Raw genomic sequence first — 240,188 nt, 5'->3', positions numbered from 1 at the left:
CCCAAATATTGCGACTGTCCCTATAAAATCGAGACATCTGGTTGCCCTAACTGAACCAGAGGGGGGTGGGTAGGGGAGATCAGATGGCACCCAAGAGGTATTTTCCTTCTCTGGTTTCTATTATGGAAGTTATGTATTTGTGCCAAGTGCCAGAATGAGCCAACTTCCAAAGCAAGGCCATCACTGGTGACAGGTAAACTCTGATGTGAAGGAATCGGAACTAGTTTCCATCCAACTGCCAAACTGGTTCAACAACTGGAAGAACAACTCTGCGGTCTCCTGAGTAACCAGAAAATAGTTGAAGTATTATAAGTTCTTATAATCACTGAATAGTACAGTTGGAGGGATTTGGAAACCAGTTCCTGCCTCCTACAGCTAGTTCCCACACTACATGTGTCACAAATTGATACTTTTCCGGCTCACTGCCCCCCAGGAGACTCTAGGGCTGATCTAAGAATACCTTGCAGATCATCCCAGGATCTCCAAGCACTTGACAAATCTAAGCCTCCCAACCCTGCCACAGAAGTAGAGGACGATACCCAGAAATCACAGAATTCTGCAGTACACTAAAGCCCAATTCTGAAACAGCAAACGTCAAGTTGTGGCCCAGCAACATGCCACTTAAGTCATCTCGTAAAATTCCACTCAGAAGTGAGTATGAGCGAAACACATTTAAAGTTACCCCAATAAATTAAAAATTAACAAAACAAATTTTTGTTCATTAATTTATTGGGATAATTTTGTGTTAATTTTCAATTTACTGGGGTAGTTTTAAAATGTTGCTCAATTCATCCTCAAGTGCCCTACTATCATGACACGGGCAAGGCTGCATCCTCTCTCAATCCACATACTCCACTGTCAACAGCAGAGACTTTTCAAAACCAGGCCCATCACTCCTGATAGGTGTGTGAGTCTGAGACAAAAGGACCATCACCAAGAGGATCTCCCAAAGGATTGGATGGAAACGTATATATGACAAGCTCCAACCCTGAACTGTAACGAGATAAAAGAACCCTTCGCAAAACCTAGGGACCATCAGACAAAGAAAATGAAAAAGAACTTGGCAGATTCGTTCAGGGATCAGCCTTGACACTTACAGATCCATATCTGTAAGTGTTAGTTTACTTCCATTTTAGTCTTTGGGGGTACTTCCCCCACACTAACAGGTGCAGAGGGATAATAGGATTTTCATCAGTGTACATCTAGGACCTGGAATCCACCCAGGATTAAATTCCTAGCACTTTATGTTAAAAAAACATACCAAATTCATTTTAGCTCTCTAATATTCTCTAAAACTGGATAGGAAAAGGGCTAAGAACCCCAATACACAGCTTTGGCATATATTGCTGGAGGTAGTTAGGGGTGGGTGGGTGGTTGTGTGCATATGTCCTTCTTTCTCTCTCTCAGAAGGAGCCATCTCACACTGGGATGGGGTGCGCCTGCTGGTCAGAGCTGGGAATCGAGTGGCAGTACTCAAGTTCTATTCCTGGCTTTACACTGATGTATGTGTGGCTTATGGCATGTCACCTTGTCTGTGCATATTCATTTAGCCATCTGTAAAATGCAGATAATACTCATTTGGCTCAAGGCTCCGACGCTTAATGTCTGCCAAGTGCTTGGAGATCCTCTGATGAAAGGCATTATAGAAGTACAAACTGTTACTGGTATCTGGCCCCTTACCATGCACAGATCTGTAATGGGAGGCTGTTAGCTGCAAGGTCATAGGCATAGTGGCCCATAAAACTACTGCATCTTCCATTTGTGTTTAAAAAGTCAGCTTGAGTCCAGAAACCTGGAGTGGCAAGTTTGATTCCCAGCCCAGTCAATGGAACAAAACATATTTGCAGGGTCATCATATGAAGAGGTAGAAGTTTATTGGAATATAAACATTCAGATAACATGTAAGATAGAAAAACCCAACAACAACATATACAGACACTTGTTGGAAGCAGACGTCTGAGGTATTTATCCACTGCCTAGGCTATCACATTTTTTTTAAATAGGTAACAAAACTAGTAGCAAGGCTGCTGCTGTTCAGTTAAAATGTCTTCTGGTTTGAATCCATTTGGAGATCATACGCAGCAACCAAAGGACTATGTGACACATTCACATTTGTTCCAGGAGCTGATTGCGAACAGCTCCGCCTGTGCAGTTTGAGGCTTGTTTCTGAGCTGGACTCCATCCTTTCCATCTTCATGTACTACCAGAAAACACTGGTATTGAATGTAAGAGGACAGGAGGTGGCTCTCTGTGTGGACCTGGTTTGGAAACCAGACAGCACGTCTGCACCCACTTCATTCTGAAAACAGAGCGCTAGGCTGCTGCTGCTGGCCCACTGCACCTTTGCCTCCAGATGGCCCCTTTTAGCTGCTTGTTGCGAAACCCTAATTGCTCTGGAGTTTCAAGGTGATTAGACACACTGCAAAACGGAACACTTCACACCAGGAACAGTCCTTCCTGCAATATCAAAACCCCTGAGTGCCATACAATCTTCAATATTCTGAGTTAAATGGATTGGAGCTGAGGAGACACGCCCCCACTCCCAGCCCTCCACCCTGTATCTGCTGCTGGTTTCTATACCTCTGTCCCTAAAACCTGGCAGCTCAGCAGGAATATCTGGATCTAAGCAAAATGTGCATCAAGCCAAGTGCTAGTATCAAGCTCAGGCTAGGGAAAGGGTTAGTATTCACAGTCTGAATGGCTGATCCTTGTAGCCAGCTAATGAGAGAATAGTTTATTGTTGCAGCTTATTTTACTGAGGTATCTGTTACACGTCCCAACTTTATTCTTTCCCTGAATTTGATAAAAAACAATCTGTTAGTTCCTGTCTATTTCCAGACTAGCTGTGTAAAGCTTATAAACATTAATACTCTAGTAGTGTCAAAGCAGTTTATCGGTTCAGTGATTCGAGCAGCTTTCTGTGCAAGAAAACACAATGGTAGCACGTGATACGCAAGCAAAACACCCAATATTAACCTCTGCTCCCCAGGACAAGAGAATAAAGCATAAGGAAAAGTAGGTATTCCCTAGCCCTATCCTTGGGAAATAATCCCCACCCCCACCCCCAAAAAAGAAACAGGACAATTATAAAGATCCCCGACTCTGGAAAAAAATCTCAGAGTTTGAGACAATGAAATGCCCTGGAGGTCTGCAAGATTCACAAATGCATCAGGGCCAAAGTCTGGTCCCCACAAATGCATGGGTGCATACAGCTTCCACTGAAGGCAATAGGAGAGAGGACGCCCCAAGGCAGAACCTGCCTCCGGACAGGTGCATTATAAATAATTTGACTGCCTGTTAAAAAGAAGTCACAGTGTCTACTAATGAGACCAGCTAAGCCATATAATATAAACTAATACACACGGGCAGGGGAGCGTCCTACAGTAGGTACCTCCTGAGGCCTAAAACGCCACCACAGGCTCAGATCCACTCTCACTGGAGCATCAAGTTGGGGAAAAAGCTTGTCCATTGCAGGGTTTTATTGCTGATGAACTCAACCAGCAAGTGATTCTTATTCACCATCAAGCCTGACTGACTGTGAGGGATGGGTGTACTTAGTTTTAAATTGAAATTATTCAAAGCACATTCATTAAATTTGTATATGCAAATCAGACCTGGCCCTTGGGCTTCTAAGTCTCCAGCCTGGCCTTTACTGTTCAGTGTCTGGTCACCTGTTCTATTGTACATGCTCTTTCCATGAGTGGTAATGGATCATATCACAAAGAAGCAGAGAATTCTGGGACTAAGGGGACGTGCCGGTGCCCACAAAGGCACTGCTGCTGCTGCTTCTGGAGGACAGGGCTCCCTGTCTGAAGCTGTGATACGTTACACAGTAGATATAAAAATGGAGCATCATGGTTCTCCTGGAATATTTCACCAGGAGAGAAATTACCATTTCACCAGCCAGTTAGGACACCCTTCCTCTTGGAGCCATCCGCAGTGATTGTTACACTGGGGTTATTTATTGATTAGCCACCTATCATTGGGAAAATACTCTTTTAAACAATTTGTTATAAAGTTACCGCCAGTTTTTTATAATGGGCCTGATCCAAAGTCTACTGAGGTCAGTGGAAAAACTCCCTATTAGTCATAGAATATCAGGGTTGGAAGGGACCTAGTCCAACCCCCTGCTCAAAGCAGGACCAATCCCCAATTTTTGCCCCCGATCCCTAAATGGCGCCCTCAAGGACTGAACTCACAATCCTGGGTTTAACAGGCCAATGCTCCAACCACTGGGCTATCCCTCCCCCTGGAGGGATTAGCTTCAGTGGGCTTTGGCTCAGGCCCAGTGTGCATCCCCCACACTGAGGTTAAATGCTTTTGATGTTAGAAGGTGCTTTGTTCACAGTTCGGAGCTTGCTCCAGCAGCCTGACCCGAGACTGGCTCCCAAAGTGGTACCTTACAATTTCAGTACAGAGAACCTCGGATCAGTTTATAAGCTCTTACTTAAATGTACTTTCGGACGACGGGGAGGCATCTGTGACATTTATGGGCTGGAGAGAGGGGAAAATGTGCAATGGCTTAATTTCCAGCTGTGCAGGCAAGCTGACTTGAGGTAAGTTATCCTAGTATTACAGTCCATCAAACCTCTTAATGCAGTTTGATCTTGCCTCGAGGTGTTGGGTGTTCTAACAATGTCACTAAGCTGTTCGGTTGCCCCTGGGTTGAATTCTCATCTCAAACTAATTTTATACTGGCTTCAATTGAGTTAACTCATAATTTACATCCAGATAAGTAAGAGGAGAATCAGGCCCCTTGCCTTCAGAGGGCTGTAATACCAATCTGATAAGATGGTTCTGTCCCATCTACACAGGCAAGAGCCAATTGAGTGATAACATGGCTAGGTGACTGTTAGGCCATCCTCCAACATTGACTGCTTGCCTGTGTAGAGCAGAGAACCCCTTAGATTCTTTAGACACCGAGAGCAGAACTGGGCTAGTTATGACCATGTAATGCGTGACTGTTGCTAACAGGGACTGTTGCCTTAGAACTATGATTGAAAACCGTCCAATAGATTGCTGAGGGGGATCAGTCTGCAGCAGGACTCTCTGAAAAACCACTGCCCAAAGAAACCGTGCTAGAACCCTGCGAGCAATAACCTTTCACACACATGGTGGGAGCTAGCACGGCTTTGCTCCAAGTACAGACAGATCTGAAAGGGCACTGCACGCTGCGTGTTTCAGTGGGTAACATGACAGCCCAACAGACCATGCTATAACAAACTAATTTCAAGCCAGCTGATCATCTTGCCTGTGAAGAGAGTTACAATGTCGATTAGACTTATGTTACCAAATTGTATTTCAACCCCCTAAATATGGGGATGGTTGCAGAGTTTGGTAACACAGGCCTTTACAACGTAAGTGAAAGCAGAACCTAGAACACATTCCAGTATTTAGGTCCTGTCTGCTCCATGAAAAGCTACCACAATGCACCATTTGGGTACAATACGGTAGCACACAACATGGTTTGGTCTCATCGCATAAACAGGACTCAGGTGTATTTTTATCTGTGTGACCGAATCCTACTGGTAAAATCCAAAGCTGCAGCACAATTCAGGTGTTTGGTCCTGCCCACACTGGAAGAGTGAACTGTACTTTAACACATCAGGAGGCCTAGCAAAATCTATAGTGTAGACAGGATTGTTATCTTCAAAGCTGTTCTACTAAAACTTGCTAAAAATAAGCCCAGTACTAGATCACAGAGTTCTGTAACACACATTGGGACCACTTGAACCCCACTGGGGACACCCCACCGTTCACTCTGAGGGGAAATCCTGAAACTCAAGCCAGCCTGAGAAATAAAACTGCCCTCTTTTCCTTCTCTACCTGCATCTGTCCTCCTCTATTGCCCTGTCCGCATGCCCAGCTCCTGGGTCAATGCTGCTGGAACTGTCTCCAGGCTATGCTAAGGACAGGGAAGCCACCTGCTCCTTCACTCAGCTTTGTTGTCTTTGGTGCTACAATAAAAAATAAAAATTAAAAACAAAGTCAGCAAAACACATATAAAAACAAGCTTTAAGATATGCCAATACTTCCTGAAGAGGTAACACAATAACAAGTCCATATCTGAGGTATTTCATCTGCTCAAAAGAACCTGACTCAGGCCTGCATGATGGAAGAGACATCACCAGGGCGGGGGCGGGAAGGCTCAGATCCACAGACTGTGAGAACGTCACAAGGGCAGGGAAGAACCTGTCCTATGTGCTGCGGGAGGGGAGAGGACAGCACGGGTGCCTGCGTGCGGGGAGTGCAACAGCAAGGAGCTGGGTCAATGGAAGTGAGCCAAGGAACTAACTTGGCTGACAAAGGAGGAATGATGGACTAAAGCAGCCCTTGCTCCCCACATCGGGAATTTACTGGGAATGGGTGGAGATTTTCTTCCCTCTCTCTGCAACCAGAGGCCCATGTCCTCATTCAACTGGGATGCACCCATGTGGAGCTGTCCCAGGTCTGGCTCTTCTGTCCCTTTAGCCCAGGTGAGCCTTGTGAATGATGGCTGTGATTTGGAGTATGCTGCAAGATACCTGGCAAGAGCCCAACTGAAAAAAGTGTGTAGTACATGAATAGACATAAACACACAGCTCAGCAGATTGCCAGCATCACCTCGTATCTCCTTTGGGTGACAGTGGCCCGCAGCTGATGTGTCTGTGTGGGGACAGGATGGAGAGGCTAATGAAACACACAGGAGAGGAAGCGCTGCACGAAATCACCATTTGGTGCAAACCCAGTTCTATCAAGGGCCAAGGGGCTAGAACTAGGAGCAAAGGGATGACATCAAGCAACAGAAAAGTCAGGATGACTATCAAGATAAAGGCTGCAGTGGTGAGTTTATTTAGCCTGTCCAATGCTCCCGCAAGGGAAGCAGTGCAAGGGCCATTGGTGGGGCATTTAAAACTAGGCGGGGCAAAGGCCTGGAAAAAACAGTAGGGTCCAGGTTTGCACTGGCCATGGGAGATGACTAGCTGGACTAAAGACCGTATCCATCTCGGTGTATCAGATACAGAGGTGGGAGAGTCCTCCGTGTGCTGCCAGGACCCTAGAGAGGTAGATGCCAAAGGAGGAAGAAGTCATGCAAGTCTCCTGTGAATCCAGCATTAGTGACCATTTGCCCTTCAGCCTAGTCTAACACACAGGAGACAGCATCAGGAGGCTGAACACAGTGGAGACAGAATGGACGACTAGATGAGACTTGCTCGCTATCAACCTGCACAACTCCTCTGCAAGCGACCGCAAGAGGGAACAAATACAAGGTGAAAAGAGACCAAAGGTGCTCTGGGTGTAGGATTGTCAATACACTATGTTATATTAGGGAAGTCCACGCAGCTGTTGATTAGAGAACAGGAACCCTTCCCTCACCCCAATTACTACCTCCTTGCTCCTTCCTCCTGCCATGATGATGTCTCAGTCATCTGCAAACCCACAGCCCCTAGAGACAATCCCTGATGGAAAAATGCCGCATGCCCCCTTCCCTTCGCCCCAACCCCGCAGCAGGAACACAGTCAAACCTGAAAAAATAATAAAAAAAGCTGGACAAACAGGCAATGCAAACTCGCCAGCACAGAAGGTTTCATCGTCTGGCCATTGACCAACCGCAGAGCAGGTTCCTTGAGATGAGGTAATCTGTGCGACTCCTTCCTGGCTCGCTCTCTGCCTTGAACGGAGAGGGCAAAGCTGCCTGAGGCTAATGAGAGAGACAGCCCGCTCCCCCATCCATCAGAGAGACCAGCTGGTTGAGGGCTCTGCGCTGGGGGTGCCCCTGGACGAGGTTGGGCTAGGAGAGCAGTGGGAGCTGCTGCTGCTACTGCAGGTGCTTTGAGTGCTGGATCCTGCAATTAGATGGACGACGGGCTTCTGGGCAAACAGAACTCCTGCAGGACAGAGACGGATTTGGAATCGGGTTACTAAGACACCAGAACAACATAGTGCTTAAGGAGAAGCAACTGGCTAGCCCACACCGATGTACGTGGCTGGAGAGGAGAAGAGTCTACCAACCCCAGAGATTTTAGAACAGGGCTCAGGGAATTCTACCAGCGAGAGTTAGCCCAATCCAATCACGCAGGTTCAGGAAGCTGCAGCAACAGTGCAACTGGAACGAATACAGCAGAACTTGCTTAGAACAAAGGCTGATAGAGTGACGCTTTGCTTGAAAATCCCCAACAGCTTCGATGCCGTTTTCAATACACTTTCGCTCCGCTAGAACTGAGTTCCACTGAGCTACGCCACTGGGAATGCAGCACTCTGCACCCACCTAGAGAAGTGTTAAATGTGGCCTTCAGAGGGGATCACCACCCAACTGAGCAGGAGTGAGGAATGTAAAGAGAAATTGACACTCCTCAGAAGGGGGTGAAGAGAAGCTAGTCTGGTTAAAGCTGCTTCTCAGCACGAGGAGAGAGAGATTCCAAAAGTTCCCCTTCACTCAGGGCTGGCGGTATCTCCTATAGCAGCAAGGGACGAAAGGCAGCCCTGGTACCACTCTCAGGGTGAAGGTAGGGAGGGATGTCTTGCTAGATAGTTCTTTCTCGCATTACAGTGAAATGCTGCTTGTACAGAAGCTCTGCAATCAAAACTACTTCACTCTATGGGTGTGTCTAACCTGCAATCAGGAGATGCGGTTGCAGCACACGTAGACAGACCTGAACTAGCTTTGATCTAGCTAGCTCGAACAACAATATAGTGAAAGCGTGGCTGCATGGGCAAACCCCACCCACCCAGAACCCTGTGTATGCACTTGAGCAGCCACAGCCTCGGCTGCCATGGCTTCACGGATATCGTTACTCAAGCTCGCTTTGGCCTCGCTAGACCCAATCTAGCTCAGGTATGTCTACACGGGCTGCAATCACATCTCCTGACTGAAGTGCAGATGTACCCTCAGGCAGAGGACCAGTGTACACAGAGATCAAATCCGAAAACTGGGCAAAGTGATCAGAATATCTATAAACAGCACACACAAAGGCGGAATGGCCAAGCAGTAGCATTTAGAAGGATCTTGAATATATTAAAAAAAACATAAGAAGGGGCCATCTTGACAGAGCGGTGCAGAGGACTGTGGAAAAGCAGCTCCTGTGTCAACTCAAGGCTCTCTCAAAGCAACGAAAGTTTTGGGTTTTGTGTTTGGCAAATTTATATCCATTAAAAGTATCCTGCATTCAAACAAGAGCTGCTTTCCCCTGCTGCACCACTGCTCTGGGCAGCTGTTGCTTTCTCACCAGCATAGATTGTGCCGTTAATCTCCACAGACATGTTAATACTCCCAATGCCGCTGGGTGACAAATGCAATGCCGCAGCCGCCGCCGCCGCCGCGGCATCTGGTTTATCTTCTGTTGGGGAAAGGAGAGTTGTGAGTTAGGTTGCGCTGGGTCTCCACTGCACTACCCAGGGACAATCTAGTGCTTAGAGGGTCCTTCTTTCACCTCCCCTCTGCAGTGAAAACTGAACCAAGCCCTCCCTGCCCCCCAGTCCCACAAGGCCGACTCATGAACCGGTGGCCTGCTTTGTGGGGGGAAGGACTCTGAAATTTGGAAGCACATCGCTCCCGCCTGCCGGCCGTGAAGTACACTGGACTGCTTACAATCAGCTTCTATTAAATGACAAGATTTCAAGAAAAGCAGAATGCAGGAAAGTGTTACGTAAGGTTTCCCCGTACAGCTCTGTCAGTACACTCCCTCACGCCCAGAGTAGCGAGTCATAGGGTGCTGAATGGAGAAAAAGGCTTTTGTAAATGTGAAGAGCTGTCTGACGTTTGACAATACTAAACTTGTTTCATTTGTGACCACTGCCAGATCCCAACCCTGGCCCTTCAGAGGTAACTGGTTAGAAACCCACTGATTATTTGATACATAGGTAGCATGTAGCTTTATTCAGCTTCATTCTGAAACCTCCACTGCTCTCTCGGCTCTCGCCTGAGCCTGAATATCTACACTGCAGTTGTACAGCACCGCAGCTCAAGCCTGAGTCAGCTGCCACAGGCCAGCTGCAGGTGTGTGCCTGTGTTTTATTGCAATGTAGACATACCCTCAGTTAGCAATGGCTAGGCTGTAGTACCGCTGCCTGCCAGCTGAGGGAGCAAAATCTTCTGAAATACCAGACTCAGGAGAGGAATAAGAGACAGAAAGAGACATTGGTCACCTTTAGAACAGGTCACACCTTGTCCTCCCTTGATGAACATACCTGGGGACCCCTTTTTAAGCTGCTGCACTAGAAACTAGATACATTACAATTCTGTGATATCTGTGGAAAAAGACATGGGATTGTTCCCCCATCACCCGGCTTTGTGGGACATCCCCTGGCCCTAAAATCCTGCTCAGAGTTTGTGAAGCAGCAGCATCACATCGCAATGACCTCTCACAATGAGGTGCTGGTTTTGTGTTAGTGTGCAAATGCCAAGTAAGGACAGAAGAGCTTTTCCTGTGGAAATGCACAAGGGTGACACCTCAGACTAAAATCTTCTGTGTAAATCTTACACGTTTTTCCAGTTCCCATCTGATGTTGCATTCCTTCTGGGATATCATGGCTGCTGTCTCAGCAAGGACTGCTATTGACATAACTAGTATTTAACCCAAGAGTGGTTCTTAAGATAATAGGAACAATCCCTAGCTTTTCTATAATGTTTTTCGTCAGTAGATTTCAAATCACTTTACAAAGGAGGTCAGTACAATTATTTCCATTTTACAGATGGGGAAACTGAGACAAAGAAAGAAAAAGTGAATTTGCCCAAGGTCATTCTGGCAGAGCCAGAAATAGAAACCATCTCCCTTGAATCCAGTCCAGCGGTCTATCTACTAGGCCACATTGCCTCCATCAGCGTGTTTTTAGGTGTAGAGGCTACAACTGCATCTTAATGCCAGAAGCAGTGCGAGGAGAGATAAGGGAAGGACATTAGCAAGGTGGAGAGGATTTAAGGCATACCACAAAGTTTGCCCTTCCTCTCACACACTATTCCTTTTTAAGGAAGTTTAAGTGTGAAATTTAAGTAGGTCCATAGTCTTAGGGAAGCAAAATCTTGGTCCAACTGAAGCTAGTGACAACGCTTCCATCAGCTTCAGTAGGACCAAGATCTGTCTGACCTCATGCCACATGTATTTCTCTCAACCAGAGCTTCACACTGCAGCACTGCTCCTGTTGAATAAAGTGCAATGGCCAGCAGAACAACCCTTTCCCTTCCCCCACTCAACGTCAACCCTTTGTGGCCTAGTGTCTGCCTCAGAAGGTGCAATTAGATGGAGCTTGAGCTCTTTAATTTAAATGGATCAAAACGTTTGAAGAAGAGAAAACAGCTGTTGGACTGAAATCTTCTGAGACACTGCTAGCTTCACTCTCCATCTAACTGCAGCCCCCAGGGCAGATAGGTGGAAGTGCTGTGCTGTTTAATCAGCTTTGGAAGTCACATTAAAATTACATTGATTCTGACAAGTGACCTTTAAGGATGGAATCTCCACTTACCCAGTACTTTCAGTGGTAGTTTCCCCTGGCCATGAGTGTGGCTTACACTCAAACCTCTAACTCAGCCTGCAGGGGCCTGGAGGCTATGATTTGGGGCAGTCACCTCCCAACAGAATGCCAGGGGCTTTTCCCTGGAGGCTGGGAGCAGGGCAGTGGCATATTAATCTATACTAAGGAGAAGCAGGGTCCTCTCTCCTTGGAAGCAGTTACTGGCAATACCATCGCTAGCCCCAACCTTATCTGAGATGTCACGTGACCCTTTAAAAAAGCCCAGACTCAGCTCTGGATAATAAGTAGGGCCCTCAAGCAACAAATGCAGATCCCCATCCAGCTTACTCCCCACCTATGACCTGGGCTTCCTACACACTGTATACCCATGACATCCTAGCTGCCTTCTGAAATCTGTATATGAAAAGCTGCCGCCTTTAGTGACAGGGAAGCTAAGAGGTGGTGCCACACCTTAGTCTCCAAGACAGGCGCAGCAAAGGGAAGTTTGGGAATTCATGCCCTGCGGCAGCACATTGGCACTAGAATCAGAACAGACCAGGGTAAGGTACTCTGGCTGATGGGCTGGGTGGGCGCACCCAAAAGAGTGGGATAGGTTGCATAAGTGCAAGGGTGCCACCGCCTAAAGTCCTGCACTGAGGTGAAGCCCACATACCCAGGGTTTAAAGAAAGACTTCCTCTCTTTGGGGGTGCTCACTCCAGCACACAAATCCCCCCTCATTTAGCATGGGAGCCTCCTCACCCCTGCCATTGATTTTGATCTTCATGGGGATCTGCCGTGCCACACTGAACAGGTTGCGCTGAAGTGCCTGCTGGACAAGCCGCTGCTCCTCCTCTGTCATCCGTGAGAGTTTCTTCTCCGGCGGCTCTCCAGCCTCCAGCCTCTCCCGCAGCTGTTCCAAAGTGGCCGTCCTTGCTGCTACAGTTGCCTGCTGGTTAGCCAAGGTCACTGGCATGGCAATGCGATTTGGCATGGACACAGTCAGAGGGATGCCATCGCCTAGAAAAGCAATCAGTCACTCAAGCTCCGCACAGAGTTTCCCAGTGCAAGCATTTAGCTTTTGAAGCCCAGTGTGGAAGGGGGACAATGGGACAACAATGCTGCTCTGACAAACCAAACACTACTAGTCCATTTCATGGCAGCCTGTGGCCTGTTCCCACTGTACGGGACTGTTTCTACCAACATCAGCTCACGCTTCCAGGGCACAGAAATCCCGCCATCATTCCCAAATGGAACTGCTACTCCTCAAACAGAATTACCTTCCTTGCTCTCTTTGCTGGAGTAATCTTAACTCCATTTTGGTGTAGTCTGCCTGGCCTAGATCCTCAAAGGTATTTAGGCTCCTAATAGCCACTGAAACCAATGAACATCAGGAGCCTGAATCCTTTGAGGATCTGGGCTTCTGAAACTCCTTCGGAGACTTGCACTAAAGTGAGCAGATGAGACACCCCCTGCCCTTTCTTTTTTCCTCTGAAATTTACCAGAATATTTCCAATCCGCCCCCAAGATGGGGTGGCTGCTTATTTTCACAACCTCTAATAGCATCACTCACACTTCCTAACAGGATTTAGCACTTCCATCACAGTTTTGACCTTCACACAACTAACAAAGATTAGCTAATTAATCTCCACCACATTGCTGGGAATTACCCACCATTTTACAGATGGGGAACTAGGGATGCACACAGGTTAAGTGACTTGCCTAAGGCAGCAGAGGAAGTCAGACCTGGAGCTGGGTCTAGAGTCCCAGTAACTCCTGGTTGATCCCAGTCCTGTCCTCATTCCTCTATCCTTCCCTCTCTCATCCTGCTCTGCAGTCCTGGGTGATTAGTCAGTATCAATGACAATGCTGCCGCTACTGACCCAGCGCATACGTAAACTGGTTAACCTGGAGCTTGATGGCTCTGTATCCCTGAGCCATCCAAGTCCTCTCACTGTCCCCAAACTTTCTTTTACCCAAGTTTGGCCAGACACTGAAATTGAATTTCACCCACTGCCTACTCCCCCCCCAGACATTCTCTGTCCTGCACAGAGGTCAATAGCAGACCTTTCCTGAGAGCTGCCGCTGGAGAGAGACGGGAGTTGCTGGTTCCACTGCCTGGGGTCAGGCCGATGATCGGGAAGCGGATCTTTGGAGGAGACAGGAGGGAAGGAGGCCCTGTGGTGGTGGGTGAATAACTGAACAAGGAGGAGCTGTAGCTGGGCCGTCTGCCTTCCCGCCTGTTGCCATCGATCGCAGCCTGCAGCTCAGCAGGAGAGCTAAGGGACTTCTTCTCACATTCGTAGGCATATAAGTACTTCATATACCTGAGAGAAACACATGGAGAGGGGAGATCAAAGCAAGTGTACTCAGCAGCACCTGAAAAAAGTAGATTATGGGAATTCTCATGGTACTAAGCATTGCTCAGGAGTGCTTGCAGGACTGGGCCCTTTGAAGGCCTAACTCTGCCAACCACTATTCATTTTTGCTTTGTGGTCTTATGCTTAGTCTGCCACCAGCTGTGTAGTTTGGGTGTCAGGTGTCGTTTTCAAACAGATGACTTTCATGGACTCATAGTCCAGCCTTTGCAGAGGACAGCACCCTACTACATGATGCTACATGTGTAACTCTAAGGAAGTTGAAAGAAAGTGTGTGACATAATATTGTCTTTAAGAAATTTTGCATGGTCATACAATTAAAGATCATTATTTGAATGCTTATGCACAAAGGGAAGAGTTAAGGGATCAATTCTAACTTTCAAATTGCTTGACTCGAGTGATAAGCTGTACAACCATAATCATCTCTTGGTTTTGCCCCCCTCTCCTGGAATTTCTTTGGTGGGTTTTAGGGGTTTGTTCTAAGTAAATTACATAGAAAAGAAAAATAAAATAGAGCAGGCACCTCACTCTCTGAGACAGCAAAGCTCTTCTGATTGGAAGAAAATTGACATAAGCAACGTGAATTCCCTTATCTGAACTTATGTGACTAGATTACTGGTGCTCCCTTGGCCCAAGCAACTGAGGAGGGAGATGCTTTCCTGAATGGCCGTAGGGAGGGTCACTGGAGAAATTCTCCTTTCTCTGAGCCCAAAGAATTGCCAAGCTCCCAAGGTGCATCAGAGGAGGGCTCCCACCTAGGCAACTGATCTAGTGCACATTAGGGGTCCCTAGCCCTTTTGCGCCTTCAAGGTTCAGAAGGATAGGGGCCAAAGCTCCCATGCAGCCCTTGCCAGAAGCCAATTTATTTAGTCACAGACCTAGTTATAGATTTAAGGGATGATTTGATTACAGTCTCTAAATATCTACATGGGGAACAAATATTTATCAGCAGGCTCTTCAGTCTAGCAGAACACAATCTAATGGCTGGGAGATGAAGCTGAACAAATTCAGGATAGAAATAAGGTGTTCTTTTTTAGCAATGAGAGTCATTAACCACTGGAACAACTTACCAAAGGCTGTGGTGGATTCTCCATCACTGACAATTTTTAAATCATGACCTAAAACCTCAGCTCTAGGAATTATTTGGGGCAGTTCTCTGGCCTGTGTTATACAGGGGGTTAGACCAGATGATTACAGTGATCCCTTCTGGCCTTGGAATCTATGAATCTACACCTTCAGTATATTTTTCACTATGTTCCTAAATTAGTTGCACAGGGTCCAGCAGCACCTTCTTTCTCTGTGTGCTTTAAGAACATGGTGAAAAATCCCATATTAACTGTACTAGGCATGCGATTTTTAAACCTGGGCACAACTAAATTTGACTGAACACTCACAAGTACTTATCCTCACTGAGAGCTGTTTCCATGCCACATTTCAACTTTCTATACCCAGCTGTTTTGACTGTTTGAAAAAACATAATAAAACTCCCAAACTCTTCTTGTATTCAAAAGAGGCCGAACATGGTTTGTCCAAGCTTTTAAAAAAAAAAAAATCACTTTGGGAAGAGGCCACGCCTGGAAAAGTGTAGTGAAAAGGCACGTTCCAAGAACTGCCAAGCTATGGAGAAGCAGTTTAGAATGAAAAGACTTTACTACTCTCCTGCTCCAGTGATAAGACCAGCACACAGCTCTTATCCAGCACTTTTCATGAGTAGATCTCAAAGCACACTCCAAAGGAGGCCAGTATCATCATTTTCATTTTACAGATGGGAAATTGTTTTTTACCCTTCTATAGAGCCTTTTCCAAGGCTCTCAAAGCACTTTAGGAACATCAGTGAAATATGTGAGTATCTCCATTTTACAGAATGAGAAACTGAGGGATGGAGAGGTCACATAATGAATTCGGGACAGAGCTGGGAATCCCCGAGTCCTGATTCCCAGTGCCCTGCTCAAGTCACTGAACCACACTGCCTCTTAGCCTGAACAAAAATGTTAGGAGCCACCTTTGCCTGCCTCCATGTTGCCAGTTCTATTCCTCTCTCCCTAGGTTTAGTGCTATCCTATCTAATCTATATTAAGTATTTATGGGGCTGGGAGCAATTACCACAGTATCTAGGTGCTAAAACACAAGTTGGAAACTCAGAAGACTATTTGATTATTATTATTTATAATGTTTACTACACTAGTATCTTAGGCCAACCATAAATGGGCCCTCATCATGCTAGGCACTGCACAAACATAAAGCAGCAGATGCTCCGTGCCCCAAAGCTTACAATCTACCAGACCAGACACAGGGTGGGGGAAGGGGTAACCATGTGATTGCAACAAATGGCATGGTCGTTCCATGATTATTACTTTTGGAGGGGTGGAGGCTGATTTAGTTTGGAGGGGATCAGCTAAAGAGAAAGACAATTGAAGAGAGAGGGATCACTGAAGAGAAAGGAGGTGAGGGGGCAGAGCAGGGGGAAAGAAGGTAAGAGGCGTTGGTGTGGCGCGAAGCTGAGGTGAAGAGACTGTGGGGAACAAGGTGGAGGAAGGTCGAAACAAACAGCCAATCAGGTCCATTCTTGCCATAGAAGGGGACAATTTGCTTATTTCTTTCCCCTCATCCCCCCTCTTCCTTTCTCCTCTCTACTTTTCCCCCTCCCCACTTCCTACTGTTGCATGCAGGAGGGCTCTATACTTACTGGGTCCGAAGTGTAAACGCTGCACTGGTGATGGAGGTGGGCAGGTTAAGGCCTTTAGTGATCTCCCGCCATATCTTCTTGTTTATGATTTCCACCAGCCCCCCTTTCTCAGTCACCAGTTTGTAGAGCATATAGAGATCCAGGATCTGCTTCGCCATGATGGGGATCCGATTGATGGGAGTTCCTGCAATATCACAACAGGACGGCAGGGAGGGGATCATGGAGACAGAAAATGAGGACAAGAAACAGTCAGGCAGGTTGGAGCTATTGATCTTCCCGCTAATGAGAAATGAAGGCAATCTTGTTTGTAACCTGACCAGAATGCGCTCTGTAGGCAAGAAAATGAGAGCGACTTAGCTACACACCAAGTCCTGTTCATGGAAAATCCTTTCCTGCAGGCAAAAGCAATTACGAGACAAATCAAAACATGCAGCTAGGCAGCAACTTGTGGAATAGGCAAACTCAGGGGAGGGGAAGTAGAGGGCTTTTCAAGTCAGGACCGGAGATGTGAAAGACAGCAGAGGAGCAGCACAGAGGTTTGCTCTATGTGAGCTTCCCAGTGCACTACTAGACACAACAATTTGTTTCATTCATGCTCATGAGGGAGCTGAAGAACCCACAAAACAGCTCCTGGCAAAGAACAAGACCTGCTTATGCATCAGGATTCTCTGAGTGGTTGTCAGAATATTCTCTTCCTCTTTTATATTTTCTGTACTTAATATGAGAGAGCAGATGTGGAAGGGAATGATGATATTTTGGCTAAGATCTACTCTCCCCCTAGCCACACTCCCCTTTTGCAGTTTCTTCTGCTCACGCTCTTAGTACAGTACTTTTGGTCTTACTCCTGTTTCCCCTCCCTTGAGTGATCCTAACCCCCTTCTCCCATTTTAAGCTCTTCTCTCTTATTCCTTATTTGGTGCTGACACTCTCCCTGGCAGAGGGAAGCCAGATTACAGCTGCCTCCAGAGTCCATCAGAACTGTTCCTGCATAAGCCAGAGAGGGTGAGTGGATGATCCCCCCACTCTAATGCTGTCGCTGCACTGCTTCCAGCCTCCCCACCACCACCACCACAAGCATGGGGAAGCTGAATTCTGATACTCTGTATTACTATGTCACCGCTGCCCCCTCTCTTTTTGGGGGGAGAGGGGTAATTAGGGAGCGAGAGGAGTTTGGACGCTTACTCCAGCACTCTGTCTCCTTCACCTCCAACCACAATTTGGCTATTTTATGCATTAGGAGCACATTTGCAAATGGTAAGTCCCCCGACTCCCTCCCGCAGCTTGTGTTTAAAGGGACGTTGTTGCCCAGTTGATTTAGAGTCAACATCTAGGCGTTCTAAAATTAGGTTTAACAGAAATTGAAGATCAACTGAAATCTGATTTCTTTTAAAAAATTCAGTTTAAGTGGGTTTTCTGGAAAACGTTGCAGACCTTCCCTTGCTGCATTTGCAATCCGAATACACTAGCAAGAAACTAGTGCCTGAGAGCCAGAAAGTGAAACTAACTAATCCATTTTCATTGTCCAAACTGAGTAAACAATCAGCATACAGAGTGAAATGTACATTAGATTTCAGACTCTAGGCTTCCTTTTGCAGCGTGCTGTGGGACAAACTTCTGTTCAGTTTTAGTAAACTCACAGGTTAACACAGGTATGAAAATCTGATTTTTAACCAGCCAGTGCCCCTTTCCCAGAACTTAAAAGCAAGAAGCAGCGATTTCAAAGTTGAAACTCATGAAATCTAGCTAACAAGAAAGAAAAATGTAGGCATGGCAAATATTTCATTACATAGAAAATGCCATACTGGATCAAAGCAATGATCCATCTAATTTCACTGTCCTGTCTAGGACACAAGTCAGTACCAAAATCTTTACAGGACGGAATAAGAAACTCAGTAATGGACAATTGCGAAATAATTAGTACACAGAGGAGATTTCTTCCAACACCCAACAGCGGCATATGGTATACGCCATAGAGCAAAAGACTTTATGGCCCTTATAAATGGTTTTTATTCTGCTTTGTGTAAGAGTCCATCTAAACTCCACCGACATTCCCAATGCCCCAAGTGTGTAATCTTTTTTTAGAATCCTGTTATGCCTTTTCCCCTCAATACCTGCTGGCACGGAGTTTCACCAGTTAATTATATGCTATATAAAAGACATCCTTTTGTTAGTTTTAAACTTGCTATCTTTCAGTTGTACTGAGTTGTCTCCTTGTTCTTGTATTATGGGAGAAGGTAAATTGGAACCCTGGACTGACCATTAACTATTCTGTATACATCTATCATATATCCCCGTTTAGTTGTCTTCTTGCCACAGGGGAAGCACCTGTAAAGCAGTAATGCCAGCCTGTTATCTATCAGTGGTATCTCATCTGCCGTTTTCATTTTGCATCCTATAGTTCCCTCCAGGACCAAGACTGTAATCATTCCCAAACAATGTAAATGTGTTTGGTCCCCATTCACCCTAATTAGCCAGTCAGAGTTTAAACCAAGGGCTGGTCTACACTTGAAAATTATGACAGTATAAATGTGTTGGTTAGGGTGTGATTTATTTTTTTTACTAGTATAGTTCCACCAGTACAACTCCTAGGGTAGATGCAAATATACCAGCATAAATATGCCCTATACCAAGATAACTTATTCTCCTTCCCATACGGCAAGCACCTTTATACTGCTAGAACTGTGTCCACATAGAGGGGTTATACCACTTTAACTATAACAGGATGAGTAAAGCGGTACAATTTTCTAGTGTAGACAAGGCCTAAGTCAGCTTGAACTGTGTTAAGATTTGTAAAGAAGTTCACTTAGCATGGTTAAAGGTTCCGCGCAGACAGAGACAGCATTTCCATATAGAAAACTCTGTAGGAACAGTCTGGCAAGAGCATGTGCTCCATCTTCTCGCCACAGCCCTCGTTTAATAGAGCTGGTGGCTTATGTCAATGACTTGTTCGCTTATTTTCCTTGGAGGACTTGCAGACACTGAACTCGGAACTTTCAACTTCTCTGCAGGGCAGGGTGTGTGAATAAAAGTCTTATTTAACCCTCTTTCATCCCACCCCACAAATAGGAAGAGTGTGTGTTTTTAACCCCTTTACTGCTGGATATTTCTGACAAGGTGGCCACTTTCAATGGATGCCAGAGTGTTCCAACAAAGTAGATAATTACAAAAGTTGCACTGATGATGCTACGGTCCATATCAGAGCCCAGTTCTTTGGTCAACAATGACAGGGGAGGGCACAACTGGAGCACTCCTCCCACTTCTTTCCTCCTCCCCCGAGACCATCTTGTGTTGCTCAAAACCATCCACTCTTCCCCAATCCAATTTAGAGAATAGTATTAGCTCGCTCATAAGGGACTTTCATCCAGCTATGCTTGGACAGTGGCCAGATGGGACAGCTGGAACATGAAAGAAAGGGCCATTAATAAGGTTCCTCAGGAAAACAAGGGGTTGGCAAGGGGAAATACTGAGATATTACAGATTTTTTTTTTAAACAGCTTTAGCCAAAATCGCAATTTTTCACCCTCTCTAGCTCCTCTCAACCCATGATCTCAAAGTACTTTACATATATTAATGAATTCATTCACCTACCTCACAGAGGGATTGTGAAAATATTATCCCCATTTTACAGATGGGGAAACTGAGGCACAGAGTAAAAAAGCTAGTGGAGGAACAGAACCCAAATCTGCCTTCCCATACTCAGCTGTAACCACCAGGAAATACCCTCTTCCTCGGGATAGCTTTTAAAAACAGGACCCTTATAGAAAAAACGAGGAGTGCAGTGGCACCTTAAAGACTAACAGATTCATTTGGGCATAAGCTTTTGTGGGTAAAAAACCCACTTCTTCAGATGCATGGAGTGAAAATTACAGATACAGGCATAAATATATATTGGCACATGAAGAGAAGGGAGTTGGGAGTTACCTTCTCTAACTCTAACCTAACTCCCTTCTCTTCATGTCCCAATATATATTTATGCCTGTATCTGTAATTTTCACTCCATGCATCTGAAGAAGTGGGTTTTTTACCCACGAAAGCTTATGTCCAAATAAATCGGTTAGTCTTTAAGGTCCCACTGCACTCCTCAGTTTTTTTGTGGATACAGACTAACACAGCTACCCCTCTGATACTTAGGGCCCTTATAGGAACTTCTATAAGAGTCTATTAAAAAATGACTCCAAAAACCCACAGAATGAGATTTTTAATGGATTTTCTTTAACCATCCTGCAGAGTTTTACAAGAGAGACACCCTCTCTGTTACATTCTGTAGGAAAGCTAAAACCACAGCATAGAGGGAAGTGGTCATGTTCTATGAAATGCTACGGGACTTTCCATAAAAGGAGAACGTTGAGTAACATTCTCTTAACTTGCATGAGCTAGGGAATGCAACAGGGGTTATGTTTTGGGTTCCCGTAAGCTCTGGATGCTCTCCACTGCTTTTGTCAGCCAGAGCAAAGCACATTTCACAGGAGCGGATTACGAAATGCAGACAGTAAGTGAGGAAAGGCTGCTCTTTGAGCCCCTCCCCCAGTCCTTTCAGAGGAAGGGAAAGGTGATAAAGTCTTTATTGGAAACCTCCAGCTCTGAACACAGAAAGGCTGAAAAACAAGTAGCATCACGGGACAGGAGGAGGCTGGAGCAGAGCGGATCCTTTCACAGTCGGCTGCAAGCCTTGTCAGGGCCAATGATGGATTACTGTCATCTGGCAGCATCAGGATTAATGATCTGGAGGTCAGAGGGGAGAATTCCAGAGGGAAAGGTCACCGACCTGGGGCACAGCATAAGACTTGTTGCTGTTTGATGGCAAACTCATTTTACTGTACTTTCCAGCCTGTCTCCCTCTATTCTACCAGCTCACAAAAACGCCTTCTGCAGCCACTACACTGGCTTTGGGGTCTCCTTCAAATCAGAGAAGGGGTGGTAGGGCTCCTCTCCACACTGTTGCTGCAGGAATTACTACCTTTTCCTCCCTTGAAGTGAGCCCACTATACAACCCCAGGCCACCTCACCTCTGATACCAAGTAATCAGAATCAGACTGGGGCCTAGGCACTATAATAAACAGCAGGGAGAAGCATTTGTATCCCACGGAAAAGGGTTGCTGCTCAACTGACATGATGGGATTCTGAGGAACACAAATGTCTACATACTGCAGTCGTGACCAGAGGCCCCAATGAAAATGGGGGCTCTGCTGTGCTAAATGCTGTACAAACAACCAGGCAGATTGTCTCTGTCCTCTAATATGACAAAGGATCAAGGGCAGGACAATGGGAGTCAAGATTTTAAAATGGCTCAATATTTTGTATATATTATATTTTAAAAGAAAGGTTAGATCAGTTTTCCCTGACTACCCCACAACCTAGCCATTACTTGTAGGGATCACTGCAGAGGTGGGCAGGATTTACAGGATAAGATAGCTCTTCTAGATCAATCCAGCCAGGGCGCTCCTGGAGCAAGCTCGTAGAAAGCATGAAAATGTGGGTGGGAGAAGTAAGCAAGCTGGGGGCTGAGTCAGGTATCTCTGGAGATGGATGGACAAATAGGTAGGGGCAAAGTTGTTCCCACTTTCAAAATCCTCCGTAAGACACCTGAATTTGAGGATATGAAAAAAGGAGAAGCCACCGAACAGCCCGTAGGCAGGTGGATTTTGTGAAGGGGAGGAAGTTGTAATTACAGTTGGGGTTTCTTGAAAAAATCATGACTGTAGTTATGACTGAGCCACCTTTGCAGCCCCTTCTTCCCAACCATACCATTCCCCTCTCTGAAAGCCTTCTTTTACCTTCAAGAGAATGTAACTGAATAAATACACAGAAGCTTAAAGGTTTTATTCTGATGGTTTTGAATGTCTCCCTTGTTTGAGAAGCATATGGGGCTGAGTAATTGGCTTGCTCTTTCCTAATTTTGGAGCGGTGTGTGGGGAGTGAGGAAGAAGAGAACCTTGGAAGTATTCTTTTAACAGGTTTCAGAGTAGCAGCCGTGTTAGTCTGTATTCGCAAAAAGAAAAGGAGTACTTGTGGCACCTTAGAGACTAACAAATCTATTTGAGCATAAGCTTTCTTTTAACAGGTATTCTTACAACTGGAGGCCAGGAGTCTACAAGGTCCAATGGAAAGAGCACTGGTGAGCGAGTCAGAAGACCTGGGTTCTTTGCTCTCCTGCCTTTTTCCTGTATGACTTTGGCTAATCACTTTACTGATTTGTGCCTCGATCTTCCCATCTGTAAACTGGGGATAATGTAATTTATCCACGTGTTTCAAGACCTACATTTTGGAACAAAATATTCCCTCCTCCCGCCCCTTACACATGCCTCAGGATGGCTGGTCTTTGTGGGATTTTAGCCTGGGACTCAACCAGAGCAGCGACCTATCCTTCTTCTCCTCTTTACCCTGTGCCAACACTTCTTTGAGAGATCGTTTCTCGGCCAGGTTTGGGAGTTCTAACCTGGTTTGATTAAAGAGAGGTTATTACCCTTCCTTTGTCACAGCGATTCCCTGGGCAATTTCTTCACACTCTTCCTAGTGATGTACTCTTTAAATCTCTCCCTCATACCTCTTTAAAGATTCCCTTTCTAGAGAGACACACACTAGATAAGGATGCCGCCATGCAATAACATTTTTCAGAATGTCTTTCATACAAACTTTAACAAAATGCTTCATAGAGTTAGAGAGAGAAATGAATAGGTAAGCAGAAGACCATTGTCAATAACTTGCCTACAGATACAAGATGAGGGAAGAGATGCTATTCGAGACTTCAGAATCGGCGGGGGAGCAGACCAACAGTGCGTGAAGGGGTAGGACAGAAGCACCAGAGATCAGAGGGAATGGAGAAGGAAGAGGGTGAGGCCTGTGAGGCAGGCTGGAGCAAGCCTGTGGAGATTTTAAAAAAATGAGGAAAGCAGGAACTGAATCTTGAAATGAAATGAAAACTAAATTAGTTGGGGAGGGAAGGAGAATGCGGTTGTACTTTTTACATGTGCACTATCCCTCTGTTATTCCTCTTCTCTCTAAATGGAGTCCATTGATTAAATTAGTCAGCAATATGCAATTAACATTAGAAGTCCCCATTCCAGGCTCCTGCTTTACTTGGAATCATCTCCAAGCACAAAATCCAGGGTTTTAAGCAGGGCTGGTTATGCTGAACCAGGGACCATGCATGCAGCAGTCATTCAAACTGTTCCCAGTTCCTCCACATGAAAGGCTCCGTTGTCACCTCTATTGCGTAAGCTGCCGACGTTAAAATGAGAAAAGCAGCTATGGGGAAATGAGAATAAAGGATCTCTCTCTGCCAGCGCCATCACTGATCTAATCTCTCCCCAGGTTTGCTGCATTTCCACAGCGGGCATTCTCACCTCCCAATGGGAATGTCACCACCTGATCTGCAAGCCTGCGGATCATCAGAAACTCCTATCAAAGCAGGAGCTGGGACTGAGGGTAATTAATCATGTTCTATTTGACAGGAGGCCCAGTTCTTATCTAGACCCCTAGAAATGCCATCGGTCTCTGCTTCCCTCCTCAATAAGTGAGACTGACAGTTAGCGGCCCCTTATCAGATTTCAGCTGCTGAGCCGGAGGCAGCCTAACTGGCATGTGCACACACTTTCCCAGTGACCACAACCCTAGTATACTGACCAAGCCTCCAACCATTTTAAGTTTCAGGGGAAGGGGGCTACTACATCCCAGTGTCAAGTGCACTCCCATCCCAGTCGAGGTCCCATGGAAATTTACTGCTCCTCATATTAAGATCAAATAAAGTCCCACTGTTCAACTGCTACTGACACAGCTGGGTCCAATAGATTTGCTATTCCCCATTTCTCTGCCAGATGTTGAACAGCTTTGCAACTGGTGGGGTTTCCACCCCTACGACCTTTGGACTAACAAGCAGAGGTGGGAGATGAACTCTTCTTCACCAGTCAAAGAGGACACATGAATACGTTTGAAAGAAATGCAAAGGAATGAAGGAAGCGGAACAGACATACAGCCACAACTAGGCTTAGCTGGGCAACATAAGGCCAGCTGCTTACGGATTGTGGCAGAGGGTCTAGAATGCATGCCAAACAGTTCTGCCTTTTTGTATTTGCCTATGTACCTGTAAGGCCCTCATCACCACAGTATCCAAATGGCTAGGTTTTGAGTTGCTTGAGCACAGCAAGAGTCATTAATCACTTGATTAGAAACAGGCTGCCAAGGCAGCTAGGAAGTCAAAGAGCCCAGAGCATCCGCAATGATTAGGAAGTTCCAATATAAAGAAGATCTTTGGGAGGAAAGGATTTGGAACACTAATATCCAGGTTATGCGACAATAGATTAACTCTTCACAAAATCTAAATCCTCATGGCTAGGTAGGAGTGAACTTTACATCCTCAATTCTGCATTCCAGGGAGAAGCTTAATAGGGAGTCCTTAAATTGGTTATTTTAGGAGAAGACTGATGTCAGATTGGCATATTATAGGGAGGGATACAAAGCAAACTATGTGGAAACACATTCACACCAATTAAGAGGAGTTATTCATCCCAACTCCAATCAGTAAATATTTAAAGTTTTAACAATTAGTTACCTTAACTCTGGATAAGTTTAAAAACAAAGTCTTCTAGAGTCCAGCAACAAACAAACTTCCACTCTAATTTCCTATTAATTATAGGTAGAACTGGTAGCACTACTATGCAAATACTCAAAAGTTCCCATTGTAAGACCCCGTTTTCACTTGCTTATAACATTTTAACCTTTGACATTATCCATGCTGGGTGTTTGCCTCAAGCTTTTTTTTTTTTTTTTTAAAACAGCTTCAGGCTGTTCCAAGATTAGGGAAAAAACACATTTTGCCAGTATTAAAAGTTAATGTTTCCCTGCTTTGGAGCAGGGGACTTAATATTTGGCAGGGGGTCTCTCATGTCACAGCTGTGCCTTTTATCAGCCGCAGGAAAATTTGGCCAAGTTAGAAGTCTCTGAAAAATCTCTGCTCGGGAAAGACTTGTCCGAGTTTGGCAGCTAAATTCTCCAACGAGCAGGACTTTCCCAGCAAGTGCTCCACCCCGTTACCAGGCTCCACTGTGATGCCGAGCACAGACATATATGAACACACATGCACAAGGGGGCCGAATTAAGGTTGAATGGGTGATTTTCATTCTGGAATTTCCTAACTTGAGTGACTAACTCTGCAACCTTAATGAGATGAATGATGGTGCAGTAGCTAGGCTGTTAGCTTAGGACAAGAGAGATACAGGTTCAATTTCCTGCTTTGCTACAAACTCCTTGTGTGATTTGGGGGTTAAACTAGATGACCCTTGTGGTCCCTTCTAGCCCTATGCGTCTATTAATATCATATACAGTGCGATCCTTCCCTCCTTAAGTGCTCAAGGCCCCTATAAAAGAATGCAATATAAATAAAAGCATATACAACTAACACACAAACAAGTAATCAATAATGGGGAGAATAGTGAGTAAATGATGTGCCCTGCTTCACACCTATCCATCATTTTACACAGGAACCCAGTTACCACAGTTCTCAGCTCCTTAAATCAGATCAACTGGCCAAAATAAGTAGCCCATTCAGTGATTGAAATAAATCCTGAAGTGAGCTTTATACAGTTCAGGGTCCAGGTAGCATAGAACAGAGGTTTGTTAATTTAATTCAGAACATCCACATGTTTTATTCTTTATTTGCTCACGAATCATCTCTCCTGAGAGCAATGACTGAGAACTCTTCTTTCTGGAGTAGCATGCTGAGGGAGATTTCTTCACCGTGGAACTTCTGCTTTCGTGCTAGGAGACACATCTGCTCTAAAATCACTTACTCTGTCTGCTTAACAGTGACAACAGGAGTGGAGAGTTTACATCCAATTTAGAGAATTACATTATTTTATTCAGAAAACAAGATATCCTTGCAGGAGCAAAAGAAACTTGTGAAGTTGAGAAAGGGCAGATGGAGGGGGTATATCTTGGACATGTGTATGATAAGCACCAGTGTTGCCTATAGATAAAAGAATCCATCAGTAAATGCTTTTGTCAATACCATGTATTTGCCATGAGTATTTCCATATCTAAAAGGAAAAAATTAAAACCACATGCTCAGGCTTACAAAGTCCCTCCTATGTATATGCACATCAAAAACAGAATGGTTTTCCACCTGGGAAAACCAAGGTCACACAGTAACCTTGACCAGAATTAGCAGAGTCGTACCATCAGAGAGGGTTTATGAGATCTTCACAAAGGCAGTACTTTAAATGAACAAAACAGCCTTCCTTCAAAAGGAGCCTTTTCTGATGTGCTAATACATGCAATCTCTTAGGCTGCCTCAGAGTGTTACACCACAATATTCGGTTAGTTCTCTTCCACACACAGTCATTTCTCCAGAGTAACTTCTTGCAAAACGCTAGTGATAATCCCAATAGGATAGTTCCATTATACTAGAACACCTCCAAGAAGTTTTGATGGCAACATGGTGAAAACAGGGAAATGGGGGGAGGAAGGAGGGAGAAGGGAGAGGAGTGTCATGAGGAAGACCATCACTGTGTACCTAATGCAAAGTCTGTGACTGCATCAGTATGACCAACTGGGGTGGGTTCCTTAGCACTTACCTACACTAAATGTGGACACACCCAGTGTAAGGCATGCACTAAGAGGGTTCTGAAAAAGGTAAAATATACTTCAGAGTGCTATCCGAGTATATTTCATTGGTCAGTGAAACAAAATTCCAACAGATCCAAGAGGAAAGCATAATGAGATCAATCATGCAGTGAAAGTGGACCCTGAAGATGCTAAAGATTTCATACTAGAGCACAGCCAGGAAATGACTAAATGGGGGGAGGGATAGCTCAGTGGTTTGAGCATTGGCCTGCTAAATCCAGCGTTGAGAGCTCAATCCTTGAGGGGACCATTTAGGGATCCCGGGCAAAAATTGGGGATTGGTCCTGCTTGAGCAGGGGGTTAGACTAGATGACCTCCTGAGGTCCCTTCCAACCCTGATATTGTATGATTCTATGAAGTTCAGAACAAAGGCCCACAGAAATAACTATTTCTTTTACTGGACCAATTTCTGTTCGTGGGGGAGAGAGAAGCTTCTGAGCCACATAGAGCTCTTCTTCAGGACCCGAAGAAGAGCTCTGTGTGTCTCAGAAGTGTGCTTCTCTCACTAACAGAATTTAGGCCAATGAAAGATATTACCTCACCCACCTTGTGTCTCTCGTATCCTGGGACTGACTCAGCTATAACTACACTACACACACGTTTCTTTTGCCAGCCTTTTCTACGCCTCCATCTCCTCCCCTCTAAAGTAAAAGAGGAGGAATTGTAGGTGTTTGCAGTTCTCTGGAGAACTGTTTTTTGGATTCATTTTAAGTTGCAAGTGTGTTTCAGAGGGGTTAGGTCTAAAACCGACTGCTTTGTGGATGTTTATCCATGCCACAATACTTCTACACAATTTGCTAGGATTATCATTCTCTGCTAAGGACTGAGATGCACTAGCAAAACTATGTGAGAAGGCTTGCTCAGTGCCATACTTAGTTGTATATGAACATTCACATCCCTAAAATTCTCTCCTTTTGCAGCAGAGCTGGAAGTCATGCCCTTCCCAACCTTTCACCCTCCCACAATGAAGGGAGGTGGAAGATGCAGTCTAGAAGGGGAGAGTGCGAGGGTGGTGCAGCAACGTAAAGCAAGGTAAAGATAAGGGCTTGTCTGTATGGGACATTCGTGCATGGCAGGTCAGTGCCTGACTTTACAGTGCATGCTTGCTACACAGTAATGTCCCACATGGACACTTCGAAACACAAATGTATCCAAGAGCACGATGGAATTTTTAGTGTGCTGTAGCAGTGTCCATACAGGATGCTACTGTGCAGTAAGCTAGTGCACTGTAGATTTACACCCAGGCTTGCCATGCACTAATGTCTCATGTGGACGAGCCCCCCAAGTCAGTAGACTGGTCACATTGTTGAGCCAGTTCAAAGTTTGTTCTGCACAACAGTCACCCGGACTGTCTGGAGCCCTCCCATGGGTCACAGCTATGGAGAGTACAATTCACCTAAATACATACCCAAAAAAATCTCCCAACAAAGGAAGAGTTACAGCTTTCCCCTCATTTCTCTCTTCCATCATTACTGCAACTGAAGGACCATTTTATCACTTGCAGCTGGAGTATTCTGTGACAACCTGCTGTGCTCTGAGGCTGATGAGACCTGCACATTTGATCTGCATTAAGCCCATTTCATGGCTTCACATTCTAGGTACATTTCAAGCAGTGGCACTAAGGGCCAAGTCTTTTCATGCTCAGAGCTCTTCAGTAGCTCCTGGGAAATCTGCTATTTGTTTTTCACATCAGGCCTCCAGTATCAACGTTAGTTACCAGTCTGCTGTCATCCCCCCCGCCACCAACACCAAACAAGGGCCAGCATTATCCAGAGTCTCTGTAATAGGGCAGGAAAATACCCATCATTATACCAATGATGCTGACAAAAAGACCTGCATTCACTCCCACTTGGATTTGAGGTATAAATTAACTGGACAATGACACACACGGACGGACAGGGACAGAAACATAGCAGTTTGTTCTCAGCTCCCAGGTGCATTAAAGCCTCAGTTTGTCAGTCTCCTTCTGGTGGACTCTTTCTGAACAAGGTGTTTATATTTAATGAGAAAGGAGATTGATTTGTGTTAGGTGGGAGCGCAGAGGGGAAAAAGAAGTATTAATAATAATCTGTGTGTTCACTCTGCTGTGAGTGACTAAATGTTAGGAGCATGCCAGAGTCCATTAGCATGTGTAGAAATATGTGCATGTTTGCCAGATATGCACCAACAGGTGACTGCTCCTACTGCTGCTGTTAGCAGTACTGAAGGCATCACAGGAAAATACTAGGGTGACAACTCACTGTCAGCAGGACACCAATCTGAGAACCTGAACTCCACAGAGTCTCTCAACTGACTTTTTAGGGAGCTGCCACAGGAGCAATGGCTCCCAGGCAAATACCACTCCAGCCATATGACTCGCAATCTAGCTTGTTCTGCATAACAGCAGTAAACGGATGTCAGCCATAGGAGTTATCAGAAACATTGGAAACAGCACTCTAGAATTTAACTCCCACTATGGGTAGCGCTCTTAACATGTCCTCTTAAATATCGTTCTGGAAAACAAGAGCTGCAAGAAAAGAAAAAAACTGGCAATGTACAGCTGATTCAAAGCTATACTCCTACAACAGTCAGCTGGTGACTGGCTCAGCCTCTGCACTGGGAACATGTTGCTGGTTAATAATTAAACAGTAATTGGAAGGAGGCAATGAGGTAGTGAGCAGATTTCTCTCAAGGTAACAAGAGGTTTTCATTGCTGCCAGTCACACTCTTCTAGGACTATATTCTTGTTTCTTCACTTAGACTGAAACATGCAGCTCAAGATAACAGTCATAAATACAAACTAATTAGGACTTCTTAAACCTTTGCCCATGGAGGACCCAGAATCAGTGAAACAGGGCTCAAGCTTTTAAAATGCCACAAGAGCAAATCCCCACACTGCTGGATGTGGAAGCCCTAGCAGTGTCAGAAAGGGTGTGGCATGTTACAGCCAAGCTGTGGAAGCCAAATGAGATACAAACCATGCAGCAGATGTGCCCACAATTAGCTGGAAATCTGACTGCAATGGGGGCCACCCTTTCCCCCATCCTCATCATGTTTCAGCAAGCCTTTGAGATTTTCAAGAAAGGAACGTGCCCCAGAAATACCATAGTGAAACATCAGACCAAGTGGAGGTGAGGCCCAAACTCCAGTGCAAGGCAGTTAAAGGGCAATTGGCTGCTCTTCAACTTCAGAAGACAGATGTTTCCCACAATTCCTTACCAGATTTCCTGAGAAATAAGCTGGGTAGTGACCATTTCTATAAGAGCCCTAAGGAAAGTGAGATGGTTTCCTAGGTCTAATGCACTGTCAGTTATAGAACATTATACTATGACAGGAATAAGCAAAGGGCAAGGTATTTCCCTCTTACATGTTAAATGCTCACTACGCCTGTTCCTAGAACCCAGCAGATTGAGACAGTGAAAGGAGCAGAATGTGGTGTCGCACTTTTCATCTACAGAACTTCTTCACAGCCAGCCCATAGTCCTTTCGGCATGTCTAAAGAGGCCACTATCTTTCTGTTCCAATGACAGATCTGCCTAAAACATAACAGACAAATTGACCACAGTTGTCTAGCAAAGGAATGTTATTTCAACTGTGCTGCAAAAGAGGTATTAAGAGGGTCAGCCTGCCAATTTTTTACTAACCCCTGTGGGGGAAAAAACATTTGAAAGGAAAATTCATTTCAGCCTCAGATTTGTGATGGTTTGCCCCATATGACCGGGCAACAAAATGGCAGATGAAATTCAATGTTGATAAGTGCAAAGAAATGCACACTGGAAAACATAATCCCAACTATACACGCAAAATAATTGGGTCTAAATTAGCTGTTACCACTGAAAAAGAATCTTGGAGTCATTATGGATAGTTCTCTGAAAGCATCTGCTCAATGTGCAGCAACATTCAAAAAAGCTAACAGAATGTTAAGAACCATTAGGAAAATGATAGAAAAGAGAAAATATTATAATGCCTCTATATAAATCCATGGTACACCCAGACCTTGAATACAATGTGCAGTTCTGGTTGCCCCATCTCAAAAAAAAGATATTTGAATTGTAAAAAGGTACAAAGATGGGCAACTAAAATGATTAGGGGTATGGAAGAGCTTCCATATGAGGAGAGATTAAAAAGACAGACTGTTCCTCTTGAAGAGGATACTAAGGGGAAGCATGATAGAGGTCTATAAAATCAAAAATGGTGTGGAGGAGAATAGGGAAGTGTTATTTACCCCTTCACATGACTGACACCCCTGGTTTGTTTGTTAAATTGATAGGCAGAAGGTTTAAGACAAACAGAAGGAAGTATTTCTTCACACAACACACAGTTAACCTGTGCAACTCATTGCCGGAGGATGTTGTGGAGACCAAAAGTATAACTGGTTTCAAAAAAATAATCTGATAAGTTTAGGGACGATAGGTCCATCAAGGGCTATTAGCCAAGATGGTCAGGGTCACAACCCCATGCTCTTGGTGTCTCTAAATCTCTGACTTGCTGAGACTGCATGACACAGGACAGATCACTTGATAATGCCCTGTTCTGTAATTCCCACTGAAGCATCTGGCACCAGCCACTATCTGAAGACAGGATACTGGGATAGATCAGAGGTGGGCAACCTACGGCCTGCGGGACCATGGGCGCGGCTGCATGCTCTGGTGCAGCTGCGCCGCCAGCCACTGGTGCTCCAGGCAGCGCAGTAAGGGGGTGGGGGTGTTGGATAGGGGTCAGGGAACAGGGGGGTTGAATAGGAGCAGGGGCAGTCAGGAAGGAAAGGAGGGGTTGGATGGGGCAGCAGGGGGCAGTTAGGGGCGGGGTGTTCGGGGGGCAGTCAGGAAGGAGAGGGGAGGTTGGATGGGGCCGGGGTCACCAGAGGCGGACAGAGAGCAGGGGAGTGGGGGGAGTGGATGGGGCAGGGGTCACCAAAGGGCCATCAGGGGGCAAGAAGCCTGGGGGGGGATTGAAAAGGGGGTGGGAGCCAGGCCATGCCTGGCTATTTGGGGAGGCACAGCCTCCCCTAACCAGCCCTTCATACAATTTCAGAAACCTGATGTGGCCCTCAGGCCAAAAAGTTTGCCCACCCCTGGGATAGACGGTAGATAGTCTGACCCAGGATGGCCATTCTTATGTTCTTGTATCTGTAGGCATTTATTAATCATTCCTCTTCAACTGGTAGAACTATACTTAGAAAGATACCTATAAAATATTCTAGCGGAGCAACTCCACCCCCTACTTCTGTCATCAGAAAAACTTCAAGTGGTTGATAGCAAAAAGAGCGTGACAGTTTCCTCTCAGCTGTGTTCCTGGGCTCAGCTGAACAGAATGATATGAAATAGAAATCCAGGTCTAAGAAACGCAGTGTGGTAACAGGAAAAGAGTGCTTTGTATCTCTTTTCCAAGCCCCCATATTGCAGATTCTAGGCATTAGCATGAACACCTACTTTATATGCAGATCTTGTCCAACAGAGTGGGTGTTCACACACATCTTCCATGATGTATAGCATGAAAATAAGACACCAGGGGCTTCTTGTGGGTGATCAGTGTCAACACAGCAGCTTATTCTGAGACAGGGTGTAGATTTGTGTGAATGTTTCAAAAATTGGTTTGTTGCAGGATAAGAAGCAGAAATCAATTGTTCCAAAATGGATCTTAGAGTCTGCTTTTTTTAGACAAGTGAAAGGAAGGGTAGGGAAACTGGTCGTGCCCTTATAATCCAGGATTCAAGGACAGGACAGTTCTTTGCACAGCCCCTTTACTCTCAAAGCAAGTATCTCAGGTCATACTACTGTTCTCCCACCTGATCAGCAAGCTCAACTGGCAGCTTCATTCTCTTGAGCCAGCTCCCAGGGCACTGTCCCATTTTATATTATCCAAATAAAGCAGATGGCTCACTCACCCCTCTTTTGCATAAAGATGAAGAGGTCATCCAGGAACTCCTTCCGTTCAGGGTCACTATCCAGTTCGTACAGCTGGGGAATTAAGAAAAATAACGGTATAACCCATGCTAGGGCAGACAGAGAGGGTAAGACCACCATATATTATACTGGGCCTCATGTGATGGTGGGACAACATGCTGCCACAGAGGTAGAGGCAAATCAGTTGTAGAGTTCTGGTCTCCTCCACTGACCAGGCTGAAGTGTAGCAAGCTGAGCCCCTTTGGCGGAATTGGGAACACTCTGTACTGATCTCCCGGGGATTGTTCAGGCATGGTGCAGACTGTGGTTTGGGAGGAAGCAGGGTTGAACTCTGCCAGAGGAGTGCTGCTATAATGCAGGGCTATTGGGAGGAAGGAGTAGAAAAGAAAGGATTCCAAGGATCCAACCTGGGTCAAAGGGGAGAGAGAGAGAAACTACTGCAACAAACAGAAGACCAGAAAGGAAAGATGGGAAAGCCAAAAGAAATGTAAAACTCAGGTTATGTCTACACTAGAAATGCTATAGAGGTAAAGCGGTTGCACTGCAGCTGCGCCGCTGAAGCATAGACACTTACAACAGCAACGGGAGGGGTTCTTCCATTGCTGTAGTAAATCCACTTCTACAAGAGGCAGTAGGTCAACGGAAGACACCTCGCAGTGTCCACACCAGGGCTTAGGTCAGTTTAATTACATGGCACAGGGCATGAAGTTATAGCTCTGAGCGATATAGTTAAGATGACCTAACTCTATAGTGTAGACCAGCCCTCAGAGTACACTAGCTCCTCCAATTCACACCTTAAAGGCACAACGGAGGTGCAACTTCTGATCCTGTTATTCCTTCCTTTGAGTTTTCCACTTATGTGACAATCCCTGAAATGCCTTGAAGGGAAAGGTGAAAGAAAAGATATAGATCTTTCAAATCGTGCTAACAAGTAATGCCTGGTGGGAGATGCTCCTCTGAAATCAGATGGAAAGTACTCTCACTCACCTTGGCAATCAGCCTAGAACCAATGTTCTGAAGACATATTTTGGCAAAATGCCTTCGAGATCCAGTGTTTCTGATTACATATTTCTGAAAAGTTTCATATAAGATTTATTCAGAAAACAAATTCTACTTCTTAGCATCACCCTCTGACATTTCAGAAAAGGCGAAGGCAGGAGAATCATGCAACTGTTCCATAGTGAATCCAATTTTCATCTCTGGCGGACACTGGGGGCATATACTGTGACTGGCTGAAAGACACAATGCCAGTACTGCTAGCAGAAATATTCACAAGGAACAAAAACTCCTGCATGTGGAACAGAAATGAAGTCCATGTAGTTGTGGAAATCATTTCTTCTGCTGGCCATAGGTGCTCTCTTAGGGAAGGATATCAATGGAAAAGCAAAGCCTCAATGAGATAAACGTGTCTGTCTTTCTCTCAAGACATGGAGTTAGCTACTCAAAGTCTGTCTATTCCACAAGAAAATGGGTTTATTGGGTCATTTCCTCTGTTGCCTACCTCTTCTCACACACTGAGCTATTGGGAAGGAAATGCATCACTGGATTTGCATAGCAATTAGTTACACTCCTTCAAAAAGGGTTAGTTTAAATTAAATACGTTGTTTATTTGTCTGACAGGACACAAACTGCTGACAGCTCAAAATTGCTAATCAGTTTCGGGAAGCTGAATCCTGTACTGCCAGCTGAAGAAGGATCCTGATCAAAAGTGTTAAATATCATAGCTGACAACTAGGAGGCTTTACTGAAAGCTGCCTTTTAGCCATCAAAGGCAATAACATGGCCTAACCCAACCGGTCCCCAGACACAGAGGTTGCTAAGTGAATTTCAGTGTACACAGTCCCTATTTCACATTCCCACAAGCTGCAACAGAACAGTCTGGGATTAGCAATCCCTCAACAAAACAGCGGGGAGGAACATGCTGAAAGTTATCTCTCCCAACCCCAGCTTCACATACAGTGAAATCCAATGATCAGACAGGCTTACCTTGGCAAAATCTCGAGAGATTTCTCTTCCTCGGCCTCCGTCAGCTTCTTCGCTCCAAGTCAGACTTCCATTCTAAGGGAACAGAAACAAGAGGATGACTGGACTATGGGGAGAGTGCCCTTGCTCTATGGGTGGCAATTCTAGACAGGGAGTACACATACGGGGGAGGGCACTTCTGGTGTAGGGAGCACAGGGATGGAGAGAAGTATTTAAGCAGAGAATTGTATCGTATTTTAATTAAGCTTCCAAATATGTGGCCACAGAAGCTGGCTGGAAAATAGAAATCTCTTCCCACAAAAAAGTCCGTGTTTTTTAAAATAAAATTTATTCTTAACTGTATGAAAAAAGTCAAAAATGCAAAATTTTTTGCAGGACAGAACTTCCAGAGAAATCCCATTTGGGAGCCCCAAGGCACAATTTTTCAGCTTGCAAGCTATCTGCCTGGAAGACTCTTGTCAATTTTACTTCCTAACTGCATGCCAGAAACTGGGTACCCCTGGTCCCCTCCAGCCAAGCTGCTGGAAAATTCCTGACCAGCTCTAATGGGCACATTATTCCACCTGTTAAACATCAGTGATCTAACATTTGAAGTGGGGGATCTCTTCATTCACTGTAGCCAGGTTCACTTCATTGTTCAAAGCCAAACAAGGAGCAAGTTCAAGAATGAAGCTTCTTACTGTCTGACCATCCTTACACAGGTGCATTTTTTTTTATGGTCTCTAGAGCCAACATTGAAAGCAGCAGGTGTCAAGCATTCTTGTCAACTTGATCATGTTGAGCCTCATCCTTTCTGTTAGCCATCTGACCAGCACTACCATACTTCAGGATGGGAAAACATGCAGCCTGGCCTCCTCTAGTGTTCTGACATAAGCAGCTCTAAGGATAGGTCAAAGGGATGGGAAATAGGGGATAATAAGGTTGAGACCCTGCGCAGACCTCTCTGTACCAATCATGGTATGCGCAAGCTTAGGGAACTGTTGTACTCGGATCTCCTACACAGAGATAGAAAGCTCAACTCTGTTGGATTAAGGCTTGCACTTCTCATTAGGCATTATAGGGACACCACTTGGGTCTATCTTGCTCAGCAAATCACGACAGAGAAATAGTTAGCAGAACTGAAAAATAGCAAAGGCAGATCTGGCTATTTCTCAGTTGTGGGAACAGAAGGGTGATAAAACATATTGTGTAGCCATCTTCAAACCACAAACACCATAGAACAACAGTAGCCACTGGTACAGACAGCCACCCAATCAAGTGCTCTGGTAAATTATAAGTGGTACCTGCCATTCTGGTTACAAATGCACTGCACCTTATCTGATAGGAAGACACTGAATATGTGAAGAGATTTCAGAACAAAAATACATTTTAATTAGAGTTGCTCTAACATCTGAAATCTTGGAGTCATCTGGTAGTGATGCCAAGTGCTCTTCACCTTTGTAAAAGACAGACAAAGCTACATTTTCCCTTTAAAAACAGCAGTGGGCTGCTCTAATGCCCGCTGATTTAGTTTGAGCCAGTAATTCCTGCTGGAAAGTCAATTATCCAGTGAGTCCCATCAGCTGAAAGATATTTAATTGGAGATTATTGCCACTTCTGTTATGTCAGCTGTTTATTCCAGCAGGTCAATTCCCCTCCCTCTCTAGGGAGAGGTCTGAAGACAGGTTTTGTTCACAGGAGGATTCATTTGGGTGTCCTTGGCTAACAGAGATTAAAAACACATATTTTTGTTAATTATGATAACATCCAGCTGCTCCTAACATCCTGCTGATAAGAAGCCAGAAAACTAAGAGCAACTAAAAACCTGGATGAATAGTGAGAATAAAACACACATGCCAAGATCTTCAAAAGTGACTAGTGATTTGGAGTGCCCAAGCTGACATAACTTAAGGGAATCTGTTTTTCAGACAGTGTTAAGCATCCACCTTCTGAAAATAGACCCCCATTTAAAGTTGGGTATATTAGAATCAAAGCACCCAAATTCACTATAGGCACATTTTAAATACTTGGCCATACCTGCTGTACCCATTTTTCTCTTTTAAATACAGGAGGGGAGAGGGCAAGAGAACATGTATAAATTCCCCCAGGCAGAGAGGAAGTGTGAAAAGCAGATTAAACCACAAATGTATTTTATACATAGCACACATTAGCCAACAACTCTCCACTGAGAACAGTTTACAACCAGGAAGGAAGAAAAAAAAAAAAAAGAAAAACCTACTGTGGGAAAACTGCATGGAGCATTAAAAACACACTCTTTACTTTAAAGAAAAATATACTTTTCATTAATTTTAGAATTATGAAGTTTAAATTCTTTCATCAGAGACATCACCAAGGAGATCAAAACACAAAGAAGTAGTACTTATGTTCCCCTTAATCGCTAAATCTCAAAGCACTTCAAAAGGTGAGAAAGCATCACTACTTCTATGTTTTTTAGTGAAAAGAAGATAAAGGCCAGCTGAACTCTGTCATTGCAATGTTTAACCGTGTGACTGAGTGGCTGGATGAAATTGGCATCATTTGGCATAGCAAGCAGCAGTGAGACAAAGGTACTGAAGCTCCCAGATAATGAGACCTGGTGAAATAAAAGTACACCGGATTCAGGGCACAAGGCATGCTTCTTTTATGATGAGCTAGATCAAATTCTTACAACTCTCCCTTACATGCAATCAGGGCTGCTTCTGGGTAGCAACGGAGTATAATCCAGTGCAGAGGTGAGGGACAAGGAGACTGGAGTTAGTGGATTTCTGGCTAGTCTAGAGTACCAGGTAGACTTCATTCTCCAGTATTGTTAATTTATCCATAGAACAGGTCCACAGCATGGACAACAACAGACAAACTTCCCACTGTCCACATGTCTTGACTGTGATCTGAAGGGACTACCTTCATGACCTATCATTCTGTGGCCTCCCTGCCAAGACTACCAACAATGATACCAAATAGTGACAACTGCAATGCCAGTTTTGTGAGGTCAGAAACCAGTTCACTGAGAAACAGACCATGATCCATCAACTGATTTCACATAAGCCATCAACAGCCATCAGAATTTCACAGTGTTCCACTGCTAGTGACTTGAGCTCAAATGAAACGTGCAAGACACAGAAGGAAGAAAACAAATAGCTACCCAATTACAGATGAGAATGCTGCACAATTACTGACATATGTAGGATCATTTATTTATTATATAAAAGCTTCTTGCATGGAGGATATAGCTCTCTGCATAAACTTCAGCATATCGAACTTTCACTCTTTCTCGGAAAACATAATTACTCTATGCTGGGAGACCCTTCTCTCCATTAACAGCAGGAGCTTGAGAAATCAATATCCCTTCCACCAGGCATCAAAAGGGGGTTTTATAGGTCAGGAGATGTTTTCTGCTTCCTTTCTGTACTATTTAAAATTAATATCAAGGAATATGCTACTGTTTTCTCCCTCATTTTGTAGCAAGGAAATTTACTTGATGTTTGAGAAATAATCATTTCCATAGTTACCAACCGGGATATCGCAAACAAGAATTCACCTGAAACTTCTGACATCTGAAAAAAATTAAGCTACCCCCTATGTCTTGGCTCAGCTCTCTGACATCATGTACCAGTAGAAGAAAGCCAGAATTCTGTAAATAGTTCCTGCCCTGAGAAAGAACTTTCAGCCTGCAGGCTGTCCCCAGAAGCTGCCTGCCCCATTCCCTTTGCCCACATCCCCAAACACACCTCTGAAGCTCATCTGCTATCAAAATGTTCTGCTCTTCCCCAGAGAGGATAGGCCTGACTTTAGAAGCAATTAGAGCATGGGCTATTTTAGGATTACTTCCTAACCACCTGGAATATCTTATTAAAGCAGAGCTCAGATGTCAAAAGCAGTTTCAGTTACCACCTACAAAAGCCATAGTTAACCCTTTCCTCAAAAATAAGTTACTGGAACAGGTCACTGACAATTACAAACAACTTGTTTTTCATTCCAGCCTCTTGAAGCCCCAAACCTCCAAATTATTCATCTAAAAACTCCTATGATTGAGCTGTTTAGAACTTGAGTACTAATATTCCAACTCTCTGTATAGTGGCCAGAGTCTAATTTCCCCAAGAACCAAAATCCTGTGTCCAACTCAAAGGGTCCAGGATGTAAAGGTTCACCACTAAAACTCAAAATATCTGCACCTCAGGCATGAGCCTTGCCTCATGGAAAAACTCTCAAAGCTTTAATATAGCTTTGTTATTCAAATATTTTAATGAGACTCAGCTGAGGTCTGGTAAGGTTTATGAGACTATGAAATTGGACTTAAATCTCATTTATTTATTGTATTTATTCTGGGTGAACCTGTTGAAGTTTAGGATTCACAAAAAGTGAGGAGGCATTAGCACACTTGGAGCCTCACCTAGGTTTGCCAATGTACCTCAAACTTGATGTGCTTCCTCCATCACTACTATTTCAGTCCTAGTGTTTCCAGATAGATACTTGTCACTGGGCAACCACCATAATGTTTGAAGTCTATCTACACACTAAGCTAAATGTTGCTGTGACAAACCCTTTACTACCCTATCCCACTAGCTTAACAGCAAACACTGAGTTAATGGGAAATGTACAAAGGGGGTGATTTCAGGATTATCAGAGAATCAGCAGAAATTCCTTTTGTGGGTGGGGCTGAGCCCTAGTAAGTGAAACAGATGCCAGTATAAAGAAAACTGTTGTACTACAAAACACCGATAAGATTGGGATTACTGCCCTGAGCTGCAAACTCTCAGGCACTGTAAGAACCAAGTTATAATTATCACATACACACCTTCCGTTGTCTGGTAAAACTTTGTAGGAGCTGAAAAATCCTGCCCACTCTTACTAGCAAGACAGCACAATTCAACATCTACGGCTTTAGAGGTGCTTTTGATTCTAGTGATCTCAAGATTAAGTGGAGAAAATAAGAAAAGAAAGGACTGAAATGCATGCATTTGGAATTCGTTGGTTACACCTTTTAATAAAGATTCCTTTAAAACTCTCTCCCAGCTGTGCAGCTACTGCAATTTCCTGATTCCTAGTGGCACAGGAACCCAATGGAAGCCAAGAATTTCACAGTATTTGGGTACTGCTGAATCGGGCAACTGAAAAAAGTAAACCAAAGTCTGGGCGATGCAATTTCACAATGCTGATTGTATTTAATTTTCAAAGAAATCTGTGCTTTGTTGTGTGGCTGGGCAGACAAGATTAGCACTGGTATACAGCAAAGTCATTCCCTGCCAATTTACATTGGGGATAGACTACAGGGGTCAACTGGAGAGCGATCTGCTGTTGATTTGGCGGGTCTTCAGTAGACCCGCAAAATCGACTGCTGGTGGATCAATCTCAGAGCTTCGACCCGGGCTGTAGTGTAGACATAGACCTACTCTAACTAGTACACCTGTAAAGTAGCGCTGGAACAACAAGCTACAGGCATTTTTAGAGGCAAACACTTGAGCCAAATTTGGAATTTATAATCCCACGCAGATGGAGTTGCATGGGATATAAACCAACACCAAATCTGCTCCCTGGAAATTGGATCAGAGCATTCTAATTAAAAAATTAAACCCCCTTGCCTTACACTTCAAAGATAACAGGGCCAACAGAACAGTGAAGACAAAGATACATGGATTTCTCCTAGATAATTTTAAAGGGATATCCAGGGCCAGAAATTCAAGATCAGGTGAGCACAACTGTACGCACATTAATTTATGCATGCAATTATGCTTGTATATTGGGTATATCATTCTGTCATTGAACAGGCCACAAACATGCACAAATACCTGATTTTGTGCATGATCATCAAGTACTAGTGCACACAGATTTATCCAGATATGTGCACGCAACTGTACACACCCAATCTTGAAAACCTGGCCACAGAGTAAATTCCATTTATTTTTCTGAGACGTTTATCTGCTCTGGCTGCTTATTTCCCATTTTAAGTTACAATTTCAATGGTGACCTCAGCCATGATGCAACATGAGTCATCTGCACAGCTAAGAGCAGATAAGGAATTCAGATGGGGAATAAATGAATTCAAATAAGGAAAAGCAGGTAAGTTCTTAAGAATCAAAGAATTTGTTTTCATGCAAAAGTTCTTTGCAATAAAGAGGAAATAAACAAACATGTGATACACACGCAGTTGCTAGTAGAGAAAATTGTTTTTCATTATATGACAGCTTTTTAAAGGTGACCCACAAGTGGAATTAGAAATCCATATTAAGAAGTGCACTGAGTTTTTCCAAATAAGGGGCAGGGCATTTAGCATGTAAAACAATTCATTTGTTTTCATGATTTCCAATCCCTTTGGATTACCAGGTATCCCCTCTGAATAGTACCACAGCATTGATTATACTTAAAGCATCACAGCAGCCATGGAACTTCTGCCGCCCTTTCCCAGAGCCAGTTTATAGTGATCACTCTAAGTGGGCTTCTCTTTGCCAACACATATCAGCTTTCTAAAAGTTAGGTCATGATTTTGAAGAGTTACTAGTGGTTTTGGGTACCCAACCTGAGACACCCGATTTTTAAGAAATACTGAGCACTAACCCTCTGAAAATCAGGCCCTTTTGAAGTGTTTTAAAAAGAGTTATAAGGCACCCAAGATCACCAGGCACTTGAAAATCTTGGCCTTATTATTTATAGCCCATGAAGGGATAAAAGTACTAATGTATATGCTTTGATATCTACAATCAAAGTTTTGCAGTGGTATAGCGTGCTGCTGAGCATACCAGCCTGAGTTTGAAGGGGATTCTCTGGAACCTGAACTGGAAAGGCAGCAGCAGAACTGAACTGGCTGCAATCTGCTCAGCAGTGAGGTTATTCCCAGTAACCAAAGAGACTGCCAAGCTATGCTTAAAACTAGATGAAGTCACACCCAACCGTCTGCTAAAAGCAACATTTTCACCCGCAGAATTAAAATCTCATTTCTCTTCAGATGAAGACGGGCAGCCCACATCTCCCTTTCTGCAGGCGCCGTGGGAAACCTCAGCTGTCGGAGAGCTGATGGATTTACACAGGATTTGAGCAGTGCTAGAAGAGACTGAGCCTACTGCATCCGTCCGCCCTTCTTTCAGAACTTCAACCCCTTGACAAGCAGCTAACACTCCCTCGTTGTTTTGTGCTGACAGGATTCCCACCGCCCGTGTCAGAAGCTGAGCCAGCTCTTTTGTCTGATGGCTTGTTCTACAATTATTTACTTGGCTGTCCAAAGCTGAATAGGTCTCTAAAAGTAGCCAGACATCAATGCTGGTATTCATCTTTCTACCGCCCTAGTATTAGGTCCCTTCCAGAGGATCTCAGTCTTATGCTACGAAGTCAACATTTTTCTGGAAGACCTCATTTTTAAAAGAAAATCACTATCAAGAGAAGAAATACAAATGACTTCCCATTCCAAAATTAATGGCAAAAACCAACTAAATATAACCTACAAATATCATGAGATTGTCACAAAGTTTACCCCCAAAATCTGATGTGGTGGTGAATGTTCTGCCAGGCTCAACATCTGTACAGTATTAAAACAGAAGATAACATTTTCAAAATGCACATAAGTGACTTTTGTACCTAAGTCTCATTGACAGTCAATGGGAGTTGGGTACAATTTTCAGAAGTGCCTATTATCTGCTACTTTGTTGTTCAGTTAAAAATACCACTGCTAAAATCTGTACACATTTTAAAAACATTTGGACTCCACAACCTAAAAAGTTGTTATCCCTGCTTGCTGTAATCACAGCATCATTTAATCAGCCACTCTTCCTAATGATGCTAGTGCATAAACAAGCAAGCAAAACAAATCTGAGCTTGAACTTACATCTTTAAAAAAAAGTGTGTGTGTGTGTGGGGGGGGGGAAGAACATTTATAAATGTTAGAGGATGAAATGAGGACATTTAATATTCTGAAGCTTCTAAAAAGGGAAGCACAAATCATTTTAAAAGCTACGTATTAATTAAATAAAAAGACACAGATGTGTGTCTTTTTAAGGTATTTTACCTCACCAGGAAAACAAAAAAACTATTTAAATAGCAGAAGAAAAATGTCTGCCTGCTCTTTCTTGCATTCAGAAATCACCACACAAGCTACTTGGTACTGACTTGAACCTATTTCATTTGAAGTCCATTGTAAAACTACTAGTATCTTAAGTGTGACTAGCATCAGACAGAACCTACCATCTTGCAGTTAAATTTTCACTCTCCTGCATGGAGACTCCAACTGAGGGCACAAACAAATCAACCTTTGATACTTACCCATCCCAAAGCGAGCATGATTCACCAGCAGTATTTTATACAACCATTGTGATTTTCATCTATGCATGTCAAAGTGCTTTACAAACACTGGGCCACATTCATGCATGCAGCAGAGATCCATGCAACACTACAGTCAGGAAGGCCACGGAGGTGGGGAGTAAAGTTAGTTGTAAACCCCTTTTTACACTTCCTGGATTCTAGAACAAACTTGGCAGGTCCAAAACCACATTAGGTTGCAACAGACCCCAAAGGGTCACACAGCAACTGAAGACAGCTGAAGTACAACACCAATGAGAGCTTGCAAGAATGTAAGCCAGAGTGGAGCTGTACCAATATCTCTATACCACCTGGGGAATCTTATGCCAGAGGTATTACCTGAGCACCAGAGCTGGCAAGTTGGTAGCCCTTACAGTTTGTCAGAGTGGCATAAAGGGGTTGCTATGGGGCTGTGAATCAAGCCTATTAACTTACAAAGCTCCATAATTCCTTACAAGATACGAAAGTATTATTCTGAAGCACAAAGAAAGTCACAAGGCACTGGCCAAGCCAGAAACAAAAACAGTCTTCTGAGTCAACATGTAAATATAAGCCTCTACCTCACCATGATCAGTAGCTACTACAAAGGAACCTACAATTCCACATTTTCCATTTTTTTAAGGCCACTACAATGTGCCACCAAGCCTTACTGTGCTTTCAGCTCCCTGACTGCTATGTTATATCAAGAGACTGGAAAAAGGGGAGTAGTCTTCCCTTCAGCCACTATACTCCCGTTTAGAAAGCCCATCAAGTTCTGAAGCAATTTCTCCAAAGACCTAGTCACCTGAATGACACACCCACCTAGTTTCCTGAGAATAGTCTGAATAACTCCTCACTCAAACTAGCCACTCTTGAGGAACAGGCATTTCAGAGTATCAGCTGGCAGGCTGCCAAATCCTACAGTCGCTTAGTTAGTGTGCTCACCAGCATGGAGTCAGGAATCCCATTTACCACTGACTTGGCAACTTTCACAGAATCCTGCCAAGTGCATCAACATGGAAGCTAGCGAATCAGGATATGAGTTTGATGATATTCCATGAGCTGGGTCATGTTATGCCAGTCAAATAAGAATCTTTCCCCACTGAAAAAAAAACAACTCATGATGGTGTAAAGCAAAGCCCTCTTGTCTCTGACCCACAGTATCTAGGGGACAGGCTTTGAACTGTGAGTGCTCACAGCAAACACTCATCATTGGCCATCACTAAGGAGTTCCAATCTTCCCACTTATTCACAGGATTTCCAAGGGAGAAACTCTCTGTCAATAGCCAAAGATACTTCCACAGCAGAGTTAATTCAACCCACACCTTAACAGCACCTAATGGAACACTTACCCAAGCTCACCCACACTATAGCTTGTAGCAAAGAGCAGCTAATCCCAACCCCCAAACTTAAACCTTAGGGCCAATCTCAACTCACCTATGGGCTGTTCCTATACCTAACGGAGCTAATCTTACCTCTATAAAGCACCCTAGCACTATAGTAAAGAAATGCCCATTTATGATGAAGCACACAGTAAAGTGAAAAGCTCTTGGGCGTACTGGCATATCGCTTCAAGCACTGGTAATTATAGATTCAAACCCAATAGTAACATCCTACTGTAACCATTCAATAAGCAAGTCAGCCACTTTCCATCCACTCATGAAATACAAAATGGCTGCGCTGCTCAGATGATCAGGAACAGGATATGGACTTTTTCCCCACTAGGACAGAGGTTCAAATTCTGTCCAAGTTCATAGCGACTAGAAGGGGGTGGTCTATGTGAAATAAATTAAGTCAGTTACTAGCAGACAGGTGCCTATAATCAAAATTCATCACAACAACAGGTACTAACTGGCCCCATGCTGAGAGTCTCAGCAGAAAGGTGAAGGAATGAATGAGCCACAAAGACCAAGCTCCTTTTCCATCTTTAGCAGTGACCCTTGTTGATCAGGGTTGACACATGTAGATAAGGGGCTTTAATTTACCTCTTCTTTGTACAGTTAGAGAGCTGCACCCCCAGAGCTGGAAAATATAGCCCCTTTCACAAGTACTAAATTCACTTTTGAAAGAAAGAGCTTTTGTTCAGAGAGAAGAAATGTCAGCACTGACCTGCTTGAGCTGCTCATCCATTCTCCAGGTCTGCCGCCCAGATGGGGAACCAGAATACGATTGTTTAGTAGTGTCTTTACCCTGTTCCTCCTTTCCCTGCTGTCCCCGCTGAAGTCCTGGGGCTGGAAGAGTAGACACCACTCTTTGGTTGTGATGGGCAACTTTTTGAGAATGAAAATACTTCAAAGTAGAACAGGCATCTTTCCCAGTCATTTCAGTGTCCTCCTCAAGATCTCCATCTTCCAAACCCTCTTCCTCTTCATCCTCTTCCTCCTCCTCCTCCTCCTCCTCCAGCTCCGAGGTCACACTGCTCTGATCAAAAGCTCGGGTGGCCCCAACTACAGGTGGGACTTTGGCCAAAGGACCAAGTGCTGTGCTGCCCGAAGCCCTGCCAGATGTGGCTGCTAGAACAGCCTGCTGTGCTGCCAGCTGCTGAGTATAAAGCTGCTGGGCTTCTCTCATCTGCCTCTGCTGTCTCTCTCTGGAATCCATCTGCAGAGGACCTTGCTGCTGTTGCTGCTGCTGCTTCTGCAGCTGCTCAACAACAGCCTCCAGCTTCATCCCGCAGTTAGCATGGCTGTGAAAAGACAGCTTTTCTACCCAGCAGGGCTCAAGCCCCAACCTTCAGAGATCAATAGAACCTAAAAGATAGATAAATATTTGTATGAATATAACACACTTTCATCTTCTTCCCTGTCGGAGGATAAGCAGGCTGCAAAGCCAGTCCTCTTTCCAGTCCAGGAGACCGTAAAATAAAACGCCTAGAGTTTCGCAGCCTCAGGCTCAAACTTGCACTCCATTTTCAGTGTGTTTAATTGTATTTTCAAACTGAACACACGACAGCATAACCTCAGTTTTACAAACTGCAAACTGCTTACCTGCCCCTGCCCTAAGAGCATATTCTTCACTGACCCTTCTCCCACAAGTTTTACTAACTACCTTTAAAGCATTAGATTTTAAATTTAGATTTCAATCTCACTCCATATACTATTTTAAGGAACTGCACATCATAATAATTGCACTGAGTGCATGCCCTTTAAGTAAATGTATTTATAATCCTGTACCAAATACTATTGTCTTTGCAAGTTATTTCCTGACCTCATGATTTTACAGAAGTTCCACATGCTCCTTGAGATCTTAGTAAAAACAGGGCTCTTTTAGCACTTGTTACTCTGAGTAATTTGGATGCCATGCAAGTAAAGATCATCCTACCCCCAAATAGCTAGTCACCTGGAAACCTTTACCCCAGCTTCTTCACACACAGCTCTGCCAATGCACCTAACATCCCAAGCTGGGACACTCTCCGTTACTCTAACTGGAGGATGCACAGGACTTTGTTAGCACTCCATTTTGATGTACAACATCCCCTACTCTTCCAGCATTAGGCACCTCTTGAACAGAGACTAACACACCTGGCTAGAGCCAGGTATACTGTTGAGACATACTAGGCAAATCCTGGGAGAACAATGGTGCTCCTAATTTCCAAAGGCTAAAGGAGAATGTGCATTTCCAGGCATTATGACAGAAACCAGAAATGTAAGTTGAACTAACTTGCTAAGTAGCTGCCCTTCGAGACTTACTAGTAAATCAAAACACAGTCAATAATGTACGAGAAACAAAGGAAAGGCAGCCAGCAAACAAACTAAGGAAATCCTCCTTCCACCCACATAACCAGTGCTGTGGTATGCAATCTAACCAACACCAGGTCCTTAAAAAGGAGGATAGTTTGCTAATGCTTTATGATCAAACACAAGAAAACACACTTCTGTAGGTAAGTCAAATACACTAATTGACCTAATTTCCATAAAATTCCAAAATAAGAAAAGACCTCAAATGTCCCTAGATTCTCCTTGAAGAGATTCAACAATATTTTCTGCAAACATAATACAATGGAACTGATTTTAAATTGTGCAAAGTATAATACTAAAGACATTTTTCTCTGTATTAAGCAACTATTGTCATAAATAAAATCATTCCAATGACAGGTCTATCAGCATTCTTAACTATCACACACCAATATATCCTTTAGCTTAAAAGTGAAGCAACACACAGTTCGAATGTCAGTAACAATCATACATCATCTGGCATGTGATTAGGGCATCAAACACTCCTCAGGCACAATATACAGCCTGGCATTGGTGTTATAATACATACACATCTCCCTTGTACAATAATAATGAACTGGAATGTGGATTCTAACATTAAGCACAAAGCAGACTGCGTATTACTGTGCCTAAGGCATGTGTCTACAACTCCCACAACACATCTTATTGTGTAGTGCCGCACCTGAGGCGTGTTAGGATGTCATCATACCTCATATGTAGCAATACACAAGAGGGTGTGCAATTAATACATGTCTCATGTACAATACAATAATAAGTGACTGGTATGTGATTAAGGTCAGGTAAACACACCTCAGATGCAGAAACACAAGCCCTGGTATGCAGTTCCAGTGTGTCTCACACAGCTCTGATACAATAATGCATGAAAGGTTATACCAAGATTTATACATTTCTCCTGGGTGCTGTGATTAGACATGAATGTGAAATATAAGGGCTCCAGGGAAGTTGGACTAGATGACCTCCTGAGGTCTCTTCCAATGCTAATCCAGAACCAAAGATATAGTAACCACACCCTGATTAGGTATCAATGTGATTATAAAAAGATATTCAACATTTGAGTGTTTTAAGTAAATAAAGATATTTAGAACAAAGAGTATAAGATCAGGATAATTTTTTTTTTTAAATTCTCCATCTAGGTTGCTATTACTACTTGAGATAATTAAAAACAGTTTTAACATCTGATTTTCTTTTCAGCATTAATATCTGCTTAAGGGCTTAGACTACACTGGCAACGCTAAAGCAGCGCTCTAAAAAACCCACCTCCACGAGGGGCGTAGCTCCCAGTGCTGGGGCACTGTCTACACTGGCGCTTTACACCGCTGAAACATGCTGTGCTCAGGGGGGAGTTTTTTCACACCCTTGCGTGAGAAAGTTGCAGCACTGTAAATTGCCAGTGTAGACAAGCCCTAACTTTTTGAACTACAACCAACTCTGGTCAGTGAAACTACTCAGATTAACTTTCACATTCTCATGCAGTAACCCAAGCTCATGTGGATTTCCATCCTGGAAGAGCAGTTAAAGAAAAAGCCATCCCATCTGAATTTTTAAACCTTCCTTCTTTGTTTTAAAACAAGCTAATTATTGCAATTAAACCACACTGGTAATGTTCTTCTGTCAGTTTTGGGTGGGGCTATAAAAAGGACATTTTGAAACAGAAAAAAACACCGAAAAGTATACAATTCAAGCTCCTCTGAAAACAAATGAGGGGTTTTAGAAAGGAGTAGTAAGCAAAACTGTGAATGCTCCCTGTATTCTCAGACAAGCTCCACTATGGAATGTTCCTGCTCCCCCAAGCTTTATTATCTCCTCTACATCTAGTTCTCACACCAAGCCACTGTAACCTACTTCCCTAAACCAGCCCCCTAACTAACCGCTTTCACCCATAACCTGTCACCTAACCAACTCCTCCCATCATAGTCACACTAATCAATTCCATAGTCTGTCCCTCAAACAAACCAAATCCCCCTCCCCAATAAGCAGCCCCAAACAAATCCCACTAACCCAGAGCCAGTCATTCCAACTAATCCCACAGCCTGCCCCCAACCAACCCACTCCTTCTCAACACTCATAACCCCCTCCTCATAGAGCCCCCCAACTAGTTCCCTCAGCCTCCCTATAACCAGTCACATATCCTGCCCCACAAAACCAACTCTGCCAATTAGCCCCCATAACCACCCCTTCCCCTCCCATCCAGACTCTTCAAACCACCTATAACTAGCCCCCCATAACCAACCAGCTTCTCCAAAACCTTCATAACTAGCCCTTCAACAACCCCACAGCCTGCCCTCACCCCCAGTCTCCAGCCCTACCGCTACCACACGCATCCCCAGCCCCTACCCCCATCTCTACCTCTACTCTCAAACCCACCCCCAGCCTGCCCTCACCCCCACCTCTACCCCTGCCCTCGCCCCCAGCCCCCGCCCCCAGCCTGCCCTCACCCCCCCCACCGCCTGCCCTCACCCCCATCTCTACCCCTACTCTCACACCCACCCCCATAGCCTACCCTCAGCCTCCACTCCCAACCCTCCCACCAGCGGGAGCAGAGGGGCCATTACCTCCTCCGGAGCGAGGGGAGCGGGTCACTGCAGGCCCGTGCGCAGCCACTCGACTCTGACCGTCACCCCTCCCCCGCCCCCCTGAGCAAGACCGGAAACGGGGCCGGGAGGAGGGAGGGGGCGGGGTGCATAGCGGAAGCTGCGCCACTAGCCTCCCCTCCCCTCAGCAAGAGCGCTGACCGGAAGTAGCTGTCAGGAGGCGGAGTCAGCTAGCGGAAAGTCTTCGGGAAAGGAGCGGAACTGGGGCGAGGAGACGGGCCGTTATCACCAGCAGCCAATGGGCGCGCGGGGCTGGGGCCGGGTTTCCGGTTCCGGTGGTGATAAAGCGGTGCTGGGCGCGGGCGCTACCGACTGCCGCGGGGAGGAGCTGAGCAGGGCCGGAGCGTGTGGGGTTGCAGGTGACGGGGACGGGACGGGACGGGGAGACTCTCCGCTGCGGTGGTGGCAGGTGACTGGCGGTGTCCAACCTGCTGGGTGTGGCAAGCAGGGCCTGCCGCCCCCGCGGGCGCCCCCCCACCCCGGCAGGAAGCTGCAATTAGCCGAGCTAAATGGGCGCAAACCCCTCATGTGAACACGCTTAAACCACGTCGGTATTGGCGTCACCTGGTGCTACACGGGGGTAGGGGAGAGGCTGGGAATGAGCCTCGGGATTCCCAGACTCGCCCGGCGCAGCCGTTGTCTGGAGTGCAAAACTGCGCCAGTTTAAGTAGCTCAGACTTAAACTCCCCTGCCTAGGCTGCTGCCAGTGCCTAGAGTACAGTCGCTTAACCTGGCTGAGGGCTTGTCTCTCTGTGCCTGGCTGGCACAAGGACCAGGTCATGTGAGCGGCTGGGATCTCCCTCAGGTGAGACAGCCTTATGCACCTCCCCATACAGGCCTGCAGCCTTGCTCTCATGTTAGTTTCTAACCATGGATCCTTGGCCTCTTGCCTGAATGGTAATCTAAGTAGGATTTATGGGGAGGCCAGCCAGATATTGACAAACCTTCGTTCTCTGTCCCCCCCTCACTGTCTCTCTCAGATTAAATCAAAATGGCTGATGAAGAAATCGCCGCCCTCGTTGTTGACAATGGCTCCGGGATGTGCAAAGCTGGCTTTGCTGGGGATGATGCCCCTCGAGCCGTGTTCCCTTCCATCGTGGGACGCCCCAGACACCAGGGTGTCATGGTGGGCATGGGGCAGAAAGACAGCTACGTGGGCGATGAGGCCCAGAGCAAGAGAGGCATCCTCACCCTGAAGTATCCCATTGAGCATGGCATTGTCACCAACTGGGATGACATGGAGAAGATCTGGCACCACACTTTCTATAATGAGCTGCGGGTTGCCCCTGAGGAGCACCCTGTCCTGCTCACTGAAGCCCCCCTGAATCCCAAGGCCAACCGAGAGAAGATGACACAGATCATGTTTGAGACCTTCAACACTCCAGCTATGTATGTGGCTATCCAGGCAGTGCTGTCCCTGTATGCCTCTGGGCGTACCACCGGTATCGTCATGGACTCTGGGGATGGGGTCACCCACACAGTGCCAATCTACGAGGGGTACGCCCTGCCCCATGCCATCCTTCGTCTGGACTTGGCTGGCCGTGACCTGACCGACTACCTTATGAAGATCCTGACCGAGAGAGGCTACAGCTTCACCACCACGGCCGAAAGGGAAATTGTGCGTGACATCAAGGAGAAGCTCTGCTACGTCGCCCTGGACTTCGAGCAGGAGATGGCCACGGCCGCTTCATCTTCCTCCCTGGAGAAGAGCTATGAGCTCCCTGATGGCCAGGTGATCACTATTGGGAATGAAAGGTTCCGGTGCCCAGAGGCTATCTTCCAGCCTTCCTTCCTGGGGATGGAGTCCTGTGGCATTCACGAGACCACTTTCAACTCCATCATGAAGTGTGATGTAGATATCCGAAAGGACCTCTATGCTAACACGGTGCTCTCTGGCGGAACCACCATGTATCCTGGCATCGCTGACAGAATGCAGAAGGAGATCACGGCCCTGGCACCCAGCACGATGAAAATCAAGATCATTGCCCCACCGGAGCGTAAATATTCCGTCTGGATTGGTGGCTCCATCCTGGCTTCTCTCTCCACCTTCCAGCAGATGTGGATCAGCAAGCAGGAATATGATGAGTCTGGCCCATCCATTGTCCATCGTAAATGCTTCTAAAGAGGGTCTCAGCAGGTGTGCTCAGCCTCTGCTGATGGGGTTACTCACAGTAATTGTCAGGGCAAATGTATTTACCAAATTGAGTAGTTACTTGTAAACTTTGCCCTTGAAAAGCCTTTCATGTTGGACCAATATTGTTTGATTTACTCACCACCTCTTATGTTTAACTTGACTATTCCTTTGATGTACTGTGTAGTAACTATACCCCGTGCATCTTAAGCTCTGTTACAGGTTGCACATGTGATGAAGGTTACAGTTAACTGTATTAGTGGAGAGTGAGAGAGCACGCTACCTGTTAAGCTTTAGTTTTCCTGTGGCTGACTAGTGACCCTTTACTTCCCCTGCCTTAGCTATAAATTCCCAGGGGCTGGAGACTAGACTAAGGGTGGTTGACTTTACTATGTAACTTTGGTGTAAGGGGATCTCAGAAGTAGATTTGTAACTAACCCTAAAGGTGATAACTGTAATGTCACTGACCACTCCTTGTATAAGGCAAACTAATAAACTTCTGTGGTTTAAAAAGTTCTCATAATTATATGCTTGGAATCACATGGTCTGCCCACTAGGCTGAATGAACCTGGTCATCTCACTTTTCAATAAAACCATCATATATTGGCTAAATCATAATTCTAACTCTTGCATGCCAAATTTGTGATATACAGAAGGCTGATGCCTCATTAGGAACAGTTGTGCTGGACACATGTACTCTGCCACTCCAAAGTGGAGAGAATAAATGTAAATATTAAATTTCTGGTGATGTGATAGCAGAGTTATGAACCTCATACTCAGTTTGTAGATGGTTCCTTTTACGTGTCGTTCTCTGACATTGAAAGGCATAAAGTAAGAGAGAAGGGGGGAACAAAAGTACTCTAATATCTTGATTCAAAGGAAGCTAACACTATTTCTAATGGTGTTGCAAGTAGGGAGATATCTAAAAGCAAAACCAGTGTAATATAATGCAGTTAACTCATATATGGCCTGATTTTTTAAGTGTACAACTTTGCTGTTGTATAAAGAATACTTTCCTCTTAAGGTAGCTGAATGGCATTGGGGTGGAGTGTTTTACTGCCTCCATTGTTGGCTAGCTGAAGATGGCTTTCTACAAGGCTAACACACCAGCACAACCATGCAAAGTTGCACTAGCTGTCCTGGGAAGAGTAACTTGCGAAGAAGATACAGAATTTCCCTACATATAGTAAAAGGAGACCTTAACCATGGTTTTAAAAACTGCCACTTTGACCTCCTTCTGGAGTTGTCTTGGGGTTGCGGAAGGGAAGATACTAGAGCAGCCAAACTTTTTGGCCTGAGGCCCATATTGGGTTTCCAAAAGGGTAGGGAGGGCTGGTTAGGGGAGGCTGTGCCCCCTGAAACAGCCAGGCGTGGCCCAGCCCTTGCCCCCTGATGGTCCCCCTCCCCTGGGACTCCTGCCCCATCCACCTGTCCCCTGACTGCCCCTACCCCATCCACCTGTTCCTCCCATTCCTAACTGCCTCCCAGGACTCCTGCCTCATCCAACCATTCCTTCTGACTGCCCCTGGAACCCCTGCCTCCAGCTGCCCCATCTAACCCCCCCTCCCTGACTTTCCCCCAGGACCCCTGCCCTATTCAACCCCCCTGTTCCCTGACCTCCCTGCCCCCTATCTACACCCCAGCTCCCTGACCACCACCCTGAACTCCCCTGCCCCCCCTTACCATGCTGCCTGGAGCACCAGTGGCTGGCGATGCTACGGCCACCACCCGCACAGCACAGAGCACCAGGTCGGGCCGCGGCTCTGCCACTGCGCTGCCGCCCAGAGCATTGTGCCGGTGGCCCAGTGAGCTGAGGCGGTGGGGGAGGGGGAACAGCTGGGGAGGGGCCAGGGGCCAGCTTCTTGGACCAGGAGCTCAGGGGCTGGGCAGGAGGGTTCTGCGGGCCGGATGTGGGCCGTAGTTTGTCCACCTCTGTACTAGAGCTGAATACTTGCAGTTTCCTTCAAATTCTCTCAGTAGCCTACTACAGCATAGCACAGTGTGAATTTCTAAACAGTTTAGCAGCTGCCTCTATACAGGAGATCAGGACTGACTCCTCAATCTCCCCCAGTCCTCAATTATGCAGTTTTGTATTTTAAAATGGTCTTGTTCTGTAGGTGGGCAGGTAGGGGGAAAATATTGTCCTCAAACATCAAAATCTGAGATCAGACCAATTGATGATTACCTCCCAGCTTCAGGCTGCCCCAAAATGACCTCCAGTGTTTTTAAAGACAACTTATTTGTGGGTCTTTTCTATTCTAAAGAGATCACTGAAAGATGATTACAAAAGCACAACGTGGACAGAAATATTATATTGCAATATTAGCTTGGACTGGGATCCTATGTGCTAGATGCTATACAGATAGAAGAAACAGATGGTCCCTGGCCTCAAAGAGTTTGCACTCTAATCCAACTACAACACTAACTCTACAATATCTTGATTTTTAATAAGGCTTTGGACACAATCCCGCATGACATTTTCATAAGCAAACTAGGGAAATGTAGTCTAAGTTACTATAAGGGGGGTGAATAACTGGTTGAAAGACTGTATTCAAAGAGTAGTTAGCAAGGGTTTGCTGTCAAACTGGGAGGGTGTATCTAGTGGGATCCTGCAGGGATCAGTCTTGGGTCTGATACTGTTCAATATTTCATAAATGACTTGGATAAGGGCACAGAGTGTGCTTATAATATCTGTAGATGACATCCAGCTGGGAGGGGTTCTAAGCAGTTTGAAGGACATGATTGGAATTAAAAATGACTTTGACAAATTGGAGAATTGGTCTGAAATCAACAAGATGAACTTCAATAAAGACAAGTGCAAAATACTTCACTCAGGAAGGCAAAATCAAATGCACAACTACAAAATGGGGAATAGCTGGCTTGGCGGTAACACTGCTGAAAAGGATCTGGAGATTATAGTGGATCAAAAATGAATGAGAGTCAACAATATAATGCAGCTGCAAAAAAGGCTAATGTCATTCTGGGGTCTATGAACAGGAGTGTCATACATCAGAGACAGGAGGCAATTGTCCCGCTCTGCTGCACACTGGTGAGGCCTCAGCTGGAATATTGTGTCCAATTCTGGGCACTATAGGAAAGATGTGGACAAATTGGAGAGAGTCCTGAGGAGATCAACAAAAATGATAAAAGGTTGAGAAAACCTGATGTAAGGAAATGTTGAAAAATGGGCATGTTTTGTCTTGAGAATAGAAGACTGAGGGAGGACCTGATAATAGTCTTCAAATATGTTAAGGGCTGTTACAGAGAGGACTGGGATCAATTGTTCTTTGTGTCCACTGTAGGTAGGACAAGAAGTAATGAGCTTAATCTGCAGCAAAGGGGATTTAGGTTAGATATTAGGAAAAACTTTCAGACTATAAGATGGGGCGGGCAAACTTTTTGGCCTGAGAGCCACATCGGGTTTCCGAAATACTATGGAGGGCCGGATAGGGGAGGCTGTGCCTCCCCAAACAGCCAGGTGTGGCCCGGTCCCTGCCCCCTATCCAATTCCCCAGCTTCTCACCCAAAACAGCCCCACTGGGACTCCTGCCCCATCCACCCGCTCCTTGTCCCTAAACCCCCCCGCCCCATCCAACCCTTCCTCTCATTCCTGACTGCCCCCCTGGGACCCCTGCCCCATCCAACCACCCCTTCTCCCTGTCCCCTGACTGCCCCATCTAACCCCCCCTCTCCTTCCTGACTTTCCCCTCAGGACCCCTGCCCCCATTCAACCCCCCTGTTCCCCACCCTCTGACCTCCCCGACTCCTATCCACACCCCCACTCCCTGACCACCCCCTGAACGCCCCTGCCCTCTATCCAACCTCCCGCCCTGCTCCCTGCCCCCTTACCGCACTGCCTGGAGCACCGGTGGCTGGCGGTGCTATAGCCGCACCACCCAGAGCACCAGGACAGGCAGCCGATGGAGCCAGCCACGCCACCTGCACAGCACAGAGCACCGGGTCAGGCCGCGGCCCTGCCACTGCGCTGCTGCTCAGAGCATTGCGCCATCGGCACAGTGAGCTGAGGCTGCGGGAGAGGGGGCACAGCGGGGGAGGGGCCGGGGGTGAGCCTCCCAGGCCAGGCCAGGAGGGTTCCGCAGGCCAGATGGTGGGCTGTAGTTTGCCCACCTCTGCTATAAGAGTATTACAGCTCTAGAACAGACTTCCAAGGGAGGTTGTGGAATTCCCATTGCTGGAGGTTTTTAAAAACAGTCTGGACAAACACCTATCTGGGCTGGTCTAGGTTTACTTGGTCCTGCTTCAGCACCAGCGGATGGACTCGATGATTTCTCAAGCTCCTTTGTAGCCTGACATTTCTATGATTCTAATTTGGCGCAACATTCCTGATGTCATGACTCAGCCATCTCTGAAGGTCACTGTCCTTCCTGGGCCCCTGCCTGCCTGACCCACTCCTCACTACCTGCTGCCCTTGGACTATGACCACTCACCAGATTCATCACATTGTGCTGCCTTGCAGGAGATGGGTCAGAATCCAATCCCAGCCTCCCTCTTCCCAGGCTGGCAGGGATTGTGTGTACCATTGGGCTAGAAGCCAAATGAAGCAAAGCCAGTGGCAGAGGCAAAGCAGCCCTGCTTGCTGGCATGTGCTGGATGTCAGCAAAACAAATGAGGTTGGGAAAAACTCCATTCTGTTCTCATTCACAATGCTGGAAGCAGAGCACTGCAGGCATCCTAACCTGTCCTCCACTGCAACCCTGCCCCATGGCAGGTACCTTCCCTAGTCCCGCCCCTTGCTCCATGGCAGGCACCATCCTCACACTAGAGCTGGAGCTTGCGTCAGCTCCAGCCTATGACAGGAACCTTCCCCACTGCACACACCTTCTGCACGTAGGTTTCAGAGTAACAGCCGTGTTAGTCTGTATTCGCAAAAAGAAAAGGAGTACTTGTGGCACCTTAGAGACTAACCAATTTATTAGAGCATAAGCTTTCGTGAGCTACAGCTCACTTCCTCAGATGCATATCGTGGAAACTGCAGCAGGCTTTATATATACACAGAGAATATGAAACAATACCTCCTCCCACCCCACTGTCCTGCTGGTAATAGCTTATCTAAAGTGATCATCAGGTGGGCCATTTCCAGCACAAATCCAGGTTTTGAGAAAACCTGGATTTGTGCTGGAAATGGCCCACCTGATGATCACTTTAGATAACCTGGATTTGTGCTGGAAATGGCCCACCTGATGATCACTTTAGATAAGCTATTACCAGTGGGGTGGGAGGAGGTAAAGTGATCATCAGGTGGGCCATTTCCAGCACAAATCCAGGTTTTCTCAAAACCTGGATTTGTGCTGGAAATGGCCCACCTGATGATCACTTTAGATAAGCTATTACCAGTGGGGTGGGAGGAGGTAAAGTGATCATCAGGTGGGCCATTTCCAGCACAAATCCAGGTTTTCTCAAAACCTGGATTTGTGCTGGAAATGGCCCACCTGATGATCACTTTAGATAAGCTATTACCAGCAGGACAGTGGGGTGGGAGGAGGTATTGTTTCATATTCTCTGTGTATATATAAAGCCTGCTGCAGTTTCCACGATATGCATCTGAGGAAGTGAGCTGTAGCTCACGAAAGCTTATGCTCTAATAAATTGGTTAGTCTCTAAGGTGCCACAAGTACTCCTTTCCTTCTGCAGGTAGCCACCCACAATCCCTGCTCCATGAGAGGCGAGTGCCTCTTAAATCCAGGCCTACAGGAGTATCCTCCCACAAAATACCCTCATCGAGCAACAGCATTATAAGGAAAACAAAGGGCTCTGCCCTTTCCGTTCCTCACTCTTGGTGGGTCTGTCCCGCTTCATGACACCCACGGCTGTTTTTAAAACAAAAACTACCCTGCTTATAAGTTTGGTCCACATCCTCAGTGGTATTTACACTTCTAACTTCCATTGATTTCAGTGGGAGTTAGGAGCCTAAATATCTTTGCAGACCTGGGTCTTTGCTGCAGGCTGGCCCAAGGGATGTTACATTGGAGGGGAAGTAACAGGAGCAGAAACCACACCATGGTGGTAGCTATTGGAGTAAGGACAGGTGAGAAAAAGTGGACACAGTGCCAGGTGCCTGAGAATTCAGATAGCATTAACAGTATTGCTTCTCAAGACCTTACAGCCTGCACCTCCTATAATTTGTGCCTTTATTGCCTCTGTGTAGGAGCTGGGCGCCATTGTACAGCACACTCATACTGACTAAGGCCCACACTTATCAGCTCATAATATTCCAAACCTACTTTGTCATAAGCTCCCAGGGTTCCTCATTATATGGGATACCAGCTGTGTGGACATTGGCTGCAACCTGGATTTTGGCTGGATAGAGATGGGTAAATATAATTTGCCCTAGATCACAGGCAAGCACATATTTTGCTGTGGCAACTAACTTTGCCATATCAGTACCTGAAAGTGATAGGGACAAAAATATTTCTGAGTATTGTACAACTTGGACTTCATACTAAAGTTTGATAAACTAGAAACCACCAGTCCAGCACTCTCCCGTGTTCAGTACTGTGTGACACCCTGTCCCCAGGCTAGTTGGCCTTTGCTTATGCTAGCTGGACATTCCCATGCAGAATACATGTAGGCAATGAAATGGGGAAGAGCTAAAACAGCTGCTGGCAGCCTCAAGGAATGTGATTCAAACCAGGGCACATACAGAAACAGCACATAAAATTACTATTTTATGAAATTAGAACATGTGGTAGTTTTTCCCCTGTGGAGTGATTTTGCTTGGAAAGGGAGAGAGGTAGGCAAGTTTTACCACCAACCCTTAGGACCAGATCAAGAAGGTATCCTATTTAAAGGATACCACCACTTCATCTTGAATTCATCCTTAAGACAGTTTAGCTTCACATTAGTTTTCAAAGTGAACTGAAACAGAAGCCTACCAAAATCTGACTTAAGAAACACTTCTCCAAAAAGGCTGTCCAGCTGAATACAAAACTGCTCCTCCTCCAAGACTCTAGGGTGGAGTCAGTGTTTATTCTTTTGGAGACTGAGTACTGAAGGCAAGACAGGGCAGTTCTGTTTAAGATAATTATACTGTTTGGTTTACTCTCCTCTGACTGAGTCTTAGAAGTGTATGACAGTTTTTACTAGAGTTGAGCATATGTTTGAGTTCTTAAGGTCTAAAAGTAGTCCAGAAGATATTTTTAAAACATCAGAAATGATATGTCCAGTCTTCCAGGCAGGACATGTTGGATACTGGAGTGAATGTTATTGTGGGTTCTTGTATCTTACTTAAGCAGCAGAATGATGATCTTTAAGCCAAAGAGTAAATTCCCAGAAAGTTACAAAAATTCTTACAGTATTAAAAGAGGGGTTTAAGCAGCTTAAAAACCCACCCCAGCTTCACTCATTAGGTGAATTTCCACTATTTCTCCAGTCAATTCTCAGGGGCAGAAATTGTCCTCTTCTACAGCAGAAAGAACACTTAACACTCGGGCCTTCATACAATCTATTCCCCCCCCCCCACCCCCTCCCCCAGTCCATTTCTCTTGCCCATCTTTAAGAGATGTTTTACATGCAATTTTCCCCTCACTGAACAAAGTTAGTGGTACCCAGCAATAGCTAGCCATGCTTTGCTATCTGAGTCGAGGGCTCTTCAGGACCTAGCTGAAAATGCGGGTCAAAATTTCTTCTCTGTACACCAAAATAGAAGTGAGACATGTTAGGCAGGTTTTAGAAGTCCCCATGGCATTTTCTGGGCACGGTGTTTAGATTAATCTGGTAGGCTGCAGTATAGACTTGCAATTTAATTATGCAAATTACTATGGAAAATGCATTTCTATTAGTACTTTTCAAAGAATAATTAGCTTTTCCATATTGATCAACCCAGCTACCCTGAAGTAATTGTACAACACATTTTAAATTTTAAACCACAGAAGTTTATTAGTTTGCCTTATACAAGGAGTGGTCAGTGACATACAGTTATCACCTTTAGGGTTAGTTACAAATCTACTTCTGAGATCCCATTACATCAAAGTCAACCACCCTTAGTCTAGTCTCCAGCCCCTGGGAATTTATAGCTAAAGGGGAAAAAAGTAAAGGGTCACTAGTCAGCCACAGGAAAACTAAAGCTTAACAGGTAGCTCTCTCTCCACTAATACTGTAGGTTAACTGTAACCTTCGTCACATGTGCAACCTGTAACAGAGCTTAAGATGCACGGGGTATAGTTACTACACAGTACATCAAAGGAATAGTCAAGTTAAACATAAGAGGTGGTGAGTAAATCAAACAATATTGGTCCAACATGAAAGGCTTTTCAAGGGCAAAGTTTACAAGTAACTACTCAATTTGGTAAATACATTTGCCCTGACAATTACTGTGGGTAACCCCATCAGCAGAGGCTGAGCACACCTGCTGAGACCCTCTTTAGAAGCATTTACGATGGACAATGGATGGGCCAGACTCATCATATTCCTGCTTGCTGATCCACATCTGCTGGAAGGTGGAGAGAGAAGCCAGGATGGAGCCACCAATCCAGACGGAATATTTACGCTCCGGTGGGGCAATGATCTTGATTTTCATCGTGCTGGGTGCCAGGGCCGTGATCTCCTTCTGCATTCTGTCAGCGATGCCAGGATACATGGTGCTTCCGCCAGAGAGCACCGTGTTAGCATAGAGGTCCTTTCGGATATCTACATCACACTTCATGATGGAGTTGAAAGTGGTCTCGTGAATGCCACAGGACTCCATCCCCAGGAAGGAAGGCTGCAAGATGGCCTCTGGGCACCGGAACCTTTCATTCCCAATAGTGATCACCTGGCCATCAGGGAGCTCATAGCTCTTCTCCAGGGAGGAAGATGAAGCGGCCGTGGCCATCTCCTGCTCGAAGTCCAGGGCGACGTAGCAGAGCTTCTCCTTGATATCACGCACAATTTCCCTTTCGGCCGTGGTGGTGAAGCTGTAGCCTCTCTCGGTCAGGATCTTCATAAGGTAGTCGGTCAGGTCACGGCCAGCCAAGTCCAGACGAAGGATGGCATGGGGCAGGGCGTACCCCTCGTAGATTGGCACTGTGTGGGTGACCCCATCCCCAGAGTCCATGACGATACCGGTGGTACGCCCAGAGGCATACAGGGACAGCACTGCCTGGATAGCCACATACATAGCTGGAGTGTTGAAGGTCTCAAACATGATCTGTGTCATCTTCTCTCGGTTGGCCTTGGGATTCAGGGGGGCTTCAGTGAGCAGGACAGGGTGCTCCTCAGGGGCAACCCGCAGCTCATTATAGAAAGTGTGGTGCCAGATCTTCTCCATGTCATCCCAGTTGGTGACAATGCCATGCTCAATGGGATACTTCAGGGTGAGGATGCCTCTCTTGCTCTGGGCCTCATCGCCCACGTAGCTGTCTTTCTGCCCCATGCCCACCATGACACCCTGGTGTCTGGGGCGTCCCACGATGGAAGGGAACACGGCTCGAGGGGCATCATCCCCAGCAAAGCCAGCTTTGCACATCCCGGAGCCATTGTCAACAACGAGGGCGGCGATTTCTTCATCGGCCATTTTGATTTAATCTGAGAGAGACAGTGAGGAGCACAGACTCCGTTAGGTGCATGGAAGCTTTCAAGGAGACGCGATCGGCTTCCTCCCCCCTGCGCCCTAGGGCAGGGGGACGCTGCTGTTGTCTGGACCGGGATGTGGGTGCAGCAGGGCTCAGCCTACAGAGCTCCGACCCATAGGCCAGGCCCAGCCCGGCGCTGCCTCCTCGCCCCGCCCCCTCACTAGGCCCGCGGACTCAGCGGCTCCGACTGGAGACGAGGGCGGTCGAGCGTGACCCCAGCCCGGAGCGGCCAGCCCCCTCCCAGCAGGATCCGAAGGCCGCCAGCCCCGCCCTCGGGACACAGAGACCGACCCACCCGTTACCTCCAGCAGCTCAGTCACGTCCGGAAACCGCAGTAGCCTGTGTCTCCTTCCGCAGGCACCACGCGCGCAGCTTTATCCCCACCGGAATCGGAAACCCGCCTCCGGCCCCGGACGCCCATTGGCTACTGTGATGATAACCCGCCCCTCCCCACCTTCCCAACTACCTATCAGAACGTCGCTGGCCGGACCAGTCTTGTTCCCAGCAGACTTTGCGGCAGGGAGTCCGAGCCGCACGCTGGGAGCTGTAGGCGCTCGGGGAGCGAAGCAATGGCTGGTCTCGTCTCGTCAACTACAATTCCCAGCATGCGGCGCATGGAGCTCGCCGGCACTTCCTGTTTCGGGGATGGTGCTCCGGTGACTGTAAACAACATCAGGTGGGGGTTGTGGAGCCCTTCGCCGTGGCCACTGCGGGGGCTGGCCTGGCCTGGCCTTGACTCCCGCCTCGGGGCAGGGTTGGATCAGCATCGATCCGTTCCCTAGGTCCCTCTCGCCCCTAGGCTGGGCCCTAGGGTTCGGCCTGGTGTGGCTCCGTCTCCCGGCGCTGTGGTTGGGGTCTCCGGCACTCGGATCTGGATACCCGGGCAAGGCTTACCATAGACCCCACCCCTAACCCGGGCTGGGGACCAGGAAAGGCCTCGCCTAGAACCTGTCCACTCGCCGAGCTGGGCTCTGTGGTACGGCCTGGCAGAGGAGCTCCTCTCCGCTCTATCAGGGATTGGGACCAGGGCATAGGCCCACCCTTCGGTGTTGGTGACTAGGGCAGGGACTTAATGTATATATCCCCACCCAGAGTTAGGGACAGGCTATAGCCTAGTGTAGATCCATTCCAGTTATGTGGCCAGCTGAATCAAAGTTGCTGGGAGCGTCTCATGTTGGTTTGTTTTGTTCCCTTCACAGCCTCTCCTGGAGCTCAGAACTGGGTTTCTGAGGCTCAGTTCCTCTTGATGATACAGTTACAATGTCTTTGTCAGAGTGGCATATTGCGGTGAAGCTGGCAGATCAGCCATTGGCCCCCAAATCCATCCTGCGGCTACCAGAGACTGAGCTTGGAGAGTGTCCTTTGGGTGGGTGCAGCATCTCCTACCTGAAGCAGCTTATCACTGGAAAGCTGCAGGAGTCAGTCCCAGACCCAGAACTTATTGGTGAGTTACTGCTTTTACTGCAGGGTTGGGCCTAGTCAAGCCTGGGATCATGGTCAAATTTCAGTTGGGTAATTACATACAGCAGTTTCAATTGGATATAGCTTCTTTGCTTCCAGTGTTGCTGTGTATAATGTTAGTTATTATGGAGACTTTAGCCATCCCTATTTTCCAGGTTTGCTTTTAACAAATCCTTCTAACAAAGCAGGCTAGTAGACACCTATTTCTGCTATGAGATGTACTTTGTGTCTGACACCACTAGAACTCTGTGGGGTTGGGGCAGTTCTTTTAAACCGTGTAGTTCTGTGAGAGGATGCACAGCCAGGCTTGTGTCCTACGCTTCAAGGTCCCCTGGAATTTAAATGTGCAAGTGTTTATGCCGCTGAATATTTAGGAGTTGCCACTTAAATAGCTACATCATGTGGCAGGCTGATAGCATGCCTGGAAATGTACTTATCCCATAAAGGCCAAGCAATAGACCTTCCCACAGGAATACCCTCTGTTACAGAGCTGTGCTTTCTCTCTCTCAGATCTGATTTACTGTGGCCGCAAGCTGAAGGATGACCAAACCCTTGACTTTTATGGCATCCAGTCAGGCTCAACTGTCCATGTCCTGCGGAAGTCATGGCCCGAGCCGGATCAGAAACCAGGTGAGAGAGAGGATGCCTGGGTTAACCCTCTGGAACTCTTAAGTGTGTGTATGTGTGGTGCTGATCTCTTGGGGTTGAGATGGGGACACATACTCCTACTTGCCTGTAATTTTCAGGGACAGAGGTATAGTGGAAGGAGGTGAATTCCTTGAGATTGATCTGGTGTCTTCTGTGAAACCTCCAATGTCGAAGGGGAGCTCTCTGTGTCTGTTTCATGCTGACATGGGAACTGTGGAAGGAGCCCCATGATACATGGAGAAAGAGCCCCTTAGCTGAGTTCCAGTCAATTACACTGGTGCTGTTGAGGACCAAAATCAAATCCCCACTCATTTTGATCCATCTTTATTTTGCTTTTGGAGTGTTCTGTGGTCAGCATCAGACCAGGTAAATTAAAGCAGTGGCACTGGGATTGCAGATTTGGGAATGCTAGCACAAAGGTCTTTAGATTCTTCCCCCGCACACACACTGCTCTGTCAGACTGGGTTTGGCTTTCTTGGCAATGAGGAAACGGATGACATAAAGGACAGGCAGAATGAAACTGACCAATAAAAGCTCTTGATTTTTCTTCCCATCCCTTTCTGAACGTCTCCTCTAGAACCTGTGGATAAAGTGGCTGCAATGCGAGAGTTCCGGGTCCTGCACACCGCCCTTCATAGCAGTCCTGCATACAGAGACGCAGTGAGTGTGGCTTATTCTTCACCCCTAAACGTGAGTCATCCACCATGTGTGACTGAACAAAGGAGAGGGATGGAGAGCCCCAATAACAGTTTAGTTGGGCTACCCCAGTTTTAGACTGGCCTCGTTATGTGGCGTTGCTGATCTGTTTTGATTTCTTTGGTAGGTCTTCAAGATGCTGGGGAACAAAGAATCACTGGATCAGATCATCGTAGCTACCCCTGGCCTCAGCAGCGACCCTGTTGCTCTGGGTGAGTTCAGATGTGGCCAGACAGTGTAAAGGACATAGTAAATAGGGATGGTCTATGGAACCTATTAATTCCTCACATGGGAGAGGGAGCGTCAGGCTCCAGGAAGAACAGGAAAAGGCAGTTTCTGCAGAGACTTTCCACCTTTGAGATGGAGAGGTCTGAATCTGTCCGGGAGTCAGATTTTACTAGTGCTATCTGTTGTTGGTAGCTACACTCGACAGGGCAGGGGCTGATCGAAGGACACTCACTTCAGCTGGAGCAGGACTGGGCCATAAGGAAGTGGAGGGAGGGAGGTGTGTAATGAATGCATCTGCTTTGCACTTGCCCTTTCCAAGTGCCACAAAGGATTAATTAACTCTAATCCAGGCCCACCTGGCCTAGTGAGCTAGCAGCATCTCTGCATGGCCATGTGCAGATTCTAGTAGGACTCTGAGTTATTGCTTCTCAAGGCCCTGAGCCCAGAAGAGCAGATAGCTCTGAAGAGCAGAAATATTGTATGATGCTCAGCAGCAACCATTGTTGACTCAACACATGGTCCTTGTGCTTGGGAGCTGATGGTCATGATGCAGAGCCTTGTAGGAAAGAGGTGGAAACATTACAAGAGAATAACAGTGGAGAGATATCGTCTGGAATACACATTGCTCCACTGCCCAAGGAGTAAAGCTGTTCCAGGAACTAGTGACTTTTGCTTGTGTTTTGGGTCACATTTGACAGATGTGCCTTTTGTTTCCTGTCCCTGATTCAGTACGTTTCCTGGTCTCTTTCAGGTGTCTTACAAGACAAAGATCTTTTCTCTGTCTTTGCTGACCCAAACATGCTGGACACGTAAGTTTCGAATGGCCAGTGCTGGGTCCAAGCCACCACACCACGCAATGCCTGTTTGTACAATTGCAGTCTGTTTTTCTTTAGGTGGGAGGAGAGGGTTACTCCAGTTCTCAACTACCGGTGTGGACATGCCATTCCATTGGCGTAGGCTGGGTCGAAGGCTTTCCCGTCCCTTCTTCCTGCTTCCAACCCCTCTCTCTTAGTAATAGTAGTCTGAGAAAAGACTGAGGTGGGGTGTCTGTCAGTGAGCTTCCCCTGCTGCACTTTACCGGGAGGGATGGCTCAAGAGATTTGTACTTCAATGTAGGAACTTTCATCTCTGCTTCCTGAGTTCAAATCCAGTCTTTGTTGGTTGTGGCTGACAGTTGCAACCATCTGATTGTTGCTCAGTGCCCTGTGCAAGTTGAGGTGGGGAATCTTGTTTTTGGTCCCAGTGGGCAGCCTGCATCAGAAATAGAGTAGCCAACTTTCTAATCGCACAAAACTGAACACCCTTCCCTGGCCTGTTCCCTGAGACCACGCCCCTTCCCCTTCCCTTCTCTAAGGCCCTGCCCCTGCTCACTCCATCGCTTGCTCTCCCACACCCTCACTCACTTTCTCAGGGCTGGGGCAGGGAGTTGGGGTGCGCGAGGGGGTGAGGGCTCCAGCTGGAGGTGCAGGGTCTGAGGTGGGGCTAGGGATGAGAGGTTTGGGGTGCAGGAGAGGGCCCTGGGCTGGGGCTGAGGGGTTTGGAGTGCAGGAGGGAGCTATGGGCTTGGGCAGAGGGTTGGGGTGCAGGAGGGGGTGTGGGCTCTGGGAGGGGGTTGGGGTGTGGGAGGGGTGAGTGGTGCTGGTTCTGGCTGGACGGCGCTTACCTTGGGTGCCTCCTGGAAGCGACTGGCATGTCCATTCTGTTGCTAGACTCAGGGGTAGCCAGGTGGCTCCCTGCACTGCCCCTGCCTCCAGGCACCACCCCTGTAGTTCCCATTGGCTGTGGTTCCCAGCAGAGTTGGAGCTCGGGGCGATGGAAGCATGCAGAGACCCTCTGGCCACCGCAGTGCCTAGAAGCCAGACATGCCGGCCGCTTCCGGGAGCCACATGAAGCCAGGGCAAGTAGGAAGCCTGCCTTAGCCCTGCTGCAATGCCGATGCAGACTTTTAGCAGCCTATTAAAATCTCCCAGATTGCTTTCAATAGTCACTGGGAGATTGATGCCCGATTCCATTAGACTCCTGGCCAGTCCGGGAAGGTCGGCAACCCTAATCAGAAACCCATTGCCAAAATGGGATCGAACTGGCCCCTCTTGTTGGCCAACTCAGCAGAGTGTGTAGGATTGAGTGGGCCAAGGGGAGGGCACTTCCTTCACCTAGAGATCGTCCTTCTGTATCATGAGATACGTCAGCCAGGGGAGCTGGAACTGCTGTGACCTATGCTGTACCTGTTCGGTGGATAAAGAGAGGATTCCAACCTTTGGGGATGTCAAACGTGCCATCTTTCACTAGCATCAAATCCACTTAAAAAAAGAAGTTGGAGCTTGACTCCTGGGCTGGTGGCAGGATTATTACTAGACCAGGTGGACTGGAGAGGTTACATCATCTGGCTGCCAGAGCTGGGATCGGAGATGGTGGTGAAGCATAGCCCACTGGGAAGCCTGAAATTGCTGCTCCGGGTGCTGTGGTGGCCTCCCTTCCCTTCCTCTGGTGCCACCTCCAGGTTTCTTGTTTTGTCTCTGCCCAGGCTCATCCCAGCTCACCCTGCTCTGGTGAATGCCATCATCCTGGTTCTGCACTCGGTGGCAGGCAGCACGCCTCTCCCAACTCCGGAGACCTCCTCGCGCAGCATGCCCTCCAGCTCCTACAGGGACATGCCAGGTCAGTTTGCCTATGTGAAGCATCCAGCTGTGTGTTCACATGGGGTAGATGAACTGCGGGATCTACAGACTAATCCAGGCCGTAACTGACCCTGAGCCTTCCAGGGGCAGGTGGAGCAGGAGGCCTGGTTTGTTGAGTTGGTAACGTGCATCTGTTCTGGGGGTAATCTTTAGGGCAGAGAGAGAGAGAGAGAGAGGGATTTTCCTTCTCCTCTGACATATGCAGCACTAAGTAGAACTCATGGAATCTTCCAATTAGAGTGCAATAAATGAGTTGCTGGGTGTGTTAGGCCTGCAACCATGACCCTTCAGCTGCTGTAGGTCTTGTCAGATCCTAAGTGGGATGGAGCCTCTTCACCACTTGGGTGGGAAACCTCCAAGGAAAACCTAGGATGCTGGTGATTCATAGGTAGCACTCTTTCCTCTGGATCAGAAGTAAACCAGGGTCCCATGTAGCGGTCCTGGCCCTGTGCTGCTGAAGGCTGTGCCTTTTCCAAGGAGCCATAAAACACTTTTGAATTTTAAAGATCCCATAGTTTGTTTGCATGAGAAGAGGTGTTTGCTCCGTTGTCCTAGCTGTATTCTAATTTGGGTAACTATGCTGCTTCCCTAAATTCCCTCCGTACTTTCACTAGGAGAAGTTATTTTTCACTCCCCCATCTAGTGCTGTAGGCACATTAATGTCTGCTGCATTCCACCCCAGAGATGACTGCATTTTAATGGTGAGTGGGCAATCCTTATAAAACGCAGTCCGTGAAGTGTCTTTCCCTTGGAGGCTGAGTGTTGTCTATCAGCTGATTTGACCTCTCTGAAGGCATGGGCGATCTAACAGTCTCTGCTGGGAGGGTAAATGGGAGCTGAGATTTTGCGTTGTCTGTGGTTTGGGAGCTTTTTTCCATTTGAATGTGTTCTCTTCTCTGGCCAGGTGGCTTTTTGTTTGAAGGTCTCTCTGATGATGAAGATGATTTTCATCAGGTAATGTTAGTGGGGCAGGTGAGGGGTCTGGGTTTGGGGGATGGTTGCATTTAGAGGCACAGTAAAATCAGAGAACCTGGAGCTGCACCCTGGGCAGGGTGGTCTTGCAGTCAAAGCACTGGATTAGGGTTTGAGAGACCGAGGTTCAGTCCTTGGCTCTGCCAGAGCCTCCTGTGTGACTTTGAGCAAGTCGCTTCTTCTCCCAGTGCCTCAGTTTCCACATTTGTATTATCTAGGGATAAAAATTCTGTCTAACTCCCCCAGACTATTATGAAGCTCAAGGTATTAATGATTGTGAGGCGCTCAGATACTACAGCGAGAAGAGCCACAAAAGTACTTAGTTTAGGCTCACGTAGTAAGAAATCAGTCGGGCCAGCTCAGGGAATGGTGCTTCTCTGAATGTCAGCACCAAACAGCATAGGAGCGGTGCAGCACCTTGCCTGGATGTGAAGAGTGGGTGATGCAAGTACTTCTGCTTCAGGGCAGTGCTGCAGGTTTCTTTGCAGAGGGACAAGGTCTTGGTGGGTATGATTGAATATTCAGCAATGGGTGGGGAGGGACACCCTGCCTGACAGGGATCATTAGGCTAAGGCGATGTCCCAACCCATGGCCCGTTGACAGAACCACTGGGGAACCTGATATTGGCTAGTCAATCATTCCCTCCGTATAATACATCCAGTAACTGCAAGTGTCGGATCAAAGCCAACTCCCCTGACCCCCAACCCTATGTTTTCTCTTTGTCTCCCTTCAATTTGCCAGCAATGATGACTGGATGGCCCCGTGATCACTAGATGGCCCAGACTGCTGGTGGCCCCAGCCACCTCTGAACTCTGGGTCTCTGTCACATTGTTTGAAATTACTGACACTGCTGCAGCATGATCTTCCTTCGCTGCATCTCTACAGGGCTTCCAGTGTCTCCATAACAGCTGTGATTAATACTGGGAGTTCTTAGCCTGGTGACTGCGAAGGTTAACGTTGAAAGACAGGGGAGCTGGCAGGCCGAGTTGTGCAATGCTAGTTCTAAAGGTGGTTCTGATGGTGACCTCCTGGAATCCTGAGCACGCCTTGAGTTTCTTTGTGACATAGACGTTAAGTCATGGGTTTTCTTCCATCCCGGCAGAGCACAAGGTCCACACCTTCCAGCAGCACTTCTGGGTCCCGCCCAGCATCGCTTGGCTACACTGGGGCTGCCGGACCCCGGCCAATCACACAGAGTGAACTGGCAACTGCGCTGGCCCTGGCCAGCACGCCTGAGAGCAGCTCACACACTCCTACCCCTGGCACCCAGGTAGGGTAACAGCACAGCATCAGGGAACCCCTCTCTCAGGTCACAAACTGCAGCGAGGTACTGACTGCTGAGAGCCAGTCCCAGCTAACGGCCCTGGGACCTGGAACTGGGCTAGCCCATTATGGCAGGAGTCTCTTCTGTACAGACCCCAGGAGGGAGAATGTGGGGTTGGGGAGACCCTTGTGGAGGAGGCATTGCCCTGAAGGTCACTGTGGTGGCCAGTTAACATTACAGCTGTGTGTGGATCCCACTAGCACTGTCTCCTGTCTTCCAGGGTCACTCATCGGGCACCTCTCCGATGTCCTCCAGTGTCCAATCAGGAACTCCCATCACCAACGATCTCTTCAGCCAGGCCTTGCAGCATGCCCTGCAGGCATCTGGGCAGCCTGCCATGCAGGTCAGTAACTCAGTCTGGTCATTTCAGGGCTCTGTGACCCACCTCTCTCTACCCTGACTCCAGCAGCTATCGCAGGACAGGAGTCTTTCACTTGAAGCCCCGCGTTGCAGGCCACTCAGTATCCAAAGGTGGTTCAGTGGCTGGCTGGAGCTCCCAGCAGGAGGTGCTGTAGGGAATGATGCAGAAACACTGGAGGTGGAGGGTATGGGGCAGGACCGTGGGGTTGCTCCCAGCAGGAGGTGCTTAGATCCCAAGGTGACAGAGGCATAGAAATGCAGTAGGGAAATGCTGCAGCTTTGGAGACCATGGAGGAGGGTGGGGAATAACTTGGTATTATTTACTTGGGTACTGACAGATCCCCTTAGCTGTCTGTTCTCTCTCTACAGAGCCAGTGGCAGCCGCAGCTGCAGCAGCTGCGGGACATGGGCATACATGACGATGACCTGAGCCTCCGAGCCCTCCAGGCCACCGGAGGGGACATTCAGGCTGCCCTGGAGTTGATATTTGCAGGCGGGGCACCCTAACCCCCTCTGAGTGAGGGCAGAGTAGCATGTTTCAGAGATGCTGCTAGGTTAGGACAATTGTGAAGTTCCTGTCTCCAATCCCCACCTCAGCCCTGAAACACTTGAACAGAACTGAGCATCTCTCTTGCTCTGGGCAGTGTAGGGGTCTCTCCCCTATCTTGTCGGGACACAGTTGATGGCAGAGGAGATGATGCACTATGCTGGGATGGGAACTCTGTGTCAGCACTCAAAGAGGGTCTTTCTACTGCAGTCCTCTGGGCTATAACCACCATAGGCAAGACCACTGGATTTCTGTATAGCCACAGGGAAAGAGCAACAGCCCCCTGAACCAGGAGATGCTGCAAAGCCACAGCTGCTACCACGAGGCATCTGCCAGCTCCCTCTCCTGCTTGCACTTCAATTCCTGCCACCCTAGAACGCCTCAGTCTGTTTTAGTTCGTCAGTGTTTGAGTCTAATAAAGCTGAACCTCTCCACTTGTCTGTCATTGGAGTTGTGACCCGGTAGATTTCAGAGCTAGCCTGAGTGGTTGTTGGGTGTGAGGCCTCCAAGAATAACCTTAGCTGCTGGAGGAGGTACTGCCGATAATGCAGCTGGGGGTGCTCTTCCCCCGGAGCCCATGCTGAACCAATGTCCCCGGGCAATGTCAGTGGAACATTTCAGTCAAGAGACAGTGCCCAGATGATCATTTGTGTGCATTAAAGGGGGGGAGGGGATTCCTCATAACATGTAGCATTTACATCCCACTTCTCATCTGCAACACCCTTTGCAACCACTCATTGATCCTCACATAAGCCCCAGGAAGTAGGTGAAAGTAGGGAAGGACAGGAACTGGCTAAAATGCAGGAGGAATAATTCCCTTCTGCCCACCAAAAGTTCTTGCTTTGCTTTCCGGGGATACGCTCTTCCTCCTCTTACCTTGGTGCTAGTGTCATTGTAGTGGCTGCCATATTCCACCCCACCAAAACATGCAAGGGACATGCAAGCGCAGCTGCTGAGCACCTTGCATGACAGGTCATTTCTGGAAATGTGGGTCTTTGTCTTGCGTGAAGATGAGTTTTAGGCCTCCTTAGCAGGTGAGGTTGTACAGGCATCTGTATTAAGGAGAGACTCCGTACTCTACAGCATGAGACTCCCTCTTCAGCTGAGACCTGCCCCCATCAGCTGTGGGGAACCAGTTTGGAATTTGAGAAATTCACAGGAGCACGCAGCCACCACAGGGTGGCAGTAAAGGCACATCACATCGGAGTTAATCCGAGGACCTCAAAGCCTTTGACAGAGCTCCTGGAGGAAGGAAAATATCCCTGTTCTCATAGGAGGGAAAAAAGCCCAGGCTAGTGTTTTCAGGAGTGGCACCTGGTTTTGGTTGCCCAACTGGAGAACAATTTGGAGCTGACTTTCATAGTCAATTCATTGAATTTCTTAGTAAGTGAAGTCCATGGCCATTGTGGATGCTTTGGCCCAGATCCCCAAGGGTCTTTAGGCTCCTAATGTCCACTGATTTCAATGGAAGTTAGCAGCCTAAATAACTTCGTGGTTCTGGCCTTAGGACCCCTGAAAATCGGGTCCTAGGTATCTCAAGATGGGCCCCCAAAATAAGTAGACACTTGAACATATGGCCTTCACTGATGTGTACCCATGGGGAGTCCCTGGTAGAGCTCAAATCTCCTGCTTTCTAGGCCCCTGCTGAGACCTTAATGTGTGCCTACTTCACTTTTTTAAAGTTCTCTGCAAATATTAACATGGTTTTGTCCATCACACGAAGGCAAATCCTGGATTACTTGGCACAGGGCAATCTGTTGCCCACTGCTTTTAATCCATTCTAGTTTATTAGATGTCTCAGGGGGTAGGGGTTGCATTACTTCCCTTGAAATGCAACCTAGGTGATCTCAGCATTGGCCATGGGATGGGGATGTACAAATACTTGATTTATCCTGTCTGGTTACTGCCCTAACTGGGTGAAATTCTTCTGGCCTCTGTCAGACAGGAAGTCAGAGTGGATGATCATAATCATCCTTTCTAGCCTTTAAATCTATTAATCTAATTCCTCTCTGTGGCTTTTAACCCCTCATATAGGTGTAGATAGAATGCTATCTCCCTTAGTCACCATGGAGGTAATCTCAATTTTGTTTTGAAAGAATGTTAGAATACAAGGACGGCCATACTGGGTCAGACCAAAGGTCCATCTAGCCCAGTAGCCTGTCTTCCAACAGTGGCCAATGCCAGGTGCTTCAGAGGAAATGAACAGAACAGGCAATCATCAAGCCATCAGTGTTCCCGAGTCAGTTTCTCATCACTGGTTTGTGTTACTTTTCTCTGAACTGCCTCTGGTTTGTTGACATCATCTTGGTTCTGAGAACTGCATATGATTGTTCCAGATACGGTATCGCCAGTGACACCAAGAGGGACTTGGCGCCACCTTCCTTTCTCTACAAAAGGGGGTCGGGACCCCTCAGGGGGTCATGAGGTTATTACAGCGGGGGTCACGAGCTGTCAGCCTCCACCCCAAACCCCACTTTGCCTCCAGCATCTATAATGGTGTTAAATATATAAAAAAGTGTTGTTAATGTATAAGGGGGATCGCACTCAGAGGCTTGCTGTGTGAAAGGGGTCAGCAGTACAAAAGTCTGAGAACCATTGCTCTACAGTGTTGTGGCTGCACGTGAACCGCACAGAATCCTAGTGGCTGAAAAATCCCAAGCGTGTCTCTAATTTGCTGTCTACCAAACCTCCTCAGTCATTGACCATAGCTACTTTCCAGCTAGCTCTCTCCCTGTTCATGCTAGTTTTGGTTGAATTTTTTTTGCTCTTATTAAAGGTGCATGTGCCCAAGTCAGGTCTTTCCAGTGTACTAATCTCCAGGATCCTATCACTTCTTGCTCTTCCTGGATGATGCAGTCACCTGCTTTACTTCCTGTTACATACTTCTGTGTTAAAGGGTGCTGAACAGTATATTTTTACATGTGCTGCTCCCTACACTTCCTCCTACGTTGAGGTTTGGCACATGATCTCCAATGGGCTGAGTTACGTGCTAGTCAAATGTTCATAGACTTACCTGCCCTAGCATGGGCTGGCTTGCTCATAGGATTTTTGAAACGTGTTCATTTGATCATACAATTTCAGTTGGTGCTCGCAGCTCTTCAGTTAATTCTGTGGTATGGGGTTACCTCAGGGTGTCTCGCTGTAAGCATGTTTCACCAGCGACTTCCCATTTTTGACATCAAAGTGAATCTGACTGGTTAAGTTTCTGACTGCCCTCCCACAGAGTGATGCTGATGGGGGCAGGGAGAGGGAAGTGGCCCTTGGGTGTGTTATCAGTTGGTAGCAGCTGTTTCCATTCTGGTCTCCAAAGCTGCCCTGGCACCCTCATTATCTCTGGCTATCCTTTCCATCACCACTGCATACTAGGGCTGCCCCTCACTGACCTTGTCTTTCTTGGAAGGGCAGGGCTGAGTGCCTATTCTTGGGCAGCTTCCCTGCGATGTTGTCTGGCTGTTATCCACCCCCCTCCATTTCATCTTGCTGGTTAGGAACATCCCACGGCATGGCTGGCCTCCCCCGCCAAGGACACATCACTCAGTGACAAGAAGGGGATTTGGAGAGGGTGATGTTGCAAACAGAGCAGAATGGAGATGTGAACATCCTTGCTTCGCTGTCACAGTAGCTTCCTTCCACCACCCGCCCCCATCAATTTATGACTCCAACTGTCCCTGGTCTCATCCGCTTCCTGCATGACGCTGGGACCTGCCAGAGGCAGTGCAGGAGCAACCAGCCTCACCTTGATGCCCACAGCATGAATGCTACCTGCAGTCCTGGCTGCCCCATCTCAAAAAAAGAGAGATTGGAATTAGAAAAAGTGCAGAGAAGGGCATCAAAAATGATGAGGGGGATGGAACAGCTTCCAGAGGAGAGGAGATTAAAAAGGGACTGTTCAGCTCGGAAAGGAGACAGCTAAGGGGGGATGTGATAGAGCTCTATGGACTCATGAGTGGTGTGGAGAAAGTGAACAAGGAAGTATTATTTACCCCTTCACGTAACACAAGAATCAGGGGTCACCTTATGAAATTAATAGGCGGCAGCTTTAAAACAAACAGAAGGAAGTACTTCTTCACACAATGCACAGTCAACCTGCAGAACTCATTGCCAGGGGATGTTGTGAAGGCCAAAAGTACAGCTGGGCTCAAAAAAGAATTAGATCAGTTCCTGGAGAATAGGTCCATCAATGGCTCGTAGCCAAGATGGGCAGGGATGCAACCTCATGTGATGGGGCATACTCCCCTCACTAGCCCCGAGACAGCTGATTTAGGCCATGTGGGCCCAATTAGCCAATTAGGCTGCAAATGGGGGGAGATTAAAGCTGGAGGAAGCTAATTAGATGAAGGATCACCTGTGATGGGACAGGTGGGGCTTCTGCAAAGCCAGGAGGCTGGCAAGCAGCAGGAAAAAAGCCTGCAGTCCTCCTCCTGGGGTAAGGGAGAAGAAGCCTGGTTGGAAGGTGTTTGGGCTGGGGTGAGAGCAGTAAGGTGATGGAGATGCAGACCCTAACTGTTCACTAGAGGGCCCTGGAGTGGAACCCAGAGTACAGGGCAGGTCTGGGTTCCAACTCAAACCACTGCAGAGTGGCACTGTTTGGGGGCCATGAACAGGAAGACTGTCTGGGCCCCTGTTGGAGTGCCAGGGTCCGGGGCCATGAGGACTGCCTGATGCCACGTGGACGGAAGAGACTTTGAAAGCCTACCCCAGAAGGGGAACTTCTTAGTGACCTGGCTGGAGGGCTACTTCACAGAGGGCCCTCAGCAGCTCCTGGAGTGAGACAGAGGCTGCAAACAGAGAGAGAGGCAAAGGGACAGGATGCAACTGCAGGAAGAGGCATCGACCTTGTGAGCCATTTCCCAAAGCAGCAAAGTGGAGATGCCATCCCGGTGCTGAGTAGAGTGCCCCTCCCCCCCCCCATCACACCCCATGCTCTGGGTGTCCCTAAACCTTTTAGTGCTAGAAACAGGGACTGGATAATGTGATGGATCACTTGAAAAATTGCGTGGTCTGTTCAATCCCTCTGAAGCACTTAGCACTGGCCACCATCAGAAGACCAGATACTGGGCTAGATGGACAATCAATCTGATGCAGTGTGGCCACTCCTGTATTCTCCTGATCGATCACAAGAAAAAGTCATGTTTCCGGCAGCATGCAGAAACCATGTTGCTTCTGCTTTTTGTGGCTTATTGGAGTGAATCTGAAATCCAACATTTCAGTCCCGAGACCTGATTTCTGATGTAAAACAGGAAGGTCCCCTATTAGTAAGAGGCTGAGACGTTTTCCTCCCACTGTCTCCTGAGAGATCCCTGGTTCCTCCCCTTCTACTGCAGCCTGCCATAGAAGGGGTTTGGCTTCACTGCTGAGGCACTGGGGCCATTTGAAGTCCCAGCTGGCTCTGCATTTCCCTACTGGCATCAGGACTTGAGTGCAAACATGTGGATCACTTTATCATGACATGCCTTGAGCACTAGTCAGGACTCATGCTCCCTTCTGCCTGCAGTGGGATTGGATGGGTCAGCTGGCAAAGGCAGATGTGGGCCAGCAGCAGTGGGCCTCTCACAGAGGGGTCTCCATGCAGGTGTTCTGCCAGGAGTTGGGGGAAGCAAAGGGATTTAGCTGAGCTTCTGTCTATCCCACATAGACTGTGATGGTGGTTCCCAGCCCCAGTTTCTTGATCTTGGCCAGGTCCTTCAGCAGGGGTAGTCAATTTTTTTTTTTTGTCACAGTCCAAATTTCTTGGTCAAGGTCCATACTTCAGAGAACATAATAAAACAACAACGATAAGGATAATAAGTAAATAAAGATTTTGGGGTCTATTCAAAAGTGTCTGGTGGTCTGGATTTGGCCCACGGTCTGCCTATTGACTACCCCTGTCGTACAGAGTCCGAGGCTGTATGTGAGCTGGACAGGCTGCAGTGCTGCTGAGAGATGCTTAAGTGGAGGTTAAGTAAATGTCCCCACTGGTGCATATGTACCTGCAAAGGCGCTTTCTTGTGTTCTCTGGAGGCTAGCTAAGAACAGAGCCCCTGCAAGGCTCCCCCTCAAGGTGGCGCTGCTCACAGGACAGGCAAGGCTGGCAGTGGGGAGCTACTCCTGCAGCGGAAGGAATCCGGGCACAGACCAGTCACCAAGGCCATGAGGGCAGTTTGTCAATCTTGTGACATTCTGGGCCTGACTTGGCAGTTTTGAATACTTGGGGTTGGTGATTCTGGGAGGGAACAACAGGGCACCAGGATCAGGCCCTGGCTGCTTCCCAAGGGGAACAGCAGGATCCTCTTCCTACACCCACACACCCTCAACACCCTATTGGTGAGGGGCTGGACATGGGGCCCTTCTCCAGCTGGGAAATCCAAGGCCTTGTTGCAGTCACAGCACTCCAACAGAACTGGCCTTGAGGGTCTACAAAGCTGCCCTGAGCAGCTCTAGGAGGCCATGGCAGAGGCTGGATCCCCTTCTGTCTGGGGAAATGAGTGCTTTAATCAGTGCTGGTCTCTAGCATCAAATACTCCATAAATGTCACATGCAACAGGGCCCAGGGACTTCCCGGTCCCTCCAGCTGGGCCCCAGGTCATGATGTCTCTTGTCCCCTTGTAATCTTTGATGGCACCTGGCTGTCCCATCCCAGAATCCTCTCCGCTGCCATGGGCTGGAAGTGCATTGTTTGGACCAGCCGCTCTGGTCAGCAGCAGGAGCAGCAGTGGGATGGAGTCCCTCCAGGACCTTCTCTCCAGATCTGCAGCAGGGACCATTTCTGAAGGTCAGCATCAACCAGCAGGGATGGGGAGGGGAGGGGAATGGGGAGAAATGCATTTGGGTCTCGGGGTGGGAGACTTCCCTCTTTGGGATGGCCATTGTCCCCAAATCTAATAAGAATATGGGTGAGGGTTGGGGCAATCCCCAAGGAGAGACCTTGGATGGGGGTGGGTAGCACCTACCAGGAGGGGCTGTGGTGGGAGCACCCCTCAGAAACCCAACCTGAGTATGGGTGGGGTAATCCCCCCCCTAGGAGGTACCCAGGTGGTGGGGGGAAGCAGCCCTTGTGGGTTCAGGCTGTGGGCAGGGCAGGCTTGTGAGTTGTCAAATCATCCCAGGGTCTCCCATCCATCTCCTGTAGATACCCTGGAAGGGGGAGACTCCAGCCCCAGATACGCAGGCCAGCATTAGAGGTAGGAGCCACCTGGCTGGGTGGGGGACACTGGATCTAACACTGGGATGGGAATTTTTCCATTTGGGGTCTATGCAGCGCATGGATGGAATCAGTCCCCTCAACAAACAGCCTGGCGGAGAGAGGACCGTACAGTCAAATAGCAGGTCTCTTGCCCAGAATCAGGACACATGGTCACCATCTGGGCCCCCTCCCCTAGGGTTCCCTGGCTCCTTCCAGCTGTGTTACCCTGCTGCCAGCTCCACCCTGATCTGGGCATCGCAGGGTCGTTCTCTGCTCGTGGACGGCAGGATCTTCCAGGGGATTATCAGGCTGGCCCTGGGGATGAATGGATGTTGGCAGGTGTTCCCAGGAAGGTTTGGGGTCTTTCTCTCTTCATGAGAAGTATCTACCCCCCACTTTGCGCCCCAAGCCCTGCCTGAAGGAGGCAGCACTGGGACTAGGTCATCCCCTAGTGGGCCAAGTAGGAGCCACTTCTGGCTTTAGCTCCCTAGCGTCTCTAAGGTGATGGGGAGTTTGGGCTGGTTCTGGGGCGGGGGACACACAAATATTCCAGTTGGTCTCAGGGGGGATTTCGGGTCTCTTACTCACCCCATGGGGCTTCCTCGCTCACCCCTGCCTGGAGCAGGAGGGACGGGCTGAGACTACCTCTGTTCATCAATGGAACAGGCTGGATCCTTCCCTTCTCTCCTTCTGCACCCTGGGGTGGTGTCTACTTCTATTATGGAGGGGGGTCAGGTCCCCCATTTCCCACCCCCACCTCCCATTGGCTCCCTGCAGCTGGGCTGGCTCCTCCAAGGTGCTTCTCCCCCGCTGGCTGGAGGCCACACTAACTGGGACCCTGCTCAGCGGTAGGGAGAAGGCAGAGGCCCAAGGGAGCTCTCAGCAGCCCTGGGTTTGCTGGTTCTAGCCCAGGAGGCACCTACCCCACATTCCCAACAGCCATGAACTGGGTGAGGGCACCAGCTGTCCCAGACCCTGGAGTCCTGTGCTGGGGGTATTTTGTGGGTGTGTATGTGGGGGGAATCCTGAATAATGAGGCGGATTAGGGGAAATCCCCCAACAAACTATCTGCTGCATTGAGAGGGGATTTTCCCATTGAAAGTACCTGAACTGACTGCTGAGGTGGGACGGGGTGAGAGTCGCGAGGAAGTGGCCTCAGAGGCTGATGCTGTCCTACATGTGTGTGAGGCAGGGGGGGTGCACATGGGGTAGGCCTGGGGGAGGGGGTAACAGGGCTCATGAACTGTGGGAGGGAGGCTGAGTGCCCTCTCCACAAAGAGGGATCTTGGCTGCACATGGGGACTGCAGTGCCCCACCCCCATGGAGCCCCAGGGTGTTGGAGGGTGGGGTTCATTCAGTCCTCAGATTATATCAGTGGCTCAGCCTATTTCTCCACACCCCACCCCCTTTTCTCCTGGGTGACCCTTCTCTCATCTGTCCTGCAGAGCCTCCTGGCTCTCGGGCCAGCGACAGGTAGGAGCCGTCACTTGCTGCTTTTCTATCAGGCTGGGTGGTCTGGGCCAGGGGAGGGAATTGGGGAGGTTCCATGGGGCACACTGGACAAGTGTCCTGGTTGGGTGAGGGATGCCCTGGCTTTGGCACTGGGATGGGAATGGATTCCACATGCTGCCAGTTCATAAAAACAGTGGGCCTGGTTCTGATCCCACTTACCTGGGTGTTACCCCCTTGTGGCCCCATTGGGCCTGGTTCTGATCGCACTGGGTTTGTGTGTTCCTGCAGAAAGGCCTGTATGTGGGGACAGGGGAGGGGCTTCCCCACAATCATTCGGACCCTGAGGCTGCACACTGGAGATGGGAGCCGCTTCAAGCTCATTCTGTGTGGTGGAGGGGAGCCCGGTGGTTTATTTTGGGGCTTCATGTGGAGGGTGGAGTTGGAATGGGGTGTGACACCCCAGGGGGCAGAGGGGCTGGGGGCGGGGTCGCACGAGGGCTGGCAGTGGGTTAGCTCTCACTCCGTGGGGAGGTGGGTAACCCTGCCTGGGGGTGAGTTGGGTCTGGGATGAGAGGGTGAGTGTGGGGTCTGCCCCCTTCTAGCCATGTGGCTTGGCCCATCCCTGGTGTTGTCCCCAGCCGAAGGTGCCTGCCTTGCCCACCAGAAGGAGCAGAGGGATCCGGTGATTTGGTGCCTCAGGGGCCCAGGTAGGAGCTGCTTCTGGCTTTAGCCCTTGATTGAGATGTTTGGGGTGGAGCTTCGGGAGCTGGGCATCAGCAGGGAGTGGAGGCCCCATAATGTGTGTCTCAGTGGGACTGGGGGGTCCTGGCTGGGACGTTCCAGGGCTGAGCTCTGGGTTTTCCCTCCTGGTGTCTTGCCCAGGCCCCAAGAGCACACGCCATGGGAAGCCCTCAGCAGAACTGGTGCGGGGGCCCATCCCCCAGGCGTCAGGGCTGGGTCTGTGCTCCTGAGCTAGAGGCCATGTCACTCCAGGGGACAAGTGGGGGGTTACCCATACTGCCACATACTGGAAGCCTCCCCACTGGGCCCTGCTGCTGAGGGACCATCTCAGGGCTTGGGCTATGTTGGGCTCCCCAAGGGGCAGGACAAGACACTTGGGGGGAGGAGGCAGGGTCCTGGGGGCTGGTGCTGGATGGCAAAGCAGTGAGCTGAGCTAATGCAGCCTCCCCAGCTGGGCTCTGCCTGCTGCCCTTGTCCCTCCTGGCTCAGTCTGAGACCCCCCTGGCAGTGGGACCCGGGGCCTGTTTGCAACTCCCTGAGGCAGGACAGGGCTGGGCTGGGCTGGTGCTTTTGTGAGCTAAAGTTCAACTGATGGAATTGTTTTACTATAAATCTGAAATACTAAATTGTTCTTTGGATTTGTTTTGTTAGAATGTTGTGGAAGCTAGATTAGTAACAGTAGGATTATTTTATTTAGCCTTATTTTTCTAGAGTAGAGGCCTGCTTTTAATATTGTTTTGCTATTCTTTGTGAACGTGCTGTGCCTTGTGGGAATGAGATTGGTGTGGTATGTAAGCAAATAAGAGAAAAGATGCCAGCAATAGATGGGCCTAATTGCCAGATGGGCCTAATTGCAAAAGAGGGAGTAAAGAGAAGAAGTCGCCAGTATCGGCTTGTCCTGATGGCCGAAGAAATGCAGATTAACAGCCCGAAAGTACAAAGGCATCTGCCCTAAATCAAGAACAAAGCATAAGATAAGGAGATGGAGAATGAACTGAAGAAGACCAGTTTTGATGATAAATGATTACAGCATGACACCGCAGGATCCATAGACTAACATAAGAATCAACTCCTATAAAAGAGGGGTGAGAGCCAGGAGGCTTTGGGCTGGTTCTGCAAAAACAACGGAGCATGGGTATGTGTGTCCGACAGAGGCCCAGCTCCCACTTGTGTTCTCTCTAGCTGGCCTCTAGACTGACTCGAGCAACGATAAGGCTGGTAACTAGAACACCAGCTGCAGAACCTTCTGCGGGGTGTGTGTGTGTGTGTGTGTGTGTAAGAATGTGAGCATATGCTGATTTTAATATCTATTGACATTTTAAATAAAAGCGGCGTATTGCTTTGTCCCCTAAAAAAGATTCCATAAGTTTCTGTAAGCATAACACTTTCTAGGAGCCCCAGGGCAGGTTGAGCGGGGGCTGGTCCTGGTCCCACTGCTGCACAATGGGATGGGGGCAGGGAATCCATGCCCAAGGGTGCTGAGGGGTTGGGGTGGCTGGCCTGCCACACTGAACCCCACTAGAAAAGCAGGATGGGGGATGGGACCAGAGACTGGCTGCCTCCCAAGAGCCAGCTGTGACCCTGTGATGCCCAGATCAGGGGTAGGGCAGGCAGTCTGGTAGCAAGCCAAAGAGCCAGGATGGGAAGGGGCCATTTAAGGTGTCTCCCCCCTGAAAATGTCAGGAGAGGAGGAATAAAGCAAGGGACCTCTCTTCCTCACTGCAGAGGGGAGCGAAGAAGGGGGACCAACCCATGTCTGCATCTCCCAGCTCCTCTGGGCTGAGTGGGGCTGTGTATCAGGGGACCATGAGGCGAGCAATGGGTCTGGCTGAAAACCACTTGGGGTGGAGAGAGCGGGCAGAGGCAAGTGGTGCTCTGGGTGATGGGTTTCCAGCCTGGGGCAGGGGCACAGGATCAGCCATCGCCAGCTGGATCAAGGGCCCTTTGGGCTGGGATCCTGCCCCTAGACGAGCCCCCTATGCTGGAGTGAGGGGAACTCATGATGCAGCTGGAGATCCCTGTGGGAGTCAACTGATGCCTGATCCGCTTGGCCACCGTGCAACTACAGAGGGGCCCGTTACTGCACGGAGAGGTTCTCCTGCCCCTTTAAACCCAGTGTATCAGTGTCTGAGCCCCTGAAGCCACAGCAATGGGGGACACAGTGGCCCCAGAGTGTCTGAGTCAGGATCTGCCTTTTTCCCTCCCTAGCCCTGCCAGAGATTGGGCTGCAGGTAGGAGCCAGCATCAGCCACAGAGTCAGCTCCCTGCAGGATTAGTACAGGGGGCAGAGTGGCTGCCTGGGTTTAGTGCTATACGTTGTTGGTTGTTGACTGTGTGACAGTGCGCTCCATATGCTTTATGAAAATATGCTTATGAATGTGAATATGATGTACTTTTTTATTGGAACATCTCTGAGGGTGAGCTATTACTTGTAATCAGTTTCTTAATGTATTAGGCTTAGACTTGCGTGTTTTTGCTTTATTTTGCTTGGTGACTTATTTTGTTCTGTCTGTTATTACTTGAAACCACTTAAATCGGGGTTCTCAAACTAGGGGTCAGGACCCCTTAGGGGTTCATGAGGTTATTACATGGGGGGTCGCAAGCTGTCAGTCTCCACCCCAAACCCTGCTTTTCTGCCAGCATTTATAATGGTGGTAAATATATAAAAATGTGTTTTTAATTTATAAGGGGGATCTCACTCAGAGGCTTGCTATGTGAAAGGGGTCACCAGTACAAAAGTTTGAGAACCACTGACTTAAATCCTACTTAATAAAATCACTTCTGTTTATTAATAAACCCAGAGTAAGTGATTAATACCTGTGGGAGCAAACAGCTCTGAATATCTCTCTAACAGTGTTATAGAGGGCAGACAATTTATGAGTTTATCCTGTATAAGCTTTATACAGAGTAAAATGGATTTATTTGGGGTTTGGATCCTACTGGGTGTCTGGGTGCTGAAGAGGTAACCTGCTGAGCTGTTTTTGGTTAAAGTCTGCAGCTTTGGGGGCATGGCTCAGACCCCGAGTCTGTGTTGCAGCAGGTTAGCGTATCCGTCTCAACAAAGCAGGGTACTGGAGTTCCAAGCTGGCATGGAATACCGGCTCGGGGTAATTTCAGAGCATCAGATGACAGTCCCAAGTGGGGCTCTGTGATTGAACCCATCACAGTGGCGTAGTTGAACAGGATATATTCACAGCTGATTGTTTGGAGATACTGGTAGTGATTTTAAGTGCGTTTTAAGTGTAGTGCCTGGAGAACAGACAAAGGAGTTATGGGTTTGTTATTTTCTGTTTGCTTATTTCGGGTAAGGGAAATAGAGGCCAAAACTTAGCAAAATGAGTAAGAGTGAAGCTCTGAAGAAGCTAGAACTGCACAGGCTGCAGCTTGCTGAGAAGGAAAATGAACATAAAAGATAGATGCAATTAAGACAAATGGAAATTGATGTGCAAATTGCTAGGGAGAAAGCTGCTCACGAAAGAGCCATGGAGTTAAAAGACAAAGAACTTGAGGCCTAGAAACAGGCTCAAATGGAAGCACAAAAAGCTGCCCTGGAAAAAGAAAAGGCTGCCCACCAGCAAACCCTGGACTTAAAAGGCAAAGAAATTGGGGCCCAGAGACGATCACAAATTGAGACCCAGAAGCATGAACTAACTGTTGCAGCGGTGGCACACCATTTTGCACCATTTCTACTTGGGAATGATTTTTTTGATGTGGCAGAATCTGTCCCAGGGTTTGTTAGCAGCAGGAAGGAATCTTGTGCTGAAAGCCCCAGAGGGAGGATGAAGTTACATGTGCTGCTGGGGAAATAGGAGAGTCTCTCTTTAATTCCTCTCTAGCAGTGGAAAATAGGCCAACAGGGGCAGGGATGGTCGAGGCCAGTTCCAGTAGCCCCAGGGCTCAAGGCAGGAAGGGGTGTGACCAAAGACAAACAGGGATTTTATATGTACTACCTCCCGCATGGACAGTGTCCAAGTCTCTGGCATTAAGTTCAGGAGGAGGGTGTGACGTTGCACTCTATGCTTTATGAAAATATGCTTATGAATGTGAATATGATGTAACTGGAATACGCTTTATGCAAAAGGTCTCTTGTAAGGTATCATTACAAAGCTGATAATCTACTGAGTGTGTTCATCCTGTTTGTTTGCATGTATTATTTCTATGTCTGGAGTTAAGAGAATAAGATATAAATTTGTATCACTGATGTAAACATATTAAGTGGAAGTCATTAAGGGTGCTTCAGAATCAATGAACTGTAAATGGCTCTGTTAACTTGCAAACTTTCCTGTGTACCTGTGGGCCAGCCCAGGAAGAATGGCGGCTGGGGTCTCACAGGACATATGATCATGTCACATGATCCTGGAATCCATCTTAAATCTGGTACTTTTCTATTTAGCAGAAGGGGTGGGGACCCAGAGAGACAAAAGATTCCCACCTTGTGCCAAAGCCATAAAAGGGGGTGGAACAGAACAAAGGGGGCTGCCAGTCATGAGAAATTCCTTGTTTACCACCTGAGATGTCTGCTTGAACTAACAAGGACTGTACCAGGGGAAAGGATTGGGCCCAGACTAGGAAGGACTCTAGTCTGTGAAAGAAGCTTATTGGAACATCTCTGAGGGTGAGATATTACCTGTAATCAGTTTCTTAATGTATTAGGCTTAGACTTGCGTGTTTTTGCTTTATTTTGCTTGGTGACTTACTTTGTTCTGTCTGTTATTACTTCAAATCACTTAAATCCTTTTTTATACTTAATAAAATCACTTCTGTTTATTAATAAACTCAGAGTAAGTGATTAATACCTGGGGGAGAAACACCTGTGAATATCTCTCTATCAGTGTTATAGAGGGTGGACAATTTATGAGTTTATCCTGTATAAGCTTTATACAGAGTAAAATGGATTTATTTGGGGTATGGATCCTATTGGGAACTGCGTATCTGGGTGCTGGAGAGGTGACCTGCTGAGCTGTTTTTTAGTTAAAGTCTGCAGCTTTGGGGGTGTGGCCCAGACCCCAACTCTTTGTTGCAGCAGGTTAGCGTGTCTGGCTCAACAAGGTAGAATTCTGGAGTCCCAAGCTGGCAGGGAAGACTACTTATTATTATTAACTTTTTATTGTTTTTGCCAGTTAACTTATTTTATTTGGCTGGTTTCTATTGACTATTATTAGCAATTTATTTGTTATAATAAGCTATGAAGTCTATCGTTAGCACTTACTATTTATTAATGATCTAACAGGGCAGGAATGGGGAGGGCTTGAATTAGGGTAGTGATGGTTTTAATGCTCTGTTTGCTGCCTGGCCTCATTGCAGAGTCCATGGGTGTCTCAACCAGCGTGGAAGAACAGCCCCCTAGGGGCTGAAGCTAAGGAGTACTGTACCTGTCTCTCTGCGTCTCTGCCAGTATGAGAGGGGAGCAAGCGTGCAGGGCTGGCTGCACAGAGAGTGTCCAGCAATGACACAGTGACCCGTGGTGTGGGATTGCTGATGGGCCTCAGGTATGTGCTAATTCACTGTGGGTTTGGGTGTGTGCGTGCAGAGCCTTTCATTATTATCATCAGCACTTTAATGGTCCCTGCGGAGGAAATGGGTGTGTTATCAGTTGTGCCAAGTGTCGTGCCTTTGACAACTCTGTTGTGCCTGTCCACATGGCTGAGAGCATGACAACACTTCCAGGAGCAATGTGTGGGGTCGTGTGGGCAGAGCTACCAGCCAGCAGCACGTGACTTCTAATTCCAGCTTTTCCACTCACTGGTGTGAATATGTCTGGGCTCTCCACCACTTTTTTTTATTAACCACAAAGCAATCCTGCAACTTTGGGCACAGAGAGCTGTCATTCGCCCATCTGACAGCTGATCTAACAGAGAGACTGCTCACGGTCACTTCCGGCAGAAGAACTGAATCTCTAAATTGGCAGACCAGATGCATGGCTTAGCTGCTTTGCCACTCTGCCTTGCTGAATGAATATGCCAAATTATGTACTTGATATGCTGTCAGTAACTCCTAAACCAGGGGCAGGCAAACTTTTTGGACTGAGGGCCACATCGGGTTTCTGTGCCTCCCCAAACAGCCAGGCTTGGCCCGGCCCCCACCCCGTATCCAATCCCCCCTGCTTCTCACCCACTGGCAGCCCCCCCGGGACTCCTGCCTCATCCAACCCCCTGGTCCCCTCACCGCCCCTGAACCCCCCACCCCATCCAACCCTTCCTCTCATTCCTGACTGCCTCCCTGGGACCCTTGCCCCATCCAACCACTCCTTTTCCCTGTCCCCTGACCGCCCGCAGGACCCCGTCCCCATTCAACTCCCGTTCCCCGCCTTCTGACTGCCCCGACCCCTGTCCACACCCCCGCTCCCTGACCATCACCCCGAACTCCCCTGCCATCTATCCAACCCCCCCCTTCTCCCTTCCCCCTTACCGCACTGCCTGGAGCTCCGGTGACTGGCGGTGCTATAGCCGTACCACCCAGAGCACCAGGACAGGCAGCCGATGGAACCAGCCACGCCACCTGCACAGCACAGAGCACCGGGTCAGGCCGCGGCTGTGCTGCCGCCCAGAGCATTGCGCCATCGGCACAGTGAGCTGAGGCTGCGGGGGAAGGGGAACAGCGGGGGAGGGGCCGGGGCGAGCCTCCCAGGCCAGGAGCTCAGGGACCAGGCAGGAGGGTCCCGCGGGCCGGATATGGCCTGCGGGCCATAGTTTGCAACCTCTGCCCTCGACCGTACTTTCCTCCCAGAACCAGCAATAGAACCCACATATCCTGATTCTCAATATGCCACTGCTGTCTCACCAAGAGTTGTGTGACCCACTGGCAAAGAGTGTGTGGTGGGCCCAGTTACAGACTCAGCCACGCTAAGACAAACAGCTCTAATACTAGTTCCTCTTCAGACCACTGTCATTTGAGTTCCTCCAGTGTATCTAAAGATCATGGGTTCATATCCTGTTGATGACCCGGGGGAGGGGGGGAAATACATTAAAGACTATCCTAGGAAAGTAGGAATCACCAGGCCATGCTGGAGGACACCCCTGCTCCATTCTAATCCAGCATTCTGTCTCTGAATGGCTAAGAATCCTCCAGTTGGCTGGTGTGGATAATCTACCCCCCCTCTGCCACAGGTGTCATCCTGGTTTCTTAGGCCCAGATCCTCAAAGATATTTAGGATCCCAACTCCCCTGGATTTCAATGAGAGTTAGATCTCTCATTATCTGAGAGGAACTTGGACTTTATGCATATGGACAATGGGGCTAAATTTAGCACAGATGGGTAACCTTAGTTCTGGTGTTCCTGCACGTACTGAATCTACCCAAGTTTCTAAAAGCGGAAGTTCATGACTATATGCAAAATAGACCACTAAGTAATTTGCGTAAAACATCACTTGTCAAGCTGTGTGGAACTTGGTAGATATGGGCTTGTCAATACAGGGAATGTGATCAGCATAGGTAGTATGGAATAGCTTCCCATGTGAACACTCAAGCACTTTGATTCCAGAATAATTACTCCACCTTGGAACAGTATGAATTATTCCAGAATAAAGTCACTTTTATTCTGGATTAGTTATTGTGAAATAGCTTATTCCACAAAAGCTATTCCGGCCAATTTCCCCGTGTAGATGAGCCCTATGGAGTGTTTGCCAGATCTCAGTAGCAGAACCCCCAGACACTAGTCAGGTTCGTGTCCCAGTGATGTGTTGGGTGCTGCTCAAACACATAATAGGATAGTGCCTGATGCAGTGAAGAAGAGGCAGCAGGGAGCTGGCCGTGTCTGTCTTACACCTGGGACCACTGGGGAGGCTGAGCCTGAGAGTAGGTCTATGCTTATGGGGGTGTGTACAGTAGAGACACTGGATGTCCAGCTAGCGGTGGTATGAATAGCAGTGTAGATGGTGAGGCATGGTTTACGTGAGTAGAGTGCCCTACATGCCTGAACCCTAGGGTATATACTCTACCTGGCTCTCTTCACGCTGTTGTATTAATTTAGATGGAATATAGGGGCTAAAGGTGTTCACACAACCCAGTCACTGAGCAACATTAAACAAGGTCTGTGGTTTGGTATTCAGAGACCACGCCTGCTTAGTGCCATGGCAAGCACACCCTTAAACATCTTTTAACCTCTTACTAAAGGTACAGTAAAGATGGGGAAACTGTTACAGCCTTTCCAATGTAAAGTATTAAATGAGGCTTTCATTTCAACATCATCCCTTGTATCCTTTCCCGTTGGCTGGAGAGGGGTTTAAAAGGAGAAAACGCTTGTGTGACAGTCTCTTAGATGGTATCAAAGATGGTAATAATTTCTGGGGAAAAGACAAGAAGTTAGGTGAAATGAACTGGCGCTGTTGTTAAGGTCCGATCCCATTTCATCCCAGCTGGTGGTTGGGATTCAGGTGGAAATGGTAGGGGTAGTAATGTCATCTGGCTTCTTCTCTCTGGCCCGTTCTGGTCAGGACATCTCTCAGGATCAGGATGATGAAGGCCTGGGGTCAGGAGCAGCAGAAGGTCCCTAAAAGTGTGTGTGTGGGGGCACACTGCCGCTTCCCCTTGAGGCCTTGCCCCCCTCACTCCTCTCTGCCCCCTTCGCCCCCTGTTGCTTGCCCTTATGGCTGGTAAAAAAGTGGGGCATGTGACCCTCTGGCCTCCCCATTCCAGTGCCCCTGCCTGGGGCCCCCGGAGATGGTGAGGGTAGCAGCCATGATGGTGGAGCTCACTCCAGTAGCCTCCTTCTGTTCTTCCCCTCTCTTCGTCTTGTTCTTTTGTAGGCGCCCCACACAATCTTCCTTTTAAGGGTCCTAAAAAGAGAGCAATTGGTGGAAGAGCCCAGCCTCTCATTGTTTTGTCTACCAATTAGGCCTAATATCTGACACGCCAATTTTAGTTAATTCTAGCTCCACATCATCTGTTTTTAATAAGCATAACTTGAACAGTCCTTGGATTATATCAACATGGCCTCTTTGGCTTAGACTAATCCAGTTTCTCTGTCTGGTTTTCTTGCGTCTGTTTCCATCCACATTTGTTAGGGTATGGCTGCACTAGGTTAGGTTAGGTCAAATTTATAGAAGTCGGTTTTGTAGAAAACGTTTTTATACAGTCGATTGTGTGTGTCCCCACACACATGCTGTAAGTGCATGTAGTTGGCGGAGTGTGTTTACAGTACTGAGGCAACCGTCGACTTCCGGAGTGTTGCACTGTGGGTGGCTATCCCACAGTTCCCGCAGTCTCCGCCGCCCATTTGAATTCTGGGTAGAAATCCCAGTGCCTGGTGGGGTTAAGACATTGTTGCGGGTTGTTCTGGGTACATATTGTCAGGCCCCCGTTCCCTCCGTCCCTCCGTGAAAGCAAGGGCAGACAATCGTTTTGCGCCTTTTTTCTTGAGTTACCAGTGCAGACGCCATAGCACGGCAAGCATGGAGCCCGCTCAGCTAACCATCACCGTATGTCTCCTGGGTGCTGGCAGACGTGGTACTGCATTTCTACACAGCAGCAGTTAATTGCCTTTTGGCAGCAGACAGTGCAGTATGACTGGTAGCCGTTGTCAACGTAGACCGTCCTGGGTGCTCTTTTAATCGGGCGCCTGGGCAAACATGGGAGTGACTCAGCCAGGTCATTTCCCTTGTTTCATCTCATGGCGATTGAGTCGTACCGGTAGTGCACTGTCTTTTAATCTGCAGCTAGCAGAAGACGATGGCCAGTAGTCATACTGCACCGTCTTCTGCCGAGCACCCAGGAGATGACGATGGCTAGCGGTCGTACTGCACAGTCTGCTGCCAGCAAGCTGTATAAAGATAGATGAAGTGGCTCAAAACAAGAAATAGACCAGATTTGTTTTGTATTCATTTTCTCCTCCCTCTCTCCCTCCCTCCCTCTGTGAAATCAATGGCCTGCTAAACCCAGTTTTGAGTTCTAAACTTGAGGGGGCCATTCAGTTTCTCGCAAAGCCACCCCCTTTGTTGATTTTAATTCCCTGTAAGCCAACCCTGTAAGCCATGTCATCAGTCGCCCCTCCCTCAGGACAATGGCAGACAATTGTTCTGCACCTTTTTTCTATGCAGACGCCATACCACGGCAAGCATGGAGCCCTCTCAGATCACTTTGGCAATTAGGAGCACATTAAACACCACACGCATTATCCAGCAGTATATGCAGCACCAGAACCTGGCAAGGCGATACCGGGCGAGTAGGCGACATCAGCGCGGTGACGGGAGTGATGAGGACATGGATACAGACTTCTCTCAAAGCATGGGCCCTAGCAACGTGGGCATCATGGTGCTAATGGGGCAGGCTCATGCGGTGGAACGCCAATTCTGGGCCCGGGAAACAAGCACCAACTGGTGGGACCGCATACTGTTGCAGGTCTGGGACGATTCCCAGTGGCTGCGAAACTTTCACATGCGTAAGGGCACTTTCATGGTCACCTCTGCTGATGAGCTCTGCATGGTCATCTGCAGCTTGCCACGCTGGCCAAACAGGAAATTGAAATTCAAAAGTTCGTGGGCCTTTTCTTGTCTACCTGGCCAGTGCATCTGAGTTGAGAGTGCTGTCCAGAGCGGTCACATTGGAGCACTCTGGGATAGCTCCCGGAGGCCAATACCGTCTAATTGCGTCCACAGTATCCCAAATTCGACCCAGCAAGGCCGATTTCAGCGCTAATCCCCTTGTCGGGGGTGGAGTAAGGAAATCGATTTTAAGAGCCCTTTAAGTCGAAAAAAAGGGCTTCGTCGTGTGGACGGGTGCAGGGTTAAATCGATTTAACGCTGCTAAATTCGACCTCAACTCCTAGTGTAGACCAGGGCTTAGTGTGGATTATGGTGACGTTTTATGAATTTACACTCACTTTTTACAGTTAAACTCACAATTAGGGTAAATCTGTACACCCAATTGTCACAGCAATGCCCAAGCCATGCCTCTGATGTCTGCACTGCTGTTTTTAGAAGTGTAGTGTCCCCCTGCCTTCCCCCTGTCAGAGCCTTTCCCCGACACAGTGAAAGACTCCATCAGGGAAAGGCTCTGGTAGTGGGGAATTGCCAGAGCCTTTCCCTTCTGCTTCCCCCATGCCGGAGCCTTTCACTGCCACATGTAGCTACATGCCACTGTGGGTGTGGAAAAAGCCTGCCTTTCACTGGGGCGTAGAGCTACGCGTACCTTACGTCAGTGGTTCTCAAAGCCGGTCCGCCGCTTGTTCAGGGAAAGCCCCTGGCAGGCTGGGCCGGTTTGTTTATCTGCTGCATCCGCAGGTTCAGCCAATTGCGGCTCCCACTGGCCGCGGTTCGCTGCTCCAGGCCAATGGGGGCTGCGGGAAGCGGCGCGGGCCAAGAGACACTCCAGGCCAGTGGGAGCCACAATCGGCCGAACCTGCGGACGTGGCAAGTAAACAAATCAGTCTGGCCCGCCAGGGGCTTTCCCTGCACAAGCGGTGGACCAGCTTTGAGAGCCACTGCCTTACATGCTGCTGTAAGTGTAGGCCAGGTCTGAGTCTGTCCAGTGGGTTCTGAGAAGTGGCCAGTAGCATTGGGCTAATAGTGGCCAATTTTGTATGCTGCTTGATGATTTACAGCTGGAAAAGCCTCAAACACAGTGTATTCGTGCAAACCCCCTTGCCCAGGTGTGTGAATAAGGCAGTGAGAGCTGCAGGGCCTGGGGAAAGAGGCTGTAGAATCAGGAGCCCTGACTACCAGGTTGGTCTCTGACTCACTTTCCTTTGAAAGCACTCAGTGGCCTCATGGCTGATCCTGATGCTGAATTGTGGCCTCAGCTTTGTCCCGGGAGTGAAGCAATTCTGGGCCACAGGGATTTCTTTAGAAGAGGGTTTGGCTGAATGAGGCCAAGGAGTCTCACTCAGGAGTGAAGGGAGTTTTTCATGGGGTAGTCTAAAGATTGGAGTGTGATCCTACAGCAAGGTCAGTAATATGGCATAGCTGCCCAAATGCTCTAGGCCCAATAAATGGGACCACCTAGGTGTTGGACTCTGCCCCTTCCCTTGAGCTGGGGAAACCTCTTTCGTGGTTTGTCAGATGCATGTAGTGGAAATTTCCAGAGGCAGGTATAAATATGCAAGCAAGAATCAGGCTAGGGATAACGAGGTTATTTAATAATGGGCTTTTCAGTCTAGCACAGAAAGGTCTAATAAAATCCAGCCGGAAGTTGAAGCTAGACAAATTGAGACTGGAAATAAGGCGTAATTTTTTAACAGTGAGAGTCATTAACCATTGAAACAATTTGGTTAAGGGTGTGGTGGATTCTCTATCACTGAAAATTTTTAATATCAAGATTGTTTATAAAAATACCCACTCTGCTCTAGGGATTATTTTGGGGCAGTTCTCTGGCCTGTGTTATACAGGAGGTCAGACTAGATGATCACAGTGGTCCCTTCTGTTCTTGAAATCTCTGAACATCAGTAAATTACACTTTAAATAGACTAAGAATTGGCTAACTGATGGATCTCAATGGGAAATCATCCTCAAATAGGAGTGTTTCTAGCGGGGTTGTGCAGGGATTGATTTTAGGCCTGACACTAGCCAATATTTTTATCCATGATCTGGAAGTAAATATAAAATCACTGCTGGTAAAATGTGCAGATGACCCAAAGACGGATGGAATGGTAAGTAGTGATGAGGACAAGTCAGTCACTGGTTTGCTTGGTAAACTGGGCATATTCAAATAAGATGCATTTTAATACAGCCAAAGGCAAGGTTGTATGTCTAGGAACAAATAACGTCATACGTACTGTAGAGAGGACGGTATCCTGGAAAGCAGACATTCTGAGAAGGATTGAGGGGTCAGCATGGACAAATAGCTCAACATGAGCCTCCAGTGCAATGCTGTGGCACAAAAGGCTAAGGTGATCCTGGGATGTATACATGAGAGTAGAGACCTCTGGTGAGACCGACACTGCGTGCTGTTCTGGTGTCCATGTTTTTAAAAGGATGTTAAAATACAGGTCAGGGTGCAGCAGAGAGCCACAGACATGATATGAGGGCTGGAGAAAATGTCTTACAAGGAGAGACTCATGGAGCTCAATCTGTTTAGCTTTTCAAAATAAAGATCAAGAGGTGACTTGATCATGATGTACAAGGTCCTTTTCAGCAGGAGAAAATACCAGGTCCTAAAGAAAAGGAGGACTTGTGGCACCTTAGAGACTAACACATTTATTTGAGCTTAAGCTTTCATGAGCTACAGCTCACTTCATCGGATACATCTAGCTTATGCTCAAATAAATGTGTTAGTCCCTAAGGTGCCACAAGTACTCCTGTTCTATTTGCAGATACAGACTAAGACAACTGCTACTCTGAAACAGGTCCTAAAGGGCTCTTTAATTTATGGAGAAAGGCAAAACAGAACCCAGGGCTTGACGTTCAAGCCAGACACATTCAAATTACTAGTAAGACATACATATTTAATAGCGGTGGTGATTATTATTGGTAGTATTTCTGGAGCACCTAGGAGACCTAGTCACAGACCATTGGAACAAACTACCAAAGAACGATCGATTCTCCATCTCTTGAGGTCTTTGGATCAAGACTGGAAGCCTTTCTGGAAGAGATGCTTTCGTCAAACAAAAATGATGGGGGCAGAGGGGTCACTGCAGGCGTAGCTGGGGGAAGTTCTCTGGCCTGTGTTATACAGGCATGCAGACAAAACGATCTAATGGCCCCTTCTGGCCTTAAACATTGATTATTCTATTAAACCTGGCTAACAATCATCTCAGCAAGGGCACTGCAAGGTTCCATCAATGGGTCACCTGCCCTGTTTCCCACCACTGCCACTGAAATTCTAGGGTCTTATGCTGTGCCTACCACTGTGGTGTCTAGGCATGGTCCAGTTCATTGTCCCACAGCATAACGAATGATACTTTACTTGCCCAGCTGAGCAGCGCCGAGCACTTTATAAATATTAAGCTTCACCCAGCCCCTGTTAGGTGGATAGAAGGATGGTCTAGTGGCTAGAATGTTTAGATTAGGACTCAGGAGTCCTGGGTTCAGTTCCTAGTTCAGACCCTTTAATCTCTGTGGGCCTCCCCATCTGTGAATTGTGCTTCCCTATCTTATGGGGGTGTTGGGAGGATAAAATCCATTAACAATTATGGGGTGCTCAGATGTTACAATAGTAAGGGCCATATAAGAGACTAGAGAGAGAAGCAAGTTCTGTTGTCTGCTGCTTATCCCTTTGAAGCATCTGGCATTGGCCACTGTTGGAAGACAGGATCCTGGACTAGATGAACCGTTGGTCTGACCCAGTATGGCTGTTCTTATGTGTAGTTTGGGAAACGGAGGCAGAGGGAGATAAAGGTCCCTTGGGCCCATGGCAGGGGTCAGAGTAGGAGACAGAGCGGACATCTTCACAGTCCCATGCTCTAGTTGCTAGGCTGCAATTCCTCCTTCAGCAGACAAGGCCGTTTCCACCTCTGGCATGCCCTTGGCATTAGTCAGAGGAAGATTGCCCAGCATGATGGCAGACTAACCCAAGCTGTTGGTTTGTTTGCTTCCATTTTAATTGTGTGGTGTCTAATTAGGGTCTGAATCAAGGAGGGAGGTGTGTGTTTGTGATTGTGGCTTCCTTGAGATTTACTCCAGGATATTGTCTTTTTATGCAATGTTCTGGCTACATGTCTTTTAATGATCTAGGAGCCTCAAGAGGTGTATTAATGCCTCGGAGTCTATCACAGGGGTTCTCAGGACAAAATTTTTGGTGGTCTCAGAATGTGGCCACCAACTCTTGCTGGTGGCTGCTCTCACACTTTTTCCTAAAATACTTAATTAGCTTTAGAAAAACCAAATAAATATGCACATATACACATCCAAATCATTGTAATTTATTTATTGCCAGCTAGTAAGTCTGTTGTGAAAAGTGATATTAACAAATATACAAGTATCCCTTTTCACAGCAGACTTACTCAGTACTAGCAAGCCTGGGGATAAATTAAGCCCTGGATGGAAAGTCGGGGGGAGGCAGTGAGGGCCAGGGGAGATGGGGGTTAGGGGCTGGAGGAGGTAGAGGGGGCTGGAGCCTGAAGCCTTGTTGCCAGAGCCTGTAGGTTTGCAGCTGCAGGATGGGACCCACGGACGGAGCCTGCCATCGTGCAGCCAGAGCCTGGGGGTGGAGCCCAAAGGCCCATGTCCAGAGCCTGCTGCCCTGCCACCCCTGAGCTGAAGCCCAAAGCCTAAGCCCCACCACCCACTGTTGTCCCCTTACTAAAACTCAGTTCGGATTTTTGGTTGGCTAGCTCCCAGTACGAAAAGAAAGGGGAAGGGTCGATGGGAAATCAGGACCCTGAGACTGACAGTCCCCAGGAACAATGGGGAGAGGTCAATGCTCCAGGTCAGTCTGACTGACAGGGTGGACAGGCTAATCAGGGAGTCAGCAGGCCATGGGGGAGTCCCGTCCTTGGTGTAAGCTGGAATTGCCTGTGTCAGACAGAGTGGGGCCGAGCTGAGCTGGGGGGCAGAGCCGTGCCAGATCCAGAGGGGCCAGAACAGCAGCCCAGGAAGCAGAAACCTGTGCTGGGAGGAGAGCTGCAGCAACCAGCACCAGAGGGGCCAGAGAAGCAGCCCAGGGAGCTGGAGGCAGAGCAGCAGCAGTGCTGAGGCAGAGTAAAGCTGGAGCTGGGGCTGGAGCAGTCCGGAGCTGGGTGCGGTGAGCAGCTGGGGAGAGCGAGGGGGACCCTGGGCAGCGGGCCCAGTGCAGGGAGATGCCTCCAGCCAAGAGGCCCTGCTGGCCAGACTTGAAGGGGGATTGTAACCCCGACAGGGCAGGGGCGATGCTGGGAAGAAGGGTCATGTCACCTAGAGCCTGAGAGCGTGTGGCCACCACCAGAGCAAGTGTCCGACTCGCAGCATCCCTGCAGCACAGCCAGGGCCTGAGAAGGAGGCTGGGTCTTGTGAGGAACAGGCTGTGAACTGCTCTGACATTCCAGCCAGGGCTAGTTGTGATGTCCCCATGCCACAGAGCGGGGTGACGGGTTTTCCTTTAACCTTTCCCATTCTTTCCTTATTTTTTTAATTGATTGCTGTTTAATAAATTGTATTTGCTTTGAACTGTATGTAATGATCAGTGGGTCAGGGAAGCATCCAGTGCAGAGAGAGTACCCCAGAGTGGGGACACTCTAGCCCCTGTCCTAAGTGACCACGACAAGGTTGGAGGTTGAGCCCCCCAGGAATCCTGGGCCCAGCCTTGTTGGGGTTACAAGGCCTCTGTCACACAGAAGCGTGGAAGGGGAGCCCTCGAGGTCAGGCAGGCCCCTGGGTAAAGGGAGTGGGAGCGAGGACTCAGATCCTTTCGCTAGCCCATTTAATCGGGGTAGTGTATAAGCCAGGAAAATTCCCCACAATCGTGGGACCATTCCCCCGCTTACATACAGCGTTGTGTCCCAGGTGACTCCAGAGGGGGGCAGGTCCCAATCCCTGCTGCTGGCCCCAGCAACCAACACCAAGGCAGTGCATCTAGGAGCAACAGTGAGGGGGACGGGGCGCTATTTTGCCCACCCCCACCCCATCACAGCCCAGGAGCCTGTGGCTGCAAGAAAAGCCCCTGTGGCCTCATGTGGCCACGGAGGCCGCATTTGAGAAATGCTGGTCTAGCATGTGCGTGTCTTCGTTTGCCACTCCTCATTCATCTGTCTGTCTCCTGTTGTCTATCGTACCTGTCATCGCCTGTCTATCAAACCTTTATCTGTCTGTCATTAATCCATCCATCTGCAATACATCATCTCTCTGTTGTCATCCATCTGTCTGTCCTTGGTCTGGTTTTCTGGTGTCATCTGTCCATCAATCAGTCTGAGCTAGAGTACTTTTGATCATTCATCCGGATGGCAGGCTGTGTCTGAAGGATCAATACCAACTACATGAATAATACTAAGCCATTCAAAAAATCACTCTCCGCCCATGGAGTCAAAGAGACCATAAACAATCATTGACATGACAGTGCATGAGAGGAAGAGAAAGACCTGAAAAGAGAAAGAAGCAGCATCCGCAATTATCCACAAACCCCCTTTATTAACTTCTTGATCCACAGACAAAAGGAATGTTTCTAAGAAGATCCTAGACAAAATGTAAAACAATTTGACTAGAAAAACCAGCTCGCTCCTGACCTAAGAAAAGGAACAAAACCCAGATTGCTTTAACCAGATTGCTTACACAATCTTTTTCTCCCTGCCTAGGTTGTTTGTGAGTTTTGTTTATTTCAGGGAGGAATTTATGTTAATAACCCTGCAGAACATGTTAGTTCTGCCATCTTGGCTAAACACCAGTGTGTGTGATTAGATTTTGCCTACCTAAAATTCCTGCGGTTTCAGTTGTCTACAGTACTGTTCATGGCCTGGCCTAAACTTTTGTGCTACTAGTCAGCTGCCATATCTCACTCCAGAGGTGCCTGCGTTTCAGTGGTGGGCAAAGTGATTCCTCAACATTAGCACTCATCTGTTATGTATATGGAGGCTGCTCTAAGTTGTGCTAGGGGCTGAACTGGTCCCAGAATTACAAGCAGTGATGGAAAGGTGGCCAACAACCACTTGCACTGCTTGCCCCCACACAGAAGTCAGGTCCTGCACCAAGCACAGATCATCCGTATCTCAAGACTGATCCTAATATAAGCTGCATGACTCAGATCCTCAAAGGTATTAAGGCACCTAACTCCTGTGTGAATCAATGGGCCTAAATGCTATGGGTGTATCCAGGCCCATCTGGGAATATAAAAATTGAGAATTAACAGCCAGATTCTGATCTCCCCTCCACTGTTGTAAATCTGGATTAAAGTCCCAGTTTAAATACAGCCCTATTTATCCAAACAGCTAGGGCCAGCTTCTGATCTCAATTACGCTGGTGTAAATCCACAGTAACTCATATTGATTTCAGTAGAGTCCTTGATGCTAGTGTAAGTGACAGCAGAATCTGTCCCTAGCTGGCTAGACAAGGAGGCTGAATGGAGGCTGGAATAACTAAGGTGGCCTTTTGACCGTGCTCGCTCACCTCCTTTTGTCAGTGCTGGCTGTGTTGCTGCTATGTTCTGCTCTAGCGCCACCTGCAGGCCAACTGCCTCTGGCCCCAGGTCTTCTGTGGCTCAGCCCTCCAGCCAAGTCACCTAATTTCAGACCCCTTCCTGGGTATCATGAACAAGTGCAAAGAAACTGCATAATTCTTCTGCCCCCTTGGGCGACTGAAGTCTTCTCTGCTTACAAACCCTACCTCTGGGCTCTCTCCCACAGGAGCCTGCTCTGCTCACTGGGAGTCTCCCTCTGTGGGAGATTCCCACTTTCTTTTCAATCTCTCCCTAGATCTTTCCCCCTTTTTTCCAGGGCCCACCATGGGGACCAGTCCTGACCCTGTGGCCTTCCTTAGTCTGCCTTCCCCAGGCCCAAGCAAGGCCAGGAACTCTCTACCTTCTCTCTCTAGGGTCTTCTCTCCATCCCTGAGTTCCCTCAGTCTACTTACAAGGCCAGGAGGCAATTAGTTAATCAGCCACCCCCCAGGTACGGCATGTGACTAATTGGGGTTTTATCCCTTACCTTGCAGGTGTTCATAGAATCACAGAATATCAGGGTTGAAAGGAACCTCAGGAGGTCATCTCGTCTAACAAAGCAGGACCAATCCCCAATTTTTGCCCCAGATCCCTAAATGGCCCTCTCAAGGATTGAACTCACAATGGTGGGTTTAGCAGGCCAATGCTCAAACCACTGAGCTATCCCACTCCCCTAAGCCCCATCCCAGGCCCCTTGGTGCTGAACGTTCCCCTTGTGTCAGTATCTGTGTCGCTTACAGGAATGGCCTTCCTTCCTTCCTTCCTGTCTCAACACACACTAGCTGACCTCCCATAAGGTGAGCATTTGCTGTGGAGAGGGATTGCTGAGCTGGGCTGTTCTTGGGTATAAACTCTGTGACCCTGACCCGTGACATAAATTCCTGGGACCACAGAGGCTGTTATTTCCTCTGTGGGGGAGACATGGAAGTGACTTGTTCCACTAGGAGCCTGCACATCATTTGCCACAGGGGAGCCAGGTCATGGCTCAGGATCTCATTGCTCATTGAAACCTTGGCTTATTTTCCAGTGGTTTGGCAAAATTTGCAGATAAGGTCTCAGACTGTGGAGCTAGATCCAGCCTCCATGAGAACAGGCCTTTTGCACCTCATATTTCACAGCACCAGATATAAAGAAGACATGCTGCATGGGTGACCAGCCATTTATATATCCGAGATACACGTCTGGCCAACTTTCACCTGATGTGGAGAACTGGAACCTTGCCAGCTGCCTGGAAGGACGGTATTGTGATCTCACTTTATAAGGGCAAGGGAACGCGCAGTGAATGTAAGAGCTACAGGCCAATCACCTTGTTGTCCGTGGCAGGGAATGTGTTTGAGCATGTTCTGCTGGTGTGTTTGGAGTCCCTGCTACATCGGAAATGTCACCCCCATCAGTCAGATTTTATGAGGAACACAACCACGTTAGATGCCATTTTGGTCCTCTGCTTGTTGTTGGAGATACACTGCAAGTTCACATGGTGTAAGCTGATCTTAAGGCTGCATTTGATTCAGTTGACTGAGTCACTTTATGGAAGGCCTTAAGGGCATACATGTCCCAATCAGTCTTCTGGACTTGATTAGTGAGCTACACAGAACCACTGCCCATGGACATCTTGGGAATGGGAGGTTGACACCTTTAAAATCAGTATCTAGGATCAGGCAGGGCTGTGTCTTGGCCCCTGTGCTCTTTTGTCAGGCAGTGGATTTCGTAATGCAGCATTCTGTCAGGTCAATAGGCATTCAGATCAGTGATCTCTCGCTCTCAGACCTAGTCTATGCTGATGACATTGTTCCCCTAGTACAGAGCCCAGACAGGTTTTGCGAAGCACTCCAGCAAATGGAGGAGGAGTCGGCCAAGGTCAGTCATGGTAACAGACAAAGCTGCAAAACCTAGGATCAGGTCCACCAGTGACTTCAATCTTTGAATAAGGAAACTGTCAAAGAAGTTTCCAGCTTTTGCTATTTGGGTCCTATACTCAGCAGTTCCTCAAACTCTCACCCGGAGGTTCTTCACCGGATTGGCATCGCAGTGTCTGCCATGGGTTGTTTAGAAGAAATATGGAACTAGCATCATCTCAGTACAACAACCGTGTTCAGGATCTATTTGAGCTATATCCTCCCCGTACTGCTGTACGGCTGTGAAACATAGACACTATGCCGCTCAGGCCGGGCAAAGCCAGAGGCTTTCCACACAAAAAGCCGACATTGTATATTGGGCATAAAGTGGAATGACTTCATTCGTAACACAGGCATTTACAGTCGCTCTGGTCTACACAGTACTGGGGCCGTTGTCCACAGATGGCGTCTTACGCTTTTCAAACATGTCGCCAGAATGCTGCAAGGCATTCCATGTACACATGCACACCACACATCATCAGAAACATGGGTGATCATTTATATATCCCAGCTATGCTCATGCACACACACGTCATCAGAAACAAGAGTTATCTTTTATATATCCCTGATGTACCCCCCTGTAGTGGGGTGGTCACCTGCTCTGCTCCTCCTGGAAGGGCTTAAAACAGCCCTGGGAGAGGGCTGGGGCAGGGGAAAAGCTGGGCTGATTGGGAGGCAGCCTCAGCTGTGGCCATGCCCCAAACAGATCCTTTTATAGGCTTCCCTATAAAAGCCAGGGAAGCCAGGCGGAGAGAGAATCTCTCTAGCCTGTGGAGAGGGATGGATCTGGCTGCTGGGAGGATACCAAGGTACCTGAGGTGGAGCAGGGCTGGGGGAAGGCCAGAGGAGCTGGGGAGCTCCGGCCTGGAAACCCCCCAGGCTGCAGGCCTAGTGGAAGGCCAGATAGGTACTGGAGTTGCAGAGGGCAGCCCAAGGGGTAGGCAGAGGCAGCAGGTCCAAACCCCCCTTGCCTATGATGAGTGGGGCTTACAGAGCAGTTGGCCCCAGGGAATGGGGGCTAGGTGATGATTGGCAGTGTCCATAGACTGAGGCGAGGTGGGGTAGAGGGTTGGGGGTTCCCTGGGGAGGGGAGACCCAGATCTTTGTGCGGTACTGCAGGTGGCAGCACCCTGGTGTGGAAGGGGGCACCGGGATCCAGGAGGGACTCGGGAGCAAGCGGGATGCCGGCCTGCAGAGGGCGCTCTGGAGGCTGGAACGCTAATTCCCTGGATGACCAGTGGGAGGCGCTGCAGGGGTGAGTCCAAAACCGCTACACCTGCGCCGTGTCCCCCCACCTCCCCGATCAGAAACACTGGAAAAAGGAAACATTAGTTAGACTGTAAGGCCCAGCTGCTCAATGTATTTCACTTCAGTGGAAGACTGTAACCTAAATAACTTTCAGGATCTGGGCCTAAGCACTTTGCGGCCATTGTTTCATGATATGTGTAGACAGCACTTAGCTTGGTGGGGTCCTGATCCCTCCTTGGGGCCCTAGGTGCTAGCGGAATGCAAATAATAAACCGCTATAATACTCGAGCATCCCACAGGGCTTTCTGAGATGCTGGCGTCTATTACTTTTACCAGCAGTCTGGCTCTGCTGAGAACTAGAGTATCTGGTTGAAAAGGGGAGCATTGTCTGATGGTTTGGGTATGTGCCTACAATTTGGGAGATATGGGGTCAAGTCCCTCCTGCACCCCAGTCTGACTGTGGACAAGTCACTTAGGATGTATCTACACTAGAGCTGGGAGGTGCAATTTCCAGGTTGGGTAGGCATAGCCACACTGGCTCTGATCAAGCTAGTGCACTTAAAAAGAGTGACCCAGGTGGTAGTACCTGCAACTTTCCCTCGTACAATCCTGCCTAAGATCCTAGGTGTATACTTGAGTGACTAGCCTGTGCCATGGCTATGCTGCTATTTTTTGTGCACTGCCTTAATCAAGATTCATGCTTATACATCTGCCTGATCTGGAAATTACACCTCCAGCTGCTGTATGGATGTACCCTTAGGCCCTGATCTCAAAGGTATTTAGGCACCTAACTCCCCTTGAAATCAGAGTTAGGCGCCTAAGAACCTTTGAAGATCTGGGTTTTAGTTTGTGAGGTGCTCAGCTACTGTAGTGACCGGGCCAGAGCAGTGGCTGATGAACTCATTCCAGGGATGCATTCTCACGGGGCACCAAGCAGGATCCCCTGTTCTCAGGGAGTCATAGTACCTTTCATTTTTACTGACCATTAATTTGTCTCCCCTTTGCCATGGCAAGGGGTAAAGGCTACGAAGCTCCATTTCCTTCTGATTGCTTTAGCCTCCTAAGAATTCAAATTTCTGCCAGCCCCGGAACAAACAATATCCCTCCTCAGCTGTGATAAGAGTTTAATTCTCTTCCATTCTTCTTTCACTTTATTTCATATCACTGCCCCTTCATGTACATGACAAAGCCCAGGTGGAAGGAAAGCTGTCTGATAACTGTGGCAGCCTTTCTGCTGGGAGAGGTCCCTTCTCCTCTGCTACCATGTGCTGCTCCTTCCCAAAGGGATCACACGGCCAAGCAGAAATATCAAGAGGACAAAACCCTAGGACTTCCTGGTGTATATCCCAGTCTCTTGTAATAGGATTTTAGTGTACAAACCCATGGTTCTCCAGGACTTCATGGTTGTCACTTATGCTCGTGTCACAGCCTCTTTGGACGTCTGTGTCAGCACGGATAGAATTCAGATCCTCCTGCTTCCAAAGCACGGGCTCCTAAAATCTGTTTATCTGAAGGAGCATCTCCGTTAGTGGTACTGAGCTTTGACACACAGTTGAGCGGTGCTGACTCTGTGTAGTAGAGACCAGTGAAATACATGCTCGTGCTTGCACACCCTCCGCTTCAGTACAATCCAGCTAGCACATGAGAAGGACCAAGAGCCACCAGTGTCTGCCACCTGCCAACAAAAGACATCGATCTTGTGGGACATGCCAGCCTCCTCCTCACAGATGTCCTCTGCTCAGTGCATCAGAAGAAGGCAACATCTACCCACCTCCCTCCAAGTACCATGGGGAAAGTTCCTCCCTGGCATTCCTCTCAGGCAGCCATGGCCCAAAGGTAGGGCATCATTTGAGACTCACCTCACTTGGGAGGCTTGAGGGAGGGACAGGGTGGCTGGGTGATGCTCCCCTTGTGTGTTTTGTGGGAACTCATGAATAAGGCTACATTGCATGGAACTGCAGTGTTGTTTCTGCCCGTGATGGTGAAGATTTGTCCAATATTTCAATCACACACAGTTAGTTTCCCTTGAAGCTTCATCCCTAGCTTTAGTTTAGCAGCATTGGCTGAAAAAGGACAGCTTTGAGGACTTCATCACTTCAGATACAGATTCTGGAGTAGCAAGACACAGCAAGTGGTCTGTTAGATCTCTGCTTTTTGTGGTCAATTCAGCAACTAAAGGATTAATTTGCTCTATCTCTTGCACAAAGGTCAATTAAAACATCAGGTGCATGGCCTGCTCTGTTTCTGTTGGATAGACTTTCTGGGGACAAATGATGAATCACTGTTGCAACTAACGTTCTAGCTTGCACAAGTTTTTCTTTTTTTAGTCTGGAAAAAGGCCAGATGGAGACTGTTAATGGTAAGGTGGCTGTTTAATTGATGATTGCTAGTTCCTTGGAATCATCCTTCTGTGATTAAATACAAATTTTTATTTAGGAAACTCCATGATTTGTGATTCTTTAATGTACATCAGGGAGGTTCTGATCTAGGTCTGATTTTGCATCTGAATGTTGCAATTCAGGCAAAACTGTATAGAATCCATCACTGAGGTGTCTGATACTTGCATGAAATTGACTTGCAAAGCTGCAGGAATTTTTAAGGGAAGGGCTGGCAGGGCTTTTTAGGGGAAGGGCTGACCCATGAAGAACAATTTGAAATCTTCCTAATTTCTATTTTACCTCAGTCCTTGCTCAATAAAGTGGTAAACCAGGCATCTGGCTCAGCTAGTTATGGTTCAGGCATCTGATGAGGAATGAAAACACTTCAGAAAGATTGCATTGCTCTGCATCCTGCATTTAATTGATTTTTGTGTTTTCAGAACAGCAGAGCTCTGACATTCAGATCAGGATCCAGATTCCATTCAAAGTTCTCTGGTCTGCCCGAGCTGTGCTAGGCACAGCATGGGAGGGAGTCTGAGTAAAGGTAATCTAAACCATCTTTAAATTCCCTGGTCCGGGCTAACTCTTAAAGTTGGTCTGGTCCATGGTGTCCAAAAATGCGCAATACTATACCCGGCTACCTATAGCTCCAGTGGCCATTCTGCCAGTCGGGGATTGCTGGAGCCCAGGGTGTCATAATTCAGGATCCCCTTCTCCAACTCACTTCAAGCTTGGTAGAAAAATTCTACCTTGTCCCCAGATCTAACCTGCCAGTTCTGAGGCTAACAACATTTTAAAGAAAACTCTAGAGGTGCAGGCAAACTTTGGCTTTGCCTGGAAACTGGCTTTACAGTTTTGTAAAGCATTTTGGGATTTCTGAATGAAAGGAACCACGTATAAATATTTGCTCTTACAAACAGTCATAATGCAGGACCTTGTGCTGGGAAATTATGCACGGCACCTGTGGTAACACTAGGAGGCGCTCTAGCACAGCAGCAAGGCACAAAAGTGTGTCACAAAAAATATCGGTGGTAGCTAAACTTTAACGGCAATTCCTGTATAAATGGATCTTAGTTAGTTCTTTGGGGCAAAGCGCAAGTCCATTTGTACTGTTCTAACCCAGGCACTGTAAAAATAACCCTGTCCTTCTTTCCCTGATTGTACGGTAGGATCTGAGCACCAACATGTCTTTAGTCTTCAAAGGCCAGTGCTGTGAATGGCAGGTTGTGTTTTAAAATGCCGCCTCAGGCAGGGAAGCTATTGGCATTAAACCCAAAACAGAATTCAACTCCCAGCTCCGCGGCTGGCAGCTCACTGGCAGCGAGACCCCATAAGGCTGAACTTGTTGGGTTCTTCCGCACTCAACACAACATCATCCTGGCTGGTGCCTGTATTCTGTCCTTGTGAGCTGCTGGAGGAGTGAAAGAACCCAGAATCCCATTGTTCCCTCCTTATGCTGTGCAGCCCTTTTTCAGCTGCTATTCACATCCCTCTCATTTCAGGCCTGTTCCAAAACTCACTGAAGTCATGGGAAAGACTCCTATTAACATCAAGGGGTTTGGGATCCGCCGCTCTCCCATCTCGAGTGCTGTTTCTGGCCCTGATTCAACAAAGCGCTTAAGCACATGCTTAACTCTAACCCTAACCCATGGAAGCACATGCTTACGAGCTTTGCTGTATGGGGGCCTTGCTACTCTGCCTTGCACACCATAAAGGAGAGTGTGGAATGAACTCCCTGCTTGCTGTATCTGGGCCTCTGACCCCATTCCTTTAATAATTCTCACATGCTTTCTGAGCCGCAAGACAGAATGCTGCGCTAGCCCAGGCTGTGGTCACAAACAATCAATTAAAGACCCGATCATCTAAAGCTCCTGTTAACCAAATGGGGATTTTGCCTGAGTGAGGAGTATAGGATAACATCCTAACTCTCTGCTTAGACTATATGCATGCAGTTCAGGAACACAATCACTCAGCAGGGCCCTCCACTCCTACAGCCGGAGCTTAAACTGCTCACAGGGGTGAGGCATATAAAACAAAGGTAAGGCACCTCTACTGCGTACAGAGATCCAGATTACTGATCAGGGATTTATTACCCAGAATAAGCATCTCCTCTCAGAAATCATAGTGCAAATCAGATTTTCAGAGACACAGAGGGGAACGAGTCCATTTGTGTCTGAAAATCTGCCCCCCCCCCCCGGCATGTTTTATTGCCGTAAGTTAAAGGGAACCCTAGCACAACCAAATTGCCCTGCCTCACTGCTCAAATGAATCCTAAAATCTGAACAATAAAGCTTGGATTTTACCCCCCGATATAAAATATAATTATAAAACATGTGAAGATCATTTTTCTCGCGAGGGTTGGTCTGTTTCCCTTCTGCTTTGTGTTTACAAGTTATTTTCCTTTGGCTGCGTGAATTGCATTTTCTTTGCCATCCTTTGATTGTCAGCTCTGCAATGGACTGACCTTTGGGAGTGGGGGGGGAAATAGGGTGACCAGATGCCCCGATATTATCAGGACCCGCCTGATATTAGGGGCTTTGTCTTATATACACAACTATTACCTAAATCTCTCCCCGCCCACCCATGGAAAAACCTGTCCTGATATTCACACTTGCTATCTGGTCTCCCTAGGGGAAAACCTTCTTTATTAGATGGGAAAGGTAACTAGTAATAAGTCTAGGCCCTAATTTGTGATTTTTGATTGTTTTGTATAGTAACCATTTGTTTCCACCACTTTCTCATTTCTATTTCCTATTTAAATCAGCCATCTTTTGTTTCTTACAAGTGCTGTGTGTGTACAGGAGCAGTGATTTAAGGTAAAACTGGTAAACCAGGGTACATTGCTCTTTTGGGGGCAGAGAATCTGGGATTTCTGTGAGTAGTCCATGTTGGGCTGGCTATCAGAGGGGAATATTCAGAGGGCCTCAGGGACTGGTGTGCACCTCTTGTTACCTGTAAGGCAAAGACAGGGCTGGTGGAGAGTGCTTGAAAGGTTGCTAATGTTAGGGAGCTAACGCCCACCTCCTGCACGCAAGAACCATCACACAGGGAAATGTATGAAAACAGCCATTTAGAAATAAGAGGAACCCTCTGGAGGAAGCATTTTGACAGTGATTGGTTGGAGGGCTGGGCTGAAGTTCAAGCTATTTATAAAAACGATTGTGTTTCTTCCCTAAGCTCCAGAATAAACTCAGAGATTAAAATGGATTTAATGAAGTGTGTTTTTTCCTGTTATACCAAGTGCAACTGGCTTGAATAGGCCCTGAAACAAGACCCCTTGGGAGAGTTTGGAGCTAAATTTTGTGGTCCAGAGCCACGTTCTTAATGCCAGGATAAAAACACTTGAATATCACATGCATGGATGCAGCTAATGCAAAGAATAGATTGTTTATTTTTATTACAACTGAGAGAGAATCCTAGCTCATCATTGTCTAAAAATTGTCGTGGCTGGAGTTCAATGTATCCAGAATGCTGAGGATTGGTGCAAAGTTAACCAATTAGATAGCTTTATGTAAATAAATACCTTAACTGGTAGTTTAGGGGACCATAATGGTATCTTCTGGACTGCTATCTCAATCTCCCTTTTAGAATATTAGTTTAAATGAAATGCCATTTTTCTTAGAAATTGTTTTGCTCTGTTAATTGAATTTACCATGATTTACCCATTGCACCAATAAATCACCATTCTGACCAATGTCTTCCTATTTTTATTAATAGAATTTATACAAAGCTAATCACTTTCAGATAGTCCTGACTTTGCAATGTTGTAAAAATAATACACTAATTGTATAAACACAGCACAAAACCAGAGCTAAGATACTTCAGGACATAAACTATAAAGGAAATAATAATACATTATACCCTTGAAAGCAGTATGTATCTTTTGTGTGTACAGACCAAATTTTAGGTGCAAAAAAATTTTAGTCTCACATTATCAACAACAGCTGCTGGGCCTAGAAAGGGAGTGACATTTATATATACTACGCTGCTGTTTTATAAATGATGGACCTGACTTTCATGTACTTTCACCCACCTTGATAATGTAAAGGGGGGCCTTAAAGTGGGCATGAATTACATTTACACTCGCATTAAGGCTCATACTGCCAGAGCGGTAAATTAAATTTGGGCCCAGTATGCAGAGGGATCAATGAACCCAGTACAAAAATGCCACCACTTCTGGGGTGGAACATAACAGCTGTTTATAAGTGAACAGCAACACGGCACAACATTATAGGATTGGAGGGGAAGAAAGATGTATCAAATTGAAATACAGGAGGGATTTTCATGATGTCATCTTTTTTCCAGTGTCAAGGTTAAGTAGAGCTATATTCCATTGGCTTCATGGATTAGGTAAGTACCTAGACTGCCAGTTGTCTCAAGTCTAGGCCTGTTTTACAGAAAGGGAAACTGAGCCACAGAGAGGCAAAGTGACTTGCCCAAGGTCACCCAGCAGCCAGTGGCAGAGCCAGGAATACAGTCCAGTTCTGAGTACTAGACTAGTGCCCTACCCCCTAGGCTATGCTGTCTCTCATCCGGCAGACCACTGCCAACTTTTGTGATTCTTACCGTGAGCCTGGCGATAGCTGGAGTTAAAAGCCCTAAACACCAAAGTTAGGGGAATACACCAGAATCTCAGCTTTCTTTATTCTTTTTAAAGTAAGTTTCTGTCCCTTATGGTGGCAGAAGAAAACTTGTAAAGATGGCCCTCAAAGGCTAGAAAGCCAAGAAAAATAAATCACCCCCAATGTATTCTATTTAGAAGCTCACGATTTTTAAGCAATCTCATGATTTCAGGGGCCTGCAGTCATGATTCTTGAATGCTTGGGGTTGCAATGCTACAGAAGTAAGCAGGGGGCTGCAGTATCTCTCTAACCCTGAGGATTTATCCCATCTGTCTCCACAGGCACAAAGTGACCCCTCCCTGGCACTGCCAGCTTGCAGAGTGCCAAGTTCCCCAAGAACAGCTGTATGGAGCTGGCAGGGATTGGCCTTTGGATCTGTGGGGCAATCGCTGCTCCCTGTTTCATCTACAAGGAGCAGGTGTTCTGGATTCAGGCAGTGATGTCATACTCCCCCCAGCCTCCCTTCATAAAGGGTTTGGCTGGTGAGTCAGGGCTTATCTTCCTTTGGAAATGAAGTGAAATAGCTAGTCTGGAATTCTTATTCTACAATAATTCCAGACCAGAAACCCTGCCATAACTCCTCATGTGGACTCTTATTCCAGAGTAGCTGATTTGGTAAATTTCCAAGCTTTGATAAACCCTTATACCTAGCTAGGGTAACTGTTTCTGCCCTTACCTCCCCATAGTGTTTCCTGCTTGCACTCTGATTGGTTAGTGAGTAATCACTTAGTCACACCCACTTTCAAAGGTTTGCATGTTAAGTGTTATTCTCTACTCTTCTTGCAGAAGTAGGGTGCTGAGCTCGTTGGAGAGCTGTGGAAATGGGTCTGAACTCACGTGCTACCTATCTCGTTGCCCTATGGACCAGCCACCTGTTTCTCCTGACAGCTGGGCACTCAAGGGTGAATCCTAGAATTATTACAGCTCCAAAAGGTAAGTCCCAGAGAGCAACTGCCTGACAGATCCTTGCACTCCCTGACAGGCAGATCTGGCAACCTTGAAATGTATAAACAATATGAGCCATTTACAAGAGACATGCGGAGAATAGCCCTGTTGGTGTAACAATCTGTATCTTCTCTCTGTATAAAGTCACTTTGGGATTAGTCTTGTTTCGTATTTGCCTCTTCAAGGAAGATTGATGCTGTTGTACATGAAAAGATATTAGCTGGCAACTTTTTCTCATGTGTTAAGATCTTTTTCCTCCTTGATCAGTTTTTAATTTTTACAGCTGAGCCCTCTCTTTCTTGAGGAGACCTTTATATATTTTTTTTTATTTCATCCCCTTTCCAAACTGCACAAATTAAGGCTGCTGATATGCCTAGTTCCTGGAGAGAGACTGTAGTAGCTCTCTCTGGAATTACACAGATACTGAGAAGCTGAAATGCTGGACGCTTGTCTTGTAAAACAGTTATCTTCCTATTCATTAGAGTTACTTAACCTGTTGTCTCTGTGCCAGTTTGGCTCTACGCTAAACCTGTAGTACTGCATGCTCCTTGAGCAGAAACTGAGGGGGCACAGCTATTAGAAGTGAGGTGAGGTTACAGACGAGGAAGCGTATACAGTATGTTTGTGGAGCACACGTAAATGTATAGAACAGAATAGCTTTTACTGATGGTTTCTCTCCTCCCCCGCAAACTCCTTGATTAACGCCATGTACAAAGGCATTAACAGAAGGCACTACAGTGTCCCTGATTTATACGCTATTTGTCTGAACCGAGCAGACAGCTGTACTGGAAATTTCTTGTCAGTCTGTGACCAATAGCTTCTCTGTATAGTCTCCTGGAGCCTCTTTGTTGAGGGCATGTTTGCACCCAGCTATGGCCTAGCTTATTATGAACCCTCTGTTCTTCAACCACGTGCAGTTTCTGATTAGTGCAGCTCAGAAGCAGCTGTTCAGGGGCGTTTGGAGAGCATGGGCAATATTAAGGCCTCTGAATAATATTCACAGCATGTGGGGGGAGGGAGTCAGACTAAGGCGATCCAGGGGAAAGATGCCACTATTACCTCTGTCTGGCAAATAATGCAGACAAATGGTACGAGGAGGAGATGGGGACATAGAATCCCTGGCTGGGAAATGAGCGAGTTTGGGGAGGGGGAGGATAATTTCCATTGAATCTTCCCCTTAGGAAAAAATGTCATATCACCACCCTCTTGGCTAAGCATGAGGGGGAAACACCCCTTTCCAAGGGAGCGTGTCCCAGTAGAAAGAGCAGGCCGAAGCAACCAGGTTTCTATGGCACCTGTTTCTCTTTGGCCGTCTTCCCCTGCTGCTTGTTACGCAGTTATTCATCCTCTCGGAGCCTTTGTAGTGTACATGTGCCCCAAGCTGGGCTTCCCGGCACGTGATGCAGGGAGACGCTGTCACCAAGGAGCATGTTTGATAATTAGTGGTGGGAAACTTGATGGCAAATATATGCTTTGGGATGGCTTCTGATGCAGGGCTTAGACAGGGCGCGTCCCTATTGCTTTATTGCGGGGGTGGGCAAACTACGGCCGACGGGCTGTTTTAAGCTGGCCTGCGTGGCTCGGCCCTGCTCTGGGTGGGGCTCTGGGTCACGGCTGCACCACGCAGCTCCAGGAAGCAGTCCACATGGCCCTACTCCAGTGCTAGCAGGGTCTGGGGCCTCTCCCGGCATAGGAGCTGGAGAAGGGACATGCCACTGTTTCTGGGAGCCGCTTGAAGTAAGCGCCACTTGGAGCCTGCACCCCTGAGCCCCTCCTCATGCCCTATTCCCCCTCCCGCTCTCCAAACCCCTCAATCCCAGCCAGGAGCACCCTCCTGTACCCCAAACGTCTCATCCTCAGCCCCACCCCCGAGCCCATACCCCCAGCCAGAACCTGCACCCCTGTCCCAGCCCAGAGCACCCACCTACATCCCAAACTCCTCATCCCCAGCCCCCCTCCACTCTGGTGAGTGAGTAATCCCCAGCCTGCACCCCTCCTGCACCCCAACCCCAATTTTGTGAGCATTCATGGAGCATTCCCAGAGAGCTCCCATGGAGCATTCCCAGTGGGGCAGAGTGGAGTGAGCATTCATGGAGTTTACCCACCACTGCTTTATTGGATCCTGACCAGGATTTCTCTGAACAGCTGGGGATCCAGTGAACATGTCTAATTTAAGAAATCCGCTGTTAGCTGTGTAAGTCTGGCTCCCTGTCACCCACATCTTTCTTACCCAAGTCATGCTGGGATGCAGATTGGATAGCAGAGAGAGGATTGGCTAGGGAGTCCAAATCCAGCCCAGATGGGTAGTGACCCAAAACCGTTACTTCTCTTGGCTGTCTGGCCTGTGGGAAAGGAGGCTGGGAAATTATTTTTGTGTTGATCCACCCCACTTGCATTCCAGACACTTCAATGATAAGCTGTTTGGGGCAGGATCTGTCTTATCTTGTGTCCAGGAAGTGCCTGGCCTACTTCAGACCTAGCTCAGATCAGCATTCCCGGTCGCAACAAAAATGACCAAGGATTTTATGGGTGTCTCTACGCTGCAGGTGCGGGTGAGGTTCCCAGCCTGAGTAGACTTGTGCTAGCCACTCAAGCCCACCTGACACTCAAGGCTTGAGCTTGGGTGGCTCATGCATGTGTCTGCAGGAGCCGCAGTGTCCACGCACTTTTTTTTTTTTTCCTTCACCTGGAGGGGCCGGAGAGCCAGGAACACGTTCACTGCTGCTGTAACTGGCTGGAGCTGCACTGATAACACCAGCAGAGAACTGGGATCCTGGCTGCATTGGCTCCGAGAGCTTGGCCCCTCCGGGTAGGGATGGAGGCACATTGCCGGGAAGCCAGCACTTCCATTGCAGCTGTCCTTGCTTTATGATGAAGTGCTCCGGCGTCCTGCGATTCTCGATGTATATCACATCATTGTTGGCTCTAACCTCCTCCAGCTGGGGCCGGCATGGCAATGGGGACAGCTCTTGGATGAGAGAAACGCTTCAGCTGTTGCAAATCAGTCACTCTCTGTGAACTCCACCGCCTGAGGATCTGGGCTTCTAAAGTGACGCTGCTGGCTATCAGGGCTGGTGACACATCCTCTGGAGGGATCATTTAGCAAGTCCCTAATACCATGTAGGTGATTTCCCACCTTATTAAAGGGACTCTGTCAGTCTTAATATGGACCTCCCCGCCCCACAAATCTGACTCTTCGGCTCCCTCAAGCCCATTAAAATTAATTCCCGGTTAGTATGATGAAGCCCCTTCCAGCCCTCTAACCAGGGCTTGTGTGAGAGCCCTACGATCCCAGCTGTTCTCGCTGGCAGAGCTGCCAGGCTCTGATGGCACCACGAGGTAGGTGCAAAGGCCTATTAATCCAATGCAAAGTGCCTGGGATCTCTGCTCTTGCCACGCGCCTGCTCCAGGGAGTGGGGCAGGGAGGAGTGCAGTGCACAGGAGCTATATATGCTCAGCTCACATTCACCCCTGTAGCATAGGCTGGTGAAACCTCTGAGCTTATCCCCTGGGTAAGGAAGGAATCAGAGCTCTTGTGCAGCGAATATAATGCTGTTTGATTGGGGGCCCTAGTGGCTTTGGGAGTCTGGTCATTGTGACGGCTTCTCTTTGAAGCATCCACAAGAAGCCATTCTAGAATGGTGCTGGGGTATCCCCCCACATGTTCTCTGCTGAGGTCAGAGTTGAGGCTGGAGTAGCATCCTGGGTCTCCTCAGCTCTGTGCTGGCCTCCGAGTCCAATAGTGTCTCAGCAAGGCAGGGAGAGCTGAGATCAGAGCGAAAGCTTTCATGCCTCGTTTCCTGGCTCGTGGCTGGGGGCAGATCTATTACTGACCCCTTGCATTTTGCTGTGATGCTGGGAGCGCCTTTGCCAGACCTGAAGCAAAGCTCTGGGTGGCTTGGAAGCTTTTATCTTGCCTTTCTTTAAGATGGCCCTTTCCAATACTGACTCTGATCATGTACTTTCAGACAGAGTCCCTTAGCCTGCAAGACTGGCCAGACCTCCTACCCCCCATTTCCTCCACCACTCTTAGAGCAATAGCTTGCAATTCCAACACAGTCCTCACCACACAACAGTTTCAGGTCATGAGCTGCTCACCAGCTGAGGTGGGGAAGCAATTCCCTCTACCATGGGATAGTCTTACCCAATAAGACCTGTTGTAAAGAGAGATGGGATCTATGGTGCAGAAATTGGGTGGTATCCCTTTAAATAGCATAGGAACCATCTAGTGGGCTTGGCTGTCTCTCTAGTGCAGATTAGCCACCAGATCCTGACATAGGAGCAGTGTATATGTAGCTAGGTCATGTCTGTTTGCAAACATGGGTATTGGGGACCCAATTGCATGTTTCGTCATTCTCAGTTGTGGTCTCAAGGGGGACCGAGTCCAGAACCTGTTCCAAATGTCAAAGCTTGGACTCCTTTCTAATTGCAAGGATTTCACACCCTCCTCAAAGCATCTGGCATTAGCCATTGTAGGAACAGAAGCTAGACAGGGTGGCCCATGGGTCTATTCTGATGCATTGAACTTCCTCTAGTGCAGAGGAAAGAAGAAAGGAAGCTGTGGAGTTCTGTAGCTTTGCAAAATAGCCCCTCAGTACTCAGAGTTGCAGAGAACTCAGGCACTCCTCCCTTTGCCAATGCAGAAGGAAGTGTCTTCAGGCTGGTAACTTGTGTTCTTTCTTTGCTTGCACAGTTAGAACTAAATGCTGGCCCGCTGGGCTATGCTTTGGAAAAGGTACATTTGAATTATCCCATGCTGAGCCCTGGCTTGGCAGATCAGATATTGCTTTACAGCATGGTAGGGCTGCAAAGTAAGAGATCAAGAGGAAAAACAGAGCTGGCCCAATATGCTACATTACTGCAGCAGTAGTTCGGCTTTTCCATACTGGTGTAATGGAAGGCCAAACCGTGTGATGCTGTTCCACTACTAGGTGGTGCGATGTGTAAAATACCCCTTACAAAAGCTCACCTCAGCCATACCAGGCAGGGCAATGAAGGATGGGATGAGCCCATCTGGTGTGTATCTCACTCAGAAGGAAGCTCCATGAGCAGTCCATAGCTAGTACAGGAGCATGACAGCCGGTACTGCGCTGGGACCCTACCCCCATCTAGCCAGGACCCCCCGACTCCAAGTTAGCAATCAGCGCAGGGTGGGTGTGCCCTCTGACGCCTGTTTATGACCCCTATGTCCCCCCCTTTTTTAACCTGGGCATAGTTTGGGGGCATTTGCCCTCCCCGTCCCCCCCAATCGCAAGCCTTGGGCAGGCGTGGAGCAGCACTGAGATCAGCTCCCCTGCTGAGAAGCATGCCCCCTTCCGGTCCTGCTCCATGCCTGCCCAAGGCTCGCAGTTTGTGGGGGAGGGGCAATGTGGGGAACCTTTCTTTTCTGTGAATCAGCCCCAGTGAGAATGGAAAGTGAGACAGCAGAGGAAGAATCAAAGCAAGGAAGCCACATGGTGTTTCCACCGCTAAAGACAGCTTTGTTTCCCCATGACTGAAGCCCTGTTTCCCCCAGGCGAAAAGGGCACCTGGGATGAAGTCACCAGCATAAGCATTTCCAGTAGAAAGCCCCTTTCCCAGTGATGCAGATTTGCTCTGTGGTCATCTTCTCTGGGGGTGACATTGGCGTAATTAGGACTTAGTGCAAAACATTTTTTAACCAAACAGAGCAAGTGGTTTTCGTCCCCTCCTGTTATAGGAATGTGAAGAAAACAAATAGGTTTGGAATAAAAATGTAAAGTTCATGCTGCTTTACTTGGCATACGGGACTTCTAAATCAGTGTCCGTTTCAAAATGCATCCCGTACATTCAACTAGCTCCAACTCCATATGCTACCTAGCCCAAGGTCAGTCCTGTTAGTAGCTTGACCTCTGTGACTGGCCCTTGCTCAGTATTATGGCCTTGGCACTTCATGGCTCAGCAGGACTAGAATACAGATCTTCCTGCTCCAAAAGTCCCCACTCACCTGTGTGACAGAAGAATCTCCAATAGCAGTAGGCACATAAAGATTTCCTGACTGGATCAGACCCATGGTTCATGAGCTCAGTATCCCCCTGCTGATAGTGGCAGCACCAGACGCTTCAGAGGAAGGTGCAAGAGTCGCATATTAGCAGATGTGGATAATCTGCCCCCTCATTAGGGCTCATTTTGATCTCTAATGCGTAGGGAATGATTGAAGCCCTGAAGTTTAATACTCCTTCCAAAATTGTCGTCCATAATTACGATGGCTCTGGGTTTTCTTGCTATCCATATAAATCACTCCAGTCCCTTTTGGAATGTTAAGTTCTTGGTCTCACTGACTTCCTGTGGCATTGAGTTCCACAGTCTAATTATGCATTGTGGGAATAAAAAGGATGATGATCCCTAGCTCTCATCTAGCACTCTTCATCTGTGGATCTCAAAGCGCTTTACAGAGGACATCTGTATCATTATCCCCAGTAAGCATTTCCTTAGCCAAAGGGAATACTGAGTGACTCAGTGTGAGAATAGGAAGTCATGAACGTTTGCCAGCTTGGATGATGATGATGATTTGATTTCAGTGATGCATCTCTTGATTAAATTTCAGCTAATGCTATATCCAGCACTGTTGGCACTATGACTTGGCAGGGGTGGGGAAGGAAAGAATATAAATAGATAATCAGTGACTACCTGTGCCTCAGCAGTGAGGGTGTGTCATTGGTGGAGCAATTTGGATGAAAGACGCAATTCAGACTCCAGGGAATTCACTTCTCTAGCCCTAGTGAAGGGATGGGGCCCACCAAGCAGTCAGGTCCAGATCCCCAAGGGTAGTTATGTATTTAACTCCCATTGATTTCAATGGGAGTTAGGTACTGACATAACTCACTGTTGCGGTGATGGGGAGCCAGGGAAGTACCTAGAATGGTATGCAGGGAGCCCATAAAGACATGAGTGGTGCCTGCTGCTAATCAAGCAGAGGGTCCCTCTACATGAGGTATGAACTTCTCCAAACTGTTCCTTGTCATCTGCAGGCTTTTTGGAGAATAGAAAGTCTCTTCCCCTAATTGAGCTGCTTCCTCATGCCAAATTTCCCTGTTGCTTTTTTATCTTGTAAAGTGCAAGAGGCTGGGTGGAAAGCAGTGGGGGTGGAGGGTGCAAAGAGCTCTCTTTATCCCCAGATCAGGAGCAGGGGAGAAAGTAGCTCATATTTATCTCCCTCTGCACCAACCATGTGCCTGGGTGCTGACCAGGAGTGAGAAGGGAGCACAGGATCTCAGAGCCCCTTCAGACCCAGGTCCACAAGGGGGACAAGTGGTGGGGGAGGGATGGTTCTGTGATGTTGACCTGTGTCCCACCAGCGGTGGAGACTGAGACGCTCACTGATCTAAGTGCAGTCAGTTGGCAGCGTCCTTCAGACCCTACAGACCTGGTTGGGAGAGGAGCATTCACCTTGGAGATGGAAGGCTCCATGGCCTTTGAGTCCTTCAGAAAAGAAGGGCTGAGCTCTTGAAATGTACATATTCCGCCTTAGTGTAATTCTTCATGCAGCTGGTACCCTTGATGGTCTGTCTTGTCTGAGGCTGTCCAAGTGCTTGATAGGCATTTATTTGTGCTCAGCCCTTCAGAGGACTCTAGGCCTTTCATCTTTACCATGATGCGGATGGGAAACTAAGGCGAAGTGACTTGTCCAAGGTCACACTGTGAGTCCGTGTCTGAGCTGGAAATGGACCTAGGGGAAGCGTTCTCCTTCCTGTGACCACACCTGGACACATGAAGAGGCTGGGGCAGGCTCTAAATTAATGCAGCCTGCTTTAAGCAACCTTTCCTCTGCCCCATCTGCTGGGTTAGGGTATCTGTGCTGCACCCCCTGGAGGTTCATTGCAGAATTGCACCCCAGGAGTCTGGGCTGTTTAAAGCTCATTTGTCCTCTGGTTGTCAAGACAGATTCCATCCTCCCCACCGTACAACTCCCTTAAAAATCTACACCGATAGGGATCGAGGCTTACCCTGCTGCCACTAGGTCTCTGGGGCTGACACTGGAATTCAGGCTGGGATGATGCTATGGTCTCCAATAGCACAGAGCACCCGGCCAGTGGTGAGCTGGAGCCGGTTCGCACCGGTTTGCGTGAGCTGGTTGTTAAATTTTGAAGCAGTTTTAGAACCAGTTGTTAACCCTCTTCCCTGCAGGGGGCGCTGAGGCTTTGATGGGCTCTGGCCAGGAAGTGATGTAATTCCTCCTCTGGCTGCTGGGGGCACTGTGCTGCGGGAGCCATGTGGGCTGCCACCTGGCCCTGGACACGAGCCGTGTTGCTGCTCCCCTGGCCGTGGGGCTCCCGCTGCTGCCTGGTGGGTCCCCAGCTGCTCTGCTGGGCCTGGGCTGCGTCCTGCTGCTCGGGCTGCTCCGAGCCACTCTTCCCGTGAGCACCCACCACCCTGCCTCCAGCCAGCCCCTGCCGCACCCCCTGCCCTGCCCACAGCCAGCCCCGCACCCCCTTGCCTCCAGCTAGCCCTGCCCCACGCCCCTGTCTGCAGCTGGCCCCACGTCCACTAGTGCCCTGCAGTTCCCAGGTCAGTAACCCTGCACACCTGCTTCAATGAGGGGGGCAGGGAGCAGCTGGGACCCACACATGTGCACACCCTAGGGTGACCAGACAGCAAGTGTGAAAAATCAGGACAGGGGGTGGGGGGTAATAGGAGCCTATATAAGAAAAAGACCCCAAAATCGGGACTGTCCCTATAAAATAGGGACATCTGGTCACCCTAGCACACCCCCAGGGAGTGGCAGGGACCCACACATGTGAAACAGAGCTCATTTCTAGTTCAGGCCCATCTTTTTAAACTGGACAGGTTAGGCTTTTTAGTTCTTAAATCGCCGTCTGGGAGGAATTTTTAAAATTTAAAAATTCCTCCCGGGAAAATACGGACGTATGGTAACCCAGTTGATACAAAAAATACATACTGGGGCACATCCCTTATATCAGAACTTTTTATAGGGAACCGGTTGTTAAGATTTTGGCAGCTCATCACTGCACCCAGCCCATGCCAGGTGCTGCCAGTGCCGTGGGGATACAGGTGGGAATAACAATGTTCTGCTCTTGTCTCCTCACCCTCTACCTTCAGCAAAGAGGCAGTGACATTGAATGAGACCAGCTGCATCCCCTCTGGCATTTGTTCCAAGTGTAAGAGAGCAGCTGTTAGGCAAAGAGAGGCTCGCTTTGGGAGCTTTCAGGGGATGTTGGTGGTGTGTGGGCGGGTAGATGAGACTGTAAAATGCTGCACCCTAACGAGGAACACCTTTTACCTCTGTCACCTCCCTGGTGTCTGGCTTGTCTGTTTAGCTTGTAACCCAGTGTCCTAGTGATTAAACCATAGATGACCAGTGCCTGCTGACAGTGGGGGGGCCACTATCCCAGAACAGCTTGAGTCACTCCCGGCCCCCCATTCCGGCAAAGCAGCAGCACCTCCGAGCAGCTCCCAGCTGTTCCTCCCCTCCTGCCTCTCCCTGCCCCCACACAGCTCGCTTGGCAGGGAGGGGGCCTGGCCTCACCACGTGACCAGTCAATCTGGGGGGGGGGGCATGTGACCCCACATTCCTTCTTTCTAACTCAAAGGATGGTTAAGCTCTGGAACAGGCTTCCAAGGGGAGGTTGTGAAATCCCCCTCATTGGAGGTTTTTAAGAACAGGTCGGACAATCTCCTGCCAGGGCTGGTCTAGGTTTACTTGGCCCTGCCCCGGCGCAGGGAGCTATTACTCCGCAATGTGCACAGCAGCCTGCTCGCAACCTCTGGCTGACCTTTGGCTCCCCTGTCCATACTGCAGAGAGGTTCAAAAATTGATGGTCTAGGATAAAAATAAGTCTCCTTAGCACCAACTCTTCAAATCTGGGTGAGGCCAAGGTCCTCTCGGCTCTTCCATTCCAGGTAGTTTACTGGAGTCTGGCATGAGACCTTCAAAGCTGAGGTCCTGTCTGGTCTGCATGGGTACAATTCCCCCAGCCCTTTTTGGAGGAGCAAGGATCATTGGGTAGATCAGACAGTAAAATGCTGCATACTTATGAGAAGCCCCTTTTATCTCCCTTGTGCCTGGCGTGTCTGTTTAGAGCAGTGGTTTTCTCACGGTCTGTCTCTGGCTGCTGCCCTTTGTCCTAGAAGTGTCTGTGTTTCAGAGCAGTTGCGAATGGAGGCTGGGCTTGCCACACCCCCAAATCTCCCTGAAACCCCATGAGATTTGGGCACCTTTGAACCTTTCAGCCATAGTCCATGAAGCGCTTTGGGGATGAAAAGCACTATGTAAATCCTAGCATGATTGAAAGGTAGGGCTGAGAGAGGTCACCAAGTCTAGCTCCCTGCACTGAGGCAGGGCCAAGTAAACCTAGACCAGCCCTGATAGGTGATTGTCCGACATGTTCTTAAAAACCTCCAATGAGGGGGATTTCACAACCTCCCTTGGAAACCTGTTCCAGAGCTTAACAACCCTTAGAGTTAGAAAATGTTTCCTAATATCTAACCTAAACCTTGCTACAGATTCAACCCATTACTCCTTGTCCTACCTTCAGTGGACATGGAGAACAATCGAGCGCTGTCCTCTTTATAGCAGCCTGTAACGTTTCTGAAGATTATCAGGTCTCCCCCCAGTCTCTTTCCCAAGATTAAACATGCTCTGCTTTTTAAACTTTTCCCTCCTAGGTCAGGTTTTCTAAACCCTTGATCCTTTCTGTGGCTCTCCTCTGCACTCTCTCCAATGTGTCCACCTCTTTTCTAAATTTAAATGACTGATTTGCCATGGCAAGGTCCCTGATTCCATGGAGAGGCCCTGAGTTAAATTTGCCATTACCAGGCTGAAGAAGGGGCTGAGCTGGATCCCCTCCACCTCTGCTGGGGTCCCACCCTCTCTAGGTATCACTAACCAGCCCCGCTAAGGAGGGCTTCTCCTCAGGGCTCAGAGCTGTACCCTCATCCCTGCCGCACACCCGCCCTGGGACGCTTCTGAGAAATGCTCCTTTGGGAGCCTCCAGTTACAATATTGGCAGCACATTGTTATGTCTCAGACACTGATTAGCCAATGCTCTTCATGTGTCACAAGCTTCCCTGACTCCCTCGGGCAAAGGCGCAGCCGTCGGGTTTCATCCTCTCTCCCTTCCTGGGAGGACGTGGGGGGGCTGACGCACAGCTTTTAAAAACTGCAGACAGAAGTTGACAGAAATAAACATCCCTACATCCAGTCACCAGCTCTTTATATTTAGACTCCCAGACAGGGAGGATAAACACAGATGCCACTGTTATGATTTCTGGGAAGGGCCTCATGATAACCAACTGGCAGCGGCAAAGAATCTGAGCAGTGGAGAGCAGGAAGGATAAATCCGAGTGCCCTAGAGTGTCTCTGGCCCTGTCGGGACCGTGCCATGGCTGGGAGCAGGAAACTGCTTGAGCTGCAGCTCTGGGACAGGGAGAGTTTGTGTGTCTGAGAGACAGGGAGAGATGTCCCCTCCCTCCTACCTTATTGACCCCGGCCTTTTTTCTTATTCAACGAGCAACTACTGGACACATGCTGAGTCTCGGAGGTGCAGAACTCCTGCTCGACTATCTACTAACCCCCTTCAGCAATAAACGAGAGACAAGGTGACAGCCATGCCCAGCATTTGATAATTGGTCATTTTGTGTTTGGGGCTTTACTGATCTATAGTCCCCACATGCTTGGCCTCAGCAGAGAGTAAGTTCGCCCTGGTGCTCGGAGCATGTAGCTGGGGTTCAGGCCAGCTGGGGTCAGGTCTCAGCTGTGGCACTGAATCAGTGATGGACCTTGGACAAGTCGCCTTCACCACCTTGTGCCTCTGTTTCCCCATCTGGAAAAGAAGGGTTAAGAATCCCTACTCATTGCTGGAAGGTGCTTTGAGATCTTCTCGTGGCTATACTGCTGGGAGTTCAACGTTCCAGTCCCATTGCCATTTGCTGGGGGGGCTGGGCTGCTCCCTGCTCCTTTGCAAACCCCAGCCTTAATTTGCTCCGATTCAGTTAGAGAGAAATAAGAACAGCAGAGAGGTGCCAAGGAGAGGGAGCACTTGCTTGTGTTCAACTCCCTGCTCTGCCACAGCCACCCTGTGTGACCTTCAGCGAGTCACTGAGCTGATCCGTGACTGTTTCCCCATCTATACAGTGGGGATAATAGCCGAGCCCAGCCTCCCGGTCCCAGGGGTGTTTGTGACAATACATTACAGATTAGGAAGTACTCGGGTAACTATGGAAGTAAAGAGCAAAAGCAATGATGAACTGAATTTCCAGATGAGATGGCTGTGGAGGGGAAGACCCCCACCCACCTTCACTGGCAAGATTGGGGCGTCCCAGGACTTCACACCTTGTCTTCATGCTTCTGAATAAGAATCCTTGGGAAAGTACTGTCCTGCGGCTCTAAAGCCCTCATAAACTGAAGGGGATGGAGGACCAACCTAGGGTGGGCTTCTGAGCTCTGACCACTCCAGAGTTGGGGAATTTTTAAAAATAACCCTAGGAATTATTTCCTCAAAATTATTTTTAAAATGAGACAGATTATGACTGAGCAGGGATTTGGGAATTCTGTGGGGGTCCCCACTGTGGCAGGAACCCTTGTAAATTTCCAATGAGAGGGTGTGCATCTGTAAATTGTAACGATCTCTCAGATTTACTTTGTAGGGGGGAAAATAGGGAAACAGCAGCAGGAAAGAACCTGCTCTGCATGTCATCGACGGGCACCAGCTGAACCGCTGTGTTTCCTTATTTGAGGTTTGAGGATGTCTAAAATGGCTTCGTACTTAGTTTCCTGTTAAAGTTCAAGGGATAGGTCCGCAGATGGACTGTGCTGGCAAAGCACTGTGTTGGTGCTGGCCAGAATCCCGAGGCTGCTTTCCCCCAGCCCATATCTCGGCTGTACTGAGCCATTTCCAGTTGAAGTGGGTTGAGTCTGCCCTCTTCACGGCTCCACTCTGTTTATAGATCAGCAATAGTCTTACTAAAATGTTGGCTCAAACCATGGAATACAGGATGTACTTGGTACCTCTGACCTCATTCCCGGTGCAGGGGCTTAGCTGTATGTAACCTGGCACCACAGAAGGGATGTAAGACTCTGATCCGTCTGTGTTGTGGGAAACTTATGAGGGTTCCTGCCACAGTGGGGACACCCACAGAATTCCCAAATCCCTGCTCTGTCGTGATCTCTTTTTTTCCTTGGGATTATTTTTATTATTATTGTAAAAATAGTTCCTAGGTTGTTTTTTTTTTTTTATTTTTAAAAATTCCCCAGCACTAGATGAGTTGTCAGAGCTCAGAAGCCCGCCATAGATTCACCCTCTGGTTTCTGTGGGCTTTCAAGCCCCAGCACAGCCCTTTCCACAGGATTCTTATCCAGAAGCGTGAAGCCAAGATGCCTCTGATTTTTCCTGAAGTGTTTCCTTCCTTCCTTCCTTCCCTTGCATTGAGTCCAGGAAAGAATAAAACCAGGAGCTACAGGACACAGTAAATGTGCTTGTGAGGGAGCAGAGCATAAAGGGATTGAGACTCAGGTGGGAGCGCTCTCCCTGCAGGGCCTGATGTCCCGCAATAGGACTTAAAGTGGCACCCACTGCACCCACCCACTCATGATGCTAGGTGGGTCACACCATGGTAAAACTGCCAGGAGGTTTCATCTCCCTGCCTCTGGCAATGGCTGTCTAGATGGAAGCTAAAGGTCCTGGTGCCTTTTCTATCAGAGCTGGGGCTATATTACTTAAACTGGCATCCCACGCCACTGGTCTCCTCTTCCATTGAAACTGATTCGTGCAGATCCAGGGCTGTATGTGAATTCTGCTATCCAGCCTCTAGCATAACAGGACCCTGATCTTGATTGGGGGGCCTCTGGGAACTACTGGAATAGAAATATGGACTAATTAAAAACAAGCAGAGTGCACGTGGCTTGATTATCAAAGGGGACAGATGCTCGCAACCCCCACTCAGGTTTGCTCGGCAGCTTTGAATATCAGGCCAGTAATGGCTGCTGCCTTTGCAATATACTCACTGCACACTATAGAGACATGTTGCTGTGCATCCCTTGAGCATGGAAGATCGAGTATTACCAGGGTTATTGATGCTCATGCTTCTAAGCTGATTTCCCAGCTGGAGTCAAGAAGGATAGTATAGTCTGTCACAATTAGGGGCATCATTAGGGCACTGGGTCATTGTTGTATATTCTGAAATATCCAGTATTAGCCCCTATCTGACAGGATACCAGAGCTCAGGGCCCATTGGCTTGTCCTGGTGAGTCATTTCCTGTGTTCTTATAAATGATGCTGCTCTGTATATGGCTTAATTCTAAACCTAATTCTCTCCAATCAGAACAATTCTACAGAGCTGGTCACAAAAATCCCACTGAAACTTATTTTGTTCTGATTTGGCAAATTCCACAGCGATGGTCTGATTTTGATACAGTTCTGACAGAACCCCAGCATGCTCGCCACCTGCCAGGCAGGTTTCCAGAAGTTCCCAGGCTCCCCAGTCTTCCAGGGCCCGTGGCTTGGGGGCAGCCCATCCAGCAGCTTGCCATGGGGTCGAGGACTTGCAGGTTGCGCAGCTCCTTCCCTTTTGCAGAGGGTTTCGAAATGTTTGGTTGTAATGTAGAGTCAGAATAAACCAGATTTCAAAATACTGAAATCCTCCCCAAAATGAAATTGCCTCTCTGCTCAGCTTTGTGGTTACACAGGAGGGGCATGAGATTTGCCATGACTGATGGTCCATCTAGCCCACTAGCCAGTTTCAGAGGATGGTGTATATCAGTCCCCACTAGGGAGAATTTTGCAACAACATGCCTTTGATGGAAGAGTCCTCCCAGCCCCAGGCAGTCACTCCTTAGCTAGCATCCTGAAGCAGAATTATGAAGGCTGATTGCTTTTTATACCTGAATGATGAGGGGTATGGAACCGCTTCCATACAGGGAGAGATTAGAAAGACTGGGACTTTTCAACTTGGAAAAGAGACTATTAAATGGGGATATGATAGATGTTGACTGGTGTGCAGAAAGTAACATTTCCTTTATTCATTTATTCCTTTGCATAACACAAGAACTAGGGGTCACTGAATGAATTTAATAGGCAGCAAGTTTAAAACAAACAAAAGGAAGTATTTCTTCACACAACACGCAGTCAGCCTGTGGAACTCATTGCTAGCGGATGTTGTGAAGGCCAAAACTATAACAGGGTTCCAAAAAGAAGTTCATGGAGAACAGGTCCATCAATGGCTATTAGCCAGGAAGGACAGGGATGCAACCCCATGCTCTGAGTGTCCCTAACCCTCTGACTGCCAGAAGCTGGAAGTGGATGACGGGGGATGGATCACTTGATGTTACCTGTTCTGTTCATTCCTTCTGAAGCACCTGGTATTGGCCACTGTCTGAAGACCGGATACTGGGCTAGCTGGACCATTGATCTGACCCAGTATGGCCGTTCTTATGTTATCCTAGCTTGTCTAATTGCATGTGATTTTTTTTTTTCTTTTTTCCTCATTGTTCTCTGTGCCTAGGCCGTAGCTTGGCAGGATTCAGACATTTGCCTCCCTTATGTCCTGGGGCGATAAAGATACAGCCCATGAAGCAAATTGTTCAGAACCAATGGGTTTTGTGGCCGCACAGCCTCGCTGATGTAGGGCTAGATGTGTAAGAGCTCATCTGATCATTAGCAGCACACACAAGAAATCAGCCCTTCTGCATGGCTAGCCTGAAGGGCAATTGGGTCAGGCAGATAAAGAACACTTATGGAAAGTCAGGATTTATGTCGTCATAAGACAACCCCATCCCCAGATGTCAGTACTTGAGTACTGTCTTCTCCGTACGTATCCTGTTTGTCTGAGATAAGCTTTGGAGGGCAGGTACCGTGTCTCCCTCTAGGGCGGGGTGGGCAAACTCCGGCCCCTCGGGGCTTTGGATCCAGCCTGCGGGATTGCCACTGCTGTGGGCTCCGCTCCGGGAAGCAGACACACCACGTCCCTGCAGCCCCCAGGGTGGCGGGGCAGAGAGCTCCGCACGCTGCTCTTGCCTGAGGGTACCTCCCCCAAAGCTCCCATTGGCCAGGAACGAGGTACAGGGGAGGGAAATGTGGGAGCCCTCTTGCCCCCCACCTCCCCCAGGGGCCGCAGGGATGTAGTGTGGCCACTTCCCAGAGTGGCGAGGGGCCAGGGCAGGCAGGCAGGGAGCCTACCCTGGCCTCGGTGTGCGCTTCTACCATCCTGGAGCCATTCTAGGTAAGCAGCGCCAGGCTGGAGCCTGAACCCCTCCTGCACCCCAACTCCCTGCCCTGAGCCCCTTGCCCTGAGCTCCTTCCTGCATACCGTACCCCCTCCCATACCCTGCACTCCGCCCCAACAGCCCAACCCCCGGCCCTGCAAGCAATTTCCCCACCCAGAATGTGGCCCTCGGGCCAAAAAGTTTGCCCACCCCTGTTCTAGGGCCCTGATCCTGCAATAGCATCCATACAGGCGCATCCACGCAGAACTTTTTGATTTCAGTGGGGTTTCCCACAGACCCTGGGGTCTGCCCTCAATAGCCGGATCAAGGCCGGCAGCACCTACCACCTCTGGGCACTGCTGAGTAACAATAATTGGGATTTTTGTACAGCCCCCTATGGAAGTGTCAGAGAGCAGCTATTTCTCCTCTCTAGCTGAGTTCTTTCTCCCCTCTTTCCAGTCTTAGGCAGAGCAGGATCTTGCTGTGTGAAATGTTGGCCATTAGAGTCTATCTTCTCTGCACATCCTACCTGGCACACACCGTCTTTCTGGGCGTTACAGTTTATCATTCAGCAGGGAGCATAGCCTTGAAATGATACAAGCGCCATCATGGTGCTGCCCTTAGCTGGAGTAATGACACACAGTGCAGGACAAAGGGGTCCTGATACACAATGGCCTTGACATACCAGCGTCACCACCCGGGCAGCAGCGGGTGATGTGGGAGACCACAATCCCTCCTTGTTCAGTGGGAAGGGAGAGCAAATGAACCCCTTAGTTCAGTGCCTACAGCCTCTGCACATGGGGTGTTGACAAATCCCACCTCTTTTGTAGCCTGGGCAGAGACGTGACACTGTGAGCAAAGACACCAGGCTCACCGTATGGAAGGGCAGAGACAGTGCAGTCTATTGGATGGAGCACTAGGATGTGATGGGCGGGGACGCTGAGGAACAGAGGAGAGAAGCGACTTGCCCAAGGAATAGAGCCCTCTGTTCCTCAGCTTCCCCATATGTAAAATGGGGATAATTTTGATGCCCTTTCGCAGAGAACTAGAGGATGCTCCTACCCCGAGGTCCCTTCCATGCTTAGGTTCCCCCTGCAATGTCCACTCGGGGACCAGAGGACCAAGAACTCCACAAACTCTCCTCAGCCTCACTCCATTCACAGCACTTTATCACAAGGTTGAAGGCAAGGAACTCCCAGACTCCAGGGCAAACAAACCCATAGCTCCAGTGGTCCCGGTGCCTTCTCCCTGCCTCTGCTTGGCTGTGTGGCTGTGTAGCACCCCAGGGTGAAGGGTTACTGGCTCTCACCAGGCATATGAACTGGTGTTGGCAGGGAGGTGCAGCCACAGGCCAGAGTGTGACAGGTCTCCTGTGTCCAGCCCACTGAGAGTTTGGCTCTTTAGCTCAAGAGGACCCCAGGTCAATCCCTGACCAGAGAGATGGAAGCCAACTGAAATCCCTCTGGGACCCTTTGGACTTCAAACCAGCTCCATGACCCATTTCTACTAGGGGTTGGGGGAGCGTGGGAAGGCCCAAGATGCTGAGAAGAGAATCAAGAGGAAGACAGGTCCCAGTGGCCTTCCCCCATAGAAGTGATGGGACTGGGGAGGAGCCATGAGACAGACCAGCCTTGGGTGCTTTCTGAAGTGAAGAAGCCAGCAACCAAAAAAACCAGTTTGCTCAATCCGGCCTGGGGGCTAGGTCATTGTGAGAGTCTAGTCTCATGAGAGTCTAACTGATCGCAATATTTGGGGTCAGGAAGGAATTTCTCCCCAGAGACCATGGGGGTTTTTCACTTTCCTCTGCAGCATGGGCCACGGGCCACTTGCACGTTTAAACTTGTCAGTGGTGGATTCTCTAACTTGAAGTCTTTAAATCATGATTTGAGGCCTTCAGTCAGAGGTTAGGGGTCTATTACAGGAGTGGGGGTGTGAAAGTCTGTGGCTGTGATATTCAGGAGCTCAGACTAGATGATCATGATGGTCCCTTAAAGTCTATGGGGGAGACTGACATTAACCCTTCCTGCTACCCTGGGCTACAAGGAAATGTGGGAGGGCTGATGGTGCGCTGCATCACTGTGCACACAGACCCAGCCCAGCAGGGTGGGACCATGGTGACTTTAAACCATCCTGACCCCTCCCTTTCCTGGTCTGTTCCAAGGGCCAAAATTACAGCAGCCGATCCCCAGCTGCCGCTGGGCTGTGACACCAGCCTGCCCCCTCCCATTCCCAGTTTCCCCCTGCCACATCCCCTCTTCTTGGGCCTTGAGACCCAGTACCTGTGTTGGGAGACTTCCCTCCCTGCCCCCCAACAACCAGATCCTGGCCTGTTCTTGTCTCTGGGGAGGGGTGAATCCATTCTGTTGTCACCAGGCCGGCTCCACAGGAAGGTCGGGTTTATGCCAACCAGTGACTCTGTAAGAACAGCATTGTAGAGGAAGTGGGGCGGGAGGGGGCTTGTCCCTGTTGCCTCTCTGTGACCCCGATCACATCAAACCAGATCACAAGTAAAGAGGAGACTTTTTTTTTTTTTTTAACCTGCCCGCTCTACAGACTCCTGGAATCTGAGAGCCAAGTTGGACAATATGGGGTCTGCAGGCCGGATTATACCTGCCATCCGTGCCACCTGTGCAGGCCCATTGCCTTTGGATCATGTCCTCAGTGCGGCTTGTGCTGTCAGTTGGGTCTGACTGGAACTTAGCACACAATTGGGTGGATACAGCAGCAGGACCAGGTCCAGCTGAGCAGAGATCTCTAGTCCCCCTGGCCAGTGACTAAGTGAGCTGCTTTGAACAGCGAGCCACGTCTGATCAGTCCTTGGGACAGGCTCCCACTCATCAGGAAACTGCCAGGAAGCCTGTGACTGAGCACATGAAAACATCATGTGTTTCCCTTCTCCTTTGATCACGGGCGGCTACTCCTCACTTGCCGCCCTCGCTCACCCTGCCTGCCAGTAGCTACACCGCTGATGACAGCAGTGAGTTGACCTCTCCCTTGGTAACTTGTCTGCAGTGTAATGCAAGCAGAACACGGCCTCGTGCCAGAGCAAATACCCTGCTGTCGTTGCCATAGACCCATGGGCATGCTGGGGAGGAAGGATGCATCTATGGTTAGTGCAACACCCTTGCTGTGTGACCCTGGGCCCATCCTTGAGTCTCACTCTGCATTGATGGAGAATTGAGGCAATGGGGATAATAGCACAGCCTGTGTTGTGACGTATCCGATACTACCGCAATGGTAGCTGGATAAGTACCATAAATAGAGCAGCTGACCTCTTTTAGTTTTCAGGGGGTTGTGTGCTTTTTACATGGAAATGAGAAGGGATTCCCCCTACTGAGGTCTATTTCCCTGAATTGGCCCCTCTGTACTTTTCCCCTTTGAAGGGGTTTCCAGGATGTTAATGATTCTTTTTTATTTTTAAAAAGAGAAGAACAGAAATAGAGGACTGGGGAGTCCTGCTAACCGACCGTATCTGAGCCATAATAGGAACTTCCAACCGAGGCTCTTAAGCACTAATGAATTAACGACTCACTAATACTTGTACTAATGCCTGGTGATATTTGTAGTCGGGCACTAATACTAAAGCCTTCGCATATAGGAGCATTGACAGCCTCTACACACATTAGCCACTATATTCTCCTGAAATCCAGGGGGCAGGTAGCTAATATCCCTCTTTTACAGCCCCTGATGTACAGAAGTGAGGAGTGATTTGCTCAAACCACCGGTGAGCCAGCAGTAGAACTTGATTACTCTGAACTCCTAAGCTCATGAGACCAGCAGACCGAATCCACTAGACCAGTGGTTCTCTGTCCGCTGCCTGTTCAGGGAAAGCCCCTGGCCAGCCGGACCGGTTTGTTTACCTGCCACGTCCACAGGTTCGGCCGATCACGGCTCCCACTGGCTGCGGTTCGCCGCTCCGGGACAATACGGGCTGCAGGAAGCGACGCGGGCCGAGGGATGTGCTGGCCGTCCGTCCTGCAGCCCCCATTGGCCTGGAGCGGCGAACCACGGCTAGTGGGAGCCACGATCGGCCGACCCTGCGGACACTGCAGGTAAACAAGCCGGCCCGCCCTGTCAGGGGCTTTCCCTGAAGAATCAGCGGACCGGCTTCGAGAACCACTGCACTAGACCACACTGGCTCTGGCTTCGAAGCATAAACTGGTTACATTTGGGGAGGGGGGAGGCGGGGGGTGGGGAGTCCGGAAAGAAATCTCCCTCCCCATCCCCAAATCTGGCTGGAGCATTGAACAATTGGCCAGGTGCAGTGTGGGGGCATGGTGAAAGAGGGGCTTATCTTCCTGTGAAGGAGCAGGTTCTGGTCAGTGCTGGAGGCAGGATACCAGACTGGATGGACCAGTCCTACATTCCTGCGTGCCAGACACTGCAGTGCCTGGAAGGGGCAGATCAAGGCAACTCCCCACTGAACTTGGGCCATTTGTACCAGGAGGCCATTCACCTCCTCACTTCCCCATAAGTAAAAGAACAAACGTGCTTATTCCTACTATGTGGTGTGCAAGGACAGCTGACTGAGACTGAAGATCAGTTGTGGTGCCCTTCAGCTTAGCTGAATAACATGAACAGCCCCAGGTGATGGAAGCTAGTCTGTTTCTTGGTTCCCTTGCTGTGCAACTGACCATGTTTGCAAGCTCCCTTAGTAGTTGGGAGAAGTAGCATTTGCTCTTTGGATGGGTCGCTTCTTGTTAGTTAATTACGGGAGGCATTTTCCTATGAGAGCACCTTCTTTCTCCTTATCTGCTTCTCCGTTACCCCCACCTGCCCGACTTTCCTGTGGGACATATTGTTATCTCTCTCTCTGCCCCGTATTCTTCTGCTGTGCCCAGGTCCTGGTATCTGCCAGTAATTGATCCGGCTGCTTTCCCTGCAAAGCACAAAGCTCTCCTTTCTTGTATGCATTCTCCCACTCAGTTTAGCATCTGAAATGACAATTGCTCCATTGATTCTTCAGCTGGCTGGGGCTTTTGTGTGACCCAGATAAAATGTCATGGAAAAGCTCAGAGCGAGTTGATGGGAATTTGGAGGGTGGGTGGGAAGCCTCCTTCCTCATGGCATTGTCTCATTGGAGGGGTCAGTCTTCTTCTGGGAACTGCGACTTTTTTTTTCCCCCTCCACTGAAATGGAGATCAAGAATGCACATGGGGTGATTCTCCTACCAGACACTGAAAATGCCAGTCTGGGGCTGTGCATGGAAAAGCAGAGCATGGCTTGGAGAGGGTTTGGGTTTCTTAATCGAAGAACAACCTGACACCTTTCACCCAGAAGGATCCCAGCGCGTTTACAGACTGCATGAGTGGGGATCAACTCGCCTACCTCTGACATGCAGCCCCTCTGGCATGCATCCGATGAAGTGAGCTGTAGCTCACGAAAGCTTATGCTCAAATAAATTTGTTAGTCTCTAAGGTGCCAAAAATCCTCCTTTTCTTTTTGCGGATGCAGACTAACAGGGCTGCTACTCTGAAACCCACCTCTGGGAGTGGATCATGGTTGCCATAGCATCCTAGTAAATTCTCACAGCTAGAGTTAAAATGGAACCCCAACAGGAATACAGAATGCAGCTTATCAAGTTAGAATTTGGCCAGGATATTGTGGGTAGCACCCCTTTTTGCACCAAAGTGCCATGAGATCTTTAAATCCCCACCAGTGGGCAAGCCTTGGGCTTTAAATCTAGTCTATTTATATGGCCTCAGTTACTGTGGCATGTGATCACCTCACAGTCTTTAATATATTTATCCTCACAATACCTCTGTGTGGCAGGGCAGAACTACTAGCCCCATTGTGCAGAGGGGGAAACTGAGGCACACCCAAATCCTTAAATGTATTGAGGCATTGAAATCAATGCCCAAGGTCACACGGGGAATCCGTCAAAGGGCAGCACTTCCAGCACCGCACTTCTGGGAGCACTGGGGGTCGTGCCAATTCAGAGAGAAGAGTACCGGGACCTGGGCTCTTCTTGGAGTTCTCCCATCCAAGCACCAGACAGGTTCAACCCTGGTTAGCAGATGAGTCCAAACAAAGCAGCAAGTCAAGCACTTATGGCATTTGGCAAGCCTGTGTATTTTGAGTTCCACCATTCATCCCTCCCTTTTGAAGCATCTGACAGAAAGAAAAACAACTACTGCTCTGGCACCAGCAAAATGATTGTTTTTGTTGTAGCCGCTCAAAGAGAAACAAGTCATTAGCTTCTGTGTAAGCTTGGGTCTGAGCAGAGCTCTGGAGCATGGCTGAGCTCAACTAAACCCAGTCTCCCGAAACGCCCACACTGCAAAAAGCCAAACTGAAATCCGCAGGAATAAAGTGAGCAGCCTGGTGCTGCATAAGGGAAATGGAAGTCTGAAGGCAGCATGTGTTTCCCTAGGTCAGCTGTTGAACGTAGGACGAAGACCAATGTTACACAAGAGGGAAAAAGGTCACTGGACCCCCAAGTAAGAGCTAGAGTATGCTGGTAGCATAAGATCAGTGGGTTGCTCTTTAGTTATCCAGGCACTAGGCTATGTCTTCCCTGCAAAAAGGCATGTGGATTTTACATGGCCATAACTACTGTGATGTAAAACCCTAGGGGAGCCAAGGTTATTGCCTTGATATAGCCAGTTGAGGTTGCTGTTATGGGCACCACACTTTAAGAAAGACATGGACACACTTTTGTGCAGTATTTGCCCAGCACTGGCCAGGAGTCAGGACTTCTGGTTCTAATCCAGGCTCTGCCACTGAGTCACTGGTTGACCTTGGGCAAGTCACTTCACCTCCCTGTGCTTCAGTGTCTCTATCTGTCTTCAATCTGGTGAAGATTCAGCAGTGAACATGGGCCCAACACTTTGAACATGCCCAAGTTGTTGGATCTGCAAGAAAGGGATCAACCAAGTAACAGCTTGGCCTGCAAGCCACCCAGGACACGAGACAGACAGTGCTCTGGCAAAGAGCACTGTGGGATTGCAGAGGACAGATCCTGGAGGAGACCCAATCAGGTCATGTCAGCAAGCAGGCTACGTTTGTAAGAGCATTGTGTGCAGGCAACCCCATGTACCGTTCTCTCCCAAGCCGTAAAGGGATGGTACTTTCTAGCACTATATCAGGGCTGCCCTGATCTCTTCCCCAAAAGCCTTTTGTGATTGTAACTGACTTGCACAACACTACATGCTTGAGGTTTGCTGTATTTTCCATCTGGATGTGGTGGGCAGTGAGCTTCCTGGAAGTGACTTGCAGTTGACCAAACCGGCTGACAGTAAGCGGTGATAAGCGCAGCCACAGAGAGTTGCGCTGAGTGGAAGGAATTTAACCCCTCTGGTGAAGATGTAGAGTGAGGGGGCTGGGGTACGACGATACAGGCCGCTGTGGATATACAAGGATCGTGCACCCATTCTCATGGTTCTGTCCTGCCTCCTGCAAGCTTAGCCTGCAGGGTGAGGTGAGGTGAGCCCTCTGTTTGCAGGGAGGAGGGGTAACCTGGCCATGTCGCGTCGCAGCATCATGGCACAGCGCGTAGTGACCTGAAGGTACAACGCTGCCTCAGTAGGTGATGCGTGGGATCCAGTACGGGCTTTACAATAGGGCCGGGCCTACAGTCAAATGGGCAGTGATGTGGTGAAGCTCACACTGCTGGGGTCTGGCACTGACAAGCCACTGGTGGAGTCTTGGTCCACGCTAACATGGTCAGACCAGGGAGGTGCTCACTCTGCATTGACCGGGCACTGCTGGGAGGAAGTTCACAATGCAGCGTCCCAGCTGGACACTGTTGGGAGGAAGCTCCCATGCTGGAATCCCAGGTGCTGCTGCTTGTAAGGAGGAGGCACAGAGAAGACAATGCAGCCACCAGAACAATCAAGGCACCCTCTGACTTGCTGAGTACAGCAGCTGTGCCAGACAGGCAGGCAGCCTGCGCCGTGGCTGAAGGCGCCTGGCAGGAAGCTCGGTCGTGTGCAGCCTGCTCTTTGCCCACCCTGCGCATTGACTCTGTCAATCAAGAGGCACGTGACGGAGATTTATTTCCTTGCTCAGGGGCTTTTTTCCCCTTGGCTCATGTGGGCTGCAGACTCTCCCCCGCTCCCTCCTCCTGTACTTGAGGCTCAATGCGCACCGCTGATTGATCCTTCTCAGCAGGAAAGAATGGGCTCGCTGGGGCTGAAAGTGAACCTCCTGCTGGCGTAAAAGACCCAACAGCTAGTCTGTCTCTGCAGCAACGTCTGGTTCCGGGCTAGCCTCCCGAGCCAGCTTGAGTCCAGCTAACCTGGGTAATGCTAGCGGTGAAGACAGCGCAGTCTGGGCTAGCGATCGGAGTATGTACCCAGGGTCTCCGCCAGACTGGTGTCACCCTCTCTCAGCTGCCTTCACTGAGCGAGGCGGGCTTGCTCTTGTGGTGTCAGCAGACCCTCTGTCGGGAAAAGCACAGGCAGCCCCAGTGCAGACTTCCCACACGGCTGCACACGTCGGGCTTTTTCTAGGCTGGGATTCTAGCCCGCAACCTAGGTAAAGAGATGCAGGCCCAAGTGTAAACCAGGGCAGCGAGATGGCCAGGGTAAGAGACAGTCAGAACAATGACAGATCTCTGAATAGTCTGGACACAGCAACTTAAGTGTGCCTGGCTCTTAATAGAGAAGATGGTGATACAGCCCCTGCCCCCAGTCTAGGGAAAAACTAGGATCCTCACGTTCGCTACTAGTGGCAGGGCACCCTTGGGAGGAAGCTTACAGCAGAAAGGAGCAGCTACACTGCAATAGAGGAAGGAGAAGAGCGGAGAGCAGGGAGATGTCTCACTAGCAAGCAGGAGAGTGTACCAGCCCAGCCAAGGAAGGCTCTGGCCTGTAGCAACCAGCTGCAAATCGGGGGGCGGGCACAAGTCATGCATTGCACTCGTTGGTGTGCCAGCGGGGAATACCGCTTCTGATGGCAGCCCAGGGCTTTACGTTCTTCATCAAGGCTGCCGTTTAGCTCCCCGCTAAGTCTTGTGGCCAGCCTGCAGTTCGCGATCCGAGTGATGTGGCTACGGTGGAGGGATCCGACTAGCGCATGCCCCTGTTTTACACTATATTATAGATACCCCCTAGGGGGCACAGATGCAGCTGCACTGCCCAGGGACATCACCCCCACTTGGAGGCTGAGTTCGCAGGTCTCTCTGCTCCGGTTGTGGCTCCAGGCCTGCAGAGTCAGGCACCAAAGGGAGATGTGGGAGGAGAACTCTGCTAGAGAACTCAGCTGTGACATGAGAATCAACGGAGAGGGCCCTTGCCCCGGGGAGAGGAAGAAGCCCAGAGCTTCCCTCAAAGCCCAGCCCAGCTGGAGCAGAACCTAACGAATCCCAGGGTGGGTGATTCTCACAGGTCGACTTGGCAATGAGGATTCCCCGTCCTGGAACCAACGCAGTCGCACTACAGCCTCCCCAGGGAAGGGATCTTCGCCGCAGCTCAGCTGTTGCACTAATGACCCTCGGTGCACTGCTGCGTAAGCGAAGAATAAATAGCAATCCTCCTCACCACTGGGACGGGGCTTGATCAGTTCACTGCACTTTGTAGACACCATTCCCCAGACCACCTCCCCTCTAGTGAGTTTTATTAGCCTCATGAGGCACAGGGAGTAGGAGGGGCTCCCCTCAGGCCGTGGAACAGCTGTCTGATTTTTCAGAGGTGGTGTTCGTTCCCCAATGCTGGAGAGCACGTGCCTGGCCACTGGTGGTGTCAGCAGTAGAACTCAGCAGTGTAAGGCCTGACCTAGCTCATGCTGCCTCTGACCTGCTAGATCTTGGGTGGGGAAGAGCCGTGGGAGCGCAGCAAAATGGAACCGTGTGGGCTCGTGCATGCAGCCTGTAAGGACAGCAGGGGCTGTTCCTCCCTCTTCCACTGACTTGCTGCGCGGAAGGTCCTGTTGCTGCTTGATCTGCCTGAGTCTATCTGCAAAACGGGGCGACCTAGTTCCCAGGTTTGTGAGTCTTGGTTAATTTGTTTACCTGGCACTCTGAGGTCCTCAGCTGTGAGCTGCTGTAGGGGGAGCAGTGTATGATTCTGCAACACTGGCAGGCAGCTTCAAGGCTGGATGCTGGCTGTCGGGCATGTTGTTCCTGTCTGCCTGGGAGGGCTGCAGCCTTGTAATCTCATCTGTTCCTCCCCCAGTTTCTCGGCAGCTGTGTAATCCTCTTCCCTGTTCTGCACACAGAAGGGTCAGATGCACAGCGCAATTAGCAATTAGCGGTGTCTGGGAAGAAGAGCAATAACCTGGCTGCTTTGCAGTCAGTGACAAACCACTCTCATCTGCTGCCCTCCTGCATCAAATATTCCCAACCCCTCCCTTCTACCACGTCCTGTAAGGGCATCAGGATCCTCCCTGCCCTTCCTGTGTCTCTCTGCCTTGTTTCTCCAGCTCTCTTCTTGTTTATGGCTGAGCCAGGAGTGGGAGGCATCAGCTGGCAGACACCAGTGTGTGGGTGGTAGTGAGAGTGGCTATTGGTGTGGTAGGTAGAGAGAGATTTGAGCCCCTGCATTTGGATCTGGATTCCCCCCACCCCCATCTGGGGGTTTGGCCTGTGCTAGACACCAGCTGCCTGCAAAATGTTGTGGATCTGGAGGGGGGCTGGATTCTGAGAGCCCTCAACGCCCAGGGCAGCCAACTGCAGGGGTCTGGCTCAGGCCCCTCTGTGCTGGAGGCTGAGCCACGCCAGCATGATCAGTGCCAGGAGACGGGCACGGCCCACCCGCGCTACGCAGAAGTGGAGACGTGGCTGGTTCTCCTCAGGCCTCTAGCTCCCAGCGGACACAGCTGAGTTAAGCCCCCAGCAGCTCAAATGCTTTTATCTGACCCGAATTAACCCCTGCCCCACCCCTAACATGAATTGCTCCATGGTACAGTGTCTTTACATGCTGCACACCCCACACAGGGCCCCTGCTCATGGCTGTATTAGCTCCCCTCTGTAGCAGAGACTCTGTTTCAATGTCCTTTGGGGCTCTGGTACAATGCAGCAGGGGCACAGAAAGGCAGGACTAGAAGCCAGGGGCCCCAATTTCCGGACCCCTGCTCTGCCCCCACCTGGCCAGGCTCTCCTTGACTTGGGGAAAGCCATTTATTTTTCTTCTTGTGGGCCAGATACTTGTCTTATCATGTCACATGAGTAGGGGCTGGTAAATGCTCAGGACAGTTGTGAGAAGCTGCTCCAATGTGCACAGTGTCTGCAGTTTCACTTGCTACGAGGAAGCTGACGAGAGCTTTCCAGCCTTGTGCTGGTGGATGAGTGAGGGTAAGAAGTGGGTCCACCCCCCCAGTGCAGCATGGCACAAGTGGATGTGCATCGGGCATTTGGGCCTCCTTCTGAAAGGCACTGAGTACCAGACTTGATGGTCCATCCGTCACGTGTGGTGTTACTGATTACTGCACATGGTGACGGTCTCTTTGATCTGGGGGGTGTCTCCGCAGTTGGGTTTACCGTGTGGCAAAAGTAACTAGCTGAGAGGCAAAAAGAAAAGGAGTACTTGTGGCACCTTAGAGACTAACCAATTTATTAGAGCATAAGCTTTCGTGAGCTACAGCTCACTTCCTCAGATGCCTATCGTGGAAACTGCAGCAGGCTTTATATATACACAGAGAATATGAACCAATACCTCCTCCCACCCCACTGTCCTGCTGGTAATAGCTTATCTAAAGTGATCATCAGGTGGGCCATTTCCAGCACAAATCCAGGTTTTCTCACCCTCCACCCCCCCACACAAATTCACTCTCCTGCTGGTGATAGCCCATCCAAAGTGACAACTCTTTACACAATGTGCATGACAATCAAGTTGGGCTATTTCCTGCACAAATCCAGGTTTTCTCACATCCCCCCCACCCCCATACACACACAAACTCACTCTCCTGCTGGTAATAGCTCATCCAAACTGACCATTCTTCAAGTTTAAATCCAAGTTAAACCAGAACATCTGGGGGGGGGGTAGGAAAAAACAAGAGGAAACAGGCTACCTTGCATAATGACTTAGCCACTCCCAGTCTCTATTTAAGCCTAAATTAATAGTATCCAATTTGCAAATGAATTCCAATTCAGCAGTTTCTCGCTGGAGTCTGGATTTGAAGTTGTTTTGTTTTAAGATAGCGACCTTCATGTCTGTGATTGCGTGACCAGAGAGATTGAAGTGTTCTCCGACTGGTTTATGAATGTTATAATTCTTGACATCTGATTTGTGTCCATTTATTCTTTTACGTAGAGACTGTCCAGTTTGACCAATGTACATGGCAGAGGGGCATTGCTGGCACATGATGGCATATATCACATTGGTGGATGTGCAGGTGAACGAGCCTCTGATAGTGTGGCTGATGTTATTAGGCCCTGTGATGGTGTCCCCTGAATAGATATGTGGGCACAATTGGCAACGGGCTTTGTTGCAAGGATAAGTTCCTGGGTTAGTGGTTCTGTTGTGTGGTATGTGGTTGTTGGTGAGTATTTGCTTCAGGTTGCGGGGCTGTCTGTAGGCAAGGACTGGCCTGTCTCCCAAGATTTGTGAGAGTGTTGGGTCATCCTTTAGGATAGGTTGTAGATCCTTAATAATGCGTTGGAGGGGTTTTAGTTGGGGGCTGAAGGTGACGGCTAGTGGCGTTCTGTTATTTTCTTTGTTAGGCCTGTCCTGTAGTAGGTAACTTCTGGGAACTCTTCTGGCTCTATCAATCTGTTTCTTTACTTCTGCAGGTGGGTATTGTAGTTGTAAGAAAGCTTGACAGAGATCTTGTAGGTGTTTGTCTCTGTCTGAGGGGTTGGAGCAAATGCGGTTGTATCGCAGAGCTTGGCTGTAGACGATGGATCGTGTGGTGTGGTCAGGGTGAAAGCTGGAGGCATGCAGGTAGGAATAGCGGTCAGTAGGTTTCCGGTATAGGGTGGTGTTTATGTGACCATTGTTTATTAGCACTGTAGTGTCCAGGAAGTGGATCTCTTGTGTGGACTGGACCAGGCTGAGGTTGGTGGTGGGATGGAAATTGTTGAAATCATGGTGGAATTCCTCAAGGGCTTCTTTTCCATGGGTCCAGATGATGAAGATGTCATCAATATAACGCAAGTAGAGTAGGGGCTTTAGGGGACGAGAGCTGAGGAAGCGTTGTTCTAAATCAGCCATAAAAATGTTGGCATACTGTGGGGCCATGCGGGTACCCATAGCAGTGCCGCTGATCTGAAGGTATACATTGTCCCCAAATGTGAAGTAGTTATGGGTAAGGACAAAGTCACAAAGTTCAGCTACCAGGTTAGCCGTGACATTATCGGGGATAGTGTTCTTGACGGCTTGTAGTCCATCTTTGTGTGGAATGTTGGTGTAGAGGGCTTCTACATCCATAGTGGCCAGGATGGTGTTATCAGGAAGATCACCAATGGATTGAAGTTTCCTCAGGAAGTCAGTGGTGTCTCGAAGGTAGCTGGGAGTGCTGGTAGCGTAGGGCCTGAGGAGGGAGTCTACATAGCCAGACAATCCTGCTGTCAGGGTGCCAATTCTCTGTGTATATATAAAGCCTGCTGCAGTTTCCACGATATGCATCTGAGGAAGTGAGCTGTAGCTCACGAAAGCTTATGCTCTAATAAATTGGTTAGTCTCTAAGGTGCCACAAGTACTCCTTTTCTTTTTGCGAATACAGACTAACACGGCTGTTACTCTGATAGCTGAGAGGCGTAGATCAGTGTGTGTACTTCCTGTTCCTCAGTGGGGCAGGGTGGCTGGTAATCAGACAACGACCCTGCTGGATTCATGGACACTCCTGCTGAGTCTCTTCTTTGCTGTGTTTTCTAGGGGAGAGACACTTTCTGCTGGACAAGCATGAGACTCTCACAACTCTCTACCATGAGGAGGGGAATTCCTCTCTCTTGGTGGGAGCAGAGGGAAAGCTCTACTACTTCGACTTTGAGAGCTCCAGTAACCACACGGTAAGGAGGCTTTATAGATGTGCATGGCTTAGCCTCCCAAGCTCACTGTGAAGTCATTCAGCCGCATTCTCCCCATTGAACAGTTAGGGAAACAGAGGCACAGGGCAGCTTAGTGACTTGCCCAGCCTCCTCAAGCAAGTCAGGGGCAAAGCTGGGAAGAGAAGGCCAGTGTCTCAACAACCAGCCCTGTGTTTTAATCCCTCTGGATAACGACCCTGCACAATCTATCCAGGGAGCTGACCAGCCAGAGTTGGACCTCAGCATTAGTGATTCTGATGTCACATAGACTAGCCAGTGACATCACTGATGATGGAGGCCAGTGTGGTTTGGGCTCTGAATTATACCATGGACTGGGCAGTGGAAGCATGGGTGATGATGTCTCCGTGCCCTTCCACTCCCCCCAGGCAAGTTAACCCCTTAGGGATAAGGCACAGACACCACCCCTCTTGCTGTCATACAAATGGACAGTCTGGTTAACCCTCTGAAAACCCCAGTCCCTCTTAACACTCCCTCCTCCACCCAGCCACTGATGCCTACTCACTTCCCCCAGCAAGAGACCTGAGCCCTTCCTGACAGCCCTCTGACAGCATCCTGACCTGAACCCACTACTAGTTCCCCCAGCTGTGCCCTCTGCCCACCTGCGGCCCCTCTTCCACCTCCATTTATCCCAAACTCCCAGACATGGCCCTGAACCGGCCCAGCCTCCCAAGTGCTCCCAACCCGTAGCTTCCACATGGGAACCATCTGGAAAGTGCCGACTATCTGTGTTGACCCAGCCATGCAGCCACCACATCTTCCTGGCCAGTTCAGCCCGTGGGTGGCGCATGGGTTCACCGAACTTTGCCGGCATTCGTCATTCACTTCCAGACAGTTGTTCAGCAAGGGCAGGAACTAACCCACGCTTATTCCTTTTCTCTAGGAGGATTTCCCTGCACATGATACAGAAGCCTGCCAAAAACCAGTAAGTCTATAAGTCTGGAGATCTCACCAGGTGGATTTAGCTCTCTGAGAAATATCAGGAGTTTTCCAGATAGTCCAGAGGAGCCCTCTGCTTTGTTAGCGCACCTTTTCCATTCAGCGGTAGGACTCCTAAGCCACCCAGCATAAAAGGAACCTTGATGAGCACTTAGAGGGGTGGAGGATGTAGGCTTAAGTCAGGGGGAACATGAGTCAGAAGAATTGAGGGTCAGGGGTGGGGTGGGAAGTTCTGGCGGGACGGGGGCGAACAGGAGATATGGAGTCACCAAATTCCATTAATATGGGGAATGTATAATTAGGAGATTGAGTCAGTTCTATGCTACGGGGTGGGGGTGGCTGAGAGTCCCACACTGGAGCTCTGGAGGGTGTTCCGATCCTGCAGTCCCCTCCCCAAGTAAAATTCTCTGGCCTGTGTTGTGCCAGGAGGACAGCCTAGATGATCACAATGGGGAACGGTCCCTCCTGGCTTTAATACCCAGAAAAATCCTGGTGTCTCCTCCAGCTTAGTGGTACTACCAGGGCTCCTAAGGTTGGGCCTGGAGCAACTGGGATTCACTAAACTGTCTACCGTGGCTCATGCACCCCTTTTTCTTTTCCAGGAGGAGAAGAAGAACTACCTGACTTTCATTGGCAAGTACAACGACATGCTGTTGTTATGTGGGACAAATGCCTGCAAGCCCACCTGCTGGAACTTGGTAAGCCAGGGAGTTTGTCACCTGCAGGTGAGCAGGTCTAGAACCTGGATCACCTGATGCTTAGTCCAGTGTCTTCTCCATCGGACCTGTGGTTCTGTCCCCACTTACCTGCACTATGACCAGAGTAAATTGCTCTGCCTGTCTGTACCTCAGTTTCCCCATCTGTCAAATGCAGATGATGATGATCACACTCCCCTTCCTTTGCAAAGTGCTTTGAAGCCTATGTGGGGAAAGCCTATGTGTTTAATAGTCCATGACCGAACCCACTCTCTGCTCCCGCCTGGGAAATCTGATCCGTGGCAGAGGACAGGAAGGATCACTTATCTCTAGTGAGTAACAGCAAAGGGGAATGCAGGAAAACACCAGCCAAGCCAATGCACTTGTCTGTAAATGTTCCTCCAGGTTAGCTTTGATGCCAGAGTTCTTCTTGGAACACTTGACCTGACCCCTCCTCCCACAGCCTTAACTCAGAGGAAACACCTTTCCTGAGCTTCCTGGTGCACCAACCCAATCTAGCTCTGCATGGGACCCCCTGCAGCCAGAGCACATGCCAGGCCCAAATACTGGGGGGCAGGTAATCTCCTCTTGCTCCAGAAGGGACTTGGAGCCAATGTTGATTGCATTACCCTGCTGGGAGAATACAACAAGGTGCCAGAACCCCTCCTACCAACAGTGACTCTTAATTGTTCCCTCTGCCCTCCCCAGGCCGATCGGAATAAAGTTGGAGAGGCCGCCCAGGGCTTGGCCCCTTTTGTGCCTAACCAGAACTCCCTGGTCCTTGTTGATGGTAAGTCCGAATGCTTGTGTCTGTTCTTCGGCCCGTAGCACCGCAGGGCCAGGCCCCAGCCGGTGTAACACTGAAGTCAGTAGAGCCACGCTGATTTCCACCAGTTGGGCGGCTGGCCCAGAGTCTTTAGCTTTGCCTTGTTTATGTGCTCGTGCTCGTTGGGGAGGGGCTTTGGGGGAATGGTGCCGTCTCCATGCCATGCCATCGCTGGTCTGTAAATCGGCCTGGTGCTGGTCAGAGGACAGGCCTTAGATCTCCGTGCTGGGGAGAAGCTCAAGGTGGAATGAGCATGAAGTGGGCACTGCTCTCCAGCCAGGAACAGGGTGATGTCGTGGGCCCCCAGTGCAGGGTCAGTCCCATTAATTCTAGCATCAGAGCTGCTGAGGAAGCCTCAGGAGAGGGTGAGCCACCTCCGGGCTGGGCTAGAGCCTATCTCTGGAGCAGTGTGAGGAAGGAGCCTGGGACTGTCCTGCCAAAGCTGGCCAGAGTTCATGGTGATGGGTAGTAACCCTGCAAACCCTCCCCTATCACTCTTGCCCAGTGCCCAAGCTGCTGGGCAGTCTGGCATTGCCAACACCTCATCCACTTGCCCAAAGAAGGGAGGCTGGTGGGTTCTCTTGCCCTCTCGCAGGGGACCTGGCCCCATCCTCCTCACCCAGGCAGGCACACAGAGGCTCAGCCCTTGTGATGGGCTTCCAGGCGCCACATTTCGTTCTGCCTATCTTGGGGGCCCTTGGTTTTCTCCCATCCCCAACACTACCCCTTACCACCGAGCCCTATGCCCAGGGGAGAAGGCAGTGGAGTGGGGAGTTCATCCCCATGCCCCGTCCAAGGCTACTGTGAATGCCGTTCTCCCCTGAAACCCTCCGCTCTTCTTCTGCCCCTGGGAAACCAGAGCTGCTTCCATGGCTCTGTTGAATAGCTAAGGGGTGATGCTGCTGATTCTGGCCCCCAGGGGACGAGTGCCTGTATCCAAAGCCAGCCCCCCACTCCCACCCCAACTGGCAGGGCTTGGCCCAGCCTAGAAGCCACGGCGTGAGTGGGCCTTGGAGAATGAGCTCTTTGCTAGACCAGGGCTGACACAGGCTGAGCTGGCATCACCATGACCCAGGCCAGGCCCGCTCAGCGGGTCTGAGGGGGCTCCGCCCTCCAGGGTCATCAGCCCAGCTCCTTTCACCTGTGCTAGATCCCTTGAGGGGAAAAATACTCCCTAGGCAAGTCCTGGCAGAAGTAAAAACCAGTCGGCTGCAAACGATCCTTCCCATCTTGCAGGCAAAGACATCTATTCCACCATCGGCTTGCACCAGCACAATGGGAAAATACCCCGCTTCCGCCAGGTCCGAGGGACTGGGGAGCTCTACACCAGCGACACAGTGATGCAGAGTGAGTATGGCAGAGCGCCCCTGGGGCTGGGGCTGCCTGCCAGGCTAATCCCAGCAGGAGGATGATCTTGGGACGTAAGGGTGTTTCCACCTTGTTCTCTTTCCACAAGCTGTCCTGCATCCTCAGCCCCCTGCTGTAGTCCTATCTGCTGCTCTGGGATTGCACAGAGTCAGTACGTGGCTTGGGGACAAGTCCTCCAGCGCAGCAGCAGCATGCCGGGGGTGGGAGTATGGCAGGCAAGGCAGTCTCCTTAGGTAGCCGTGGGGAGGCTGCCGTACACTGGAGCAGAGGAAATCAAAGCATTTACTGGCCTGCTCTCTGCAGCACTGAACAATAAGGCGTCCCTGGAGTGATAAACAACTTCCACCTGTTATTTGGCCCCAGCCATTGCTAGCAACTCCCAGGACCTCTGCTTTAGCTGCACTGGGGAAGTTGTCCCGGTAATGATGGGGACTAAATGCCAGTGCTGTGCAAAATGCTCTGGGTAGTGGCTGCAGAGGAACCGTTCCTCCAGCGTGAGGTTGGGGGAAACCGAAGTAGCTGTGTAAAAAGAACTGGAAAAACGGACGTAGCGTCCCGTGTTTGAAGCCAGAAGGAAATGCAGCTGTTTAATTGGCCCGCCAGCTGCAATCACTGCCTGTTGGTGGCAACCGAGCAGAGCGCTTCAGTTGCCCATCTGGCCACAAATGGACACCTGGTGGAGCCCAAAGGCTGCTCCTCTTATCGCCGGGGCCTGGTAATGAATCCAAATCTGGAAAGCATTGTTCCTCCCTCCGCCCGCCCCCTGGTGGATTGGCAGAGGGAAGAGTCAGGGGTTTCCACCTGGCGAGGGGATTTTATCCCCCTCACAGATGAGGGCCAAAAATGGCAGCAGGTCAAGCGCAAACACGGAGCCTGCAGAAGCAAACAAAGCAGATGCTCCCAGGGCATCACGTAATCAGGCTGTTCCGTGCCGGGGGACACGAAGTAATGAGCCTCCACGCTCCCCTCCAACTGACTTCATGGAGCCAGGGAGGTGTATTAATAGGGCTCTTGCATCGTTACCGGACTTCCCTGGTTAAACACAAACAACTGCAAAGCCCGCAGGGCCTCCTTTCCATGCCATGGCATTTCCCCTACGCACTCAGTTGTCTCCATGAAACGGGTTTCCTTCCATGCACACCAGCCTGGGAACTCGACTGAGCTGGACTCCAAAGCCTTGACATTTCAAAGAAGCTGCAAAAGGCAAGATCCAGAGCCTTAAACCAGGGTGTAGGAACAGGGGTAAGCCACGGATGAGTGTGTCGGGGTGGTCTCTCTTTGTGTCTGATCTATAGAGGATCTGAGTCGGTTTCAGTTCCTGGCTTTGTAGCATGGCTCTTCAGATGCAGAAGTTCACTTGTTTAAGTCCTAGAGGTTCCTGGTTCAATCCCTGGCGATTGTTGTCACAGGTGCCCTTCTATTAGGAGAGATTTTTAGGACATGTCTGCTTGTCTGTCCCATTCTCATGGCTCTTCCTCCTCCATTCCAGACCCGAAGTTTGTGAAAGCCACTGTCATCAAGCAAGATGAGCGCCATGATGACAAGATCTACTATTTCTTTCAAGAAGACAATCCGGACAAGAGTCCCGAGGCCCCGTTAAATGTCTCCAGAGTGGCCCAGCTGTGCAAGGTACAGAGCAGGCAGAGTGGGACAGGCAGGGCGGGTTAGAAAGCCAATGGCATTGCCTCCATGAGTTTCCCCTGCTTCTGGGAGCTGGTGCGGCCGCATGGTGAGGAGGTTGCTCTGGGCATTACAAAGCAGTGCTGGAGGTGGAGAGAGAACCCAGCTGCTGTAGGTCATTTTTTGCACCCCCTGATTTCTGACCTGCCTAGAAGTGAAGTGCTGGAAGGGAGCAAGCTGAAAGGATGGTTTAGTGGTCCAAGGTGCAAACCAGGGATCAGGATGTGGCTCTGCCACAGACTTCCTGCGTGACCTTGGGCAGGTCCCTCAGTCTCTCAGTGCCTTCGTTTTCCCCCTCTGCACAATGGGGATACCAGCTCTGCCCTACCCCATGGGGGTATTGTGAGGATAAACACGTTAAAGATAGTGAAATGCTCACATGCTGCGGTGATGGGAGGCCATGTAAGTACGATAGATAGATAATGGAGAGCCATTCAAGGGGCTGGGAGTGTGCCAGAGATTCCCTCCTGCATCCCCCTCCTCTGGGATGGGCTCTGAGGCTCTGCTGTGTCCCCCAGGGTGACAAAGGGGGCACCAGCTCCCTCTCTGCTTCCAAGTGGACAACCTTCCTGAAGGCCACACTGGTCTGTGTCAACCCGGCCACCAAGGGCAACTTCGACTTGCTGCAGGATGTCTTCATTGTCCCGTCAGACAAGAACTGGAGGGAAACCAGAGTGTATGGACTCTTCTCCAACTCCTGGTGAGTATCTTGGCCCACGCAGGCCACAGCCTCAGAGCCGAGGGTAGGGGTGTTCAAAGGCACCTCAGGAGCTGGCCGCTAGATAGCTGGTCCACTCACCCCAGCTCCCTCATAGCTGAGAGGGAAAGGCATGAAACTGAAAGCAAGTGCTCCTCTGCTACTGTTTGCCACCCGTGGCTTTGTTGCTCATGCCATCAGAGAAGACCGCTTGTGGGCCCAACCCTGGGAGGTGCTGAGCACCTTCATCCCCATCAAGGCCCCAGTCCCTTGCAGGACTGGGGCCCTGTGATGGGGTATACCAGGCATTCACTGCCCCCTGTTGGTGACCCCAACACCTTGGTGCACTCCACCTTCAGCAGGTGCCCTGCTGGGAGGGAAGAGCAGCAAGTTCGGACAGCTAGGGGCTGCCTAGAGAGGCCTCCCGTGATCAGCTGCAGGCAGAACCAGTGAGAGCTGGTCCACTGGTGCCTAGAAGGGGTGGGAGCAGGCAAAGGCCAATCAGGGCCCAGCAAGCCAGATAAAAAGGGCGGGCTGGCTTTCCCCTACTAGGGCCAGTTCTGGGGGAAGCCAGGACGGTCTCCATGTCTTAACCTAACCCAAATAACTTGGCCGACTCCAGGTCTTCCCCTTCGCTCCCTGTAGTATTTATGTTACAGGCTATTTTGTTTTCTGTAATCCTGGGGTGAGCCCTCTCCGTGGGATGTCTAGCCCTTGGGTGTCTGCTGCTCCCTTCCATCCTGTCTGTTTCCCACCAGTCTTCGCTGTCTGTTTCTCTTGCTTTCTCCCAGTGTGAGTCAAGACTTTCAGGGGCCCATCTTCCCAGGGTTGCAGAGATGGGGAGGCCAAGTGTCAGCTCTGTGACAAACTATTAGCTCCAGGGACAACATGCTCCCATATGGCGCTTCCTGCAGCCATCCCTGCTCAGGGAAACTTGCTTTGCACTCTCCCCTTGCTGTTTCTCATTATGGTGCTTAATGCTGCTGATTTGAGACACCACTGAGAAATGCCCAGGACACTGAACTGAGAGAGAGAGAGAGAGAGAGAGTGATTGATTGAAGTATTATGGGGGTGGCCACAGGCTCTTCTCAGAGATCAGGGTCCCACTGGGCTAGGTGCTGAGCAAACACTTCTTAAAAAGCTAGTTTCTCTGTGAGGTCTCTCCCTGGCGATGCTCACGTTTGCATCTTCTGAAATTGGCGCCACTCTCCCAGTTTTTATGAGCACGCAAGGCAATTAAAGCCTTTATTTTCCCCGCCCGCTGGTCTGTCAGGAGATGCTGTTGTATTGACAGCAGTGTCATTGGACGCTGAGATAGCGGCATGCTGAGAAGATGCCAGTGGTGTGGCATTTGCTGCCACATCACAATGTGATCCTATTGTGTAACAGGGCCAGCTGCCACCCAAGTGCCCCTTCGGGCTAAGGGCCCTGCCCTTTTTTCCCCCTTCACCAGGGCTCCTTCAACAAACTCCACAGTGTCTTTCAGTCACAGCCCTTCCAAGGGTCTGGGTTTTTATTAAATTAACAGAGTTCTCAAACACAATCGTCCACCCAGGCTTAAGCTGGGCTCAGCCCCTCCTTCCTGAGGACATGTCCTGTCCTGGGGGGACCATTGCAGGAGACCACCTTTCCCTGCAGCTTCACTCTGCAGCTCTCCCCCTATAGGAGCCCCGACCTTCCTCCTCCTCCTCGATGCAAACTCACTTGCTTTGCTGCTGACTTCCCATGTGATCTTGGGCAAGTTGCTTAGTTTCTCTATGCCTCAGTTTCCCATCTGTACGATGGGGATAACAGCACTGCCTTGCCTCCCAGGGTGGTTGAGGATAAATCCATAAAACACTGTGAGGCTCCAGGAATAGTGCCATAGAAGTACCTAAGATAGACAATCTTTCCTTGGGGAATAGAGAGCCTTCAGCATCTCTCTACTAAGCACAGCCCTGGTGCCCTTGCTGTTAATTTCAGTGGGTCACGGTTTCAGGTTTAGGATGCTGGCATCTATTTCAAAATGACTCTGGTGTCCTGGCTAATATGGCCTCACCCATATGGCTACTATTCCACTGTCACATGGCTTGGACCTGCTGCTTCATCCCTCCATTCTCATTGGCTGAGACGTGTCTGGGATATAGTTAGAATTGTCCCTATCCATGGTTATGTAATAAACCTTCCCTCCCCCCGCCCCCACCAGCTTGGGAGAAACAATGGCTAAGAATTTGAGCAGTAGCAGAATGGCGGCCAGGCCTGATCCTCTGTTTGTTTTGTTGCTTGTAGGGGGTACTCTGCCGTTTGTGTCTACACCATCGGTGACATTGACACTGTGTTCCGGACATCGAAACTCAAAGGCTACACTAAGGACATGCCCCACATCCGTCCTGGACAGGTGAGTGACAGCTGGCCTTCTGAGTGGGTGGTCTGATGCTTAAAGCACCGGGAGGCGGAAGATCTGATTTTATTCCCAGCTCTTCCTCTAACCTCCTGAGTGACCTTGGGCAAGTCCCCTCATCTCTCTGTACTGCTTCTGCTTCTCCCCCTGTAAAATGGGGGATACTGATTAGTTCTAGGGACCAGGAGTCCATGATGCTAGGTGCTGTACCAGGGGTGCTGGGAACAGGGAGGGCCAGGGGGCCATGCCCCCCCACTTTTAAAAGTAGGAGGGCTATGCACTCCCACTTCTGACGTAAGGGCGAGCAACAGGAGGAGGGGGCAGAGAGGAGTGAGCGGGAGTTGGGACCTCGTGGGGGGGATGGACAGTGAAGGGGCAGGGCCTCAGGGGGGCACTTGGGTACCTGTGGGGCCCCTCACACACTTTTAGGGCGCTTCCACCAAGATGGTCCCTGCCCCAATGAGTTTACAATCTAAGTTCCTGGCCAGGTGACAGTGGCACATTTCAGTCCTTAATGTATATAATGGGGCTCTGAGCTCCTCAGATGGGATGAGCTAGAGAAGGGGGAACTTATTGGGGGCTGATCCCTTGATGTCAATGCTGTTAGACAGTGGGGACCTTGAAGACACAAGGCAAGTGATTGATGAGAGGGAGAAGGGTTTCTGTGGCCCAGATCCTCAGAGGCACTTAAGGACCCAACTCCCATTTACCGTTGAGGATCTGGGCTTTAAACCTATTTTCTGAGGGCAAAGCGTCACTCTGCCTTAGTGACTCAGATGAATTACCCATGTGGGGCCAAGGGCACAGGCTGGGTGATAACTGGGCCGTTGGCTGAGAAGCACCAGTCTGCTGCCCAGCGCACAGGGAAGCTGCACCTGTCACGGCTGCAGAGGTTCCTTGTGCATTGGGGCCAGATCTATAACAGGGCTGGATAAGACAGGGGTGATGGGCTCTCTTGTGCCTCAGGCTGTGAGCGCGTCCCCATGTGGGTCAGGGGGGACATTGGGTGTGTGTGACACATCTCTGGAGCATTTGGGATTGCAGCTGCTGCAGAAACCACATTCCCTCTCCCCAACTAGCTAATGCCTCCCTGGTAGGAACCAGGGACGGCCTCTGAAATATGGGCTGCTTGTGCCTCTTGGAGACCAAGCTTCCAGCCCAGGGGGTGGCATGGTGGTTTAAGCCCCTTCTGCACCCTCCTGTGTCTGGGCTGTGCCAGGGGCCAAAATGGCACAAGTTAGGTAGCCCACCCTGAGCGGGCTGCGGTGCTGCCTAGAATTGCCTTAGCGCTTTGTGCTATGGCCCCACTTCCTCCAGAGCCTGCCTCCCAGGCATGCCCCCAGGACCAGGCATCGAGGGTGGCCTGTGGCTGCTTTACACCACAGCTGTGCTGGGGGAATTCTCCCTGGGGCTTTTCTGCTGACACAGCAGAGCAAAGGTGCCTGAGCACACCCCTGGTAGCTAGCTTCCTTGTCCCAGGGTTCCCTTGGGGAATTAGCAGGGGAGATGGCTCACCCATGTCTTTGTCTCCCTGTGGATCTGGATGGCCCTGATAATGTGGTGGTGGTTTTTTCTCTTGGCTCAGTGCCCTTGGGGCAGAAATCATACCCCTCCTGAGACTTTCAAAATAGCTGACCTCCACCCGGCAGTGGAGGAAAAGGTGCAGCCTGTTGCCCCAAGGAATAGTCCCCTATTCCACAACAAGAATCGCTACCAGAAAATCGGGGTGCATCGCATCCAGGCGAGGGACGGACACACCTACAACGTCCTCTATTTGGTGACAGGTACGGACTGTTTTTCTCCACCTTTTACCCTCAGAACCCAGGCAGGGCAGCCCCTTCCGGAGCACTGGACTGGAACTAATCCATGGCCACCTAGGGACTCTGTGTTTGTCCCTATACTACACCCCATGGCCACTGGGAAATTTCCAATGACTGCAGGGATAGAACGCATAGCAGTCTGCTCCTAAAGCGTTAAAGGAGAATCTCTATGAGCTGTTAGCAGTGTAGGGCTTATGACACACAGGTAAACAGTTCCAATTCCATCCTGTAGATGGAAGTGGTATGGGAGTACACACACACATATCCCTACCTCTAGCCAGTTCATTACTGCACACCCTGAGATAGAAGGCCCTGTGCTGGAAGCATCTGTATTTTTTAGTCTGTCGTGACTAAGTGCAGTGCCTTGGGTTTTACTTGTTGAAATGGGGCCCTTTACTAAATAGCAATCACGTGCCACATGTTCAGCGTGTGTAAATGGATGTAGCACCATTTGGCTTCAGTGGAACTAGACTCACTTTATATGACCTGAAGCTCTGGCCCCAGTGGAGGCTCGCTTAGTGCAGGCTGGAAAAGTGGGGTGTGCGTGAGAGTGAGTGACCTTTGAGAGCTGTGCCATATATTTAATACCCACTGCTCTGCGGCTCTGGTAGCTGTGACATTGCTTTGTGGTAGGTGCTGATTTGTCAAAGGGCAGCCAGGGCTGAGCCCCGGTGCCCCTCGACTTGGCAGTTCATAGCCCCGGCACCTCTTTCATTACAAATGAAGCACTGCAAATCCCCATGTTCGGTTCTGGGGAAGCTGGTATTGGCTAGCAGGCATATAACCTTCCTGCTTGTCTGGGGCTTTCAATACAGAGCTAGGGTTAGGCAGACAGGCTGAGGGTGACATAAGAACCTTTTCCCCAAGCAAAGGCCCAGATCCAAACACCCTCCCATCCCCCCCGCTTTGCACACTGGGGCTGTGCAAAACCAAACTCAGCACATGCCCTGAGCCTTTTCAATGGGTTTGGAAGCAGCGGGGCCAAAATCCTTTGTTGGAGGCTCGTACTCCTGTGCAGGAAGGACTGGAGACCTCTCAAGAGGTCTGCTGCAAATCCACCAGGTTCAGCCAACAATGCAAACTTTCTGCTGAGGTGCAGCAGCTCAGAATACCCATTTTGTGTGTGTGTGTGTGTGTGTGTCACAATCTGGTCTGCTTCCTCCCTGGGCAGGGCATGGCAGAGGGGAGAGGTGGGCCCTTCTCAGAAGCCAGCAGAGGTTCCCAGCATGGAGCAGGGAAGGTGCCCTGATCAGATCCACGTTGTCAGACATGGCTGGATCTTTGCCCGCCACAGACCTGACTTTCTGACCTGGCCGACGCCCTGAGCTGAATGCAGAGAACAATGTCAGACTCCCAATTCCCTATTAGAGGGGTTTGCTGCAAACTGTTGTACTTGATAGATCAGCGCCCAGCATGGGAGGAAGGATGGTGCCTAGCTACTTTGGAAATCTGGGCCTTAGTCTCTCTGTGCCTTGGTTCCACAACTGTACAATGGGGATAATAGCAGAGCCCTTCCTCGTGGGGTGCAGTGAGGATAAATACCTAAAGGATTGTGAGGCGTTCAGATACTTGTGCAGCCCCCAATATCACAGTACCTAAGCTAGGTGAATAGATAGAATGGCCGTGTGATTCCGCCTCATCGCGCGCTCAGGACTGAGCTGTCCCCTCCCCATGCTTCTAGCATCATGGCCTCTCCTGAGCCCTCTGCAGCAACACACGCTCTTTCTAGTCTCAATGCTCAAGGTTTTCTTTAAAGCCCCAGCTCCTGGAGTCAGGTGATCGTTGTTTTAAAAAGAAAAGCTGAAATTTGCATGTAAAGTTTCTAGCCCTCCTGGTTGCAGAGAAGAGCTCGAAAGTGGGACCCAGCAGTAGGAGGCCCATTGAAGAACCCACAGTTTTGTCTGTTTATTTTCAGGGCTCCCCTGATGCCTAATTTTATTTTATTTTATTTTTTTAAATGGCGGTGTTGGCAATGGTCTTGTGCTCTCCTTCCCACCCCCAACCCCTCTGTCCCTGCCTAGGCGCATCCATGGGCTTGGGGATGAGGACAAGAGACAGAACCAGGGCCGGAAGATCATTAGCTTTGGAGGTGGTGCTCCCTTCCCAGAACCCCCCCTGCCCCCCCCCCAGTGGCACAGCGACCCCATAGATCCTGGGATTCCTCCCTCTAGCAACAGAGCCTTCCCAGGCGGGCTGGTTGCTGGCAACGTTTGGGAGCGCTGCCCGGCCCCACTGTGCCCTGGGATGGCCCAGTGCACCACTGTCAGTTTCAGTGGGCTGTACTCTCCAGGGTCAACCAGGTGCTGTAGGGGCAGGATCAGAGGGCGTGCAACCCTCTGGCCACCTGTGACATAGGACAAGGAGGTCTGCATCCAAACAGAACAGGACAGGAGAATATGTACTCCTCCTTTTCCCCCAACCTGATGTGATTCATGAGCAGGAGGAAGAGAGGCCAGACTTGTGGTCTAGTCAAATGCCCCAAGATGGGGAAAGATCTGGGTTGAGTTTATTTTCCCTTCTGTGGTGTTAAAGGGACAGTCACACCTTCCTGCTCTTCGCAGCAGGGCCTCCTCTCCCAGTCTGTGAGAGGTGGCAATAGGGAACCAGCTCTTGGGGGCTGCAGGGTATGGAGCTGAGAGCACTCGGTGACAGGCCGAGCCTTTGTTGGCTGTTTCCCATGGTGCTTATTGCTCTGCCGAGCCGTTTCCAAAAAGGCCCCCATTGTTTTGCCATCCGTAGCAGCAGCGGTCAGGGCCCTGGAATCAGCCCCTTGCTGGAAGCTTCAATGGGCTGCTGGTTCCTGTGACTAATTCATGCCAAGGTTCGCAAAGAGGGCATTGTCTTCCCATGCAGCTTGAGACACTGCAGAAAAGGCAGGTTCTGCTTTTAGACCCAGGGCCATTGATCTTGACCCTGCTTTTTCTCTCCCCTGTTCTCTGCATAGCCCTGGCACCATCCTCCTGTGCTTCCAAGTCTCCCTGCTTTGTGGGCTGACCTTTGCTCTCCTGTCTCTTGCAGACAAAGGGTATATCCACAAAATAGTGGAGATGCCACACGGCGTCCTGAACATCCTGGAGATCCAGCCCTTTCAACAGCCAGCTCCCATCCTGGCCATGACCCTGGATCATAGAAGGGTGAGTTCCTTCCTCCGTCGCTCTGCGTGGCCTCATCCCACCTGCAGTGACACAAGCAGCAGAATCTGGGCACCAGACTTAGAAACAGTCTGCTTTTCCTATCAGGGCTCAGGATGTCTGTATGTTGGAGCTGCCTCCAGCTTCCCATAGGATTGAAGGACATTTCTCTAAGTCAGGGGTTCTCAAACTTTTTTTTGCTGGGACACCCCCTCCCCCCTCCAAAAAAAAGTGACAAGGCACTCCCATACCATGCCACCATTCCTTCTATGCTGCTGCTGGTGGGGGCTCTGCCTTCAGAGCTGGGTGCTTGGCCAGCAGCCACCGCTCTCTGGCCGCCCAGCTCCAAAGGCAGTGCAGAAGTAAGAGTGGCACTACTGTGACCCCCTTTTGGGTCGAGACCCCCATTTGAGAAACACTGCCCCAAGTCCTACCTAGAGTCCTGATGCCACCTGCTAATTGTGGGCAAATCACTCACACTACCAAGGGTCAGGTGCTAGCCGTAAAGGAAGGGAGAGAGACTCTTTAAAATACCTGATCTCCAGATGTAACGTTCCCTGGAATTGCTCCTCGTTGGGCAAAGACTGCCTCCCAGTGTCACGGAGTCCCTGGGTGATGCTCTGGAACTGCTCCCTACGAAGTCCGTCAGGACTCTGGGGAAGTCTCCTTTCTGTGAGCAGACTGTCTGCAGGGCAAAAAGCTCACACGGCTTCCCCCTTCCTGACCTCTGAGCATTCAGCATCCTGTGCCCCTCCGTGTGCTTCTCACAGCCAATCTGCCCAGGCGGGGTCTTGGGGAAGCTAGAGGGTCCTGCATGCACCCCAACTTCGCAGTCAGATGTGACTCTCAGCCAGCCAGTAAAACAGAAGATTTATTAGACGACAGGAACATGGTCTAAAACAGAGCTTGTAGGTGCAGAGAACAGGACCCCTCAGCTGTGTCCATTTTTGGGGGGACAGTGAGCCAGACAACCACGTCTGCACTTCACTCCATGTCCCCAGCCAGCCCCAAACTGAAACTCTCTCCAGCCCCTCCTCCTCTGGGCTTTGTCCCTTTCCCGGGCCAGGAGGTCACCTGATTCCTTTGTTCTCCAACCCTTTAGCTCTCACCTTTCAGGGGGGAAGGGCCAGGCCATCAGTTGCCAGGAACAGGGTGTCGGCCATTCTCTGTGTCCAGACCCCTGCACACACCTGCCCTCTAGGGCTCTGCAATGATCATACACCCTTATCCCACCACCTAGATACTTAAGAACTATATAGGGGAAACTGAGGCACCCCCACAATATTCAGAGGAAACATTAAGAACAGTCCTGCTTCGTCACACCCAGACACCAGATCAAGCCCCTGAGCACTGGGGATCCCAAGCCACTTTCTGGAAGAACAGGGATGTTAATCCCAGGGCCCAGTTTCCAAATCCCAACCTGGGTAACTTCAATTTCAGCTTCCTCTTGCAGTTCTGGTGGGATGCTACATTCTTCTTCACTTTCCTGGTTGTTGTGTAGCATCGCCGTACTGTCTGCTGTTACACAGCTGCGGCGTTCCACCCCAGAGATGGCTGCATTGCAATGGTAGCGATCCTTGGTTATGTACGTATTAGCCCACCGAGAGCGTTGGGAGCCCTTGGAATGAAGAGCACTCTGTAAATAGAGGGGGTTCGGGAAGGCGCCTGGTGTGAGGAACTGCTGCCGGAGTGATAGCTCTGCTTTGTTTTCTCCGTGCAGGCAAAGCTCTATGTGAGCTCGCCGAGCGAGGTGGTCCAGTTGCCCATGGACATGTGCGAGGTATATCACAGGAGCTGCGAGAGCTGCGTCATGGCAAAGGATCCCTACTGCGGCTGGGCAGATGGGAAATGCGTCTCCGTTAAAGCTAACCTGTACGTCTCCCTTTGATGCTCCCTGTTTTATTGCTTGTTCCTGGTGTCAGTGCGGGCGACAATAAACACCCCCCAACCCTTAACACCCACTTGCTTTCCCCGTCACAGGCGTAAAGCCTATCCAAATGGCAGTCGCCTGGTGGGACTGCCGCTCAAGCTGCCGACCTCGAGTTACAATCTAGCTAGCTTGGGTCCCAGAACAGCAAAGCTGCAGCAGTGCAAGCTTGAGCACTGGCTTGCCCCACGAGGAGCTCCCCAGGGTACTGGGTGGGTTTGGACAGGGGAAGCTCACCCTGCTGCAGCTTCACTGCTCCAGGATTAACGCTAGCTCGGGTTACCATGTGACTGCAGCATGGAAGCTGACCTAACTATGCTAGCTTTCCTCTGGAAAGCTCTGTATCCATTGGCCACTATCCTGGCTCATCCTGAGCCTAGATGGAGCTTTCACGCCCTGCTTTAAATGCACCCACTTCTGGGGTGGAACGTGGCAGTGCCCAGCAATGAGAAGGGGATGATACCTGCGTAGCCTGTGAGACCCTTATTCACATGTGGCCAGATTGTCCGCGGGCATGAAACAATATAGCGATATCCGAGTTAATGGAGCTGCACCAATTGACCCCAGCTCATGCTCTGGCCCATTGCTCCACAAGCAGTTGAGGTCCTTGTGTACATGGAGAACACTTACCTGCCTAGATGTTACTGGGTATAGTTTCTCCCATGGAAGAGTGCGAGGGGAGGGGAGAAGTATCATAGCCTGAGCTGTTGAGATCTACCCATGCAAACAGCACTAAGTATTACTAATGGCTTTACCCAGGCAGGCACCTGGCTCTCCAACATGGTTATAACTTGCTTTACCTGTCCTCCCAGACAAGAAGGTGATTTGATCACAGTCCTGGGTACACAGAGGGGTCAGCGTGGCCTAGCAGCCACAGCACTGGACTGGGACTCTGGAAACAAGGGTTCTAGTCCTGGCTATGCCTCTGGCCTGCGGGGTGACCTAGAGCAAGTCCCTTCCCCCCTCTACCTCAGTTTCCCCATCTGCAAAATGAGGATAATGGTCCTGATCTCTGCTGATAAAGCATTTTGAGTTCTACTGATCAAATGTGCTAGATAAGAGCCAGGGATTAGTGTTGTTTTTGTAATGTAGACAGGCCCTAAAAGACTAGTGTAGAGTGAATGTGTGTGGAGGAGATCATTGGGCATGGTACAACGTCTCTCTCTCCCTTCACCCAGTCACAGAAAGGAGGAGGGCCAACTCTGATCCCTAGGAGATAAATCTTCAAAGGCCAGGAAAGAAATCCAATATAAACAACTAGGTGACTTTTGTTTCTCTGTTAATAGTTGTTCCCACTTCCCTTCTATTCAGGACAATGCTACAGAACTTGACCTTGGAGTCCTCACCGGAAATATGTCCCCATTCCAGCTTCAAACAGCAGGAAGGTATTTATAATCAGCACTGCTCTTTGATTTCTAGAGCCACTTGTTCTTGGGAAAAGTTGGGCGGGTAGGGCATGGGTAAGGTAGGTAATTAATGTCTTAGGAAGAGGTTTTCTAATACACCCTTTTACCTTCCTTGGGAAGATTGTACCTTGTAGGATCTGCCTTCACTGCAGAGTTGACTCGGGCTGTTTCCTGGGTGTTGCCCCAACCCCCCTTCCATCCACATGCAAAACCCTCTCTCCGGATTTAGCAGTGCTTTGCAGCCAGGCTAGCTGGCTCAGCAGGGGGTGCAGGCTAGCGCTTGGGTGCTGCTTTCGCTGGCACTGGTAACCTGCCCACTTTGCAGCAAGGATGCACCTGCGATTTGGTGGTCCTTCATTGCTTTCCCCAAATCCACCTTGTGCCCAGCAGGACAGACTCCCACAACTCCCTGGGAAGAATCATAGAGTGGCTTAGCTCACGGCAATGCTAGGAATCATGGAATGGGCCCCCAGAAGTCCTAGCAACCCATGGGGGAGCACAGCACCAGTGAGGACACATTAACAAGGCTTTGCAGTGGCTGCTCGCTCCTGGCATTAGCTTAACCCAGGAGTACTGATTTCCCGGCTAACACTGGAGAGAAGACAGACCCTTAGTGGCCAAGAGTAAGCACTGTTCTGCATAAACAGCTCTCCCCTCTGTGGGAAGGGGGACTGAAGCTACTAAGCAGCTAGTACCTGCAGTCAGGTGAGAAGGACTGAATCTCTCACCCCTGTTATGTGCAGGCTTGTGTTAATACCTGTTTGTAGTTAAATAAGGTGATGGATTCAAAGCCCCTAGCATTTCATGGCACGTAGCACAGTGCCAACTGAGGTCACTCAACTTCCTCAGGACTAGAGCTCAGCTCCTCCTGTTCTGAAAGCATGGGCCCCTGCCACTTGAACTAGAGAATTGCTATTAGCAGTATAGAGTCTATGACACGCAGTGGCGCAGTTCTGATCCACTCCAGCCCAGGACAATGGGACACAGCCAAACTAACCTCTGTAAAATACCTGAAGTCAAAGGAAGCAGGAGTCAGACTACCCTGTGTGCAGCCCCCACGATCTGTAGTAACCCTTCACCCTGCCGTTCTCAGCAACGGTTCCTCACAACTGCTGTAAACCCAGGTTCCGCATTCCTTTCCTGTATGCATGCCTCTTGCTCCGCTGATAGCAATGGGAACTCTGCAGGCACCCAGCTGGCCCTGACTTATTTCAGGGAGCTGCTGGGGTTGAACAAAGATTTTCTCCTTTAAAATCTGCCCGGGTGTGGTCTGAGGCCTTTTAAAGAGGCAGGAGGGAACCTCCAAACACTGGCCTTGTAAAGCCCATTGAAGTCAATGGAAATGTTCCCCTTCGATCAGGCTTGTGTATTCACGTTGGGTGGACATGCAGAATAGGTGGGTTGAGGCCTTCTCCTCCCCGCCTCCGGTGAGTAAGGGGGAAGCAGGTCCATTTCATGCTTTACCATGTTTTGGGGACAACCATCTCGTTTCCTCTCTCTTGCCAGCGGATAGCCTGGAGAGCTACCGGAATGTCACTGTGGCGCTCTTCTCCCGCTATTTCCTGTACTGCCCCACCGAATCCCATGCCGCCACCTACAAGTGGCATCACAATGGCAGCTGCATCCAGAACTGCTCCACCCACTGGCCCTGCTTCCACTTCATCGAGAACGTGACCCACGACCGCTACGGGCGCTACACCTGCATCTCAGAGGAGAACGGTTTCTCCCAAACCCTCGTGAGGGAATGGCTGCTGAAGCAACCTAAGCCCTCCCAGACTTTGAGGTGGAGGAGCCAGGCTGCGGCCACCTCCCCTTCCTTCTGGCTGGGCTTCCTGCAGATGATGGCTCTTGCCCTGCTGTTCCAGTGAAGGGGTGGGGTGGTGTCCACGCCCATGGGCCAGGACTCACCATCTGGGCTACTGTTGATACTCTTCACCTTCTTACCAGCACCTTAGAAAGGAAGGGATAGCCCCATCCCAATGGCTGCTCTCTGGACATTCATCTTTGTGCATCTCGGCCCCCTCTTAGCTTCGTAAGTGGCATCCCTTCCACACCAAGCAGATGGATTCCATCCCCCACATGTCCATACCCATCGATTCCATCATGGCAGCTTCGTGCCGGAAGGTGTTTTAGGGACACTGAATGGAGGGGATGAAACCAGCCCAGATCCCTCTCCTGATTCCATGCAGCACAGGAGCTGAGGCTACCAAAGAGAGGGGGCAGGATTGGACTGAAGCTAATGCCACCAAAGAGAGTAACGCAGGGGGCTGATCTGACTGTGTCTAGGGCATAGGCGCCGACTCTGTGGGTGCTCCAGTGCTCCGGGGAAGGATTCTGCCTTGGTGTTTCTCCGCTGAAAGGGAAAGGCAGAGCAATTGCTGTAGACAGCAGCAGCCTGTGGGGCAGGGAGAGCCCAGCTAAGCAGGGACAAGAGTCAGTCCGGCTGCGCCGGAGGAGATGAGTCAGGAGAGGCACATGGATACAGAGGATGAGCTGCATTAATTCATGCAGTTGTCCTGGGTTCCTGCAGACTCTGGGCATGTGGTGAGGATCAAGGCTGGGGGGGATCCGCTGGAACTGCATGCACCCACAGCCAAGCTCCCCCCACCCTCCGCCCCTCCTCCTCCTCCAGGGGAGAGGCAGGGCCGGGGCGGGGATTTGGGGAAGGAGTTGGAATATTGGCAGGGAGGGGGTGGAGTTGGGGTGGGGACTTTGGGGAAGGGGTGGGCAGGGGTGGGGACTTATGGAAGGGGTGGAGTGGGGGTGAGGCCAGGGGCAGAGTTGGGGTCGAGCACCCACAGGGAAGAGAGGAAGCTGGTGCCTATGGTCTAGCGAGGGAGGGATGTGCACACAAGGGAACCTAGGCTCAGGGGAGAGGAAGGGGGCAAAACAAAGGAAAGTGGAGTCGTGGTTTGGGACAGAAGATGTGTAGGAGGTGACGTTGGCAGGGAATGGAGGGGGCTGTCAGGCAACAGGAGTGGAAGAGATGGAAAGATCATTTTAATAAGTGTTCTGCACTAGAAGAGGAGGGGGCTGCAGATTGGTAAGCAGGGGGTCGGGGAAGGATCCTGCCTTGGTGTTTCTCCGCTGAAAGGGAAAGGCAGAGCAATTGCTGTAGACAGCAGCAGCCTGTGGGGCAGGGAGAGCCCAGCTAAGCAGGGACAAGAGTCAGTCCGGCTGAGCCGGAGGAGATGAGTCAGGAGAGGCACATGGATACAGAGGATGAGCTGCATTAATTCATGCAGTTGTCCTGGGTTCCTGCAGACTCTGGGCATGTGTTGAGGATCAAGGCTGGGGGGGATCCGCTGGAACTGCCCATCTTGACGGCTTGTTGGTCTTGTCTAATGTTCTTGTTGCTACGTTTTTGGAAACCATTATCTATTCCACTCCCAGCCTGCCCAGTCAGAGTCCAGGCAAGTCTCCCGGCTTGCCTCCGAGAGATTCCTCTCTAAGCATATGGCTACAGACACCTGACAGTAGATACCTGCCGTTGACCCGTGCCAGCTGACTCCGGCTTGCAGGGCTCGGGCTAAGGGGCTGTTTAATTGTGTAGACCTTGAGATCTTGGGCTGTTCCCCTTCACAGGATCCTAGAGCCCAGGCTCCAGCCCGAGCCCAAATATCTACACCACCATTACCCTAAAGCACTGTGCAACTCCAGGGCCCTGGAGTATTGCTCACCAGAAAAGGAGATGCTCTTGGGAGGGGTCAGAGAGGCCTGGTAGAAATGCATTTCAGTTTTGTGTGTGTGTAAATACCTTTGAGAGTGAGAGCAGATCATTGTGTGTGTGTGTGTAAATCCAATAGCTGAGCACCTCTGTGTGGGTTTGTTAGTGGATCATCAGGGTATATAAGGAGCTAGTCACCTGGATATTACAATCATTTGTGATCGATCCGTGCGTGAATGGGTGTGCCTGCAATAGAACTGGAGCTAGGCCTGAGTCCTGTGAAGTTCTGGATCTGCACGTCTCTCAAGGTCAGGGGGCAGGTCGCTCTGGCGTCTCGTTGAGCCAGCACAGTGACAGGAGCTAGCCACAAAGTAGCAAGCTGTCTCTGAACAGCCCCAGAGTAGGAAATAGCCTCAGATTCGGGGGTTGTTTTGTACCCATCTCTATTCAGAGATTTGGGTCCAAAAATAATACTTAATTTTTTTATACCTTAAATTGACTTCTACTTGCTTAACCTTTTTATATTGAGTTTATACACTAGAGAAAAGGAATCCAGAACCGGCACTAGTGGCCCTGCCTGTAGACAGATTAGAAAGCAATACCCACACGTAGCATTCATGAGCCTGAGCTGGCTGTAAGCAGGGCTGTGTGCAAAGGAGAAAGATGTGCAAGAGGTACTCAGATACCATGGGGATGAGTGTGGTGATGGATGGATGAGGAGACTTTCCTGGAAATAATCCTGTTCTGGTGTCAAATTCTGGCTTTGTTGACCTGCACACATGTCCCTCTAAAGTTTCTGGGAGCTGCTGGCATGTATCGGAGGACAAAATGTAGACTTTGATACCCAAGTCTGAGTCTCATCAAAATTGTTCAAAAGAGTCTTGCCTTCTCAGTGATACTAGAAGGAGTTGATTGTTTCTGACCATTTCAGCTCAACTAGTGAGATTAGGATAAACTGTGAAATAAGCAGAATTCTCCTTAGGCTGTGGGCATCACGTGTTTTGTCAGTTTCCTGGGCATTGGCCACCCAGCCATGGAGCATATTTTGCTGCACTACGTTTTCTGATATTCGCAAACCCTTTCTTGTGTGTTATACACTGGTTCTGTTACAGCCTTTCTCAAAGCACTTTAGTATCATAATGATGTGACTATTAAAAGGCTTATTTATTATCTGTTTCCATGTTAATTTTGCATCGCACTGTTGTAGAGGGGGATTTTTTAAAGTTCCCCTCCCCCCCAAAAAACCTCTCAATAAAGCTGTGACTTTTCATTAACTAAAGCATGAGTGTGGTCGTGATTAGGGCCCCATCTCTTAGCTGCAGGGGTCCTGCCATGTGGAAAGAGAGCTGCTCTGCGGGAAACAGGCCCCGATTCAGCAAAGCAGTTAGCCGCATGCCTAGATGATTTGCTGACTGTGTGTATTCAGGTGTCCTTGGATTGTAATTCCACTTGTGGGAAGTCTTAATCAACACTCAGACTGAGCAGAAACAGATGGGGAGGGGCATTGGGGAACGGGGTGGAGATGATGGATATGCTGGGTAAGTCCTAATTCTCAGCAATACACCATTTCTTCCTGTCTGTTGGTTAGTGTGGCTAAGATGACTTTGCTGGGAAGCCAAGGAAATGGAATGCCAGCCTCTCTTGTCGTTCAAAACTGCCCTGCCTGAGTCGAAGCACAGCCGCAAAGTCACAGGAACACTAAGGAAGTTGCTGCATCGCACCACGTTGCAAGGGGGGCAGCTAGGGACAAAGTGGGGTTGGGAGCTGGGGGAGATTTTAATCTCACTGCAGATCCACTGCTGGAATTCAGGGGCAGTGATGGAAAAGGGGAAGCGTCTGTTCAAAAGTGAATTCCGAGCTGGAGCAAGGTGCTGGCCCCGCAGAGAGAAGTGTTCTGCTTATCCATACAGCACGTCTCAGATGTGGGGGGGACTGTGACCAACTGTCCCTGCCTGGCACTCTCAATCCTCCATGCCTGGGATGGACCCACCTCTCCTGGTACCTGGTGCCGTGTCTTCCCGAGGCAACACGTGTGTGTGTGGGGCGGGGGGGGGGGGAATGCAGGGTCACAGGCTCCCTCTCCAGATTTCTGCCAGGGTTCATACCCAGAATGTGGCCAGCAGCCGCCTTTTTGCACTGGGTGGGAGGGGAGAGGAGGGGAGGGGAGGGAAGGGACGGGAGCTACTTCCAGCTGCATGGGGGAAGGGATGACCTGGCCCGGGGGTTTGCTAGAGCTCATCTCTCTCCCCCCGTGACTGGAAGCAGCTTGTCCCTTCCTGCCCACCTCCAGGCTGCTGCTAGCCACCAATATAACCCAGCTGCCACCTGTCCTCCAGCTCCAGCATGGGCAAGAAGGGGTGAAGCTTTAAGGATGCACTGTGCACCAGGGGCTTCAGCAAACCAGGCCAGAGAGGTGGCTCAGCAGGGGAGGTTGCCTAGACCAGTGCTTCTCAAGATATCTGATGTGGGGGAAAGGCTTTTGCAGACCGGCAGCTGATGGCTCACGGACCGGCACCAGTCCACAGACCACCACTTTGAGTCGCACTGGCTTAGAGGATGGAGCGGCTCTGTGCCCTAGGGGGTGGGTGAAGAGGGTGCTAAGCCCCTGTCTGGGGGCTGCTGTGGAGCCTGCAGGTTCGAGGCGCAAATAGGCTGGAAATCGCTTCCCCCCCACACACACACCACTTCAGAGCTTAGCTGAGGGGTGGGGAGGCTTCCCCGTGCCAACGCTGTGCGGGGCTTTGGCACATGCAGGGCTTGGCTCCTCCTAGCCAGCACCCCGGGCTGGAGGATTTTGGGCTTTCCCGGGGCACCGGCCCAGCCAGAGGCCGTGAGGGAAGGAAGGAGCCTGCCGGCCAGGCTGCCAGTGAGCTGAGCGCTCTGACCAGGGGCTGGTTCTCCGCACAGAGCTGGGAGCGGGACACACCCCGCTGGGGGGGGACATGGAGGAGATATGAAGATATGCAGGGGGTGACAGGGCAAAGCAGGGAGAGGACAGCGAGGGGGACGCATGTAAAGGGCCGATGGGTGGCCAGCAGAGGTGACACCTAACTGGCTGTCGCCTAGCGCCTGCCCGCGCTCGCCAGCCAGCGCAGCGTGCAGCCAGCGCATCTAGGAACAAAGAACGTCGGCTATAGGTACGGGGTATGTTGGGAGGGGCTCTCTCCTGGGAACGGGATGGGGGGCGGGCCCTGCTGGCCGAGAGCTGGCAAGCAGCGGGGGCTGTGCTGACAGACCAGCAGCGGGAGCGGCCAGCCCCCCCTGCTGCAGCTTCACCCCGCCACTACTCTTGCACCCCCACCCCCATCGTCGGCCACTGGACCGCCCCCCACTCACCACTGGTGGGCGGGTGGCTGGTGAGCAGGGACCCAGCCAGCAGCAGGACCTGCCAGTACTGATAGTGGGGGGGAGACAGAAAATATGGGACAATTTGCCTATTTTTAAGAAGTCGGGACACCTGCAGGAGGGTTTAAATACGGGACTGTCCCTTTAAAAATGGGATGTCTGGTCACCCTATCTAGCCGAGAAAGGTCTAATGTGATCTAATGGCTGGCAGTTGAAGCTAGACAAATGCAGGCTAGATATAAGGTGTACGTTTTTAACAGTGAGAGTCAATACCCATTGGGACAGCTTAATAGGAGTCCTGCTGGATTCTCCATCACTTCAATTTTTAAAATCAAAATTGGATATTTTCCTGAAAGATACACTCTAGGCAGGGATTGTCGTAGGGAAGTTCTCTGGCCTGTGTTGTGCAGGAGATCAGACTAGTTCTCAAACTGAGGGTCAGGACCCCTCAGGGGGTCACAAGGTTATTACATGGGGGGTTGTGAGCTGTCAACCTCCACCCCAAACCCTGCTTTGCCTCCAGCGTTTATAATGGTGTTAAATGTATTAAAAAGTATTTTTAATGTATAAGGGGGGTCGCACTCAGAAGCTTGCTATGTGAAAGGGGTCACCAGTACAAAAGTTTGAGAACCACTGGACTAGATTATCACAATGGTTCTTCCGGCCTTAGAATCTATGAAAACCTATGTGAAGCTCAAGGAGCTCAGCGTGGGAGTATGGGGTGTGGGGCCTTGCATGGGCAGCGGGTATCGAAGGCCAGGGGAGGCTAAGTCACCTGTAACTGAGGTCAGGGCCCCGCCCATGCTCCGCCCCAAGGCCCCGCCCATGCTCACCCTCTCCCCTGAAGCCAGTGGGGGCTCAGCTCCAGCCCCGGAGCTTGGGGCTCAGGTTGGCGGTCAGAGTCTTAGGGGGCCAGGGGTGGCTAGTGCCTGTGCTCAGGCTGGGGCAGGCCAGCCGGGGCTCCTGCGGTGGCAGGAGGCAGGCCTTCGGGGCTCTGGCGGGCAAGGGGGAGGACCTCAGGTGGAAGGCGTGGAGCTGGGGGCTAACCTCCTTGAAGGCAGGGTTCGCCAGCCACCTATGAGGCCTTACATGGATTCGATTGCGGGCTGGGGGCTGCTGTGTATTGGCTGTAGCAGTAATCACTCTGATACTCCATGTGTATTCATTTCAGTAAAGAGCTGTAGTTTTTAAGCAAAACTAAACTCCTATATCCTGGCTGACCTGCAGTAATTGGGACAACATCTCTTTAAATGAAACAAAAAATGTGTGCTAAATGAAAAATGGGGAAAAGAAGTTGTTAGTCAAATGAAAACGAGCAGGGCAATGGGGCAGGCGGGGAGTGGAATGTGAGTCAAGCTTCCGCAGGAGTCAGACAATGGACCAAAAACAGCCAAATCGCAGCCTGAAATCTTGGCCCCGTCTCTTTAAACAAAGGCAGGAATTGGAGGGGGCACAGCTGGCAAAACAAGTTTGCTGGTGGTCAACATTCTGCTCCTGGGCATGACCTTAGTGATCAACTCGCACTGAGCCCTCCGCCGCTCTCAATGGGTCCACATGGCTGAGGCTACAATCTGGCCTGTCAGTGCATTTACAGGTGGTTTTCCATCTAGCATTGTCAGAGATGTGTTCCCCGGGTTCCTTGATGTGCAGGAGGGGCTTCTGAAACCAAACGCAACACAAGGCTTAGTTATTATGGTAGCACGGAGAGGCCCCCAACTGAAATCAGGGCTCCACTGCGCTAGGTGCTGAACAAACAGACAGTGAGAGACATCGTGTAAGCCCTGAAGAGTTTACAATCTGGACAGACAAGACAGAAAAAGGGTTAGAGGAGAAACCGAGGCACAGAGCGGCAACATGACTCACCCAAGAGCCGGTCCAGTGCACTATCCACTAAAGCCCTCTGCCTCTCCCAAGAGACCTCCCACAGCCTGGGATATGGTTCTTCCTCTTCTAGGTAGGTTATATGATCTCTCCCATAGGCTTCAGTTCTGGGCAATTCACTTCACCTCTAGGTGCCTCGGTTTCCCCAACAATGAAAAGTGCCCGTCTTTCCAAAGCACTGGGAGTGCAAGGCAGAAAAGCACTCGCTCTGTGCTAAGTGCCAGCATCCTTTCACCCTGCGAATGTGTGTGAGGGCACGTCCTGGGAAAAGCCTGTGTGAGTGTTTGATCTGTGACTTGTGCAGGAGATCGATGCCAGGATTTAGCCCTGAGCCTTCTTCCCTCTGGCAAGAGGCTGAAACAGCCACGGCCCGGGGTTCTGAGGTGGGACTAGGAGATGGGGTGGTGGGGGGGCCCACAACATTGTTACCACACGGCCCCTGTGTGCCAGGCTGGGTCCCAGGGCAGCAATAAAGCACGGCACCCACAGCAACTTTGGGTGCAGGGGGTGGGGGCCAGAGCTGGTGGAGGGGACGGACCCTGCCCTGTGTGGCTGTGGCCCTTGCAGCTGGGGGCCTGAATCCCCATTCAAGGAGCCATGCCTGTGCTAGCTTTGATTGAGCGAGTGCTGAGCACGCTATAAATAGCAGCATTGCTTTGGCGCTGCACGCAGTGGGTGGGGCTAGCTACCCACGGATGCACCTGGTGTCTCAGAGGGGTACTCACGCTGAAACCCCTGGGCTGACTTTTGAGCCGGATGGATACTGTGTGTGCAGGAAAATGTCACCCTGCAGGAACCTGCACTGAGGGTGCTGCAGAGAGTCACTCACGACGTACCAGGTGTGCCCAGCTGGCATGTCCTTCCTGTGGGCCTCCTGCCAGCATACCAGTGCGAGTCACCTCCGGGCTGCTCTCCTCTAGCCCCATGCAGAATCTAGTGTGCATAGAGACATGTGCAGAGCTGCACCCCCAGCCGCAAGGGCTTCCTCCCTGCTTCAGCAAAGGTGTGAGCTCCCCTTCTTCTCACAGCATTCAGCCCTCCACAAGGTGCAATTTCCAGCCTCCACTGAGCCTACCGCCAAGGTGTGAATCCTTCCCCACACGATGCAGTGCAGCTCCAGGAGGTGTGAACCGCAGAGCTTAGTTACAACTAGCCACATGGAAACATTTCTAAGAATGGACAGTCTGAAGGCCCCCTGGGCTCTAGCCAAATAAGGGCACTTCCTTGTTACCCAGTGGAAAGCCAGGGTATAGGTGGGACCGAACGGTGTTCTTGTGACTGTTAAAACACTGGCAAGCACAAAGTTTTAGCCCATTCCAGGAGCCTGTTTAGATCCCATCCAGCTGAAAGGCACCATGGAACTGTAACTGGAAGCTCATTGTTATGAACATTTCAGACCAGACACCCAGCTGTGCTCTCAGCTCCCCGCAGAGCTGTGCCATTTTACCCGGGCAGAGGAGCCAGCCCAATGCCTTCGAACAGTTCTTAGGAACAGGCGTATTAAGCCACGGCTACACTCCAGTCGCTACAGCGTCACAGCCATTGCTGTAATGCAGACGCTTCCTACATTGCAGGAATTGGGATGGGTCTTTTCCGGCACCGTAGTTAATCCATCTCTCCGCAAGGCAGTAGCTAGGTTGACAGGAGAATTTGCTCATCGACCTAGCCATGTCTAAACCCCTCCCCCCATAGAGATCCCCATGTACTTGGGCTGTGTGCTGAGATCCAGGAACCCCTGTGTAGTCAGGCCCAGAAGTCTGTTAGTGTCCACGTCTTACTGGCTGGAGCTGGTGAACACCAAATAATTGGCTCTAAGGCCTGGTCTACACTTAAAAATTAGACCCACCTAGCTACATCATTCAGGGGAGTGAAAAATGTCGTGCCACGTCACCTTAGGTAGGTCAGTCTAAACCCCAGTGTAGACACGGCTAGGTCGATGCTGTCACACACCTTTGCTGAAGCAGGGAGGAAGCCCCCGTGGCTGGGGATGCAGCTCTGCACGTCTCTATACACACTAGATTCTGCATTCGTAGCAGCAGGTGTTGGCGGCTACCAGGCAGTGCAAACCGGAGAGGTGCTGACAGCCCTCAACGTGCGATGACGTGCTGCCGCTCTCCGGATCAAACCGAGGTGCCATGTGGTGAGCTTAACCCCAGGGAACACGCTGCTGCAGCAGCATGGACATTCTGCATCGTCATCATTGTCATTTACGTTACAAACGGGTGGGGTTTTAATAAAGTAAAAGGGAATGTAAATAATTCAATCGATGCAGCAACCCCAGCGTTATCACCGTTGCTATTAAAGGCAATGTATTTTACACTGTGTCCACATATGTTTTCGACTATGCCAATGACTCACGGCATCTTAGAAGCTGTCAAGGGGAAGCAGGAGGTCTGGGCATCTGGTTGGGCGCTATTTGGGGGTTTGGTCACCTGGGGAGGTATGGGAAGCAGTTTAGGGTTGTGGGGGTGAGTACATTAGCTAAATGTGAGCACACCCTGGTAAAAATCATTAGCCATGAAATCACTACAATTATTATCTTATAGTTTAGCTGAAAGGGCGGTTGAGAGGTCTCAGAGTTAACAATGCATTGCTATGAGCTGACAGGGACGCCGCTCGCAGCTGGTTTTTCAGGCTGCCTGCAGAAGATAATGTTGCCCCTGTTTACACTCGGTTCATCTGTTCAGGGTAAGAAGCCCAGTCCATTTCTACAGTATGGGGTGGGGTTCTGCTGCCAATTATGTGTGGGGGCCCACATACTGTCCCAGGCGCCAGACTGGCTGGCTCCTATGCTCCCCTTTCTCTTTTAGCTAGAGATAATTTTCAGCAAGGCTGGGCTAATGGGACAGCAACCCACTGATTCACAGGCTGAGCGCTATCTTTGCAATGGAGATGGACAGAAAATAGAGAGCCAGTTTCTGCGTGGGCCAAAACAGCCCTTGATGGAAGTTACAGCAGCCTTGGGACCACTCCAGGAAGCTTCCCTAGGGTTACCTAAGGGCCGTGCAGCAGGCCAGAATCCACTTCACTAGCGAGCATTACAGCTATTCCCCTTTTGCCCCCAACATGCTCCACCCACCTGCCCTGGCACATCCCCTCAGCTAGGGGCTCAGCGTGGGGCTGCCTCCCGGCTCCTTGTGTCGCATTTAAGGCCCCATCTGCTGCCAGAATAGGAAGCAGTGCTGTCCTCTCCATTTAATAAGAGAAAGAAACCCTAGCTCGGGGGTTCACAAGTATGGTCATCAGGGTCCTCATGTGAGAAATTTTGTTACAATAAACCTTTTAAAAAAATTGATATAATTAGTCATAACTGTGTAACATTTGTGGTATTATTAATAGTACATATTATTCTTGACCTGGAAAAGCTTATTTTATTTACTTCCAAATAAGTATGTGTAAGTGTTGTTAGTACGTGGTTTTAACTGTAGGCACTGTGAATTTGTTTGAGAACCGCTGCCCTTCATGGCATGAAATAGGGGGTCTATGACTCAAGCTACTGCTTGGTTCCTAGCAGTATCTTCCATGGCACCACATGTATTTCCTATGCAGACAATACCCCAAAGAGCAGTGGCATTGTTAAAAGAAGAACAAAGCCCATTCTCTGGGGCATGCCAGGGTTATTTTTGTCTCTGGAAGCGAAGAAAAAGGCAGATCATGGAAGAGGAAAAACCTGTACATCAACCCTTCATGCAGACAATGACTCAATTGTTCCATGGCAGCTATTTTGAGGCTATTTTTACATGACAAATTTGTTCACAGTGCAAGGCCAGGTACAACAGTTCCTGTGTGAAAGTCAACACTCCCACCCTGTGGTCTCTGGCTTCCTCTTCCTTGCGGGGAGACAGTGGGGTCTTGGTCAGGTCAGGAAAGAGGCGATTTGTGCAGGGCCAACCCACCCACCCCCTTCCTCCCCGGGGCTTTCTTTGTCACCTTGTTACATTGGAAACTGTGAGAGAGCAGAGGAACCCACTAATTAACCCTCGTGTCATAAGGCAGGTGGGCTTGTGGTTTAGCCTATGGTTGGAATCAGGAGTTTTAGGGTCTATTCGCTGCTCTGCCACTGAACTGCTCTGTGACCTCGGTCATGTCACTTCCCCTCTCTGTGCCCCAGATCCCTGCTGGTCAAATGGGCGCGAACATGCTGTTCAAGCTCAGCCTGGGTGTGGCAAGAGCTGTTCGGCAATATTTGCCAAGTGCTTGGAGTTCCTTGCCTGGAGGGCACAGGAAATGTGTGGTGTAACTACAGCCACAGAGGTTTTGTGAGGGCTAATGACCTGGCTACTTGTAGGGCTGAGCACAGCACCGAGACCTCGGGCTTAGCCTGCCGGCAAAGTCCTCCTGCCCCTGCCCCTGCCCTGCAGCAGGGTCTTGCCTTTCCTTTCCCCTCCTGCAGGGCCACAGCCAGTCCAAGGGTCCTGTGTCGCTCCCTCCACCTCCTGCCAAGGTTGCAATCAGCCCTCACAGCACCCAGGGAAACACCTCAGCCCTGTGTGCCTCACTCCAGATGAGAGTGGAAGTTACACCAGCTCCTGGCTGGTGCAAGGGGCTGAAAGTTCTTGTGGTGCCCAGTTCCTCATAGGCAGGGAAGCTCCTAATGTCCACTGAAATCAGTAGAAGTTGGGATCCTCACTACCCTTAAGGCTCTGGGCCTAAGACTCCAGAGACCTGGGTTCAGTTCTCCTAAAAACTCCCTGTGTGGCCGGGGACAAGTCACGTTGCCTCATCGTGCCTCAGTTTCCCCATCTGTAAATGGGGCTTATCCTTCCCTACCTCCCAGGCTGTTGTAAAGATATATTCATTAATGAAGATGAGGTGCTCAGGCATAGGTGCTGAGTTTTGCTTTTCCCTGGGGGTGCTCCACACCTGCTCTGCCCCGAGGCCCTGCCCCCACTCCACCCCTCCCCTGAGGTCCAGCCCTTGCTCAGCCTCATCCCACCCTCGCTCCACCCCCTTCCCCAAGGCCATGCCCTCACTCTGCCCTCCTCCCCAGGCCCCACCCTAGCTCCGGTTCCTCCCACCCTGCTCCGCCCCCTCCCAAGGTTCGCGCCGGCTCATTGCTCTCTCCACCCTCCCTCAAGCTCTTCCCCCAGCCACCAAACAGCTGTTTGGCGGTGCAGCCCATCATCTAATGGGGGGCGCTGCCAAACTGCTGTGGCTGGTGGGTTCTGAGCACGTACTATTTTTTCCCATGGGTGCTCCAGACCCAGAGCCCCCAGGGAGTCGGTGCCTCTGTCCTCAGGTGATGGGGACCAGATAAGAAGCTCCGCAGAGCCCTGACAAAGAGCCCAGCTTTGAACTCAGCTGTTGCTATGGATACTACAAACCATGTAAGAAGGGGTAAGCTCCAGCCCCTGGGGACAGAGCAGCACATGGCATCGGAGGTAGGAGCTGGGAAATGCACGAGGTCTCGCTTATAACTTGCACAATGTTTCCTGTGACCTCCCTTTCCAGGTTCAGCATTGCAGACATCAGTGATGGGCAGGAGGGAGGCTGACAACACAGGTGATCCTGGGATACAGCTAAATATGGGGCTGACCAGAGCTGTGAGCCAGCATGACTTCATCCCCATCCTGCTCTTAGTAAGGCTCCCTGGATTACCGCATCTATGACTAGTGACTGACTATTTCCTTGTGACTGCAGATATCGAGTATGTAGGCTACTCTAATATGGTCTCTGTGGCGGATACTGTCAGTGGCACAGCCAGGAATGCTGGATGACGCAGTCCGAGTCAAAGCCTCTCTCTGGGAATCAAGGCAAGGCGGGAGAGCGAAGGTTTCACTGCTTCCTGCATGTCGCAGGGTGAGTGAGGGCTAGAGGGTGTGGAACAGCAAACAGACTTCGCACATCCGGTTTGATTCCTATGTCACAGAGCAGGTGTGGTCGCTGAGTCCCGATGTCTAACTGCAGCTCTGACACGAACTTCTTCTGTGGCCTTTGGGCAATTCAATGCACTGCTTTGTGCCTCAGTTTCCCCATTTGTAAATGAGAAAAACCCATGCTTCCTTATGACAAAGAGCCATTGTAAACTTCGGTTAGGTATTGTCTGAAAAGGGCTTTGAACATGAGAAGTGCATCATTAGGCTTGTCCAATTGGGGAAGTTATTCTGCAATGAGGTGGGGTGAGGATTTAAAGCACAATAGCTATTGTGGAATAGCTCCTTGGGTGTATGCACTTATTCTGCAGCAGCTATTCTGATCAATTTCCCCATGTAGACAAACTCTCAGCATTAGGATCATTGTCTTTGACTGGGAGGGGATCTGAGTAAGTTGCTTTGGAGATAGTTTCACACTAGGGAAGTTTTGCTGGGATTGCTGTACAATCCAAGCCCTCCTAGGGCGGATGCAGTTATACCAGCATGGAAGTGCTATTGGCAGTTGTAAAAGGGCTGTCCACCCCTTTAGGAGCCATTGGGGCTGGGGAGCAGCCGGCCCTGGTCTGGTGAAGGGCCCAGCAGACAGGTGTTGGGAATTGTGTGACCCAGCTGGCCTGCATCAATGAGTGGGTCTGATGTGATGAGTCCCAGCTAGGGAATATGAATGAGGGCCCTGGTAGTAGACTAGGAGAGGAATGAGATTGGATTTGTCTGGGGCTGAAGCAGTGGCTGCCTGAAAGGCTAACTAAGGGTAGCAGCCCAGTCTGGGACCAGAACTAGTGTTTGTTGGTTGTTCCATGTTTCTTTCTCTGTGCTGTGCTGGGGTTGTGGCTGGAGACTGGGCCTGCTGGATTACAGTGATATAGCCTATGCTGCTTTGGGGAGTGACATAAAATAAATTGGTTAGTCTCTAAGGTGCCCCAAGTCCTCCTTTTCTTTTTGCGGATACAGTCCCACATGGCTGCTACTCTGAAACCTGATAATCAGCTATAGGGGTGATTTTCAAGAAGAGGTTTGTGGGCTACTACTAATTATTATTATTGTGCTTTTTGGTGTACAAACACCAGCAGAAAGATGGTGCCACCCCCCACCAAAAAAGCCTACCTCCTAATGGCTTGCAGGGGGGCATGAAGGAGGTGGAAATGACAATAGCTTAGATTCCCTTTGATACACCTCTACCCTTAGCTCATGGTGGCCAGAATTCCCCACCCAGTACAAAGTGCTTGTTCCCATGTCCCCTTCTGAGTGTAGGAGTCAGAGGCCTGCTGGGTCAGAGAGGAGACAGATGCTTGTTCCTGGGAATGGGAATCACTTGCTATAAATGAGATGAGCTCTGAGTTGGCTGGAAGTCTCTTCCTACATAGCGTATATAAATATTTTCTTTTAAGAAATCAACTTCCTTCTTTTCCTTTACTATTGTTCTCTCGTCCCTGTTTGCGTGTCCCCTCTTTTCCCTTCTAGTTCTCCCTTTTTACTATCCAGGTTAGTGAGGCTGTTCGAAGTGGCATAACTTACTTTCCCCTTTTACTCCATTCATATTTTAACTATATAAGCCTTGAAGGCAGGTGTGATGAAATGTGGTCCTAGCTCTTTTTATTAATTGCATCTGTTGATCTGCATCCCAAAATGTGATGTGTGTGCTTGGCTCCTAATAGGATCAGACACTATCAACAAGCTGGGGGGAGACACAGCTGTCAAGCTGGTGGTTATAACCCACTGCAACTGAATGGGTGTCTCAGAGGGGCATTCTCCTGGGTAGGCCCTCATGGCTGCTCCCGCTGAATATGGGTGGGATATATTGGGGGGGGTTGAATAGGGTGGGTCTAGGAGAACCAGAGTGAGACTCTCAGACAAGCAATGGGGGAAGAGTAGCAGGGAACGCTGGGAGTGGTGACGGGGGGAGGGGTCACGGACGGCTCAGGCTTGCTAGGACATGAGATTTGTGAGCTGGTTCTGGTCCTGTAACGTAAGGGCAAAGCCTGTCTCACTAGCTGTGAAGCATAAGATTAGATGAGGGTAAATGTACAAGCAGGCTGTTTATTTTTAAAATCCCTTTCCTCTGTTGCTTTGTTCCAACTGCTAAATAAGAGACTTTCTTTTCCCCCCAAGAAGGCCGTCCACTATGGCTCAACTTCTCAGAGGTATTTAGGTTCTTAATGTCCCCTGAAATCAACGTAAGTTGGGAGACTGAATATCTTTGAGGATCATGGGCTAGATCACTGGTCACCGGGAGGAAACGCTCCTGCCTGAAACCCCGTCAAGCCTGCAGAGTGAAAAGAGACTGGTATGGGGGGGAGCCCACTCTGGTCTAAGAGGGGAAGAATTGCCGGACAGGTAAGGGCCAGAGGCTGAGCACCTGAGCTGGGTGCTCTGAGACCAGAGGAGCAGGTAGTCCAGTAACCGACAGTGGGATTTCAGAAGAGTGTGCTTGTGTGCAGTTGGATGTGTGAAAATGTTTACAAGTCTAACCATACACTGATGTGTAGGGCCTGATGCTGCACCAGTGCAGTTAATAGTTTGCGTGGCAAATCTCCTATCCCCACGACGGCTGTCATTCTCCCAGCTGGCCTGGGCCATGTCCGTGCAATCGTGCATGCAGGTACCCGGGTTGCATGTGCAGCCATGATAATTACATGGATGAATTAGACAAAATTGCACGTGTCTGATAGAAATCATAGCAAAACTGATGGGGGGAGGGACACTGATGTGATGGGAAGTGATTCCTCTAGGGCAGATGTGGTTTGGAGTTGTCCCTAGGATCCCACCTTCTGCTGTGTGTTTCGCTAATTCCATGGTTAAAACCTTCCTCTACAGAGCAACTTCCCACTGAGTGTAGGAGCTCAAGTTACCCTGTGAATCATCCTTCCTTATTCACAGTATGGGAATGGCTCAGGCTGCAACACCAGTTCTGAACCTCTACTTAAGATCTCTGCAGGGGAGATAGACATGGCCTATCTCTGTTTACAATACAGCCGAGGTGGTGTGGGGTTTTGGAAAAGATGCGGAAAGGGATTAGCTAATGCAGAAGGCATTCACACCCTGTATGGACTAAGTGAACTCACTCTGCCCATCAGTCAGACACTGTCCCTGATCTCTTTTCATTCTCATAGCCATAATTATCTCCGTGCAGGAAGTTGCCTGGGGCCCATGGATGTTCCTAGACCCTTAGCATACTGCACGTTGATTATGATCATGTCTTCCATAATCAAGCACAGGGGGTGAAATTCACCCCTGTGCAGAGGGATTGGATGTGGCCCATGCGTCATTTAAACTCTGGTTTAAGTGGGATTTAATGGGATGTCAAGGCCTCTTGTTGGCTCGCCACGCAAGGGTTTCCTGCCTACGTGATCCAAGGTGGTAAAATGGTGACTGTCAGGATGAAGGAGGTTTCCTAAAATCCTGACAGAGATTTTAAAGGTACGTGTACACTGAGATGATAAACCCACGGCAGCCAGTCTCAGAGCCCGGCTCAGGTGACTTGAGCTCACAGGGTTTGGGCTGAGGGGCTACAAATTGCATTGTAGATGCTCCGGCTAGAGCAGGAGCTCTGAGACCAACCCCTGTCATGGGGTTTCAGAGACCAGGCTGAACGCCCTGCAGCCTGAGTCAGCTGAGCCAGGCCAGCCCCAGCCGGGCCGTGGGTCTTTTGTTGCAGTGTAGACGTACCCTAAATGTCTCACTGAAGCATCGTTGCAAAAATCCTTCCCTGCAATGGGGAGAGACTTAATTATCCTTCAGTTACAGGAGGGAGTCTCCTCAGGAGTGTGTGAGCTTTGGCAGGCATGCACAGCTGGCCAGCGTGTGAGCCCTATTTCACATCTGCTCATGACGTCCGAGCAAATTGCATTTTGTTCTCTCAGTGACCGTGAAGCTCAGGTTCCCGAGCTGGTGTGTAACAGGAGGCTCACCTGCCAGTGAGTCAGAGAACAAAACTGGCTGGCTTCTCAGTCCCCTTCCGTAGTCAAACCTTGTTGGCTGTTCTCAAAGCACTCCGCCCTGTCCCACAAAGGGTACGTCTGCGGTAAGTGCTACAGGGACACAGCTGCGCCGCTGCACCCCCGTCATGTAGACATTCACTACTGTGATGCCAGAGGTTTTTCCAATGCTGCAGTAACCCCTCTCCTTGAGGGATGGTAGTAGGGTGACAGAAGAATTCTTCCGTTAGCCTGCTGGTGTGCATGCTGGGGCTTAGGTTGGCTGGACTACCTCTCTCGGGGGTGTGAATTTTTCACTCCCTTGAGTGATGTACTAGGTTGACCTACGTTTTTGGTGTAGACAAGGCCTAAGAGACCTGCCCTGTCAGGAAGATGGGTGATGTGCACAGGTGCATATTCTGCTTTAGGGCTCATCACTGGTAATGTGCGTTTGACTCTGTTGATCGCATAGTCCATACTCACAGCCGCTCCTCCTTGGTGCCTCCGATAGCTCCTGCTTGTGATGAGCAGGGAGAATTTGGAAGGATCAGATGGACATAACTTCTTGGAGTCTTGCCGATGTAGGAAATCCTGATTTCTGCTGAGGTGTCAATACAGGTGGGGCCAGGCTTTTGTGCACCTGCTCCAAAGAGAGAGAGGGTCTGTCCTGCCAGGAATAGGACTGGGGCAGTGGGGGTCCCTGTGTTCAGGCAGTGTGAGGACTCTGCAGGACCAATGCTTCTGTCATCATTAGCCATCCCAAAGGGGTTGGAAAAGTGGAGAAGGGCAGATCCATGATCCCGCTGCCAAGTCTCTGCCAGCCAGTAGCACTGGGCAGCCATAGAGGAAATTACATGCTGCCCACCTTCTTAAAGGGTCCACTACCCCCTGGCTGTACACTACCCCCACGATGCAGCTTCTTGAGGGAAGATGGGTTAGAACCGATTACTGCCTGTCTGACCTGCCTTGGCATAAACACAACCTACGGGCCAGACCCCCAAAGTTCAATTTTCTTCCCATTTCCCCAGAGTTGAGGGGTGCTAAGAGTTGCCCGGGGGGTGGGGAGGGCAGGAAGGGTTGGTTCCTAATTAAAATGTCTGCTGGCACTTGCAAGATTGCAGTTTTGTTCTTGTTCCCCTCCCAGGCCAGGTTGGCGCCTGCTGTGGTGTACAGGATCCAGCGATTGCTTAGGCAGATCCAAATGGAGATGGTCTGAAGAATTTTTTATAATATGATTCCACTGCATTGAGGAAGGATACCCAGGCAGATGTGTGTATGTACATGCCGCATACAACAATCCTGCAGCTCTTAATCATGTGAGTAGTCCCCCTGGAGCCAATGGGGCTGCTTGCATAAGTAAGAACAGGACGTTGGCAAGCCATTACTCTGTCATTTTTGTTGTTTAGTTTGTACAGCCCCTAGCTCAATAGGGTCGGGGACCATGACTAGGGCTCGTGACACTATGGTAATGTTATTGGTTATTTTTGCAAAATCTAGAGCTGGTTGAGTTTCCCCCTACTCTTTATTTTTGATTTATTTTATTTTATTTTTTTCAAAATGTAGTGTTTCCATTTCAACGTTTTGGAAATGGAAATATCTTTTGTTTTTTACCAATTTTTTTGTTTTGTTTTGTGACTTCTGAAAACTTTCCAAACTGCAAAGAGACCCCTCCCCACTGCCCCCAGGCATGAGACCTAGCAGCAGTAAGCCTCTCAAGTATTTTGTGTGTGTGCCCATGCAAACATGGAGTGTGGAAAACCCCATGCAATGACATGGCAAACCAAAAATGAGAAGAATTTAGAAAACCCCAAAAAGTTTTAGAAAAAAAAATAAAGCCACCCCAAAGCCCCCAAATTCAACTAAACTTATCATGCAACCAAATCATCGTGTTGGAACCGAATAGTCAAAGTTTTCAGATTTGAATATATGCTGTTTTTTGATGGGGGCAGTGACGGCGGGGGAGGGAATCAACCAGTTCTCTATCACTTTCCCCAGCCCTTTCCCCAGCTTGTCAGTTTACACTGTAAGCTCTTTGGGGCATGGACTATGCTACTTGGTGTTTATACGGCACCTAGCATAATTGAGCCCTCTTGGTTACCTCACTAATAAATAATAAAGGACTGTAGTATTGTAACAATCCAACTAGTAACTTTATGGGGAGGGAAAACATAAGGCAAGAGGTGGCTGGCTGGGGGAATGTGCTTTATATTTATTATTACCAGGTTCTCTTTCAGGATAATTTTCTTTTTATTCCTGCTCCCATTAGAACAGGATTTCTCCTGAAAGATTCATTTCCTGAATAGTTTGTAATCAACAGCTGCCGCCCTGATCTCAGTGTGAACCCTGCATGATCTCTCCTCCCTATGGGTTATTAGCTGTCGAAACAGCAGAATCATTTTGCTTGGGAGGTGACATGTGAAGGTGTGAATCCCCAGGCTGACTAAGGAGGGGAGCTGAGTGCATTTGGGGAGGAAGTGAAATCACCATATCCACCCTCGGAGACCAGAATAGCTCAGGAAATACCCCCAGCCCCCTTCTGAGGTGCCCACTTGGCTTGGAGCTAGGACTGGGAGCTGGACCTGTTCAGCTTGAATGGAGAAGTTGGTGGGTGTTTCTGCACCACTGGAATACACATGATTCAAAGGGGGTCTGAACTGCAGCCCCAGAACCATGACTGTTTTTGAGCATCGCTCCCCCTGTTTCACAGCCAGCGCCTGGCAGGGCTGTCTCCAGCAGATAATCTTTCCCTTAAAACCCTTGTGCTGGTTGTCCCATAGTAGCTGAGTGTGGCTCATTAATCCTTTCAGTGCCTTACACCTTTGGGGTCAGGCTGCGCTTTGCCTTGCAGTGGATGCAAGGTAGAGAAGCAGGCACAAGGATTTGTCCTCTACCCGCTATGCCCCTGCATAGGGGCTGGGTATAATAGCATGGAATAGCTTGTCCACAGTACCAGAGCTCTGCTTGACCCACCAGAGGAGGCATAGGTGGATTTAAACTATTTTTATGCTCTCCCAATTTTCAGGGCAGCTAGAGGCTGATTCTACCCTGGGCATAACTTAGAGCAGCCTGAGGGCTGCTCTAAGGTCTGCTGGCTTTAGAGTGGCAGGGTAGGGTACTGCAGAGCTGGCCCTCTGCCAGCTGCAGATTGCCCGCTATGCTGAGGGAATTGCCAGTGGGTTGATTAGGGCAGGATTATGACCTTGCTGAGGTGAGCGAGTGGCACTAAGAGGCCATAGCATAGCATAGGTCAGAACCTGAGCCCTTGCATTCAGGCCCAAGATAGCAATATGAAATGACTTCTATAGTTGTCTCTGCTGTGCCTGAAAATAAATAGGCCAGGTTCACAGCATGGCTCCCTTGCATTGACTCCTCTGATGCAAAACAGCTGCAAAATCCATTTAACTGGCTGGGTAAGATGGATTTCCAGCTGCTTTCTGTCACTCAAGGCTTAAATTCTGCTGGAGCAGTCTGGAGCAGAGCTCCAGTAAATATTTTCAAACCTGTGGGAGCCCTGGTGCTCTCCCCTCCCCACTCAGGGCTGAAGCCTTGGGGCTCCAGGAAATACTCGGGGAGAATTTAAGACCTGCTGTTACTGGAGTGGTGCAAACAGCTGGAGCATGCTGGTGAATCTGGCCCAGTAGCTCCTTGGTTTGATCTGATCAGACTGTTCTATTTGAGGAAGCCGTGACCTTCATTCTCCCCTGCCTGGCTCGTTGCAGAGCGATGCTGATACAGCTGCAGATTTGTGGGAGCTTGCAGATGCAATTGATTGCTAACCACACAACTCCTTGTGCAACGTGCTCTGTGCTGGGATTGAGCTGCCAGGGCACGAGGGGCCTGGTTTCATTTAGCCTGAGTTCCTATCACATGGGGATCCCAGGGCTGCTCTTGGTATGGGTGGTAATGAGGTCAAGCCCCAGAGCTTGCAGCTAAACACAAGCTGCTTGTTAAATTCCTGGTATGAATTTCAAGACACTCCTCTGCAATGAGCTGGGATTCTGCCAACGTATCTATCGTCTAGCCTGGACAGATCCCTCTTCCCTGCTTAGCAGAGGGGAATTCATTCCCCATGTTGTTTGGTTTTTCAATGCTGCTCCACCAGTTGGCTACCAACCGCAGTCACCCACACTGGCTTTACAAGCACTCCTGTGCTTATTCTCCCATGCTCCATGCAGCTTAGAGTCGCTTCCAGCTGAGATGAGTTTGGCTCAAGCAGGAGGAGGCCTCGTTTTGGTTCACCCTGCAGAGCCCCGATTCCAGCTTCAGCTGCCGTAGGTCACGCACGTGGGTTAAGACTTGGACGAGGGGTTGCCTGCCCCAGTGTCTCGCTACAAGCCTGCGAGAAGCAATTTCCCATCTTGCCTGGAGCTTGTCACCAAGTATCAATGTGGAAAGAGCATCAAGGCTTTGCCTAAAAATGGGACTGGATGTTTTCACGCATGCTGGCAGAAACACAAGTGCAGCTCCTACAGATGTCAGCCGGGTGACACAGGTGTAAGCGGTGTCAAGGGCTTTCCCTTCGCCCTTCCCTTGCTTCTTGTCATGCAGCCAGAAAGCAGAAGACCAGATGTCCGAAGTGTAGGCAATGTGATGTTTATTGGGATTAATCCCAGCGAGCATATCCACAGCTCTGTATGCTGCAGAGCCTTTTTCCCTTTCCTCCTCCTTAGCAGGCCCAAATATACCTGCAGTGCATGCCCCTTACTATTCATGGTCATATTCTGTTCTGGAGGGTCTTGAGTCTGGGGCCTTCGGTACCATCTCTTTTGTATCCCATGGGAGGGGTAGGGAGTGAGGGTATGTACCGGGCAGGGATACCTTTTCTCTGGCTTGTTGTTGTTTCTTATGCCTTCTCCCCTGCCCCCTCCTTGCCCCCTCTTGACTGGTTGCTTGACCTTGTCTTGAGATAGGAGTCGAGGTAGTCTTCAAGTGTACACTTATATATTACACTCCCACTATACCACGTAACACACAAGCTCTCTCTCTTTTTATCCCATCTGCTTGTGGGCACATGTAATACACAGTGTCGTTATTCACATGTACGAGTAAGAATATACAAATATGTAAAGTCAAATGGGCAAACAAAACCCAAAATTCTATCTCAGGCCAATCTACAGGCCTGACTGCTACATTATCATCACTAGCAGGCCGAAGAAGCAGGAGCTGAATTTGGCTCATTGGCTGCAGGTTAATATATGTTGTTAGCGCAGCTGAGAAACGGGGCAAACCTGGGCTAAGCGCTAGCTTGTGTCTGTGGAAGACGCTTGATTCTTCACGCCTTCTTGGGCTGTTATTTATACCTGTGGGGTGCTGAAATGCAGCTGTTCTGATCTGGGGAGCAGGGGCCTCAGGTGGTTACTGAATGTAGGTTGGGGCATCTGGACAGACAGATGGATAGCAAATCGTGAGGACCACCTTGACTGCAGGGAACTGGACTAGCTGGCCTCTCAAGGACCCTTCCAGTCATCCGCTTCTATGATTGAGAAGGGATGGGCCTGTGGCAGTAATTTGAGATCTGAATTTCAAGCCACTGCAAAGTTTGATGGTATTTGGGTCAGGCCCACTCACTTCTCAAACCAAGTGGCTGGCTCAGAGCCAGCACCAGAAAACCAACCAAGCCCCAGAGCACAGGGTGGCGAGACCATGAACCAGACAGAGCTAAAACAGCAGCATGGAAGATGAAGTGGTTAGAAAAGCAGAAGGGTTTTGTTTTGTACAGCTGGGCAAAGCTTCTGAGCTTTGCAGCGGCCGAGCCAGCTGCTACTCTGAGCTACGTCTGTGCAGATCTGGAGCGACTCTGTTGATGTGATTGGCACCTACCTCACGGGGGTATTAGGAGGAACTGTCTGGGAATAAGTGCTTTGAGGCATAGGGCCAAACCCTTGGCTGCTGTAAATCAGCATTGCTCCATTTAAGGTATTGGAACTATGCCACTGTACGCCAGCGCAGGATCTGGCCCATTAAGTGCTATCTGTGTAGAGGAGTACTATTATTACACCAGGGTAACTGAGCGGGATTTGGCCTCTGAAGGCCCTTTCTCCCAGTACCGCCCAAGGTTCACCTCCACCAGTGACAGCAATTGCATGATCTCTGGTGCAGAGTGCGGCACTAGGCACTGCATTGGGCAGACCTGCTCTGAGCTGAGCGAGGCTGGCAAAGATGCCAGAGCCGTGTCTACACTAGTGTTTCCGTCAGAGTTACTACCACAGCTAGTCAGATGGAGCAAACAGATCTAATACAGGCAAGTCCAACAGGCAGGTGTGGACGGGTGACTCTGCAAGGAGACAAAACCTCACCCCACGCCACTAAACTCACTTCAGCAAGGGACCCCGACACAAGTTCCTGCGAGCTGTGCATCCGAGCATAGTGCACAGTCGGTGTAACCACCAGCTTCCCCTCCGAGCTCCTTGCAGGGGCGATATTTGCAGAACAGAAAGCAGGGGCAGCTCAATTTCCTTTTTGTATTTCACCCCCCTCAGTCTGGATTGGAGCCAGCATTTGATTAGGGTTGTATGGGGCCCTAGAACCAGAGAGATTTAGGGACTCCCCAGTGAGGAGCAGTGCGTACACTGTCAGTGTGCAAAGATATTGTGATGGTCAAGGGACTGTTGGTGGAGCAGTGGGAGGAAGCCAAAGAGGCAACAAATATGGAGACGGTGGACCTGAGTCTCTGTTGATTTGCAGCTTGGGCCAGATCCTCCGAACTGACCCCCCTCTTAGTGGTGCAGCTTGCAAAGGGGGTGGAAGGGCCCTAGGATGGCTGATTCTCAGGCCTGGCTGAAATAGCCCCTATGAGACCACTTTAGGAGCCAGATGGCTGAAGCGCAAGGATACAGTGGCTACAACCTCCTTTCCTGTGCCCCCTCTGCGGCGGCCTGGGAGGGAGTGATACAGAGCTGGCCATGCCTATCGGAGGATTCCACTCAAGTCTGTACTAAAACACAGCAATGTTGCGTGGCAGTTTAGGACAGGAAGGGGAGAAAACAATTGTCTCCAGGTGCCACTGCAGAGGGAAATTAGGGAGGCGGAACCTAGCTACCCAAGTTGGAGGTGGTTAGCTCTTTAGAGGCGGGAGCATCTTTGGTCTGTGTTTGTACAGCGCCTAGCACAATGGGGCCCTTTCAGAGCTAGGACTCCCAGGCCCTCCAGCAATACAAGCAATAACATGAGACTGACCCCCTGGTGCTTTCAGATTGGGGGGATTGCTGACGGGCACGAGCAGACAGGACCTCGTTTTTTCATTTAATCTGAAATACAGCGACTCCAGCAGCACAGCGCCTGCTAACTCAGCTGCGGGGCATTGGCTCCGAGGGAAAAGCACGCTCCACTGTGTCACGCAGGGGTTCTGTGGCCATCTCCCAGGCAGGAACTAACAAGCCCTTCCCCTGATTCGTCCATGACTACAGCCCAGGGTGGCAGGTCTGGACTCTGCTGACGTGCATGTCGAGGCTGACTGTGAGTAGGACGTTTTCTGACAAGGCCCCGCAAGAGAATGATCATTAGATGGATGCTACAGAAAGGAACGTTACCCACAGATTGTGTCTCTTCCCCACGGGCCTTGCCTTTCTCAGCAATCGCTCTGTCTGCTGGTCTTGCAAACGAAACTCTTCCAGCTTCATGATGAAACAAAACAGAAAGCAATAACGTGGATCATGAGCCTTTCTCCTCTCTGAGCAAAATGCTTCCACTGGCCCTGAATCGCTATGGAGGCGCGTTGAAAGGATGATGATGCTAACGTTGTCTCTAGGGGTGGGACGTGTCCTCAGTGATCAGCCCCATTCCTTGCGGTGGGAAGCTGGGAATGACAGTGTTCCCAGGGTGAGAGAGGAACAAGGGAGGGGTTTTTCCAGTCTGCGGCCTTCCTTCCCATGGCATGCCCCCCCCCCCCCGCCTCCCTCCCGTGCACTCCTCCTCTAGGACGTCCATCTGCCAGGTGTTTTTGCCAGAAGGAGTGCAAGTTGCAAAGAGGAGCTTCCTCTTCTGCTCTCTTTGGACTGTTTTTCATGGCGCATCCTCCCCCAGCTCAGAACCGGAAGCTGGGCAGAGGTGCCAGGCAGTGAATCAGCAGCTGGTGGAGGGGGACGAGGGGGCCCTGCAGCTGTGCACTCCCCCTCCCCCTTCTCCCCCATGTGTTGCTACCTGGGTTTTCTTCTCCCCAAGGAGAGGGGATAATGGAGGGCTAGGCATGGCATGGGCAGGGGCTGGGTGAACTTGCCTGGGGCTAATGCACTTTAACACTGAGCTGGAGTGCTTCCTGGTACTTAAGCCAGAAGGAATGCAGGCCTGATGCCCATCAGTCCTGACCCGCAGCCTCCTCCAACCCCATCCCATGATCCCAGCCCTGCCCAGGCACCTCGGTCTTGACCTGGCTTAGGAGTAGGGTGGGATGCAGGTGGGGAGCTCTGGGTTTTTCCTCCTGGAATCTGGGCACCGTGTAGCATCAGAGCCCTCAGCACAGCGGGGACTGTTGATAGTTCCTGGGGCCCCAGGGCAGGGTCTGTGCTCACCCGGGCAAGGGCTACATCCAGTGATGAGCTGCCAAAATCTTAACAACGGGTTCCCTCCTCACCCCACGAGGGGGTCGTTGCCCACCCCTTCCCCCCAGGACTCCTGTCCCATCCAACCCCCCCGCGTTCCTTGACGCCCCCCCCAGGACCCCTGCCCCATCCACCCCTGTCCCCTAACTGCCCCCAGAACCAGGCAGGAGGGTCTCATGGGCCACTGTAGTGGGTGCCCACCCCACCCATAAGAGCCAGAGACACCTGCCAGGGGGCGAGGTGGGGAGTCCCGGAGGTGCTTACCTGGGGCAGCTCCCAGGAAGCGTCCGGCAGGTCCCTCTGGCTCCTAGGGGCGCGGGAGCATAGCTGGGCGGGAGCATGGGGAGCGGCCGCTCCCCCACTGATCACATCAAAAGTTCCCCGGGGCTGGAGCACCCATGGGGAAAATTGGTGGGTGCAGAGCATCCACCGGCAGCTCCCCACCCCGCGCCCGGCCCCAGCTCACCTTCACTCCGCCTCTGCCTCCTTCCCTGAATGCACCGCCCCGCTCTGCTTCTCCGCCCCCCCCGCCCCCCCCAGCTTCCCGCAAATCAGCTGTTTGGCGGGAAGCCGGGGAGGACTGAGAAGCAGGCCGCGGCTTCCCACTCAGGCCAAGGATGGCGGAGGTGGGCTGGGGCAGAAAGTGGTTCCCCTGCGCCCCCCCTCCCCCCCTGGGGTTATCTGCTGCGGCGCAGGCAGCCCTCGTTGTGCCCCCGCCCAAGCTCACCTCCGCCTCCCTGGGCCTGAGCGGGAAGCCGCCACTTGCTTCTCAGCCTGCCCCGGCTTCCCGTGCAAACAGCTGATTCGCGGGGTGGGGGGCGGAGAAGCAGAGCGGGGCAGCGCATTCAGGGAGGAGGCGGAGCGGAGGTGAGGTGAGCTGGGGCCGGGGGTGGGGGCGGCAGGGAGCTGCCGGTGGGTGCTCTGCACCCACCAAATTTTCCCCTTGGGTGCTCCAGGGCCAAAGGCGCCACTTTTGGAGGGTTAAATTTAGAAGCCCTTTTAGAACCGGTTGTCCCTCGCGGAACAACCGGTTCTAAAATGGCTTCTAAATTTAACAACCGGTTCTAGCGAACCGGTGCAAACCGGCTCCAGCTCACCACTGAGTACATCCGATAATCTGTCCAGCATAGGAGGGAGCAACTGGATCAGGTTTCAGAGTAGCAGCCGTGTTAGTCTGTATCCGCAAAAAGAACAGGAGGACTTGGGGCACCTTAGAGACTAACCAATTTATTTGAGCATAAGCTTTTGTGAGCTACAGCTCACTTCATCGGATGCATTCAGATGAAGTGAGCTGTAGCTCACGAAAGCTATGCTCAAATAAATTGGTTAGTCTCTAAGGTGCCCCAAGTCCTCCTGTTCTTTTTGCGGATCACATTGTCTCCCGAAGCTGAGCCCTCACTGACCCAGAGAGGAGTCTGGCTTTAGCTCGCTGGCAGGCACGGGGAGGCGTTTCTCTTTTCTGCCTGGATGGTGGCGTTCTCGCTTCCCTTTGGGATGTTGTTGTTCTGGTGCAAGTTTCCAGTCTGCAGCTGTTGCTCTCCCTTCCGCCCATTGTTCCTGGCCAGACAGGTGGATGGGGGAAGAGAGGTGAAGTATCTCAAAGCCGCTCGGGGCTGCTTCAGTCACAGGAGCAGCTCTCGAAAGGGTCACGGCAGCAATGAAGCGTTGCAAAGGGAGCTCTCTCCACAACAGGCCGTGTGGGGGAGGGAAGCACAGTACTGCAGGCATCTAGGGCAGAATGGTGCCCTCACCGCCCCAGCAATGGGCAGGGCCATCGGGGAAGCGGTGGGGTTCTGCTGCATGAAGGGAGGGAAGGCCGAGTTCTGCAGGAGGCCTGAGCGTCCTGGCACTGCGCAGAGCTCAGTTGTGGATCAGCTCCGGGCGTGCCGGGGCACAAAGTGGGTGAGGACGGGGTAGGAGACGAGATGGGGTGAGTTGGAGGACCCATTTCTTGCTGCGTGGCACCCTCTTTTCTTCCCCTCCCGCACCCCCCCATCCCCTGTGGGGGATGGAGAGGGGATTTGTCCCCCTTCCCAGCTTCCCACTGCGTGGGCCAGCTACTCAGGCTGGGCCCTGGGCTGAGGATTTGTCCATTAATGCACCATATTGACCAAGAACCTACATGGAGGGACGGCCCTGTTGCTACTGAAGAACTGTGCTGGGCTAAGCAAGAATCGCTGAGGAGGGCCTTAGCATGACTACGCTGTAAGGGTGGCCAGGTGTCTGGCACTTTACATGTCATGAACTCGACCACCTTCATGCCTGTGCATCCCTATAGCCCCACTGGAGCCCCACACAATCAGGATGGGGGGTGTGTGGGATCTGTGATGGGGGGAGTGAGTGCAGGGTCTGCCCTCTTCTAGCCGTGTGGCTTGGCCCATCCCTGGTGTTGTCCCCAGCTGGAAGTGCCCGCCTTGCCCACCAGAAGGAGCAGAGGGATCCGGTGATTTGGTGCCTCAGGGGCCAATATAGGAGCTGCTTCTGGCTTTAGCCCTTGATTACGACGTTTGGGCTGGAACTTCGGGGGCTGGGCATGGCGGGGTGGGGTGGGGTGAGAATGGGGCAGTCTCTGTAGCAGGGGTGGGGGCTGGGTGGGGGCTGGTGAACCCATCAGCAGGGAGTGGGGGCCCCATGATGTGTGTCTCAGTGGGCATGGGGGGCCCTGGCTGGGACATGCCAGAACTGAGCTCTGGGTTTTCCCTCCTAGTGCCTGTACCCAGGCCCCATTAGCATGCGCCATAGGGACCTCTCAGCAGAGATCGGTCTGGGGGCCCATCCCCCAGGTGTCAGGTCTGGGTCTGTTCTCTCCAGCCAGGGGCCAGGTCTGAGAACTCTTCAGCCAACGATGGAAGCTGTTTCCGGGGCCTGAAAGTCTCAGGTAGGAGCTTGGCTTGACCGCCGCTGTGTCTCTGGGGCTGTGTGGGCAATGGATGGTTTGTGGGGGGAGTTGACTCAGCAGGTGTAGACTTGGAAGGGGGGTGTTTCCCATCCACTGTCTTGGAAGCCCAGAAAATATTCTGGTTTAGGGTTGAACCCTGGGGAAAGTTTGGGCAGGTTCCGAGGGGAGGGACAAATATTCCACCTGGTCCTCAGGGGATGGGGGATGCGGTGTGTCCCTTCTTTCCCCCACCCCTTTGGGGCCTCCTCTCTCCCCTGCCCAGAGGGAGGCGCCTGGTGCTTCAGTTCAGCATGAGCAGGCTGGATCTGATGCCCCCCAAAAGGCTGTAGATGGGGGAGCATCTTCCCTCTCCTTGGAACCAAGGCGCCCCTTCACCTGCAATCCCACCCCACTGCCCAGGCTGTCTGGGGGAGGGGAGTTTTGCACCACAATGGCTTGGCTTGGCCTAGCCCAGGCACCCCTTATGTCTTGTTCCCTGCAGAAGCTCCAGGGGGCGGCCAAACCCCCAGCTCTCAGGCCAGTAGCAGAGGTAGGAGCCACTCACGCCTCAGGTATCGTGCTCTGCTTTTCCAGCGGCTGGGGGCAGGAATGGTGGAGGTCCCATAGCATTGAGGAGGAGGGGGTCACACTGGCCAAGTGCGGTGGTGGGGGTGGGTTGGCTCTGACCCCGGGAAAACACAAATGAAAGGAATTTGGGGTTGGGGGTTTGCAGATTCCACAGCCTGCTGCTTCATACAACCAAGGGGCCTCATCCCAGTCACCCCAGTATCTCCCCGTGGTCAGTCTATTCGGGCTGGTTCTGCGCTCCACTCGCCTAGGGTCACTCACTGACTTCAGTGGGGTCTCTCCTAATTGACAGTGGGGGCAGAATCTGACCCAACTGCTAGTGAACGCTGGGCAGTCTCCCCCCATCCACCTCTCCCCAAATGAGAAGGAATCCTGCCCCAGTGGGGGAAGGGAGGCTGTTGGAGTGGTGTCACCAAGGGGAGGGGCAAAACTTTCCAAGGGGCCCCACTTCAGCTGCTTGGGGCCTGACGCCCAGAGAGGCTAAGCTCCTACTGCTCCCCCAACTTCACTGGGCAAGGGGGCAGCTCAAAATGGAGATGGATCTTTCCTGCCCTGCTCCTCCGTTGCCTGGCCCTGGATTTGTGTCCTGTTATGTGTTGCCTGTAACTAGGGACAGGGAAGGGGCTAACTAACCCCCAACCCTTTGGGTCATTTGTTATGTGTTATTTACAAGTTTAAAGCAGGTAAACACACACATACACAAATGAGTTACAGTCAAGTCACACAAGGTAGTGGCAACTTCTATAATAAGCAGACTCTGTATGGCCTTTAGGGTAACCCAGGCAAAACACCTGGGGACTCCTTGCTTATGCTTAGGAATCCTCGCCCCTCAGAGATCAATCAGCAAAGGAACAATAAGTTCTCCTTAACAGGCATTTTTATTTCTTTCACCCAACATTCAAGTTGTGATGGGACGAAGGCTTGTGCACTGCACCCTCTTCAGGGCTCGGGGGGAGCAAGTCTTTATTTTGCTGGGGAGGAGGTAACGCCTCTTATGGTGAACAAGTATTTCACACGTGGTTGTGCTTCTTCCCTGGCTGTGGGGGATTTACAATCTTAACAAACATTTTTATAGTTACAATGTAAGCATTGAACACTACCTTATAACATGGGGTACAGATATTGTAGGTAAGATTAATACAGGCAGCATCCTACAAGCATTTCATAAAAATCTAAACACACTTTTAAAACTCTAGTGTCTGTTTTAACTATTGTAACCCACAGGGGAGCCAGACTGGTTTCCAGCTCTGCATTTGTCAGTGTGCAGTGAGGCTTGCGCCTTGGTATGAGTTGGCCCCTGGTCTGCCAGGGTCACACTGGAATTGTGAATGGGGCCTGATCCAGTAAGCAGCCTCTAAGCACACCTATTGGATGGGGCCCCACATGCAACTTAGGCAGTGGAACACCTAATTTTCCCCAGTTCACGATTCGCTCTGGGGCTTAGCGGGGAGATAGTGCCTTCCTCCAGGTGTCTGGGCACATGCCCAGAGGCTGAAACACGGGCACTTAGGGAGCTTTATACTGTAAAAACGTAGGTACTAAGTGAATTTAGGCACCTACAGAGTTTGCTGTATAGTTTGTGGATCACAGTGGAGCCAAACCCAGGATTTACAGGCCTAAATCTGGGATTGGGGGGCCTGGGTCCTTTTGTGGTGGAGCCCACCCTTACAGTGTTTTCCCCAGGAACTGAAATTAGGGGGGATGTTCGAATTTACAGGGGGTGGAGGTCAGGGCCGATGAAGGGTAAGACCTTGAGGGTGAAGATGGGCAGTATGTCACCATAGTAAAAACTGAAAAAAATTTTCATGACCATTTTATTAGATTTAACTCATGTTTTAAAAACATCACACAAATTAAAGTTGGCTACTCAAGCCTTCTATGAAGCACTACGTCTACATCCTTCTTTGTTTCTTGTTATAATTTTGCACAACTCTGTTAATGAACTTCTTGAATGCAATGCGTTCATCTTTGGTGGCTTCTCATGTGTCCAGTACTTCCATTCCTTCAACTGATATGCTCATTAGTTCATTCACATGATCAGGCAGAAGGCGACTTCTTTCAAACACAAAATTCTATTCAGTGATGAAAGAGAACGCTCAACTGTAGCTGTTGTGACTGGGAGTAGCAAGAGATGAATTCCTACTTCTTTTAGCCCAGGAAACCTAGCATAAAGATCAGGTCAAGCCACTAGTGATGATAAAAAAGAAATTGAAGTTAAATCTTCATTCATTTGTCGTATGATATTCCACTCTGTGTTCAAATTTTCTATTCTGTCCTGAGCACATGGCAGCCCCATTGCTGGTAGTGCCTCACTCCACTCAACTGTCGGTGTTTTATACAACAGGGATCTGTGAAAGTTACGTAGAGGTTGAGTAGAATCTAGAAGTCGCTGTTGTAAATTTTTAAGAATCGAGTCTGTGTAATTTTTCAGTTGTCTAAACAAACACTTCTTGTCCTCTTCACTTAAGGGTTCAATATAAATGCCTTCATTAGTCAACTTCTGGACTGAAGTCTTTGCTTCTTCCAGTACTTTTTCAATGGATAGCTCTCTGATTGATCCAAATGTAGCTTCTGGACAAAGATCTACTACTGTTGTAGCAGATGCCTGGATGGCATCGTTTAATGACCCAAGTGGTTTCAACAGTAGACTTACAAGAGAGAGAATGGCAATAGTCTTCTCTGAATGTAGTAGCAAAAGTAATCTACCAGCCTCACTACTTAGATCTATTCCATCTTGGTAGATATTTTTCAAAGCCAGTAATAACGGCTGGAATTAAGACAACAGCCAAAGATCACTCATGAGAAAGCCAGAGGGTTTTCCCAGGTTGGACTAATTTAACTTCAGTCCCAGTGTATCTTCTTTATTTTCCAAGATATTCAGTCTTTTTGGACTCTTGCTGAAAAAAGAATATAATGAAGACATTAAATGTATAGCTTTTTAAAATGAAGAGTCTGCAGCTCGTACTAGCACTAGTTGGAGTAGATGGCCTCTGCAGTGTTTATAGGAGAGATTAGGATTACACTTTTGTCTGAGCAAAGCTTGTACTCCACCATGTCTTCCAAAGAAGTTTGCAGCTCCATCAAATGCACAAGCAGCCATCTTGCTCAGTGAATGTTCTGTTGTTGAATTGTTCTTCTGTTCCGATTGTACTTTGACTAGCAAAGTGATGGCGTGGAAAGCTAAAAACAGAATCCTCTACAACTGAGCTTTCAGCAAAGGGGTATAAAGAAATTCAACCACACTTGAAACGCCGACCATTTGCAGAGGGATATGAATCCATCTTGGGCTGTACTGGTTGTTCCTCTTTGTGCAGTGATATATCTATGGCTGTGGAGATGTTGTTTTTCCTGTCATGAACAGGTAAAACTCTGTTTAACACAACCTTCTACCCTTGCTGGTGAGGTCAGCGCACACAGGACATTCTTAGAGGTGTAGTTGGTGGCCACTGATGTACTGGCACAAGGATCATTATCATGAGTGGTGCATGAACCCCACATTCAGGTAGGCTAGCTCCCTACCCCGCCTCTTCTGCCTGAGGCTCTGTCCCCCAGCTCTTGCTTGCTGGGACTGGAGGAGTCCCGAGCCCCCCACTGTGGCCAGAAGAGCCCCGGCCTGTCTCGAGCCTTGGCCACCTGGAGGAGCTCTGAGCCCTGCCTCCCCAAGCCTCCATTACGCGCCACCCATGATCATTATCCAGTCTGTTTTGTTGTGTTGACTGCAGGGACAATGTTACTTGGGGAAGCATTTACACAGTTCATTTTCAAGGATGGTTCTTCACTGTCACAATTTTCATTGTCAGGGGCCATTCTTTTTAAAAAGTATTCCTCTGCTGCAGTGGTACAGGTGCCATTGTACACGGGGAAAAAAATCAAAAAGCTTTTAAGCATAAAAACATAATATAACAATAGTGTAGATTTGATTTGATTACTATATTTGTATTAAATATTTTTCAGAGGCAGCACTGAAGTGCCTTTCAATGATGCAGTGAATGCGTGTGCAATTAATGAAACAAAAAAACATACGAAACACTGTGAAGCAAAAATAAGTGTTTTTTTCAACACTTCCCCGCTCCCCTTTTTTATGTAGTTCAAATAAACAAGGTATTACGGTATAAAATGAAGCAAACTTTGCCTGAAGCCTGTCTGTGGGCTTCAGCCAATATTGAAGCGATGGAATAAAGAACCAGTGGAATATGACATAAGCAACGTAAATGGGTGATTTTTTTTAAACTGAAGTAAAATAAAAGGCCAAATAAAGACACAGATACAATTTTAAAAAAATACTTACCAGAGAGGATGGAAAACCACATCTGAAAAGTGGAATTCTTCCAACCTCCAGCAGGGTGTGTGTACATACATTTCTGGGGGAAGTCTAGGACTGGGAGTGTGTTGGGGTCCCCCTGCAGTAGAACCAGGCTGGTGAGAGCCAAGGTGTGACTGGCAGGTTGCAGTTACACAAAAACATCCGGTGGTGACCTGCATGCTAGTGGCTGGTTACAGGGCAATGGGTGACACAGCTTCCCACTGCTGTGGATAGCACCCCAGTATGTTACAAGCAGCCAACAGGTTATACTGGGTGGGAGGGTGGGGGGGTTACTGTCTGATATTCCTTCACAATGTGCACAGAGGAAACTGGTGAGTAGAGTTGTGTAAAATGGCACTACTGTGGTGCTAGTCTTCCTATGGATGTTCTAGCAGACTGAACTCTGAAATCCCCTGCTTCTAGTGTCCAGTCCTTCAAAGGCAGTTCCCAGTTGACCGGGCACTTGTTGGAAAACTTGAGATTAGGGGTCTCAAAGTCCCGGCCCGCTGGCCATCTGCGGCCCGAGAACCTTCCCACTGCGGCCTGCGAGGGAGAGACATGTGCAGACACGCTGCCCGATGTCTGCTGCGGGCACTGTGCCCCGCAGCTCCAATTGGCTGGGGGAGAGGGACAGAGATACCATCATTAGTTGCGGGGCAGAGTCAGCCATGGAGGCAGCATCATTAGTTGCCGGGCAGAGTCAGCCATGGGGGCAGCATCCCTTTTTTCCACAATGAATATAAACAAGTCAAACATAACGACCGAACACAACTCTCTGACGCACACCTTGCTGCAATCGTGAAGATTTCAACTGCTCAGTCTCTGAGGCCAAAAATCAAAAAACTGACAGAATTGAAACGTTGCCAGATGCCTGGCAAACACTAAACACCCTCTGGCAGGCGAAGAATTGCAGAACGTTGTATGACAGTTTTATTATTTCTAAGAAATTCGAAATAAAAAATACAATATAAACATTTTCTTTTCTGAACACCATCTTCAGTGACATTATTGGCCCGCGGGGAGGATTTGAGGACTGGCACTGGCCCTACGGTAAATTGAGTTTGAGACCCCTTCTTTAGATCTTGTTTCTATCTGGCTGAGGCTCATTCTCAGGCTTATCTCAATGGCTTTTCAAATGACCTGTATGCTAGTGTTAACGCTTCCATGTCTGGTTCTTCCCAGATGACCCCAGACACCCTGGTTTACAGAACAAGCCTGAAGTATAACCCCACCCCTGCCAGCAACCCAGTGATCCTGAGAACCAATCCAGCTGTGATTCCCATTGAGTGTCACTATTCCCATTGAATGTCTGAGATGCTCAGATCCCTCCCTCCCATTCAGTCCCTGTTGTGGGATCTAGCTCAGTGTCAGGTTTGCTCCTCTCCCAGGAAGGACAATGTGAGCAGTAAAGCCATCAAGCTGATGTGAGTTCCCTTCAGCTCCACCCTGTCTGCTGAGGAGAGGCTGGATTTCTCCCTGCACCTGATGAATGGTAGGTGGGAGGAGCCTTCAGGGGAGCCCAGCATTGCCTGCCTGTCTGTCCTGCTCACTGTGAACTTGCCTTGCAGATGACTGGAGTGCTGAGAGACCCTCCAATGGATTCCAGCTAGGGGAGGTCATGCATATCCAAGCTGATGTCAGCACTGGGAACCATGTGGCTCTTTGGCTCTTTGTGGACAGCTGTGTGGCCAACCTGACCCCAGACAGGGACTCCTCTCCTCGCTATGCTGTCATTGACTTCAGTGGGTAAGAGCTGGGAGCCCTTTCTAGTCTAAAACAAGACTGATCAGGGACTCTTACTGACCCTTGGTTCTTGTGTGTAGGTGCCTGGTGGATGGGAGATCAGATGACATCCCCTCAGCCTTCATATCCCCCAGGCAGGACACACTGCAGTTCATGGTGGATGTGTTCAGGTTTGCAGGAGATGGTGAGCTCCCAGATTTCTGCTCCAGTCAGATCTCCAGGCTAAGCAGGTGTTAGTGTCCCCTGGGATGGTCCGAACCCCTCTTCCCACTTCCCCTCAGATCTAGATCACCTGCCACCTGAAAGTCACTGCAGCTGAGCAAGCCCCAGATTCCTTGAACAAGGCTTATCCCTTCAACAAAGCAGGTGACGTGAGTAGCTGGAGTAGGACCCTATGGAGGTGATGGTTTGTGGGCAGGTGGGGTTGGTGGGATGGCCAGCCCGGAGAGGACAAGTCTTACTGTAAGTGACTCTGCCACTTCTCCTGGTCTAGCTGGTCTCCAGTGGAAGGCACCAGAGACATCTACGGCTGCGGTGAGACTGGGAACTGTGGGTTGCTTGGAGCAGTGGTTCTCAGCCAGAGGATTGGGACCCCCTGGGGGGCTGCAAGCAGGTTTCAGGGGTCCACCAAGCAGGGCTGGCATTAGATATGCTGGGGCCCAGGGCAGAAAGCCAAAGCCTGGTTACATGGGGCTGAAGCCCGGGGCCCTGAGCCCTGCCACCTGTGGCTGAAGCCTGAGTAACTTAGCTTCACGGGGTCCCCTGTGGTGTGGGGTCCCAGGCCATTGCCCTGCTTGCTACCCCCTAATGCTGGCCCTGGCTTTTATATGCAGAAAACAGTTGTTGTGGCACAGGTAGGGCCGTGGAGTTTTTATAGCATGCGGGGGATGGGACTCAGAAAGGAAAAGGTTGAGAAGCCCTGGCTTGGAGGACAGTCCAGGAGAGGCAGCCCTCTGGACAAAGGACCAGGGAGATGCTTCCAGAGAGATGTGGCCCCTGGGCATGGTAGGTTCTGTGATTCCCCACCCAACCTGTGTAGGGGGGCAGGGTATACACCTTTGACCTGAAGAACAGAGGTTGGCTTGATCAAAATGACCCCCTATTTTAAGGGGTCCTCATCCCAACATGAGTGGGGGAGGGTGTATCTAATGAAATATTAATGTGCTCTTGGTAACACTCTTGTATCCCCACACAGGTGAGTCCTCAGTGAGGGTAGCAGAGGCTCATGGTGTGGTAGGACCCCTATTAATCCTAGATGCCTAGCAAGGGTCCAAGGATCTCCTAGAAGACCAACATGAAGCAATGCAGGCAGCATCACATGGTACCTAGTGACTGACCTGCATGCACCTTGGAGAGATTTCTGCATTGTGTTATGAATCTATTTCTCTGTTGGTGGAGGACTGGGAGCTTCCACCCACCTGGGAAAAATCCTGAAGTCTCATCCTGGGGCAGGGTGGGGGGAATTATTCATAACAGTGAGGATTGAAGAGGGAAGTAGCAAAAATCTACACCCTATCCTGAAGGATGATCCCTCACTCTCACAGATCTTGGGAGACAGGCCAGTCCTTGCTTACAGAAGGACTGTAAACCCCCCTGCCTGAAGCAAATACTCACCAGCAACCACACAACAAAAACACTAACCCAGGAACCTATCCTTGCAACAAAGCCTGTTGCCAACTCTGTCCACATATCTATTCAAGGGACGTAATCACATTAGCCACACCATCAGAGGCTCGTTCACCTGCACATCTACCAATGTGATATATGCCATCACGTGCCAGCAGTGCCCCTCTGCCATGTACATTGGCCAAACTGGACAGTCTCTACGCAAAAGAATAAATGGACACAAATCAGATGTCAAGAATGATAACATTCAAAAACCAGTCGGAGAACACTTCAACCTCCCTGGGCACTCAATTACAGACCTAAAAGTCGCAATACTCCAACAAAAAAACTTCAAAAACAGACTCCAATGAGAAACTGCAGAATTGGAATTTATTTGCAAACTGGACACCATTAAATTAGGCTTGAATAAAGACTGGGAGTGGATAGGTCATTACACAAAGTAAAAACTATTTCCCCATGCTAATTTTTCCCCTACTGTTACTCACACCTTCTTGTCAACTGTTGGAAATGGGCCATCCTGATTATCACTACAAAAGTTTTTTTTCTCCTGCTGATAATAGCCCACCTTAATTGATTAGTCTCTTTATAGTTGGTATGGCAACACCCATTTTTTCCATGTTCTCTGTGTATATATAATCTTCCTACTGTATTTTCCACTGCATGCATCTGATGAAGTGGGTTTTAGCCCACGAAAACTTATGCCCAAATAAATTTGTTAGTCTCTAAGGTGCCACAAGTACTCCTCATTCTTTTTGCTGAAATGGATTAACACGGCTACCACTCTGAAATGGGGGGTGGGTTCTCCACTGAATACCTGCCCCAGTCTATCACAACTAGGCTGTGAAGAGCCTTGGTGGCTAGGCTGATGGTCTATGATCAACAGTTCTGTAGGCGGAATTATAAAGCAATTGCTGCCCATCATACTAGGCAGCACCACCCCAGGGCCCTCCAAAAGCCATGCTGCACAAACACAACTCCCACTGCTCCAGCTGCAGTGTCTGCTAATGCATGAAGCAGACTGAGCTCCCAGTTGTGGGATGTGCAAGTGACAGGGATGTGGCGGAAGTTCTCGGTTCCAGTTCTAACCCTGGCTTTCCTCTTCCAGCAGCCGTAGATCCTGCGCTGCTGGTGGGGTTGAGCGCGGCAGCTGCTACCCCAGATTTGGCCTGTCTTACTCTGGGACCTTTTCTTTTAGGCCAGCCAGTCCCTGCCCAAGCTGTCAAGTGACACTGCCATCCTTGCAGAGTAAATGAAGAGCACTGAGCAGACTGAGGTGGCTGCTGCCTGCCTGAGGAGGATGTTCCCGCTAGTGAATGGGCGAGGAAGGAGGTGACCCCTTTAGCTGTATCCCAGACTCTCCCACGAGAAGCTCCTCCCTGGGGTGGGCTGGAGCGGGGGTGACCCCTGTATTGCCTGGAATGCTGCTGTGAATGCTGTTAATGAGCAAGGGGGCCAGGAGGTCAGACCCCTGGGCACTTTGGAAAACACCTTTATTCCCCTTCAGGAGCCTCCCTAGGAGAGGCAGGGTATGCGGCAGGGAGCTGCATTTCAGAGTGAGGCTTTGTTTCCCAGGAGCCCCATGTTGCTACTCTTGGGGGTGTATGTGTGGAAATCCTAGTGTGGTGCTGCCAGGGAACTAGCTGCCGCAGGATGAAGGTGAGGTCAGCAGCACCCCATGTCTTCCTGTTCCGCCCTGGAGCTGCGGACTCAGCCCTGCTGCTGTCTGTTCCTTGTCGCAGGGGGGAAGGTAGGAGTCCCCCAAACCCGCTGGCCTTCATGGATTTGCAATCTGAAGGGGTCAGCTTAAAGCTACCTCTAGCTCTCCATTGAAATTACCCTGAGAGCCTCCTGCTAGGAGACACTCCAGCGCCTCTCCCCACCTAGTGTGCTCACGAATACCATGGAGACCACAGACCGCGCTCAGCTGGGATAACTGTCCAGCTCTGTTCCTGCCCCATTGCCCATCACAGTCCCACCACTCAGGGGGTTGGAGGCTCAGGGAGTGGGAGCAGGGACTCCACAGGTCCCGGGCTCAGTCCCCTCCCCAAGCTCCTGGTCCTGGCTGAATGGATTTGGAAGAGGAGTTAGTGGGGGAGGGTCCCTCCTTTCCCACCCTGATTCCAGTAACCGACATCCCATGGTAAGCCATTTCTAGGAGCCAGGCACGAGTTAATGCTCTCGGGCTAGCGTGGCAAGGTCCTGTGCATGGCTCTGCTGCTTGGGGGGCATGGCTGAGCCCAGCTGCTCAGAACAGCTGGTGCGCGGATGGTGTCATCTCTGCTCAAAAGGCCAACTCCAGCCTCCCCCGATGAGAGTTTGGGCTGGATTTTGGTGCAGCTGGGTGTCCTTTGTCCTACAAAAGGAAACCTGGTGGGTCTGTGCCCAGCAGCCTTTGGCTAATTACAATAGTGTACAGGTGCTGCCCAACTTTCAAGAGCTCAGAACCCAGGGGGTGCCAGGGCTGTAAGAATGGCCTGGGGGGCAGGGCACAGGGTGGGGATTCGGGTACCAGGACTGTAAGAATGGCCCTGAGGGTGGAGCACGGGGTGGGGACTCGGGCGCCAGGACTGTAAGAATGGCCCTGGGGGGCAGGACAGGGGTGGGGACTCAGGTGCCAGGGCTGTAAGAATGGCCCTGGGGGTGGGGCATGGGGTGGGGACTCGGGTGGCTGGGTTCAATTCCCCTCTTGGCCCCAGGTTTCCTGTGGGACCTCGGGCAATTCATTTCCCTGAGCCTGGGCCTCCATTCCCGACCCCCCATGATGGGGATAGCATGTGGAAGGGTGTGGGGAGGGGAGTACCCATTAGTGACTGTGAGGCACTGGGTTCCTGTGGTGACAAAGGTCAGATAAGCAAAGCTGGACTTTCAGTACAGCTCAGCATCCACCTGCTCTGCTCCTAACCCAGTGAGCTGAGCTCTTCTCAGCTGCGCCCGGAGTGGAGCTGGGGAGTTCTCCGGGGAAGGGTGGCCCATGGAATGGTTTTTCTGCTGCTTCTTGTTCCCTGCCCAGCTCACTCCCTCGGGACAGCCCTGGCAGACACTGGTTCCAGAGCAGAGGTGCCCTTCCTCCAAGGGGCTCTGCTGCCGGGAGTGGGGGGTCCGGTCCAGTCCCTGCCCTGCGCAAATCACTTAGGCCCAGATCCTCAAAGATATTTAGACTCCCAACTTCCATTGAATTTAAATCAAGGGAAGGCAGTAGCTTTCAGGATCTGGGCTTTAGTCTCTCTGCCTCGGTTCCTCTTCTGTGCTGTGTACTTCCCTCCCTCTGAGCAGGGGCGCTGGAAGAGTTTGTCTAGTGGGGGTGCTGAGAGTTATTGAACTAAACTGTAAACCCTGTATATGATGGGAACCACTTCAACCCAGCGTGGGGCCGACCCCCAGCACCAGCGTCTACAGCTCTGAGGAATGTTGTGAGGACAAATACATTAAGAGCATGAGATGCTCACATCCTGTGCAGCAGGGAGCCGCAGCTGTAGCTAGCAGGGTTAACAGGCCAGTGGACATCCAGTTGCTCATTCAGTCTGTCTCCCTTTCAGAGCAGCCGAAGGGGCAGGGGCAACCCGCGGGGTTTGCTTCGCAGCTGGGACTAGAACGCCTAAGACCCAGATCTGAAGGCCTCTGCCGCCCCCTGCTGGCAGCAGGGAAGAGCTGCCAGGGGCTGAGGCTCAGTCTGTGCAATAAGTCAGCAGGCTCCACGGCTGAAGTGTCACTAACCCTGCGGTCAGCTGACTCGGCCCAGCGAGCTGCTGACAGGCTGCGGCGCAGGGAAGTCTGTGGTCAGCTGACTGCGCTCCGAGATCAGCTGATGGCTTCCAGCCCTGGCGTGGGTGAGGGGTCCCGTGCCCGGCGTTGCAGAGACAGCCGGAAACCATGGTGAGCGCAGGCGCCGGGCATGGCTGGCTGGGGGGTGTTAGGCCTTTGCTGGGATTTGGGGGCCGGCGGCGATGCAGAGCTGAGTTCCTGGGGCAGCAGGGACTCTGGGTACAACGGGAGCCACGCCTGGGGGCTCCCCGTTACTAGCCCAGTCCTTGGGGTTCGCCAGGCCAGTGTCACGAGCTTCCTAACATGTGCGTCAGGGAAGGGGGAGAGCTGGGGGGAGAGGGGAGTTGGGGTTAAACATTGTGAAGGGTCTGGCTTAAAAACTGCTTCCTCCCTCCGGTGACCTGAGATCAGTGGGGTCCCAGGAAGGAGTTGGAGCAAATGGAAAGCGCTGCCCCTTTGCACAGTGGGTAATTGGCCTGGGGAACCCACAGTGGCAGCCGGGGAATGGAATGACGCCCCTTTGAGTTCTAATACCTCTCCTAGTTAAATGTGCTCGGGATAAATGAATCTCCTGCTTCAGGGTGCAGGCCAGTAGCCTGCAGGGGTCAGGAAGGAAACGCTGCCTTCCCTGCCTCACTCCCACCACCCAGAGTACTGCCCTGCAGGATGGGGCAAGTGACAACTCCTTGTAATGCATCTTTCCTCTGAAGCAGCCAGCACTGGCCAGGGCTGGGGGCAGGATGCCGGGTCTGATGGGCTGTTGCTGTAGCAGCACCTGTGTTTCTAAAGCAGGGAGTACTAAAGGCTTCAGCACTGGATGTGCAGGGGAATGAGTGGGAGGGGAAAGGATCATTTCAGAGCCACGTTAATGTTAAACACTGGGGGGATCAGCCATCCTGCTCCCCTCGACCCAGATGTCTGCCCCCTGCTCTGAGCAGCTTATGCCAGGTTCTGTAGCCTGTGGACCTGTATACGTGAGCTCCCAGAGACTTGTTCCCTTGCACTCACTGCCTAACTGCAGCGGGTATAAAGCAGCTGCTCCAGGATGCAGGCTCATGGTCTGTACCAGCATTTGCTGGGTTAAACTGCTGAAGCTGCGGCCTAACTGGCAGCTATTAGGAACGGAAGAGGTTTAGGAACAGGAAGGGGCCATCTGCCCTGTCCTACCTTCACCCCACCCCTTCATCAAACTGATCCCTCTGGGCATACCCCAGCCCCCTCCAACTCTTTCCTTCTCCGGGGATGAGTCTGTCTCCTTCAGACTCTGGGCCCAGTTCAGCCCTGGGGGAAGCCCATTGAATTCAGGGTAGTTGCATCCCCTCGTGCCAGGGCTGAGCTTGGCCAGCTGAGTTTGGTTGTTCTCCCCAGGAGCTTGCTCCAAAGGCTGATGGCCTCCATGCACGGAGCCGTTGCGCCTGAGTTCACGGGGCCTTATACAGTGGGGACCCAGGGCCTGAGGAGGAGAGTTATTTGTACATCTCCGGATCGACCCAGCTGTTGTCCAACTCTGCAGTAGGCTCAGCCAGAGCAGAGACTGGAGATTAGGGCAGCCAAGTACCCAGAGAAGAGAGAATTCTCGGGGGGGGCGGCTCTTCTGGTGCAATGGAGACAGGGCAGCAATAACGGTGGGAAATGAGGATTCCCCTGCTCTGGCAAGAACAGCAGGGCTGCCCTGCAAAGGACTCTCTGCCGCTGACGTCCCCTGGCCCAAAGGCCGCCTGGGTCCTAACTGCCCCCGATCTTCTCCTTCCAGAGGTTCCGGTTTTGCGGAGACTTGGACTGTCCCGACTGGGTCCTGGCCGAAATCAGCACCTTGGCCAAAATAGTTAAGTGGAAGCTTTCTCTTTCTCTGTTTTCTTCTGGATCTTACCCAGTGCCCAGCAGCCTGGGATCTGAGCACTTTTTGCTCTTAAACCCCCACAGAGACAGTATCGGGTGCTGTGAAACCAGACAGTCAGCATGGAGCCTTGACCGTCGAGAGGGGTATCTACGGCCTGGGGGAGCAATGGGAATATCTGAGTGATGCATCCCGATCTGAGCTCTGGGACTTGGGGTGTCTGATGAAGGGGGAGAGCTCAGGTCCCTGAGCAACCGGCGTGAACTCTGCACCTGTCCCTGGTTGAGAGGGCGTCTCTAAGAGAGCAGGGAGGGCATCTCTTAAGAGAGCGGGGAGAGGCTTGGGAAGTACGTAGATCAGGCTTTGATTGAGGGCTCGAGCAATACACTCAGTGCAGCACAAGAGCTGGCTGGGGCTTTAGCTTGACCATTGCATCCAACTCTCAGGGAATCCAAACCATGGTGTGCCCCAAAGTGGCAAGAAGCGAGTGGTTTAAAAACAACCCAAACCAGTGGCTGTTTGGCTGGGGCAGGGCAAGGCTGAAATGGGTCCCGCTGAAGTAGCGGAGAGCGTGTATTTTGAGGGGAGCTCAGACTCCTGCCAGACAGTGCCCGCCAGGCCCAGCATTGTGGTGGGGTTTTATTTTCTTGCTCTCTCCTTTCCAGTCCTCGGTGAAGCTGAAGCTCATCTGTGGCCAGGTGCTCAAGGACCTGCAGGGTGAGGGGATTGATGTAAGTGAAGGGCGTTCTTCTCCCACGTTCAGCCCAGCTGAGCTGGGATCTTGCGATTGCAGAGACTCAAGTCTCCCCTCCCACTGGCTAGGTGGCATGGGCCATGTCGAGCTGGCCAGCCTCAGGGCAGGCAGTGCGGTGGAGTGGGTGGGGTATCAGAGTGGGAGTCAGGACACCTGGGTTCTATTCCAAGCTCTGCCACTGATCTTGGGCAGGGTGCCTAAAGCCTGTGTCCCTATCTGTAAAAGAAGGCCAGTGATGGTCCCTCATCGGGGAGATCTGCTGGTGGAAAGGGTCGTACAGCTGCTAAATACTTACTAGTAAATAATAGTTGCTCTAAGGGTCCTGTGTGGTCTGTTTCACCTCATCCACCCATTAGCCCTGCCATTGCTAGGAGAATGGCCGGTGGTTGACAAAATGGATTCCCTTGCAGTCTCCCAGCAAGGGGGTTTGGCCGCTTGGGGACATGGGCCTGAGCCATTTGTAACGCCCATCACAGACAGCAGCTGACCCGCTGTTTGGATTGTGGAGGTTCCCTGTAGGACATGCCTGGAGCACTAGCAGCCAGTGGGAATGGCCCATCCTGTACCCTCTCATTGTGAAGGCAGCTTGGTCTAGTGGGAGCCAGGAACCCAGGAGTCCTAGTCCCAGATCAGTCATGTGCCATGTGGCCTTGGGCAAGTTACTTAGGCTAAATCCAACAGCTTCTAGTAATTTGGGTCCCCCCTTGAGACACCTTGGCCCCATTACTCAGAAGTGCTGAGCCCCCACTGCTCCTATTGACTCCAAGTGCACCCAAAACCAGAGGCCCCTTGTGTTGACCTTAGCCTGGCTCTGCTTGCCCCATGGAGGATCTGCTCAGTGAGGGCTCAGTGATCATTCTGCACCGTGCTGTGTGCGCCGGGAGCAGGGTCCCCTGGGGCTGATGGACCTGGGTGTTGCTCTTCTCTTGCAGTATGAAAAGATCCTGAAGCTAACGTCGGATGCCAAGTTTGGTGAGTGTCGTTCCCTTTCAGAGCAGTTGGGTGCCCGTAGCCTGGGCTCCTCTAGTGCTGTCCATGAGGCCGTCACGGTGGATTTGGCTCTTTGCCTCACCCGCCTTCCAGGGAGCTTTGCTGGCTTCATTACTAGAATTGACATTCCTCTGTCTGTGCTTACGGCAGGAAGGCTGCGGAAAACCGGTGGCTTTGAGATGCTAGGCCAGGCTTTGGCTGACTCTTACCTCCCCCCCGGCCCATTCCACACCCCAGTGCCCTGGCTGAGGACATTTTACCTGCAGTGTTTATGGGCGCCGGGCTCGGCTTTGTTAGCCACATTGTCTGAAAAGCGTCGCTGGCTGGGGTCTCGAGTGGAGAGGCACGTCCTGAAGCAGTGAAGGCCTGAAGAGTTAATGCTCAGCCACTGGAAACCAACGGCACCCTCTGCTTGTGAGCAAGCACAGGAGCCCTGCTAATCTCCCAGGGTCCTTGCCCCTGTTCTGTCTGGGGGAGACGCTGCTAATCGGCAGCCTGACGAGTTTCCCCTTCTCACTCCAAACGCTGCCCTGGCTTTATATTTTTGGGTGGTTCTGGGCCCTTGCGTTGGGGGATAACACCATTTTCCTGAGCGTGTGGAAGAGCCCTGCGCCTGATGGTTGTGGTGATCACAGTAGCAATCAAAACTTCCCAGGCGCTGCCCGAACAGCCCCCGTCCCTGCCCTGCAGAACTTGCTGTTTTAGTGTGGCAATGCAGACGGGAGGGGATGGGTCCCAGGAACTCAGCCTGGTCGGCGCAACAAAGAGAAGGTTAAGGGGTGATGTGATGGGAACCTGTAAGTACCTACATGGGGAACAAACAGCTGATAATTGGCTCTTCAGTCCAGCAGACAAACGTCTAACATGAGCCAATGGCTGGAAGTTGAAGCTAGACCAATTGAGACTGGAAATAAGGTGTTTTTAACAGGGTCCTTAACCACTGGAACAACTGCCCAAGTGCTCTCCATCACTGGCGATTTCTAAATCCAGATCTGCTCTGGTTCAAACAGGCATTAATTCAGGGACGCCCAGTGGGCTGTGTTACACAGATCAGACTGGACGATCGAGGCCAGATGGGACTGTGATGTAAGCTGTGAAATGTCTGGTTTGGTTTTTATGAATGAGCTGACCCCAGCTGAGTTGCCGTGCTGTGGCTTGGCCCTTACTGCCACTGGCCCGATTATGGTGCAGTGTTAACCTTAGGCTTTGGCTGTACGAATGGTTAGTTTCAGCAAACCAGGGTGTAAATCGGCCACGTGCTAGGTGACTGGGTGGACCCTGCTCCACACCCCGAGTTCCGCAGTGCGCCTGGGATCCGCCCTGCTTGGAAACAGGAGTAGGTGAAAGTGCCCTAGGGAGCTGTTAGTCTGCAGCAGCAGGGTCCACGGACAGTACGCAGCTGGCTAGGGCAGGGCAGCTTTACACCCCTGCTTGCCACGAGCTAAGTGTTCGCTTAGACAGGCCCTTACTCCTCTGGCCCTTGGCCATTATTAGTATTTGGATCCCTAGCATCAGTTGATTATAGTTAGACTTAACCTCTGCCTGTCCCAGGCTTGTTTAAATCCTAACCTGTTTTGACCATTGCCAGTTGCACTTGACTCTTCTCCCCCCCACCACACATATCAGCCCATTGCTGCTTCTCACCCAGGTTGGTGACAATGAGTCCAGTTCTTTATGCCTGTTTCCCTGCTGCCCCTTGTGGCCCAGTGCGAGGTGGCGTCTGTCCGTGCACCCTCTCTAGTCTCTTGCAGACGATGAACTGCAAAGGGCAGGCCACGTCAAGGGCTGTCGGATCCTACGACAATGGAGACGGACCCTTGCAAGGGTTTATCAAAGCTGCCTCCCTGCAGGGAAGAGCCCTGCTGCCATGCAGAGGCCCAAAGATTTCTCCTTCTCTCTCCAGAGTCTGGGGACGTGAAGGCCACTATTGCCGTGCTCAGCTTCATCCTCTCCAGTGCGGCCAAACACAGCGTAGACAGCGACTCTCTGTCCAGCGAGCTGCAACAGCTGGGGCTGCCCAAAGGTAGGGGAAGTGCCAGGGGATGGGTCCCTCGGAGTGGGCTGCAGTGCACTGGGGAGCCCTGGGGTCAGTAGCAGCAGCCTGTCTGGTGTGACGTCAGCCAGAGGAGGAGCCCGGTCTATGCACCCCACGCACCAGGCTGTAACTCTGGATAATTGTGTCCTTCCACCCTTGCTCCAGCACTCTCCCATCAGCGAGAAGTTAGAACTCGCTGTGTCAACCAGCAGGAAAGACTTTGGAGCAGTACCTGGGCCATCTTCTGATTGAAATGCCCTAGGGTACCACTGTCCCCCCGGTATCCCTGGTACGCCCCAGCATCAGCATCCTGTTAGAGTCCCCCTGCTAAACAGGCCAACTCAGCTGTTCGCAGCCAGGGTCCCTTCTGAGCCCATTGGAACTGGAGTCGTGTTGTGCAGGGACCGATCTGATGCTCTTTGGTGGGTGATTTCTTGGTCTCCGTGTTTTGTAGAACATGCCACAGGATTATGCCGGTCCTATGAGGAGAAACAGAGCCCCCTACAGGACAGCCTGAGGGCACGCAGCCTGAGATGTAAGTGTTCCCCCTCTGGCCGTGCAAACCTGACACTGCTCCAGGCCGCAGATGGGAGATGGTCCTTCAGCAGGGGTACAGGCCCTGCTGGTACCCTCTGCCCCAACTCCTCCAGCTGTTCTCCTGTGTCCATGGATGGAAGTTCAATAGGACTTTCCCCAGCCATTCTCCTCTGGGACTTCCTGGGGAGAACTTGCTCCTGAGGGCTGTGGGACCGGGTCAGTTTGCTGAGGGTGCCTGGGTTTTCAGCAACAACCGAGGGGGTGACCAGGAGCTGGGAGCAGAACCCTGTTGTCCGACCACGTTGAGCTGGGACCTTGTCAGCCCGGTAGGTTAGGAGCTGTCCAGGTTAGTTCACCTCCGGGATAATCCAAGTGCAGCAGGGAATGGTGCAGGTGATGCACTAGGCAGTGCTCTGCCCTCTACGTTGTCTTTCACTGCCACACAGAGAGACAGAGCTGAGGCGGTGCTAACCACTTGGACTCATGGGAATCTTTGCAATGAGGGTTGTGGCTGGGATAACACAGCTATCTCGGAGCGCTCCACTCCACTGACCGAAACTCCCTTGTTATTTCAACTGGAGACATTTCCTTCCTGTAATGTCTTACATTGTCGATGTGGGCTGGTAAGACAGTTGCTGTGTTGCGCACACACCAGAGGTGGCTGCATTTCAGGGGTGGGAGAAGCCGCTTAATGCTCTTGAAAAATGCTTCCCAAATCTATATCGCCGGCTTGTGCATAGAGAGAGTGTTTTACACTGACAGTGCAAACCTGAGACTGGCTCTGCCTCTGTCCTCAGTGAACCGTCTGGACTCTGTGTCCTGGAGGGTGGATCACACACTCAGCTCCAGCGAGCTCCAGCAGGTCAACGAGCCCCTCGTGCACCTGAAGTTCACCGTGCGAGCCGGGGACCGAGGCGGGACGGAGCCCTTTGCCATGACCATGTCAGCAGAGAAGTTCCGGGTCTTACTGGCAGGTGAGTAGACAGCAGATGGGCAGCTTGGAATCGCTCGCCTCGTCCCTGCCCTGCCAGCTTGTGCTTCCTTTCCTGTGTCCCCTCTGCTCCTCCTACTGGCTGGGGCAGAGATCGGCTGTCTCCTGTCGTGTCATTTCTCTGTTCCTGCTCACAGCGGAGAGGTTATTCTCTGCCCTGCTGTGACCAGTGAATTGGGAACTGGCTGCAGCGTCCCCTGTTGAGATCCAGGTCACTCTGCCCCCATTGGCTGTTTGCATCTCCTCTTCCACTTTCAGAGCTGAGACAGGCCCACGCCATGATGAAAACTCTCAGCTGAGGAGGGCAGCGAGCGTGGAAGGAGCCAGCTGATTGTGCAGAGGCCCATCGGAGAGTCTGGTGGGTGTGGTTCCTCCGCTGGGGAAGCCCCTCGCTGCACACAACCGCAGACACTGCCTGGGCAGAGGTTGGACTGGGCTCTCTCCTCCCTTCTCAGATCCCTGCAGCTGAAACTGATGACTGCTCTTCCCACTCTTGCTGGCTGCTGTCTCCCCTGCCCACCTCTCTTGCTGTCTCCTGCCTGCCCCTCCTCCAACCTGCCTACAAGCCCTTGTGCTTCCAGGACCCCCACCCCAGGACCCACCCCCAGAGCAATGGTGGATGGGGGGGTTGGTGGCTTCTGCATCTGCTAATGAGATCTCCACCTCGAGACCAGCTTCAGCTCGGAGTTCCCATAACAAAGGTGTCCAAACCCTTGGGCCATGCCACCGTGTTACACACACACCTCCGGAGAATACCCAGGCCTGCCGGCTGGAGGCTAGTTTAACACTGAAAGACCCTGAAATCCCCTGCCCAGCCCTTTGTTGGTGGCTCTGTTCCTGAACAGCTGCAGGGAGCTGATCTGCCCTTTTGCTTCTGCCTGAATTGTCTCCTGTGGCTACTCCAGGGCAGGCGCGCGGGTTCCCATGTCTCCTCTGGAGACGTAGCGTGCTGCAGCCCACCAAACGCTGCGGCTAGGCCAGCTCCACATCACCTGTTGACTGAACTCCTGCAGCAATCTGGGATGCCTGTGGCTGGGGCAACTCTCCCAGTCGTACATAAGAGGTTGGGAAGTTTCAGGCAGCTGAAGCAGATGGAGCGTTCTCTAGTCCCTTCTTGCTCCCCCGCATCCCTCCCCTAAAAAGCACTTTGCCACTGTTCTTTCCACTTCCTCTAAAGGAGCCTCTTGCCTGTGGGGGAATAAATGCAGCTTTTCTATCTTTCCTTCCACCCCCCGCACCTACCACCTTTTCCAGGGCAGCTCAGTGCATGGAATAAAGGATCAGCAGGAACGTGCATCTGCGAATCTCTCCATGTGTTTACGGTTGGCCTTGGCACATGAAGCCAGTTATTTGTAATGTTTCCTGTTTTGCCAACGGGATCCAATAAAGCCACGTGGTTAACAAAGGCAGTGCCCCGCAGGAGCGTTTTTAATTTGCACTGCTGCCTCCCTTGTTACCCCTGTGCCCTCATTTCTGAAACCCTCATGAGATGGGGAACAGAGACGTTTCTTTAAATAACTGGAGTAAATCTTTCGTATTTGAACGGGAGGGACTGATGCCACAGGCAAAATTAATCACACCGGCAGCTGCCGACCCCCTGCAGCTCTGTCAATGTCTCTCCATCCCACATACACCCTCCCTGTTCCTTCAGTCCTGACCTTTGTAGAAACCAGAGCCAGGGTAGGCAAAGTCCATAAACTATTCGCTCGCCCCAGCCTTGTCTTGTAACAACCCTGGCTAGTCCAGCCGTTGCCCCAAGCACAGCTCTGGTAACACAGCCATCGGGGGACCAGTTGGGTTTTGGTAACTTCATTTAAATTGTGCTCCGTTTACATTGGCCCCTGCCACTGGTGCCCTATTGTGCTAACCCCCTTTCCTGGCTACAGCTCAGGGCTCTGATTTACAGGAACGTCACAGCTTGGGGATCATGCAGTTGCTTCTTTAGTGCAAAGCCCGCGTAGCCCTGAGGCAGTGAAGTGGGTAACCATTTTAACTGCAGCCTTTGAACTACATTTGGTAAATTGCTGCTGAACAGCAACGGACCAGGGCAGCCCTGTATTGTTAAGAATAAGGCCGTGTTCCATTAATTGAAAGGCAATACAGTTAAAATGGTACACGAAATTGTTTAGTTTCTAAGGCCAAATGTGGTATCCCTTTATAACATTTTCTTCTTGGAGGGAGGGGAGAAAGCCATTTTGTTATTTTTAATCCCCATTTTCTTGTCTTGACTTACACTTCTGCCTCTTCCATCGTCTCTTGGTGGTTGGTTTGTCCATCACAGGCAGCATGGTCTGGGGAGGTAAACCAGAGTGGCAGGAGTTTTGGATTCTATTCCTGGCTCTGACACTGATTCTGTATTCTCAGGCAAATAGCTCTGCCTGTCTGTGCATCAGTTTCCCCATCTGCAATTGTGGGAAACCAGCACTGCCAACCCCAAGTGTTCACATATAATGAATCAGTCCCCCAAAACCATGAGATTGGCTCAAAAATAATAAATCTTGTGGTTTTATTTTTTTCTGCTTTTTGAGCCTTTAGGGTTCCTGTTTTTGCTTATTGTCTCAGCAACCATGAGGGTACTTTGTCAGGTTTTTTGTTTTGTTTTATTTAAATGAAAGCTGTGAATCGCATGATTCCAGGAGCTGGGGCTTTAAGAATGTATCATGAGAGCTGGCAACACTGAATGTGAGGTGGTGTGGCCTCCCTCCGACCCAGAAGGGGAGGAACCACCCTCTGTGTCCAGAGCCAGACCCATCTCATCCCTCTCATCGGAAGTGGATAGGCAGGACAGGAAGTGTATAAGGTGAAGCATCCAACTCAGGGCTGAGACAGCGAGGGAGACAGATGCATACTGCTCTCTCCAGTCTGCTGGCTTCGCTGCCAAGCCAAGAAACACCCTGTTCCTGGAGGAACCTGTGTCAGCAAAGGAGCTGTCGGGACGATGCTGGCCACCTGCCCCAGGGGAGATGGAGGACAGCCACTGATCCAGGTACACCCCGAAGGGAGGGTAGGAAGTGGCCTAGGGGCAGCCAACTCCAGTCTGGCTGTAGTGCTGCCCGAAACGCGATCAGTGTGTTGCAGTGGGATTCCCCGCTGCCCCAGGGACTGAACACTCCGCCACTGTTAGGGCCCTGGGCTGGGACCCGGTGGAGTCAGATGGGCCCAGGTCCCCCTATCCACTGCCACCCCACCTCTGGGGTGTCAACCTCCCCACTGGTGGCCAGGTGGCCATTCTTAGCCTACCCTCCGCCAAAGCTAGGACACTTGACTATTCACTGCCCTGCCTTAGGGCTGGAGTTTTGGACCGTTTGGTGCCGTGCCCTGTTTGAGGCCTGGACCCCTAAACCTTTGTTGCTATTCCCGGGCCGGAGCTCATAGACTCCCTGTTTGCTCTGCCCAGGCCTGAGGGTCGGTGCCTATAGACTGGCTGGGGTTTTGCCCATTAAGGTGGTTGGGACACTAACGCCTGCGCTCCTAATTCCCCTGAGACTAGGCAGTGATCTCAGTGACATAGTAAGGGGGGTGGCCTGCCTCCGACCCAGAAGGGGAGGGATGACTGCAATCCCACTACAGAGACTAATGCTTACTCCCCTTGGAAAAGTGCTTTGAGCTGTTTGGCTGAAAGATGCTACAGAAATGGAATATAAACTAACCCATCTCGGCCTCCAAGTTAGTCTCAGTAGGATTAGCTCAGTGTGTCGAACAGCAGGCCGGGTCCCTGTTTTAGCAAAGGAGAAGGGTTGCTGTCAGACAAACTCAGTGATGAGGGATAGTTTAAAACCAGCCCAGCTTCTGAACATCCAACATCCGCATTATTTTACACCACGTAAAAGAGGGAGGGCATGGGTGTGGCAAGGTCTCTTCTGTTTTGGCTGTATGGGGGACTCTCACTATGGTACACCTCCTTGGCTTCACCACCTCCTGGGATGGACCTCGGAACCTTCAGCACCCCTGTTTCACACCATGAGCTCCCCACAGCGAATCCACCTGAATACGACACCTGGGGAAGCCTTACACACACCCCGAAGGCGAGCCAGGTACCCCCGACTTCCTCAGTCAGCAGTGAGTCTCAGCCAGTGTTGTAAAACAGAAGGATTTATTAGGTGTCTGGACCACAGCGTAGAAAAGTTCTTTGTTAGTACAGGAAATTACAGCCAAGTCTGGGTGAATCCGGACTCCAGAGGCCCTCTCCCCTCTGACTTACCCTGACCCAGTCCTGAAAACGTGTCCAGCAGCCCACGCCCCACATGTCCACTCCCCCTCAGTCTCTTGTTCCCAGTTTGTCATATTCATTACATGATCCAAACATGAGAAAGTTTGATCATCTGGTTGTGTATTAGTTGCAATGACTGGCTGTGGTTGGCTTGGAAGCCTTGAGTCATCTTTGTGTTCTGCATCTGCCAGCTGTACAGTTTGCTGTGTTGATTGATTGTTTTCAAAACAAACTCTACGATGTAGAACACAAAGATGACTCAAGGCTTCCAAACCAACCACAGCCAGTTGTTGCAATGAGTGTGAGAAAGTGGGATTTTTTCTTTACAATAGCTGGAGTTGTCCATCCTATTCCGACACAAACACGGTCACCAGGTTCTATATCCGGCAGTTCTCTAAATGATTATGTCTGTTGTAAAAGTCCAAGTTCTTTTAGCCTTTTTATCTGTTTTGGTTACTTTCTCCATGTCTGGCCACTTTGGAGACTAGAAAATAATGTAAGTCAGCTCATTAGTTCTGAGTTGTCTTCCCAACAGAAATTGTACTGGACTAGACCCATTAGGTGTTGATCAGGAGCTCAGAAGAGCAAGGAATGGATCTTCCTGCTGTAGGATTTTCTCAGCTGTCTGTACAGCTCTCTCAGCCTCTCCATTCGCTTGTGGGTAATGTGAGTTGCTACTAATACGGTCAAAATCATATTTCATTTGGACTGACTTAAATTCTGCTGCAGGGAATTGTGGTCTGTTGTCTGTCATTAATTGTTCTGGAAGTGAGCAAAAGTGCATTTCAGTTTCTCGATTACACTGCAACATGGTATGTCCTTCATGGGTGAGGTTTAGGATTTCTCCTCTCATTTCATTTGGAATTACAACACAATCGCCTTGAGTCATGTGTCCATTTGACTCGCTTAATTGTCCATGTACTGCAAAGCAGTCTCTTCTCACTTCCGTAGTGTTCTTTAGATATTTGGGCCAGCTGGCCCTTATGTAACTTAGAACTTCTTGAAGTTGCATGTCTGTCAGGGTTGCCTGTTGTAGCTAGTGTTGTCTCTTTTCTGACACTGGTCAGTATGCATTTACATCAGTGGTTCTCAGCCAGGGGAACGCATACCCCTAAGGGTGCGCAGAGATCTTCTGGGGGTCCATCAACTCATCTAGATAATTGCCTAGTTTTACAACAGGCTACTGAAAAAGCACCAGCGAAGTGAGTACAAACTAAAATTTCATCCAGACAATGACTTGTTTATACTGCTCTATATACTGTACACTGAAATGTAAGGACACTATTTATATTCCAATTGATTGATTTTAGAATTATATGGTAAAAATGAGAAAGGAAGCCATTTGTCAGCAGTAGTGTGCTGTGACGCTTTTTTGTATTTTTATGTCTGATTTTTGTAACCAAGTAGTTGTGAGGTGAAACTTGGGGTGCACAAGACAAATCAGACTCCTGAAAGGGGAACAGTAGTCTGGAGAGGTTGAGAGCCACTGATCTACAGTATCCATATACATCTTTACATCATCTTTAAGCTCATGTGCAGCTGAGTGTGATTGGGCTCTATGGCAGAGTGCCTGATACCACCAGATTTTCCCCCCAGAAACATATTTAGTAGTGGGGTTAAATTACATTAACTTTCTCAATAGACCGGGGCTGCACTGTGGGGGGGGGGAGCTTGTGGGGCTATAGTCACCCCAACATTTGCCTTAGGCTCCCCTCCCCCATAGTCACCTCTCTCAGTTGCTGGCGGTGGCACTGCCTTCGGAGCGGAGCACCCAGCCAGCAGCCGCCACTCTCTAGCCACCCAGCTCCGAAGGCAGCGCAGAGCGAGCTGTGGCTGCCGGCCAGGTTCCCCTCAGCAGACACACTCACGTCTCCCTCCCCAGATTCGCTTGCTCTCACTTTCCCCCAGCCACTCGTGGCTGTCTGCAAACAGGCATCATCAGGTGCCAGAGCTCTCCTGCCAGCATAATTAAACCACCCCTAACGAGCAGTGGTAGCATCTCCCACTGACATAGTGCTGTCCACACCGGTGCTTTTGTCGGTTAGGGATGTGGGTTTTTTTCCACACCCCTGGCTGACAAAAGTTTTACCGACAAAAGTGCCAGTATAAACATAGCCTTAGTCATGATTTCAGCTTATGTTTATAACTTCACCTGTAACGCTGCTATGCGCATTTTGTTATATTATTGATCAGTAAATTATGAGTTTTTTTCCAATGATGCCTCGCAAGGCGTACCTTCTACAGACATTATTACAGTAGTGTGTAGGCTGTGAACACAGGGTATATTCTGTCCCAATTACCCTCCTTTAATCTACAGGAGCTAAAATTCAGAGGGATCTTGATAAATTGGAGAATTGGACAACAAAGAGAGCCAATATCTCACTCCTGAGGATAAGCAAGGATGCATCTCCTGCACACGTGCGGCTTCAGACTGGGTCACTTTTTTGCTTGCTTGTTTGCTGCTTTGGCCCCTGCACAAGTGATTGACAATTAGCGTGGGAAAGTTTCCTACAATGGGAGAAGGAACAAAGGAGCTCTGCCAAGGAATGTTTAGCAGAGGATTGGCAAGTACCTACAGGAAAGTTTGCTAGAAATCTCTGTGTGCATTGACACACTGTTGCACTGCACTGCTTAGCTGCACAGGGGAATGTAGAGCACGCACAAACACAGCTAGTCTTGTACATTTCTATCCCTTCACCCACTTGTAGAATATACAGAGTAAGGACAGCTCTACCTCATAACAGAGCAGCATCAACTCAAAAAGATCACTTACCAGAGCTCTCCTCTCCCGCATCTTGCACACCAGAGACAGACTGCTGGGACTGGCTAGACCCCTCCGGAGTGGAGAAGAGGTTCTGATTTGCCAAGCCACTGGACAACCTTGTTGTGTGCTCCACATCATCCTTCAGCTCGACCTCCTTGTCCACAACTTCATCCTCGGGGTTGGGTCCACTGTGCACTGCCTCCAGCCCCACCGAAGTATCCACGGGGTTCTAGGCAGTGGAGGTGAGGTCAACACTGAGGATGGCATTCCAGCTCCTTGTAGAAGTGGCGATACAGATTCCCTGGCTCACAGAAATCTCCTTCCCATTTCTTTGTGCCACAGGCTGACAAGGAAGGTTATCAATTAACAGAAGAGTCCAAGGAATTGGACTTCGTCTTCCCAGGTTATCGGGTACCATACATGTCTACGTCTCACTGCACGCTCCTCCAACTAAACTCCTGATGACTTTGGCTAAAGTAAACACAGGAAGATAAAGCTCAGAGCCAAGAATCCTAGTGGGTAGCCCTGTCCCTTCCACCTTGCCCTGTGAAACACCATTGTTAGTAAATATTAACCCTCTTAGTCCCCTTTTCCTTTTTGTATGTTAAATTCATTCACATAGTAATAATTCTCCAAAAAAAATCTTTATGGAGCTGAGCTGTATCTAATTATCCTCAGCATCTTCAGGTCCGTGGGCATCTCAGTGTACAGGGAAAAGACACCCTCAAACTACTTGTAACAATGTGTGACTCATCCCTGCGGCACCTCCTGTTGGCTGTCTGGGAATTAGCTCATTTTCCAGCTCCGGAGCACCCTCTGCAGTCAGTTCTCAGTGTCTCTAACCCACATGGCTGAGGGATCCCCCTTTCACAGATTCCAGGAGCCCTGGCTCCTTTGTCCCTTAAGTGATAGGTAACTAAGAGATCCTCACCTCTGTTTCTTATAGTCCAGTAATATATTTATTTTGAAGTGCATCCCCAAATAAGGTTTTTCTCCCCTGCTTTTTGTGCTTCAGGAAGCTGATGCCATGTTGTTTGTTCATCCTCCTGATACCTTGTTCTTCTGTTGATCTAAAATGCAAATGAAGCATCCTTTGTGCTGGTTTCACAATGTTTGATGCACAACAGTTTCCAAGGCAGAGAGGTAAGTCCACATTCCTTTGTCTAGGGCAAACTTGTTAATCAGTTCTGCCTCCAACGCATATTTTAGGAACATATTCCCAGAGAGGGGCATGCCATCTGTGCATGTGTAAGGGGACTGTTGCCCCCTTACTAACATTCAGTGGGGGTGTTTTGGTTGGCTAGCTCCCAGTACTAAAAGGGGAAGGGTCTATGGGAAACCAGGACTCTGAGACTGATAGTCCCCAGGAACAATGGGGAGAGGCTAATGCTCCTGGTCAGCCTGAATGACAGGGCGGGCAGGCTAATCAGGGAGTCAGGAGGCCAGGGAGGTCCCATCCTCCCCGTGAGCTGGATTTGCCTGGGTCAGACAGAGTGGGGCTGAGCTAAGGAGAAAGCAGGAGCCCAGAGTAAGCTGGGGAACAGAGCTGTGCCAGATCCAGAGGGACCAGAAAAGCAGCCCAGAGAGAGAAGACCCTGTCCTGGGAGCAGAGCTGCAGCCCCAAAGCCAGAGGCACAGCCCAGAGAGAGCAGACTTGCCCTGGGAGCAGAGCTGCAGCAACCAGAGCCAGAGGGGCCAGAAAAGCAGCCCAGGAAGCAGGTCAGTGCTGGGAGCAGTCACAGAAGCAGCCTGCAGAGCAGACCTGTCCTGGGAGCAGAGCTGCAGCAACCAGCGCCAGAGGAGCCAAAGAAGCTGCCCAGGGAGCTGGAGGCAGAGCAGCAGCAGTGCAGAGACAAAGTGGTGCAGCTGGGGCTGGAGCAGTCCGGAGCTGGGTGCGGTGAGCAGCTGGGGAGACCGAGGGGGACCCTGGGCAGCAGGCCCAGCACAGGGAGACGCCTCAGCCAAGAGGCTCTGCAGGCCAGGTTTGGATCGTAACCCCGACAGGGCAGGGGTGACACTGGGCAGAAGGGTCCTACCACTTAGAGCCTGAGAGCATGTGGTCACCACAAGAGCAAGTGTCCAACCCACAGCATCCCTGCAGCAAAGCCAGGGCCTGAGAAGAAGGCCTGGGACTTACAAGGAACAGACTGTGAACTGCCCTGACATTCCAGAGACACTATTTGTGAAGTTCCCTGCCACAGAGCGGGTTGATGTGTTTCCTTTAACCTTTCCCATTTTTCCTTATTCTTTTTAAAATTAATTGTTGATTAAATAACTTGCATTTTCTTTAACGTGTATGTAATGGTCAGTGGATCTGAGAAGTGCCCAGTGCAGAGAGAGTACTTCGGAGTGGGGACACCCTAGCCCCTGTCCTAGGTGACCACAGCAGGGTTGGGGGGGTCGAGCCCCCCAGGAATCCTGGGCCCAGCCTTGTTGGGGTTACGAGGACTCTGCCAGACAGGAGTGTGGAAGGGGAGTCCTCAAGGGCAGGGAGGCCACTGGGTAAAGGAAGTGGGAGTGAGGACTCAGATCCTTCTGCTAGCCTACTTCACCGGGGTAGTGCTGATGCCAGGAAAGTTCCCCACAATAGTGGGACTATTCCTCCGCTTACACGTGCAACCCATGCTGCAGAAAAACCTGGGGGCCCGAGGGCAGATTCCATCCAGCCCTTGAATGAGCATGGAGGACGCCATTTTAAAATGATGTCCTGTGAACAGCATGACCCCCCACACACAGCATATGGAGGAAGCCATTTTGTGGAATGTCAGGCATGCAAATGTGTAATTGAATACACAAGACAGGGGTGCCGGAACAGGGGGAGCCAGAGGGCCATGGCCCCATCACTTTTTAATGGCCATAAGGAGAAGTGACGGAGGAGAGGAGGCGGAGAGCAGCGAGTGGGGGCCAGGGCCTCAGGGGAAGAGGCGGGGTGGGGCCTCAGGGGGAATGGACTGTGTGCAGGAGCAGAGGCTTGGGGAGAAGGAGCGGTGTGAGGACGGGGCCACAGGGGGATGACCGGGGCTTGGGGAGAAAAGGAGGTGCAGGAAGGTGGGGCCATGATTCAGGCACTAGTGCCCCCCCCCCACAGTTTAGAGAGATTCCGCTGCTCCTGACACAAGGCATGCACTGGAGGGAGGGGCCAAGGTAAGCAGCAGTCAGTCAATGATGATCAGATTCCAGTAAACTTGTATACAGGAGAAACTGGAAATTCATAGAGCACGCTACTGAGAAATGATATGCACACTATAATTGCCCTTTTAAACAAAGACCTTAGATAATTACACATACAATAAATTTGAAACTGGACATTTTCTAAAATAAGAAATCTACTTAAATATTTAGGGTACTTAAAAACAAAATGTCCCCCCTACTGTTTCTACTTCAGTAGCACTCCTGACTCTTTCTGTGAAGTGTATCCTTGAAAATTGCCTTTTTTTATATGCTTCTCTTTCATATGTTCTTCCGTTCTGTGCCATATACTCTCACCAGCCACTACTTTGCAAAACAGTATTTTTTTGTAAGAGCTTTAGGCAGAGATTAAAGTTTATATATGGGTTGCCGTATAAAGCTCAATTTGGAATAATGAATTTCTCATCATAAGACGGGCATGATGTCGGCAAGTTGCCAGAGGTGCAGCTGTAGTCTTGGTTTTCCAGAACTCATTCTTGAGCCCCTTCATCTGTTCCCCACACTGGTCGCTGGTCGGTAAATTTCCAACTCTACCAGCTTCTTTGCTATTTGCTGGTATAGGGGGGCATTCCAGTACTCTTACGAAAATCAGTTGTTTTGCAGGCCTAGCACCAGAGATTAACCAAGATCTTGCTCTGGCTGTCTTCTGCAACCATGATGCAGTACACTTTCTGTTTGGTATCCGTTGCAAACACAGACTGCTCTGTGCCCTCCTAAGGTATATTTGCAGCTTGGCAGTCAGAATAAAACAAAAGGGTTAACCACAAAGCTGTTGTACTATAACAAGGGGAGGTGCTTCCGTTTCCCTAGAGTCGATTAATGATTCTTGGGAGAGAGAGGACAAAGGAAGTCGGCCCATAGCATTGTGGGATACTTTCGGCGGACTCCAAGATCCCATGTCCAAGGGGTGTTGCATCTACAGTGCAAAACGACAGGCCTTGAACTCTGGGCCCCACCTTGACTCCGGCTCAGATCTTCCATCTTCATGCGGTCATAGCACCATGGCCCTGAGGCTGAGAGATTTGTGAGTAGAGGGAAGAGGAGTTAGGGTTTGAGCCTAAGTCTGAGCCTGGGCTTACCTTGCAGTGTAGACATACCCAAAGTGGGTGTGCGCTAATCTATGGTTTACTGTTGTGTTTGCAGTGTATGTGTTTTGGTTAATGGGAGCTGTATGGGGAGCAGTGACACTTCCTGGGGTTACTATACCTCCAGAAGGTGGGGCGTTCAGCTCTCTCCTCTCTGTTGTTCTGAGGAGGCAGATTCTGTGCTCCCTCAGGGAGTCCCTCTTCTTCCTGTAAAACTTCCTGTTAGTCAGTGTTCTCAGAGCAGGTCCAGAAGAGAAGGGAAGATTTACCATGGAGTCAAAAGCTGTGTTCTCCAAGCCCTTCTCCAGGTCACCGAGTGAAATTCTGACATCCTCCATATCTAGATATGCTCCCGCTACAACACAAACTCAGGAATTAGCTGGATGGCCCGCAACAGTGCATCTTGTGAAGGAATGATGCCATGAGCACCATCTGGTTCCCGAGCTGGGAGGCAATAGCCGTTTGCTTCCCAAGAGTGGGGAAACCCTGAGCTGCTTCCTTGTTTTGGACCCAAGGGAGAGAAGCCCAGAGCTCATAGATTTAAGGCCAGAAGGGACCATTTTGATCATCTAGTCTGACCTCCTGTATAGCACGGGCCAGAGAACTTCCTGAAATAATTCCTAGATCAATCTTTTTGAAAAACATCCCATCTTGAGTTAAAAATTGTCAGTGATGGAGAATCCACCATGACCGTTGGTAAGTTGTTCCAATGGTTAATGACTCTCACTGTTAAAATGTACACTGTATTTCCGTCTGAATTTGTCTAGCTTCAGCTTCCAGCCATTGGCTCATGTTTGAGCTGATTATTAAATATTTGTTCCCCATGTAGGTACTTATGGACTTTGATCAATTCACCCCTTAACCTTCTCTTTGTTAGACTCAAAGAGGTCAATCTATTTAGCTTATCACTAGAAGGCAGGTTTTCCAATCATTTAATCATTCTTGTGGCTCATCTCTGAACCCCTCTCCATTTTATCCACCTCCTCCTGGAATTGTGGGCACCAGACCTGGACACCGGATCCCAGCACAAGTAGCACCAGTACCAAAGACAGAGGCAAAATAATCTACTACTTGACATTCCCCTGTTTATGCACCCTAAGATCCTATTGGCTCTTTTGACAATATCATCACACTAGGAGCTCATGTTCAGCTGATTATCCACCATGACCCCTAATCTTTTTCAGGGTCTCTGCTTCCCAGGATAAAGTCCCCATCCTGTACGTATGGCCTGTATTCTTTGTCCCTAGGTGTGTCCATTTATATTTATCCATCTGGTTCCTGAGCTGGGAAAGTGTGACCCTACGCACCCCTTTATTCACACCCTACACACTAGTGTAATGATAACTGTATAAAATACACCTTTTGAGCTATCATTTGAAAACTATTAATGTACTGGTGAATAATATCATTGTAAAATATATGTAACAACATTTAGACACAACAAATCTTGCATCTTGGAGGGGATTAGACTACATGACCCTTGTAGTCCCTTCTAACCCTATGGTTCTATATGTGAAGTTATAAATTCTCTCAGTGTGATATAACTGGAACATATCTAAAGCCAGATAGCCTAGCCTAGATAAAGGGAATAAACAGGTATATCCTAGACAAAAGAATGTGGGTTTACCCTAATGTATATTTTAGCAGTAAACAAAGACATCAAGCTAAACCAGTGGGGATATTCTGAGTCTGAAATCAAGAGACAGAGAATTAATATGGCTCCTGCACCCCAGAGAGACACAGGAGACTGAATCCCGAGGAGACCTTCCTGCCTTTTAGAACAAAGACAATTCCTTTGGGGATATAAGGGACAGAGAGAGATCTATCTTTAGCCTCCACCTGAGGAGACAAAGGAACCAGGCACTTTGTGCTCCATGTATGGGGTCCTGGCCAGAGGGTCTGATCAGCCATGCTAGACAAAGACCGATGGTGAGAAAATTACCTAGCAAAATCTGTCACTTGTTAAGTTAGGTCTTAGTCATCAGAAAGTGTATTTTTACTTGTCTTTGATTGTAACCCGTTCTACCTTCAGTCCCTCCTGCATGGTATCATTTAACCTATGTCCTTTTGTTAATAAACATGCTCTATTTTGACTGGTTTCAGAGTAGCAGCCGTGTTAGTCTGTATTCGCAAAAAGAAAAGGAGGACTTGTGGCACCTTAGAGACTAACCAATTTATTAGAGCATAAGCTTTCGTGAGCTACAGCTCACTTCCTCAGATGCATATCGTGGAAACTGCAGCAGGCTTTATATATACACAGAGAATATGAAACAATACCTATTCCCACCCCACTGTCCTGCTGGTAATAGCTTATCTAAAGTGATTTCCAGCACAAATCCAGGTTTTCTCACCCTCCACCCCCCCACACAAATTCACTCTCCTGCTGGTGATAGCCCATCCAAAGTGACAACTCTTTACACAATGTGCATGACAATCAAGCTGGGCTATTTCCTGCATAAATCCAGGTTCTCACATCCCCCCACCCCCATACACACACAAACTCACTCTCCTGCTGGTAATAGCTCATCCAAACTGACCACTCTTCAAGTTAAAATCCAAGTTAAACCAGAACATCTGGGGGGGGTAGGTATTTTGACTGTAATCCAACTCCGTGCTGTGTTTGAATTGAAATGATTGTTCACTCCAGTTAAAGGAGACCAGGGAGAGGCTGTTGTGTTCTAGGCAGGCTGCTGGGTCAGAGCACTGAACAATGGAGGCACAGCACATGGACAGTCAGGGAACTACATGCTTGTCTGCTGGCTGTTGGTGTCCGGGCTGTGAGCCACAGTGGGAGAGCATTTACGGCACTCAGGGTTACAGGGGAGGGGGTGACACAAGCTCACACTGGTCTGGGTTGAACCCCAGTGTGTTACAGAGGGGAAGCTGGGATCTCTTTCCTGGTTCTGTATCAGGCTCTAGGAGATGCCAGGAGCAGCTTTGTTATTCTAGGCCTGAGAGAGGAGTCGTCCTGAATTTCTCTCCTGTTGAGAGAAGCACTGAGTTTGTTCCTCCACCAATAAAGTTAACGGAAGAGCTGCCAGTGAGCTCAGAGTTGCAAGGCTGGCTCATTTGCTCTTTTTCTCTTCTTTGCCTAAGAGCTCTCTTCCTCCCCTCTCTACCCCTGACAAGGGGGGAGCCCTGAGCAGTCTTCTTGTTTCCAACTGGAGTGGGGGAAAGCCCCACATTTCTGCCTGCCCCAGAACTTCCTCACAGGGGACCAGGAGGCAAACAGACAGTCACTGTTTATAAAGTACGTTCAGCCCTTTCCTGAACTCATTTCCTGGGCCCTACCCCCCGATAAAAATGATATTCAACTGGTTGAGAATAAAAATAAGTGCCGGGCTAATCCCCAAAACAAGCATTGCAAACCCCAGAAATTCAGAGCCAAGGTTACACTTAGAAGAAACCCAAGCATGTGACAGTGTGGAAACACACAGCTAAGGCTCCCAGACATCCATAATTCTGCCCCGTAGTGACTCCAAGCTGTAACAATTCCGTTATGACTGGTGCAGAACAGAATTTGTTGTCCCACATTAGATTAAATTTGAATAGCTCCGCCCCCTGGAAATTGAGTCATCTTCCTAGGGCTCTGACATTGGCATTGTTAGCCAGGGGCTCAATGGTGACCAGGGCCCACACAATGGGCTGGGGGCAGGTGCCTTCCCCCCACCCCCACAGCACTCACACAGTGCAGCTGACCCCAAAAGCTCAGTTGTCATCAGTCAGGTCCAACAATCCTAGAACTAGCCCCCAAACAGTGAGATTTTTCTACCAGGTTATAACATGGCTTGGTCTGCTTTAGATTACTGACCTCCCCCTATGCCCCCCCCCCAACCTAGTGCATGGGGGGCAGCTGCAGTGCACCAACAGGCCTAACATACAGATAGAGGGATCTGACCCCGCTGCATGGGCCCTGGCTGAGCCTCCAGCTTCCCAAGCCCAGCCTTGGAAACAACTCATACTGTGTGGAACCCAGCCCCGCCCCCTGCCATCCATTGTCAGTCTCAGCTCTGTCCCTCCCTACTCACCCATCCATTGCCACCCCATCCCAACCCCTTCCCACCCAGCCATACAATCACCCTACACCTGTCCCACCCCTCCATGTCCCACAGCCATCCATTGCCACCCCATCCCTGACCCACCTTGCCCAGCCCCACACCTGCCCCCTCCCCACACAGCCATCCATTTTGCCCCCCTGAATCTCCCAGTGATCTTCATCCCCCACCACAAGATCCAGGGAGGGGGAACTTGTAGCAGGATCCTCTTTTCTCTCCCTGGCAGACCACAGGGGCAGCTCCTTCCCCATCCTGGGTGCTGCAGCCAGGAAGAGGAGCGGGGGACAGCACGAAGCAGACAGACCCATGGCTCACAGGAGGGGAGGGAAAGCAGGGAGCAGAATGACTAGTACACACTCTATCTCCCTGCCATGTCAGCTGGACGTTGATCCCCAGCAAGATAATGGAGTGGCTGTTATGGGACTCAGTTAATAATGACGTAAAGGAGGGTAATGTAGTTAATGCAAATCAACATGGGTTTATGGAAGATAGGGCCTGTCAAACTAACGTGATATCTTTTTTTCATGAGATTACAAGTTTGGTAGCTAAGGATAATAGTGTGGATGTAATAGACTTCTGCCAGGCATTTGACTGCATGGTATTTTGATTAAAAAATTAGGACAATATAAAATTAACATGACACACATAAAATGGATAAAAAACTGGCTAACTGGTAGCCTCAACATGTAATTTAAATGGGGAATCCTCATTGAGCATATGTGTTTCCAGTGAGATCCTGCAGGGATCAGTTCCTGGCCCTACGCTATGTAACATTTTTATCAATGACTTGGAAGAAAACAAAGTTATCACAAATTGGGGGAGTGGTAAATAATGAAGAGGACAGGTCAACGATACAGAGCAATCTGGATCACTTGGTAAATTGGGCACAAGCAAATAATACGTCTATTAATACAGTTACATGTAAGTGTATACATCTAGGAACAAAGAATACAGGCAACACTTACAGGATGGGGGACTCTATCCTGGAAAGCAGGGACTCTGAAAAAGATCTGGGCTTGTGGTGGATAATCAGCTGAACATGAGCTCCTCGTGTGACGCTGTGGCCAAAAGAGCTAATGTGCTTCTGGGATGCATAAACAGGGGAATCTCGAGTAGGAGGAGAGAGGTTATTGTGCCTCTCTGTTTGGCACTGGTGGGACCACTGCTGGAATCCTGTGTCCAGTTCTGGTGCCCACAGTTCAAGAAGGATGTTGATTAAATGAAGAGGGTTCACAGAAGAGCCACAAGAATGCTTAACGGATTAGAAAGCCTGCTCTATAGTAATAGACTAAAAGAGCCCAATCTATTTAATTTAACAAAGAGAAGGTTAAGGGGTGACTAGATTACAGGCTATAAGTACCTACATGGGGAACAAATATTTACTGATGGGCTCTTCAGTATAGAAATGAAACATCTAAAACCATCCAATGACTTGAAGTTGAAGATAGACCAATTCAGACTGTTTTTTGTATATTTTTAACAGTGAGGGTAATTAACCACTGGATCAACTTGCCAAGGGTCATTGTGCATTCTCCATCACTGGCAATTTTTAAATCAAGACTGGGCTTTTCCTAAAAGCTCCGCTCTAGGAATTATTTTGAGGAAGTTCTCTGGCTTGTGTTATACAGGAGCTCAGGCTAGATTAGTGGTCCCCAAACTGTGTGCGCGCCCCACTAGGATGTCATAGAGGAATGTTTGGGGGGGTGCACACTGGGGCCCAGGCCAGCCCCCGCGGAGGGTGGGGAGGGAGCACCACACTTCCAACCATGCTCCTCGCCCAGACCAGCTCCACCCCTCACCCATCAACCCCGTTCAGCCCCCAGTCCTGCTCTGCCTTCAGGCCAGATCCGCCTCCAGCTCCACCCTACCCCCTGCTCCAACCCCAGCCCAGCTCTGCCCTCATTCCCTCTCTGCTCTCGGTCCAGCTCTGCCTCTAGCCCCAGCTCCTCCCCCATCCCCAGTGCCGCTCCCAGCTCCGCCGCTGAGGAAGCCTTGGCTGCAGGGCCGTCCCTACCCATATGCAAAATACGCAGCTGCTTGCTGCTCCAGCCCTTGCTCTGCCTCTTCCACATGGTCTCCACCCCTGCTCTGCCCCAGCCCTGCCCCCACTCCAGCCAGCCCTTCCCCTGAGTACTGCAGCAGGGGTTGGGTTCCTTGCACTCACTGGCATTGGTAAGTAGAGCCACCCGGCCCCAGGCTTGGGGGGAGGGGGAAACCACCCCCCAGCACTTGCCGGTGGCGCAGCTGGGAGCCAGGGGAGCAGAGCAGGCTGAGGCCGGGTCACTCCACTTCCCACAGGAACTGGTCAGTCCAACCCTGCGGCAGAGGCCTGGGGCCAGCCTCCCCCTCCCCCTCACGGAGGCCTAGGGCCCCACAAAGCCCCCCCCCCCCGTAGGGGGGGCTGCATAGGGTACCAAAATGGCTAGGGATGGCCCTGCTTGGCTGTGCAGTATTGGAGGAGGAGCACAGACAGATTCTGTTACTGGGGGGGCATGATTGGAAATGTTTGCACACCACTGGACCAGATGATTACAATGGTCCCTTGTGGCCTTGGAATCTATGAAATGGCAAAAACTAGCAACCCTGCGTTGCCTGCACCCAGTGCCGAGAGGCTAAACAACATATGGAGTTGGTTTGCTACCCAGTGTGCTACACCCAATAATCACAACGGGATGGAGAAGCAGAAAAGTTTATTTGCAGCAGCAAAAAGGTACAGGGAGAATAAAATCTCAAATCCTGCACACAGAGCAGGAAGTTACACAGGCTTTTATACATCCTTTTTCCCAGCATACTTATCCAATAGCAAGCTGCCCAAAGTATCTATATAGCCAGCCAATCCAGTTCCCAGCTAGTGCCCTTGTGCTCTGTATCATTTCTTAAACCATACATAAAGCTGCTTTATTCAGCATTGTTCTTCCATATCTGCCCTGTTTGGCCTTGCTTAGTTTCAGGCAGTCTGACTCTGCAACATATTGTTGTAGATCCTCAGCATAACTGCTGCGAGTGCCTCCAGGCGGGGGGGCCAAGGACACTTGGGCCTAGTGCGAGGGGGCTTCATCGACACTCGTGGTCTTCCATCCCCTCGAGTTACCTAGTGGCCATGCCCCAGTGTCCCCAACAACTCCCTCCTTTGAGAACATTCAACAACCTTGGCTCTGAGTTTTCTCACTTGAGCTACTTATTTCTTTACAATAGGACTTTGCATAAGCACTTTGTGATAGCCCTGAAAAGAATGACTTATTAACTTTTGCAAAAGGGCCCTAACACATGATACTGCACGGCATAATACCAGTAATACAAGCAATACAGGAAAGAGAAGTTTCAATAGCAGGCTAAATAAACCACCAAGCCAAGACGACAAACCCCAGCCTGAAAACAAGGTTTGCAACCAATCGCTCTCTGGGGCAGTATAGGAAACCTGTGCTCTGGCTCGGGCATGGGCCTCAGCCTGTACCACCTTTTCATAGATTTCATAACTGCTATCATTTACATATACACAACATCGGGGCCCGACGAGGGCACAAACCCTTCCTTGGGGTGCCAAGAGATAGTCCAAAGCCAGCCTGTTTTGGAGAGAAAACGTCCTGAGCTGCTGTACCTCTTTATTTAATGTTTTTACTGCTGATCCTAAATCACTAACCGAGTCCTCTAACTCTAAAGCAACTTTCTCAAGTACCATTTGCAGCCTTACAGTATAGCGGCCTATGCATGCCATGGCTGGCCCGGTAAACAGTGGCGCTATTCCCAGTACAGAGCACCCTACAAGCTTCTCGGTTGTGAGGGAATTCTTCATATTGCCCTCCAATGCTGTAGTCAGTCGCCGCAGGGTCTTTTCTTGTGACTCAACAGTGGTGTCTCAGACATTTCTAATCTTTCCTTTGGGCAGTGTGGCAGTTATTGACAGATGAGGAACTCCATGAGCTATATAACAGCTACCTGTCCAGTTGGCTGGCAGCACCTTGTAAGCCTTTCGGCCACATACAAAATAGTGACCCTGTAAGGCCCAGTAAGGACTGTTTCTTAAGGGGATTCCTGGGATCTTTAAGGCTGCTTTGGCTGCTTTTCCAAACAGTTCATATGCCCCTAAGGGGGCATCCCATCCTCCTGATTGGGTACAAGTGGGGGTGTTTCTAATTGTGGTATTCAAATTACACTCGCCATAGGGACCACCTCAAACCCACCATTGGCTTGCTACATTGGAGATATTAACTGGATGGCAAGTTATATTTCCAAACCCTTCTTTTGTGGTAAGAGTATTTGTAAGAGTTTTCCTAAAAGTGGAGGAACCATTACACCCACACTGCTGGCCTCCCCTTTTGGTCTTTACTCAATACCCATCAGCCCACTGTGTAATAACACAGGAGCTCTTTCCCACAGGACGCCCATAGTGATCAGATTGGTTTCGGGTAAAAGAAAATACACCCTCAGTGAGTACTGCAACTGAATACTCCTGGTCCTGATAGGTGGCCTGCTGTAAAGAGGTCTTATTCCAGAACGGCGAGTCTGTTCTTTCCTGCTCTTTGGTGGCGGCTAATTCTGCTAGGGTCAAGGGCAGCATGTCAAGGGGCATTCCCGTTCTGGGGGACAGTGGGGTTGGAGCACATACCCAGCAATCAGTCTGGTTTGTTAAAGTAGCAACATGGTGCGCAAGCGAAACAAAGGAGTTATGCTCCCGATATGCACAGTTTGGAAATAACAATACAGAGAATAACAATGTTACCCAATTAGTTATTACCAGAGTCTTCCCAACCCAGGGTCTCCAGTACCTGGGTGGGCCCATTTTAGCGTTAAGGTGCCCACTATTTGTGTCTTTTAAACAGTAGCTTTAGTCCGAGATCGTCACTAGATGAGGAGTCAGCAGGTTGGGTGGTCTACTGTTCTGCTGACTAGGGGGCGGGTACTGCCTTCAGACGAGAGTGATGGATCCAGTTCTTGTGTCCCTCGATCTTTGCTGCTGTATGGGAGATCAGCAGGACAGTATAGCGTCCTTTCCACTTTTCCTGGAGAGGCTCGTCTTTCCAGGTACGAACAAGCACAGAGTCACCGAGCTATAAGGAGTGGACGAGAGAGTCCAAGGGGAGAGGCTGGGAATCCTTGATATACCTGTGAAGAGACAAGAGAACAGCAGACAGGGAACACATATACTGTGGCAAAAAAACATTAGCCAACTCCCATTCCCCTGACAGAACCGGGGTGCCATTCATAGGCCATGCCCTTTGTCATAAATATAAAGGGAAGGGTAAACCCCTTTGAAATCCCTCCTGGCCAGGGGAAAGCTCCTCTCACCTGTAAAGGGTTAAGAAGCTAAAGGTAACCTCGCTGGCACCTGACCAAAATGACCAATGAGGAGACAAGATACTTTCAAAAGCTGGGAGGAGGGAGAGAAACAAAGGGTCTGTGTCTGTCTGTAGTCGTCTTGGCCAGGGACAGAACAGGAATGGAGTCTTAGAACTTTTAGTAAGTAATCTAGCTAGGTATGTGTTAGATTATGATTTCTTTAAATGGCTGAGAAAAGAATTGTGCTGAATAGAATAACTATTTCTGTCTGTGTATCTTTTTTGTAACTTAAGGTTTTGCCTAGAGGGGTTCTCTATGTTTTTGAATCTAATTACCCTGTAAGATATCTACCATCCTGATTTTACAGGGGGGATTTCTTTATTTCTATTTACTTCTATTTTTTATTAAAAGTCTTCTTGTAAAACACTGAATGCTTTTTCATTGTTCTCAGATCCAAGGGTTTGGGTCTGTGGTCACCTATGCAAATTGGTGAGGCTTTTTATCCAACATTTCCCAGGAAAGGGGGGGTGCAAGTGTTGGGAGGATTGTTCATTGTTCTTAAGATCCAAGGGTCTGGGTCTGTAGTCACCTAGGCAAATTGGTGAGGCTTTTTACCAAACCTTGTCCAGGAAGTGGGGTGCAAGGTTTTGGGAAGTATTTTGGGGGGAAGGACGCGTCCAAACAGCTCTTCCCCAGTAACCAGTATTAGTTTGGTGGTGGTAGCGGCCAGTCCAAGGATAACGGATGTAATATTTTGTACCTTGGGGAAGTTTTGACCTAAGCTGGTAAAGATAAGCTTAGGAGGTTTTTCATGCAGGTCCCCACATCTGTACCCTAGAGTTCAGAGTGGGGGAGGAACCGTGACATGGTGGCACAGTGGTGGGATTAACCTGAAATCATCTTGAGATCCAGTTGAGATTTTTTGAACTAGAAATACAGATTTTAAAAAGGAATTTTTTTTTCCTGTGGAAAGGAAGTCCAGAAAGCAGGTTTGAAACTGAAAGTAGCTTGGTTTCTCTCTGCTTTGTGGCCAAGCAGAGACAAAAGGGGATTATCTTGTGAATTGCAGGTTTTCTTTGCCTGGAGGCAGGGTACTTAACTCCTGCAGGGAAATTCACAGTCTTCCAACCCAGAGGTTTTTTTTTTTCTTTTCTTCCTAAAAGTAAATAGGGGGTGTGTGCTCTACCCATTTGCCTGGAGACAAAAGTGGCAGGGTTTTTTTTAGGATTTTGATTTTTTTTTGTTTTACAAGGAGCACAGGTTTGAAAAGGAATTTTTTTTTCTTTGGGCTGGGTAAGCAGGTTTCCAAGTAGTTGGAGGTTTTTTGCTTTAATTTGGGCCCAGAGCAGAGACAAGGGAATTGTCTTTTTCTGTAGGCTGACAATCACTATCAGAGAATAGGTATTCTATTCCAGCACAGCAAAATTTTACAGCCAAGTTTTGTTTGTTTATTTCTAAACCTCGGGTGTAAAGTTAGTTAAAAACAGAGAGGTTAGAATGGCCAAATCCTCGGCTCGACTACAGCTGGAATTAGCCAAATTTCAGGCTGAGGAAAAACAAAGGGAACATGAAAGACAGATAGAACTCATGCGGCTGGAGAAGGAGGTACAGGAGGCTGCCCACAAGAGGGAAATGGAGGCAAGGAAGCATGTGGAGGAGATGGAGAGGATAAAGGCCCAGCAGAATATACCAACAAACCCTAGCAATCCTTCTCCAGGTACCACTTCCCATCCCAGAAAGTTCCCCACCTACAAGGCAGGTGATGATACTGAGGCCTTCTTAGAAAACTTCGAAAGGGCCTGCCTTGGGTACAACATCTCTACTGACCAATACATGGTAGAGCTGAGGCCGCAGCTCAGTGGACCCTTAGCTGAGGTGGCAGCTGAAATGCCTAAAGAACATATGAACAAGTATGAACTGTTTAAATCCAAGGCGAGAGTCAGAATGGGGATAACACCCGAGCAGTCTCGTCGGAGGTTCCGAGCCCTAAAGTGGAAACCAGACATGTAATTTACCCGACATGCCTACCACATTGTGAAACATTGGGATGCCTGGACATCAGGAGCAAGTGTTGAATCTCCAGTAAATTTGCCCTTCCTAATGCAAATGGAACAATTCTTAGAGGGTGTTCCTGAGGAAATAGAAAGATACATCCTAGATGGGAAACCCAAAACTGTAATCGAGGCAGGAGAGATTGGAGCCAGATGGGTGGAGGTGGCAGAGAAGAAGAAAACTGGTCGCAGTTGGAGCGGAGACCAGAAGGGACCACCCCAGACCACACCCTATTACCGGGGGCCGCCCAAAGCCCCACCTACCTCCCAAAGAACCCTCCAGACCCCTTATCGTCCCACCACCCCGTTCTCCAACAACCCACCTCGCCCCGGTGACCCGTCAGCTGGACGATGTTTTAAATGTAACGAGCTGGGGCATGTAAAGGCCAACTGCCCCAAGAACCCCAACAGATTACAGTTCATTGCACCGGAATCACACCAGAGGTCCACAGGCCCAGATACCTCCCAGATACCCTTGGAGCGGAGGGAAACTGTGAGTGTGGGCGGGAAGAAGGTCACCGCGTGGAGGGACACCGGAGCACAAGTGTCAGCTATCCATGCTTCCTTAGTGGACCCCAATTTAATCAACCCAGAGATCCAAGTGACGATTCAACCCTTCAAGTCCAACTCTTTCAATTTGCCTACAGCCAAGTTGCCTGTCCAGTACAAGGGCTGGTCAGGAATGTGGACTTTTGCAGTCTATGATGATTATCCCATCCCCATGCTGTTGGGGGAAGACTTGGCCAATCACATGAAGCAGGCCAAGAGGGTGGGAACGGTCACCCGCAGCCAGGCTAAACAAGCCGTGGGGCCTAGCTCTGTTCCGGAAACTTCTATCAGGGCCCGGTCAGAGGTGATGGACCCGGACCCCAGGCCAATGTCTGCAACAGCAGTAGTGGATCCAGTCCCAGAGACCCAGACGGAACCAGTCCCAGAACCGGAACCAGCCAAACAACCAACACCAGACCCCGTGCCAGCACTGAATCCAGTACTTGCAACCTCAACACCAGAGGGCCCCACCGAACCTGAACTGGCAGCAGCCGATAACCCTACACAAGAGGCTCAGCCGGAGCCTGAATCCCAACATAGTGCACCAGCGGAGAGCGGTTCACAGTCAACAGAAACAGCTCCATCCCCTATATCGCTTCCAGAGGGACCAAGCCTATGTCCCCAATCCAATGAGGAACTGATGTCTCCAGCATCAAGGGAACAGTTCCAGACCGAACAGGAAGCAGATGAAAGCCTCCAGAGAGCGTGGACGGCGGCACGGAGCAACCCACCGCCTCTCAGCTCTTCTAATCGATCCAGGTTTGTTGTAGAAAGAGGACTTTTATACAAGGAAACTCTTTCTGGGGGACACCAGGAAGACTGGCATCCTCAGAGACAGTTGGTAGTTCCAACTAAATACCGGGCCAAGCTCTTGAGCTTAGCCCATGATCACCCTAGTGGCCATGCTGGGGTGAACAGGACCAAAGACCGTTTGGGGGGGGTCATTCCACTGGGAGGGAATGGGCAAGGATGTTTCTACCTATGTCCAGTCTTGTGAGGTGTGCCAAAGAGTGGGAAAACCCCAAGACCAGGTCAAAGCTCCTCTCCAGCCACTCCCCATCATTGAAGTTCCATTTCAGCGAGTAGCTGTGGATATTCTGGGTCCTTTTCCGAAAAAGACACCCAGAGGAAAGCAGTACATACTGACTTTCATGGATTTTGCCACCCGATGGCCGGAAGCAGTAGCTCTAAGCAACACCAGGGCTAAAAGTGTGTGCCAGGCACTAGCAGACATTTTTGCCAGGGTAGGTTGGCCCTCCGACATCCTCACAGATGCAGGGACTAATTTCCTGGCAGGAACTATGAAAAACCTTTGGGAAGCTCATGGGGTAAATCACTTGGTTGCCACTCCTTACCATCATCAAACAAATGGCATGGTGGAGAAGTTTAATGGAACTTTGGGGGCCATGATACGTAAATTCGTAAATGAGCACTCCAATGATTGGGACCTAGTATTGCAGCAGTTGCTCTTTGCCTACAGAGCTGTACCACATCCCAGTTTAGGGTTTTCCCCATTTGAACTTGTATATGGCCGTGAGGTTAAGGGGCCATTGCAATTGGTGAAGCAGCAATGGGAGGGATTTACACCTTCTTCAGGAACTAACATTCTGGACTTTGTAACCAACCTACAAAACACCCTCCGAACCTCTTTAGCCCTTGCTAGAGAAAACTTACAGGATGCTCAAAAAGAGCAAAAAGCCTGGTATGATAAACATGCCAGAGAGTGTTCCTTCAAAGTAGGAGACCAGGTCATGGTCTTAAAGGCGCTCCAGGCCCATAAAATGGAAGCATCGTGGGAAGGGCCATTCACGGTCCAGGAGCGCCTGGGAGCTGTTAATTATCTCATAGCATTCCCCACCTCCAACCGAAAGCCTAAGGTGTACCATATTAATTCTCTAAAGCCCTTTTATTCCAGAGAATTAAAGGTTTGTCAGTTTACAGCCCAGGGAGGAGACGACGCTGAGTGGCCTGAAGGTGTCTATTACGAAGGGAAATGTGCTGGTGGTGTGGAAGAGGTGAACCTCTCCATGACCCTTGGGCGTATGCAGCGACAGCAGATCCAGGAGCTGTGCACTAGCTACGCGCCAACGTTCTCAGCCACCCCAGGACTGACTGAACGAGCATACCACTCCATTGACACAGGTAATGCTCACCCAATTAGGGTCCAACCTTACCGGGTGTCTCCTCAAGCTAAAACTGCTATAGAACGGGAGATCCAGGATATGTTACAGATGGGTGTAATCCGCCCCTCTGAAAGTGCATGGGCATCTCCAGTGGTTCTAGTTCCCAAATCAGATGGGGAAATACGTTTTTGCGTGGACTACCATAAGCTAAATGCTGTAACTCGCCCAGACAACTATCCCATGCCACGCACAGATGAACTATTAGAGAAACTGGGACGGGCCCAGTTCATCTCTACCTTGGACTTAACCAAGGGGTACTGGCAGGTACCGCTAGATGAATCTGCCAAGGAAAGGTCAGCCTTCATCACACATCTCGGGCTGTATGAATTTAATGTACTCCCTTTCGGGCTGCGAAATGCACCCGCCACTTTCCAAAGACTTGTAGATGGTCTCCTAGCGGGATTAGGAGAATATGCAGTCGCCTACCTTGACGATGTGGCCATATTTTCGGATTCCTGGGCAGACCACCTGGAACATCTACAAAAAGTCCTTGAGCGCATAAGGGAGGCAGGACTAACTGTTAAGGCTAAGAAGTGTCAAATAGGCCTAAACAGAGTGACTTACCTTGGACACCAGGTGGGTCAAGGAACTATCAGCCCCCTACAGGCCAAAGTGGATGCTATCCAAAAGTGGCCTGTCCCAAAGTCAAAGAAACAGGTTCAATCCTTCTTAGGCTTGGCCGGTTATTACAGACGATTTGTACCGCACTACAGCCAAATCGCTGCCCCACTGACAGACCTAACCAAAAAGAAACAGCCAAATGCTGTTCAGTGGACCGGAAAGTGTCAGAAGGCCTTTAACAAGCTTAAAGCGACACTCATGTCTGACCCTGTACTAAGGGCCCCAGACTTTGACAAACCGTTCCTAGTAACCACAGATGCATCCGAGCGTGGTGTGGGAGCAGTTTTAATGCAGAAAGGACCTGATCAAGAATTCCACCCTGTAGTGTTTCTCAGCAAAAAACTGTCTGAGAGGGAAAGCAACTGGTCAGTCACTGAAAAAGAATGTTATGCCATTGTCTACGCTCTGGAAAAGCTACGCCCATATGTTTGGGGACGGCGTTTCCACCTGCAAACCGACCATGCTGCACTAAAGTGGCTTCACACCGTCAAAGAAACTAACAAAAAACGTCTTCGGTGGAGTTTAGCTCTCCAAGATTTTGATTTCGACATCCAACACATCTCAGGAGCTTCTAACAAAGTGGCTGATGCACTCTCCTGTGAAAGTTTCCCAGAATCAACTGGTTAAAATCGTCCTTGAGATGTGGAAAATATTGTTAGTCTTTATGTACTTGGTAGTATATTTAGAGATGCATGTGTCTTATTAACTCTGTTTTCCTAGAGCTCCAGGAAGAAATCCCAGCCAGTGTTTCACCCTAGCTGAGATTTGGGGGGCGTGTCATAAATATAAAGGGAAGGGTAAACCCCTTTGAAATCCCTCCTGGCCAGGGGAAAGCTCCTCTCACCTGTAAAGGGTTAAGAAGCTAAAGGTAACCTCGCTGGCACCTGACCAAAATGACCAATGAGGAGACAAGATACTTTCAAAAGCTGGGAGGAGGGAGAGAAACAAAGGGTCTGTGTCTGTCTGTAGTCGTCTTGGCCAGGGACAGAACAGGAATGGAGTCTTAGAACTTTTAGTAAGTAATCTAGCTAGGTATGTGTTAGATTATGATTTCTTTAAATGGCTGAGAAAAGAATTGTGCTGAATAGAATAACTATTTCTGTCTGTGTATCTTTTTTGTAACTTAAGGTTTTGCCTAGAGGGGTTCTCTATGTTTTTGAATCTAATTACCCTGTAAGATATCTACCATCCTGATTTTACAGGGGGGATTTCTTTATTTCTATTTACTTCTATTTTTTATTAAAAGTCTTCTTGTAAAACACTGAATGCTTTTTCATTGTTCTCAGATCCAAGGGTTTGGGTCTGTGGTCACCTATGCAAATTGGTGAGGCTTTTTATCCAACATTTCCCAGGAAAGGGGGGGTGCAAGTGTTGGGAGGATTGTTCATTGTTCTTAAGATCCAAGGGTCTGGGTCTGTAGTCACCTAGGCAAATTGGTGAGGCTTTTTACCAAACCTTGTCCAGGAAGTGGGGTGCAAGGTTTTGGGAAGTATTTTGGGGGGAAGGACGCGTCCAAACAGCTCTTCCCCAGTAACCAGTATTAGTTTGGTGGTGGTAGCGGCCAGTCCAAGGACAACGGGGGGAATATTTTGTACCTTGGGGAAGTTTTGACCTAAGCTGGTAAAGATAAGCTTAGGAGGTTTTTCATGCAGGTCCCCACATCTGTACCCTAGAGTTCAGAGTGGGGAAGGAACCGTGACACCCTTCCAAACATAATTTCAAAGGGACTAAGCCATAATCTACGCTTAGGGAGAACGTGGATATGGAGTAGGACGAGGGGCAAAGCATCAGGCCATTGCAGTGAGGCTTCTTGGCACACTTTTGAGAGATGCCGTTTAAGGGTCTGATTGGTCCGCTCCACTACACCACTGGCTTGCGGTCTCCAGGGCGTATGGAGTTTCTAGGGGATCTGTAAGGCATTCGAGATGCTTCGGATGATTTTTGACATGAAATGTGTCCTGTTGTCAGATTCTATCCACAGGGGGAGTCCAAAGCGAGGAATGATCTCTTTAACAAACTTGAGGGCCACTGTTCTGGCAGTGCAATTACGGCATGGGAAGGCTTCTGGCCATCCGCTGAACCGATCCACTATAACAAGGAGATATTTGAACCCTTGGGTCCGGGGAAACTCAGTGAAGTCTATTTGCCACACTTGGCTGGGGCCCGGTGTGGGTTCTAGGGCAGCTGGTGGCACAGGATGTCCCGGTCGGGGGTTATTCTTTTGGCAGACTAAGCAGTCCGCTTGTACCTGGGCAGCCAGGGGTCGGAGTCCGGAAGTGATAAAGTATTTTCCCATTAGCTGGATAAGTGCTTCCCTGCCAGCATGAGTGGTTTGATGTAGTTTCTGCAGTACCGGCCGGATCAGGCCCTTTGGTAAGAGGACCTTCCCTTCTGGGGAATGGAGCCATCCCTCCTTTTCCCGGAGACCGAGTTTGTCAGTTAGCTGTCTCTCCTCCCCAGAGTACTGAGGGGTTGGAAGCTCCCCTACTGATGGGATAAGGGTATGCATATGGGCGTTCTCAGTCTGAGGGGATGGCAGAGTGGCAGCCTCTCTATCTGCCCGGGCGTTACCTCTGGCCACATCTTGATCTTCCCTTTGATGGGCTTTACAGTGTACCACCGCCACTTCCGAGGGAAGTTGTACGGCTTCTAGGAGCCGGAGGATTTGGGGCCCGTACTTGACAGGGGAGCCTTGGGCTGTCAGCATTCCCCTCTGCTTCCACAGTCCAGCATGAGCATGCAGCACACCAAAAGCATACTTTGAATCAGTAAAAAAGTTGACCCGCTTTCCTTTTGACAGTTCAAGTGCACGGGTCAGGGCTATTAGTTCGGCAAGCTGGGCAGAGGTCCCAGCAGGCAAACCTTCAGCTTCCACAGTGTCATGGAGGGTCACAACAGCATAACCCACCCTCCTTTGCCCATCTATTACAGTACTGCTACCATCAGTGTACCACTCATAATCTGCATTTGGGAGGGGTACATCCTTTAAATCTGGACGGCTGGAGTACTGGACATCTATGATCTCTAAACAGTCATGTTTTTGTTCCTCTGTTTCTGACAAGAGAGTGGCTGGGTTAAGGGAGGGGCAAGGCTGTAAGGTGACTTCAGAGTTCTCTGACAGCTTAGCCTGGTACCGAGCAATCCGAGCCTGGGTGAGCCAAAGCCCTCCCTTTGCATTCAATAAGGCTCGGACCATATGGGGAGTATAGATTTGCATAACCCCTCCCAATGTTAGCTTCTCGGCTTCCTCAAGCACTAGGGCAGTAGCTGCGACTGCCCGTAAACATGCCGGCCAACCCTTTGCAACCTGATCCAGTTGCTTAGAAAAATAAGCCACGGGAGGTCTCCATGCTCCTAACAGCTGTGTAAGCACTCCTAGGGCCACCCCCTTTCGTTCATGTACATACAACTGAAACGGCTTATAGAGATCCGGCAGGCCCAGAGCTGGGGCTTCCATCAATTTTCTTTTTAGGATTTTAAATGCCCTGTCAGCCTCTGGGGTCCAATCGAAGGGGTCATGATCAGCTCCTTTTACACAGTCGTACAGGGGTTTAGCCCACAGTCCAAACTCTGGGATCCATATCCTGCAAAAGCCTGCCATACCCAGAAATGCCCTGAGCCGCTTACAATTACTTGGGGTAGGAACTTGACAGATAGCTTCCTTTCTTTCGCTTGAAAGCTGATGCTCCCCTTGCTGTATGTGAAACTTGAGGTACCGTACCTCTGGGAGGGCGATTTGAGCCTTACTCCGTGCTTCCCGATATCCCCGGAGTCCAATAAAATTCAGGAGGCTCACGGTAGCTTTAAGACAGGGGGTTTGGCCCACAGCAGCAATTAACAAATCATCTACATACTGTAGAAGGAGGGCCTCCTCATTATCCCACTCCTCTAGGTCCCTGGTGGGGGCGGGGGAGGGTGGGGGAGTTTTTAAATCCCTGGGCCAACACTGTCCAGCAAAGTTGCTTTTTAACCCTTTTTCGGTCCTCCAACTTGAAGGAGAAGATCTCCTGTGACGGGGTGGCAACTAGGATGGTAAAGAAAGCATCTTTCAGATCGAGGACTGAAAAATGGGTATACTGTCCCCCTATAGAAGCCAATAAGGTATACGGGTTAGGGACAAGAGGGTGCAGAGTCTTAACCCGTTCATTGACTGCTCTTAGGTCCTGTACCAGCCAATATGTGCCATTAGGCTTCTGTACGGGTAGAATGGGAGTGTTCCAGGCTTACTGACATTCCCGGAGAATACCATACATTAGGAATCGATCTATAGTTTCCTGTAAACCTTCTCTGGCTTCCCTCTTGATTGGATCCTGTTTTACTTGCACTGGGCCTTTCTCTGGTATGAGCTGAATAGTAATGGGGGTCTGGTGGGTGGCCTTTCCTGGAATCCCTGATGCCCACACGAGGGGGTACACCTGGTCTTCCCACGGGCTCCATTCTGGGGCTTGCATGGCTGAGGGCTCAACTGCAAGGGTCATGATCCATGCATTCTCAGGGGGTAAGGTAAGGGTTATTTCATCCTCAGTAAAATGCAGGGTGGCACCGAGGCGACAAAGCAGATCCCGTCCCAGCAGAGGTGTTGGACATTCAGGGAGGTATACCAGCTTGTGGGATATAGTCCTGTTTCCCAAAGCACATTCCGCTGGGGCATACACTGGGCACTTGGTGTCCCTGCCTGTGGCTCCCACCACAGTAAGGGAATCTGCTACTGGCAACTGAAGGGGTCAATTTACAGCAGTTCGTGCTGCTCCAGAGTCAACTAAAAAATCTATTTCTGAGCTTCCCACCCGCATCTTTACTCGGGGTTCCAGGGGTAGGGTGGTCCATCTCCCCTGACACCCCTATTCCTGCTCCGCCATATCCATCACAGAGGCACCCCCCTTTTCTTTCCTCTTTGGGCACTCATTTTTCCAGTGTACCTCTTGTCGACACAAGGCACACTGGTTGCGATCCAGTTGTCTCTCCTGCGAGCCTGGACGTTCGTGTCCACGGCCCCTTCCTATTAGGTTGCATTAATAGAGGCTTAGCATGCATGTCACAGTGGGAGATAGTACCGCTCTACTCAGTGCTTGGTCAGTGCTGGAGTACTGTGTTCAGTTTTGGTCACAAATGTAGAGAAAGGATATAGAGAAACTGGAAAGGATCCAGAGGTGAGCGACAAAGATGATCAAAGGGATGGAACGCAAGCCACGTGAGAAAAGGCTGAAGGAACTGGGTATGTTTAGTTTGGAAAAGAGGAGTGTGACTGGGTATAGCGGACCCTCTGAGGCCCCCTACTGGAGGCCTCATGGCCCTGCCACACCCCGCCCAAAAAAGGGCAGCGGAGTGGGTTCTCCAAGCTGCCTAGTGTGGCTGTCCCCCACACAGCCAATCAGGGACCAGCAGCCTAGTATAAGAAGAGTGGCAGGGCCAGCGGGAGTTCATTCCTTGCTGGAGCTGTAGGAGTGTGGATGGGGTGTGGCTGGCTGACGGAGCTACAGAACTCCGGAAAGGGCAGTGCAGCCAGAAGAGAGAGCAAGAAGGAACTTTGAGCTTGTTGCTGGGACTCCATTAGGACAAGGCCCTGAGGTAAAGGTGAAGACGCCACGGGGAAGTGGCCCAGGGAATTAGAGAAGCCCTGCAACATCGTTGAAAGGATGCAGCAGATGGCTGCTACCTACAGGTCCCTGGGCTGGGACCCAGAGTAATGTAGCCAGGAAGCGCAAGAGGGTGAAGACTACCTCCGGGAGGGAGCCTTTGAGCTGTATCCCAGAGCAGGGGCAATCGGAGAGAGTGCAAGCACACGCACTCGGCCAGGGGCCGTGCACGAGAGGTGAGTGTGTCCCGGTACCAGAAGTGGGGATTTCACAACCAAAGCAAGGGAACAATGGAGGAGTTAGTAAGGCTGCTGGCTCTGCTGAAACTCGGAGGGCACTGGGGGAAGCACAGCTGCTCGACAACAGCAGGCTGGCCTGCTGGAGGGTGGCTTCCAGATAATGCTGCACACGGCTTTGGGGGCCAGCTGCCCTCCCAGGACGGACAAAGATACAAGACGCAGTACTTCCCAGCAGAACGAATCCAATTACGGAACAAACTTCCTGCCTTCGTTATTCAGGCTTGCAACAGGCTTCTTTCGCTGACTGGGGAATAGAGGGTATATAACGACTGAACCACGTTCCACTCTCTGTAGGTGCTCCTACAGCTACATTGAGGAGGGCCAAATGAGAACAGAGAGAGAATCACGTTAAAGTAAGACGCACAAACCCAGAGGCGGGTTTACCATGAAACAAACACTGCTGTGGCATGGGGCCCCCAATGACGGGGGGGGGCCCAAAATGCAGGACAAATCTCATCTGACAACCTGCCCCAGAGTCTTGGCTGGCGGCCCAGCTGCTTGCATTCCGTGGCTGGTGGCCTCACGCTGCTCTCAGAAGCAGCTGGCTGCTGGCACATCTCTGCGTGCCCCTGGCGGGGCGGAGGTGGCTCTGCATGCTGCCCCCACCCCAGGCAGCAAACGGAGTCCCGCTGTCTCCCTCTCCCCAAGGGTCACGCAAAGATGTGCCCGCAACAGGGCTAACGCGGCTCCCTACCCGTGCTGCCTGCCTCCCTCTGCTCTGTGCCACTCCCGGAAGCGGCCGGCAAGTCCCTGCGGCCCCGGGGCAGGTGCGTGTGTGTCCATGCATTGCCCCCGCCCCAAGTGCCAACTCCGCAGCTCCCATTGCCTGGGAACTGCGGCCAATGCGAGCTGCAGGGGCGGCACCTGCAGGCAGCAGCATGCAGAGACCCCCTGGCCCACCCCGCCTAGGAGGTGCCACCAGAGGGGTGTGCTGGTCGCTTTGGGAGCCACGTCGCCCAAGGTAAGCGCTGCCTGCCGGCCCCTCCTCCACCCCATACCCCTGCTCCAGCCCAGAGCCTGCACCCTGCACCCAAACTTCCTCCGAGAGCCTGACCCCCGCACAACCTCCTGCACTCCAGCCCACGGCCCCAGTCAAGGTACCTCACTTTATTTTCATTTACTTCCTATTATTTATAATATAGGAGGAGGATGAAGAAAAAAAGAATGAAAAATAGGGGGGATTTTAGAGAATGCTCTTTTCCTTGGCTGAGTCCCAAGGGGGGCCCCCCGAAAATGAAGCTGCGCACAGGGCCCCACTAACTCTAAATCCGCCACTGCACAAATCCCAACCCAGATGTTGAACCCTTTAGAACCCATGCTCATGAGTTCTGATTACTCCGCCCCCGCCCCCCAAGTTCATTCCCTCCGTTATAGAAATCTATTGGTTGTGATGGTCTCGGCTGGGCTGATTGATCAGACCTGAAGAAGACCTGAGCTGAAGAAGAGCTCTGGGTAAGCACAAAAGCTTGTTTTCCTCTCTCGCCAACAGAAGTTAGTCCAACAAAAGATTTTTACCTCACCCACCTTGTCCCTTGGGTGATCTCTGTCAGTTTCAGAGCTAACCAGGCCAGATGAGGAGCGATGCATTCTGGTCGTGTTTGTGCCTGTGCGTGGCCTGTGAAAATTTGAATAGAGCAGCCAGGCAGCCCCTAGGAGAGAGGGCCGGCCCTGTGCATCTCATCCCAGTTAACATCCATCCAAGAAACTGGTTTGAAGAGCAGGAGCTGAGGCTCAGAGAAGGGACAAGCTGTGTCTGGTTGGCTTGGGAAGGAAGGAGGGAGATGAGACCTCAAGCCTAGGAAAAGAATGTGAAGTGGGCAGCATAACCAAGCCACGCCAGGCCCCAAGCTGTTACTGACGGCAGTGGGTTTTGTTAAAGCAGACAGCTGCTGTCTGAACCACAAATGGAGCGTTGCAGCAGGGACGGGGGGGCTGGCCCAGCACATTAAAGACTAAACCCCTGAAGCAAAAAAAAACAAAAAAAACCCCACCCTAAGAAAAGCCCCATTCTCTGTGCTTGTTTCCAGTGAGCCCCACTGCACTGACATCCAGGGAGCATCTGTCTCTAATTAATGCCCCAGTCCCTCTGTCTTCAGTCAGGAGAACCATACGTTTCAGGAGCAGAAGAGAAATGGAGCTGAGCGAGGCTCAGCAGCTTGTGCAGGTTGCACCGAATTAGAGTCGTCGTCCTTGAAAGGGTAGCAGGGAACTTCCCATGCGCTTATGTGATGGCGGGATTCTGCAGAGCAGGGGGAGAGGAAATAGAGAGAGGGGCTGATTTTTTTCTACCCTCCTTTGCGTGTGACTCCACAGGGGCACAGCGGCAGCTGCGTCATGCCACAGGTGCCTGCAACTGGGCCTTCGTGCACACACGCACATCACCCGCTGGAATCATTTCTCACTGCTTCTGCACAACGCGTCCCTGCAGTCTGTTCTGCAGGCCTGTGCCCAGGAGACGTACCCCGTCCCTGAGACAAGGTCTTTGCCACGGAGCATCACTCTATCATAGCAGTATGGCCCATAGCAATGAACTGAATGTGGCTAACGTCTAGATCTCTACGTGCAGCTGTTAACATGGGATCATCCTTTAGTGGGGGGTTGCTAGTGGGGTCACACAAGGCTCCCGTCTCACTTTAATATCACAGCACTGTGCCGACTTTAGGGTAAGACTACAATGAAGTGTATTAACCAAGAGCAGAGACTGAAGTGACACTGAGCCGAGAGAATAGGTTCCAAGTGAAACAAAAAGAAAACCTGCTTTCTAATGTTTAAAACGTGAGAGGAGAATGTTCTTTTTCTTGGCTGGGTCCCGAGGCGGGGGCCCCAAAAATGAAGCTGTGCACAGGGCCCCACTAACTCTAAATCTGTCACTGCTCATCCCTCTGTTAGCGTGGTCCAGGCAGACAGGCAAGTCCACATTCCTTTGGCTAAGGCAGCCTTGTTTATCAGCCACCCCCAGGAGCTATTTTAGGAACCTATTTCCAGCACAGGTACCTACCGCTTTATGCAACATCTGTATATAGTGCACACAATGCTGTTCATGGCCAGTGTGTCACCGGTTTTCATGTTACCTTACCAGACCCAGTCTGGCTAAATAGTCTGACAGTGTGTTGGGCGTAGTGAGTTTGTCAGCCATGCTGAGATTTACTGGTACCTAGCAGTGCGCTCTTCAACTGGCATAAAGGGGCTCTTCCCAGGCGCACATCCAGTGAGTGCAAAAGGGTGATAAAGGCTGCTTGAGCAGGAGACGTGTTTGTGTCACACGCCTGTCTGGGGTGATCGCAATGGGGCATTCAGGGCTGGCTAAAATCAACCCGTATCAATGGAGCATTTGGAAAGACAATTGCCGGGGGGGCCCAGTGACTGAACAACTGCCAATGGGAAGCTCCTGAAATGGGGACACATGAACTCGGCAGAGCTCGGCAGCAGGAAATGGCGCAACAGATGACAGGAGCTAGGATAAGAACTAGCCTTGCACGGGACATCTACAGTGCAAAAAACCACACCGTGG

General features: G+C 49.9%; 6 protein-coding genes, 1 long non-coding RNA gene and 1 pseudogene across 13 annotated transcripts; 6 read left to right on the top strand and 2 right to left on the bottom strand.

Moving 5' to 3' along the window:
* Positions 1-1,852: 1,852 nt before the first annotated feature.
* On the bottom strand, positions 1,853-49,702 carry ARID3B (AT-rich interaction domain 3B). The gene is made up of 10 exons (XM_073363265.2): positions 49,502-49,702; positions 45,325-45,965; positions 34,978-35,049; positions 32,973-33,045; positions 16,490-16,673; positions 13,493-13,752; positions 12,188-12,445; positions 9,207-9,317; positions 7,554-7,868; positions 1,853-5,957 (listed from the first exon to the last, which is right to left on the bottom strand). The coding sequence occupies exons 2-9, from the start codon at positions 45,883-45,885 to the stop codon at positions 7,714-7,716; spliced, it is 1,674 nt and encodes a 557-aa protein (XP_073219366.2). The 5' UTR covers positions 45,886-45,965; positions 49,502-49,702; the 3' UTR covers positions 1,853-5,957; positions 7,554-7,713.
* LOC140918557 (uncharacterized) lies at positions 16,102-47,406 on the top strand. 4 transcript variants are annotated; one of them, XR_012161231.2, is made up of 5 exons: positions 16,102-16,247; positions 17,428-17,491; positions 22,551-23,320; positions 23,801-23,914; positions 41,894-47,406. It is a non-coding gene; the product is annotated as an uncharacterized LOC140918557 (long non-coding RNA). The 4 variants fall into 4 exon arrangements; XR_012161229.2 differs by lacking the exon at positions 41,894-47,406 and adding an exon at positions 24,304-24,731; XR_012161230.2 differs by lacking the exon at positions 41,894-47,406 and adding an exon at positions 24,304-24,731 and having other exon boundaries at positions 16,102-16,275.
* A 34-nt stretch (positions 49,703-49,736) lies between the features above and the next one.
* LOC140918556 (actin, cytoplasmic type 5) lies at positions 49,737-52,187 on the top strand. Of its 2 annotated transcripts, none has more exons than XM_073363267.2 (2): positions 49,737-49,949; positions 50,521-52,187. In XM_073363267.2, the coding sequence occupies exon 2, from the start codon at positions 50,532-50,534 to the stop codon at positions 51,660-51,662; it is 1,131 nt and encodes a 376-aa protein (XP_073219368.1). In that variant the 5' UTR covers positions 49,737-49,949; positions 50,521-50,531; the 3' UTR covers positions 51,663-52,187. The 2 variants fall into 2 exon arrangements, with proteins under 2 accessions (XP_073219368.1, XP_073219367.1); XM_073363266.2 differs by having other exon boundaries at positions 49,738-49,899.
* Positions 52,188-59,540: 7,353 nt separating this feature from the next.
* Positions 59,541-61,655, bottom strand: LOC140918554 (actin, cytoplasmic type 5). The gene is made up of 2 exons (XM_073363264.2): positions 61,543-61,655; positions 59,541-61,193 (listed from the first exon to the last, which is right to left on the bottom strand). The coding sequence occupies exon 2, from the start codon at positions 61,180-61,182 to the stop codon at positions 60,052-60,054; it is 1,131 nt and encodes a 376-aa protein (XP_073219365.1). The 5' UTR covers positions 61,183-61,193; positions 61,543-61,655; the 3' UTR covers positions 59,541-60,051.
* A 111-nt stretch (positions 61,656-61,766) lies between these two features.
* On the top strand, positions 61,767-70,586 carry UBL7 (ubiquitin like 7). 2 transcript variants are annotated; one of them, XM_073363262.2, is made up of 11 exons: positions 61,767-61,916; positions 62,440-62,684; positions 63,212-63,331; positions 63,927-64,039; positions 64,173-64,257; positions 65,025-65,082; positions 66,798-66,931; positions 67,856-67,905; positions 69,026-69,193; positions 69,468-69,590; positions 69,977-70,586. In XM_073363262.2, exons 2-11 carry the CDS (start codon positions 62,501-62,503, stop codon positions 70,112-70,114), a joined length of 1,173 nt encoding a protein of 390 aa, XP_073219363.1. In that variant the 5' UTR covers positions 61,767-61,916; positions 62,440-62,500; the 3' UTR covers positions 70,115-70,586. The 2 variants fall into 2 exon arrangements, with proteins under 2 accessions (XP_073219363.1, XP_073219364.1); XM_073363263.2 differs by having other exon boundaries at positions 61,770-61,916; positions 63,927-64,009.
* A 14,215-nt stretch (positions 70,587-84,801) lies between these two features.
* Positions 84,802-158,238, top strand: SEMA7A (semaphorin 7A (JohnMiltonHagen blood group)). 2 transcript variants are annotated; one of them, XM_073363260.2, is made up of 15 exons: positions 84,802-84,998; positions 108,429-108,575; positions 138,519-138,652; positions 139,572-139,613; positions 140,230-140,325; positions 141,031-141,112; positions 142,385-142,495; positions 144,006-144,145; positions 144,715-144,896; positions 147,162-147,270; positions 148,859-149,057; positions 152,112-152,227; positions 153,945-154,096; positions 155,463-155,536; positions 157,064-158,238. In XM_073363260.2, the coding sequence occupies exons 2-15, from the start codon at positions 108,464-108,466 to the stop codon at positions 157,423-157,425; spliced, it is 1,911 nt and encodes a 636-aa protein (XP_073219361.1). In that variant the 5' UTR covers positions 84,802-84,998; positions 108,429-108,463; the 3' UTR covers positions 157,426-158,238. The 2 variants fall into 2 exon arrangements, with proteins under 2 accessions (XP_073219361.1, XP_073219362.1); XM_073363261.1 differs by lacking the exon at positions 84,802-84,998 and adding an exon at positions 108,101-108,124.
* Positions 158,239-184,535: 26,297 nt separating this feature from the next.
* On the top strand, positions 184,536-195,161 carry LOC140918016 (zona pellucida sperm-binding protein 3-like; annotated as a pseudogene).
* A 2,457-nt stretch (positions 195,162-197,618) lies between these two features.
* Positions 197,619-206,224, top strand: LOC140918551 (COMM domain-containing protein 4). Its single transcript, XM_073363259.1, has 8 exons — positions 197,619-197,785; positions 199,428-199,499; positions 200,177-200,242; positions 201,198-201,237; positions 203,159-203,278; positions 203,745-203,825; positions 204,625-204,801; positions 205,077-206,224. Exons 1-8 carry the CDS (start codon positions 197,783-197,785, stop codon positions 205,115-205,117), a joined length of 600 nt encoding a protein of 199 aa, XP_073219360.1. The 5' UTR covers positions 197,619-197,782; the 3' UTR covers positions 205,118-206,224.
* The last annotated feature ends 33,964 nt before the right edge of the window (positions 206,225-240,188 follow it).

The sequence above is a fragment of the Lepidochelys kempii genome, chromosome 10, assembly GCF_965140285.1.
Source record: "Lepidochelys kempii isolate rLepKem1 chromosome 10, rLepKem1.hap1, whole genome shotgun sequence".
Lineage (NCBI taxonomy): Eukaryota > Metazoa > Chordata > Testudines > Cheloniidae > Lepidochelys > Lepidochelys kempii.
The sequence above is the reverse complement of the archived record's forward strand: the minus strand, read 5'-3'. Positions and strand labels throughout refer to the sequence as shown.

Bases quoted from the DNA above. Each gene is read 5' to 3' on its own strand.
- LOC140918554 (XM_073363264.2), bottom strand. From the start codon at position 61,182: ATGGCCGATGAAGAAATCGCCGCCCTCGTTGTTGACAATGGCTCCGGG.
- SEMA7A (XM_073363260.2), top strand. From the start codon at position 108,464: ATGGGTCTGAACTCACGTGCTACCTATCTCGTTGCCCTATGGACCAGC. The intron at 108,576-138,518 runs GTAAGTCCCAGA...TGTGTTTTCTAG, and splicing joins AATTATTACAGCTCCAAAAG to GGGAGAGACACTTTCTGCTG. The intron at 149,058-152,111 runs GTACGGACTGTT...TGTCTCTTGCAG, and splicing joins CGTCCTCTATTTGGTGACAG to ACAAAGGGTATATCCACAAA.
- ARID3B (XM_073363265.2), bottom strand. From the start codon at position 45,885: ATGAAGCTGGAGGCTGTTGTTGAGCAGCTGCAGAAGCAGCAGCAGCAA. The intron at 16,674-32,972 runs GTGAGTGAGCCA...GTGATATTGCAG, and splicing joins CATCTTTATGCAAAAGAGGG to GAACTCCCATCAATCGGATC. The intron at 7,869-9,206 runs GTGAGAAAGCAA...TCTGTCCTGCAG, and splicing joins TAACGGCACAATCTATGCTG to GAGTTCTGTTTGCCCAGAAG.
- LOC140918551 (XM_073363259.1), top strand. The intron at 199,500-200,176 runs GTTAAGTGGAAG...TCTCCTTTCCAG, and splicing joins TCAGCACCTTGGCCAAAATA to TCCTCGGTGAAGCTGAAGCT. The intron at 203,279-203,744 runs GTAGGGGAAGTG...CGTGTTTTGTAG, and splicing joins ACAGCTGGGGCTGCCCAAAG to AACATGCCACAGGATTATGC.
- LOC140918556 (XM_073363267.2), top strand. From the start codon at position 50,532: ATGGCTGATGAAGAAATCGCCGCCCTCGTTGTTGACAATGGCTCCGGG.
- UBL7 (XM_073363262.2), top strand. From the start codon at position 62,501: ATGTCTTTGTCAGAGTGGCATATTGCGGTGAAGCTGGCAGATCAGCCA. The intron at 63,332-63,926 runs GTGAGAGAGAGG...CGTCTCCTCTAG, and splicing joins CGAGCCGGATCAGAAACCAG to AACCTGTGGATAAAGTGGCT. The intron at 64,258-65,024 runs GTGAGTTCAGAT...GGTCTCTTTCAG, and splicing joins CAGCGACCCTGTTGCTCTGG to GTGTCTTACAAGACAAAGAT.